The following is a 272,945-nucleotide window of genomic DNA, read 5'->3' on the forward strand; positions in this document are numbered from 1 at the left end:
AACCCACTGGTTGGGCTGCCATCCTTCATGGACTACGTTGAAATAATCCTCCTTTCTGCAGATCAACCTTTTTCTGGCTAGACCAACAGCATCAGCATGAGCTTGGACTGGAGACAACCCAGCGTCCCTCAAGATGGAGTGATCGACTGAATGGACCCATGCCAACACCTTCAATAGGACTTCTGTGTGACAGGGACCTGGGAATAGTGGCACCTATACACTCAGCTCTGCCCCACATCCTCCATGTGGCACATTAGGAGTCGGGGAAGACCTCAGGAAGGAGAAGCACATGAGGAGATAGAGAAAGACGGGCAAGAAGAGAGCACTGTTGTATCTAGTTTGGCTTCTTGCTCCAGGAAAACCTACAACCTAAGCTGAACGTGATATAAACATGGGAAAGAAGTCAATGGGCATTGGGATCAGGAGAATAATGTGGTTTCTCAGGAATGTGGACACTGATGGGCCTGTTGGGTTGTTTTAACCGATGGCAACATGAGTGGTTAAGTCTGTATTCCGAGGAATGCCTCCCCCCATTCATCCACTGGGGATGGCATATGCACTTGCTCGGCCAGGAGGCATTTTGCTCCCTTGGCTTTTGATGGTGTCCTGGGGCCTGTCCAAAGCCAGCTCAGATCTCGATACAAGCCAGCAGCCACACATTCCTCAGGTCTGTGAAGGTGGGTGGAGCTGATAAACTTCCGTAAGGCAGCGGGTAGAAATGCTGATGGTGTTTGCACAGCACATGGCTGTTTGATTTAGGAGTGGCTTCTGGAGTGCAGAGCCACTGGCCCAGCGGCACCGGTGCAATTCCTGAGCAGAGCTAAAGCAACATGCTGATAGTTTTGCTTTTCAGCCATATCATACTTCGCCCTGCTATGCTAGAAGTTTGCCCACATGCATGTCTCCTCCTCGCTGGCTCCACTAGGAACAAACCCCCAGGATCTGGCCGTGCAGGGTGCAGATGGAGCGATGTCAGTGAGAGCTGATGTGAGGACAGTGAGCTCCTGGTGACACATGCTTGGGACCAGTGACAAAGAGATGCTTCACAATTTGCACAGGATGGCCACAGGTCACCAGAGCAACCTGGCAATTTGCAGGAGCCAGCGAATGTGCTTCAAAAGACAAAAAAAATCTGGTTTTCCTGTGACCTTTGCAAGACACCTGGCTTGTCTTGGTGCATCCCCTGGCAAACTCCAGGACAGAGAATGGGATGCCCTGCCAAGTCCCAGCTGGAGCGAATACTACCCGCACCGGAGTTCAGAAGACCTGTGCCAAGTTTGTTGCCTCTCCTCTTCGCTAACCCATCCACCGCTGTTTAAAATAACCTGGCTCAGTCCCTAGCCTTCCACAGGAAATCTCCTCCACTGAGATGCCCTGGAGCAGATGGGTTATGGGAATCAGCTTCTTTAGGTGCCCCTTCCATTGAATTATCATCACTCAGTGATAGTGATTATCACTATCACACATCAGTGATAATGCTAAGTGGCCGTAATACACCATGAAGGGCGGGATCAGCTATGGATTGTCACCTCCATGTTCCAGGCAAATGGTCCAGAGCAAAAGGGCTTTATCCCCTCGAGAAACTTAGACACTGGAGAAGAGGGAACGAGAGGAGAAAGGCAAACAGGAGCTGCTCCCAGCTGCTTCCCCACATCCAAACTTCTCATTTCCTTTCCTGTTTTAAGCATGTAATTATTTTTTTCCCCTTGGATTTAGCATATTTACTTGTACTAGAGCATAAAACCCAAATCTGAATGTTGTTGATCTAATTCTCTTAAACAGAAGCTGCCAATTCAATGTGTTAAGGAAATCTGTTAAAAATACTTTTATGGATAATACTGTTTTCCAAACTGGTGTATGTACCAGCATAGAGATGTTCCAGTTCATTGTCATGTACATATTTATACAATTTTCAAAAAACACATATTTATTCCCCACAAAGCCATTGTCAAGTTATTCATTCTTTGGCAGACACAAAGTTCTCAGCATTAGTGTGATTATTCTTATGATTTATACTGTGGTCGCTCGTACAAGGTCCAGGCACAGGCTAATCCTTTATGCAAAGACAGTGAAAGGATGGTCCCTGCCTGAAAGAGCTTACAGTCTTGGAAATATCCTTCTTCCATTAAAAATACATGTGGGCAGAGGGAAATCTACTTTTGAAGTGTCTACAAAAGAAATGTCAGGGCCAGTGGCCACCCTGAGCAGAATAGGCAGGAGGCTTGAAGCATCGCTGTGCTTGAGGAGTCAGGAAACGAATGAAGAACATCTAACTGGTTCTTCTTCCTTGTCCTCCTCATGGCTCCGTGACCCATTTGGGCAGCTGGTCTCTCCAATAGGTCTCAGCATCCTCCCCTTCGAGGACAGGACCTTGCTGATCCTGCTTGATCTCCTCTGCAAACATCCTCAGAGCTCTCTTTCTCTGCTCGACAGCAAGCAGGTGGATCCCCAACAGACCATCAGTGCATCAGGCGCAGCTTTAAAAGGCCCAAAGGATGAAGGATTTCAGGGATCCAGGCCAACTGGTAACAAACATAAAGCCCAACAGAGATCCTGGGTGGAAATTCCACCTTAATACAAATCAAATCCCATTCCCCAAAGGGAGAAACCCCAGTAACCTCCCTGAGACAGCACAGTGGTGGCCAAGACCTCTCCAGGGGGTGTGGAGCAGCAGCTGCAATGGAGCTGCTGGTTGTGGGAATCCCAGGACCCTGTCGCCCAAGGCTATGGAGACTTTCCAGGTCTTGGCTTTTTACTTCCTTCTCAAGGGAAGAATGAAATTCAAACCAGCCTCAGCTGGCTGTTAAGAGCAGCGTGGACTGCTGAGAGCCTTGTCAGAGCTGACTCCACCAGTCCCCTCCAAAACCCTGATCCCACTTCTGCCTTTCATGGGCTACTTCCCCCACCACTGGTTTTCTCAGCATGGCTTTGACCGTGGGGTAAAAGGAGGACTGACAAACTGCAAGAGCAACTGTTTCCACTTAGTGCAGGCACAGAGAGCTTTGATGCAGAGTCGGATGCCTGCCCAGCAGAGCTGTGACACCAAACAGGTCAGATGTGTGGTCCTAGTAATCCAGGATGCCACCTCTGGTGTGACCACCTAAAAAAAAGGCACCAAATCCCCATGGGCAGGCAGCCATATGCCAATGGCTTGGGCTGTGTGAAATTCTTCCTAAGGCCTCTTTTGAGATCAGATGAATTTGGCAGTTTAAATCAAACCCTTATTGAAAAGGGGGAAAAAAATCCAATTGGGAGTAATTTGTACAGCAGGACTGAAAAATGCCATCTTAAAGCAAGTCATGCAGTCGGTGGAATTGAAAAGCTCCAGAAGAAGCACAAATAATAACAATAAGATTTTTCACATACATGGTGACTTCCAGCCAAAATACTTCACAGACTTTCAGGCTGATTCTTTGTCCCATAATGTGCCAGCAAAAGTGGCCAAGATATAAAAAAGGAGTAAAAGAGTGAGGGAACCAGACCAGCATGTTCATCAGACTGAAGGACCAATGGTGGTTGGCCTAGCAGTAGAAAAGAGTTGTGGACGTCAGCTAACAACTAGTCCTTTTGCTGAAGTGGCAAGGATCTACAGTGCGGCACTGAAGGTTTGGCCTCAAACCCCATCAGCCACCCTTGATTCTGGTTTGGGGAAACCTTCCAGATGAGCTTTTGAACAAAGTAACCTTTTCTACTGCTCTTCGCCTTTCCCTAGTGAAAAGCTTGTGGGAGCAGAAAGGTGACGGTCCGCCTGTCTATCCAGTTCTGCGGCTGCAGAAGGAAAGGTTATCAGCTCCAGCACTGAAGACATGCCGTACAGAACGAGTCTGAACTCCACCTCTGTCAGTTATATCCAAGATATTGTCTGAAGCACCTATGTAAGCCAGCCCAAAGAATGCGATTTGCAGGAATCAAAGGCCCAGAAGATACAGATCTTCCAGCTCTCCCTGTTTTCCAATAAGCATTGATTTTTTAAAAATTTATTACAAGTCACAAAACCTGAGCTCCCAAGCCGACCTCACCAGTGCATCCAGCACTATTAATTCTTCTGGTCTGGCAAAGGGAAAATTCAAGCCCTTCTATTCAAAGCAGCAGAGATAACTCAGACACAGGGTATTACTGAGGATCCCTCAGGATGCTTTAGAGCAGCAGAAGCAAAATGTAAGTTGGGTTCGATGAGAGGTTCACCTAAATGCACAAAGCATTCAAAAGAATCTGGGTCCAGCTTTGATGGAGCCTTGGGTGAGGACTGGCTTTATTGTCAAGGTGAGTGAATCAGTGCGAATTGTAACACTTTTTGCTTCGTGCCTCAAGCTTCTGGTCTGATCAACGCCGTCTTTTGGGAGGATATAGATCCAGCAAAATCCCTGGAAGATGCAAAACCAGCAAAGCTGGTGTCCATGAGCACAATGCAGATTTTGTGCAAATGGTTTCCTTATATACCACGCTGTCGTTTTTCATCATTAAAATCTCCCCCAGGAAGATTTTTAGGAAGCGCTGTATTTGTCTGGTTGCTGGTATCAGGAAGCAGCTTGAAATAAAAGAGCATGAGGCAAGGTTGGTAGAGGAGATAACACCTTTTATTAGACCAACAGAAACTGGAAAAAAATGGAAAAAACCCCAAGCAAGCTGAAACAGAAGCTGACAGACCTGAGAAAGCCTTGTGTGCCCTAAAGCATGGATGTTTTTATCCATCTATATCAGCTGATCTAATAACAGTTATTGTCTCTCATTACAAATGTTGACTTACACCTCTGGATAATCATGACCATGGCAATTTTGCCACCGTAATGGAACAAAGACACAGAAGTGATGAGTGGCCTGAAGACAAATTTGAAAGCAACAGTGCACTCAGAAACACGGAGGATAAAGCTGAGGAGAGTCTGCAGGCCTGTGGTCCAGATCTGGAGAGGTTATTTAGGCTCACTCTCATTTGATCCTTTGCATTTAAAAAATGAACACAGACATCCTTATGAGAGTTTCAATGCTGTGAGAAACAGTCCCACTACCGCTAAATCTGTGGTGCTCTCCACTTTCAATATTTGGTGGATACAGGACATTAAAAAACAATGTCATGCAAAGACACTAATCAAATATTTACGACCAATTAAAAAGAATAGTCCAGGCTCAAGCAGAGATTCAGGTTTGGGTTTATTTACCTTGCACAAATTAGTCAGTGCCCAGAGGTTGTATTGGCAAGGCAGAAAATGCCACCACCTTGGACAGATTGTAGACACCCCGATCTGTCATCGATGGGTATGACAAATGGGATCAATGAGATGGTTTGGGATAAACTGTGCTTTAAAAAACAGCAGCGCACGGAGGCCAAAAAGCTGTGAAAATGTTTACTGGTTTCGATACAACCGGTTCGCGAGGCAGAGGTGGTCACGCAGGCACACATTGCGGGGCTCCTCAGAGGTGGTCTGGGCACTGGGCCTCCTTTGGAAAGGATTATTTGGCTCTTAGTCACCACACAGATAATATTACAGGAGGTGTGCGCTGGCAGCCGGCCCAAGTCCACCCTGCACCTTGCCGGTTGCCAGAAAACTAATGAGCAATACTTCCGCTTTCAGGCTGTTCCCTCCCCTCTCCCTACACCTCCAACCTGTATCAGGGCTGTGCCTGGAGCAAACTGGAGCCTCCCGGGCAGCAGCTGGGCTGGGAGCTTGGAAAAAACCTGACCCACCAAAGAAAAACCAAGTGAAAGAGGACCGGAGCACAGCGGGGAGCCATCCTGCGTGTGGGGCAGGACCTGAGCACTGAGCAGCAGGTTTTCCCATACGGCTGAGCTTTCAGCTCCCAGGGGAGATGAGCATTTCGTCAGAGCACAAGCCCCTTGGGAAGCAGGTCACTGGTAGCCTGCATACGGTGAGTAAGGTACGGGCTCCGGGGCACAGTTTCCTCCTGTGGGATCAAAGCATCCCCTTTGGGCTACATTAGAGGGTTTTTTTACCCCCATCTGCTCTTTTGAAGACATCAGGGCTTGCCAGATATGTGACCAAGAAGAGGACTCCAGGTAAGAAGCTGTGTCTGACTCCAACCTGTTTGTATCAGTTTGCTTACAGAAGTGCCAAGTCCCTCGCAGACATACAAGATCTGGCAACAGCAAATAACCAGAGCAGTTCTTTTTCTCCTTTGACAAGAGGTGGAATTAACTCAATATGAATTTTAATTAGTCATATCCCTAAATAAAAGCTTGTTGTGAGTTTTGGGGTTTTTCAATAGTTCTTAGAGTCTCTAATGATGCAAAAGCTGCCCTGTGTTGTAGATGTGCAGAATCATCAGCTGGGAGCAGTAGTTCTTCTAGCTCTAAGGAAAATTAATGGCAATCTCAAGACAAGCAGCGTACTACTAGGCAGAAATCAGGGACAAGATCAGATGTTTTCCTTTTCCACTCCTTTGCCCTCAGTCTGTTGCTAATCAGTTTGTCTTCTCTGTTGTAACTGTACAGCCTCTCCCCCAGACCTGTCTGTCTTTAAAAGATCCAACCTTATTGTGTTGCATTTTTCAGGTGTAGGTTGCAAAATGCTCCCCCAAGGAGGTAACTGTTTTGCAGATTAATAAACTGGGGCACAGATAAGTGGAATGACTTCCTAAGTCTCACCTCACTGGCCAAATCCAGAGCTGGGAATCAGCTGGTGCCAGTATTCCCAGTCTGCTGGGAACCAGTTCAGTCCCAGGCCAAAACCATGAATCAGGATCTGAGAACATCAGGTCAGTTGGGCTACTGTATTGATGAAGAACATGTTATCCATTTGTATTAGTGACAAACAGCATGAACCATCTGACCTGCCATCTGAAGAAGGAGCAAAGGCTCAAAAGCATGAGACCCTCCTATCAAATTATGCCTGCCAGGAAAAGCTGTTATTATCACTTAGACTAATGGCAAATTTCCTAACTGAGAGGCTTTACTACAGAAACAGCTTTGGGCTATGCTCTTCAGTGGGTGGAAATCACCAGATAGTCTCAGACAGAATAATTTTTTATGTCTCCTTGGCCCTAGTATAAATGATTGCCCTCGAGATGAAGCCACCCATGCTAGGGCAAAGCAATATTCCAGCTGGGTCTTTGGCCTGAATCTTCTTCCTGGCTTGCCTAGGCTGTGATCAAATTTCTGCTAAATCTGATAGCTTGCTGCTGTTTAAAGGGAAGGTCTCCCCCTGCTCCAGGTTGTCTGGTCCTAGTCCCTTCCTTTTGCCAGCTCTGGTGCTTGTTAAATCCTCTGTGAGCCAATTCAGCTCACTAAGATGAAAAAGAAGCAGAGCTGGCACGAGGTGAGCAACAGAAACACGTAGGTAGGTACCAGGGTGGAAAGGGGAGAGGGCAGCAGGAGCTCCCCCTTCTCTCGGTGTGAGCTCTGAGATCAGCTCACGTCATCCCATGGGTCTGTACCTGTGGGATCCAGCTAAGCACTTAAGTACACGCTGCACTTGAGGCATGTGACTAGCAGCGCTGAAGCAGATCCTTGCGTGGTCAGATCCAAGAAAGAGCAGGTGAGCTGGAAAAAAGGGTTGTTCATTGACTCACGCCTTCCCAATGGCCAGGCATGTGACTTGCATTACAGCAGTGATGGCAGGAGGGAAAATAACTGCCTCCTTTCTTCCCTCTCCTTTTCCTCTACTGAGTACTATAAAAAATGACCGAGTGCAAACGGAGGCTGTTAAAACTCTTCACTGAAGCGTCAGAAAGGTCAGACTAGACACCAGGTCCAGCTTTCCAGGCATTCAGGCCTTCTCCAATGTGTTTCAGATAGCAGTGGTGTTAATGCATGGTGAAATAAACTAAATCCAAACAAAAATCCAAACTTTACATTCTTCCTTTTTAAATCCATGTCAGTGGCATGAATTATTTCCTTTACTTCTTAGCTAAAGCTATCATACATTTTTTAAGTGCTTTGCTAAACAGCTTCTGTCCTCCACCTCTGACATGCTGGATTTTTGTGTCTTACTTCATAACTAAACCCCCGGACAAGTGGAAGCCAATTCCATCCATTTCTAAAGTTTCAAAGAGCTTTAGTTCCTCCTTTGAAGAGAAAACACCAGCTCAGGTGAGAGGAATGGAGTTGCACAGCTTTGAGCTTGGTCCTTGCCCCTCTGCACATGGTGGGGGTGGAAGGACAGGGGCCAGCAGGGACAATGCTTGTGTGGGACTTAGGAGATCAACGTTGAATCCTGTAGTCACCAATAGCTTCCCTGGGCAGGGTACTTCTTGCCCCTCTTCCTCACTGGCAAAACAACATTTTCCTACATCCCAAAGATGCGGTGAGCGCTCAGCCATTTAGAAATGCCCAAGTCTCTTCTGCTCTGGTTATGAGGGCTGTATAAACATCCTGCATCTGCTTTTAGCAAAAAATGGGGTGAATGCTCCCATCTGATCCCCAAGAAATGGGGGCTTATACCGCTTTTCACCCTGTCATTCCAATTTCCATCTGCAGTTCTTTTTTTTTTTCTTTTCCTTGACACTTCCACGTTGACAGCCTCAGATAGGTAACGCGCATGGTTTTTTGTCCCCTTGTGATACTTGCAGTTGTCACCAATTGTGGAGTTAAATGTCGGCGGGGAGATGTACACGACAACTCTGAGCACCTTAAAGAAACATCCTGGCTCCAAGCTGGCAGAGATGTTCACTGGCCAGCCCAAACTCAGGACTGACTCCGAAGGGAGGTTCTTCATTGACAGGCCAGGCACCTATTTCAAATACATCTTGGAGTACCTGCGCAGTAACCAAGTGCCCACCCAGTGCATCCAGGATGTCTACAAGGAGGCGTTGTTCTACGACATTGAACCCCTAATCAAGCAGCTAGAGGACTCCCCGCAGATCTTCGGGGAGCTCGTGGCGAGGAAGCAGTTCCTGGCTCGTGTGCCCAACTACAGCGAGAACATCGAACTGATGATCCGCATCGCAAGGGCGGAAGCGGTCGCATCCCGCCGGTCCAGCGTCATTGTGTGCGTGGTCAGAACTGAGGAGGACGCGGCCAGATGTCAGGATGCCTTGAACAGCTTGGACATGGATAAAAAATCCGTGGTGAAGTTTGGCCCCTGGAAGGCAGCACCAAGTATTTCTGATCTGCTGGACTGCATTCAAATGGATGTTGAAGCCAAAGGGTATAAAATATCCTTTCAGCCTCATGTTGCTGAAAAAGGTTTTCGCTTCAAATCGCATGACTTCTTCTACAAGTTCCTGTTCACCTGGTGGTAGCAAAGTGCCACCATCGATGGGGAACGGAAAAAAGCAATTATTAAATCAAATTAACTTGGGCTGTGGAGACTAAGCCATGGACTACCAGAGGGATAGGAAGAAATGCACAGCCCAACAAAAGGATTGCCTTTGGTTGTTGCCAAATTAAAGAGCACTTAAGAGCTACTGTTTTGCTGGAGTTCAGAGAATAACTCTACGATTTAAAAGGTATCAGGAAAAGGAGGAATTTTACTCTTTCAGCATTGCCAACTATTAGATAAGTTCAGAGAGCCAGATCTGAGGGTTGAGCCAACCTCACTCTACCTAAGAGAAATTAATAATCCCAAATACGTCTCGTCGACATGGGGAGTTGGTCTCTCAGTGAAACGGGAACAGGTCACATACGTGCGATTCCCGATGGAAACACTGACAGCTGCATTAACACATGCTCAAATTTGGATCCTTAATGAGAAGGCAAAAGCTCTTCTTCTCACTGCTTTCCACACTAGAACCTAGGTTAAAAAGAAGGATTCAGTGTCCCATGTTCTCTTCTTGTTCCTCCAGTAGACAGCCTACTCTCTAGCCAATGTATTTATTACCATTATTTATTATTTATTCTGAAGGAAAGACAGAGAACCTCAGCTACAGTCCAGGATCAACAAAAGGTAAAAATACCATCGCTGATCTGAGGAGTTTATAATCTAAGGACACGCACTCCTCTCTCAGGCCACACTATTTTGATCTTTTTCTTATGACATTCATTATTATTATGATACTATTTCTAAATATATAAGCTTCTGGAAGAATAGGGAAAACCCACCGTGCTTTGACGGGAAGGAAGCGCTACTGAAGCGACAGTCTGGGACCTCAGTGTGAATTCTCCTTTACAGACAAGTTGGGTCCTACATTGTGTTTTAAAAATCTTAGTATTTCAAAGTTTATTTTTATACTGGAGATGGCTGTTAGCTTAGTTTTAATCTCTCTGAAAATCATAATGGCTAATTTGATTATGATCGTATCTCCTTTATTTCTTAGAACATGGATTTCTTCCAGTTAAGGACAATAATCTCTGGGATGTTAAATAAATAACTTTTTAAAGCTCTCTGAATGATATAGAAGTGCTTTATTTACTGACATCTTCCCCCTCAAATCCCCAAATTTTAAAGACGTGAAGTTTTATCTTTATGCTAATGGATGTGAATAATTCCTAATTAAGCTTGGTTTCAGATGTGCTCATCCTAGCATGGATTTCCCTCCAGTGAAAGTCGGGATTCACGCCACCAACCTCAGGGCAGTTCTGCTGTAGGTGTGAGGGCACTCTTTGAGACCTCTCGCATTTATAACCTTGCTAAGAACTGATACAATCAGTGTCTGAGAAGGCAAAAAGGTTTACAAAATAGGGTCTGTGATCATATCTATGATCATAACCAAACAGTCGGTGGTGCTTAGCCTAGAAGAAGAGAGACTGAGGAGGCCTTCAAATAGACAGAAGGCTGCTTTAAGGAGGAGATCAGTTACTCTTTGTATGTACTAAGGGTGGAAGAAAGGGTAACTGGCTTAAGTCACAACAAAGGAGATTGAAATTAGATATTAGGAAACAAATCTGATTACAGGGTAGTTAAAGCCTCAAGCTAACCAACCTCCTAAGACTACAGGACTGCGGTCATGAGAAACTTTAATAGTTTTATCAAGGATGGCCTTAGGCTGGATCATCTGGTCCAACTGGATCATCTGGTCCAACCTGTGCTGGGAAAGGGAGCCTGGATGAGATTATCGAGCACCCTGTCCCTTCACATCTTGAATACCCCCAGCAATGTGGACTCCACCACATCCCTGGGGAAGTTGTTCCAGTGAATGATGGTTCTCACTGTAAAAAATTTCTTTCTTATGTTGAGAAGAAACCTCCCCCAGTGCAACTTGTACCTGTTGCCCCTTGTCTTCTCCACATGGCTCCTTGTGAAAAGAGAGCCACCATCTTCTTTGTGGACGCCCTTTAAGTACAGGGAACAAAGTGCTGAGGTCCCCCTAGGGAGAAGAGACCCAACTCCTTCAATCTTTCCTCGCAGGGCAGGTTCTCCAGACCTCTGATCACCTCCCTGGCCCTCCTTTGGACCCTTCAGCCCCTTCCCAAACTGCCTTGTCCCTAAGATGCGACCAAACTGTGGCCGCCCCTGGCTACCTCTAGCCACACAGCACCACAGACATACCTGCTGCCAATGTCTCCTATCATCTAACTAGACATAGGTCTGTCAGGGGGCTCCTCGGTGCCGGGGCCTTCTTCCCCTCTCCCTGAAGGAGACATGTTTGAAGGCCGTGCTAAGCTTTCATGTGTGTCTAACACAAGCTTGCCTGGAAATGTCAAGCCATGTTATTTATGTTTTGGTCTTTAAATGGTCTAACATCAAATACTAAGGAAACTGGCGGGTATTTTTGGTGAAAACTGAGCGGGGCTGACAGGGCTGACCCCTGGAGGGGTTTGGCTGCGGACTGGGCCAGGCCGCAGCCGCCATGGCGGGCCCGCGTTCCCATGGGAACGGGAGGCGGCCCCCGCCGGGGCCCGGCCGCCTGACCATAGAGCGCGGCCTCCAGCTGGGAAGAGAGGACGCTCCTTCTGCCACCTCCCTCCAGGCAACTCTGTGGTTTCTCTTCCGGGTTGCGCGTACGGCGGCCGCGGAGGGCCAGGCGGTGGCATGGCGGCGCACCTGAAGAAGCGGGTGTACGAGGAGTTCACCAAGGTGGTCCAGGTAACGCACCGCCACCAGACGGGTCGAGCCGAGCGGGACAGTCCCGAGCTCTGCCGTGCGGCGAGTGGCGCCGGCGGGTGAGGCGGAGCTGTGGGAAAAGCCGCCGGCCTAGCCCGAGGCCTAGCCCAGGGGTGCCCGTCGCCTTGTGGTGGGGGCCTCGGGGCCGGGGCGGCCCTTGAGGGGCTGGGGAGGAGCGGGACGGATTAGGCCCCGGGTTTAGGGAGGTCGGGGCTGCCTGGAGGGAAGGGGGCTGCTTCAGGGTGTGTGCGGGGGGCGTAGTGCTTTCCTCAGGGCAGGGAGGGAGCGACCTGGGGAGGGCCTCGACTGCCCCCAGGCCGGGGGATGCTCTAGGCTGGTGGGCATGGGAGAAGCCGTGTCTGCGCTGGGGTAGTTGGCTGCGGTTGGAAGGGGCAGGACTTGCCCCAGGCTGGGGTGGGGAGAGGCAATGTTTCCCGGGGTTAGGGGCTACCTGGGCAGGACAGGAGCAGCCCCAGGGGGCTGAGAATGCGTTTCTTCCTAAGACAGATGAGGGAGACGCCAGTGACTGCCGTGGGACAGGAGCTTTCTCAGGCTTGGTGCTGAGACAGTGTTCACTCTGGGAAGGAGTGGGTCAGGATTTGGTCTGTGTGTCTGAACTGTGTCTCTGCCCGCAGCAGCAGCATGAGGACCTGTCCGCTAAGAAGCTGCGGCTGACCAAGCCCAGCAAGTCAGCGGCGCTCCATGTCGACCTGTGCAAAGCTACCTCACCCGCAGATGCCTTGCAGTACCTGCTCCAGTTCGCCAGGAAGCCTGTGGAAGTGGAGAGCGTGGAAGGGGTTGTCAGGATCTTGCTGGAGCATTATTACAAGGTAGTGAAGCTGGGAGCCAAGTGTGCTTCCCGAATCCTCCTTCTGGTCTTGTTTTCTTGGGGTTGGTTGTGGACTAGAGAGTGACAGGCTCCTGGTCCTCACTCAGCTGCCAACAACCTGTTGGAAGCCCTCTGTGAGGAGAGTGAGTGACTGTAGTCCTTTACCCGAGTGATTCCTGATCAAGTTACATGGTCCCTTCACTGATGGTTTCAGGAGCCAGTGACAGGGACGTGACTGCAGATGGCCTGCATGATTAGTCTTAAATTAACAAGGGACAAAGACGTGACAAGTTTTCCAGGGAACCCAGCTGCCCAAAGCTGGCTCAGCTTTATCTGAGTCATTCCTGACTGATGTTTCCTTACCTTGTTCTTAATTTCCTCTAACAGTAGAGAATCTTTTTAGCTATTGCTTATGCTGCAGACAGAGCACTTTTAAAATGACACTTCTGAAAAACTTTTCAACAAAAAATTCTTAACAGCAAAGTAACAAATAAATAACAGAAATAATATATGTGTCGTAGTATCCAGATATTGATCCTTCGCTTGATAAAGCAAAACTTTATTGTGGCTGATGAAGCTGCACTGTAGGCTGAAACATTTCTCATAAAAGTCCTTGTGCTATTCTGTGGGTTTTTTTTTTACAATTGAGTCTATTTTGTTTTGAACTTACACTAAAAATCTCAGCTGCATTTTATCTATTTCTGTACTCTACCTGCTTTGGTTTGTGTGTTGAGACTCTTCTACTTTTACTTTTTTTTTTTTTTTTTATGGGAACTTACTTTCATTATTGGACTAGTCCCCACTCAAGAGCGCTTACAGCTTAAGGAACTTAACCTGGTGTAGTTCCATAGCTTTCTATGAAGAAAACTGTGATTCCTGATCAAATAACACAAGTTATTTGGTGTTTGAAATTTGTGTTGTAGCCTATATTAGAAGAGAGACTTAAATCTGCAGATGAGGTCACATTTTCAGTGCACAGCCTGTTACAGAAACCAGCTTTCAAAAAGCTACAGGACTGCAAAGCACTGTAGCAGCAGGGGGGGCAGGATACCGTGAGCTGGTGTTGCTGTCAGCAGTGGTGTGTCCTCAAACAGTGGCCTGAGATGATTCTGGAAGTCCCTGACTCCTGAGGGTGGTCGGGATGAAGGGTTAGAGGCACCTTCACTTACTGGTGTTTTGCTCGTGGAGATGGTGATCAGACCTGTAAACTAAAAATATAAGCTTCTCTAATTTCCTGCTCATGAACCATTAGAAGGAGGGAGAAAATGCCCTCTGGAGTGGGAGGCTGCTTGTAACTCGGTAATGAAGGCATTACAGACATTATTAATAAGGCTTTAAAAAGTGCCTTTATAAGTGTCCTTTTTGAAATCATTGATTTCATCTGTATTTGTGGAGAGGGTTGTCCTTTTGTTAAAAGAATGTGACTAATGGTGAGTAAACTTAAAATGTGTTACATTGTGGAAATCTGTGCATGCTACCACTGATGTGAGTAGTCCGATGACAGTAACTGTGGTTGACACACATAATTTTGGCCCTGAAAAAGACAGTGCTTCTCGGCTCAGCTGAGAAAGAGATTACTCCCATGGGTATCACATTTGTCACTTGGGGTGGGGTGGGGTGACACTGACGTCTCTCCTAAACACTGTTGAAAGACGTAAAAGTTGTAACTGTAGTATTTCTGCAACTATTGAAAGATGTAATATTTGTAATATTTCTGCACCTCTGTGTTCAGCATTGCACAATTGCTTGGTTAAGATCTAAGTATGAAATCCAGACTTCTTTCTGCCCTGTATTGGATATCCTTGGCAATACGATGAAAGAGAGAGCTTCCAGTTATGACCAGTGGTCTTGTGTGCACAAGTCTGTAGAAAACTCAAAGTAATAATTTTGAAATGCATGAACTTCTAAAATGATTTTAAAATGAATACTAATTTGTGAAGCTTATTTCTGTAATTGTCACCTGTGACAGCTTTTGCTGTTGCTTACAGGAGCAGATGTATGCAGCTAACATGTGCTTGTGTTATTTTTTTTATCTTGCTGCGTTGGGTTTCTTTCTTTTGAAAAAGATTGGCAGGATTCCTCCCCACTGTTAAGAGAAACAGTTGTTTTCTGTAGCCCACATACCTTGCTGCTTAGCAGAGGTCAAGAGACCATCAGTCTCAGTTCATCTTCTAAAATACTCCCATTTGTTCATTGAAAACTTGCAAAGCTATTAACATTATTAACACTGAATTTTCCGGCATCTTGAAAACCTGATTTATTTAAACTTTAAATTTTCAAACAGTATGAAGGTAATCTTGAGGAATTATGAGTAAAAGAATCATTTTGAAGTGTACTGGAAACCGCCACGTAAACATTCTGGTATGGTTAATTCTGTATGGGATGTGCTGTGGACGTATGGAGGAGGAAGTAGCCTGATAGTAAAATTCAGACCCTTGTGCTGAATTGTATATTGGTCCTGCCTGTATGTACTGTTTTAAGCTCTTCAAACTGGAAGATGAATGAGGGTGTCTGCCGTTTCCTTCCAGGAGAACGATGCCTCTGTAAGACTGAAGATTGCTTCCTTGCTGGGCTTGTTATCGAAGACTGCAGGATTTTCCCCAGATTGCATTATGGATGATGCCATTAACACGCTTCAAAATGAGAGTAAGTCTCACTTTTCAGGTGGTGCTTGAGACGAAGCCAGAATCATGTAGTCTTTAAGCGTTTAGGACAGTGGCAAGGCTTTTACATCTGAAGTGTATACTTGGGAATTGTTGTTCAAAGTATTTATTTTCTGCTTTTGTGAAGGGTGACAGACAATACCGTGTTCTGAGGAGGAGAAAATGTTCCTCAGACCTGCCTGCTGTATACCTTTGTTTTAAGGGAGTGCAAAGTTTGCTTTTGCATCTCCGTGTGAGAGACATTGCTTCTGAAGTGCTCGGTTCTAGAGAACAGTCTTGGTTAAAGTGGAATGTTGTTTGAAGAGGTTTTTTTCTTACCATGCTGCAGGCTAGCTCATCAGAGCTAATGCAAGAAGGCATTAGTTTATCACCATTGGATTTGTAATAGACAGTAAAATAGAGGTTGTCCTGATTGTGGCTTCATTGAAGTCCATTTTTATTTTCTGTGTTATATTCACAGTTTGTATGTGCTTTACTTGATGCAGTTTAATTTTATTTTAATATCATTTATAGAGTCAAATAATGGTTTGGGTTGGAAGGGACCTTTAAAGGTCATCTAGTCCAACCCCCCATGCTGTGGGCAGGGACATCTTCCACTAGATGAGGTTGCTCAGAGCTCCGTCCAACCTGACCTTGAATGTTTCCAGGAATGGGGCACCTACCACCTCTCTGGGAAACCTATGCCGGTGTTTCACCACCCTTATCATAAAAAATTTCTTCCTTATCTAAACCCTACCCTCTTTCAGTTTAAAACCATTACCCCTTGTCCTGTCCCTACAGGTCCTGGTAATAAATCTCTCTCCATCTTTCTTATAAGCCCCCTTTATATATTGAAAGGATGCAATAAACTCTCCCCAGAGCCTTCTTTTCTCCAGGCTGAACAACCCCAACTCTCCCAGCCTTTCTCCACAGCAGAGGTGCTCCATCCCTCTGTCCATTTTCATGGCCTCCTCTGGACCCACTCCAACAGCTCCATGTCTTTCCTGTGCTGAGGACCCCAGAGCTGGACGCAGCACTGCAGGGGGGTCTCACCAGAGCGGAGTAGAGGGGCAGAATCACCTTCCTCGACAGGCTGGCCACACTTCTTTTGTGAAGAAAGGCCCAGGATACGGTTGGCTTTCTGGGCTGCGAGTGCACATTGCTGGCTCGTGTCCAGCTTTTCACCCACCAGTACCCCCAAGTCCTTCTCCGCAGGGCTGCTCTCAATTCCTTCATCCCCCAGTCTGTATGGATACTGGAGATTGCCCTGACCCACGTGCAGGACCTTGCACTTGGCCTTGTTGAACTTCATGAGGTTTGCATGGGCCTACTTCTCAAGCCTGTCAGGGTCCCTCTGGATGGCATCCTGTCCCTCGGCTGTGTCAACCGCACCACTCTGCTTGGTGTCATCCACAAATTTGCTGAGGGTGTGCTTGATCCCACTGTCCATGTCATTGATGAAGATATTAAACAGTATTGGTCCTAGTATGGACCCTTGAGGGACACCCCTTGCCACTGGTTTCCACTTGGACACTGAGCCGTTCACTAACTCATTGGACGTGGCCATCCTGCTAATTGCTTATCCAGCTAACGGTCCATCTGTGAAAACCATATCTGTCCAATTTAGAGCTAAGAATGTTGTGGTGGTCCAGGTGAACAGCAGGCTAAATATGAGTGAGCAGTGAAGGCCTACTGCGTACCAGGCTGTATCAACAGGAGTGTGGCCAGCAGATCAAGGGAGAGGATTATTCCCTTTTACTCAGCACTGGTTAGACCACATCTGGAACACTGCATCCAGTTTGGGCTCCCCAGTGCCAGATAAGCGTTGGTAAAGTTGAGTGAGTTCCGCAGATGGCCACCGTGGTGGTTGGGGGATGGAGTACATGATGTGCAAGGAGAAGCTGAGGGAACTGAGCTTGTTCTGGCCTTTGAAAGAAGGCTTCAGGAGGACCTTCCAACCAAAATGATTCTGTGATTCTGTAGCTGGTGAGGAGCTCAGTAAAGGGGTAAGTAGCCTTTCACTGTTTTGTTTTGCAGAGTCTCACCAAGTCCTTGCTCAGCTGCTGGACACCCTATTGGTGATTGGCACAAAACTCACAGAGAATCCGTCTGTCAGGATGAGGCTGGTAGAGGTAGCCTGCAAGGTAAGGCAGCCTCCCTGGGGCAGGAAACTTATCACTGCTACAGGAAAAAAAAATGTAGTCAGTGTTTAAATTATTTTAGTTTTTCTCAACAAACTGTTACAATTCTAACATTTTTTAACTGCTAGGAATCTTGGTACGATTAGTTGTTTCGAAGGGGTGAAAGAACAGTAAGAATTCAGTTAAGTCTGTTCTTCTCTTCTGTTCCACAGCATCTGACAGACTCTTCCCATGGTGTAAGAAATAAGTGTCTTCAGTTAATTGGCTGTCTTGGACCAGTTGAAAAAGGTGTTGCAAAAGAAGTTGAAAGCCAGGCTGCCAAAGATGTCCAGAAGATAATAGGAGATCATTTTAATGACCAGGACCCTCGTGTTAGGACAGCAGCTATAAAAGCCATGGTAAGGATTGCTGGTACAGTGGAATAAATTGGGGGTTATATAAGGAAGCTGGTAAGGGGTTGAAAAGTAATCCAAAGAGGTTTGGATTAGAGATTATTTAATTAACTTTGTAAAAGTCCATTTAGTCCAAAATTACCAGGAAAAATAAGCTAAGTTGTGAAATATAAGAGTAATGTGAGATCTCAAAAGGCATTTTAGTGATTCATAAAAATTTCTGTTTCAGCTTTTTAATTTGTTGACTTTTTTGAGTGTTTGTAGGTTCTTTCTTTTACTGAGAAACCTGTATTTCTTGATTTAGCACTGGTTACCACAATTTCAATAAGCCACTAGTACTCCAACACACCGTAGAAAGCTGCTTATGACAGGAAACCTGTGTGATAAGTCCAGAAAGAATTTTGTTTGTTTGTTTTTAAACAACATGTATATTTTGCCCCATGGTCATGCCCCATTAGCATTCCCTAACTGTTTATGAGGTTAACTGGTTATGAGGTTAACTGGTTTTCGTGCAGCCTGGAGCGTGGGGGCCCTTCAGAAGTTTTTAGCTTTGCAGAAATGTAAGCAAAGACCGTGCGCTTGAGAATTTTGCTTGTGAGTATATATAGAAGTTCCACTGTTACCCTTAAAGTTTATAACAATATCCCATCTAACCTGATGGTGAATAAGGGTATTTGAATTAATGACATTAAACTCCAAAGAAAGAAGCAGGATGCATTTGAGGAGATCAGATTGCGCTTGAATCTGTCAGGGATCTCCCTCTGCTGGAGGTTGCACTCATCCTTCTTTTTCGTTCCAATCTGGGGTTTTTGGTACAAGTTTTTTTTGAAGTCATTTGAGTGACTTTTACAATGGCATTCAACCAAATCCATAGCAAAATTTATGACCTTGAATTTATAATTACAGCACGAAGTCAACTGTCTTTCTGCTGTTTGAAGCACGGAAGCATCCTGAATGAATTCAGGGTCACTAACCACTTCTAGGGTTCTTGATCATGGTTTTCCTTGCTACTGTGTGTGGGTCTTTGGTTTTGGTTTTTTTTGGTTGTGGGGTTTTTTTTCCCTTCAATTTTGTCACTGGCATGTTTTACTTTGAAGTAGTGGATACAGAAAAGCAACTGTTTGCTTTCTTGTTGACAATATTCAACCAGATATTATCCCTTTGTTTCTAAGTCAGATTCCTGATACCGCTTTATTCCAGATAGAAACAATGTTTAGTAGGACAGTTTTTGCTATTCCTCTGGTTTGGTAACTGAAAAGGTTTACAGGGCATGAAAATTCATTGGCAATGCTACTTTTTGGGCCCATGTTTCAGGAGTGGTAGTAAACTAATTATTTTGAAGATACCTGTGTCTGTTGTAATTGTGGTTTAATATGGCTAACACTAAACAATTGTTTGAAGGTTGGGAGAATGGACAGACTGTGTGTTTATATAAATTGTATTTTCCTAATCAATCAAAGTATGAATGGCTATGAAGTTTAAAAAAAGTATACTGAAGTCAAGATTATTATTTAAAATACTTATGGCCAAGATAATAAAATATTTTAATTATAGCAGCAATCAAGAAATGCAAACAACTGAGTTTACTCAGAGCAGAAAAAACAGTGATGAAAACTTCGTCTGTGTCACTTAAACCTATAGTTATACTTCCTTGTGTTTTTTCTTTCCGTAGCTGCAGCTTCATGAAAGAGGATTAAAATTACAGCAGGCTATTTACAGTCAGGTAAAACCTTGTATTAATTTGTATTTATTTTGTAGTTGTTTGCATATCTTGCTTTTTAGATTCTGTGGCAGTGTGCTTTGAGAGGAGGAGGGCATTGAACAGAGGTGGAGTATTTTGCACTTAGGTTGCTTATATTCCTTATTGCCTTGTCGCAGTGGAAATAAAAATCTGTTTTGCATCTCGTGCTTAAACGCACTAAGCATATGCTTTGATTGGAATATATTGTTTATTGGGGGAGATAATCATGGGAAGGGCAAGGCATTATGTAATTATTATTGTCATCTGGCAATCTCAAAGTCTTAAACCGTTGTTCATTGGAGAGTACATGTTAAGCCTACATTTGTTATGTCCATAAGGTTGTGCAGCTGAAGCCTGTATCAAATTAGTTCTACTACAGATTCACATTTCATGCTTCCTGTATAGTACAGGCAATTCTGGAGTTTTACAGCATGTGCCTGATTGACTTTATTATGACTAGTCTACCTAATCAAACTTGGACATACTAGGGAGTAGAAAGGAAGACTGAATTTTATAATCTGCCCTGATTCATGGTAAGGATACTAATTGCACTGTGGGAGGTGAATGACAGCTCAGGTGGAGATGTTTCAGGTATATTGGACTGTGGATCTTCTTTCAGGCCTGCAAGCTGTTGGCAGATGATTATGAGCAAGTGCGCAGTGCTGCGGTTCAGCTAATTTGGGTCCTCAGTCAACTTTACCCTGAAAGGTATGTGCTGTATGCAAAGTGGCTCAAAGTATTGGCACAGTAATCATCCTAATCCTGAGAGTTTTGTGCCAGTAAGTCTCAGGAGTAGCTGTTAGAAAACTGATGCGTACAAATTGCTGATACCTGATAAGAATGCACTGATCCGGGTGAAGTTTTGGTTCTTGATATTTGTTGCACATCCATAGGAATTCAGCACAGTTGTTTCTTCCTTGATGCTATCCAGCATGGCATAAGATCAGCATACTGATTTATGTTTCTCTGTGTCAGCATCGTCCCGATTCCTTCTTCTAATGAAGAAATTCGCTTGGTTGATGATGCATTTGGAAAAATTTGTCATATGGTTAGCGATGGTTCCTGGGTTGTTAGAGTACAAGCTGCTAAGTTATTGGTAAGTTGCATTCTTCTCTTCTTTATCTGAAAATAGTTCATCTTATGTTACTTTACTTTTCACATATATTTGAAAAGGAATGGGAGGTTGTTTAAAAACTGTATAGGTAAGTTTCTACCAAAATTCTGAGAAGAAAGAAATGAGAGAGGTGAGGAAACCCAGAAGTTTCTCAGCTGAACTCTGCAGTGATTCTTTTCTTGATAGTAGAGGGTTGGGTATCCAACCAAGTACTTGTCGTAATTCCCTCCCCGTACTTCTCTAGCACAGGACATGTAAACCACCTGAGCTTAAGAACAACTGTATTAACCTCAGTGGGAAAATAAGATATTCTGACTGTCTTAAGTAAACTTCTTTAGACTCTGACATACGGTAGTGTCAAGCATTGTATAAAGCTATTAGAATGAGTGGATAAGATTGGACACTGTGTTAGGATAAATCAGGAAATTATATGGTGTAATATGGAATAATCCTATTTCTTCCTTTTGATTTTTTTTTTTCTCTTTAGGGTTCTATGCAACAAGTTAGCTCCCATTTCTTAGAGCAGACCCTTGACAAGAAGCTCATGTCAGATCTGAGGGTATGTAAATGTTTGGGTTTGTTTTTACTGTGTGTAGTGTACTAAAATTGCACAACAGGTACGTTAATGTTGAGTGTGTTTGTTTACCATGTCCTTGCCTCAGGGCTGCTGAGAGTTAATTGATGATGACAGGTTTTCTGTTAGATTAAAGTCAATGAAGCAATTGCTAGTTGTAGATTTCATTAGCTGAGCGTGTAATAAACAGCTCTAGGCGATTCAGGTTTTGCAGATGAGAGGTAAATGTTTGTGTTCTTCTGACAGCCTTTGTGCACGGAAAGATTGCATCCTAGTTTTAGGAGCAAGCTTATGGAAAATTCCTGCAAGATCTGGCCAGTAGACCTAGACATTTCAAGAGACACGAGTAGCTAGAGGCTGGGACCCCTGAACCCTACGAGAAAAACTTTTCAGTAAAATGCCTTCCTTAAGCAACTCGCTCGAGGTATTACATTCAGTTTTTCTGTCTACAAAAGAACGATGAAGCTAGAGCTGCTAGTTTTTGTGGGCTGCTTTGTAAAGTCCATTAAAGAAAGTGCTGCACAACTTTCTTTACCATGTGGGGGGAAAGGAGATGGACTAGTGAGTGTGCGGAATGAATATTGCGTTTTACACATTGCTGGACGCTGTATAGTATCGATAGTCATTAAAGTATCTAATGACAGTTTAACAAGTTGAACTGCGAAGTGATAGCATCTGTTTTTGCAGATCAGTTCTTGGATATTTAACTAGAGGGCCTTTGCTCTGACCCAGTTTGGCTGTTCTTATAATGGATGTCTAAGAACATATTAATTAAAATGTATTAGTTGTTATCCTTTCCCAACATCAAAAGTACAAAGAGTTACTGGCAATTAGAAATATTCATAGAAGACAAGGTATTATTTGCATTTCTTAGCATTTGCCTGTCTCTGTCAATGTCTAAGCCTCTAGCTAAATCTATTTTCAAATCCAATAAAGCCATTTAATATTTTGTTCGGTCATCTTTAAAGTTTACCATGGTTGTAACTGAAAAACTTGTTTGGACAGAGGAAGCGCACTGCGCATGAACGAGCCAAAGAACTCTACAGCTCTGGGGAGTTTTCAAGTGGCAGAAAGTGGGGAGATGATGCTCCCAAAGAAGAAATTGATACAGGTGCTGTAAACTTGATTGAATCAGGAGCTTGTGGGGCTTTTGTTCATGGCCTGGAGGACGAGATGTATGGTAAGTGTTAACTTATTATGGAATGACTAAAGGAGGGGATGTGTGCTGGCTAAAAACCTTTGTCTTTGGGGGGTTTTTTTGGCCAAAATAGATCACTTGGCTATTGTGTTTGGGTTTTTTTAACGAATCATGGACTTCAGGGTGGTGGGTTTTTATTCCATTGTGATCTCTGATACGGCATTTGTTTCAAAGATGCTACAGTGTTGCACAGAATTTTGGATAGAAATGTTTCATTGAGTACCCAAGACCAAATAGCTTCCTATAAATGGTAAAGTTTTAGTGAAATATCTGGTAAGAAGTGGTTGCTTATGTTATTCAGAAACCCACTAGGATTCTTCTTCTTTTTTTTTTTTTTAATTGACTTAAATTTAACAGTTGCATGTGGCTCTAAATTGCAATATTAGTTGCTGCTGTTTGAAATTGGTGTTTTCTCTGCCAAGAAGGAAAACCAAATTTTATAGAACTTCTTTAAAATATGGCACTACAAGGAACCTGTGTCCATGGAGCCCAGTAATAATTCGTCTTGTAAACATAGCAGCTTCTATCCTAACAAAGGTTAGAACTAGTGGAGACAAACTCACGTATTTTTCAAAATATTTCAGAATCCACCAGCTCCAACAAACAGAAGTTTTCTTTTAAATTTCAAACCAGTTTTTTCCATAGCCAATTTATAGCCGTTTGTTCTTAGCTAGTGGTAGGTTGCAGATTAAATAGTTGCTGCTTCTCTCGAGGACTGGCTTCCCTAATGAATTAATAGACAGCTTTCATTTTAGGCTAGGCTCCTTTTAGTCTCTGCTGCTATAGAAGCTTTCCTCTTGGCCAGCTAGAATGCGTTATTCTTGAAAACTGGTGACTAGATCTGTATGTTTTCAGGTACTTAAATTTCAGGTGAGGTCTTGCTTACATCATTAGCAATGTTATCAATAATTCTTTTTCTTTAATGGAAATACCTGTGTTCTAAGATCACATTTGCCTGTTCCACAGTGCTATTGTTTTGGTCTCTTGAGGTCTTGCTATGATGGATTTGGAGGCCGTAGCCTCTTTCCAGCAGATTAGATCTGATCTGTTCTTCTAAGCAGGGTGAATTATGATTGTCCAACTGGAACACAGGCATTCCTGAGCTCCTGAGTTTGGCTGTAGCATTGACCGTGCTGATGGCCTCAGGAAAGTCTGTGTGCTACCCTTTCCAGCCCAACTTTCCCATGGATAAAGTGAAGATTTGTATTTCTTAAGGCTATTGAGAACAGCTGGTCTTTGTATAGAACCGTGAAAATGCCGAGCTCTGAATGTTATTCCTGAATTTGCTTTTAATGTTACTGGAAGGACGAGGCTAAATTAGAAAGTACAAAACCACCATAAAAAAAATATTGCTGTAGATGGTGTGTTGTAAAAGTTGGTTTATTGTTCCATGACTCCTGCAAATAAAAGCATGTTTTCCTAATAGCTAAACTCTCTCTGAAGCTTGACAATGCAACTTGGTTTTTTTTCTCACTAACAGTAAAAAATTTTTCACTGGCTCAGTCTATTGACCTGTGAAACATGTTCTCCAGTATCTGTGCCATAGGTCTTGTGGCAGTGTGGTGCTATTGGGGCATGTCGATAAAACGGACAGATGTGGAATATAGACAGATCTTTAAATAATGTAGACCTCTCTTCTCCCACTGCAGCATTTTTAAATACTGCTGAGCTCTCTTCTTCCTTACTCATAGCGCTGCTTCATTTCTTGAATTCCATGTTGTAACTTAAATCTAAATTAGTGTGTCAGCTTAGGAAAGCAATATTGGCAAAATGCTTTTCTTCTCTAATACCTTGGTCTTAATGACCGCGGAGGCTCGTAATTGTGACAAAAGCTTTGTTACTGAATAAGCAGGGGTCTTGCTGTGTTTGCATTTTTCTACTTAATCAGAATCATCAGGAATCAAATATGTTCTTTAAGAACAATAGGCCTAAAAGCTACACACAAGTTTAAGTAAATGTTTTCAAGATGAGCTAATTTGAATGAAAAATAAAAGTATGTTTAAAACAATAATGTTTGCAAGACATCAGATTAATTCTTATTTATGTGTGGGGATCATAAAAATGTTATGGAAGCTAGCAAGGATGGCTGCAGGGAAGAGAATCTCATCTCCGCATAAGCTTGTTATATTTGTGTATTCTTCAAATTCCTGCTGTATTTCACAGCATGAATATACTCTGGACGCCTTTTGATGCTTTTTTTGCTTAAATTCTGAGTAATTTTAATAATTACGTGGCACCTTTTTCCTTTCTTTTGAGGAATCTAAAGTCACGAAGCAGAGGAATTTAATTCTGTTTACTGTCGAAATGCTGATACTCTAGGGCTTTTCAGCAATTCATAAAGTGCTACATAGCAAGTTAAAAATGCAGTAAATGCTCTGAGCAATTAAAATGTCAGGAAGAGTAAAACAAGCAGAGTTTAATTATCTAAATTAGTTTGCTTAAGATACCAGGGTTATAGCTACACTTGCAAAACGCGCTATGAAATACGTAATATTTATTGCTGGATGGGAGACCCATTTTTCACCTGCAAGTCCCTCTGCAGATGCTTATGACAGCAGCACGCGCTGTATTAGAGGTGAGGCTTTTGATTTGAAGATTTGCCTGTGAAAAGGGCCCCAGTGGCATGGGTCCTTGCTTAGTCTCCATCATCTTCATGTTACCTTAGCATCTCCTGTCCTTAGCCCAGTCCTTGAATAATGTGAGGCCTGGCTGTTTGGTGGTATGTCCTTTTAAACAGCACTAACAATTAATTCCCACCCTCTTTTTTGATAGAGGTTCGGATCGCTGCAGTTGAAGCTCTCTGTATGTTGGCTCAGTCCTCACCTTCTTTTGCTGAGAAATGCCTGGATTTTTTGGTTGACATGTTTAATGATGAAATTGAGGAGGTGAGATTGCAGTCAATACACACAATGAGAAAAATTTCCAACAACATCACGCTGCGGGAAGACCAGCTGGATACTGTGTTAGCCGTCTTGGAGGTAAGAAATTCCTGAGGAGGGAAAAAATTGCATTCCTGCTTTCTTTGAGGTGTTATAATTATATAAAGCTAATCAGCTTCCTTCTTCTGAGCTGAAACTGTCCACCCTTTTGGTGGTTGTTCTTCTCCCTCTCCTTTGAACGCCCCCAAAGGCTCCTAAGGTCTAGTAGCTTGTAATCTCCAGGACAATAGAATACTTTTGAAATAGATGAATTTCAGATAAAAACTCTTCCGTTGATCACTGTGCTGTTGCTTCATGTGTGTTTTCTTCTGTCCTGTTTTGTGGTCCAGCACTCTGCACCACATGTAGCAGGAATTTAAAGAATACCCAAATATAACAAGCTTATGTGGCGATGAGATTCTCAAACAGAAAGAAAACTTCATTTTCTTTGTTTCCTTTGTGCAGCTGCTTTGGCTACACCTGTGCTCACCAAGCAGACAGGGCACAGGCCTGAGATCTCTCTTCTGACTGTTCAGAGGGTTTGTTAGCGTGCTCTGCAGTACAGATTTGGCCTTTCCCAGCCAGTTAGCGCTCAGCCAGGATCCAGGGGACAGCATGAGTCAGCTGCTGTTCCTGGTTGATGGCTTTGATCCAGGAAGAGATTTTGTCTGTCCCAAACTGCTTCCCCTCAGACCTGATTTATTTGCTGAGCTATAGCCCCTGGGGCATGTTTTTTTTTTATTCTGCTGCATGCAGTAGGCAAGTTTCTGCTTCTTTTGGGTAGTCTCCCAGCCTCGGGCAGTGCTGCGGATCTGCTATTTCTGTCTTTTCACCTGCTGTTTGCTGGACCCAGGACAACAGTGGCTTCTTTCAGTTGTGCCCCAGGAAGAAGCAAACTAAGTAACCTATTTTATCAGTCTAACAAATTCTGTGGAATATGATCTGAATTTGCAAATGCAGCAATGAGTTTTAGGCGCCTCAAATTTTTATGTATTTGATTTACAATCCAAGCTGGGGACTTGTGTATCAAGGTATAAAAATATCCCAGTAAGACTGGGGTTCTGTCTTACACTTCTGTGCTGACTTATGTATGATAAATCATACATGTATTATGGTTTATATTATCATAATTATTGTCAGGTATTAGGATAGCTAAAGTGTGAGAATGATTAACATTTTAATGAGTTTGTCTGATTCTGAAAGGTGCTTGCTTGCTTTCTGTAAAATCTATCTTCCAGTACCCAAAATAAAGGATTTGGAAAAATATCATTAACTTTGATGCCTAAATTTGTTCTGAGAGTGTAAATATGGAGCAGTTGGGGATGGGGTAACTTCTGTTTTCACTCTGCTGCTTTGACTTTATCTGAATAACTCTACCAGCTATTCCTTGCTTTTCTGATCAAGCTTTGGATTCTGCTTTCCCTGTTGTCCTTGATCTCAGTTTCTGTTGACTTATGCTCCTCTCTGTCCCCTTAGTCTTCTACCTTGCTTGTCTCTGTACTGCCTTTCCAGTGTTCCATGCAACTCACCTGGTGTATTTTATCTCCATGGTCACTTCATTCCAGTCCTTAGAGTACGTCTTCTCTTTTGGCTATAGTTTGCCTTCCACCACCAAAAAAGGAACGGCTGAGCAGCCCTGCTGCGCTTTTCTTCTTTAATCATTTGCGTGTGTTGGCCGTCATTTAAGAGCCTTTACAAGAGGACTGCTCTTTCTTCTTTTGTGTAAGACAGTGATGAATGAGCTGTTGATACTTAGCAAATTATAATTAAAAAAAAAAAATCCACCATTGAAACGCATCCAGTTCTTGTATCCTGTCAAATTTTCACACTCTGTCCAGCAGTGCCACGCAAGTGCTCATAGCAAGGAAGTATGATACATTGATACGGAACAGCAAGGTATTTTTTGGCAGAAGGAATGTAATTAATTAAGCTGGAGTTCAGCCACAGCACTTCTAAAAATACTGCTCAGAGATTGCATAAGCTCCTCTGCACAACGTCACCCTGGCCTAAAAAATAAAATGGGTGCAGTGTGACTTTAGAAGTGGTACATTAGGGATCCCATACGTTCATAACAAAGTTCGTGACCGAACTTGTGTGGTGTTTTGGTTTTTTTTTTTTTTATTATTGTCCATCTATAAACCTGTAGTTAGGTCAAGTTCCTTTAACAGTGCTGATCTATAGGATAATCTAGTCCGTCCAGCCATTGACATGTCCTCAACACTTACGCAAACCCCCTGGAGGTTAAAGGCTTGTGGCGTTGAGCTGCAGCTGTTGAATGATAAAAGGCTTCTCTGAAGACAATCTTTGGTGTTTGTTTTGCCGAGTTACCCAGCACTTTCCTTTTCTGTTATTGCCTATGCTTAAGGATACATCATCACCCAAACCAAATAGTGATTTTTTAGAAGTGATTTTTAGTGATTTTTTTAGAAGCAGTTCCCATTCATTCCAGTAGATGAAGCACGTGGGTGGATGAGACCGGCAGGAGACCCTGCAGCCGTTGCCTGGTCTGTCACTTCATCCGTGCTTAGCTAGGATAACTAGAAATGTGCGCTGTTTTGCAGATGCTTCTAGTACTAGTTCAGCTGAGGAACTATATACGCAGGCACATCTTCTCTCTTGGCACTCAAAGGTGTCTGGGTTGGTTTTTTTTTTTTAGGATTCTTCAAGGGATATTCGGGAAGCACTTCATGAACTGCTGTGTTGCACCAATGTCTCAACTAAAGAAGGCATCCATCTTGCACTGGTGGAGCTGCTGAAAAACCTAACTAAGTATCCCACAGACAGAGAATCCATATGGAAGTGAGTGTGTTCAGTGTCCTTGTGTGTCTACTTATTTTCCTATTCTTTTTAGTAAGTGAGGTGTTAGGCAAATATTGAGCTAGCTAAGGAGGTAACAGGTATTGCAGGTATACAATCCTGTTCTTCTATATATATTTGGAATAGTGGCTATACTAAGCATTCTACATATTCATGGCTGATGTAGAAACTTTGTGGTGTTCTTGCTTGTTGATACTTGTACTGGGAATCCAGACCTGATGACCACTCCTGGAAATAGCCCTCTGTTACAAGCACTCAAAGCATTCCCAGAAAAGCTGAATTCAACCTTCAGTTTAAAACCTCATCTTTTCTATGCAACTCATGTTTTGTGCTTACTTGGCACTGCATTAAATAGTAATATCTAATGCACCCTCAGTAAGTTTGCAGATGACACCAAGTTGTGCGGGAGTGTTGATCTGCTGGGGGGTAGGAAGGCTCTACAGAGAGACCTGGACAGGCTGGATCGATGGGCTGGGGCCAATTGTATGAGGTTCAACAAGGTTAAGTGCTGGGTCCTGCACTTGGGCCACAGCAACCCCATGCAGCGCTACAGGCTTGGGGAAGAGTGGCTGGAAAGCTGCCTGGCAGAAAAGGACCTGGGCGTGTTGCTCGACGGCCGGCTGAATATGAGCCAGCAGTGTGCCCAGGTGGCCAAGAAAGCCAATGGCATCCTGGCTTGTATCAAAAATAGTGTGGCCAGCAGGAGTAGGGAAGTGATCGTCCCCCTGTACTCGGCAGTGGTGAGGCCGCACCTCGAATGCTGTGTTCAGTTTTGGGCCCCTCACTACAAGAGAGACATTGAGGTGCTGGAGCGTGTCCAGAGAAGGGCAACGAAGCTGGGGAAGGGTCTGGAGCACAAGGCTGATGGGGAGCGGCTGAGGGAACTGGGGTTGTTTAGCCTGGAGGAAAGGAGGCTGAGGGGAGACCTCATCGCTCTCTACAACGCCCTGAAAGGAGGGTGTAGAGAGGTGGGGGTCGGTCTCTTCTCCCAAGTAACAAATGATAGGATGAGAGGAAATGGCCTCAAGTTGCACCAGAGGAGGTTTAGACTGGATATTAGGGAATTTTACTTCACTGAAAGGGTTATCAAGCATTGGAAGAGGCTGCCCAGGGAAGTGGTGGAGTCGCCATCCCTGGAGGTGTTTAAAAGACGTTTGGATGAGGTGCTTAGGGACATGGTGCAGTGGTGGTCTTGGTAGTGTTAGGTTAACAGTTGGACTCGATGATCTTAAAGGTCTTTTCCAACCTATACAATTCTGTGATTTACCAGCAGTTGATTATATCAGTTGTGACAAGTGGATTGGCTATGTGGCATTGTGCTGTTGGAGGGACTTTTTCTGTTTAAGCAAAAATAATGAACGTTTGCGTGGGGTTTTTTGGTTGTTTAATGGAAGCAACAAAGGAAGTGATGCTCCGGCACACATGGTTTGAGATGGAATTCTTGGGTATTATTGGAAACACTTATTTTAGTCTGCTTTGTCTTCCAGTGTGCTCTTACATTGTTTTTGGAGCTTGGGGTTTTTGGGTTTTGTTATTTGGTTGGGTTTTTACCTCCTCAGTCCTTTATTTCTGAAGAAAAAAATACATTCGTTTGTTAGCATTTAGTATGAAAGGTTTTCTTGGGTTGTATAGCTCCAGGTGTTAAGTATTTCTTGGACAGTTTAAATAAACAATTTTTATTACTGCTTGCTTTTTCAAGCTGACCTCTCAGTTTTCTTGGATCCTATCAAATATTAATGCAAATACTCAGCTGTGAAGAGACAGTAGGCTTGGACAGTAGGATTTTGATACTGACCAGCACCTCAAAGTGCCGCTGCAACATAAAATAATAATGCTTTAAAATGTTATATTTTGCAATGTACATGTTTACTAATAAATATTTCAATCTGTGTATTTTCAGATGCTTGAAGTTCTTGGGAAGCAGGCATCCCACTTTGGTGCTTCCGTTAGTCCCAGAGCTGCTGAGCACACATCCGTTCTTTGACACTCCAGAACCAGACATGGATGACCCAGCCTGTATCTTTTTAATGAAGCCAGTTGATCATTTTGACTGTAATAGATTTTATTCATATTTTCCTGATGCTCACATTTGTTAAACTATTTCAAACCGTAGCAGACAATCCTGTAGCTATTTCTGAATCCCTTTGCAGCTTAGTTTTATTACTCAGCAAGTGATGGAATAACTGTTATCCGGAACTATCTTCATAAATACCAATGTGGTATAATTGGCTTTTTTTATGCTGTGATGAATAATCTGTTTATCAAGCAATTTGTCAAGGTTTAGGTGTTGCAGCTGAGTCCTTTGATGTGAAAACGTTTGTCTAGTCTGCACTAATTTTGAAGATGCTTTAGCTTTCAAATAAGAAGAGTGGTTTTCCTTGTTTTCTTTTTATGTAAAACTTCTCCTATCCTCACTGTTGTGCAGTGTACAGAACAGCACCATCTCTTAGTACAGCAGTGGCTGAATCCCCATAATGCTATAAATTTATCATCTTTCTGAAATAATTCAAAATCAGAAATCCTTATATTAGCATTAGCTCTTCTAGTGCTGTAGAACACAAACTATTATTGTAATGCCATTATCCTTAACAATAGGAGATGCCTTGGAAATGCAAAAATACGATTTTTCCATTGTTCATTCTCCTTGCTTCCCTTCTGTCTGATTGCAGAACGTAATGTTATTTCTGATGCGTGCTGAGACATGTTAGACTGGAACAACTCTCTTCCTCTGTGAAGCTACTCCTTATTTCTCTCACCAGTCACAGGCCAGCAGCTAGAAATTCTATACAGATTAAATAAATACCTTGTGAGAATTAAAAAGAGCTAGGATCAGGTGGAGAGAAAGATTAATCCATAGATAGTTGAGTAATAATTTGAGTAAATTCGTCCTGTGAGTTCAGAATTGAAGGAGCATTGGGACTGGGAGAAAGCTGCTGTTTAGCTCAAGGCACCTTCCTGCCCTGAACCAAAGAATATTTTAGAGAATGTTCTGGAGGTAACCTGCCTCCAAATTTTATGGAGATACATTATGTGAAGACAGGCCTGGGAGCCAGAAACTACAAGGTAGACCTGGATGGTATGTTTCCAGTGTAAACTGTTAATTAAAAACATGGTTTTATTTGATTCAAAGCACTTAGCAAATTTGAATCAGGTTAGTTGAATAGCTTCAGCTGAAAGTTTGGAAAGGATTTTGGGTAAAGAGGAGAAATTGGTTTGTCAAGTGGAAACCTTTATGCTTGGCAGCCCGTGGATGCCGAAGATTTTTAAGGAGGTGAGAGATGTGGATTCAGTCCCTTCTGTGGCTGAACCTACTTCTTCCCTGTGCAGGCAAGTGCCCAGACGATCCTTTCACGCTCTCCTGTTAGAGATCTTACGCTTGGGGTCAGCCCTGTTGCGGGTGAGTGGCCCAGCCTTTGGGCTAACTGATTAAAGCCTTTGGGTGCTGTCTGTATTTCTCAGGCTCTCAAACAGTGCAAATGTTTTTTCTATTCCAGAATGATCTTCCCATGTTTGATCCTTTGGCTTGTTTTAAGTCTGTGTAAGAGGGATGTTTTTCAGGGCATCATAGGAAATGCAGCAATTTTCAAAGACTCAGAGGTAAATGTTTAATTTTAGGTGGTGTTTGGGTACCAAACTGGTAAGCACAGTGTAAGCTTTGAGGAAGAGTGAAACTCCACCTAATGAGCATGTTCTGCATTTATAATCCCTGGCTCCTATCCTTTGTGTCGCCTCTGAGCCATCCCACGTTGGCAGAAACATCCTTCCTCCAATATGGCCCATCCTGTAATGTTTGCGCTTTGTACTTTGTTTTCATCTGCTCAGACAGCTGCCTCTTTGGGTTTTGCTCAGCGTTCTCCAACTGTAAAGAACTTCCTAAACAGTCTCCAGCGAAGAAAGGGTTGTTGAGTTGTTCTTTTAACTTGCCGTCCCCAAGGACCTCTTCTTGCTGTTGTTTATTTTTCTTTAACAATCCATTTCAATAGACATTGCTGTTCTGGTTCTGATTTTTAATGCTGCTAAAAGTTGCCCAACAATGCCTGCCCTGTTCTCTGATCATACGTTCAGACATTACGCCTATCTTCGGGACAGTCTCTCTCATCTGGTCCCTCCGCTAAGGGTAAGCTGAATCACTTTGGTTTGCACTTCGCCGCTGTGTTATTGCTGGTCTCTTCCATGTCTGTCAGTGTGTAACACTTCGATTCTAAAAGGTTTTTCTCCCAAGCACCAAGTGAATGAATATTGAAATGTACGTTAAGTAAGGAGAGCCAAATATTAAATTGTTACAATATGGATTTTGTAATATTTTGGGGAGAATAATAACGTTATTGCTCTCAAGTGAGAACAGCACATGGTTTGCTGGTTAGGAAAGAATACTGGGAGGGCAGGAGTCCTGGGAGGTCTGACTGTGTGGGGAAGGGGAGCTTAGCCTTTGTAGATCTTCCAACATTTGACTTGTGTCCTACCTAAACGGTTTACTCGCGGGTGAGGTGTGTTCCCTGCTGCTTTGAAGCATGTTTTTCCTGCATGGAACTACAGGTTGGTCGTAAGTCTTATTACAGCTCATAAAATGAGTTGCGGTTTGTGTGCTCTTGGACTTCCCTTGACTTCACAGTGTCAGAGTTAGTAGATGAGGAAGATGTTTCCCTCAGAGGGATGTTGAAGTTTAATCTGAAGATCTCTAGTTGCAAGTGGATTATAAAATGGAGAGTATTAACTAACAAAGATAAAAGATGTGGACTTGAAATCCTTGAAATAAATTTTGAATTTGAGAAATAAATCAGAGCTCTCAGTTGGTAGTTGTTAAATAATGTGGCAGCATTTTGCAGTGTTGTTACTTGTGTTAGACTTTTCTGTACGCATGTGTTTCTTCTTGCTTAGTTGCCAGGTAGAAAGCTGGTGTCCTCCCCTGTCTCTCCCAGTATTACACCACATGAAGATCCTTCCCAGCAGTTCTTGCATCAGAGCCTGGAGAGAGTTTACAACCTTCAGCACCTTGACCCGCAGGGCATACAGGAGCTATTGGAATTTACCATCCGGTAAGGCTGCAAGCCTTGTTCATGGGAAGGTTGGTTAGGATTCCCAGTTTCTCTGAAGTAGGTGCTTTGCTTCTGAATATCAGCATTGTACTTTGCCATTGGGCACTTAGTCTGAGCCTTCTTCTAGAGAGCATTGTGATAAAACGGCATTCATGGCCTATTTGAAATAAAACTGATGGTCTCGGCTCTGGCTGTGCCCCACCAACTAATCAGTGTGTGTTTTGGGGGAACATCTTTTCAGAGCATGGTAAGAGTCAGGTAAGGGTGCTCTTCTTGGACTGTTCGCTTATGGTAAAATACGCTTTCAGTTTTTATGGATGACAGCCTTGTGTGTCATTCTTAGTTCTCTGTCCCTGTATGAGTCCTTCATTTTGATCATGTTATTTTTAATGTACGATGCACGGGGGTTTTTCTGTTTCGTTTTTGTGGGAAGAGAGAGGCTGTCCGCTTTGCTGTTCAGGTTCCACATCCTGTGGCCTTTCATTCAGCACGAGAGGACTTGCTTCTGGTGCTTTGTTGGGTTCTCAGTGCCAGTCCCACTTATAAAGGACTTTGATATTCTTCATCAGTTTGAAAATCGGAGAGAGATTTTCCTGGAATAGACAATATTATTGCATGTTGCTGTCTGCTGTTTTACAGATAAGGTTGTTATGGTATGGCTTCTGAATGGGGGCTTTATGCTGCCTCTCCATTTCATCTCTGGACTGATTGACACAAACACAAACTTGAAAAGGATCCTTTGAATATGATTCCTCTGCTTGGAAAGAGGAAAACAGCCTTATTTTGAGAGTTAGAAAAACGATCTAAAATGCTTTGTTTGGAATATGGAATTCCAGAAAGCTTTTTTTCCTTCCTCCAAAATAGCTGCCTCTTCTGTATGTGTAGCTGTAAATCGCTTTCACACCCACCTGCAGTGGAGAATAAACAGTGTGCTCCTCACTGAGAACCCAACTGTGAAAGCTGTATGGTTTGTCCTCAGCTGCTTTGAAGCTACTGTGTGCAGCCTAAAACACAGTCTTAAGGCATTTAATTGCACTAAACGCTTGAAACAGGTAATCTCTTGGCAGAGCATCCAGAATCTTGTAGGCACGATGAAGGTCTGGAAACCTCGCAGGCTGTGACTGTTTTCAGTTTTGAGTGTAGGAATTCTGTCGGAGCTGACTGCGTGTGTAACTTATATGCAGTAAAGGACAGTAATGCTTTGGAGTTGATGGAAATTATTAGCTTGGCTTTTTTCCTGCTGGGATCACCACCCAGGAACCGTACTAAACCAGCTGCTGTTTTCCACCCTTAAGAGAAGGGAGGATTTAAGACAAAAACAAACAAAAGTGTGAAAGGTTATTTTGCAGAGGGCAAGGGTTTCCTGCACCAACAGTTTGGTTGCTGAGAGGAGAGGGATAAAAGAAGCTCACAGCGGTGGGTTCTGCAGTGGGATATAACTCCCTCCTCCTTTATCATTATTGTCATCAGGGGAAGTAGAGCAGACCTCGTGGAGCTGGTGTCTACTTGGGACTTACATTTCTAACCACGCATAAGACTGAGGCTCTTCCCCCAGGCTCTGCAGCTGAAACTACAAGACAGGCTTTTTAGCAAATCATTCTTTGTGGTTTAGTTTCTCCATCTATACAAACGGAATTTTTTTTGTCTTGCAGGGATGTTGAAATCTGTTTAAGATTTGTAAGGAAATAGAATTAGTGGAATTGGGAACTGTAGAAGACTGGGAAATGGAATATCTGCCTAGCTGTTAGCTGAGGGATGATATCCTGTTCCCTGTTAGTGTGTTGTGATGCATTAAGTATGACATGGGAATTAAGTACCCAGGAGTCTGTTCTTTTCTCTCTGGGAAAAGATTAAACGGAGTCACTATGTAGGGCTCGGGCTGGCTCTGCTGCTGTTGTGTTGAAGGAAGGCACAGCCCCTCTGCTTAGGAGAGATTTTCTTTGGCTGCAAATTACACAGATAATCTCGTGGATTTTTTTTAACGTGTCGGCGCTCAGCAACCTTCTGGTTTGGCAGAGTCAAAGTTTCAGAATTGCATCATAAATGCAAAGATAAAGCTAAAATAAACAAAAGGAAAGGGTCATCTGAGGAAAAAACATTGTTTTTAATAGTACCGTAGGAAACTGGGAAGTAGGGTGACAATTTTAGTACACTTTGGATCAAAGCAAAATACAGAGAAGAACAGAGACATGTTGAATCCACATCATCCAACCTATTTTCAGTTCTATAACAAAAAATGAGTTTTGTTTTCTTAATACACCCTTTTGATTTTAAAACATGTCTAAGAGTGGAGAAGTAAAGCCTTTTTGGGTTCCATTAACTGTCTTTTTTTTTTCTGTGACGTTAAAAGTTACTTCTATTGCTGTATGATTTACAAGAAATACTTATACCAGACAGCACACAACTTGGGCAAATATCAGTACCTCAGATTTCAGCTTGTTTTAAAAAGGCAGCTATATTTCAAATATACATGGTTGCGTGAGCCCGACATGTTCCAAACAACTTTTCCTAGCCAACATGAATAGTTAGATTTCCCAACAGTGTAACACAAACGGGTCGTTAGCTGCTGTAGAGGTCTGGAGTGTTTTAAGTTAAATCTGGACCTGCTACGCTGTATGGTTCCCGTAGGGCCACAGAGTAATGCGGGTTGACAGACTTACTGCTTCCACTGCTGTGCTCATGTCAGCCTCCAGGAAGAAAGGAGATGCCAAGTCCCAAGGTGCGAACTGGTTTGTGGTGCGTGTTTTGCTACTGTTTCTGGTGCTCGTTCTAAGGATAAGAAAAAGCAAGATGCAGAAATAGCTGGCTTCGTCGATGCTGTTGCTGCATTCCGAGTGCATTTAGATTAACTTGCTGTCTCAATGCTTGTTGTCTTTTTTTTTTTTTTCCTTTTTTTTTCCCCACATGCTTCAGTGATCTTCAGAGGCTTGGAGAACTGCAGTCAGAACTGGCAGGCATGGCAGATTTCACTGCAACTTACCTTCAGTGTCAGCTGCTCCTCATCAAGGTTTGACTTCATCAGGGTTTTTGGGCTATTCTTCAAAAATGCCCCTGGTCCATCTTAGTGGTGCAATTCCATGTTTTGATGTTTGTGCTGAAAACTGATGTATGATGAAAGCACAGGTTCCATGGATTTCTGGCATTCCTGCTTCCCTTCTGTGGCAAATAATTTATGCATTAACTTTGCCAATGAGTAAGCCAGTGCAGATCTCTGCTGTTGTACCTAGGGCTTGTGTTGGTTCACGTGCATTTTGCCAGTGCAGTTTATTTTCTAACAGAAATCACAATGGAGGCAACTACTCTGTAGCCTTTTATGTTATGAGAGTAACTTTTCTTCACTAGTGGCCACTGGAACACATTTTGCTAAACTGCTGCTGTAAGTGGAGTTTTTATAGACAATGTTTTGTAGACAGCTTTTTTGGCACCAATGCCAAAGAAATTCTTTAGACTTGATTGAGCAAAATAACAGTCATGCTTTCTTTTACAGTGCTGAAATGATCTATCTATTTGGTATTAGCAGATAAAGTGGTTACTTTGACACCATGGCAGCAACCCTTTTCAAAGTCAGCTTCTTGCTGTAAACAGGAACTAATTTTTTGCTTCACTTCTCAAGCTATCAACTGGCAATAGTATTTAAGTTGGTCTCCTGGCATTCCTTAGGTGTTTGAATGTAATTTGTACACACGTAAAGCAAGAACTAAAGCAGGTAACAAACAAGTTTCCAGAAGGGACTCAATAACAGTGTTGTTATGTAAAACCAAGGAGGGATTTCAGTTTCTTTGCTAAATGCGTAGCTGCCAGTTGCCAGATGCCAGTTGCCATGTCATGGCAGGCCTCAAATCGTTGGAATACGTGTTATCACCCAAAGAAGGTATTTTAGATGAGCGGTGTCAGTACCTTCCTAGCTAAATCCAAAACTTCTGCCAAAGCAAAATGTGCTATCCAGGCAGAGGACCAGCATTTGGAGGTGGCTTTGTTGCCCTTCTCCAGGGTTTGATTGGAGTGAACCAGATGGTTTGTGTATCTGGCAAGTGCTCTGTGTATCTGTTGTGTATCTGTTGAGTGCTCTGTTTGGAAGAAGGGGGTAAAAGCTGCACCAGCCATGCTTGGCTCGAGCTGTAGAACAGTCAATACATCAGTGATGCAGAAGAGTCAGTAACGTAGCTGAAATGAAAAGTAACTCGTAATATCGTGCAATTAGAAATTCTGATACGGCAGAGAGAACCCGAATGTCAGAGCAGCCCTTTCAGTAGTTTTCTTTCCAATCGCTTCTTTCCCCAAGAGAAAGAAGCTGTCGGGGAAAAAAGTATCTTCATTTCCCAGCCCCTCGAGGCTCAGAAGGTTCCAGACCTTTAAAGGCCCTACATACCCTCTGATTTTAGGGGTGGTTAACTGGGATTCTGGGGCCAGCCTAGGTGAAGGATATAGTCTGTATGTTCTTGAGCTTTGGCTACAGACAGCTTTGTGTGCAGCTGTATCTAAGGTCAGGCAGCTTCAAAAAGGAGGCAGTGATATAAATCATCCAGTCAAGTTTTCTTAATTTTTTTAAACATAAATCAAAAAGCAAATAGGGTGTGGTTGGGTGGGTTGTTTTGGGTTTTTTTTGTTGTTTTGTTTTGTTTTTTTTTTTAATATGAATATCCGTAGCTGATTTACACTCAGTGTTCTTAGTAACTCCAGGATCTTTGGTGGGGCGGAGACTGTCAACAGAAAAGTTCAGGAATATGATTGTGTGGGTGTGTTTCTGGGGACAGTTGTTATTGTTTCCACTTCTTGCCTGCAATCTGAGATTACCCTGATTTTGGTCTCAGGGAGGTGATAAAGCAGCGGGCTATTGTTTTTCTAATAAGTGACTTCATTCTGCATGAAGTTCTCCTTAAAAAGTACTGAAGAGTTTGGCTCAGCCAGTCTCTAATTCATATCTTTGTTAATATTATTCTCAACTTCTGTTTTATATTTTATAGTTGTATAGGTATCTCTGTGTATTTATAGAACAATTTGTAGGCCTCGGTTCCCCATGTTGTATTTAAAAGCCTAAAAGAAAACTTTGGCCTGCTTTTTCAACCAACCTGTTGGTGTACAGCCAGGAGACAGGGCATCTTCCCTGCTCCCAAGCCCATCTAGCGCACCGTTATAATGTTTAGACTGAGCTGGGTATTTATCATCATTTCATGGTTTTCTTCTGTAGGCCTTGCAGGAGAAGCTGTGGAACGTGGCAGCTCCGCTGTACCTGAAACAGAATGCATTAGCATCTGCTGCAGCAAAACAGGTGAGGTAGAAGCAGCTGGGTCTGTGTGGAGGCAGGTCCTCGGATACGAGCCCTTCCTTGGCCATGCAACAATAATATCCTTCTGACCTTCCACTGCTGTAGTCTGTCCAAGTAAATCTCAGTTCCCCAAAGTGGAGTAATTTCTCGCATCTTCAGAAGATGAGTGGCGAGTGGGGGAGGTTCATGACAACTGTAAAAAAGGCAAACATCGCACCCATCTTCCGGAAGAGCAAGAAAGAAGATCCAGAAAACTGTGGGCTGCTTGGCCTCACCTCATTCCTGGGGAAGGTCATGGACCAAATTCTCTTTAAAAGCCGTTTCTAAACAAGTGAAGGTCAAAAAGGTGATGGGGAACAGCCAAAATGCATTTCCCAAGGGCAAATTATGCCTGACCAACATCATTGCTCTCTGTGATGAGGGGGCTGGTGCTGTGAACAAGGGGAGGGCAGTGGATGTCGTATCTCTTTACTTCAGCAAAGCCTTTGATGCAGTCTCCCATAATTTCCTTTTCACCAAACTGGCAGGATTCTGGCTGAATGAGTGGGTGATAAGGCTCCTCCAAATTGAGGAGCCAGTTGATATGCTGGAGGGTATGGCTGCTGTTCAGGCTGCTCCGGACAGGCTGTGGAATTGGGATGACAACAACCTCATGATGTTCAGCATGGGGATCCTGGTGGACAACACGTTGAACATGAGGCAGTAGAGAAGGCCAGCTGTATCCTGGGCTGTCTTAGAGCGTAGCCATCAGGTCTGGGGACATGATCATTCCCCTCTGTTCAGCTCTGGGGAGATCACATCTGGAGGGCTGTGTTGTGTTCTGGCCTCCTCAGTAGAAGGAAGATGCTGACAAACTGGGGCAAGTTCAGCAAAGGGCCACCAACGTGGTCAGGGGCTGGAGCACATTCCCTGCAAGGAGAGACTGAGAGAGCTGGGCTTGTCCAGCCTGGAGAAGAGAAGGCTTCAGGGTGGATTTACTGCTGTCTGCCACTGTCTCATTGTAGGATATAGATGAGATGGATCCAGACTGCTCTGGACGAGAGACAATGGACACATGTTGGAATATGAGAAATTCTAATTGGATACAAGGGGAAAAAAAAATTACTGTAAGGGAGGTTAAATACTGGAACAGGTTGCCCGGAGAGGTGGGGGGAATCTCCGTCCTTGGAAGTGTTCACAGCTTGATGAGGGCCTGAGTAACTGGATCTAATTAGACATGCTCTGAGCAGGGAGCAGGCTAGATGACCTCCAGAGGTCCCACCCAACCTGAGTTATTCTGATTCTGTGATGTATAAATGATCTGATCCTGGAAAAACTGAAGCTAAGCACTAAGAAAAGGTAAAGGAGAAAGCAAGCTATTAAATAATCTGGAAACAAATCCAGGGTAAAAGCAAGTTCATGGATCTACTGGGAAACTATGCTGACATTTTGAGTCTTTGGTTAATTAAGATGTAATAAGAGGCAGGTACTGCTGTGCATCAGAACCTTCTGTGCTCTTGACAGCTGTCCCCAGGGATGGTAGAAACAAAAGCCTATCAGCTTTTTAAATCTTCTCTGATTGAACTGTCTGTCTTGGGTGCCCTTCTCAGTAGCATGTGAACCCCCTGGGAAGTTTTATCTGTTGTGATTGTGAATGTAGAACACTTCCCGTCAATGCAGAGTGAGGGAATATTTCCTATTAAATAACTCGCAAGTTCTTGGTTTCTATACAGTCATACCGAACTCAACTGTATTAATTTGAGCACTTCTCTTGTCTACTTAAGCCATCTATTTGACAGGTAAAGTACCATGAGTAAAACTGTGCCATGTGCTGTCTAAGCTTTTAACCGTGTATCTAAAATAACCCAGAACGATACTTATCTTGTGGTAGTTTCCATCTTCAGCTGCAGTATGTGAAGCATTGCTGAATGTAAAGTTGTTTCCAAGAGAACTTTGTTAAATACAGCTCCAAAAATGTAAACCTGAGCAGGAACACTGAGGTTGCTCTGTTGTGCTCCTCACGTTTTGTATTCCAGAGTAGTCAGCGGGACTCGGTGAGCGCTCTACCCCTAGAAATCTGAAATGCAATGTCAAAAGATAGACTGCCGATGGAGGGAGTGCTTGATTTTAGGCCAAGTTTCATGACTTGTTTCTTTAATATAACCGAGATCACCTTTTAGCATTAGGTGCCACTTTACGCCATGAAGAATTTCACCAAAAGAGTGAGACTCGTGGATTAATGTGTTCCTCAGTATGAGGAAAAATACCAGAATCTTGTGATTGTGCTTGTGCAAGAGTTTAACAGTCTGATGGTTTCTTACCCCTGTGGTGTCTGCCTGACAGATCTTGGAAGAAACCTATAAAATGGAGTTCATGTACAGCGGCGTGGAAAGTAGACAAGTGGTCATTATTCACCACATGAGACTGCAAGCGAAGGCGTTACAGCTTATAGTGACTGCGCGTACCACTAGAGGGTAAGGATGACCTGGTAAAGAACCTTCTTAGGGTTAACTGTAAGCTTAGTTTCCTCAAGCTTTGTTTAAAAAAACCAGCAAGGATAAATTAGACACATAAAATGTCACGGCATGCCAATAACCGTTTGCTAAATTACTTCAACATGAAGAGCCTTCTTTTGCCTTTGGTGTAGCTGTAGAGTGGCACAATACTAAATTAGGTGACAAAATTATTAGGGGGTTGAGTTCTCTCAGCTATGAACATATAAATAGGTTAAAATTGTTGTAGAGTGTGTCTTAGGTTTGATATTTGGGACCTATTTAAATGCGGAAAAGTCATGTGTCAAAGAATGCACTAATCGTGTTTGCTTCATTAAGTATGAGTTGCTGAGTTTTTGGCATCAGAAAAGAATTGTCTTTTTGACTGAGCTGCAGCTAATGTTTGTGTGACTCAGACACAAAACGCTCATGTGCATGCGTGGCTTAGGTACCGCGAGAGGCTCTGCGTGGTTCGTTTTGGCTGCGGAGGTCAAGGAAGTTCCACATGGGTTTGGATGGTTGTAGAATTAGAACTTCATTTGGTGGAGTTGGAGCAAGGTGGTTAGTATCCTAATTTGTTTACTTTTGTTTCGAGTTTGTTGCCATCAATTTACTGTGTTGCCATAGAGGTGCATAATATGTTTGCCTCTTAACCTCCTGTTTTATAGGTGGAAAGTTAATATTTTCTAGCACTGGCTTTGGGACCTTAATTAGTGTCTCATGCAATTGATTTTTTGTGGGAGGGGGATATGGATGTGGGGAGGAAGATGGCAATTAATTTTTATTTTTCCTCCTGTGCGGAACACCTTTCTGGCCTTAACACTTTAAGATCTTCTGGTTTTTAGGAGTTTGAACTGGATTCCAAAACACCTAAATGTTTATAACCATAGAGCCAATTTTCTATATTCAAAACTAAAACAAGGAATGTTATCTTCATTACAGAGTGGAACCCCTTTTTGGGATGTGTGAAAAATTCCTACAGGAAGTGGATTCCTTTCAGAGGTGAGAAACTCCATTGCTTCTTCACTTTATTTTAGAAAGTCCCCCCACAATTGTCATCAAGGAATATTCCGTTTGTTTTTCATCTCTTTACATCTCCCTTCCCCTGTTGCTGTCCTACATCAGGGACTGCTATCAAGAGATAATGATAAAGCAAGAAGTAAACTCCCTTCTAAATGTGGGATCAATGGAAGAGCTTTCCTGGGGGTATGACAAAAAAGGGAATTTCCCTTTTCTTTATCACAAATTTCTAAATTGTAAATGGGAGAGTGAGTGAACTGTCTACACGCTCAAGGCAGGAGTGATCTCGCCCAGTTGTTGACATTTGCTTGTAGACCACTGCTTATGAAGCACTGGCGCAGCTCTCCTGTCATGGGAGAGGTGCTTTTTTGATCTTATCCTAATCTAGGTGTCTAAAATAGGTCAGATTAGGGATGGCCATGTTTTTCTGTCGATTCAGAAGGGAATTGGATAGCTAGCCCAGAGACATAGGTATCCAGAGTTGGCTGAGCAGAATTCCATCTCTGGTTCCGATTAAATTCCCGTTTATTCGTGGTCCATATGCTTGGCAGTTGTGGCTGGTTAAGTGATGAGAAAAGGGAGCCAAATCTACCCATTCCCTGATGTTTAGCTTATTTGGTAGCTAATGACTAGAACTGTTCATTTGCTTTTGTATCTTTTCCTCGGACTGAGTCTCCGGATCAGCAAAACTCATCACTTTTTCTCAGGAATGTAACTCCTACAGGCAGTGATGAATTCCACAAAAGGGAATCTGGATGATGGTAGATCTTGTCAGTTAGCTGTAAGGTCACCTATAAATGCTCGGACATGTAAAATCCCCGTGTCTAGGTTGTGCAGCCTCACTCAGTGTGCCACATTTTAGCTGCATCCCATGACAGAGGAGTTGAAATCTGCTGTCTGTGTAGTGGCAGTCACAGGAACAGAAGGATGTGTATTTTGGCGTAGCCCTCTTACCATGTACAGAGGAGAGTGTGACTTTTTTTCTCCACCCTTGCCCAGCTGGTGGTAGAAGCTTCCGTTTATGGATCATGAGCTCCTGCAGAGCACCACCAGGATCCTGAAAACAATCTCACTTCTCGGGCTTTCGGACCTGAAGCTGTTTTGGGCATGTCCAATATTCCTGTCCAGGCTTTATAGACTCAACTGTAGGTGAAGATACAGTGCAACACCAGGCTTGACAAGCGGGGAGGAGAGCCCGTTGTTCAAGAGGCTGTTCACCTACAGAAATGGTGCATTTTTTCACCAAATTGCACGAGTATTTACCAGGCTTACAAAACTGCTAAACGCAGCAGGAGTGTTGCTGATAATAACAGATAAGCCACCAATGACTCAGTCTAACGAAGCATCTTCTGCATGCAGGGTAGTTGCCCAATTTTACTTATATATAAAGAACAAGAAATACCAATACCAAAAAGAACAAGAAATACCAAATACCAAATCTCTTCTTGTGAGAGGCTGTTGTCCCAAGCTGTAGAATGGATTCTGTTCTCTGTTCTTGACCTCTAGAATGAGCTTCCCCCCTTACTGATTGTAGTTTACTATTAAAATTTCACTCCTCAGATGTAATAAGTAATAGTCTCATAAATACTGGTAGAGAAAAACTCTTCTGGAACCTTTGCTGCAGCAGCAGGTCAGACAACTCATGTATCGGGTGTGTGGGTATGTTAGATCCTGCAATGAGTCAGCTATTTAGTTAGCCAGGTGAGTGCACAGCATAAAGAATTAGGCATATGGATATCTTCCCTGAGAAGTACCAATTTCAAAAGTTTGCAAGGCAACTATAGTAGGAATGGCTTTTTCATCCAGCTGTGGTTCTTTGTTGAGACATCGAGATTGAATGCAGAGTACTGGAATTGCCCGTGGTCTCATTTAATTAGGACTCTTGCTATCTAAACAGCATTTCAGCTGCACACGCGGTCTGAGTGGACAAATCCCTACAATAGCTGCTTCTCACTGATTTGTTGATGGGCACCTCAGCATTTCTAGCTCCTTTTTTGTGAATCTAGGTTCCTTTGCCCGCGAGGCTCTGTATTGATGAAGGACGTAAGAAGGGAGTCCTGCGTAGCCCTTAATATTGTCAGTTTGAGTACAAGGTATGGTCCCAACATAACTAGCCAAAATCATCTTTATCTTATGTGTGAGACGCCCATCAGAAGAGGAATCTACATATCTAATTCTGTCATTAAACTAAATATAAGGATTAAGTCACTTGGCTGAAAATAACGATACTGTTGAAAATGTTGAAAAAAGTATGTGGTTTTTAATTTATTCTTAACACAGATGTTTCATCTCTGAGCTCCCACATATGCAAGGCAGTTTTGTAGATAAATTGCTGGACTTAATGCCCAGACTTGTGACATCCAAGCCTTTGGAAGTGGTCAAGATTCTTCAGACAACACTGCGACAAAGTACCTTCCTCCACCTTCCTCTTCCTGAGCAGGTCAGTTTAACGCAGAGAATTAAAATGCAGTATCCTTGCAGACTGTCTCAGCATTTGATTGCTTCCTAATACAACGTGAAGCTTTTAGGATTCGGGTTTTTGGTCGGTCCCAAGTGTTATTTCTTCAAAGGCTTTCTTCTACTTACCTAGCATCCTCAGGACTACTGCTAAAAATACAGAAAACTTAGTAATTCCTCGCAGTATCTAAAAGAATCCAAAGTTCATGCACAATTTCTCCATTAAGAACAGTAATGACTGTCTTTTTTTCTTTCCTCCTCCTCCCTCTGCCTTATTTTTGCCAACCGCTTTGCCCCTAATAGCTCCATAGAGCTACTGCAAATATCATTGAGCCTACCGGTGAATCTGATAATCCCCTGAGGTTTACATCGGGGTTGGTAGTGGCACTGGATGTTGATGCAACTCTGGAACATGTGCAGGATCCCCAAGGAACCGTTAAAGTTCAGGTAAGCAGTCGCTTGACTTAAATGCAAACAAGATTGCATCTTGGGGGGAATTTGTTTAATGTCAATGCTTCTAAATAATTACACACTTTATTAGTAACAATGTTGGATTTCTGAGTTTTAGCCACACATTCAGAAACTGGCTTGTATATAGTGCGCCGAGTTGACTTGCGTACAATTCCTGAGAGTTTGCTTTGAGCACTTTCATGCTGTTCTGTGCTCTACATGCCACGGTTTCATGTGTTTTGGGCACGTTACAGACATGAGCACAAATAAACGCTGGTGAACTTCCAGCTTGTGTAGTGGGAGAAGGAGGAGCAGAAGAAGCTGTTGGGAACGACAGAGAAATACGCAGGCTCTTGGCTCTCTGTATTTACAGCTTAACTTTCTTCCTGCTGCTGAATCACTAGTTTCAAATGCAGGTAAAGAGGTGGGTGTGGTATGATACCAAGTAAAATATGCAAGTTCACTGCATAACAAAGAAACTAAAACCTCTGTTTGCAGCGCAGAGGAAGAAGCTGATGTCAGTGGATTCTTTTTCCACCTGTGCTGTGGGTCTGAACAACCAGCATGTGGCCGTTAAATCTAGGGCAACTGGACTGCTGGCTCCAAGATAAAGCACACCTTCCTGCCTCTGAACTCGCACAGAAAACACCAAAATAATGCACACTGTGCAAATCCCCAGTCCACTTGTCATTCAGTTGTTTCCTATTATTTTTTTTTTCCTCCTATAGGTATTGTATCCAGATGGACAAGCACAGCTAATCCATCCTAAACCAGCTGACTTTCGAAATCCTGGTCCTGGAAGGCACAGGCTGATAACTCAGGTTTACCTCTCACACACAGCCTGGACAGGTAATGTTAACGATACAAGTTCATGTGAGTGTGTTGCTGCACTTTTCTAAGATAAGTGTGTCTTGCTCGATCCCAGTTTCCTGCAGATAAGACGTATGTGCCCACAGTCTTGCGGGCTTTGAGCTCTCCCTCTGCTGTTGTTCTGCAGATTTTTTTTTTTTCCTCCCTTCTTAAATACATTATCCCAGGGGCGCTACCACTGTCACTGACTGGCTCAGCCTTGGCCAGCAGCGGGTCCATCTTGGAGCCGGCTGGCATCGGCTCTATTGGACATGGGGGAAGCTTCTAGCAGCTTCTCACAGAAGCCACCCCTGTAGCCCCCCGCTACCAAAACCTTGCCATGCAAACCCAATACAGGGCTACGCGTGCAGTCTTCCAGCGCTGGGAGTCTTTACGTGGGAGCACATATTCAAGGTGAGGTTACCAGTTTCTGTGCAGAGCAAGATCAGTTGTAGGAGTCGGGTCTGCATCCTTATTTAAAGGCAAGGAGTCACGGTAAACTGACTCATTGTAATTCATTGTTTTAGACCTGACAGGTATTTGCACAGGGCAGAGAACCTTTGGAACTGTGTGTGCTCAACAGCACAATTTCACTGCTGATTAGACTTTCACCCTTTTAATGCCCTAAAAACCACCCTTTAGGTCTGATGAAATGTGCGACTCCAACATTCACGTTCAGTCTCGGGTGGCATTCATGCTTCCCTGTGAAAGTGCTTCAGTAATTGGCTTGTGGACTTCAAACAACAAAAGCAGAGTATTTGTTCGCAGCTCCCATTGTCCTGTTTTCTTTTAATCCCTTCACGTTTATTCAAATGTGTGGGTTTTTTTCTGAGCAGTTATTAATAGGATTTGGTGATTTATTTTTTTTTTTGTTTTAACCAACAGAGTTTTGTTTAGTGCAGTGTTCTTTCACGTGCTCCTTTTATATAGCACTTCAATGGTGTACTCGTTCATCCTACGATCTTTGTTTTGGTTTGGAGAAATAAAAAAAATGGTATTGTTTCTACGACCGGAAGTATCTGAATTTAAAGGTTGATCCTGTACGAGAGGGAGCTGAACTAAGTCCTTATTTCTGCTTCTGCAGCGTTCACTGGAAGGCCATTTTAAGTATGGCCCTGAGGGATTCTGTTCTGGTGTCTCCCCTAGCCATTATTTTAACTACTAACTTTGACATTGGCACTTGGGCATATAAAACGTGGGGGGGGGGGGGACGGACACCAAGCTGGGAGGGGTTCAGGGAACGGGGTCAGAAGTCAAAATGGAGAAATGGCCTTCATTCAAGATATTGAAACTTCTTGAAGGCCAGTAAAAAATATGTGCTTAGGAAGGAGAATGCCCAAACACAAAGCATGGATTAACTGACAGGTGTATAGCAGAAGCGATAGAGGTGACTGCAAGCTACAAATTAAAGGAGAGTTGGCAGAATGGCGAAAGGTGAGTCTCAGGGAGGTGTTAGCTGGACTGTGAGGTAACTGTGGAAAAAGGTTGTTTCTTGTGTTCTGTCTGGTGCGGGTGATGTCTCAGCTGGAGTACCACTGCAGTTCTGGGCATCGCATCCTAAAATTATGTGGGTTTCCATAGGTTTCATTTGGGATTCAGTAATGTGGTCCTGTTGTGGGTTAACCTGGTGTACAGTTAAGCCCCACACACCCCCCCAGTGCTCACTCACTTCTCCCCTGTGGGATGGGGAAGGGAATTGGAAGGGTAAAAGTGACAAAACTCATGGGGATTGCACCGTTCAGCAACAGCTAAAACATCCCTGTGTTATCAACGCCATTTTGGTCACAAATCCAAAACATAGCACTGTGCGAGCTACTATGAAGGAAAATTAACTTTATCCCAGCCAAAACCAGTACGAGTCCATAAGGAAACTCAAAAAGAATCATGTTTTTCAGTCTAGAAAGGAAAATTTTGATGGGGATATAGTCCAGCATGCTGCTCAGAGTCAGCAGACTGAAAGCCCATTTTTGTTATGAGCACTGGGAGAAGAACAAAGTGAAATCATCTTATGGACAGTATTAGGAGTATCTGGCTAGCTGCTGAGATGGTGAAAGAGGGGAAAAGGCTGTCTTGTGGTGTGAAAACCTCCGACAGAAGAGAATCTCCAAGTAATCTCCCACGCTGTGAGGCTTGTCAGACATCATCTGGATTTATTTGATCCTGCCATAAGAATATAGGTAGCAAGACCTGCTAGTTCTGTGGTCTTTTATGATTTTGTTATTATTTGGTTGGAATAACTTTTAACAGTTACTTTTGAAAGCTGCTATTTGTCAGTTAGTCGTGAGATTCTCTTTTTAAGTGATGACAAGGAGGGGGATTCTTCGTTTTACTGAGCTGAATGTAGTGACAAATTTGTATTTTCAAACACCAGATTGGATTCTGGTCAGCCCAGAATGGCTGACCCAGCACATGTGAGAGAAAATGTCATCCAGTATGGGTTGTTCGCTGGGTGATGACAGTCATGTTTGGGTGGTTCTGTTTTTTTCTCTGCAGAGCCATGTCAGATTGAAGTGCGGTTGCTGCTGGCCTACAATTCCAACAGGAGCAAGGCATCTGCTAAAATTCCTAAATCTACCTGGAGCGAGAGCTTGGAGGCTCTCCCGCAACCTGAAAACGGCATAGAGGGGACCATACCCTTCAGCAAACCTGTCAAAGTTTATATAATGCCCAAACCTGCCAGACGGTGAAGCCTGTCACTAAAAGAAATACATTTATGGGATTGTTGGGTTACATGAAAACAATATACTGTGTTCTGAGATAGTGAACCAAACCAAAACAGTTTTATACTTGCGTAAAAAGTCAGTCGTAGAAAGCAAGCTGCTGAAGAACGATTGCTCTCCTCGGTTAAGAAGCAGATGGACCAATCCGGGAGTTATTTGGCTAATTAAGAGTAGTTTCAAGAAAACGCAGGTGTTTCTGTATTGAATCAACAAAAGCAAGACAGTTCTCAGTCAGCATTCCAGTAGTATTTCCTTGGGCCGTATCTTCAGTTTTCACTTATCAAAAGTTTCTCTTCAAGCCCTCTAGGTTTTCTGCTATGTATTAACTAAGGTATTTACTATGTAAATGCTTAGGCACATGAATCAACGTTATTTTTACAGTACTCTGAAATGAAGCTAAGGAGTTCAGGGGTTTTGTGTGGGGTTTTTTTTGGTTTTGTTTTTTTTTTTAATGTCTAAAACTTGTATTTGTGCATTGGTACCTACGTTCTTAGTAGAAAAAAATAATAATAAAAAAAAATTCTAAAGTGCTGTTGTTCTTGTGTCAGAACTGCATCTCAAAGTGAAATTACCAGTTGCCATAGGCTAAATCCTGAGCTGTTTTACATCCTGTACAGCTGTACTGAAGCTAGTACGGTTTTGGAGAGGGCACAGGTTGTTCACATTGTGGTGCAGGGGGAGGAGGAACCTGCTGGTGCAAGCAGCAGAACTTCAGTTAGCAGGACGTGGAGTTATATTGTTTTGTTGCTATAACTCAATTAGTTACTCTTTTTTGTTTGTTTACATAAAACAAACATATTCATCTTAGAATTGTAATCCAAGTCTCTTGCACATTTGTATGCCTTTAGGAACAATGCGATTAAATACCATGGGTTGAAAAATTACTAACCCCATCCCACTAAGTTTTACAGGCTCTGTTTCTGTGTGGTGATCTTGAACGGATCTTACTGAGATGAGAAAATGTGTTTAGTTTTTCCTTTCAGCAGCAGTTTTGGCAGTCAAAGTCTTTCTGATGGGCTGAAGTAGCCAAACACGTTCTCTCTCAGTGGAGCAGCAGCCAGGCAGCTTGTCACTGTTCCTCTAAGTGGGTGAGCTGGGAGCACGGAGGGACAGACACTGACTATTAACCTGATCCTTCTGGCATTCCCGGTGGGAAGTGTGGCTGTGCATCGCTCCCGGGTGCAAGGCTTCAGTGGACTGAGGCACCTCCTATCATTTGTAGCAATCCCTTGGTAGGATTTTCTAGGAGCACTTAATGTGTGAAACTTTATAGCGCAGCAGCCAAATGTTACCTGTGTCTGTAAATCGTTAAAAAAAAAAAAAAAGTAAACAAAGCAGTGAAGAAATACCTTCTAGTTGTACAGAGATTAGTGTAAATAGTAACCCCTTATGTGCTTTCCTACAGTAAAATCGGAAAGCTCACGCTAATCTGTTTCCTCTTCATTATATGAGTGAACATGCAGGCCTGCATGGTCTGGCTAATAAAAGATTACTGCAAGTTTTTTGTGATTTTAATTTTTTAGCACTGACAAGTTGTGGTCCAAAGACTCATAACCATAAAACTATTCAGCTGCTTTAGGTATTCTTGAATTAAATACCCTTTCTTACTGCTACTGCTCTTACAAACTGGGTTTTGGTATTTCACCTTCAGGGCACGGCTTTGAAAGCCTCCTGCACGTGGAAGAGCTGAGCTGAGTTGAGTTGTTTCCATCCGACTTCTCTTTGGCATCCTCAGTTCAGTTCCCAGCAGACAGGGGCTGATGTACGTCTCATTGTGAAGCTGTGTCCGGGCAGACACTCGATGAGTTGAGCTAGCTTATGACAGACTTTTTTTTTTTTCTCTCTCAATTTTACACTTCACCGGTATTTTTGCAGTTTGTTGTCCCAATAAAGACTTCTGATTTAAATGGTGTCCATGTGCTCCAGGCCAGGATGCTTTGGTGGGCAGAGCTGAGACCAGGGGCTGAGGGAAGGCCTCTATATATGCTGCCCATCTCTGTCAGCGCAGTGCAATATAGATGGGCAGCACAGCGAAGCTTTCATGCTCCTCCTGGCCCTGGAGATAAATCCTGTGGGTCCTGGTGTTAACCAGCTGTCTGGCATAAGCTGCCTTTCTTCAAGGTACTTTGGCTGCTCTGCAGTTATCCGTGTTTGAGTTGTAATTTATCGTTTGCCCCCAGGCCACAGGTGACCAAACAGCTACTCCATTCTGGACATCTTTTTTTTCTTTTTTCCCCCATCCATTTTCAATAACAAAATTGTGGCATCTTTCTTTTTCTGAGCACTGCAACAAATTTCTACTATTTTGCTCCCCTCGTGCTGTGCTTGAGCTCCTTTCACATAACATACTAGGCAAAGATCACTCAACTTCTGTATTACCACCGAGACTCAAATACTGAAGGGCTTTCTTTCTCTTTTAAATGCATTTTCACACCATGTTCCAACATACGGGAAATCTGAAATTTGTATAAAAGGTAAATATTCCAAGATTTTGTTGCAGTTGTTTAAATCTAGATGTTGCCTTTTTTCCTCCCCTTGCCAGGTTCGAGACATTTAGGCTTTTCTGCTCTCAAAATTACTGGAGTTCATGCTTTCCGTGGAGCTCCAGGACTTTGTGTCGTCTCAGAAGCATCTCTATTTGTTCACCGGTTGTCCTTTAATTTTGGCTAAGTGTTGGACTTCTGCACTGCAATAGCCTAAAAGATTGACCTTAGAATGAAAAGAAAACCAAAGGGCTGTACTCACGCACAAAGATAATTTGCATCTTTCATCTCTGTTGAAGAGGGAACAGCAGCCTTCGGCTCACGATCACCCAAGCAGGGGGGGAGATCGAGTTCTCCCAGACGTTTGCAAGTGTAGGAACATGGTGCCAGTGCAGAGCTGCAGCTACAGGGAGCCTGAGCAATCTAGAAGCAAGGGCAAACAATAATGCTAAAAACTAACAATGTTCAAACACCCCTCACCTCCGCGCTTTAACTCCTAGTTAGACGTAAGGGAAGAGGGTCAAGAACCTGGCAGAGCGAGGAAAAGGCTGACCTCGCATGAAAGGGGTGTAGCTTAGTGGTTTGAAAAATGTGTTGCTGTGTTTACCATTAACTCTTCAGATTTAATTATAAATGGCATCTGTGTGTGGGGGGAGCCTAGCTCTGCGTGCTAGTAACGCAGAATTCATAATCGGATTGCTGAAGTCCTTTAAAAGTCATTAGGCCAACTCTTAGAACTTTGGAAGTAAATAACGCAATTATCAAGTCAAGAACACTTAAAACAATGCATAAATGTATTTGGAACAAAGTTCAAGATTATGGGATATTAACTCAAACCTGGTGGGGCTTTCATGTATCTTACTGTAAAAAGTACTGAAAAACAAAGTGGGCGGGTACAGTCACTGCAAAAAGTACAAAGAAGGTTCTTTGGAAGACGATAGAACTGGGCATGCATTTAAATCAGGACCATATGACATCATCTTGAGTTCCAGCTCACAGAGATAGGCTTCCTCTGCATTCCTGTCTTGCTTGTCTTGAGTTCTCAACTCTTGACCAAGTCAGAGACACGATGATCGCTATTTTCATCTTATTTCACTTGCATCTTCCAGTTTATTCTTAGTAGCAGGCACTAGGAATGGGGGAGCAGGCTATCTTTTTACTTTACAATTTGCTAATGCAATATCAGCAGGACTTCAGAATAAAGTTTGAAGGCTCATAGCTGCTAGGCTTTGCACAAACGCTGCCTGACATCCCTTAAAAACGCTGGTCGTGTTGCGTTCGGTGTGTCTGTGAGCCTTTTTACGGCCTGTTTCCTCTTGGCTGCCAGCTCGTGCGTGCTGCTTCACAAAGATAAGGGGCTGGGGACCGACCCGCTCGGCAGCGGAGCAGCTGGGGTGGAATCTTCCTGGCACCCAGCCCAGACGCGGCTCTGCTTTAATGAGAGTGTCAGGGTGGGAGTTCACTGCCTACTGGGAGATCATTTTCCTGGTGGGAGGCAGAGAAGTGGTGTACGTGAGAAATATTGCCCTCTAAAAGTGCATTCCCATGATTTGGGCAACGAGCCCGTAATTTTAACAAATTATTTATGGCTCTAGCTGAAAGCAGTGATTTAATAAAGATAGCGTTTTGAGCTCTGGTTGAATTTTTTGATGAATCAGTCCCAGCTGTTTCCACCATGTAGCAAAGCAATTTCAGGCACCACGAAGGAAATTGGGCTTTCAGTAACTGGAGCAGCCCAAGTGGAGCAGACGCTCTTGTGGGAACCAACAAGCTGACTCGGGGAGCTGTGACAAGAGCAATAATAGAAGACACGGACGGAAAAGGCTTGCAGCAGATTACCTCCTTGACACCAAAATTTTGTACTGATGGTAGCAAAACTTAGCAGTTTACCTTTAAAAAGGGAAATCCGTTTCTCTGCACGCTGCAGCTCCCCGTTTTAGAAGTGGAATCTTCTGTATCCTACCGCTTGCCAAATGAAAGGAACAATTAAGAGGCTGCAGCACAAAGCCGGGTAGGGCGCACCTCTAAAAGTCACCTGGCAATGCTGAATAGGCTGTGCTCCTCTCTTGCTTTTTGGGAGGACAAAACACATAGCACCAGCGTGAGGAGCTCATGCTATTTTTCTCAAATGCAAGGACCTGGGCTGAGCAGTTTTGTTGAATGTGGCTTCATCGTTAATGTGCCATATTAATATGAAAACATGTATTGAAAAGAAAAAAGGAAAAAAAAAAAAACCCTGGAGGGGAAAGATTAGGTGTTTGCTCAACTTCTCCTAACAGTGTAATGCGCATACTGCAGTACTTAAAAACCTGGAATTGCCCTCTCAGTAAAAGCCTTACAAAGCTTCTTCCTACTTAAGGCTGCCTTAAGGCCCAACAGCTCATGAAATAATGCAAATATATGACTGTGATCGAGAGAGTCAAACCACCTCTGCTATAAGGTAACGACATTTAATGCAAAAAGTCTTCACACTGCGGATTGGTAGGAACGGGTTCTACTGGCATTCCCTTGGGATGACGACAGTCTTCTGGGTCAGTGGTTCATCTACTTCACACCACGCAAGTTATTCAGAACAATGTCATAGCAGTTATGACGAGCATTATACCGGCCGCCGTGTCAGAGAACGCAGATGCAGCTGGAGAGGCAGTTCTGGTTGGTTTAGATAAGATGTTGCCTCAAACAGAGCTACCCTAATAGAAAATATTGCTGTAATTAGGAGATTGCAAGATAAAACTTTCAAGTACCCACTTTCCCTTTGCTTTTAACACCATGTTGTATTTTATCAGATAAAAGGTTTTAAACAATTACTAGAGCAAATAAACAGAAAAAGAACACAGTGTTTTGCAAAGGGTTATTCTTGGGTCTTGGGAAAGTCAGTGCGTTCTCATACCGATCTAAGCCTCTCTGCTGCTACTCGGACAGCTTGAAGTGCCTCGGGGCTTTCATAGTGTCATATTTGTACTTTCATTAATAGACACAGGCTTAATATGCACAGATCAAGAATTAGTGAGCCTGGTGGGGAAAAAAAAAAAAAAATCTACAGTAGGTAACTTGTAACTGCTAATATTAATAGAAGCCCACCAAGAACAGCAACTAAGAGAACTTTTTAAGTTTTCAGTGTAATAATATGCTTGTTGGCACAACATTTAAATGATCAGATGATGACCAGTAAGAATTCACACATCCATCCCCAGCTTGCTAGCAGCAGTTTAGACTGATTTCCTAAAGATCAACATTTTATGTTGCAAACTCTAGTTTTGTGACAAATCTGTCTGATTATTTCAAGGACATAGGGACTTTTGAATAGACATGTATTGCACAACTCAATCCTCACAATTCACAGGAAAACTTTTTAAGGCCTAGATTTAATGTTTATTCCTTGTAAACATTTTTTTCCCCTTTTTCCAGGTTCAATGTAAAATTTAAAAGTGCTAAATTACGTGATGTTCTTGAATCTTCACAAACAGATCTGCATAGCCAATATCCTGACTGAAGTCACCAGCAGGAGGCAAAGTTGTATGTTCTGGGTTTGCTTTTTAATTTATTTTATTTCTAACTTATTTATACAGTGGTGGTAAAGTGCTTCTTTACCACCATTTCACATCTACCACTTGATTGTACTCATCAGCTATCTTATGGCTGAATTCCAATAGCCAATAATGTAATTTTGGGCCATTTCCTAATAAAAGTATTCAAAACTTAGTATCTTAATTTAGCCAACAGGTGAGAAGCTAAGTAACCGGAATATGGACAGGCTTCAGAGGAAGATCAGGTCAATCTCAAGAATGCATGGAAATGGTTCTGTAATTAAATGATTTCATTAACAGCCCCCTTTTGTGAGCACTCAATTTGTTTAAATCCTGAACTAATAAACTGTCCTTGCATTTTAGATTGTCAGCGCACAAATGCCTTGGCACGTAAGCCCACACTCTGTTGACTGTAATTTGATTCAGTGGAGAGGTGTGTCCGTGATTTGGCTGAGGTCAAGGAAGGCAGAATGAGCTGTAACGCTTCAGCAGGTTGAATGGAAGACTCCCCCCACTTTGACCCCCTGAGCAGCCAGGGCATTGTACTCTTCCACAGCCTTCTCTGTTTGCAAGACCAACACATCAATCCCGTTTTTCTTCAGATAGTCCACAGTAGATGATGGAACCTCAGAAGAGAAAAGGAAACGGGAAGAGCAAGTATTAGATTCTTTTCCTCCCCATGCTGTAAGGCTTGAAGAAAAACAGGTACTGATGGCATTTGTTAGTAGATGCACTTAAGTAAATTACAGTAGCCAAACTGATAATATGCTCAGATATTTCTAAGATTGATATAATTTTTCTCTCTTCAGTAAAGCTACTTTTATATACACACCTCCCATCCCTCCTTAACACAGTTTAAAATGCAGCCCTTTCTTATGAAAGGAAATGGAACTGGAGCTAAAGGTAATTAATCTAAATAAGGTGTTACCTCACCAAAAAGCTAAAGAATTGTGTCCCTTGAAGCAAGGCTCAGCACTTCTGAGCTTTCTGTAGCTAGTTTATCTGCTGAAATGACACCCTGCCAACATTAGTAACAAAAATGCCTAATTATCAAAGTATTTACAGCAGGCTAGAGAGCTAGTTCATAACCTATTCTAAGACAGGGGGACTAATGACATTGTAAAAATATTCTCCTTGTTTAAATTGCTCCTGTAGCAGAACATAAACCTGTTTACTGCTTGACATTGACACTAACACAGAGGAGCTCAAATGATGTTTGTTTCAGGAAGAGAGTGACTCCTGGCAGAAGCACAGTCATGCTAATTCAGCATCCTGAATTTTTTCCTCTCTTCGTAAAGCATCGCAGATTCCCCCCCCCCGCCCCGAATCAGAGAGAGAGGAAAAACAAACAGTTCTAGTTTATATTTATCACAGAACAAAAACCTACCTGCAAAGCCTCGCTCATGCCACGACCGATCACCACAGTTTTAACACCCTTCTTGACAACTTCTTCAAGGTCAGCTGGTTGCACTCCTGGAGAATGCTAAGTGTCAGAAGAAGAAAATAATAGTCCGTGTACTGACAGCATCAACCAGGAAAGCTTTGTCTATATGTTTTGAAACTGTCCACAGAGTAGCAGGGTAAATCAGCAGTACCAAAATGTAACACAACACTCTTCTGCATACACACAGCAGATAACAGTGGTAATTAAAAAAAGGTATTTTATATGCAGATGAAGGATGGTTAATCAATTGATAGCAATATTATCAGATTATCAAATTAAACAGTTAAAAATTAAAAAATGCATTATACATTTCTAAAACATTTATACCTAACAAATAGCATTTTATAAATATTAAAAGTTAAAGTGAAATCAATAAATTGCAATATATTGCCATTTGTTTTCAAATGAACAAAACCTTTTTGTAATAAAGATTGTGGCAAGCCAAACTTTACTCACTTTAATTACAAAGAGCTCCTCAAATAATTAAAATGATTAAATTATTTTCCTGTTTACTTTGCAAATCTCATTTACCAAAGAGGACTGAAACATATCAGTTAGCTTCATTTCAGTTAACGGTTTCAATTTCTGCACTATTCTTAATTTTGAGAGAGGAATATTTGAAAGCAAACTCCTCAAAAGAAAAAAAGAAGCGGTTTAACAGCATGTTGATTGAGTTTTTAAAGAAGTACACCCATTTACTACTAGTACGCCTTAAACATATGAATCCACAAATACACCTGTAATGTTAATATGAAACATTATGTCGCACTAACTCTCCTCCTAGATTCAGTTTCTACGTATCTCGATATGGCCAAGAGTAAGATACTGCACAACGTGTGGCTACAATTTGGCCCCTCTTCGGCATGCATTTTTTTTTAAACCATAAATACTATTCCACCCCCTCTTTTATTTTTTGGTAGGATTCTTAAGTTCTTTTAGAGGACTGAGATGAGTTTCTCACTTGACGTAGGCAACACCATGGTGGACTCCTGGAGAATGTTATTTTTACAGAGATGCCCATACATCTTTATCCCCTATACTTCCAGAAAATACTACATTCTTCCAATGAATTAAGGTCAAAGCACCAGCTTAACAATTGGCTTCTGTTGTTCCATTAGTTAGTGAGCTTTAGTCTCTGATGTCCTCAGGTCATCTGCTATTCTTTTTCCCCTGCCCAAGTTGTCAGCAGCTGATGCTGCAGCCTCTCACAAGGTGCTGGCATTCTCTTCTCAGCCCTGTCAATGCCTCAGCTTGTAGAACAGAGCAAGCAAGATTTTTCAAGCTGAAAGGAATACATGAGCTCCTGAAGTTGCAGGTGAGGGAAACCTTCCACGGTAGAGTGCCACTTCCAATGAGTGGATTAAATTTATCCCACCAGGAAGTCTTTAGCCTGGCTGGTACCTGGAATTTCAGCAAGAGATGGTTCACCTTTATGGTTCTCCAAGTTGTGTTCCCCTTAGTCCGTTTACATTTGATACCCGCACCTAGAATGCAGAGGTGACTTCAATAGGCAGAGCTTTCTCAGATCAAATCACCACAAGTACGTGTATGTGACAGAATAGGTAATGCTTTTCCTTCGGGGGGTTTAAAGTAGACTCAAAACTTAGACAAAAAGAACTAGTATGGTTTACTGCAATTACAATAATTAGATTGCTGGGGAAGGTTTGCTGTCATATGATAAGTACTCCTGAGACATTAAAACCATGGAAAAAAAGGATTTTCTTCGGTTACACAAGACGGTCTGATGCGGGGGCTTCCACATGTTTTGTGGGAAACCAGTGTCATTAAAGACAACATGTAACACAATGGAATAACTGTATCATTGCTGATTTGACAGCTGGAGGGAAACAGAAAGGGCAGCAGAGTTTCTTACTGGTTTTGTTCTCTAGTCTTCCTTTCAGGATTCCTGCTTCTTTTCTCCCGTTAGCAGATGGCACTGACATGCAGCCAGCCAGGGAGGCTGCCTTTCATCCCCAAGGGTTAGGCCCATAAGAACTATTAGTGCTTAGTTATAGAACCTTGCAGAGCCAGTTGTGCAATTTTCCTGTACTAGACAGCAGTCTGATGGCAGAGAAGGAAAGGAAGCAATTTATTTCCAACTAGAGTGTGGGACGTGACCAGCACTGCTTGTTTCCCAAACTTCAGCTCCACCTACCCCCAGGAAAAACATGCTCAAAGAAAGCAGGCACACTGTAGTCCACCATCAGGAAACATGCAGAAAATGCATCTGGTGAATCCTACTATTTCCAGTGCTGATTGGATTAACTTTTTTATAGTCCTTCTAGACTTGTAGACGCAGTCTAGAAAACCTTAGTTCTGTTCTCACATCTGTCACTTGCTATTCATTTTTAAACCAAATCACCTAACTCGTCATAGCTGCAAGGGGGATAGAACTGACCTAAAGCAAGAGCTTTACAAGTGACCTTTATAAGGCAAAACCTAAACAGGTATTTTTTACTTCCTGATGATATAAAAAGGATGCCAGAAAACCTACCTCTCCAAAGAACCCAACTTTTTCTTTTTTTCTCCTCTGATTTTAATTTAACATAGACTCGTTTTTCTTGTTTCAGTTGGAGGACTCCTCTGAAGACTTTTATGGACTTAAGGCTTTTATCTGACACCTGAACATATCCCTTGTTAGAAGCTTTAAAAGGAAAGCATGGCCTCCTAAATGCTAGTAGGTGGTTATAATTTGAACACAAAGTTTTCAAGTGGTCGGAATAAATATCAAAATGTGACTGAGTGGGGAACTAGTTGGGAACTTGTCAGCTACTATATCTGTTCTGCTTCTCCAGTCATACGTGCATATAAACCAGGAAAAAAATGTTGTCAAACAAACAAAAAGTGACTCCCACCACACACCGCCCCCCTCCGAACAGCCAGTGAAAACTTCATTTTTTATAATCAGACCATAAATGAAATACATTTAAAAAGGTTACATACACAGCGCTCTTTCTCTCTGCAAGGTACAGATATCTTTGCATGACAGCACTACCTTTCTCTTGGCGTTATATACTCTGTATAAACTGAACTCCGACAGCTTAAAAAAGTTCTGTTCCCCCAAAGATTATAAATGAAGTTCCAAACCCAAAGGTTCTGCCCTTCAGTTGTGTCAAAATGAATTCAACAGAGCTGTATCCTCTGCACAGATACCGCTGCAGGTGCTGGGTCTAAGACCTGATCAGTATCGAGTTCTTTTGTGCTTTAATTTTTCCTTAGAAAGTATAGATATTCTTTTTTCTAGCCAGTACAGCTATCCTAGTGCAAGCCCTAATGCGGGAAGAATTATCAAGTTCTTAATACGATAGACATTATGCTGCTTCCAAATCTGGAATCTCAATGCTATTTCATATACTTTTATACAATTCTGATAGCATTTACAGATAAAGTTTAAGTATTGTGAGGGCAAGTACTTAGTATATGGCTACCAAGGGAAGTCATTGTGTGGCTAGCCAGACTGTGAGCTTTTCACAGAGAAACTAGTGCATATGACACTGTATCTGCATACTTTTCCTCTGAAATAAGTACAAGGGACCCCAAGGACAAGGATGTAAATTAAACCACATGCACTGTTGCCTTCCAAACACATAAGGTCAGTTACTGTCTATTTCTTTTAACTTCCCATAAATTATTTCCTATCTTGCTCAAGACGACTTTTGTTTACACAGTCTGAAAAAAGGTTGTTACCAGCATCTCAGGACAATTGCACTCAAATGCAGAATGCTGTTTGAGAGATCTAAGGTGCGTGAGAGTGGTCTGGTCAGGGTAGCTGTGAGGACTGGTGGCACCAGTTGCCCTGTCACCTGTAGGATGTTGTGAGTCTGCAGTCCTCTGACCTCTGCGCACAGTCACTTCTGACACATGCACTCAGTTCTTACCAGGAAAAGTCTAACGATTAGATGAAAGCAAAAGGCAGCCCGCTGAATTTCTGGCTGGAACTTAACAACTGTTCTCTGGACCATTCTCAGAGCCCCGTTTAAAATGCAGGATGGATAGTAAACAGCAAACTTACATTAGTCCCAGTTTCTCGCCAATCCCAGGTTCGGCTTCCACCTGGCCATACTTTGCAGTCCTTATACGTTGTAGAGCAGCCTTTCACCTTCATCTGACCCCAAGAAAGGGAAGCAATTTCAGGGGAAGACATCACAAAGTTGAAGCAAAGTCTGGAAAAAGGATATTTAATACATAACATCAGGCTAACATATGCAGCATGTTAATAAAACCAGAAAATTCTGTCCTTGCCCCAGGGAGCTGGGAAGGAAACGCTATTGCAGACTTTATCCACGTGATTTTGTGACAACAGAATTGAACTGAGGATCAGCAGATTTGTTGAATTACCAGTCCTCTTGGGGATTTTGCGCAGGATTTTGGGCAAATCATTTTACATGCTCAATCTGTACAAGTATTGGGTGCTCAACTTTTAAAACTATCAACAGGGATCAGGTCCCAGAATATCCTCTCATATCTGGGTTTTAATCTTCTCCCTAAAACCTACAATGAAGATGATAATTTCCTAAAATATCTGAGAGACACTGTTTCTTCGGCCCTCTAAACCATATTGGCATGTACAGGTTTATTGATTTAAGACAGTAAATGAGGTTAAAAAAAATCCCAAACCAACCAACCCAACAGAAAAGCCATCAACAAAATAATGGCATTGCCATATTGCTATAGCAAACAAGACTTTCAGAGACCTAAAAGGGTCAAGCCTTCTTTCCCTGGTCACTCCTTAGAGAGGCCAAGTCTCCCTGTGTAATGTTTCAGGACAGTTAAACACCCAAATAATATCTTTTCTAATGTTTGACCTCAATCTTCATGCGTATTGAAGAAAAAAACCCGCGTATTGAAGAAAACTGGTTGTTTCTGCAGTAAAAAGAGCTCTGCTCCTGGCTGATCCAGAAAACCTCAGTGGCAGATCCTTCCAGATAGGCAGTTTCTCATTCTTTACTTTTTAATTCTTCAAATTCACCAGGAACAATTGATCGTAGGAATCCTGGTGGCATGAATTACAGAAAGAGTCCTCGCAAAAGAGAAATCTTTGGATTACCAGGCTTCCACTCCTGCTGGAAGCCTCCCTTCCTGTCTCGCATGTGCTACAGCAAACCACAGTATGGCCAGACAGGACGTGCTCTTCTCAGATTGCCAGGAGCAGATCTCAGCACCCCGCTTCAAACGTCGCACGAAGTAAAAACTGCGTTACTTTGGATTTGGCACAGGACTGAGCCTGACAGAGGTGCTTCTTCCACAGAATAACGGGGCAATTCTTCTCTTTCTTACTCCTTTGTGAAGTTCGGGGCACATGTGCCCTGCCAAACAGGAAGCTAGGCAAGCAGTTACAGGGGAGCGAAACTTGCCTGGATTCATATATTCTAGATTCTCTCATTACATATCCGCTACACAATGGATTCAAACAAAGGTTCGTAAGACTATTTTTCAAAACTCTGCTTGAAGGGAGATTACAGCAGAAGAAATAACCAGTAGTTGTCCCAACAGAACGAAATCACCCATCAACCAAAGAGTAAAGGCTGAATAAACCACACAGAACCTGGCTCTGAAAAATAAAAATAATTTTTGCCTGTTCTAGTTTTGAGAGGAAACGGCAGAATGAGACCTGGAGGTTAGACAGAGGTGAATGAACAATAAAATTATTAGGAATATCAGATTTCCCAATCCAAGCAGTGTTACAAGGCTGGGACTGTGCAATCAAAGAGGCACAAACTGCAGATGGGAGAGCAAGGGTTCCATACTAGCTGTTCCAAACAGCACAAGAATAAGTAAATAGCAGAAACGAAGAAACAAAACATGAAAGCCATAAATAAAAACTTGTGATCTAAAACTATTTCCATAATACTGCCAGAGAATATCAGTCAGGTCAGGTTGTTTGAACTAATAAGAGTATGTTAGATTGAGTAAGAATGAACTTTTTAACAGGAACGTTGGACGTTCTTGACGCAGGGCACGATCCAATCACCAGTCAGCAAGGAGTGGGAAAATACTTCCCCAGCAAATGAGTTTTTTAAATTATTCACTATGACAAATGTACAGTACCAAAACATACAGTACCACTTAAAATCAAAAGAGACCATGAACTATACGAGTCACAAGTATAACCTAAACTAACAATTTCTGTAAATCGCAGTAGGCCACACACAAAGAGATGAGGAGGAGAAATGGTTCAGGAATCTATAAGCAAAGTTATGAGAGTTTAAAAACATAGGAAATCAAGGAAGCAGAAGAGCTTAAAAGTAGGCAAAATACAAGTTTAAGCAAGGAGACTACACTGAAAGACAGAAATAAAGCAGCGGCTGAAGATGACAGAAGAAAAAAAAACAGCTAAGAATGAAAGGAAAGAAACTTGAGGTTGAAGTACAGTCGGGCAAACAGGTGGATTTTAAAATGGCCAGCACAGCTGTCTTCTGTGAAGGTAAAGGTTGTTTCAGAGTAGCACCCACCAGCAACAAACAGATTAAAAAAGGTGAACGAGAGCAGTGCACCAGAGAATATTTTATTGAAGGAAAGAACATTTCATAAAGTCCAAGGCGCAACCTGAGATCAAACAGGATAAAAGCGAAAGGGTAAATCGGCGTATGTCAAGTTTCAGGCACAACTCCCGGAAGGTACCTAAAGACAAGGTAGTTCTCCAGCGCTGCCTGGGAGCAGGGTCAACAGGTGAAGGTGGGCGACTTCCCTGAAGCTAATGCAATTTCAGAAGTGATACAGCAGCTAGAAAAGCAATTCAGGGTTTAAAAACTGACAGCAGAAAGACAAGTAGAAAGGACAGGCTAAGCTTAAATGAACAGGGTACGGAGGGGGCAGGTGTCACATTTAAAAACTAGGAAAATATTTTTCAGAAACTCGGTAATCTAATTTTGCTGAGGAGCTGAGGAAGGCGAGTTATTGGGGGAGGTCACGGAGGGTGGGGTGCTTGTAAGGGAACAGCATTTTGAAAACAAGGCAGGGGAGAAGGAAGGAGGAAAGGACAGAGAACCGAGAGAAGCACCAGGGGGGTACAACCGCGAGCGGGCAGGGGGAGGCAGGGGCCTGGATGCAGGGGGCGGGCGGCGCGGCTCTTGAAACCCCCCCGAAACGAGGCCTTGCGTGACGCGCCCCAAGGCCCCACCGCCTCACGCCTCTCTCCCCCGCCGGGAGGGAAGCGGCCCGCTCCACGGAGCGCCTCCCCGTCCGCGGGGCCAGGAGCCAAGCCGAGCCGTCCCGCCCGAGCCGAGCCGAGCCGAGCCGCCCCGTCCTCCCCTCCCGCCGCCTCCCCTCACACTGAGGGGATCCGTAACGACCGTTACGCGCCCACACTCACCGCCACACGCGCGACCCCTGCCCTGCCGGGCGCAACCTCCACCCCTCCCGCAGGGGGGAGGAACGCCCTCTGCCCCTTCATTGGCCAGCGCTACTTGCCAGCCCCGCCCCCCTGCACGCTCCCATTGGCCAGGCCGGCGGCCTATCCCGCCCCGTCATAAATTGCCCCGCCCCGCCCAACCGCCGCTCCGCCTTGTTTTCATTCCCCTCGCCGCACGAGGCGAAGGGGTGTCGCCGAGCGCCGCTCTAGCTGCCGCCCCCCCTCCCCTCCCCTTCTCTCCCCGTCCCGCCGTTGCATTGTGGGATAGTGGCGGCGCGGCTCGGCAGCGCCCCTCCCTCCCCCGCCCCCTCCCCCCTCCTCAGCTCCTTCTCCATCCTCAGGTCCAAGATGGCGGCGGCGGCGGCTCCTCCGGCTCCATCTCCGCCTCCCCCTCCTCCGGCAGGCCCGTGCTGCCCGGGCTCCTGGCCTAACTTCGCTGTCGTCTGCTCATTCCTCGAGCGCTACGGGGCCTTGCTGGACCTGCCCGAGCTGCCCTTCCCCGAGCTGGAGCGCGTCCTGCAGCCGCCGCAGGAGCCCGGAGACCAGGGTGAGCGGCCCGGATACCTCCCCCCCCTCCCCTTTCCCCTCTGCGGCCGGCTGAGGGGGGCCGCGGTGCGGGGGGCGGAGGGGGGACCGGGGCTGTTCCCCCCCCGCCTCCTCCCGGCCCCGGGGGTGGAGCGCGGTGAGGGAGAGGAGGGGCCTGGGATTCCCGGAGCGGCGCTCCGGGGGAGGGGAGCCCTCTCCCCCCTCAGCACGGCCCTTCTTTTTTTAGGGGGGAGCAGCTGTTTGTGTGTGTGGGGGTTGGAGATACCTCCCCCTACAGTGGAGCACGGGAAGGAGGTGGGGGACCTCCCCCCCCGCCCTCCCCCCCTCCCCAGTGCCGGCTGTGATACCCCCCGCCCGCCCTGTTTCTCTGGGTTTGCTCCCGAGCTCTGTGCGGGTGGGACTTCTGCAGAATGGGGGATAAGCTGAAATAACTATTTTTGTTCAGTCTGGGGCTGGCAGTGGGTCTCTTCCATCTCCTCCCCTCCCCCCAGCTGGGGGCTGCTTCGCTGCCCCCCCCCCCCCCATGTATGTGTCCGTTTTTACTTTTCCCCTGAAAGAAGGGAACACACACACGGCAACGTCCTGACCTTCTTTCACCCCCCCTCCTTTCCTCTCTGTGTATGTGGGGTGAGGCATGGGGGGGGGGGCATAGAGAAGCCCTGAGCCCTCCCCACGGCTGCTGTTGTAGGCCATCTCCTCCCCACAAACACAGACAGCCATTGTGTGCCATCTACATCCCTCTCTCCTCCTCCCCCTCGTCCCCTCTTGTAGTTGGGGGGCGGGGGGGGGGGGGAAGAGAATAAGCTCGCTGCTTGCTCCTTCCCCACTGCCACCTGAGCTGTGCGAGCTGGAGGGATGGGTTATGCACTCCACTGTTTTCTCTCAAGCTGCTCCTCCTCTCTCCTCTCCTCTGCTCTCTCCCCACTAGCAGATTTGCTTGCCAGACTCTCTAATTCCTGCTCCGTGCAATGGATGTGGGAGGGCCCGGGCCAAGAGAGCAGTCTGGGGAGGGCTGTGTGGAGGCGGCGGTAGGAATATAGAGGGGAAGGTGCTTGTTGCTCTTGGTCTCTTGTCTCTATTATTGGTTTGGTTGTTGCCTCTGCACTCTTGCCACATAGGGAGACCGTGGAGCTCACGGCGCATGCTCGGCAAGGCCCCATAGAAACTTCCTGCTGCTGGAGAAGCCCAGCTCAGGGCTGCTTTTGGTCCAACAGCCCCTGCTTTTCCCCCCAAAAGCACTCACTCTCACCTCCCTCCCCACCAAACCCACGCTGTCTGGGGGGGGGCTGATTAAATTGGCGTGTAGGTACTTCCTCATATAAAGGAAGTTGCTTTTTGCAAAGTGCAGATGTTTTATCTGTGAGTTCATGACAGCCACTGCTGAAATATACTGAGATAAGATTAATGTACTGTCTCCTCATGTTGTCCAGCGCCTAATCAATATGAGATAGGCAGGTGAGATCCACTAACTTCTAAAAACAGGGTTAACTTTCATGAAAATAGGTATTTATAGTCAACTCCCCAGCACTCCTGTACCTCTTATCTTATATAAGGGACTTATTAGAAAAAGTGTTGTTTTGTTAAGCTGTTGCAAAACTTATTCATAAAAACCACCAACACACTTAAAAGTTTGAATTTTTAAAGAAAATACTCCTTTTAAAGTGATATCTGTAACAAAAACTAATGCTTTTACTGTGTGATACAATGTAAGTGGGTGTGTAAGAGCAATTTTCTTGTGTGCACTGCAGAATAAATTAAAATGAAAGAATGAGATAGTGACCTGTGCTTTAAGTATATGCATTTGATTAAAAAAAAAAAATTACTGATTACTTTAATTGCATGACTGGGAAGGGGTTTATCAATAGGATGACGATTACTGCATAACACTTTTCTAAAACGCTTTCACATGACTTGCATTATGGAGTTTGCATTATGGGTTGATTTGATACTTGCCAAATTTTTAAACTTTTCTCTGTATTGCCCTTCCTGTTTGGCAGGGTATGAGTTATTCTCACTGCTTTAGAACAGTCCCCCCAAATGGGAGCAGTTTCAGCTTCTGAAAATGTAATTTCTAAATTACTTTTTTTGCTTGTGTCTGGTGTAGGTGATGTATTTGCTTGCATTATCTCATCTCTAAGAAGGAAAGTGCGGAGGTGTGAAGAACAAACTTGGGTGATTCTTGACGCTTTGTGTGATAACTTGGATGACAGGGGTTTTCTTTTCCTTTTATACAACCAACTCGTTGGGCTTGGTTTGTGGTGCTGGTAGCTGTTACCTGGTATATTTTACAGTTTTGAAAAAATGGTTGTAGTGACTAGATTTCTCTGCGTGATTTTTACTTCAGTGGGTCCCCAAAGTGTAGTTTTTAAGGGTACAAGTCATAAAGTTGCTAAACATCAATTGAAAATGGAAGTGGTCCTTTTTTTCTGAGCATCTGATATTTACCAGCTCTATGTAGTTTTCCTTGGATAGCAAAAGGGATTTTGATTTCAGTTATATACAGTTAGTTTCACTTTTGATACCAGCATTTCTTGCCAAGTGGATTTGCATTGACAGTAATAAATAACAAAATCTAAGCAAATAGCTACAAAACATCAAAGTGTTTTTTTTCTGAACTTCTTAGAATCTGGACCAAGTTTGAAATCTCAGCTGCCAGGTAATGGCTATTTGGAACCCCTCTCCATATTAATTTTGGAATCAAGGAAGGAAATCAATAGTTTGGGGTTTTTGTTGATTACCTTTAACACTGTTTTGATGTCCAGCAGTTTCTAAAGTGGCTTTGGTATTTTGTTTTGTTTTTTTAAAACATGGCCTATAGTGTCTTGTCTGAAGAGTTACTCTTGGAAGATGCCAGTAGAAGTTATTTTCTTTATATTAGGAGCCTCAAGGAGAACTAGGAGCTCACGTTTGAATGTTGTTCAGTAGTTGTATAATAGTCATATTTTCTTTCCTGTTAGTAATTAGAACAAAGAGCTTACTCATTATTAAGGAAACATGGTATAACCTTCCCTTACAGGAAGGGATGCTGCATGGATGCTGAGCAGATGTTGACAGCTGGGAAGTTATCAAATATTTCTTAGAGGGATTTTAGATTTTTGTTAATGCTCAGACAGCACTTGCACTTTGCTGTATTACCTCTCCTACATGAAAATTTCAAGACAAATAGTAATGATGGTAGTGCTCGAGTACAAATAGTTTTCCTTAGTAGTCTGACTAGCTTAGATACCAAATCAACCTGTATTAGTAGCGGGTTAGGTGTTTTAACTGTGTGTACACAGGTATGGTCTTGTCTTAAAATGCACAAACCAATTTAAAATGTTCTTTGGGATTTGGTGGGTAACGTAAATCGTGCTTGAATAGGAAAATAAGAATGTGTGGCGTTGATTTCGCCTGTCGCTATTGAATGGTGCGATAAACTGGTAGCTGTGGAAATTGCTTCTTAGGAAGGCTGTACAATAAAATAGCTTAACTTTTCCTGCTGGTGTTTCAACTGAAAGTTGCAACTATTCAAACAAAGTCATGAGACCTATGGTTATCTGGTGAAGATTTTATTTTATGAAGAATAATTATCTTCCCTTTGAGAATGTACATAAAGCAAGGATAACCAATGTTATGACTTGGGTTGCAATTATGAGAATCTTAAACTTCTTTGGAAAGAATGAAGTCGAGTGTCTATCAAGATGGTGACAGTGTTAACTCACATTTGCTAGCTGATATGTCTCAAAGTAAATAATTTCTTGTAGGATTTGTTAAAAACTAACCCAATATATTATTTTAACTGGAACTTCTGAGGGCTGGGAGATGTCACTACCCCTGTATGACTGTACTTTTAGATGCAAAAGTAAGGTAACAATACAGAACATCCTACAGTCTGCTGCTGTACCATATCTTTTGCTTCTGCTTGCTTCCAAAGGCAAAACTGTGCAAACTGGAGCAAATCATCACAGGAAACCAATACTTGTTCTCCTTGTTCTAACAAATATAAGCTGCTTTTTTTTACTAGGAGTTTTACTTGCTATAGAAGAGCAGTTGCAAATTTAAATATTAAGTGTATGTGATAGAGGGGAGCAAGAACTATATCTGTATTTAGGGCTGTGTTTAAGGAACCATGATATCGAATCACCACCTCCTTTGTGTCGGTAAATAGCTTGAGAATCGGTATAAATGTTAATTAAGCACTTGGTCTCTTGTGAATGAAAATATTAGTAGAATGTTAGCTTGCACAACAGAGATCTAATTTTACACATGACTACGCAAAACGCTTGCTGGTTTGCCAGGTTCCCTCGTGTGTGAATGGGAGAACCTCTCCCAGAGGTGAATAGCATCTTCCGAAGTCTGTTAGGCTGTGTTAGCTCATCAATTTTTGCAGGCTTTTCTTAGCAGTATGGGGTTCGATTTGTTCTTGATTGAAATGGTAACAAATATGCAGGCTTTGCATGTTCTTGTAGCAAAATAGTGAACTTGCATCAAAATCTTGCTGGTAATGATCATGCTAAAGGCCGTCTTGAAAACAGCAAGTGTGTTTTGGTGTGTGGATGTCCAGTCTGAGGCACTCTTCTGTATCCTCACTGCAGCTCAGACTTCTTTATCTCTTGTGACTCTTGACAATCGCCCTGACAGATTGACCCAGCCTAGAAGTTTGTCACTTAATTACAGCACCAAGGTGTTGCGTGTGTTTGGAGTTTGATAATAAAAACACTCTTCTCATGTTGGCTCAGGTTTAAGAGGTGTAAAGAAAGACATCATGAGATGCAGATGCCTGGTAGCAGGCCCGTTTTTGTAAATCTTTTCTCCCCTTCCCCTTTTCTGTCTTTGTAATGAAAACTGAGGTTAATGGCAGGTAGCTTGTGGAAAATCTGTGAAGCCATTTATAGTTTCTTTAACTTTTTTCAGTGGAGAATACCTGATACTACATTGTAGAACTGAAAAAATATATAGTCTTTGGAGCTACCATGCTCCAAAGCAGTAAGTTATGTTTTACAGGCTGCTGTATATTTTCTAAATCTTCTAGACACCTAACATCTTTTCTCTTTTCAAATGAATTTGGATGCTGAAGTCATTTGTTTCAGTGGGTTATGTCAGGTTTCTTTATTGTCATTCCAGTATCTCTGGAAAGCTTTACAGCATTAAGCTTAAGGGTTCTTACCATTCTCTGAAGAAATAACAATTAATGTTGACTTAAACTGCTGTTGAATATCTGTATGGGAGAAACATACCTGAAGCTCTGTAGCTGTTTAATATAGCAAGCAAAAGCCAACCGTATCTAATGACAAGGTGTTTGACAGACTTTCAAGCTCAAGATTAGGTCTGTTCCTAATGAAGAGGGTAATGAAGCACAGTGTTCTGTTAATGTGATTTGATTTTTACTGTATTCAATGTTTGATATCAAGCATGTTTGTGTACTGTTGATCAGAGGTATGGGGGTTGATGCGACTCTTAGGTGAAGTCATGATAACGTTGCAGTAACGTGTAATATCCACAGTAGATTGGTTAGTATGAAAAGTAGGCGATAAATATGATATGGAAGTATTGTCAAACACTATTTCACTTAAAATTTAATAATTGATGCTGTGCTTGAGATTTATTAAGTGGTTTCAATGTAGAAAGATTAATTCATGTGGTGTCATCATGTAAATGAACAACTTCTGACATCTCATGTTGGTAGTGTCTGTAATGCTGGGTGGGTGGAGTTTATTCACACACTATACATGGCTGATTCTTCTTCATTAAACATATTAAGCGCGTGGAGATATCGATATTACAAACTTGCTTCTGCCGTAAAGCTGTATCAGCTAGTCAGAGGGAACACTTTTCATCTGCTCTGCAGGTCTGAGTGTTCGTATCTTATCACACTCTTTCCTTTGAGTAAGAAATCTAACTGCTCTTCTGAATCAGTCAAGTAGCTATCACCTGAATGCAGGCTGAACTTGTTTGTGTATAGGTGGAATATAAGTAGATCATTGCTTTCCTGCTGCACCTAGGGACTGAACCAAAACATTTATGCCAAAGCCATTAATCCACCACCTATTGGTAAAATGCAGTTTTTTTAACTCAGTAACAAACTATTGGAGAACAAAAGTGTATCTAGTAAACCTTAGAACATGGTGTATTACTTCTGTGCTTCTTTCGTCTTTGAGTATGATGGAAGTTCTACGCCTTTCATGTTTTTAGCCGTCAAATTAACTGATTTGTTGAAGGTAGACTCCAGTGGCTTGTAGCTGAAATTCTCAAACAGCATAACGGGGTTAAATTCTGAGAAAGTAAGTAGCAGGGGTAATCATTCTTGTACCGACTTCATGGCAAATAAGTCTCTAATGCAGAATAAACTGCTCTTGTCCACACTTCAGTCACTTTAGATTAATATGACTTTAAGTCAGCATGCCTTATCCGCATGTGCTTTTCAGTTATTCATTTAAGAAGTGAATTAAGTTTACCTTGGCATTAATTATCTCATAATAGAGTATGGATGCATATCTTTGTTTTAACTATTCCTATTTTGTTAGTTTTTCCGTGGCGAGACTTCATATCTTTATGTGCGTTGAGCTGGTGTGTTGGCTCACCTGAGTGTGCTCCCGTATTTAGGCTGGCAATGCTCGTTTTAGCTAGACTCCACATCATTTTATGATCCTACATAGAAGACAGGAAAAGACTGTACTTCTGGGCAGACGAGCAGTTCAGTCTCCTTCCAGTAACACTACTTATCTGAAAGACATGACAGAATTCCATGTGGAATGCAAAAAAGGAACTCAGGATGCCACTCTCTAGGCACAGATGAGCTGTGGCAGGATATCTGAGCCCCTCTGCCAAACCGCAGCCCTCCTAGGGATTATGCAGGTTCTGTTGGACCATGTGCCTCCATCGAGGAAGGGTGGTACGCTTTTGGTAGGTGGCTTTGTTGAATTCCAGCACGCTTTGGATGGTACAGAACTGGAGGAAAAACTTCTGACAATACTTCCGACTCACAGTCTTAAGGCTTGTTTCAGGACAAGTGTGTAAGATCCGGGAATGCCGGTGGAAATTTTTCTGGCCAGTGCAAGATGACGTTTACTGAAAGCAGCTGTATTGTGGTATATCTGTATCAGAGAACTTTATAAACATCAAAGTGAGTTGTGTGTGACACTGTCATCACATATAAGCTGGAAGTTATGTTTTGTCCAGCAATCCAGCAGTGCTGTACCTCGTCCTTGGCCCTGGCCAACTTCAGAGGTCTGCAGAAGCTGTAAGAGTTTTTCAGAATACTCTCCCTGCATCCATGTTTGTAGCTCAGGGGCTTCCTAAGTTTTCTACAACTACCATGAATGCAACTTTTTTCTCTTGTTTGGGATTACTTCAAGCTAGTGTTGTCTCATGTCAGAACAGTTCACAGATACACGTGTGCAATTATTAGTGCCCACTGCCTGGTACACGCAATTCTGAGCCCATCCCAAAGCTGACATTTAGATTAGCTTGTTTATGGCCTGTACTAAACTGAGAAGCTCATGGGAACTTCTGGAAAACTCATAGTACTGTTGATATGAAGATTAAAACAGAATAACTATTTGTGGTGGTTCTGTGCTCTTCAGTAGCTGATGGACTGTATCCCTCAGGCAGAAACCTGGTAGATTTGGGGGTGGGGGCAGGGGAGAGAACCTACTTAGTGACTTGGTAATATTATCCTACTGGAGGCAGAAGGCAATGACAGAAAGACTTTCTTTGTGTGGGGTGAAGGAGAGGACAGGAGCTACTGAAGGGACTGAACTGGCAAGAAGGGGCAGATGATGGGAAGATGATGAATAAATATCCTGCTGAAGAATATTGTGACTATGTGCTCACTGCTGCCTCAAAGCCAGTTGTCTTGCAGTTCTTTGAAAGTATCCATTTTAACGTCAAGATCTCGCTCTGGGCCATACAACATCTCTTAGTGGTACAACTGCGTTCCTCCAGGTTTACGGCAGTTGGAGTTGATGGAGATACTCAGGACTTCATGCATATCTCCCATAGTTGGGCCAAGTGTCCTCTGGTATCCTCACAGGCCGACCTCTGCTGTGCTCCTCTGGGAGGAGATGCAGGTGTGCAGCTGGGGAGAGAGCTGAAGCATTGCAGTAGTATCTCCTGATGCAGAGGGTCTGTGCCAGTGCACTGCAGAGCTCACCCATCCTGGCAGGGAAGCTGCCGGGCTGCCTGCCTGGGGAGCAGCAGTGGGGAGAGCCTCCCCTTGCGCCACAGGCTCTCTTCATTGCTCCCCGCTTGGGCCCCAGTGCTGGGGCAGAATGACGCATTGATGGCTTTGGCTGTGGAGTTCAATAAAATCATCTGGTTGGTTCCAAATGTTAAAATAATTGAGAAATAATAAAACTCATACAAAGGTGTGTATATGTTTTTGTTTCCTCCAGCCTTGCAGTAAGAGCGTAGTTTGTTCCAGCTGTGGAATAGCAAGGTCTGTGGCTGTTCATAACACGAAGATGATCTTACCACTCTATTTCATTACCCTTTCTCCTCTTCCCCCTTCTCCCCAAATCAATGAACTCTCCTTTGCTTCAGTTGTTCTACAAAGCTTGACAAACATTTTAGCATTAAAAAGTATTTCTTAGTAGCCTCTAGCATTTGTCAGTCTCTCATATATGCAGTTTGCTGTCAGCCTGATACAGTTATTTCTCTTCCCCAAGAGCCAAACAAAGCTCTTAAAACTCGAGCAGCAGAGAATTTCTCAGAACTACAGTTGAAATTGTGGCCCTGTTGATTTCTGTAATGGTTTGGGGAAAACAAACCATTCCTTGAAGTGAGGGAAGGCCTATTTCTAAAGATTCCTGTGTTTCAGCAGCTGTGCTTTAGTATTAGATTTCTTTCCATTATGATCATTTAGTTGTTGTAGTACCTTGGAGAAAAGCGCTGCTTACCCTTGAACTCCCAGGCTTGATTGATATGTGAAGAATAGATAAGAAGCACGTTGTACCTCACCAGTCCCAGCTTTGCAAATCCCCTTTTCCAAGAAAACGGTGGTTATCAGCATGAAGCACTGCGGCTTTTTTGGTTGTTTTAGGCTATACTGTTTTTCTGTCCTAAGGGTCGGTGCTGGTTGGCAAAGTCCTGGACCAGTGGTATGCTGAATGAAGTTGGTTGTTAAAGTTTGTGTGTGAGTAATCACTTGATCTCCTACTCCACTCAGCATCCCTCTGGTACTGCCCTGGCTATTTTCCAGCTCATCTACAGCTATCTAGTAGCATAAGTGCCAGGGCACATTCATTGCCTTTTAGTATTAATGACTACCAGGATTATAATGGTTTCCTCCTGAGAACAAACTGCGATGGTTCACAAAAGCCATATTAATTAGTGGATGATAGAAGTGTGGAAATTTTAGTTTGATCCCAGAGCTTGCAGTGTGGTGTTCTTGTAATTATCAACAATACATTGCAAGAAAACATCCAAGGTGGAAAGCTGCATGGCAGGATGCAACAGCAACAAAACCCACCCAAAACCACTCAGTATTGTCTGGAGGTGGTAGTTGAAAGGGACCTAGCTTAAGCTGGCCTGAAGTGGCCATGTGAATGCCCTGCTTTGCAAAAGATACTTCCAGTAAGTGGCAAAACTATCCCTCGAAATGCGGATTTAAATTTAGACAAATTCTGTAGCAGACAGTATTAGCTGACCTCCTAAATAACATCTGCATGAAGGTTAAGAAAGGTTAGCAGCAAGTAAGAAAAATTGATACAATAACAAGGGGGCTTTTGGAAGACCTAACTTTTATCAGAAGGGAGACCAGAAGGACTAGCCTTAAGTCAAGGAGTAAAAAATGCTGTGTGCTAGATGCAGCGTGCTTGCAAAGCTAGTAGAGGTCTCTGAATGTTTGTCTGACAAATGGGAGTAGGATGGTGAAAATAAGAGTAAGGGCTAAATGTCCAAGTTTTTATGCCAAGCAGAAGCTGTTTGAAAGGTGGACATCTAATCCTGGTGAAGTCCAGGAGGAGAACATACTCATAGCTGGCAGTAGAAAGAAGGAAGCTAGAAAGTCCAAGGTGGATTTGGAGAGCATATGGACAGAGAAGAGTCTTAAAAAGAAAAAAATCTAGGAAACATGGGTGTGTAAAATCATCAGCGACAATACAAGGATTAAATTTACATTGCTGAGAACTTAAATAACTTCTTTGCATAAGGTGTCATTATTAGGCTAATTTGTGATATCTTTATTCTCATTATGCTGCCTTTCTGGCAATAACGATGAAATACGATAAAACTGACGTGTTAGGAAATGATGTACTGGAACACGCTAATAATGTGAAAGCATACTGCCTTTCCAGGCTTAGATACTCCTTCGGCTTTCTGAAAAAGTTTAGAAATACAGATGGTAAAAATATACAAACTCGTATTAGAGTACAGAAGTGGAAAACAGAGTGACTAGCACATTTTAAAGAGTCTAACAAAGATTTAGGGAATCAAAAGGAAGGAGCTTTTGCATCTGGTTTTGATAAACTTTATGAGAGTGTAATTTCATAGTTCTGATAGTTGTGTTAGGTATTCTCCAAAGAAAAATATTCTGCTGTTTTCTTTTGAAAGCATGGATAGTTCTTTTGAAGCATGGATAGATGCATCATGCTTGACAGATACTTATATATAGATGCAAAGTCTTTCAGAGAGGTCACTGATTAAAGTGATTGACCTGTGTTCCGCAGCAACCTTACCTGATATGACCAAAATAGTAACTCTTGTGCCCAGCCCTTTCTTTGACTTTATTTTTTGTGGCAGGAGGAGTCAGGTGAGCCACGGAGTATGTTTTTAGCCATTGCAGTCCAACACGTTAATGCAAACTGATGTTGCCGGTGGTCTGTGTTCATGCTGTCGATTTTTAAGTTAGGACTAGCTGAGGAGTGGATTTGCTTTATGTGCATCCCTGATAGCCTTCCCTGGCAGAGGGTGAGAGGAACATCGAGGAATGCATCACTCAACCGTTGCAGCTCAGTCAACCTCTGAACATGAGTCGGCATCCAAAGTGGTCGTTGGCTGAGAGGGAAAGCATCATCATAAACCTTAAACTGATTAACCAACAGGAAGCTGGGTAGAGAAAGAGATTTTTTTTTTTGGTCACTGTGGTAAAAGTAAAGTAGAATTCCTCAATTTGTTTTGCTTCTACGTTAAAGCAAGCTCTAACTAAAAGGAGTATTTAAAGATCACCTGGGGGCAGGTCATTTCGTACGTGTGCTGTGGGGTTTCGTTACCCATGTTCTGAAACAGCAGATGGTGGTCACTGTCAAACTGCATGCTGGGTTATATGCAGTGTGGCTCATGATTTTATTTTCCAAATGCTATGCATAAGCACATTTTCTACTGCCAAGATTTGTTCTCCTTTCTTTCTACCTGTTTTGTGCCGTACAGGAAGGGAAGGATCTTCCGATGTCACATATTTTGTGTTTTTTGGATACTGTTGTGTTTTCAGGAAGGCAGTTCTGTGGGAAGGTTCTGGTGTGCGTTATATTGTGGCACTTTCTGCCTGTGATGCGAGCTGCCAGGCTCTTCCCTGTTCCTGATAGCATCTACACATGGTTGTTTAGGTTGGAAGGTTTGTATCTCAAACATGAGTTTTGAGTGATGGCAATATGCAAATGGTAGTGAGAAACTCATCATCCCTTTAGGCTGTTACCCTCATCTATCTTTCTAGCTCATATTAAAAGTTGTGTAAAAGGTGGCTGGCGGCAACTGAGCCTGAGTTACGGAGAGGAAACAGTGCTGCCAGTCTGGCAAACTGGTCTGTGGCTTGGAATCTGCCTAGGCAGCCAGTAGGTAATGTCGACCCCAAAGCTAAGAGTCTTGGCTACTCTTGTGAAGCTGCAACAGCCCCAAAGTTATAACTGTTTCTTGCAATTAAAAGAATTACGTTAACGGGGATAGATACTTTCACAGTGTCAGCAGGTCAAAACATGAGTTTGCTCAAAGAAGTTTGTACTTAAGAGTTGGGTGTTTCAAAGAATGAAACTTCTGTGAATCCTCGCTTCATATGAGATTCAAATACCAACTCTCATAAGGACATAAGTGGTTTGCTTTTTCTTGAAGTCTAAATAAGTCTTTATTTTAGAGCTAAGCTTAAGAAAGTTGCTCAAAAACCACACTGTTTTTATGTACTACTAGCACTTTGTCAGGCAGTTGTCTTGGACAGTTTTGCTTCTTAAATTTCTGTTCTCACTTGCTCCCTGCGTTTCTTAAGAAATAATGGAGGAAAAGTTGCTACTAGCTGTGAAACCATTTAAAAGAAGCCTCAAATTCTGTGCTAATAGGATTACACTTGTAAAATTTTAGGCTTGTGATCATTAATTCATCTGTAGAATTACTTTCATCTAGCTGTGTGTCTGCTGCCTTCCATGGGACTCTTCGTCAGCTGCTAGAAATGTTGCTCTCTTATGACTGTTTAGCCCAAGTCTCTGAAATGTGGTGCATCTTTTTCTGGATCTCTGTTGTTTCTTTAAAATATTTTATATTTTCATATGCACTGCTGATAAATTAATGAACTGACATTACCTTAGAGCAGAACAAATGTGCAGTTACTTACTTCCAACTGATGGGGAAGTGTGTTCTGCGTTGCAGAATGACTTGTGTTGGCTTCACGTTCAAAGTTTGCTTGTGCTGATCCTTAAAGAAAACTCGTGCTCACATAACGCTGCTGTTTGTAAAATACTGAACGCTTACTGAGTAGTACTCAATTTTTCTACAGAAATTAGGCACTGCTGAATGTTTTGCAAAATATAAAATCTACATCTTTGTATCATGGTTACGTTCTTGTACTTCTTTAGGGTCCAGTAAACTAAAAATATTTTTTTTTATTGGGAGGCTAAGTTTGCAAGACTAGGTTTTCAAGAAAAGGTGTCTGCGATATTTGACAGTTACAGAGAAACTGCCAAGAAACATTCACCTGTTGATATCGTTCAGTAAAGTTGTTGAGTGAATGAAAGACGAAACGGTGAATCCCAGAGTATAAATGAGACTTATTTGAAGTGCAGGTTGGATCACCAGTGCCTGGAGAAAAAACACGCTATTTTTAAAGTTGAACACGAAAAAGGGCAGTAATATCTTCATAGTAGATCTCATCTGATATATGAAAAAGGATACATCTTTCTGTTTTTTGTTTGTTGTTGAGTTTCCCCCCCCCCCCCCGCTGAAGACTGAGGAACGATAACCTCTAACCTTGGGAATGAAACTTGTTTTAGAAAAGTGATTTTTATTCAGCCGGCTCTGATTTTTTTAATATTGCCTTTTTATTCAAGTGAGAGATGTGGGAGAAAGTGATTTTATAGTATAATCAACTTCCTTTTTCTGTTAACGTTGAAGAAAACTCTCGGACAGTACCTGTGAAATTTAGCAAAATTAACACCAGCGTGATGTTTCTAGTAACTAAACAAAGTAAAGAATTAAAAAGCATTTAAATTTGTCCTTATTCTCATATAATGAACTACAAAAGGACTTGCATTCAACTTACTCTCTAATAGAACACAGTAAAAGAAGCTTGTTAATTTGTTACATGAATAAAACTAAATGAAGCTGAAGCCTCCTTAACTACTGATGTATGCAACTCTATGTTCATATGTTTAATCTTGATTTTCACTTATTTCACTGCACTGAGGATACTTTAATGTAGTTTAATATCACAGGGTATATGCTCTTTCTCTTGAAGTTAAATGCCGCCATGCTTAGAGAATTGATTTTGTTTGCCAGACTTGTCTGTGCATGGATAAACCTTATGAACTAAGGTCAGATCTGCAATGGTAATTCTGTGTCTAAAGGGGAGCATAAGAGCTTAGGTAACCATTTAAGAACGAGATGTACCCCCCAGTACCTGGTAACACTCCTGTATTCCAAAGACCTTTCCCCATGTCCTTACATACAGTGGTTTTCACTGGAAAAACTTGCCAAACGCTCTACAACAGAATTAATCTCACCAAATGTATTTAGCAGAGCTCAGATGTTTACTTTAGGATGAGCTGACTCTTCCTAAAAGTGTCTTTCTCTCTGTGGGCTAGAAATGGATTATATGGAACTAGCTCAGGTGTAAATATCTACATTTGCTTAGATGAATCCTACTGCTGTACTGCTGCCCTTTCCAAGATTTTAATGGCAAAATACCTACAAAACTCGGGGAGCTAGGAGTAGGGACTAAAGCTCAGGCTCCTTTTTCACAGGAATTAGTCATGCTTCCTTTTCTTCTCCTTTCTTTGGGCCCTTGAATCTTGCATTTCTTTTCTAGCTTCTTGTCTGGTGGCTGGGCCACCCTCCTAGGAGTGGGAGTTGTAATTTTGAACCTTCTGAGAGTGAATGAAGGTGCTGAATTCAATTTTACCATTTCTTGAATGGCTATGTAACTACTTAGTGTTAGATCAAAAGGTAAACGTTGCCGTCTCGACTTCTTTTGCTTACATCCTTTTTGGTAAGTGTGAACGGGTCTCCCATGACTTTAATGGCCAGCAGATGCCTCAGTCCAGGCTGAGATCTGGGTGTAAATCTTGATTTTGCTACTGACCTGTCTGGAGAGGGGTTGCGTTTCCAGAGATGTGCCTCTTCAGCATTTCCTATTGGAGAGTTGAAGAATCCCATCTGATCAACCCGCTTTTTTTTTTTTACTAGGGCTCCTAACTCTGCTTGTGCTTTCTGTAAGACACCTTGGTGCCTAACACAGGCACCTTACATCTCTGCGGTGTGGGTAAGTGTATTCTGCAGCGTGCTCCAAAGGCTGGCTCCCAGTGCCCAAACTGGGCATGCTGAGTCCATCCACTGCCGCTCTTCCCTGCTGGGTGGTCTTCCAGTGAAAAAACCCAGTCTCTCTGAAGTGGTCTTATCCCAGTGTATCGGGAAGCCGTGGGGGTGCAGACTTGCACCAAGGAGCTGTGAAGCACTCCAGAGTCCACTGCGAAAGTGTAATCTTCGTGATTACCTTTCACCTTTGTCACACCTACTCTTTATTTGAGAATTATAATGACACAGTTCAGTGCTAAGGAAGGAAATGAGGAGGAGTTTCTGCTCATAGTCTGAAAGTCTCGGTCATATTGGAGACTAAGATGCCTCAGCAGGCAAGAGAATCCCAGAGTCATTTTAGAAGACCTTATTTCCTGATTTTTACTAGCCAGAATGAAAGAACCTTGTGCTGCCATGTCTTTGCTTTTATAGGTTGTGGTCCCCACAGTTTCAGAGAGTCAAGTGTTTGCATATGCATGAATTAAGGATCAGCAAGTCAAGTGCTCTTGATTTTTGATAGTTGAAATGCACGGTGTGGTCACTGCAAGTGATTTAACTGTGAACAATGGCAATGTTACAATTAAAAATGTTTTCGGTACCTGTTTTTCAGTGCAGTCTGCTTGTTTGCACATTGCCTGATTTTTCTCACTCGCTGCTCATGTGTCCAGGGTTTGTGGACTTGAGCCCATTTTTTATTCAGTACATTTTTTGCGGCAGTAAACTGGGTTTTTATTTGCTGTCTTTCCTTCCCTGGGCTATTTCCAGTTTCTAAAATAGATCATGTGCTATTTTTTCCTGCATTGTTTTCAAAGTAATTTTCCTTTTTTCTTTTTCTACCTCCATTTCTTTTTCATTGCACAGTGCAGCATGCTTTTCTTCCTAAATCTTATGCTTTATTCTAACATCAGTCTCCTTTTGTTAACCTTTCTGCTGTTGCTTAATATATTAGCTTAAAAAAACCCCAACATTGCTAGGAACTTAATATCCAGAGAATGAAACAGAGAGGCCTTGTGAAAGATTAAACCATCTTCTAACTGCTAAAGGGCTGCTGAAAAACAGCTGTGTAGGGATTTTGTTAAAGCTGGTTTTTAACTCCAGCTTCAAGAGTTATGCTGATGACAATGTGTATGATTTTTTTAATCTCTGTTTCAGGTATAGTGAGAAGGTGACTGATGGTAGGGTGGGCATTAGAGAGCACAAGCATAATCAGATTGATTTGTGGGCAATGGAAGAGGGTAGAATAAAAAAAAATGGGAGGTGCTCAATAACAATTTTGACAAAGAGGTGATAAATTCTAAATACTTGAAAATAATCTCATAGCTAAAATTAGAGCTGAATTTTAAGGTCACATCCCAGTTGCAGGGAGGACTAATGCAGTGGAGTCGGTATGCAACTCTGATAGCAAGGTCTGTTAGGTTGGTGACACAACTCGCTAAAAGAACTGGGGGTGGAAAAGGCTTTTTGGTCCCAGTGCAAAGCGCTATCCACGCTGGTCACAATTCATCCGCAGGCGGCAGGGAAAGAGGTGGTGAGCTGGGATCCTTGCATGGGGATGGGTGGGAGGGGGTTTATCAGCAAGATAATCTTAACTTTGCTGAGTAATGTTAGAATGGCATGTGCTCTGAATAGTCCAGGCAAGCAGAGAGTCTTCTAATAGGTATTGGTACGGATAAGATAGATAAAGGTACTCGGTTATTTGTATGAAAATTATCTAGTTGCTGAGCATCCTGATTTCAAAGCACTTTCCTAGGATAACAAAGTCATTTAAATGTGAGCGTGGTTGGTTTGTTTTTAATGCCTGCCAAAATCTTTCTAGGAACAGGATATAAAACTGCTACTTGGTGACTTGTTCTTTCTGTTTTGATCTTCGGTTTCATTACAGCATGTTTGATTGCTCTTTTCATTCACTCGGGAGGCAGAGCGGTTACATTTTTTTTCCCCTTTCCTCTGTGTGTGTGTGTTTGTTTTTTTTTTTTTATGGGCACACAACTTGGAGGTGGGATTATAATACTCATCAAGTGACTCAGCTGGAAAATAAGATCTTTAGATTGTCCTTTGGAACAGGAACTACTGCTTTTTCATGTTGGGAAACACTATAGAGGTCAAATGCTTCAGATTTTTTTATGCCAAGCTTGCTGCTTGAACGTGGGGCTCCTTATTATCACAGTTACTTGTCAGAGCTTCACTGTAACTTCTTGCTCGGTTCATACTAGAGGTTTCGTCCTTCCATTTATCATGCCAAGTTCATACGGAGGCCATCATTTTTCTCTACGGTCTATAAACTTCTTAATAATACATCCCAACTATAGGGATCTCTCATTTTCCTTATACTAAGAGTTGAGAGAAGAAACAAGTTAGTTGCTAGAGAATATTTATGTTGGCATAAACCAGCGCTGCTGCTGAAGGAGATCCTGTCCCCTTTCTTTTCCTAAGTGTTTTGCTAGCTATTTAATGACCCCGATGAGGAACTTATCTTTGGTTGAAACTAACCTAGAAGACAAAGTGTTTGCTGCCTCAAACTGCTCATGGGACTTCAGACTTGCACGCAAAAGTGGAGGAGAATATTAAAGACGTTAGAAATGTGGTCGCTTGTCTGTTGGGTACTCTTGTGCCTTTCGTAAGGGATGCAGCCGACTGGTTTTAAGTAGATTTATGCATAAGGGCTTGTCTGTAAAGGGAATGAAGTGCATGGTTACTGTGTGATGGGCTGAAGGGTAAATTGACCACATAGTAACTCTTCACCAATGTCTGAGTGGATGCTCTTGCCCTCGCACGTGCCGCTAGTACGGCTCCCTCCAGCACTGACAGCGGAGGGAGCGGAACATGGTGGAAGCTATCCTGTATTTGCTTGCCATTAAACTCTGTGCAGGCTGCCAGTAGCTAATACACAGCAATTTGGTATGGGTTACTGTGGGCTAGCTTCCCTTAGTAGAAAAGAAGGGGAGGTGGGAGATTATTAATGATCCTGTCGATCTCAGCTCCCACCTGCTTAGGGTGGTTTTGACAGCGAAGTCATAGCGTGCAGAGGTAATTTTGGTCAAGGCAGAAAGGTGAAAAAGAGCAAACTGTTAATGGAAATATTTGCCGTGTATATCTTATGAGTCACTTTTTTTTTTTCTTCCACTTGCCAAAACAAGTTAGCATGGAAAAAGATTTTACTAGTGTAACTGGGAAGACCTGTTTGTGTTCATGAAGCATGAAAACTGCCAGCAGTCTTTGCATCCCAAAAAGTTACTTCTTGTTCCCTTCTCCCAATGTCCCCACAGCATGAGGGGTTCGGTGTGCCTTTCCCTTATCTCTGGAGGAAGAGGGGAGGCATAGGTTTTGCAATCCACTTCAATAACAGGGACTGCACACACCGTGGTTCTAATCTTCCCCTCCGCATCCAGCACTCCAGATCTGATACAAAGCTTTTTATTTGTAATCATTTTCCGAATAACAAGTTCTTCCTATCCTCCCTCCAGAGTCAGGCCTTTGTCTGTCGTCTACATTTTCTGTTTTCCCCCTTTATTTCTGGAGTGTTCAGCTGTGAGCGTATTAATTTTGGCAGGGAAAATAAGTAGAGGTGAAATGGGGTTATGGTTATATGGGAAGGTGTTAATAGGTACCCACAACCAGCTCTTTGAAACACCTGCACAACCGCAGATTAAAAGTTACAGCTTTTCTAACCAAATAATGGGGTTTCCATGTGTTCGTACTTTTTGTCTTCTGTTTCAGTTTTCTGTCTTTCCCAAAGTTATTAGAAATGTGTGACTGAGGTATGGGACGTTCCCTGAAATGCTGGAGTAGATAGAATGGTGCTCAAAGGATATTGTATGAGGCCCAGACAAGAGCCTGCCCTCCAGGAAAGTGCAGGGCTTAACAAATGGGCTAAACTCCACCAGAAGCCCTATAATTGTCTATACAGTGACTCATTCTTTCTGACTCATGGCTTCTTCCTATGAAAAGTCTATATTTTTGAATATCTAGCAGATGGCACCATGGTTTAATTATACATGATTCTTTGAAACAGTTTTTCTTTTAAAATAGTTCTGTGCAATTTTTATTAGCCTTGTGCACAGAGTCCTGGCATTTTCTCCACCACTGAAGTGTATTCTGTGAAGGTTTTAGAGAGCTACTGTATTACTTTCCAGAGAGATCAAAGTTTCATAAAAGTTTGAGAATATCATTCAGATTTAGGGTTTTTTGGTATATGTTCCATCACACTTTTTTTGGCCAAAACCTTGCACAGAATGGCTATTATGCAAGAAATCTGGTATCTATTGTTCCTTCCCTTACGTGAAACTTTAACAAACGCAAAACATTATTAGGTGATCGTAGGAGTTCCTGAAATGAGTGCTGCAGGTTCCACTTGAATGGAGATGATATTTTACAAAGGAGATGACAGTCTACTGTTGTTGTTTACAAAAACCCAAACACCACCACAACCCAAAAGTAATTACATCTCATGTTCATTATCTTTGGTATGTTACAAGTAGGATTAGAAGAGTGTTGATCCTTATTGATGTCCCACTTCAACGAACCCTTGTCAAGAATTCTCTCTATATTCTGAACAACAGTAAGTTAATTTAAAGTTACGGAGGTTCAACGCATTTCTGAGACGACTAAAACATTAGTCTCGTTTACTAGTGCACTTCTGCTCCTGGCCAAGTAAGCGTTCTGGGAAGGGATGGATTTTCTACCACCCCTCCCCGAGCTGGTCCTTCTGGGTAAGTCAGATGTACGTTGCTGCATGTGATCCATACATTATTTACAGTTACTTTGCTTTCAATGCAGAGTTTGTTTCTCAGTCCCATAGGCTTCTGCTCCTGCTGTAGTTCAGGCACCCTGGCTGGTCAGGCTGCGCTTCACACGCTCCCTTGTTTCTGCCTGCAAACTGGACATGAGTTTTCTTCTCCGAAACTCCCACCTCGTTCCTTAGAACAAAGAGGACAGTGTGCGATTCCTCCAAGCGCAGCGCGATTCCTCTGAGCGCTTACTAGGGAACTGGGGAAAAGCCAGCCTGGAGATCCGATCATTAGTATTGTTACAATACACGAAAAACATCTCGAAAGTGTAATAAATAAATGGAGAATTAATCTGAAATGTTTTGTGAAGTTTATTTGTGAAAATAACCACATTGATACATCATCAAGATCCTAGAAATGCAAGAGCTGAAATGCTGGAATCTCAGAAGAGAAGTGAGGTTTCTATAGGTACTAACACAAATCACAGTAAGTGCCAACCAGGGGTGTGCAAAATTACTTTCCAATTTTTGAATTTTAAAAATTCTCCACTCCTTCTAAGACTAATGCTCTAGCAAAGATTTTTTTGGTGACTGGGGATTTGATTATTCGAAACAAATCACCCAGGCTTCTTTAAACTAGGATTCCGATCAGTATGTATCCATTAAAAAGAGATCTGATTAAAAACAAAGACGTGGAACAAAAGCTTTGATCCAGCAAGATTTTGAATACTCTGGCTCGGTTCCATGTCACACAAACCCAAGCTGAGGTGTAATTGTACAAGTTGACTTTGATAGAATTGTATATGTGTATGAAGTGCTTTGTGCTTAATTTTGTTAGTGCCAAGTGCTCGGCAGGGTTAAGACCTTTGATCTTGTTCCTTTTAAAAGATGTGGTACTTTAAAATTATGAAATGCATCAATTTTCAGGAAAACCAAGGAGGAGATGTGCTAGGTTTCTTCAGTATGGAATGGAAAGGTAATGGAAATAATATAAATGGCATAAAAGAGAAGAAGTCAGGGCTAGTTCAGAGTTGCTTATGAATTATTTACATTTAAAGGAAGTGTCTTTTTGGGTACCAGGCTGCTACTTTACGTATTTATTGAAGGAGTTGGTGTATTAAATTTCTGGTTGCAAACCAGCAGCAGTGATTTACTTCTGAAATAACACAAGCATTTTCATCAAACTAGTACTTTACCAAATCACTGTGTTCACCCGTAAAGAGAGGCATTTGCTTGAAAGACAAATATCAGTTAGGTGACATCAAATTAAATATTGAAAAGATTCACACAGCGACTAAAATGTTGGATAAAGAAATAGCATCTCAGTAATGTCTAGTTTCAGACAAACACATTTGGTGTCCCAGCTGTTCATCCTGCGTCAAGTAGTGCTACCAGACCACCAGAAAAACTGTAACTAGAAATTATGATCATAAACGTTCTTGGGTTTTAAACTTTTAAAGCGCATGTGCATAGAGTAATGAAAATGCTTTCAGAAAATAAAATTGTATGCAAAGAGTACAGAAATAAAAGTACTTGAAAAGTTAATTTCTCAATAAATTACAAACAAATTAAAAACAAATTAGTTCATTTCTCAATAAATTTGTTTTTCTTGACAAATTACAAACAAGAAAGCTCATGTCGCTGGGCATATATAGTTGCATTAATAATTATCAGTTACATATTTTTAAAAAGTTATACTACTCTCTAGCTTATAAAATTGATGTTCTGCAAATTTGCCACTTGGTGGTGCCAGATTGATTTATAAATCACCAACGGGAGCTAAGAGGAGATGTTGAAGGTGTATCTGAGGAGCATACACTAAGAGATAAGTAAAATTTGGTTGGAAAACTTTAATTCTATGATGGTACTGGTGCAGCTGTATTCAGCAGCAGTTCTGGCCTCCACCCCTCAAGCCCCAGCTCTGTCCCTCCAGTACAAAAGAGAGTAAGTATATAGCAAAGGTACACCTGGGAGGACAGAGTTTCTGGAACACTTCTCCCAAAATAGTTTGGATTCAGTGATATTCCCGTCATGGTGCGGAAGACGGCTTTGGGGTTTCTGGAGGCCGCTGCAGGTGTGCGGCTCGTGGTAGTATTTTTGTAGGTGTTTGGCTGGCTTAGTTCCTGTCCAGTTGTGGTTTTAATGCTGCCAGAATTTTTACATATTTATCACTGAGGTCTGTTTCCTTGAGTTTAAGGAAGGGCGCAGGAAGGGCAATGCTCATCCTAAATGTAAATCTAAGCAAAAAGACCCATGCCATTAAATTAACCTTCCTCCATCTCTCAGTTGCGGGGCTGCTCTTCTGCAGACTTTAAGTTACTATGTTTTATTAAGCTTTCTCAATTTGTCACAGTGTTTCAGTGTTATCACTGTTTAGCGTTGAAGTGTATTTGCAGCAGTCTTCATAACTTCTTTTTTTTTTTTCTCTCTCTCTCTCAATACTGCAGTTCCAAAAGAATTGGTGGAGCTTCACTTGAAACTGATGAGAAAGATTGGGAAGTCTGTCACAGCAGACAGATGGGAAAAATATTTGATCAAGGTACAATATGCGCGTTGTATTATTCTGCAGTGCTGGAATATGGTTATGATGAGCCGTTGTGTCAGCAATCCCTGGAATGAATTATAGTGAGCCTGGGGTTGTGTTGTGGCCAACATTGATGTGCGTGCCCAGACTTCAGTTGCATAAGATCCCAGCTTAACTTTGTCTGCCTAGGCTTGTGTAAAAAAAAAAAAAAAAAAAAAAAAAAAAAAAAAAAAAATCTCTGCAAACAGACCATATCTTCTGCATGTAAAAGAGTGTACACCTTCATACTTGGTAGTAAAATACTCTTCTGAGCATTAAGACCCTAAATAAAGGAGGAGATTTAGTAGCCTGCGAACAGGCTAAATTGAGCAGAGAGATTTACACAGTAACAATTCATTCGTGTATCAGTTGTCTGGATATGATTTAATTATTGTGATTTGGTGGTATTCATACAGGGACTAGCCGTACGGAGTTCTTGTAGCATGTGTTAATGATAAGTGAAAGTATTGCAGTGATTTGTGTCTGCATGCTCAGAATGGCGCAGCTAAGATGCAAATGTAGTTATGCATCAGTAAAAATACAGCATCCCATTGTTTTACATAATCCTAGATTGGTATTTTAATTGTGGCTATGCCATTGTTGGCACCTTATGTGCAAATAGTTTTCAGTTTAAAGAATTTACACTGCTTTAGAAGATAAAAATACACAGATATGCAAAATGAATAGGTTACTATTTCCCCTCTGGATATGTTCCATGGGTCTTTTAATCCACAAAAATGTAGTCTTGGTATTGTCTGTACAGCCATGATCGCATCTTACTTGAAAATACAGTGTTATGGTAATAGCGACGATCCAAATAATGGCACTTGGCCAATCCAGTTGCAGTTTGCCCCACAAAGTGCTATCTGTAAGCTTTACAGAGACAGAGATTTGTCTTGAGGTTTGTGTAGTCTTAAGATGATTATGTTTTTAGGACCAGGAGTGTGTCAGGAAATAACCTCCTGCAGGGCCTTAGGTTAAATCTAACCTCTTAACCAGTCATAAAGTATTTATGATGGTGCTTTAAAATAATAAGGTAATAATTTATGTAACTTTTCTGTACTTCATGTATTAGCGAGTACTGTGGTTACTGAATTGCGTTAAATTCCTTAATATACCAAAAAGCCATTGCAGCAAGCTGAGAAAACCCAACCCTGACTAGCGAACTTATGTAGCCCACTGAAGCCACTTACCGCTTGTGTGGTAAGCAGAAAGCAGAGGGAGAAAACGAGTTTATGAGGGAGTAGTTTGGAAAATCTTCCTTCAGCAGGCGTTGAAAGGATGGGAAAGTGTAAGGAAACCCTCCCACATGCCCCTGTTAAGAACAAGTAAGCGGTAATAAATTCTACTTCATTTAACAGGCTCCAGAGCTAACTTGAAGCTTATTCTAGGCAGTGGTTCAAAGGAACCTTGAAGAACAAAGGAATTTGAATATAACTAATTAGAGAGGTATGCTAATGTTGTCCCCATTTCAAAGGAGTACAGTTAATTTAGAAAAACAACGAAGAGTATTGGGAAATGTCACAAAAGTCAGGAAAAACTGAAAAGGTGTGGAACCATTGAGAGCATTCTTCCTAGATGCCTGCAGTATTGTTTGACATGCTATTGACACACGCTAAGAGGCGATGTTGACCTGTTTTTTCCTTTGTTAGAATCTACTAATGTGTTGCTTTGATAAAACAGGGTTTGACACATTCTAGATGTGACCATTTTCTTTTCTTATTTAGGAGGAAACTTTAAGTGGAGGGCACTCAAACTTACATGCTCTTAATATTTATGCATATATATATTATGTTTTTTTAATATACCAACTGTTTATAAGATATGCTTTATTTGGCTGTCATGCTTATAAAGAGCATCACAAAAAATTGTCTCCGAGCTGTGGCTGGTATTTTGACAGATAAATATATTTTGGGGTAGGAAGTGAACGTGGCAGTGGAGAGTTCTTTCCCTTCCCTCTTCCGATGCTGAACCACCCAAGTTGGCTCACCACCATACACACTAGTCTTTTTTGGAAGAAAATGGCTATAGGGCTCCAGGAATCTGACTTGTCTCCTCTGCGCAAGGAATGTCTGTGGTCGTGTATGACCGAGGTAAAGAACTGGCTTGTCCTAAACGTTTTAAGAACTAAAAGCAATGGTCCAGCTTAGCTGTTTTTTGAGAAACGCGTAGTTGAGTTAACGCAGACTGCACTGTCTCCTGGCAAAATGCTGTACTTGACTATTGTCAAACATATTTTGCGTTTTTATACCGATAAGCTTTCTCTGGACTGGTCCGTCTGGAACCTTCAGCCGTGAAATCGGCACGTTCTGAACACACTGTCTTTTCTGCTCCGATTATTAGAATTTGGGTGTCTGTAGTCCCACCCAAGCAGACTCTTCTGCTGTGTCTTCCACCTTCCTGTTTTCGTGGTTTAAAATGAACATGTGGAGCATGGTAATACTAAGTGTCGGTTGCCATCGTAGCTGCTTTGGAAATATTTGAAAGAGATACGTTTCAGCGTTTCTTGTAGGGTGGGAAGGTGATGACCACTCTTTAGCATGCAGAAGACAGCTGCTCCCGCACGCTGCAGGTTTTTGATCGGTGTGAAACGTCCCTCTCTGTGAAGGCAGAGACTAACATTTCAGCGGAGCCTGAATCAATGAGATCTGTAGTTCAGGGTTGTGACAGCTTGTCAGGAGAAAGCACGATCGTCTGGTTTTTAATTGTTGAAATGTAGTCATTTTGGTTTGAACAGATGCTTCATCAGCTCTGATGTCTCTGAGCTTTTGCTTTGACAATCATACACTTCCGCAGCACATGAAACTTCTCATTATTGCTTTCATACTTAATGAGTAAGTAATGAACAGCGACTGGCACATGCCGTTCTCAAGGGTTTTGACATACAGTTTCCCAGCGTTCTTCACGTTACATGGTTGAAAATGAGAGAGTAACCTTGTTTTGTGAGTGAGCAGCGATTGTCTCTCGCTGTGAGCTTTGGCTTTGCATCAGAGAAGTACCCGTGTAACGTTCCTTAACCTCGGAGCAGGACAAACCGCTCTCCAGCAGGATTCATTGTGACCAGAGAGCACTCTCTTCACCATTCTCTGTAGGCTGTAGTTTAAAGTCAGAGTATGTGGTTAGATGGTGTGGCTGAGCCAATCTAATTGCAGGCTTACCCTTGGGTCACTTAAGAACTGGTGTCAGTGCTAGGGATAGCAGAGGGTAGCTGGCATGGCCGTGGGGACAGAGGAGGGGTAGCAGCACCTTTCTTGGTTGTAGCCCCCGTGGAGTTTGACAACGCAAATTAGCTGATCTGTACTTCTGGTGGGTGAAATTTGGGGTTATTTTTGCTGCTGTTTCCAGAGAAAGCTGCTTTCAGATGTGATTTACAAGTTTTTAAGTAGCTTGGTGACTGTATCGCGTGTTTAATACTAATTTGGTGATAGGGAGACTACACTTTTTTGATTGAGTCCATTCAGCAGGGCTTTGCTTCCTTGCAGACTGAAGGGCAGCGGTACCTTGTGTGCTTATTTGGACAGTCATGGTTCAACATTGGCATTTCAGAATGATCTTGACTGGAGATGTAGCTGTGATTAGCTTTCGCCTCCTAATGGGTATTTCCACTGGAATAGCCTCACTGATTGGAGATCCCACTATATGTCCTCAATGGATAAGCAGCTCTTCTCTGTTCATCAGAGTTGTCTTAAGCATGTCCGAGTTGTTTAGGAGGAGAGGGAATTCCTTCTCCACCGTTATTATTGGAGCTCCCGCTGATTCAATCTATTTATCCTCTAATGCCACTTTTCTTTCGTGCTCTGTTTTTTTTTCCCCATATTGGTGTCACTGAATTTATTTGCTTTAAGTAAATTGAAATTGGCTATACTTACAATATTTTAAAATATTTATCAAATGGCTTGAGGCCCAAGATATTTAGCATTTTCTAAAGAATAATAATTCCACAGTGTGGAGTGAATATCAGTTGCGTTTGTTACCTGCCATACAGTTGTAGGACTTGGGGGCCCCAAGAGAGCTTGGCAGCTTGTGTGCTAAGTGCTGTAAAGACACGTAATAAGAAATCACATCAACTTGAGAGAATCTGTATTCTAAATAGACAAGTTAGAAATAGAAAAATGGGAGATTTTGCACAGCAAAGACAGGGATACCATCCCAGTTCAGAGTTGTGCTGCTTAATTTCAGAGGTTTAGAGAAGCTGGTGGCACTCAGGACCTCAATGATATATCCTTCCATGGAGATTTGCCAGTGCTTCCCAACCTACTTCAGTTTTATTTTTTATTTTTGTGTGAGGCTTTCTGACTTGCAGTCCTGAAGAGATCATGTATAATTGTTACTGCAGAAAGGTACTATTAATATAAAAGTTTAAAGTTGCTTTTCTCCACTAACCCTAGCAATCTTTTTCTTTGGTTTGTGACAGATATGCCAAGAATTCAACAGCACTTGGGCTTGGGAGATGGAAAAAAAAGGATACCTAGAAATGAGTATTGAATGCAAACTGGGGATTCTGAAGGTACACATTCATCAACTAGGTTTCTAAAGGACTTTTTACGTATTTGCTTAAATATCTGGGAGATTTTGCTTTCTCACTCCCTTAAACGTCTTTCAAATTTAGATTGACTGAACCGTAAGCAGATGTATTAAATGTGGAGCTGATCTTGTAAGAGGCATGATGCTCATGGTAGTGGGTTGGGCCCAAGGTGAATGCAACACTTTGCATGTTTTTCAGCCTTGGTATGAAACTTTGTATGAAAATTGTTTGGTACTTACTGTTTTGTCAGTAGCTATTTGCCTGTGCAGTACATTTTTTAAAATGTTTATTAGCTTGCAATTATATAAGCTTGTTTGAATTCCAGAGGCAAAGATGGGACTTCATCTTTTCAAGTCTTGAGAAGACTGTCAGGGTTGGTTCCAAGTTACGAATGTGTTTTATTGTAGAATGAGATCATTTGTACTGTGTAAAAAAAAAAAAAACACCAAAAAACAAAAAAACAAAAACAAAAACAAACAAACAAAAAAAAAAAACAAAAAAAACCCACCTTAAAAATAAACTTTCTAAGGTGGCCAGGAAAAAAAAAACAACACCCAAATAAAAATTATCTCCTGTAAAAACAACATGGTCTGGAAAAAAAACAGTAGCTATAGCTAACTGGCAGATCCAATAGAGAGAGAGGCCTAAAAAGAAGTTCCAAATTACACTGAAAGGAAATGAGCTGATTTTCTTGTTTTTGTTTATATTTTGATATTTTAACAGTCTTCCTACTTTCTCACTTTTTCAGTATCTCTGTGAATGTCAGTTTGATGACAATCTGAAGTTTAAGAATATAATTAACGAGGAGGATGCCGATGCCATGCGTCTTCAGCCCATCGGTCGAGACAAGGATGGCCTGATGTATTGGTATCAGCTGGATCAAGAGCATAATGTGAGGATGTACATAGAAGAACAGGATGACCAGGATGGATCCACGTGGAAGTGCATTGTTAGGTATTCCTTTTTTAAATTTCCTTTTTTCTTTTTTTTTTTCTTATTTCATAGGGGTTTTTAGCTCTTTGTGACTGGAGTTCAAAAATTTATTTCAATAAAACTCCGTTTCTCACAGAGTAGGATTCATGACAGTGGGGTTTTCTGCCTTCACATGTGTGTTTTAGTGAAAAACCATGTACAGAAATAACTCACTGATTTGTTGGTAATAGCCAACATGTAATTTGTTTTCTGCTTAATGAAGCTGCAATGGATATAGGGAAAGGGTACTAAGAGAAGACTCTCTTGAGGACGATGGCTCCATATTGCTCACTGGCTAGCTAATGCCTTAGGAAATGGAGGAGGACTCTTGCTTCTTTAACTTCTGCCCTATTAAGACAATTACAAGTGGACAGTTTTGTTCTTGGGGGAATTACATTGCAATTTTAACTTCATGGAACTACAAAACTGTTGACAATACAAATAGGCATGAAAAATCTTCTGGAGTAGTATTCAGCTCTTAGATCACTAAAGATGAGGTGTGTGACGTTGATGCAGACTGACGTGTAGATGACAGTGCCTCTGGGTCTCAGTTGCTGCAGATTGATCTGTTAATATTTTAATGATATTTTAGCTTCAGATTTATGCTTTTTTTGTGATTCCTGTTAACACATTTTGTTTTTCACTTTCTTACTCTATGCAAAGTATATGGGATCTTTCTTATTGGAAAAAGAATTAGTTTGAAATTTGTTTCACATCTACCAGTTATCCATTTTTAGTTTATCTCCCTGTAAACTTTTTTTTAAATTTGATTAGTCCAAGTGGATTTTAAACTGAACTCAGCAGAATCAACTCTTGACTTAAAAAGTACAGAGAGATGTAAAAATAGATCTAAAAAAAGTCAAATGTCTTTTTTTAATTCTGTTTCTAAATTTTAATTTTTATATCTGCAGTTTGTTTACATATCCATAACTTTAGTAACCAAGGGAGTCATACAAAACTGTGTAAACCACTATCAACGGGCCATAAAATGATAAGCGTTACTACCTGTGAAATTTAGACAGCTGTTGTGGGTGAATGAAGTACATGTGTCTAAACAAACCAATCAAGAGCTGAGCGGTATTTACCTCTCTTCTCATATCTTTATCTCTGTGCATTATAGACTCTGGAGATCAATGCCAAAAGCGGAAGAAATCAGGGTTCTGCTGGGAAAGTTGTGACGCTCCACACTCACAGCAGAAAAACACAGTAACACATTGTAAAATCTGAACTGGTTTTAAACCCGTGAGATTCCACATCTCAGGGTTGTGGCACTTCCAGGCTTCTTCCTTTTCTGTAAACCTGGGCAAAACAAATTGCTGAACGTTGACTTTGAAAAAAGAAACGTGGGCGCCTTATTATTCTGGTCTCTTACGGAAACAAAAACTCTGTTTAATCATTGCTCAAATTCATTATACATCAAAGTGTTGTTTTTTATAGTTAGATGTCCAGTTTAAATAAGGAGTTACGGTGCACTGAGATTCGCACGCATAGAGATGCAGGAACATTTTCTCGCTATCAAAACTCAAGTAGCTGGAGTTTTCTAGACAACTTTGTATTGTTTGCTACCTGTGCTTAGGATGGGTACTTGTAAAAAGTATCTAAATTACTTAATTACTTTTGAAAATTGCACTTGAATGATGTGGTTGGTCCTTTGGTGCAGGAGCAGAAACCTACAACTTCCTCTCTGCTGAGAGAAAAAAGAAATTGCAAAGAAAAATCAGTGAGGATTGGTAAGAGGATAATAAATAAAACAATAATAGTAGCAGCTTGGATCCAGATCCAACAGGACTTGAGTTGAGATAGATAAGGTCCTTCCAAAAAAATGATTTTATTTTGGTATGGATAAATTGGAAGGTTTCTGACTGCGAAGTTGCAGCCACTCTGGTGGGACAGGCATTTCACTCTGTTTCTCTGAAGGTTTTCAGGGCAGCATTCATTTAAGCAGATGGTGTTTGTTTATTTTTTATGAATCCCTTTGGGGTGAGTAAGTGGCTTATCAGACACTGTGTTTTTTCTTCTGTCATCTAGAAACCGCAATGAGCTTGCCGAGACCCTTGAGCTCTTGAAAGCACAAATTGATCCTGCCCTGCTGAAAAACAACAATTCTCAGCAGGAGAATTCATCACGTGAAAGCCCAAGCATAGAAGACGAAGACACCAAAAAGGGTGAAGAAGCATCTACACAAGGTTTTCTGCCTTCTTTTCTCAAATTTTAAATGTGCTGTGGCAATATTAGAATTTTCAACTTCCTGAAAAGTTACTGTGTTAGATTAGGACTTTAAAAAAAAAAAACAACCCAGAAAAATGTTTCTGTTCAAAGTAAATCAGGTAAATATCGAATACTTTGAAATGATAAATATTATTGGAGGTTTTTTAGTACACATTTAGGCTCAAGAGTTTATTTATAAGAAGAGAGCTGTGTATAAATTGTTTTCTAAGTAATTTTATTTTTGCTGTACTTTTTGTATAATACTGTAAATACTCATCATTGTATGTTTTTTGTGGAGCATTGAACTGTTGCCAAAGTTTTCCTGTTCCAGCAACATTAAAATTTTAAAAAGAAAAAAAAATCTGTTTGTGCAATGCCATGATTGAAATCAATACAGTATTGGGTGTGTTTGTTTATTTTTGCTTTTGAGTTTGAATCAAAAACTATAGGTTGCTTCCTCAAATGTGTCGTAATCTACATGATTTTTCAAGAAGACATCAGCTTAAGTTAAAATAATTTAAAATACTAAAATATTTCAGAAGTGAAGCGGTCCTTGGCTGCCTCCACTATTCTTATTAACAAAGAACCTTTTTTCCTTCCTTATTATCATGTCATTGCACATATTTAACAACTTACCTGCCTTGTTGGTTTGTGCATTGGTTTTACTATGTATCAGTATCGGTTAGCCTGAAGTACTTTGTGTTACAAGAATCTGACCTTTTTAGGTTATGAAAAGCTAAAAGCTTGTTATCCCAAGTAATTTTACCCCGGTTACTACCTGGTATTATCATTTTGTTAAAATACAGGAAAAGATTTTCACAATCAGAAACAAGATGTAAGGATTCCACTGTGTTAGTATGGGTTTCTCCAAATCTCTTTAAGTTAATGTGATATATGGAATTAGCCAAGGCCTTCTGGGTATCAAAGAGAAAGACTTGCTATTTTATTCTCATTCTTTGCAACAAACAGTGTAGAACAGAAGAAATAAAGGAAACATTTAGATAAAATTTGAGTTGTTGTGGAAGCATTAAAAGGCTACTGTAGAAATTGCAGTGAATTGTGATGAACACCAGCAGAATTGTCTTTCAGTCTGAGGCATTTCCAATATCTAACTGTGCATAGAAGCGACACCATAACCTGCCTAGTTACTGACGCTGCAGAGTTAACTCCAAGTACTGATCTTGCCTTTGTCTCACTAAAAATTGGTCAAGCCAGCTTAAATCATCTAATCGAGATCTCTACTTCAGATACGATTTTGCTTTACATTGAATTCAGGAGGAGCCATTTGAAAACATTTTAATAAATGTCCCCACTGGAGATAAGTCCCCAGATTCTACGGCACGCTCACCTGGGTCAGTATTTGCATTAGGCTGTGTATCGATGCGAAATCTCTCCTAGGCACTAGTTCCATGTATGTAGTGAATAGTGAAATTATTTACATGTGCAGTGATTTAAGCGCAGTCATTCACAGGCCACTACTTAGAGCCTTTCAGCTGAGAAGCTTTAGTAATTCTTCCTATGAATCCAAGGACTTCACTCAAAGCCCTTCTAAGGTACAGCGAAAACAGATGGGAAGAACTGATACCTGTTTGCTTTGGCTGCTTCCCAAATAGCATTAAATTAGTTCATACAAAATTAAGGTAAACTGAACCAATGCTTACGTGTTTTTTACTAGCCTGATTGATTGACTCAACTAGTGTTAAGACAACTTGTGCATCAGCTGAGTCATTCCGTATACATTAAACGCTTTACGAGCAGTTCAGGGAGTTAAACTAGAACAACTGTTGATTTTCAGTATAGAGAAGTTTTGGGGATTCTGGTGATCCTTGATGTTAGAAGTTTGGCAGAAAGGAGTAGGTGATGGGAAGAAATGGTTGGATAGAGTTTAGACAGAAAGAAGTGAAGGGAGGATGGAAGAATTCGGGCACAGGAAAAATATCTCATTCTCACTGTTACAGACAAATGTCTTTAAAGAGGTGGCTTTTATGTTACAAGGGCTCAGAGTGGGGACCACTTCTGTGAAGGGGAAAAAAACCAGCCTTGAGCCTTCAAAATGTTATCGCTTCCAGTGCCTTAGAGATGCATCTCTCACTGCTGTACTAATTGCTGAGACTAATTTGTATACATGCTTTGCATTTGAAAATATTATAAAATCTATGAATTCTTCCTCACTGCTCTTTTCTAAAATGCTTATTTTCTTTAATGTAAGTAAGTTAGCTGTCATGCACTTTCTCCTGTGTATTTCTAACCTCTTTGGGAAGCTCTCATCTTGGAAAAGAATTAGCGTGGAGGGAGAGGGGTGAGGCAGAAGAAAAAAATCATCCTTTTGTTTGGAGTTAGGGCACACTTGCAATAACATCTTCCAGATGGTAGAAGATGCTGTTATGGTATACATAGTGCTATTTTTGCTTTTTTCTAATTAGTTCTATCCCTGGCTGACTCAGAAAGTATGGTAAAATAAAAAACCCCTAAGGTATTAAGAGGCTGCAGTAATGATAAATACTAGGCTTAAGTACATAGTAACAAAATAGATGTATGGTTTCTTCTGAATGCTGGATCTGTACCTTAAGCCCTGACGATCTAGAAATGACGTAGCAAAGTAGGCATAACCTAATTCTTTAAGCTCTGCAGGTTTTTCTGGCATATGCTACTACTCAGTGTGCTTGTTTTGGAAATAGCAGATGAAGTGAATGTAGAATATTGTCTGTTACTTGTGTTTTGATAGTATATAGGAGACGTAGTCATTGTCCAGAGAATCTAGGTGAATGTAGCCATAAGCTGTAATGTTGAATGCCTTCTCTTTTCTCTGAACTGTTGAAATACAACAGTTAAGTATTTCTTGAAATAAAAATGTGTACAAACGGGGGACTGATTTATCTGTGGAATTTCACTTGAAGACCATGGAATCTTACACCATGTTCTGGTTTGTGAAATAATTCAGAAACTCAAGTGAGACTTCAAGTTGATGCTTTGTGTGCTTACTATGTAGGTTTTATGTATTCTCTGAAAGTACTGTGGTACTATTGAAGAGGGGGCTGAGATGTCTGTATAAAGAAGGATAAGTCTAGAATTCTGCTAGTAGCTTCTGAAATTTAGCCTTATCATGGTATATAATTAAACTGAACTGTGATTCTGTAGCTAAAAATGGGCAACCCACTCGTTTAATGACAGTGTTAGACAAGCCAGATTCCTAATAGTTCCATGAGGGAAGATTCATTGGCAGGGGACTTTGGGTTGTTGGGTTTTTCAGATATGCCTTTGTTTTGATGGATGCTATTTGTAATCCTGTACGTCCCCTGGTTGTTTCATGGTTGTTTTTCTCTGTCAACAGAAAATCAATTAAAAATCAAAGAAGAAAAAGAGGAGGTGGAGGAACAGTCAATGGAATTGGAAAGCCTTCCTCTTCCAGTGGTCAAAGAAGATGAAAATATGCTGAAAATGGAGAAAGTGGAAGAAAAAGAAATTGTAAAATTGCCAGTAATAGTAAAATTAGAGAAACCTTCAGAATATAATGACGAAAAGCAAACTGTCAAAGAAGAAAGTGACTCCTTTAAAGAAAATGTTAAGCCTGTTAAAGTAGAGGTGAAGGAAAACAAAATAGAACCAAAAGAGTTAAAAGAAGTAAAAAGTTGTACGGACAAAATGGCAGTTCATGAGCCGGAGAGGTTAGAATTTTGTGTTAATGTCAAAACTCCCCAAGAAATTGTGGAGAAATCTGTGGAAGAAAGTGAGAAACTTAAAAATGACCAGCAGGCAAAAATACCGCTTAAAAAGCGAGAGATCAAGCTGACGGATGACTATGACAGTCCGATAAAGGGGCCCCTATGTAAATGTGTTACTCCAACAAAGGATGTCTTGAAGGAAGAAGGGAAACCAGAAGAAGAAGCTTTTAAGAGAGTCCCTACAATTACTGCTTTATGTCCTGATGGGAAAGTGCTAGTAAATGGAGAGGTTAGCTGTGAAAAAATAACCCCAAGCGTCATACAAAATAATAAGTCAGAACACTCTGCTAGCGCAAAGGAAGACAGCAGCTCCTTAAAAGAGAGACACGGAAAAAGTGGGGAAAAGGTATCAGACTCTGTTAGTAAAATTATAAAAGCGTGTGAGGTTGAGAAAAATGCAGTAACTGTGGTGAAAGAGATAGGGGCTGTGGTCTCTGAGGTTTCTAATCAGAAAGTGCCTTTAAAGGAGGAATCTAGTCCTGTGGAAAAAGAGTCCCTCGACAGCACAACTACTGAAATGGTAGTGGAAGAGTCTTCAAACTCTGAAGACTGTGCCAAAACAACTGAAGAGAAACTAGCCATGAAAATCAAAAAGGACAGGCTGCCGCCGCCCAAAGAATGTTTAGAGAAGCTGGAGAAGTCCACAAATGCGTCTGCTCCTACAGAACTGCCCAAGCTTGCACTGTCCGATGAAGAGACTTTGAAAAGTAAAGGCGAGTCTGAGGAGAAACCTGACTCTCCAAAAGCTGCTGAGATACCCCCTGCATCTACTTCTCCCGTGACTTTAGAGAAGCCTGTTTTGGAAAAGGAGGGCTCTGATAGTAAAATGGTTCTACCTGAGGAGAGCAAAGGAGAAGAAAAATCCAGTCCTGAAAAACAAGAGGAAGAGGTGGAAGCTGCCAAGACAGAGCCAGATAGGTTAGATGATGCCCAAGCTTCTAATCTAGAGGACTCCCCAGAAAGTAAAAAGGAATCTCCACTACCTAAAAGCAAATTCAAATATAAGCTGGTTTCTGAAGAAGAAAGCTGTGCAACAGATAATAAAGAAATAACTTCTGAAAGACAGAAAGAAGGAATTAAATTAACAATCAGGATCTCCAGTCGGAAGAGAAAGACAGAAACACCGCCAGAAGAGGTCAGCATTGGCCGCACATTAAGACGATCTCCAAGAATATCCAAGCCTACTCCAAAAGTTGTGGAGACTCGGGATCAGAAACCTGACAAAAAACGACCTGAAGAGGAAGAGGAGAAACCTGCAGCAGCACAAAAACCGGAACGAAAAGAAGATGCAAAAAAACAAGAGAAGGAGTCAAATTCTAAGGTTAACAAGGTAATACAGTTTTATTACCCGGGAATAAAGAATACCCACAGTCTTATCTATAAGGAGAATATACGCTTGCATAGGAATATTGAGGATTTTGTTCCTTTGGTCAGCTTTTGCAAGGAACTGGCTTTGCAACCCAGTTAGTGGACTCGACAAATCTAAAAACACCCCCTAAGAGAGTGTTGACTTACCAGTTTATAAAATCTGTCATTTAACCTAAACTAAGTAGACCAAGTCAACCAGAGTGAATTCTTCTAAGAAATGAAATGATCAGACCTGAGTCAGTCTGGCTGAGTGGCTGAATGGAGACTTCTAGCTCCTGTGGATTTACTAGATGGATACTTGGTGTCTGGTTGGTCAGGATGATCGTAAGCCAAAAAGGAACCAACAAATGGTGAAGAATAACAATATTATGACTTCTGTTTCTAGGTGAAGCTAAAGTTATTGTTGTGGTGAGTTCATGATATAATTTAGCTTTTCTCATACATGGGATATACATTTTACTTTGGGTGGAGATATCTTTTTTTCATGATAAACTTTTGCATATGCAGCACAGATCTTAAAAGTATCTCAGGTAAATATAACACAAAAAGTTAAACATACCTATGTATAGTGTGCTTCTAAGTCGATGTACCTTTTTATTAAACACCTTTTATTAATTTATCTTCCCTTTTTTTTTCTGGACATGGAGTAGAAAAGAGAAACAAGGAACAAAGAGTTTGTATTTTTAAGTGTACTCTTTTTATATCAACTTGAAATCCCATTAATTTTTCCACTGCTACACATTTCCATACTGATTTTTGTAGTTCTACCAAGACATTCACTTATTTAAGAATTTTTCTTTCACATACTGCTATATTGAATAACCTTCATAAAATGAAGAATTGATTTTACAATGAATGATAATATTTATACTGAAAAATCCTGTCATATACATAAAGAAACAAAACCAATTTTCACTTTGAAAATGAATTTTAAAGTTTTCATTTTAAAAAAATTAAAATCATAGTGATTGTCAGTCCTACAAGTAGATTTAATTTTGAGGTGCTGCTGCTATAGGAGTTTTAATTTGATCTCTTTTTTTGAAAGATACAGATATCTAAAAGTATTTACTTTTCTAGAGAGATTTTAAAATAAATATGGTAGAGGAAGAAGTTTGAAACTAGTAAGCTTCTGTCACTTTATCAAGATGAAAAATACCCAAATCTTTAATAGGATATTTTATATTTGTTTTAAAGAAGGGCCTTTTTAAAATAGGATTGAAATGATGATGACATATGATGAAGCCTAAGCTTAAACTAACACTGTCATGGATTTAAAGTACACTTGCTACTAAAGTTTAGTGACCAGTAAAATCAGTAAAGAGCTGAAAAGTAATGTTAAGAACCTGAAACAAAATTTTACCAATATGACAAATACTGCTTTGGGACAAGTCCGTCCTGCAGGATAAATAGAATATTTTGTATATTTTAGTTTATTCAGCTTGTTCAGGTCAATGAGTAGTTCAGTCAAAATTGAAAAATGTTTTGAGTTGGAAAAGCTAGAAAAGTTATTTTCCTTTTTCAATATCTGGTGGGGGAAAACAGTTGTGAGAGAATGACGTCTATGAGAAACAAATCAGATAATGGGAAGAAAAGGGTTTTCTGTTTGGTGTGTTGCTTTCAATATAAAATATCCCAGTTGCAGAAAGTAGTCTTAACTAATACAAAATGATACTCTGAATTTTAATTGAATTCTGTTTTTCATCCAAAATATATTTTAAACAAATAACTACTAAAGCTTAACACATCTAGAGAATAAGAGAGGTCATTTTCCACTGTTTAACATAAAAAGGTGGGAAGTCCAAGTAAATGCATGGTAAAACATGTGGTTTCTTTACAAAGGTAGATATTGTACAAAGGGGTAGATGCCCCTTTGGTTAGCAAAAAAGAAGCATCAACTGAATCAGTTTTCACTTAAGAAAAATAATGGAAAAATATAAATGTGAAAGAAGACTTTGGTATGAGTTATGCCGTAAAAGGTGCAGTGATTTTGTTTCAGAAAAGTATGCCCATCCTGGAGGAAAGCACCAGAAACACTTAAGTTAATATACTTGTTAGAGTGCAAACATTTTTCCTAAAGTGAAATAAAAGACATAAACTGGGGGGGGGGGGGAGAAAAGATTCTCTTTAGATTGAGAAAAGCTATCATCAGAAAGTCAGAAATTTTAAAAGTAGAATTTACTGTGTTCACAAGCAAGTTTACCTTGTCCAAATAGAAAAAAAGGGGCTGAGTGACAAATTTGTCTTCCTACTATTAAATCTTATTTGAAAATTTCTTTCTGCAGGTAGATAGGAATTTTTCTCCCTTTATTATCCTGTTGCATTTTAAGGCTCTTTGAAAGACAATCTATTCACTGAAATGCTCTGTTGTAAATTTACTGCAACTGTTCTGATTGAAATCAATCACTTCACTGTAGAGACAAATATTTTTTTAAGATCTAGGAAGAAACTCTGTAAGCTTCCTTTGTGTTTTCTCTTTGAAATGGTGTGTCTCATAGAGAAGCAAAGTTCGGTGGACGGGTACGCGAACACGTGGCAGGTGGAAATACTCAAGTAATGAAGAAAGTGAGGACTCGGAGAGTGAAAAAAACTCTGAGGAGGAGGAGGAAGAGGAAGAAGAGGAGGAAGAAGAAGCTGCACCTGCTGATGACGATGAGCCATGCAAGAAGTGTGGCCTTCCCAATCACCCTGAGCTGGTAGGCTTTTGGGGAAAGCTTCTGTTGGCTGTTGTCAGATTTGGTGGATTGGCTTCGGTGGTATCCGAAGGCACATCATCCTTTGAGTTGGCTGTATGTAGCAGTAGATGAGTTTACCTTTAATAAGGAGGGAAGGAAGTTATTGCTTCTGTTTACCACCTCTGAAATGTCTTTTATGAGGTATAACACAATTCAGCCCATTGAGAATTAATCTGGGTGAGGCTTTGAGGTTGTGCCTGCAATCTCAATGAATACAGAAGAGACAACGTTAAAAAAACCCAAACAAACAGCAGTGCAATGTATGCACTCCAGTGTCTTGTGACATGGTCACAGTTCCACAGTCTTCCCTGTTGGATACAGCTGCACGTCACCCTGAGGACTGGGTACAGCAAGATCCTGTACAGAAAGAGCACAGCGAGCTTTCACTGTTTCTAATGTTTATGGTTCTGGTTCATCAGCAGTAGATATCATCATGACTTCTTCTGTTGAGCCGGGAAATCATAACGTGCAGTCCTGCTATGAATCCACAAAATAAGCATACTCTCAGCCGTGTGACAGATATCCTAGCATAGTTGAGACATTTGAAATTTAGTATTAATGGAAAGGGATATCTCAAGCTTTACCCAGCTAAGTATGAACTCTAATTTAAGTTGCCTTGTTCTGTGTACCTCTCAGAGTCTGCAAGGCTTTGTCTTTACTGTCCTGGACATAAAATCATCCTGATTGAGGAAATGGCCACTTCACGTGGACATGAGTGTACAGGGAAAACAGCTCACACCACATCTTGTCCAGATGCAGTTTTCCACTTAGTCCGGGATCTGGAAAGCATTACCAGATTCCACGATATGGGCACACAGTCTATGCAGTACTAAGTGCCTGAGAACACATAGGAAATCTGGTGTGAAAATAGAAGACTCTGATACATAAAATTCCCCATAGAAACCACCCCTGGCCCCGGAAACATCTAGTGATACAGGATTTTTTTTGGTTTTGGCACAGTCCAAAGTATTTATAGAGCGCTTCTGTGTTGGCTGGTGAAATAGTTCTGGAGCTCGTTACACATTGCAAATGCCAAAAGATACTCATGATTTGTTTTGTTTCTACAGATTTTGTTGTGTGACTCGTGTGACAGTGGATACCACACAGCCTGCCTTCGCCCTCCTTTGATGATAATCCCTGACGGAGAGTGGTTCTGCCCACCTTGCCAGCATGTATGGTTCCTATTTGACGTCACTGTTCTCCTTTTCAGCTTTGCTTGCAGTTGCGGAGATTTGTTGAGGGTTTAACAAGTTCTTTTATCGTTTTTCTGTTAAAAAATAAACTGTGATGGATTGTAGGGATGCTGATCTTCCCTCTCGCCCATTAGTAAAACTGAGTTTTGTGAGGTGCTTTTCCTTTCCTTTTCTTTTTTCTGCTAGTGATGAATGACTGACATGTACATGGGAATCTCCAACCACACTGGTCTTCTCCCATCTTTGGTTAAATTACCTCAAGACTAACGTAGTGTTGAAAATATAATGTTTTCATTTTTCCCCAAAGACACATCATGTTATCATCCTGGAGGGGGAAGCAGTAGGCAGCCAGGGATGGATCAGTGGCCAAAGCAAGCAGCTGTTTCTGAAGTGTTGTTCCTTCTTCAGAGACATTTGCTCAGAAGGTGGTTAGAGAAACCTGCTATTTCGAACGACTCTCATGGTATAGTTTGCCTCTGCTGGGATAGCCAGCGTTGTCCTTGTCAAGTCATAGACAAGTATGAACACTTTTTTGAAGGTTAGAAGCTGCTTCTGCCAGGAAAAAAAAAAAACATAGTGCACATGTCCAGTTTCATTTAATGTACATATAAAATAGCAAGATTTGCAGGGATGGTGCTTGGTAGGATAAACCAGGGAGTGTGTGATGCTGTTCTTGTTAAATTCATGGGGAACCATTTATGCACGTTTTCAGAATAATCTGCCTGATCCCAAACCCCTTCCTTGCTTTTAGAAAAATTCTTTGCCAAAAGGGCTGTTGCCCTGCAAAAAGCTAGCCACACCGGACATGACGTGGTACGGCTGTACTGAGCATTGATTTTTACTTGTCTTCTGAGGAATAGTTTTAAGTAGTGATGATCTTCAATATGTTTTCTTTACACAATTTGGGATTGCAGCTTGTAGTTAGAACATCTCGTTGCTCTGCTGCTGTTTAGTAATTTTTAATATGAAAAATGACAGATATGTAAATGCCTGAAGATCATCCTTGGAAACAGTACGATGCAGGCATTAACATGGAATAAGGCACAATTTGTCCATAAAAGGTCATTTTTACGTCCTTGAGTATTAAGTGGTGCTCTAATTTATGGAACATTTGGTAAGAAAACGATCCTAAAGTGTACCTCTATTTTTTTACTGCGGTGTCCACAGACTCATGTGTTCTCCAATGATTAAGATAAGGCACAAAGAGGTATCACTGTGTGTGTACACACTCAGCTTTCTGTATGTATATTACGTACGTCTATGAAATCCTCAGGTTTCTCTGAGGCAAAGCTGTAAATACCAACAAAAATGTGGTACTAATTTAGAAGTACATTTATTCTAAACATCTTTAATACTTGCTTTAGACACATAGCTTCCTACAGTAAAGCCAGTTACTGGGAGGATGCATCTCTATAGCAGTTCATGGTGAAGCACGCGTGTTTTAGGAAGACAGTCTTTGTTGTAAAGCCTTGTTCATCGAAGAGGAGCCTCCAGCGTAGCAAGGCACTTGCCCTTCTTCCAGACAAATACAGAAATAGCGAATGAAGTGTCTGAACATGAGTTCAACATGAAAATAGTTGGTTATGAAATAAACTAATACTGTGTTTCATTCCTTCAGAAATTACTCTGTGAGAAACTGGAAGAACAATTACAAGATCTGGATGTCGTCTTAAAAAAGAAGGAGCGTGCAGAACGCAGGTACTACTGTTTGGTTGCGTTCACAGCAAGCTGCTGTGCAGAGGGGTAGTAATAACTGAACAAGCACTAACATAACGGGGCTGGGGAGGAAAGTAGCGATGAGACTGGGAATTGGTAAGACCAGTTTTGACTTCCCACTGATTATTGGTGGCGCAGTGCTGGCAGAGCTTGCAAGAAGGGAGAAAAAGTCCAGTAATTGGAAAAGATAAGCAAATGCATTTGTATTAAACTTTGGTTAAGGTGTCTGAACACAAATTTGGCTTTCCTATACCAGTAGATAAATGGTTTTCGGCGCTGGTTCAGCTGTATGCGTTAGTAATACTGTCAGCCGTGTGTAGAGTTCCTGCTGCAAGCAAGGTTAAGTCCTGACTTTGTTGCAAAGGTCGTCCAGATTAGCGTGGTATTTGAGTCTTCTTGCCTTGGATGCTGTTAAACTTTGCCAAATTTACAAGACTATACAATTGCTGTAGTGCAGTGCGTCAGCTGAATTACAACTTTGAATGAAATTTTGTATCCACCCCTGCCATTACTGAAGGCTAATTTATGAACAACATCCTTAATATTTGGAACATCCTGTCTGCAGTTTTCAGACCTGAAAATGAGGGACACGAAACACAGTCTGCATAATTTATACCTTTTAGGACATATATTGAGTACTTTGCAAAATTTAACAGCATCTGTATGCGTTATTAAACAAAACTTTTCATCAATTGTATCTTAAAGGGCAAATTTCACCAGAAGGTGATGCCCTTTTAAATAAAATAATTGAGCAGGCTTATATTTGTAGCAGGTACTGTAATATCACATGGGATGTAGTGATTTGGTGCTGGGAAGAGCGGAGCACAATCCGTATCCGTTTTCAGCTTCCTTTAAATCTCCTGTTTGTTATTGCTGTTGCAGGAGCAACAGTGATAGTGACAGATCAGGTACCAACTGTTCCTAACATCCCTACTTCTGCTCAGGGTGGATCTAGATCACACTGTGGTAAAATTATCCTTGGCTTGCCAATTCTAGTGAATCTGTAGCTTTGGGAACGAAACTATTAGCTATTTTTATGAGTGAGCTCAGCTTACATACAGCCTCCATCTGTGCAGGAGTATGAGACACAAAGGAACTGTGTCTGCTGCTCTGCTTTATGGTGGGAAGACTCATTACTAGTGAACAGTATTTTTGGACCTACTTTGGTAAATATTCTGCTGGCAAACATTACATGGAATGGAAGCTTTTTCCAGTCTGTCTTGCTTTCTTGAAATCACTAGTGTTGCATAAAAGTACAATCTTTTAACAGTTACAGGAGAACATACAATTAATATTCTAGCACGTTTTCAGTGTCTGAAACAGACGTTTAACAACCGTTCTGCAATCTGATCCTCGTACCAAATGAACCTAATGTTTTCTATTGTGTATCATAAGACTGATTTTTTTTAATTATTATTTTTAAATTTTTTTTACAGTCTCTTAAAGAGAGGAATGAGCTTGGGTTATAAAAGATTTCATGGTACGATAGTTGAATATTGAAGTCTTTCAACTTAATGGTGGTATATTTTAGCAAATTGTAAGGTAAAAAGGCTGAAGAATTACAGTGCTAGAAGAAATTATAATCCTTATTACAGCTCGGTGTAAAAGTTAAAGCATGTCGGTTGTTTGGGGCACAGAAATATTTTCATGTAATGTTTCTGTAAAATCACAGTACATGTTGTCTGTCTTTCTGGCCAAGAGAAGAAAACCAACTGTCTCATCGTGGGCACACACACTTAATAGATTCTTTGAACCAGTGTTATTATTGTGCTTTTTGAAGTAGTGATACTGTCGTGCTCTTTCAATTATTCTCTAGCTTTCAGGAATCTGACTGAAATTGATTCCGCTGCTCAGCTATATTCTCACGCATCCCCAAAGCATTATGTCACAGATCTTTTTTAATGAGAACTTTAGGTTTCACATTGACTTACAAATACATAGATCAAAGTCATACCTTTATTATTTTTTTTTTCCTGTTCATGAATTGAAGATGCTGCTGCAACAACCTGGCTGAATTTCAGGTTTCTCACGTATGTGCTAACCTCTGTAATCATGTCCTACCACCAGCTAGAGGGAGCAGACATTAAAGCTTTTATGGATGCCCCTTTTAGTTCATGTTAGAGACTCTCAGACATTCGTGATAGAAAATCCCTCTGGGGACAACTTCTCTACTTCTCCCAGGACAAATCAGGTGGAGTACTTCCTTTCATGCACACTTTCATGACTTCCCTTTAGCAACTTCTGCAGCTGCTCACGTGAGAGAAAATGTTTTCTGGATTCGTCTAGGAAGAGTTTATAACTAGTCAGTGCTTATCTGCACCTACCATTGGAGACCTGTTGGTTCAAATGTTTAAACCATTGGTTAAAGTGTTGAGCTTCTGCGTACTACATACTAATAAGGAATGTGTTAGATAATTAATTTCACATTTCTTTTTAAGACCTTTACCTCAGCAAGATTGGCTTGTTTCATTTGTTAATTTCTTAAGCCACGTGTACTCAAGCCAGGGAGAAGAAAAGCAGATCTCGAAAGCTTCACCGATCATGTTTAAAAACAGCTGAATTTTTCTCATCTCTCCTGTCTCTTGATGTTTTGCATCACAAGAAATGAGAAGTGGAGGAAACTATTGAAGACACTTGCTGAATACTAAAATGTTTACATTCCTAGTTCCTTTCTCATTTTGGGAGTTGTATTCCTTGCCTTAAATGCTATTTTAATTCATTTTCAAGAGCATAGTGATTTTACACAGTGTATGACAAAATTCTTCCTCATCCAACCAATCTCATGGTGCTCAGATGGTTGAAGATTTCTTTTGATCTATTGGTTTGGAGAACTGAAATTAGGAGACAAAACCAATTACTTTTATACGCAGCCAGAAATTTCTATTTAGATATAATGATACAGAGTTGTCAAAGTTCATGGTCTTTTAGGCTGTAAAACAACCTAAAATAAATGTTTACTCTTTCAGGAACCGTGCTTGTTCATGTTATTTAAGAAAAAATACTATGCTAGATTCTTTCATTAAAGAGTTCTCCAGGAGGTTATTTGGATAAAAATGTATAGTGCAGAAGGCTAGTCAGAAGACTTTTGAAATTTACTTAGATTCTGTATAAATTAATGAAAGTATTGGAAATTAAATTTTTAGATGTAGGTGCCTCTGCAAAAAATAATGCACATATGAAGTAAACATATTTAATATGCATCTCAGGTGTTTGTGTACAGGTGACTTTGCTCGTGTACATAACTTGTGTACATGATGCATCCTGTTGCAACTCAAGTGTAATGTGATACATGTTCATACAGCTGCTCACTGTAACTTCAGAAGTCTGATTCTGGTTGATTGAGACTCTTTAGCTGGGAAACCCAGAAGAGGTTAGCATTGGTTCTTGCATGATTTCATTTCAACTGTAGCGATGCTTCACTGGATCATGAAAGTTGGAGGTCTGCTGGCAAATGCCTAGTTCGTACCTTGTCCCCACGCAGGATTGTTCTTTGGCATGTATGGTCTAAAATACGGTTATTCAAAATAATTTTAAAATCTGTAGAGATGTGGCTTGCTTTTAGAGTCCTTGCAGAGCCCAGTAAATGCCACCAACTTTCTCTGATACCTTCATTTGTTTAAATTATCCCTTGTTTTCCTAGAAAAAGGCTAGTAGGGATCCTGTGGTGATGGCAGTTTGGTTACCCACCTCGGTCTGTTGCAGCACCTAGCTATTCTTCCTGACAGACTGCTTTTTTGAAAGCTCATTTCTGTACCCTGAAGATCAGCACCCTGTGCTGTTTGCAAGGTGCCAGGATATCCGAGACATCTCTAGTTGGGACTGACAGATACGACAAGACCTATGGGAGACTTGTGCCCTTCAGGAGCTGCAAGTAGAGGCCAGGAGCCAGAGTTGTGCCCAGGGCAATTCAGATGATACAGGATGCTAGTGTTGAGGCAAGCTAAGTCTAAACTGAATTTTACTTACTTTGATTTAATCCTGTAACGTACTGTGGACAAGGAGGACAGCCTACCTCTCCTTATAAGATTCTTTCCTGTATTTGAGTACTATTCTCTCTCCCATCTTCAGTCTAGTGTTCTCTAGACCAGCCTATCCTATTTCTTTCAGCCTTTCTCAACAGGGCATGTCTGCTGCCTTCCAGTAACTCCTACTGGCTAGCTCTGAACTCCTCAGCTGGATCACATCTTTCTCAAAGTATGGTGCCCAGATGGCACCAAGTACTCCAGCTAGGTGTGAACAGGGCTGACTGCTGTGGCAGGCTTCCTTCAGTTGCCCTGCAGGCTGTTCTCCTGTTCACACGTCTATCTGTCATCATAGTTGTTTCCTCAGCAGCTTGACTCTGTTGATCTTTGTTCAGGCTGTTCTCCTTCGGCAAAGAATTGCTACGTAGGCAGTTATTTGTTCCCTGGTGTTTCTAGACTTGATTATTCCTGCCCAGGTCTAAAATCTGGCACTTGTCCATTTTGGATTGCATCCTGTCTTTACATAATTTTTCCAGTTCAGTGTGATTTTAAATTCCCATTTTATCTTTCAGCGCCTCCAAGGTTGGTGGTAGTTATGGATCTGACTGCATAATCTTGATCACAACATTATTATTTTTCAGTTGTGTTTTAATTGCTTTTTACACCCCAATTCAATCATTTCTGTGGTGCCCACAGTCTTTAAGTACTGTTGTTTGTCAGAGCTCTTTGGAAATCTCTTACGTTGTGCGTGCAGGAAAATGTAATGATATGAGATTTAGCACATAATTCCAACTAAAATAACTGTTTTCAGTTGGAACATCCTCTTGGGATGCTTCTGCCTAGCAATAGTAAGAACTTCAAATGGTGCTAATTACAGCATTATTTTCAATATCTGCAGTCTTTCTGTAAGCTTATTTTCATTTTTTCTCTCCTAAAGAAAAGAGCGATTGGTGTATGTGGGTATCAGTATTGAGAACATCATTCCACCTCAGGTAAGTTACTGTGTCTACGTTGTATGATTGTTTTATTTTCCAAACTTCTCAGGGAAGAAGTTTCTCAGTGGTGTGTTAGAAGTGCTAGTAGCTTCTTGGATAGAAAAATCAATCTATATGCAGGTCAGAAATAATTCTAGACCCTTCATTTTAGACTGAGATTGAATTTAGCAGAGAAACCAAGGGAGCTTTATCGTGTTCGTTAGAGCCAACTGGTGCCACACAGAGTCCTCTGTCAGCGAAGGATCGCAGAATCATCTCCTTACCCATTACAGTTGGGTTTTGAGTAGAGTGCCTTACCATTCTGTAGTTTATAAAGGAGGGATTCAGTTTGTTTAACTCGGGTGTCTGCTGTATAGTTATCTAGGTCTGAGCTAATTGTCATAGCTTTCCTTTGGAACTGATGGAAACAAATGTTTCTGGCTTATGATTCAGAGGGAATATGTAGTATCTATCAGAAGCATAACATTTGCCTCCCACAAATGTATATTGAATTCACACGTGGTTAACAACTATAAACATTTAGTGTTTTATTAACAGATGCTTTTATATGGTTTCCCTTGACAGAAGAGGAAAAATGTTTTTATTCATGTGGAGAACAGCCTCTTCTCACTTCTTAGATACATTTTAAAGGGATTCTCTTGAAGTCTTAGCCAGATGCTTTTGTCCGAAATTATATAATCTGTTCCTTGCATGAGAGTTTAAAATAAAACTGTTGTTTGTTTTAAACACAGACTTCCCACTCTAACTGACTGTAATACAGCCAGCTTTCTCCCCCTGTCTCTGGGTAACAGAAAAATGATAACAGCTTTTACAAACTTGCAAAAGAGTCTATGGCTGGGAGCAAATATTTAAAAAATTCAGCCTGGGGGCAGATTTTTTTTTTTTTAATTAATAACTTGGAAACAATATCATAAAATTAACCTGCGTGGAACTTTATTGAAACTGCACCATGTAAAGGTGTCCCTGTGCTCAGTATGTAGAGATGCTAGCAACGATTTGTTCAGCTGCTGCATTTACTGCTCCTGGGAGCATCACCTGAGGCATGATCTCAGTGTTGTAGTGTAAACATAATGATAGAATAGCCTGAACCCTTAAACTCTGTATTTGTGAAATTATGTAGCCTGTAAGGGCAATATGTGCAAGTGTTCATGTGAACTCTGCTGGAACAAGTCATTATATTAGAAGCCAAAATATGCTGTGTTGGGCATGTGAGCTTTCTAGATCATGTGAGTATCTGTATCATATGAGTTCAGTCATAGTGAGTGTGGAGGGAGGGAGGAGATAAAGCTCTTTGACCCTTCTGTCTTATGTCAACAGGAGCCAGAAATACCTGAAGGTCCGGAAGAAAAGAAGAAAGATTCCAAAAAGCCAAAATCAAAGCTGCTTGAAAGGAGGTCTACCAGAACCCGAAAGTGCATAAGCTACAGGTCAGCAGCTCGTTTAAATAGCTTGTAAAACAAAGAAAAGTCAAGCTGTTGTTTTCTTTCTCAAGCAGCCCGCCACTTCTCATGCACACTGTTACTTTTAAAAGAGAGGCCCAACTAAAGTGTCTTTGTTCTTTCCTCTGAATACTGGTTATGCTTGATGGTTGTAAAAGCATATGAGGTGGTATAGTGAAGGGATGATGCATAAAAAAAAAAATAAAATGTATACGGTACTTTGTTCAGGAATACTGGAGAAGGTTTTGGTGTTACTGCAGTTTCTGGAGTAAGTTAAAGCAGGTGAATCATACCTCCCCTTCCTGTTGAAAGGGAGACTTACGCTTGTGTCTAAAGGCCTTAAATTCCCCCTCTCTTTTTTCCCCCCATACGGCCTCTTTACATGAAAGGGGCATGAAACTGAAAATGCAATTATGAGACAGTACCTCTAAAAATGGTCTGTAACTCTTTAGAGAAATTGTGATAAAAATACTAGTGGTAAATTTAAAATGCCAAGATATTTAGACTCTGTGCATTCTGAAAGTAGAAGAGGTCACAAAAGTTTCCAAAATTCAGCATGGTCTTAATATTATCTTTTGTTCTCAGTGTGTTACCAAGGTGTTTTATAAACTATTTTCTAAATAATACCTTGAGATGCTCCATATCCGCTTCAGTCCACCAGGCAAGTAGGCTGCCTTTTGGGATTAGAGAAGAATGTGGTTGCCTGAGAGCTTGTGGTTTTTTGTCCCAGCTGCATGAGAAATATAAAAAACAAGTATTACCTTTCCTGTACTTGCTCTATGTAGACTTTTATCATCAAAAATTAGAACATTACAACTTTCAAAACCTTCCAACAATAACCATGATGAAACTCACGGTTGGTCTGGTTTTGCTGTTGAGGAGAGGCATGGTGTTTGTATATGCTGAGTTTTCCAGCCTGTTCAGAAAACTCAGTCTGACCTTGCTTAGCTGTTGATTTTTGGTAACTTTTAAAATTAACAGCAGAAGCCACAGTAGCAAAAATGCCATTGCTGCTTTGGGAAATTAAGTATTTCTGTAAGGAACGTTATGCCACAGGCAAGATTATATAGATTTGCTATTATGTTCATGACAGGTCAGGCAGCGTCTGACCAGGAGAAAAAAAATCTTGCCTGTAGGGAATCTGGCATGACTTCAGTAGGACGCATGTTGTGCAAAGACAATAATTTTTATTGGAAATAATGTTTCATATAATGTTGCTCTGGAAAAAATCAATCTTCCAATACAAAATGACACAGTCTTTCTTACAGACTACATCATACACACAACTGTGAGCTGGTGAAAATATTACATATGTCAGTGTGTCACTTCAAATTTATACGTTTGCAGTGAAGTCCTACTAGCGTCAGTGAGAATTGTGTACGCTTTCCTTCAGTGGGGGGAAAATAAATGCTAAACGTCTTATTCCGCTTACAGACAAATCTGTTTTGTGTAGCGTTCTGGCTGTCCAAAGATATGTAATCCCTTTGTATCACCCGAGTCATCTGTTGAGTCCTCTCGTGAGGAGGTTAGCAGAAATCTGCATTATGAATAAAGCAGCAGCAGAAGAAATTATGTCCCATTACACCTAATAAACAGGAGCTGACAGCTCCTTGTCCGAGCTCAGGTTATTTGTTAGCAGTGATTTGAAAGCATTAAGTGATTTCTCACATTGTAAAGAGGGTTGTGGTTTGTTTGGGTTTTTTTTTGTTTAGCAGTGTGGAGGGAAAATAGTGTTTGAGTAATGTGGAACTAATCTTATTGATGGAATAATTTCAGAGTTACTTCCTTGCTGTGTAAAGCTGCCTTGAACGTGACATGTAGTTGTTCTTAGGGAATATAAAGAGACCAGAAATCCATCACCTTATTTTTAAAGAAGAAAGTGGTTTATGCTTATGATTGGAATACAGAGTAATATTAGATCTATTCTTTTTTTGTTCTGCTGGATGTTATTATGGAGGACAAAGATAAATATAACTGTAATCTTTCTTTCGTGACTGAGAAACTGAACCTTTAATGAAAGCATTGCCCAATTGTTAGTATCTAAAAAAATACCCCAAAAAATAATTTTTTAAAAAATGAGGAGAAAAACTTGCATCTAAATAAATCATCTTTCCTATATAGGTAATAAAATTTGTACTTTTGCATGTTGTGTATCTCAAGGCATCTATTTGGTGATACACGTAACAATCCTTTTTTACGGGATTTGAATTCATAACTGAAGAAACAAACAGAAGTCATCTGTGTAAAAGGACTGGATCCTTTTTCCTCCATTTGCTGTTCCCTTTAGATGAGTTACTGGGCATGCAGAGATTTCTGCACTTTGATGAAAGCTGCTGCAGGATAAACGTATTCAAATATTTTGCTTTTGTTTGTCCTATTTGGTTATGTAACATTACCTTATAGCTTATTTGTATATAATTACAAAGAACTGTGTACAGTACGTTTTATCTGTTCGGCTTAAGATGTTGCAGCTCCATAAAGTATAATTACCGTGAGCTTTAAGAGGAAAAAGAAGCTATCTGAAATAAGTTTTCAAGGAAAATTTAGACAGGATGAATAATTTTACTTTTACTTTAATAGGTGCTTTTCAGAAAGTCTGTTTTGCAGATTGGTAGTGCATATGTCATCTAATAAAAGGTGTGGAAAAAATGACTAATAGTTTGTGTGAAAAATGCCACTGATACCATCTTAAAGAACTTTCAAATTATATATTGTTAAATGCAGTGGTATGTCATGTAAAATGAAAGTGGTTTTCTGTTCACATAAATCAATAGTAAGACCCCCAGGCAATGATAAATAATCTGCTAGGAAGTAGAAATAAGAAACACAGCTTTTAAAAAATGGCTATTTTATCATCAATCCGGCCCATTATCTTTGTTATTTTATTATATATCCAGCCCGTTGTCTGTGCAGTGTGTTTTCTTAGAGCAGTTTTAGATTTTGAGGTATGTTTTCATAATATAATTTCATTAGGGTTCGCTTCAAAGTGGTAAATGAAAGCTGTTACTTTTAGGTTTGATGAATTTGATGAGGCAATTGATGAGGCAATTGAAGATGATATCAAGGAGGCTGATGGAGGAGGTATGTTTCTGATGTTATTTGTTTTTCATTGCAATGGTGATAAGATTGAGACCAAATTTATTTTGATATGAGAGGCAAGAAATATAATCCTCTCCCTTAAACGTTGTAGTTTACAGTTTTTACTGCTGTATTTTTGGAATCTAAATAATTTCCCTTGGGAATGGCCATCCCAGGCTGCCAAAAGATGCCAAAAAGTATTTGGTCTTGATAGTTAAATTCAGCTTGTACATGTTTTGATACATGAATGCAATGAATAAGCATGACAAGAAATTAATTTGCTAAGTTTTGAATTTGAGATTGGTATGGCAGCTAGCGCTATTGACATTTGTCCCCTGTAAAAATTGGGCTCATAAATTGGTCTGCAGTTGGATGCCCCAAAGACTGGGTCTACAATGCTGTCTTAAAAATACTAATACAGATCTATAAGCACTTCTCAGTTGAACATGAATAAAATGAAATTATGTTCTTTGTTGCCAGAGTGAAATTATGTTCTTTGTTGCCTGTTAAGGCAACATAGGAGACAAAAAGAGAGATCTTCAACAGTATCTGAGAGATGTAGATGGATTTGTCCTTCTGCATCACCTTAACTTGCCTGGAGAAAACCGTCCTGCAACGTTATCCCTCCGTTGTTTGGCTAGTGGCATCTCCATAAAGACACCAGTTTTCAGAAGCTCGGTGGATATATAGAGACAATCTGAAAATCGGGTGTCTGTAGGTGTGTAACACAAGACCCGTATAATAAATTTAACTAAGTCTCAACAGTAAAACCAGCTTTTCAGAAACTCCACTCCCTGGCCAAACAGCAGTTTAAACACTCCATCTCCCAAGAAGGATATTCGGCCTTATGAAGAAAATGTGTTTTCTGATACCTGCCCTACTCAAAAGGCACTAGCGTTGGTAATAACATGGGTTGGGGCTGAGTATCAGAATGCTGACACTCAGCTGCTGTTTTCCACATGGAATTCAGTATTTCCAAGTGACCACAGCTGGGGCTGTGTGTGTCAGGAACAAGACTCCAGACAGAGTCTTGCATGACAAAAAAATACTCTGCTTTATGGAAAATGAACTGAAGCTAGAGGCATGGAAGAAAGATATGTATAAAGTGAAACAAAAAATAAACTTGCTCTTTTTTCCCCTTTCTATCACTGAATTCAGGCATTGGCAGAGGCAAAGACATGTCTAATATCACAGGGCACCGTGGAAAAGACATTTCCACAATCCTAGAGGAAGAAAGGAAAGAAAACAAGCGACCACAAAGGGCTGCTGCAGCACGACGCAAGAAACGACGGCGACTAAATGACTTGGACAGTGACAGTAATCTGGATGAAGAAGAGAGTGAGGATGAATTTAAGATCAGTGATGGGTAGGTCTGCAATTTAACTTCCACCACAAGTCACAGACTGCTACAGGCTTCTGTGACTCTGCAGTGCCCCTGAAAATGATCATTAGGAGCATGTGCCCAGTGCTGGAACAGCACTGCATGGTGCCAGCAAAAGTCCTCCTGGCCTAGGGGAATGTAATTCTGCTGGAAAAATTGCACTCTGGATCCATGCGCTGAAATCATCCAATCTGTATTTTAAGCAAAACATGTTCTGGAAATCTTACTGGTATGTTTGAGGCCACACTGTGGCGTTCTATACGCGGTTATGTTAGTGAAGGAGCCAGACGGGCTCAGTTCTCTGACTGATGTGACTGTCTAGCAGAAATCATTAACAGAGACGTAGCTAAAATGAGGCTGGTTGTTTCCTTTTGAAAATATGTCCTATTTTGTGGGAGTTTTATTGGGCCCGATTGTCATTTAGAAACTGGAAGAGTAAAATTTCCCCATTTTGGGCATACAGAACTTGACATGCAGGTTCTGAAATCAGTTCTTGATTTCTGCTCTCTAGGAGACAGAGTTTGAAAACAGCCAAAGAAGTGGTTTATATTGTAGAAAACAAATGTGTGTCATGTGAAGCTTTAAACGCTACATGATTATTGCTCTGGCTAAGCGAAACTCTCTTTCCATGGAATTTCTCATCGTTCAGTCTGGGGAATTCTTCACGTTAAAAAATTTAGTAATAATTTTAGACGTCCTTTATGCCTCAGGGAAGAAACATAATGGAGCAAGAGGTCTAGGGTCTTTACCATTAACGTTTAAAGCTTTACACCAGTCACGGAGTCAATTTACTAAGTGTATGGATAATCTGTACAACATGGATGCAAATTTTGAGCTTTGTTTTTCACCTGTGACCATGCTGAGGACATTTCAGTGCCACCCTGAATAGTTGAGCTAAATGTGCTGGAAATTTCCAGTCAATGAGTGTAGCTTGTGGAAATCTCACAGAATTAATAGTGCATTGATCTGTTAAAGTGTGCTCATGCATTTTCAACTCCATCCTCTGCTGAATGCCTTCTGGATGTTATACTGGGATTTATGTTCGGCTGGTGGCCAAATGCAAGTGACTGTGTGCCTTCAGTGCTCAACCGTATTTAGAAAAGCATTTGTTCACTTTTGAAATTACGTGAGTGTTACACACTGATAAGTTCGTGAGATGCGTGTTTTGCATGAGAGCAACAATTTTGTGTTAAGACACGATATTCTAATTCTCAGAAATTGCATAGGACAGCGCATGGTTCATGAAGGGGAGGTCATCTCTGCCAGAACATGGTGGGTGGGTTTTTCCCCTCTGCAGGGGACGCTCATCCGTAGTTACTGCTATGCAGGTGTCCCATCACAGTGTACTGTATGAACACTCTAGAATCTGTCCTGTGTAAATCATAGAATCGTAGAATCAGAATCATTAAGGTTGGAAAAGACCTTTAGGATCATCTAGTCCAACTGTCAACCCAACACCTCCATGCCTACTAAATCATCCTGAAGTGCCACATCTACACATTTTTTGAACTCCTCCAGGGGTGGTGACTCCACCACCTCTCTGGGCACCCTGTTCCAATGCTTGACCACCCTTTTCAGTAAAGAAATTTTTCCTAATATCCAATCTAAACCTCTCCTGACGCAACTCGAGGCCATTTCCTCTCCTCCTATTGCTTGTTAGTTGGGAGAAGAGACCGCACCCACCTGCAGCCTCGGTTTGACAGAGTGTTTATATTCACCCGCTGCGTAACGCACTGTAAAGCTATATCCCAACTATACAACTGAAACCTAATGTCAGTGATGGCGGTTTGCTCTCTCTGGATCTTTGCTCCGCAGTATCGCTATAAGATTTGTGCATGTTTTTGGTGTAAGACAATACTTATTTTGCGTCTGTCACTTGCTTGTAAAACAGAAGTACTGTTTTGATCCTTTGTTTCCGATATCTATCTCTGTTGTCTGTGGTCTCCCTTTGAACAGATCTCAGGACGAGTTTGTTATATCAGAGGAAAATCTGGATGAAAGTGAAGATGACCCACCATCAAACGAAGACAGTGATTCAGAGTTCTGTGCCCGCATATCCAGACGACACCTCTCCAGGCCCATGAGGCAAAGCAGGCGGTTACGAAGGAAAACAGTCAAGAAAAAATATTCTGAAGATGACGAAGATGAAGATTCTGAAGACAATTCAAGCAGAGAATCTGGTGAGTATGAGAGTCTTAAATATACTAAATAGTCCGTACAGGAGAGAGGAAGAGTGGAAGTCTCAGTTTCCTGTCCTGACTGACACTAACTTGTTTGGTTGCTTTGGTCAATTCAGATGTCATCCTTGCTCCCTGTCTGTAAAGCAGTTTATTGCTTGTTCTGCTGTGAATATTCTGCAGGAAACTAGTATTGAGTACTAGGTTCTTGGCATTTTAAGTAAATATATATTTAAATGAATGCTTATGTTACGATTCAAAAGGGCACCTTGGTGGACAGTTTCAGCTATTCGGTATCTTCCTGTTTGGAATATGATTGCAGGGAAGGGAAAGGATGGAGGCAAAAATACATTTCTTTATAGCTACTTGAAGACCTTCCAAATACCTTTGAAAAAGCTTCTGAAAGAAACATTTTTCCTCACTTTGTATGGAAGAAAATTCTTTCAGTTGTATGGCATTCTGTGTTCTCTGGTAGGCTTGAAAGCAAACTATAATGCCTTGAATCTGTCTCTTCTACAATTATCCTTTTTGATCTTTAGTAACTGAAGACTCTTGCATCACAGGAAAACGTAGTAATTCACTTTATTCCACTTGTCCTTCAACCAGTTCCTTTTCTGTTTGCACAGTTTGAAGTGTGAGAATAGTACCTATGCAATACTCGCAGCTTTTCATGATTAGCGTCTCTCTCTGAAGACTGTCCTCCTTGTTTCTGCTTCATTTGAGACCCAGTCCTAGAAAGTGCCAGATATATAAACACTTATTTTTACTTATTTTTATTGTGAATTTAAGGTACTCAGTTTGTTTCCTGGTGGACACACATCTGTGATAAAATCAGATGATTCCAGGTCCCTGCCTTATGTATCAAAAAGTATAGTCCTATCTCTGTGTTTCTCTGTTTTACCTCTCTTATTGTCCCTCAGAATCCTGCCTTAACCCTATTTTGAGCTAAGGAAATAAGGTACCCTGCGAGTGGCTTTGTTTTCAGTCTCCAGAGATGGAGTTTCTTTCTGAAGGTGGTTGTTCTTGTTGACTTGCTCTGATTCTTTCTCTAATATTTTAGGAAGTAAAGAGGATGCCACTTTGATCTGTGACTCGTGTCAATCACTAACTTAGGAATAGTATGTGACTTATAGAAATGTATCTTGGGATAATTGTTCTGGCAGTGAAAAAGCAGCTAAAGTTGATTGAAGGCTATTTTCAGCTGATGTAAATAAATTTAATTCTCAAAGACACTAGCTGCAGTAGACTGGTGCAGGAAGAACTGTGAATGATGGTAAGTTTCTTCTATATAGTTTCTGTTTTAAGCAAACTTACTATCGAGTGAGACTGATTTTTGTTGTTCATTTAAATTCTGTAACTCAGATCTTACCTGGAATTTCATTTGGTCAGTGGTTTTTCATTTACCTATTCTTAAAAGTGTTGGAGTAGAGTACAATTTATTTACATTTTAAAAACAGAAAGGACTTGCCAGTGTCAGTGGTAATGTGCATCAACTCCGATTCAGTAAGGTTGTTTCAACTGTCAGGAATTGTAGAGGAGGCATCTTTGGCACCAGTAGAGATGAGGGAACAAAAACACTGGAAGGAAACCTGTTCTGGAGGAGTTTGAAGGAAACAGGAAAAAGGTTTGTGAGAAGATTTTAAAATCAAACAACTCCACGCTGGCGATGAATGAGGGAACTGATGCATGAGCCTGGAACGGGTCAGGGTAATGAGGCATGATGGCTGAGACTCCTGTGCTGGAAGAGCGCATGATTTTATTGGCGCTGGTCTAAAGCTGATCTAAATTGTGCAGTTTTGCTTTAATGGAATAACACAAGTCACTGTTTTCTTCTGTACAGAGAGTGGTGATTACACAGATTACAGCGATGACGATTACCTGGAAACTAGGAGGAGAAGATCAAGACGGAATCAGAAGAGACAAGTTAATTATAAGGAAGATTCAGAAAGTGATGGCTCACAGAAAAGTGTCCGATATGGGAAGGAGTTAAGAAGAGTTCATAAACGCAGGCTCTCTACTTCAGATAGTGAAGGTAAAATAAACAGTCCACTGTTTGCAAGAGCTGGTATATGTCAGCACTAGCATGAAGAGAAAACTGTATATCGTTCAGAGATTTTGGAGAATCTTCTTTCTAGAGTTCCATGATGTTTCTCAGAGACTGTTTCCTTCTGAAACAGTCCACTGGTACTTCATGATGCACTGTTACAGTCACTTCTCAAAGTCGTCATTGTCCTTAATCCTGACTTCCAGGTCCGAATTTACTGTGTCTGGCACGGAGTGCTGGGATTCCAAAACTGGCACTAATGTTAACAGTTTCACCGCTTTTCTGTTAAGAGGTCACAAAGCTTCATCCCACGAGTCTTTAAAGATTCTCTTTTGTAAGAGAAAGGGTATTACTTCTGGTGCCCTGATTGCATTTCTGCTGGTGATTAAGATTCATTCAGTCTTCTGTTTGAAGGAGCTGTGATAAGTACAGAGGAAGCCTGCTCTCAGTAATGTCAGTCACACCACGAGTGAGTGGTGTGCATTTTGATGTAAAATTAGCTTTTACAAAAGCAGGCAGTGACTTTGGGTGCTTTGTATTCTGGGCACCCAGCTCACAAGACCTTAGGTCCAGCTTTCAGAGATGCTGAGCGGTACAGGTTGCAATGGATGCCAGGCTTCCTCAGAAAATCGGCCGAGTGCCACTGATTTGTAGGTAAGTTTTGGAAGTGCTGGCCTGGGTTTACAGAGTGGTAGAGGATCCTCTCAGATGAAGGGAAACAAGTATGTAATGCAACCGTATAGTATCTGGAAAACTTGGATCTTACACTTCAGTACAGTCTGCTCTCAGAGTTATGATGTATAGGCTCTCTGCTAAGAATCTGCTATATGGTGGCTGAGTTTTTTGCTGCCTGCACTTGTGACTTTAAACAGTGCCTGACTGACAGTGCCTTTTCTCTGTGAAATCCCATTTCCTCAGGTATTTTTGGTACTGGCTTTTTGCATATGAAAATCGGCACCATTTAGTACCATGCCAGTACTCTCCCACAGTTCCCACAGTGTGTTAGAAAATATGTAACGGCGTTACTGGAAATGTAGTTACGTTGAAAATACAGCAGCTCTGACAGAGTCTCTAGCAACTCGAACCTACATTAAATAATACCCTTTAAAATGACAATTCACATGCATTTCTAACGGAAATCACAAAGAGACATCAAATGGTGTGTGTTTGCCATTCGATTTTTCAGTCTCCGTCTTTTCCCACCTAAAGCCATAAAGGGTCAGTATAAAGGCTGTCAGTGTGTAGGCAATATTCCAGTTACCAAAAAAAAAAATAAGGCCTCCCGTTAAAGGGCAGCAAACTTCAGGTGACGTTTAGGCAGTGTTCATATGCTTTGGAAGAAGTTATATATAATTTGGGGGTGGCGGGGGTATAGTACAGTTGTGTGTGTGTGTGTATATATATATATATATATGTATCTTTTTACGATAGTGCAGCCATTATTTGGGCTCTCGGTTTCTGGAAGGGGGTAAACCAGGTGCTGTGAGATTAGGGATACAGTTCTGCGCTACTCCCGGCATGCAGTTAGCACTTTTAGGGGGGAATACACCTGCCTCCAAAGCCTCTGGTATTCCTCAGATTGGAAACAGCGTATCAACAAATTGTTGGTCTTGCTCCTCGAGCAGTTTATTTAAAAAGAATGCATGCATTTTGACGTGGTTGGGGAACCTGGGGAAGGAGACAGAATGTGTGTGGTGAGAGAGATGGCTTTTTAATGAGTGTGAAAGATGAAAAATAAAAAAGTGTAATTGCTATTGGTTGCACTCAGATTTGCTAACAGCTTTAAGTCTGCTGCTAATTCCAGAGAGCTACACATCTAAGAACTCTGAAGATGATGAATCCACAAAGGAGTCAAAGCGACTGATTCGAAAACGTCGGCGAAGTACAGACGACTACTCTGAGGAAGAAGGAGAGGATGAGGAAGATGAGGGGAGGCCTGTCCGCAAACGGCTAAATCGAATCGAAACAGACGACGAAGATAACTGCGAAAATGCTAACGACGACGCAGAAAACCCCGCTCCTGCAAATAAGCTGCCAGCACCGCAAGCTCCTCAAGACAACGCCAAGAAGCACTGCTACCGGATAGAAAGCGATGACGAAGATGACTTTGATAACGTAGGGAAAGTAGAGAGCCCTTTGGACTACAGCCTGGTGGACTTGCCTTCCACCAACGGACAGAGCCCAGGTAAAACCATTGAGAACTTGATTGGCAAGCCAAGCGAGAAGACCCAGGCCCCCAAGGACAGCACAGCCAGTGCCAGCCTGGCGCCCAACGGGACGGGGAGCGGGCAGGAAGCAGTAGGGCCAGAGGAAGATGAAGATGAACTTTTGAGAGTGACTGACCTTGTTGATTACGTCTGTAACAGTGAACAGTTATAAGACTTCCATTTTTGTGCTAATTTATTCCACGGTAGCTCATACCAGCGGGCCAGTTATTAAAAGCTGTTTTATTTTTCCTAGAAAATTCTCCACTACAGTATCACTTTTTAGAAGCAAGAATTTCACCAGTCCTGCAGTCTTTCTGTGAAGTGACCAGTTTTGAACTTTGAAGACGAATTGCTGTAAATTCCCTCTCTTACCCCCCCCTTCTCCTTCCAAGTCCATGGTCCTGGGTAATTTCACTCACAAAAACCTTATAACAACAAGAGATTTGTATATTTTTGACTTTATATTTCCTGAGTGCATACAAATTTGTGGAAATGGGTGGCCTAAGAAAGCATTCCAAATCGGTCAGGGCCCAAACCAGAACTGGGGTGGGTTTGGCTCAAGGGGTGGGGTGGGGGGTGCAGAAGCACTTGTGCTTTAGCTTTTTCATATGAGATATATATTATATTTAAATGTTCACAACTTAGATTACAACTTAACAGACAGTTAAAAAAAAAAATTAATGTCTGTACTGTCGCATTTTGTGAGTTGTAGGTTAACATACCATAGCTCATTTTAGTAATCACCTTCATGGAAGCAGTTTGATTTTAATACTGGAGGCAAACAGAATTATTAGAGGCCAAGAAGGTACCATAAACAAGAACTCTACTATCCATTATGACTTGCAGACTTTCCTAATAAACATCCTTTAAAGTGTTTGTACAGTAAAGTGTACTGTAATGAAGTTTTTGACAGTCGAAACACGCTAGCCATGAATTTCTAAAGCTATCTCATGCATAGTTCATCAGACGGTCTTCGATGCACAGTGTCTAGTGGGAGGACGTATCGATGCGAAGTTAGTCTGTAAGTCGGATGGCATCTTGACGCGCTGCAAGCTTTGACAGACAAAAGAACCCTGCGGTAGCTGCCTGGCCACTCGAGGTTCACCCATCTGGTGGAGCGTTCTGAATGAAGTATGTTTGTACAGACGGCATTGACCACAGAATGACAGTGCATCAGAGGATTGAGGGATTTTCAAATAAACCGTGACTGGTCCATTCATGTCCTTAATATCTACTTCAAATTGAAGTAAACAAATGGAACAGTTTTCCTTTTGGAGGTTTTCTGTTTGGGGTTTGTGTGTGTTTTTGTTTTGATTTTACTTATCTGCCTGGATGTACTAGCAGGTTTTGAATGTAGTGTTGGCCTTTGGCCATTAGAATTTTCTTAAAATACATTTTAATAATTGTCATGTGACCAACTGATTTCAAGAAGGCAGTATTTCTGAGAGAAAACGCTTGACTCCAACACATCTCATCAACTTTTGAGTGGGCATGAAGTGATACGTGCTTTTAGTCAAGAAAAAAAAGAAAAAAGACGACAAAAGAAAAAAAAAAAAACCAACATGGGGCACATAAAGAGCAGAGCTGAAATTTGTTTTGGGTAGCATTCAGTTTTCTCTTTACTCTGAATTAAGATGCAGGCTGTAGCATTTGTACATGTTGTAGCACACAGACAGCTCCAACAGATCTGCCAAACATTGAAATTCAAAAAGGTCACATCTATTAATCCTTTTGCTCTGAGATTTGGATTTTTGACTGGTGTTTATGTCCATTGCCGGCAATGGATACACCAAAACTGCTGCTGCCACTGAGGAGTGAGTTCTCCTTTCCTGCCCCACCTGATTCCCTTCCATTATATTGTATTTACTAGTCAGTCATTAAGCACTTCTGTTTTCTTGTAATAAAACCGGCATTAGGCCTTTACTAAATACCTCTCTAGAAAACCTAGATCCAAAAATTACCTACCTTCTGGCCTTGAAAGTCTTGGTTTTGTTTCCCCACCTCTTCCTCCACGAGTTCCATCAGAACCACTCCACGACTCTTACTCATTTGGGTTCTAGCAGTGCACATATCCTGCTATAAAGCTAGAATCAGCAGAGACACAAAAAGATGGAACTCACTCGTTATCTGCTGTGCTAAGCAAGCTTGTGATTTAAAAAATGAGAACTCACTCTCTTTCTAAATGAGAACTTAATTCAATTAAAAATTAAGTATTTTTCCACCTTACTGATGTTAACTATTAACAGTTTTCATGAGCAGATATTAAAACAGGGTAGTGAAAAGCCACAGAAGTTTAGAATGAGTTCTTAAAAGCGTATGTAGCATTTTAAGCTACTCTAGTGTTTTTCTTTGCTTAGGTGATGTGTAAATGTAGTGCTTCTACATTTCTAATATACTTGTGTTTTAAAACAAGCAAGAACATATGGCTTCCACTTTTCAATGCTAATAATTGCTGAGCATTTTTAATACTTGCAGTGCAAACTGTCTGATTCACGTGCAGCAACACTGTGCAACCAACGGTTTCTCATTTGTTTTGGCAGTGCCATAACCTTTTTTGCTGCCTGATGGAGCCTTTTAGTATCTGATCAGTGCTGTAGCAAACATTCTTGCTTGTAGAGTCAACCCCAAATGTTAAATATGTAGTGGGCAAGTAATGGTGAATGTAGGAAAATACAAGAGTTACAATATCGAATATACCAACCGGGAGAAAACTGAGCACTGAGTTAGGGAGTGACGTCAAAGCAGGAAAGACCAGGGAGCAGAATTGGAGCACTGAAGCTTACCTCAGGAGCATCGCATTTTTAAAAAGGCGGAATGACAAGCTGTTACCGAGTTTTCCTTTCTATAGGTCACTTTTCAAAAACAACTTTTCTGTCCTCTAAGAAGTCACCTTTGGTACCTGAGACAGCTTCATCCCCCAGGATCCAGCATTCCCCCTTAGACCAGTAGGAACAATGTGCAAGTAAAAACTGCAAAAAAACGCCCTAGAAAGTCTTAACGTTTTCGAGCTCGTATTTCTCATTTCTAAGGCTTCCTGCTTGGTGGAAAATGTACAGTCTCCTATTTGGAAAGATGACATTTTCTGACATGAGGTCAGCTGACTGCCACACAGGGTTCGTGCTGTTATAGTATGTATGTGTGATTCCAGAGTGGAAATGTCCTCCTGGTGTCCTTACAATCTCGTGCTCTTCTGTACTCATCACGAGATCAGAAGTTAAATGTCTTTGAATAGTGATCTTCAGGTGTGGCTTTGGACTAACAGAAAGCTCAAACCATATAAGAAACAGAGTGAAAACTGGCCAGGGATTTTTTTAACATAATGGATTTAAAAGTACAAGAACAAGCAGCTATTGGCTCAACGTACAAAGCATTTACTCAACAAACTCTTCTTTATTCCACACAGGTTGTCACTAAAAGCTTTCTCTTTTTTAATGGCAAACTCTTCAGATTATAACTGATGAGGAAGAAAGTGAATTAATTTCTATGTGCAGTTTAAGTAGCATTGGTGAGGGGAAGAACCTCTAAATCAAGTGGAGGAATGGACTTTTTTTTGTGTCGCCAAGATAAATGATGGCTGTTTGTTTTCTTGCATGCAGCTCACGTGACTATCGGCGACACGAGGTGCACCGTAGGTCCGCTCTGTAATTAATGAATGTGGTGCGTTTGTCTAACCAGAAAGGTGGTAGAATCAAGAACTCTGTTTCACCACAGTTGCTGTCTTCTAGTTACTGAGTCTTCTAAACCTGAGCATATTCTTGATTTAAAAATGGAAAATGACATCACTAAACTACCAAAAAAACCCTTAGTGCTGAAATCTTGTAGGAAGATCAGTGCTGAACAATCAACTCTTCGATAGTTTGACTTTGTACATGTTGAATTACATTATAAAATTACTGCATCTTCCTGATTTTTTTTTTAATGAAAAGATTGCTCTGTTCTAATGGCACTTGAGAGAAACAGAGATCCTTTTTTCTCTCTTCATAAATTGCTCATTTATGAACTATATCACCTTCAAGATTTCTGTGCATTAAAGTGTCTCAGTTAACTCTTCATATAGTGGGAGCTAATGACTTAGCTGGACTTGTTTTCTGTTCACCTTCTGTTTTCCAATTGCTGTGTTTGAACTCTTGGCGAGAGACCTTACTCAGAGAACCTCAAGGGGGGAAAAACTGTATGCTCACAAAAGAAAACCTGTGTGGTAGTGGTATGATGGTTCTGATTTGTCATCTCATCTGTCATTTGAACTCCACTGGTATCCAGATGCTGCAACTGTTTAATAATTTTAATAGTTCATTGTCAGGGTGTCCATTTTATGCCTCTGTTTTCAGGTGCTTATAACTTGGTTTTCAAGGCTCTTCAATAGGAAGGCCTGGTCTAAACTTTCAAATAATTGTTTCAAATTACGTATTTTCAGAAAGTTCTTTTATGAAAAGTAAACGAGGAATTTTTATGGCACCTGATTTTTTAATTCGCTTTGTACACAGTAATTTAAATAAATTATGGCAGTAATGCTAGCCCCCAGAACTGGTCTAACAAAGAGATTTGTATCGTCTAGTTCAAAATGGCAATATATAGGCCCTGAAAATTGGTTTTGGTACATGTGCAGTGACTACTATTCACAGGCTTGTAATATGGATATAATGTGCAGCACACACCCTAGATATGTACTTACATTTGACGTTTGCTTCCGATTCACTGGGTATATAAATTCCTTAAATATATAAATATATATATAAAAGATCAAATATCTTCAACCAAAACAGTAACTTTCTGAAAAAATTTGTGTTGAATATGGTGGGGGAAACTCCAGCAATTCACGTGAAGGACCACAATTCTGCAATTCCTTAAGTGTTTAAAACTTCTATAGAAGCATTTAGGATATTGTCTGAAGTAAGGATTTGCAGGACCAAGCCCACATTTCCTAGTAGTCTTTTCTTCCTTGCCTTCCCTAACAGTTGGGGTAGGGACTGTATCTCACTTAAAATGTTGGAAGGCAGAAAATAAAAAATCCAACAGAAACGATCCTTATTTTTTTCCAGTATATACTGATGTAAGAAAAATCCTGTATGACTAATTTTTGGTGCTTTACAGTTGAGTACCCAACCTGAGACTTAGCGGAGAGCTCTGGCTTCAGAAATATTTATCAACTGAAAATTATTTCTGAAGCTGGACACCCAGCAGTTGGGGTATCAAAGATTACTAGTCACTTCCGAAAACGCGCCTCACTTACCATGCTCTTATTTTAGATTAGGTGTAACTAACGGAGATAGTTCCAAACAGCAAAAATGTGTGCTTGGGAATCGATTGTCCCAATGCTTCAGAGTAATTTAACTTATTTTGTATATTGCAAAAGATGTATATTGCTTAGTATGACACTTAAAAAAAAGATTGTGTACAGCTTCTGGGGGAAAGAATAGAACACTCTAAAGTAGATAAGAAGTTTTTATAATTGAATATGTGGTGTAAAGGCTCCAGATTTAACTGCAATTAAAAGGAAGTCCTAAAACTTGGGTTTTTGACTATCATTTTGTAAATGCTGGCACCCCACACCTGAGCCGAGGAGCAGGAGAGGGGACAATATAGCAGTTAGAGGGGACACGCGCTTAATGAAGGTACGTGTGTCTGTGAATATATCTACTATTGCTACATATAACCCCAAAGGTTACTAACGAGAACTGAACGGTAGAGTCGCTCCATTCGTTCAGTTGGTTTACTTTGTGCACTTTGCAGCACTTTGTGTATAGTCAGTCTCACTGGTTCCCCAGGTGCAGACAGAGTCGCTTTCTCCTGCTGTGTGAACGCTCTTTCAAATAACGGCAGGAGATGGGGAATGGATGGAGGGAAGTGGAACAGAAAAATGTGTATGCAAACCCATGCCATTTGCAAGACAGGCCTTGGACAGGCCTAAAACTACTTCTGACTCGCCCTTTAAAGACTGTATTTCCAATGGAAGGTCTCCATTTAGGAGAGTTATCCCGATACCCTCCTTGTCTCATCCTGACCTTCAAAGTAACAGGAAAATCTACCTGAGGTCTCCTTCCTTGAGGGAATCGGTAATGTTCCATCGGCACGATGTGGAGAAAATTTGGATCAGTCCATAGAGTATTATGACAGTGTTCGCCTCTGGGGACGTCGGTCGGAGTCCGCACAGTTTGCTTTGTTGTTTGTTCCTCTTACTGTGTCCTACACAACTAAACTTAGATTAGTCTGTCAGAACTTGACTTAAATGATTCTATGGGGATAAAGTCCTTCTACTAAAACATATGATAGGTCTAGTTACCAGTGCACCATTTGTTAGCTAGAGCAGTTAAAAGTCCTTAATAGATACTAATCTGCTACTCAAGTTAGTGGTAGAAAAGGAAATCAAATCATAAAGCTATAAGCCTTGTTTAGTTTTCCATTTCATACTTGTTATATGGACTCTAAAATCTTGTACAGTATCTTATTCCTATCCTATATTCATTAAAATGGTACTCCTCCCCCTAACTTGCATCGAAATGATTTGTTGTTAATGCCAATGCGGTTGCTAGTTCCTATCTGTGTTTCACAGCCCTCCTACAGCAGCCAGGAGATGGTATGCAACCGATTCAGAAGCGTAATGTCACCCTTCTCGGTATGCACGATGGTTCTCGCATAGGCGCAGATCCTGTACGTTAGACAAACGTCGGGTATATTTGTTGTCCCAGGTAACATAGAACAGGTTGCTAGCAGAATGGTTATCCTCCAATCTTCTGTGAGAATTAGATCAAACCTGCCAGATAGGTCTCAAAATTTAAGATATACTTACATGAAATACAGTTTTGTCTTACTCCTGTGTGCTGTTTGTATGTTTGCAAAGAAACCTTGAGTTCCTTAAAAATGGTCTCATTCACAGTTGGCCTCATTTTTGTTTTCTTTCTCTAAAGAGTTAACAAGGTAAAGTTCCACAAGCTGAGCTCTTTATGTAGAGTTTAACCCTTGCATTTCTTGAGTCCTGAACCTTGGTTTTTCAATCTTTCTTCAATCATGACTCGCTGCAATATCAAAGGGAAGGGACTGAGGGAACACACACTGTGTGTGTGTGTGGGGAGGGGGGGGGAGATACGTTGAAAAAACTGGACGTGTTATTCTTGTTGCACATAAACTGGGTGGTGCTTTCACTGTCTTTTCCCCCCCACCAGTAATACCACGTGCATGTAAAACATGATGCATTGAAATTTTTTTAAATGGAAGTCATGGTGGCCTCAGTGCTCAAAGGGTTAACTGCAGTTTATTAACAGCTAATGTTTTTAGATTTGCAGTACACAACTGTTTAAATACTGTATTCCTTGTAAATGAAGTAAAAAAAAAATAATGTTAAGGCTGGTGCCAATATTTTTGTTAATGAATTGTTCAGCGTTGTCTCTCACTACAGTCTGGTCAGAACTCTTTGTGTATAAGCTGGGCCTGAAGCCATTTTATAGCTTGTAGGCCTAATTGTGTAACTTTTCTTTCATAATGTTTTTGTTATAATATCTACTGTCATTTCTTTCATATAAATATGACATGTAAATTGTCATAATAAAAAAAAATTGAAATAACCTGATGTACAAAGTATAATGTGTATTGAAGAAACAAGTCCTTTTTAATGGTCATCGCATGTGCACCTACAGGAGGGGTTTCTTTTTTACTTTTCAAATAAGCAGAGTAGTGGCTGCTGCATATCGTTCCAGCCTGTGGCGGCGACGCTGCCTGCCATGGGAATGGAGAACTCATGTTTTCTTTTGATTTTGTTATGGCAGCTCAACTCACAGTTTTTCTTTCTTTCACCAGCTCTCGCTGATAGTGGGGAAGACCTGATGGATTTATCTTTGCAGTCGTAATGATTTCCTGCATGTGTTCCATCTTCTACACAATTTTGATATCTAATTTCATAGCGATGTTGCAGTCACCTGACAAAAACCAGCAGCCTTAAGAGGGTTCAGTGCTTGCCTTATGCTACAACATGCATTTTGTTTGCCGTTGGAGTTGTACAGTTGCTGAATTAGCAGTGAATTCTTACAGCTAGGGAGAAAATCTGCCTGGTTGTTACCAGTGTTTGTTTGCAAGGGTCATACCTGCAGCCGGCACCGTACCCAGCTAGGCTGTTCTAGCATACATCTGTGAGATTTCCACGTGGTGCTAATGAGAGAGGAACTGGGCTCATTTATTTAGGTTGAGACATGTAAAACCACGAGATGGAAGCCTGCAGAGAAGCACTGGAGATGTAGATGTTCTGACACCTGGCTATGGCAGCAGACATCGATGTTTTAGGACTTGAACAGGAAAAAGTCAGGGAAAGAGAAGAAATCGAAGAAAAGGGTGATTTCTCTCCATGTGAATCACTGAAGCTTGTCAACCTTTTTTTTTATTTGAATGCGTCTGTGGTTATAGTCAAACTACCGCGTGTACCTGGAGTGATGAGGAATTGCTGTGAAATCCATCCTCCTGCTCCAACTGAAATGCCAAAATTTTACATTTGCATTTTTGACAGACTCGGTGTTTAAGTCTGAACTGGCCACCTTACAGCAGACACTGCCCTGCAGTCAGCGGAGAGAAACAGGCTCCCTCGGGTGGCGAGTCCTACCTTCTCTCCTAAGATGACTCAATCACCCTGTGAAGGTTCCTGCTTCTCTCCGTTGCCTCTCAACACAGCCCTGGTTGACTAAATCATGCTTGGACATCCAATGTTCAGGTGTTGGTGTGGGGGTGGATTGTAACTCACTTTTTAAAGCTCTTGCAGCTGAGGAACAGAGCTTTCAAATAGTGCCCTTCTGTTTCAATTGTGAACTTACAGGAAATGTCTGTCTACCTACTCTGAACTCTTCTGTTAGATTCTATACTCAGTACCAGGGTATGAAATACCTGGATCTTGTAAACGAGGAAGATGCGGATTTCTCCTCCTCCCTGAAGCCTCGGCCTTAAAACCAACTTCCCAGCCTGGGCTTAAACCATCCTTCCTGTCTTGTTTTGGAAGAGCGGTATGTGACACAAGGAGAGACTTGCATTTGTGTGTAGGAGAAATGAACTCTGTATTGCTCCGCTGCAGTGGCTTAATTCAACTTCAGTCATTCAGAAATTTTAATTCAAAACAATCTAAAGGAGTTGTCATGTGATTTCCAGTTAACTACAGAGTTGGTGACGGGTCTCCGTGGTTGATACAGACAGCCATGCTAGGTAACGGGATGGATGTGAGCAAGAATATTGATTTATAACCGCTAAGTGTGGTGAATGGGTGTTTCCAAATATTTGCATCTCTTCCCACCAGCTGCTGCAGTCTGATCTGTATTCACGGATGATTTGTCGATTTTTTGTTTCCAGATGAGCACTTATCTTGGCATGGCAAACTTGAAGGTGGTCAAGAAACTTCCTTTTCCTTATCTCCTATTGCCTCTGTTGTTTTTTTCAAGCTATTTGAGCAGTGTTTAAGTATCACTTCGTTGTGGAAAGTTGCTTTGATTTAGGTCAAGGTTGTTATTTTTATGAATAATAATTATTTGCATAATTAGAATCAAAAATGGGTAGGCGTGGCTGAGGAGCTTTCCAAAGCATTTTAGAAAGCTCAGCCTAAAGGAACCGTGTTATGTTCTTGTTCCCCCGGTTTCTTCACACGTTTTCTTTTTCCAGAATGTGCTGCTTTGGTTCCTTGCTATCCAAGACCGTAACTAGGAAAGTCCAGAGAAGGGAAAGATGGAGATCTAATTCTGTTAATAATTGGTTCGTGTTTGTGAGAACCTGGGTTTGCACACAGGTAGGTAAACGACTCCTTAAAAGCAAATTCAAACTGATGAAAGGGAAGATTGAAAACCATGACAACAAGGTAACAACTGCATGGGCTCGTGGTGAGTATGTTGCTATGGAGCATCTGCCAACCTGGAAAGTCACGGAGAAGAGATGTTTGCAGTGGTGCTGCCTTGCTGATGGAGTTATCGGGAGCATCACCCCTTGACAAGAGACATACTTCACTGGTGCAGACTGAACATTACCATTTATTTACCCACACTATACTGGTGTAATCCCCGTTTCTCACTGCAGTAGCACGTGTCGTAAAAGAAACTTGCTGCAGAAATGGTGTAAATCCAGGGGAAGAAGCACGGTCAGTGCTTGTGAAGGGACAACAGCCTTCCCACCACTGCAATCCGCTGTCCCAAGACTAGTCCCAGCTGCCTGATGGCAGCTCACCAGGTACATACTGTAGTAGCACCAGGCTCCTGATCCCAAGTTCATCACTGCTGAGGGAAATCAACTGGATATCATTTAAACAATTCAGGTACTTGTGACTTTCTTTTTCTTCTCCATGTGTATCTTATCAGGCACTGAGTGCTGGCCATCCACCTAGAATTCCCTTTCCAGCATCTCATAATGGTTACTGAATAGCTGCTGTGTTTGTTTTTTTCCTGTCACCCATCCAACAGAGATTTACAGCCCAAGATACGTACACTGCTCATCACCTGTCATCAGGCAGTACCGTCAGTGATCACCTCAGCGCTCCTCTTTGCTTCTCTTTTCCAGATAGTGAAAATTTTACTGAAACACTGCCAGAGACAGATGCTCCTGGAACACAGACCGCATCGCTCTGGAGATACACCTCGACTCGCCCTCAGGAACAAGGACATTTTGGGGTGAAACACCGTCCCCTCCCCTGCGGGTCGATGGTGAAGGGAAAATTACTTCAGGGAGAACGACAGCCTTCGGTGGTGCCCTCCGGTGTCGCACGGCCCGTTCGCTCTCCCGCTCTGCAGGCCCGGCCGGGGCGGACGACGACCGCCCCCAGAGCGGGAACGGCTCCAACATGGCGGCGGCGGCAAAGGAACGCATCACCCTCCCGCACCATCGAGACGTGCCTAGAGAGGCCCGGCAGGGCGAGGAGTTCCGCTTCCGGCCGCCGTCGGGGCGGTTCCGCTTCCGGCGGCCGCGGAGGAGGAGGAGGAGGAGATGGTGGAGGAGGGAGGCGGCGGCGGCGCCATGAGTTTCCTCAAGCGGTTCCCGCCGCCGGCCGAGGGCGTTCGCCACCAGCAGCCTGACACGGAGGCGGTGCTGGCGGGGCGCACCCTGGGCGCCGGCACGCTCTACATCGCTGAGAGGTGAGGGGGGCGGAACCGGAGTGTGTGTGGGGGTTGCGGCTCTCGGGACCCCCGTAGGCCTCGGGCTGCCCTGAGGGGGATGGGGACCGCCGTGCGAGGGGCTGTCTTGTGAGGGCCCTCCCGTAATGGGACCGTGTGGGGGGCCGACTGATGGGGGGCCTCCCCTGGGGGCTGGTGGAGACCAGGCTGGGAGGGCCGCGTGTGTGCGGGCCTCGCCCCGGGGGGGGGGTTGTGGGGCCCGCCCTGAGGGGCTCTCTCCCCCGAGGTGACTCTGGGGGTCTCCCCTGAGGGGACCTGCCCGAAGGGGGTCTTGGGGGACTCACGTGAGGGGGGCCGTCGTGTGGGGGAGGCCCTCAAAGAGGGCTGTGAGGGGCAAGCTCTGAGGGGGGTCCCCGCTGTTGCTGCTCCAAACGAGGGCTGTGAGGGGCAAGCTCTGAGGGGGGTCCCCGCTGTTGCTGCTCCAAATGGCGTTTTCAGCAAGGCGAGAGGGAACAGCACAGCCGGGGAGCCCGGCTGGCCGGCGCGCTCCCAGCACAGCACCTCTCTTCCGCTGACAGAGGGGAGTGGACGGGGCTGTTGGTTTTCTGCTGTTACTAACCACCGTGGTTCTGTGAAGTCTCTCATGTCACGTTAATCACATGGATGCTGTACGTTCTCAGAAGGCAGAAATCGCTTTTGTTATTCTGGAAGATGTTAATTGAACTCTTTATAATTCCCTTTAAATCCTGCGTTGTACAGTTCAAGAAGATGTCTCATTGATTAAGGCAATGTAATTTTCTTTAACTGTGGAAAAGTACTTGAAATATATTTCTGCAGCAGAAGAGTGTTGTTAGAACAAAAACATCATCTAAAACATGCACTAAGGAGTGAATTGTCTTTCAAAACCTTTGGACTCTGAAGCCTATATGAAATGGGTAATACTATTTGAGGGCCTTTTGGCCTACCTGAACTTGTTAGTGATGTTGCGTTCCTCTTGGCGAGGAATCTCTCTGGAATTTCAATTACTATTTTGTTTAGTTGTTTGGTTGCAGATACAAGGGCTTCTGTTCACACAGCATCTGCTCTCAACACGTATAACGTTGAGTTTCCTTGTAACTCGCTTTCAATAGATTTCTGTGTGAGGCGCGTACAAGTCTGCCAGCTTCCTCCCAACATGTTTTGAGGGCGTCGCAGAGCTTTTACCAGAGTCACTTGCTGGTAATGAATAGAAAATGCCAGTGTTTGCAGGAGTGTCGTGCTGTGGGAGAACCGGGTACCCGGGAAGACAATGTGGCTTTGGATCCTTGTACTGACTCTACGTCAGTAGCTGTAAACACTGAGAACTGGCCGATCGAGGCTAGGAAAGAAATTCCTCGCTCCCACTTCAGCAGCTCTTGCTCTCAGCCTGATCTCCTGAGGCGAGGAGTCTTCTGTGACCTTTTCATTGGTTTTGTCCCTCCACAAAAACTTGTGAACGCTTGGTTTTGCACGTGGTGGAGGTCTCACTTTCTGCCCTTCGGTATTTCTGTTCACTGTGTGACTTCACCAATCACAGACACCCAAAATGAGCTTGAGTTTGATTTCTCGGCTGCTAGAAATACATCGATCCTTCTGATAAGAAGGAGGTAGCAGCCCAGTGGTGACAACCTGTGCTGTCTCTTGCTGTGGTTAGAGATGAGAGTGAAAATGGGGGGAAGCAGAGGTTATAGCATATAAGCTGTGAAAGGGGGAAAAACAATAACCTGGCTTTGTTAGCTCTGCTGATCACGGAACTGGTTGTTTTTCGACATACAGGCTATACCCACATCAGATCTATCATCTTCCAGAAATTACGATCGTGACTTTCCTTTCAGTGTTGTCTTTATCTCAAAAAAAGCCCCAGAACGTTTGATAGTTTGAGTCATAAATCACACTCTGGAACCTCTCTAGTTATCTTTGGCATGATAGATATCTGCAGAGAGGAGAAAATAAAGAGGTAGGGAGAGAAATTCAGGCTTTAGTGGAAATGTGATAAAGCTGAAACATGTTTAGGGTGCTCAGATGCCCATTCCTTCAGAAAAGGTTTCTTTTACCTTCCACCATCAGTTAATGCGGTTGCGAGGTCCTGTTAGGGCAGGTCCAGGACTGTGTATTACCCGAGAGTGGGGTAAGCGCCTTGTCCAGAATTACTCGCTTTTTTGGGGTTGGCTTGTTTTTCTGCAGGTGTCAGTCAGGTACCTGAGATTCCTCTTGTTAGTTTCTAACTTGTCTCTTTTTTTTCTTCCCCCCCCTCCTTGTTAGTCGCCTGTCGTGGCTGGAAAACTCTGGAGTTGGCTTCTCCTTGGATTATCCCACCATAAGTTTACATGCCGTCTCCAGGGACCTGAACGCCTACCCATGGGAGCACTTGTACGTCATGGTGAATGCCAAATTCGAAGGTATGGCTGGAGTGCTGCTTAGCGTTCCCACGCAGTCCTGAGTGGTGTGCTTTCTTCAAAAAGAGTAAATTTTGTTTTTAAAAATGATATGCTTCATTCAAGTAATAGCTTGTATTTTCGTTTTCATTTCCCTGAAGGATAGTTACTTTAAAAGTATAGCTTTGCCCTTGTTTAGAGTCACTTCTGTACTATTCTGCTCTCAGCATGTGAACACGTACAGCTGCAGCCGCTGAAAATCGGTTCTCTCTTATACTAATTTTAAGCAATTTGGTTCCTCTGCAGTCTCCCCGTGATTCCAGCTTAGGTATTGTTTTTGCTTTATTGAATTTATGTTAATGTTGCTACCTTCTCTAGGCTTTATGAATTCCTGCTGTTTCACATTAGCCTGCAAGCCTTCATGCATTTTCTCCCACAGCTTGCTTAAAAAAACCCACCATAGCTCATGTTACTGGGCTTAATGAATCTTTGTAGATTTCCCACAAAGCCAACCTTTTGACCATTCTTGCTTTGACCTAGAGAAAACAAGCTTTCTATTTCATTGTTTGTATGGAGATTGTCTATATTTTTGACGTACCATTTTTTTTTCTTCTGGCAGACCTGTTAATATTTTAAGTGTGTTGTAAACTGCCATCTCAATTTAAGAGTAGTGAGCGTTAAGTCTTGAGCAGGTCTCCTTTCCCCTTCATGCCTACTAGTTGTTGTAGTTAAAGGTTAAAATCTGGCGTTTAACTTTTCTTTAAATAGTCTATATACTGAAAGTACTGACAAGACTCTGAGGAGGCAGAGGCGTTTTTAAGCTATTAATACTCTTCATTATTTCCTTCACTTGTGTTACTAATATTCTCTGGCAGTCTGTCACTACAATTAATGAGAACGTGTACGTACACCTCTTGGTTCGTCTTCCTCACTTTTCTTTAACTGTGCTTAATTCTGAAGTAAACTGAGCCTAGTCTGGAGAAAGACATTGTTTCCAGCTGTTAATTCATTCTGATAATGGTGTTTGAAAATCTGGATATCCTGTGATAGTTCTTATCTATAAATCCTTAATAGACCCAATTTTTTTTTTGGGGGGTGGGGGGGGTGGGCAGGGGTGGTGGGGTTTTTTTTACATATATGAACTCTGGCTACTGTAAATCTTCTACAGCAAGTAGAAGATTTGTTTAGTTTTCAAGTCTGGCCTGCTATTTTAACTGCTGAATAATGTTAAACCCAAACCTCTCAAATTCTTTGGCTGCAGGAGTCTTCATTTCTTAGTTGGGCAGGGTACATTTTGTTCTTCCTCTGGAAGTTTTTGTTGTGCTCTCTGTGTGTATATGTGCCTTATCCTCGCCCCTCTTTTAGAAAAAGGCAGTCAGAGGTTGACTTCACTGAAAACAAAGAGCTGGCCTGAGCAGTAACAAGCTGTGCCTGCGGGTGTCAGTTGGAAAAGGATCGGGTAGCTTCCTTGGACACTTCATTTTTTGGGGCAGCTGGCTGGCAGCTTCTTGGCTTCTTCATATTCTCGGGGGTGCCAGTTTTGTATGTGATAAAAGCCACTCAGTGCAACAGCCTTCACTGTATTCCTCTCTTTCTCTAGAAGATAATTACGCACTTTTGAAGCTGTCAGTGCAGTATCCCCAGCCACAAAGTGAGGAACTGTTGCCATCGTCTTTGTGGTTTTTATATTTACGGAAAGTAAAACGTCACGTTGTTGCTTACTTATTCGTGTACGTAGCACACAGAAGTCAGGAAGCACGGTTTTGCTCACAGTTGTTGTTGGCTCTGGGTGCACTTTCTACCTCTGACATCTTGCTGGCTGGCTAGGAACGTCAGAAATCAAGCAGAGATCTTCTGTAAATGTCACAGTCCTCTGAGAGGGCATGCTGGAAGCTAGTTGATTTCATGATAGTAGCGTTAAGGATCCGTAAAATTCATGTGATGTAAAAAATACATATATAGCATTGTGCAAGGAAATTATAATGATTGTGAATTGTGGTCTTTCTGAGTACAGCTGGTTTTACTAAGAATCAGGCAGTTTTCCTGAAGTATGTGAATAGATCATGGGACCATTACAGAAATCCAAGGTCCTAAAATTATAAATAGAGAAGTTTTTGTGTACGTTGCAAGTGTTGTTGCAGTGCTGTGAGAGGACCTCGTATATCCATAATGTGGATGGGAGTGGGCTGGTTTGTGCCTCTCACAGGTTGTGTCCAGGTTTCTGATTTGATTGTGTGTGTTCCTGAAAGAATAAACAAATGTGAGGTTTGTTGGACAAAATAAACATGTTTCTCTTAAATCTTTCAATTTTCTAAAGAGGAGACAAAAGAGGCTCCCATGGCTGAAGGGGAGGAGGAGGAAGACAGCGATGATGATGTTGAACCAATTGCGGAATTCAGATTTGTACCTAGCGACAAATCAGCCTGTAAGTGAAGAGGGAAATGGCGTTTTAGCTTAAAAGTCCTGGCTATATGCGGAAGACATCTCTGGTATAGAGATGTAAATGATGCCATCCTTTAGTGTCCTTCTCTAATTACTTGATTTCTGCATGCTGAGAACAACAAAGCAAATTGAAACTGGACTATTTCAAGTAGCTGCTTCTCAAGGAAAATTACAGTGTTTTAAAGTAGAGACTTTTAAGTATAAACTTGAGACAAATAATCTTATCTATATACATTTGCAGAGAACTTGCATGGGAAACATCTTTTTAATTACAAATTCAGTGATATTTGAGTCAGCGATGTTTCATTAGGAACATGCTAATGTCCAGACACTACCACTGGAAAGCAGTCGTATCCCATCCAGTGTGGAGCTTACAGCTGGATCCAAGTTTTAAGAATCTTACGTATTAGGTGTTGCAAGGAATCCTGTAGTGGGTAACCACAGACTGAATTGTCCAGAGAGAAGCCTTTATCATCAATGAAATAATGGAAAAGTGCTGTTAAGAGGATAAAGCACCAGGCTGGATCTAGAAAACCTGGTTTGTTTCTTGTATGGTTGCTGGCTGCTTGGATGATGTTTTCAAATACAAATTCAGTGGTGGTTCTGGTAAAGGAACATCCTCAGTCTCTCTGATCGCTCAGTCCAGGATTTCTTGCCTGTCCTTGCGGGATATTGTTGGAGAAATGAGGGAGGTTTGTGTTCATTTGTGTTCCTGCAGTGGAAGCCATGTTTTCAGCAATGTGTGAATGCCAAGCTCTGCACCCAGACCCAGACGATGAGGATTCAGACAACGATTATGAAGGGGAGGAATACGATGTTGAGGCCCACGGTTTGTAACCATTGTTTCTTTTGAAATACCTGCTAGCACTTGGATACCTGGAACTTCTCCTATGGTATCTGCCATGAGAATGGTGTGGTCTGTTAAGAAGTTCCTCATCATCTCGCCTAAACATTCTTTATGCCACAGGCACAGTATAAAAACTCAGAAATCCGTAATTTAGCTGTCACAAATCACTGGAATTCAGCAAAAACATTGTTTTTATTCTCAAAAACCCCAAGACACAAATATCAGCCTTTCCTGTTCCCAGTGGATGTGCTAGCACAAGTTCTGTGCCCATGCTGTGGCGTGGCCAATTCACATCACCGCGTATGTTCTGTAACTGATGTAAGCAGCCTTTTAATCGCAGTCAGTTAATCTGAGCATAACTCCTCTAGCTGTTGTCCTGTTCCTCCGCCCCTGCTTGATCCAGGCTCCTCAACTTGGGTCTGATAAACACCAACTTGTTTTTGCAGAGCTAGAACAAGGTAACATCCCGACCTTTTACACTTACGAAGAAGGATTGTCGCATTTAACTGCAGAAGGTCAGGCCACTCTGGAGAGGTTAGAAGGCATGTTAGCCCAGTCTGTCAGCAGTCAGTACAACATGGCTGGGGTGAGAACAGAAGACTCAATAAGGGAGTTTGAAGGTAAGAAATGCTTTTGTTTTCCTAAAGAATATAGGAAAGCAGTGGTTTTCCAGTCTGGCTAATCCATAAACACCAGGACTGAGCAAGTATCATGCTGTGGGTGTTACTTTATCGCGCTGTGTGTGTCAACAGCAGTTTTATCTTTGTTCACAACCACAGGTTATAAAAATGCCTGTGGCCCTACGGGCTGCTGTGTTGAAGAGTGAGGACCACTGCGTTAAGAATTCTTGATTCTTACTGGAATGCTTTCCTGGAATAGTGGTAGGGTGAAGCTGATTTAGGATTTAAAAAAAAAAATTAAACTTGGCAGTCTATGCTGGGATTAGGAAGCAATTTCCACTCTAAACAGGTAGTATTTTTCTTGAAAATACCCTAAATTGTAGGTTAATAATTCTCTTTACAGAGTTCGGTGTGAATTCAGAATCATTGAAATACACTGGAACAGATTAAAAAAAAAAATCTGCTTTTCTGAAGGATGCTGTCTCTTAGTGCTACTGATTGTTCGAACATGTATTTAAGGAGTAAGGTTTTTTTTTCTCGGGAAAAAAACCAGTGTCTCAAATTTTGCCTTTTCTGCATGCTGTTTTTACTGGCGCAATATATGACCTCGGAGAAGAACAGGGAAGTAGTTTAGTAGTACTGCTTCTTGTTTGGATGTAAACCTCTGTGTTGCAGTATGGCCTGACAGTTTTGAAGGATGAAAAATGCTGCAGCCATTGTGGCTTTCCAGCTATCGGCTTGCCTAGAATAGTCAACAGAATAATAACTAATCTGTTCTGATCCACACAGATGATTTTTTAATCTTTATTTGCTTTGTCAGTTGTTTACAGGGTCTCTTTGTTCCACAACTTTGAATAAATTTATATAATATAAAGATAACTTTAGGTTATATACTTGTGTTTTAGCAGTGCCCTTCATTTGAAAATTTTGTCAGGTTTCTGAACCCCCGAATTTTGAAAATTAAAATAAACTGAACAGCAAGTATGTCACGTGTCTCAAAGCCCTCTTCATCAGTTTTATTTGCCTTCCTAATCTTATTTATGGTACTGCTTCTTGGTTTGCTACAATTATTAATATCCCCAGAGCTGCTCAGTTTCAGAATTCTGTTATTTTTTGATGTTGTAGCGTAGAGCGATTGTTCCATTTTTCAACTTTATGATGGCTGAGAGCTGTTTCAGAACAGGATCCAGCCTCTTTCTGTTAGAGCAAAATTAAAGCTATTAAAAGGAATCATGCCATTTGTTACAACGAAACGTCATTTAAAAAATGAAATAGTTTAAATCCGATATTGAAGTCTTTTAATAAGATAGGGTGAGATGAGGTTGTAGGAAGCTGTGATGTCTTTAAGTGACCGACTGATGGAGCTGGAACAAACCCACAAACCTGTGAGCACATCAGTTTCCTTAGGCCTCAGAAGTTCAGCAAAGGAGTTTCTGCTTTGGCCATTGCTTGTCAACAGAGGGCACTCACTCCCTTTTGTGTGATAACATCATCCAGTTGTGAGCCTGCGGTGTTACATAGCCTTGGCTGTTGTTTTTCAGATGGGATGGAGGTGGACATGGCACCAGTAGTTGCGGGGCAGTTTGAAGATGCAGAAGTCGATCACTGAGGAGGACAAATGCTGCTGTAAGTTATTCTGTCTTCCAACACCAATGCTTTTCGGTCCTGCAGAGCCTTCCGTGTCTGCAGTTTGTGTAATACAAACGATCCCAGATCTCCTACAGGAAGTATCTTGTGATATCAGGATGATGGTGATTTAGAGAAGGAAAAGGTAGCTGTAGTTAGCACAAGTATGGAAAGATGTTCAGTCATCTGTCCAAAATTGCCTGTCAGCATAAGCCATCACGCTGCATGGGTAACCTGTGTAGATGTGCCTGTCTGGAAGGCAGGTCAGCCATTTGGTAAATGAAGAATTGTCCGATCTCAAAGGCTCTTAGATGCTGATAAATGAACACTGGAGCCATTGCTGGGAAGTTACTGTCCTTAGTGTCCATTATTTTGCCCTTAGTGTGCAAGATTTCCCAGGCCTTTCAAGGGGGCAGAACACTTCACAGCGCTGCAAGTCCATCTCTTCCTTCACTGTAAGTGGGGCGGGAACAGTTCCCGGTACAGCTACTGAGCAATCTGGATGAGATTGTTGTCAGAAGTGCACAACTTAGAGACAACACCCTGCTTAGGTGGTTGTGCCAGTGTGCCCTCTTGCCTGCCATCACCCGTACTGCTTTTCTCCTGTCAGGGGCATTACAAGATGTGCCAGTGTTTCCTTGCTGGCGCTGGATGGGAGAGGTGGAACAGCTTATTCTAGGACTGTGTTTGTGGAGACACACAGGCACAGCGGGGTTGGGATTCCACCCCTGCTTCAGCAGTGCTCGCTAGTGCACAGTTTGCATGTGCGGCTCAAGTGGTTGTGCGTTGTCCCAGGTCTTCTGCCTCACTAGGAAGTGAAGACTGCCAGCTCTCACCATAAAGTGAGCGCACAACTATCCCACTTGAAATGCCGGAGAAAGCATTTCTTGTGGGGCAGACAGCTCGGGGTGGGGGGAGAAAGAAGGAAAGGGGCAGGGGAGGAAAAGGCCACAAATAGGAAGACAACACGCTGCAAAAAATCAATGGAAATGGGTCAGAAGTAGTTGGTTAGGGATTACAGCGTCACTGAGGCTGCAGCCCCCGAGAAAGGCTGTTGTGGAGTGGTGATGCACATCTGCTTCCCTCCTCTGTTGCTTATTTTACTTTGTTGCTGTTAATACTCCTGCAGTTCTGAAAGTCCTTGAGTAGCCCTGTGTTCACTGACTGATCTCAGCTGCTGCCACTGGTCCTGAATTAGTATTTACTGTTTGGTGTAAGAGCTCAAACTTTTCTTTGGTTGCTTTTCCTACCCTGTGAAAGACTTTGTAGTACAGAGAGGAGTTCTTCCAAAAAAAGTCAAGATGCTGATTGCCCTGCCACTGGATGGTTATCTTACTTGATAAAGGGCACATTTTAAAATTAAGGAAAACTCTTCAGCTGTAGATGGAGTGACTCTTAGGGAATGGAAAGTTTGGCTCTGATGACTCCATCTCCAAGATGATTTTGGTCCATGGTTTATTAAAAAAAAAACCAAACAAAAAACCCAAAAAAACCCATGCTGTTGAAAATTGGAATTTGAATGCTTATTGTCCTGATTTAAGCCTGAGCAGGATTAAGGAGAGTTAGTGGCTGGTAGCAGATCTCTAAGGAGCCTGAAAGTGCTAGTAGAAGTGGTGTTGACACTGATCTTCTAGCAAAGCACAAAATACATCTTGTAAGAAGTAGTTTTGCTCAGCGGAATTCTTCCTGCTGCTTACTCCATGCTTTCCACGGCGTGGCAGGTGGCTGTGGGAGATTAATGCTGCGAGAGGTGACTGAATAGGGAGTCCGTCTGTCCTTCTGCTTGTGCTGATCAGAGCTGAGGAGCTGATCCCCATCAGGGCAGATCAAGTGATCTGCATGTGCAGCGCCAGGTGTTGCGATGACATCGCTCCAGGTAGCAGTTTGGGAGCTGTGGGTGTGATGGAGCTTTTTAAAGTAACCACCAGCCTGAGCATGGTGATGTAATTTCAGTAAGTTCAAAAAGCTAGGATATACAGCAGCAATAAAAAACAGAAGATGCAAAGTGACAAGAACAGCTCTTGCAGGTCTGTGCTAATCACCCTGCTAACAAGTTTGAGCACAAGGGTGGCTTGGTTCTACCCTCTGAAAATAGGGGCAGAGAGGGAGCATGCTGTGATCTTCTCGGTACTCCGTGGAGCAGCTCAGCCCTTTTAACCTTCTGAACTGCAAAAACAATCTACAGCAACATCTTGTTGGTGATCCTTTAGAGGGCAATGCACCGCCCTGCCTCTAAAGCGACGCCCTTGTGGGATGCTCATGTTGCATGTCACTGCTCATTACCCAAACAAGATGCGGCAGTTGCCCGCTGAAGCTCCTGGAGGACTTGCTGACAGTTGATGTGAGACATTTCCGCTGGTCTTGTAATAAGCAGCATTTTGTCTGTCGCATCACGAGGTTGCGGTAATTGTTCCGAAGCAACTGGTGTGTCTGTGTGTAGCGGTGCGACGGGGTCTTCCAGGGCGCAGGCGTACAACTGCGCATTGTAAGCGCATGCTGTCCTTAGCTGACCTGAGTTTAGAGCTGCTGCCAAAGACAAAGATGCTCAGCCCTTCTGAAAACCAGTGGGTTTGCAGTAAAGTGCTGTCCTCTGCACCTGCAAACAATAGATAGCTACTACTTTGTAAAGATTAAGAAGTTTTTATTTTAATGCCAATTATGTAAACTTAGTGTCTTGTATCTTTCAGATTCCTGTTGTGGCACTTCCAGAATAAGCTGTAAAACTGAAGGCATTGCAGTGACTATCGGGAGTTAACCTTTCTTTTAATGACCTAAGCTTACACATCTAGGTCTATAAAGGCTTTTATAGATGTTTAAAACAGGGTTTGACATTTGTGACCACTATGGGGTTATTTAAAACAAAACAAAAAAACAATAAAACCTCTTGCATCTAACACTTGAATGGGGCTAATCAGGGCTTGTTTCAAAGAAGCCTTTGTAGGAATTCTAGGACTTCAGAAATAAAACTGTAAGTAGAACAGGATTTTAGATTGTCCTAGAATTTTCCATATTTTTGTACCTGTTCATTGCATCGGTGGAGTAGAATGGGAATAGAAACGTTACAAAGTTTGACTAAAAGGAAATAGGGTCGGATAAGGATTAAAAGCAAAGCTGAATTTAATGCCCCTCAAGTAACTGCTTTATCAGCTCAGTGCTATCCCTTTTATTTCTCTGGGAACGGAGTTTGGGTGGTAGAGGAGATGGAATAAAGTCTGTAAAGTCCTGAAAAAGAGAACTGGTTTGTGTCTTTGTATTAATTGTTAACAACGTTGTTAAATAAACTAAGATTTTTGTATCTCACAACCAACTCCGTGTTGCAGCTCTCAGTCCTTTACTTCAGCAAGCGGCTGGCAACTCTGAGCAGATGTCCCTTGAGTTTTAGCACTCTCCTCTATAACAAAAAAAGTCCAGTGAAGCCATTTGCATCATTTACCTGGATGTGAGAAGAACAAAAGGGCAGAATATTTGCAGAGTGTACCTGTAAGACAGAATTAGTCTGTGACACATCCCAAACTTAGGAACCCCACTTTAGATTGCTAAGAGCTTAGTCCTGCTGGAGCTTTTACTGTTTCCTCTCTCTGCATGGTAGTGTTTTTGCCAGGGGGCAACAGCAGCAAGGTTCGGGGTTTCCCCCCCCCACCCCCCCAATATTCAAATGAAAGTCTGCTGCTAAACTTGTTCTGCTTCCATTTGATTGGAAGTTGACTTCTGAATCTCTTTCAATGTAATTATTTTGGTATATGAACAGTTTTCTTTACCAGTCCTACACTCTTGGAAGAGTATGGAGTGGTCCTGCCCTGCTTAGCGCTATTGGGATATGGTTTGGTTTCAAGGTATGTGAAAATTATAACTGCTCTTGGTTGAATATTCATTAGGAATGCCAGTCAAATTAGTGATGATTTAATAGTGTTGTGAACTATTGACGTTCTGAATAAATGGAGTATTTAGCATGTTATGCAACAAGACATTCTGCAAGAATGTCTTTCCTAGCCCCTTTGCGTGCATATGTGTATCTATTTATGTAAACGTATGCATGTTTTTGTTGGGGATACAGAGTAACAAAGGAGGGTAGAGAGTGATGCTGTAGTTTTTGCACAGGGATTTGGAGAATCTCCGTGTGGTGAGGTTTTGGGACAGTGAAGGAGTACTTAAACTCTACCAAACACCACAGTTTAGGAAGGAAAGCTTATGCAATTCTAAATCACCGATCATCGTTAAAACAGACTTTTGATTCTTTTGTTGTTGTTTTGATTTTTTTTTTGTTGTTGTTGTGGGTGGTGTAAATCTTAGTTGTTGGAGTGTGGTCTTTCTATTGTTTTTCAAATTAAACTGCAGACTACCTGTTACATACCTTGGCATAAGGGCACAGGTTAACCTACAGGGCAGCTGGACTAAGTGCAGCTCCTCTCGGTACCCTCACACTATGTCCGAGTGGTAGGAAGCTCCAGAAGGGAGAATTTGTTTTGTACTAATGCAGAGCTCCAGGAGCAGACATTTTATGATGCTTCCGGTCAAATCAATGGAGCAAGATTAATTTTGGTCAGGCAGAAACAAACCTGGATGAGGCCTAAAGGTAGCATTGTGTGGATTTACAAGTTTTATTTTTAATAAAACTTTGTATTTAAGCTATGTGCAAGTGTTCTGGGAACACTTATACTTCATAAGCATTCATTATTTTGAATGTAAAATACTGATTTTTGTCTGTACTACAAAACCAGTTAAATTCTTCAGTTCCTAACAGTTTTAGTTTTCATTCCTTCTGCTACTTTTTTTTTGCTTTTGTTTTGCCTTAATTTAGTCAATTTAAGGCTTGTCTATTTCTTAGTCATTTTTATTTTATATTCTACTTCTAGTGGCTATAAATAGAGCAACTACTTGTTAATCACCCAGATTTGCACCAATTTTTTTTAAACTTTGTTATGCCAAAATAAACAACGTAGACACAAGTCAGATCTGACCTCTGCTTTTGCAGGCCATCAAAAATGACGTGGAAGTAGGGCCTCTAATCTAACAAATCTTGGCTGCCTGTAGGTTTGTATCTCTGCTTTCCCTTTTCTCTGGCTGCCTGTTTTTTATGCTCTTTGAGGTTTATTTTTGAGACCTTTACCCTGTGGGCCTCATGGCCTCAAAGGAGACATGCAAATCAGTTCATTACGTAAGGCTCATTACCGTAAGAAATGAGGCTAAAAACTGGGATTGAGTACACCAGTGAAGGCAAAGTCCCAGGGAGAAAAAAACAATTCTCTGTAAGGTCTAGCTCACCTTAAAAATAGGTAAAACGGATAAAAAGCAGTAAAGCAAGAAAGTGACAGGTAGAAGCCTCCCAAAGCATCTGTTTTAGAAGCAGTACATGGTAAAAAAAGTACAAGTTTTTCAGAGGTCTCATGCATCAGGTTTCTGTTCTAGCAGCCCTCTGTGGCTGAGTTATAAATTAGTGGATGAATGTAAAACCAGCTAAAGGACCGCATCTTATCAGGCCCGTGGCGTGGTGGTGCGCAGTCCTTGCCGTGAAGAGTTTTACCAAAGATTAAGTTTCCTTTAGCAGGCCTACTCACACTAGTATCAAAGAGCTGCTGAACGACAACCCAGCAGTTCCAGTTCTCTTCAGTGTATTAGCAGGCTGCTTTTTTTTTTTTTTTAATTTTAATGACTGAATACAGGGTCATGGATAAGACTCTTTTCTATGAAGGCATGTTCAAACAGTTGACTTCATTTTGCAATATAATTTTAAAAGTACCTTGGAAAATTAAAATGATAAAAGATTTTATTGCAACAAGTAAGAAATTACATGAAAATATTTACTTCCCAAACTTTTGCAAAAAAGATACCTGACAACAGTAGCTGTTTAAGACTTGGTTCATAATTTTACTGTAGGAAAAAAACCCCTAATTCCCTCCCTTTCTCTTAGAATATGGTCTGCAAGGTGACCTGGGTAACAAGTTGAGGGGCCTACTACTGAGATCTTTGTAGAACTTAAGCATCTCTCCTTTCAAACCTAGTAACTATAAAGTGAAAACTGAATTTAGTCTTAAAAAATTTGAAAAATATATTTTGGTATATATAAAAATTAAGTGGCATCCAGAAGAAGAAACCTCATTCTAGAAACAACTTCAGAGGATGGTACCTATCGATGTTCTTCACCTCAGCTAATAAAGGGTGTGTTTGTGCCAGTTTGGGTAGGTAGCTTTCCTGTGGTTTTAGCTCTTATTTATTCTCTTCTATTGCAAATGCATTTATTTCAAGAAAAATATCTGATAAGAGTTACATAAAATCAAGGACAAATCAAGTTCCACATGATTCATCCCTATACACCACATCTATTTTACTATGTGAAGAGGCAGCAGTAATCTCAGATAAAGTAGGGTGGTTTTTTTTGCCTAAAATGCACTTTTATGTGTCTGTCGGTAGAGTTTGATGGACTTTATTACCACTCTTTCCAACCAAGACAAATACGCAATAGACTACAGTGAGATAGGATGGGGCAGAGCTTCTGGGAAGGAAGTGAGGCGTTACTTACCTGCACTCGGGCATTATTAAAACAATGCTGGTCCTACAGACCTTTACTTTTGGTGTAGGGTACCTCTAGCATAGAGCTGTGGAGACTCTTCTAGGGAGTAGCGTAGCCTTTCTTCCTCTCGGCGATACATATATTGCAAGTAGGAATATGATGAGGTCACTAGAAGAATGAAATCTTCAGCTCCTTTTTTGCAGGTGCCCTCTATGGGAAGAAACCCAATAAAATCAAACCTAGAAAGGATTGGGTTTTTCTCTAAAAGTAGTTTTGCATGTTCTTGTAATAAAGGTCAGCAAATGGCACTTATGGCTAAAGTGGCAAAATTTCAGTGCTTTAACAGTCGTTCACATTCCTATGGCTTAACTGAAAATGTTGGCAGATATTCTCAAAATCCCAATATGCTATTACAAAATAAGTATTTGAATACAAAGTTGTAAATCAAATATTTCAAACATGAAATCTGAAAATACAACTGGAAGGTGGCCTGGAAGTTGATGTCAACAGTTTTCTGAAAGCTTCATGTCTGCAGATGTTGAAAGTTTTTTAATGTAGTAGTGCTAGATTTCAGAACTCGATGTCTCAGGATATCCGAGGAAGGATTTCGTCCCATATAAAAGCCACGAGTACTGTACCTGAAAAGAGAAATTACAGAAAGGACCTTTATTTAAATGTATTTGAGAAGGACACAGTACTGGTATTGAAAAGAAACATTATGTTCAAGTATTTTGTGTGTCTAACGTGCATACAGCAGGGATTGCAGGACGATGGAATTTTCTGTCGAAAGGGCTAGAGGCAGTCAGTACTTTTTGCAAACACAATCTTTTTCACAAAGAAAGCTTCAACAGACCACGCAAGTGATCCTTACCAGTTAATAATCTTATTTTTCTTTGTATATTTAATGTTTTAATTCTGATCTGTATAAACCAAGCCAAAGGCAGAGCAGTTTGACCAGGTGAATCCAACACATGCACCCTCCTGTTGCTGTATCAGGCCTCCTTTCTTTGTAGCTGGACATATAAATGACCAAACCAGCAACTTGACCTGCGTTCCTCAGCTGACAGGATAAGGCTGAGTTTGCTAGCGGTGTCTGTTTTGATAACCACCTCAGTTTTAGGTGCTGCAAATGGGTACAGGATAGTGGGGTTTTTTTGAAGATCATTCTAATTTAGGGTTTATTCTGAAGCTGAAAAATGGTAAAGTTAGAGATTGTAATTTCTTCATGAGAAGGGCACCTAAATACAGTATATTAAGACCTTTTTTTTTTTCTCCTGGAAAAAAATTTAGTATATTCTGTTTCAGAAAGGGATTCTGGTTGAGAGCGTTTCTCACCCATTGCTTGTATTTTATGAAGCTTCCTAGATAGCAAAAATGATTATTGGAAGGGGTCTCTAGTCCAATCTCCCACTCGGGGCAGGACTATTGCCTGTGCTAGATAGGTCAGTGTCCTGAAAAACCTCCACAGATGGAGACTGTAGCACTTCCTCAGATAACTTGTTCCACTGTTGCTGCACCTGTCTTCTGAAAGTTTTCCTGGAGTCAAATTTGGACCTCCTACCCCACAACTTGCAGCCTTGCTCTTGTTACATTGTCTGCCAATACCCAGAACAGTTAACCTTCATCATCCTTGTAAGTACTCTTCAACTAACCATTGACTGCTCTTAAATCACCCTTTCACCTCATCTTTGTCAGCTTAAGTCTAGTTCCCTCATCTCTCTTCACAGATAGGGTACTCTAAGCCCTTCACCATTTTGGTAGTCCTCCACTGGACTCTCTGTTTTCTCAACATTCCTCTTGAAGCAGGGGACTCCAGACCAGACATGTTCCAGATGCCACCTCACAAGCGTTGAGTAGAGGGAGACGATAACGTCCCATAGTCTGCTGGCCCCAATTCTCTGAATCGTGTGGTTTGTCTTACTTGCAGAGAGAACAAACTGTTGTAGAAAACTCACATTCAGGTCGCTTTTGAACATACTGAGGAATATCAAACCCAATACTGACACCAGGATACTCTGCATATTATTGGCCATCAACCAGATATCAACTTAGCGATTATTACATTTTGAGGTCAGTGGTTTGGCCAATTTTTATACCACCTAACAGGCTTCTTGTGCGACCCCTACTTCTTTGACTTTGAACCAAGACTGCTGTGGGAGATGGCGTCAAAAGCTTTACTAAAGTGAAGGTACATTACATACGCTGCTCCCTCCTCATTCCCACAGAAGGAAATCAAACTGGCTGAGCGTGGATTGCCCTCACAAAATCTGTGCTGACTATTCCTGATTACCTTTGTGTTTTTTACGTGGTTGGAAACGGATTCCAAGACTAGATACTCCACCATCTTCCCAGTGACTGAGGCAAGACCAACTAGCTTATAGTGCCCTGGCTTCTCTTCCTCCTCCTCCTCCTCCTCCTTAAAAGCAGGCATAGCGCATTTCCAATTGTTGGGAACCTCCTCCAACTGCTGTAACTTCTCATAAATGATGGACAACCATAATACTGGCCAACTCTACCTAAATTTTTAGGTGAATTCCAGTAGAGCCAATGGTTTTGCATTCATCGAGCTTCTCTATGTTGTTCCTACTCTGTTGCTCCCTCACTATTTATTGCCTCCTTTCCAAAACCTTACTGTTTTACACAGAGGTTTGGGAGCAAATCTTGCTTGGGAAGACTGAAGGGAGAAAAAGAGACATGGAGTACCTCAGTCTGTTCCATGTCACCCGTCACTAGGTTGTCTCCCCCATCCACCAATGGACCTACATTTTCTGTAAACTTTTTTGGTGATTAGTATATTTGTAATTCTGGATGCTACTCTTGGTTCCAGCTGAGCTTTGACCTTCTCGATTTTGTTCCTAAGTGCCTGTGCAAAGCTTTTATACTCCTCCTTTGCTGCCTGTCCCTGTTTTGACTTCTTAACATGCTCTTCTTTGTTCATAAGGAAGCTCCTTGCCTAGCCAGCAGGGAAAGGCCTTCTGTCAAAATTCCCAGTCTAACTACATGGCAGATTGTTCCTGCATGTCAAAATGTGTTGCTGAGCTCTCAGTAAGCTGCTTTGAAAAATCACCTTTCCATGGGATACTGCTCCTGTTTGTGGCAGCTTCCAAGGGAATGACTACTGACCTAGCAATTCCCTAAATAAGCAGAATTTTGTTCTCCTGCAGTCCAAAGTCCAAACAGCGCTGGTATTTACCTTCCCAGTCTTCCTCTGGACCCTGAACTCTTGTGAGGACTACAACCCAAGTGGCCACATTCACCACCAGTTCTTCCCTGTTTGTGAGCAGGTCAAGCACGGGATTACCACTCACTGGCCCTTTAGTATTTGAATTAGACTTGATTAGTGACGGTTTTCTAAGAGCTTCGTGGATTGCATTCACTCACTGCACAATAGTTTTGCCCTGTCAGATGATGTCTGCATAGCTGAAAACCCCTAGAAGGACCAGGGTCTGAGAGTAGGAGACTTCTGCTAGTTGTTTGTCAAAACCCTCCTTTGCTATCAAGTCCCCGGCATGCTGATTGCTTCACTGCACATGGATTTGCAATTCTTGTTTCTTTGCTAAGCTCCATGCTTAAGTGTACTGAACTTGATGGAAACCTATGAATACCCTCTCCTCTGAGCAGAAAGGTGCAAGTTTCACCTGTAGCCTTCTCCCTTGCTTACATCCTCCATTTACATCTACTGCTAAGCGACTTTTGTGGCACTCATTCTCTATCCTGATGGTGAAAAAAACTTTTTCTTCCAAGGAACAGTATTAGTCTTTCTGGTAAAACTGATCTAAAGAAGTGGGCATTGATTCTGTTTTTATAGTGATAGAAACCTAGCAGGATGCTAAGCTGGCACCTGTCCAGAACAAGCACCCCCTTTTATTGCCCGCAGGTCCAGTATCTTGTCACCAACTCCTCCATTCATAGCTGCCATCTCCCTGGTACTGAAAGAGAAGCATTAGCTCAGTCCCTATCATTACTAATGGTATAATCATGCCTGGACAACTAACATGAATTCCTTTGGCAGGAGAACAGAAACTATCTTTGCTCCACTGGTACTTACTGCTCCTCTGTTCACAGTGCAGAATTTAGGCCTGCCTGTGCTAAGTCATAAACACTTGCTGACATCTATATTTACTACAGGAATTAGCTGTTTTAATGCTACTGGAAAATCACCTTCACCAAAACATCAGTGAAGCCATTTTGAAAAATGAGTTCTTAACTACAGTTCCCAGATTATATTCACGAAGGACCGGAAACCACCAGTAGATTTGTTTATCCTAAAAGAAAGCTTCCACTTCCTCCTCCTCTTGTGCAGGTGATAATCAATCTTCCTCTTGTTCTGAGTGTCCTTTCTAAGAAAATTGTTTTAAGGTTGATGGTTAAGAACTCACTTATGGCTAGCTCAGGGTATCCATTATATACTGAATGGTCTCAGTCTCCTTGCCCTCATGGGTATTTACTATGCCCATAAATGAGACCATATTGCACTTTGCACAGGCAATTTGAAGTTTCATGGTGTGCTACTCCATGGCTCTGCATTTGGTAGTTATTACAGCAAATCACAAAAAAACACCTAATAGACTCCTAAAAGAATCCCCCAAAGTAAGAATAAAGTAATGTAACCATCTAAGATGCTGATACTGGGAAAAAGTGAGACATCAAATTAGTGCATCACTACGACTCTGACAGTTTCTAGGAACTCTGAAACAGTATTTCTGCTGACACATGGATTCTGAAAGTAATTTTTACAACTAAATTCAAAATATCCCTTCCCTCATCATCTACTTTTATGATTCTGCTTAGAGGTTCTTTTCACAAGAATTTTATTATTATCATAAGAGGTCATTTTCCTAGATGCCTCATCATTTGATCCAATTTCAGAAGAAACAATTCTATTCCTATTATTTTCTTATTTTCAAAAAGTGTCAGAAAAATTTCATTTCATGTTAGATTTGTAGATCTGCGCTCCTGTTCATCAATTCAGTTTTCAACTATAACTGTCTCCTCTAATACTTCCACCTCGGATACCTTACATTTGTTTACAACTCGTGGTTTACAAGATAAGGTCTATATGTATCCATGAAGCCCCCTTGTTTTATAATGAGATATTTATATAACCAATAGACTATTCAGCCCTTCAGGTGAGTCACAGACCCGAGATCTGTACCAAAATGTTTGGCTACAGTAGTGACACTGCACAAAAAGTGCTGTGTCTTGAGTATTCACATCTTTACAACTGCTTGGTCTGGAGTTCCTTTCCCTCATAAACTAAGAGACAGCATTTGATACCTTCTGTATGTATTTTCTATGTTAACTAATAATAAACTGCTGTTTATGAATTTTCACGGAAATGTAACATTACTCCCTAACTGCATTCTAAATTCCTCAAGTCACGGTTCCATTTGAGTTAACATCTGCTGATTTTCTTACTCAAGTCGAAATCACCTGAAGGCTTTCTGCAAAGCAGTTCTGCAGGATGCATCTTGCTATATAAGGAGAACATGGTGTTTCAGAATGCCTCCTGTTTCTTTAGATCCCTTGCCAAAATATTAAATCCAAGTACTTACAACCTGGAAAATCTCAACATGGTTATCAGGTTGAAATCAGTTAATATACCAGAAAGCTAAACCTGAATTCGGAGAAATATCATGTGTTCTGTCAGGACCCAGGTGATGTGCTTTGCCCAAGACATTTCATTAGCTACTAACTGGAACAGTGCACAGGCTTTTATCAAGCTTACTCTATTGTTCAGTCATCCTGTTTGGATATCTAATTTAACAAAATTATATTAAAGTGAATTTTATTTAGACTAAAAATTCTGTCTCTATTTCTGACTGACTGAGAGTCAATGCAAGCAGAACATGCACAGATGTGAACTCAAACAAGAAAGAGAAGTTATTTGTTATAACTGGAGCCCTTCGAGATGTTTCCTGTGTGTGTTTCACATGCTGTTGTACCTTCATCACTGCTGTACCTTCTAATAGGATTAACAGTCATGAAAGAACTCGGGATTAGCAGATTGCTTCTTTATATGCCCTCTAAGCAGAAAGCTCGAGATTTGTAAACAATCAACAACATGAAGTATGACATGGAGCATTTTCATTTGCGCACAACTAGAAGTTAAAATCAATAGCTTTCAAATTAAAACCATAATTGAAATTAGAAGAAATCCAGTTACTAATATTCCTTCTTTTTAAACTAAGAACAGATTGTTTCCAACAGTGACTGGGGAAAAAAAACACATAGAATGGGGAACTGCAAAGTTTAGACACTATGGAGATAAAAAAGATTTGATATTATAATAGTAATAATGGAGAAAGCATATTTCAAGCACTTGTCCTAATACCTGTGGGTTTGTTTTTTTTTTTAATTAATCATCCCCATGTTCTTGCATACTGTCACGAAGCAAGACAGAAACTGCATGCTAACCAGTATGTTTCTCTTTTTGAACTTAATCAGGCTAATACTTATTTTCAGGTAGCCTCTTCTCCTTTTTAATATTCTGCTAGAATCTACAAGTGGGCCTTTGGTCAGTGTGAGAATATGCAGCATACCTCAAACAGGCTGGATTTTAATACCAAGCATAAAGTCCCAAACAATAGGCAGCTTCGAAAGGACCACGCGCCAGAGTAAACAGCTGGTGGTTTATAACTAGTTAACCCTAACCTAAACACTAAACTTTGTGCATTTAGAATTGTGCTGTTGTGGGTTTTTGGCAGGTACGTTTTCTTGCTCAAAGTATCCCAAAAGTACTTAGACTTTGAACATGACATCTAAACTAAACAATTATATAACCTAATGTGGTTGTTTCTTAAAATAAACTGATCAAAACAGTAGATATTATTTTGTGAATAAAACTGGTGTTTAAAACTCAGTATTAGATGCTTGATTCACAAAACAGAGTGTTATGGGTGTTCTACATAGAGCATTAGACAAGTTTAAAATACACAGCCTACATTTGCAAAATGAATCCATGATTCTGAATGACTTCTACGCATAAGCTATAATTGACTATTTTCTGGATTCTATTTCAAGCAGAAAACGAACAGACTATCAAATAAAGAACACCTATTTCCTGATTTTTGAACCACGTACTAAATAACACTTTCTCAAACACATAAAGTATTACGAACTTACCTAAGGATGGTGCTATCCAATATACCAGCGAGTAACTCAAAAATTTGTCATAGAAACAATTTGCATGTAATGAAAAAGCCAGTGCTGGGTTAAATATTGCTCCTGTGAGATTTCCACCTGCAAGAAAATGTAAACAGTATGAAATCAAACTATCTTTCTTAATATTTATTTTAAATTAATACTGAAATGCACATACACAATACTACAAGAAACGTACACCCTGCAATAAAAAGAATTAGCAGAAACCATTTGAACAGATAAACTCTTCTGAAGTTATTTACCAGATGATATATGTTTAACTGTTTTCTAAAATGTTTTAGAATATCCAAAGCATAGGCTGTAACTTCCTTTATCTCCTTCTAGCAAATACTGTTTGAAGAGATGGGTTTGGCTAATGTCGAATGTTTCTATTGATAAAACTAAAAACTGGTTTGCTAATAGTCTGTATCACGCTTTCAGAAGAGACAGAAATTACACAAATATTAGTAAACAAATATTGAGCTTTCCCCACGTCGCATGTTAACATATATGCAAGATACTGGAAAAAACTGTCAAGCACTGTTCTTGCTAAACTGACCTCTATACTTCCTTAATAAAACACTAATATTATAATATCAATTTCTAGAACACTAAGATTATCATACGGTAATAACTTGGGGAAAAGCCTTCACAATCATTCTATATGTTATTTGAAGAAAATAAAAGCAAAGCCCACTCTACTCTCTTGAAAAAGGAAGTTTAAAGAAGCCAAGCATCTTTCCTTGCCTCTGACTTCAGATGTAAACAAAGTTGCCTAAACATTCTCTAAATAACTAGATCTGAACACATTACATTGTGGAGACTAAACCGTAATTACACTGCAGATGAACCTGGAGGTAAGTGGTTTTAATTCTGACGTACGTTGTTCCTCTCATTGCAATCCTGCAGAAGAAACATTACTCATAGCAAAATTTTCTGTATTTCTGTACTATTAGTTACTAACCACCCTGTATCTGTCTTATCTATTAACCTATTCCCATAAAATATAATTGTGTCTATCTAGTTTCTTAAAGCTTATTCTTGATTTTTCCCAAATAAGCTAGCATGAGCTTTGAACTTATCCTTTGTACACATACCACGCTGCTGTCATCCTCATTTGTCTTGAGCACACAATCATTTACTGAAAGTTTTAGCAAGGTCTTTGTCATTCTCCTGTATTTCTCTTTCTATATACTCATTATTTCTTTGACTGTTATTACAGTTCGGGAAGTTTTAAATCTTCGTTGACGTACTCAGTTTACTCTGGTTTTACACTTGTTCTCAACAGCAACTCAGATTTACTGCGCAGCCTGTTATTCTGCACGTTGACACGTTAACAACTTCCACTGTTGCCAGGAAGGCCATCTATGATAATTTACTTTGCTTTAATCTGTTTATGAGTTCACTGCTTCTGCTTTTATATCCACAAATACACATTTAAGAGTAGAATTTTGCTCTCAGGAAGCAGTTGCTGTTTCTGAACATCAAACATTAGACAGAGTTTTAACTGCTGCGTTTCTTCAATATTCATTACTAAAAACTACTGGAATATCAACCGTAGGCCAGGGCCACTAGAATAATCTTATTTAAAAATATTTATTAAACATCTCAGTCTGCGTACCAGGAAAGATAAATGATTTTATGGCAAAAGAAGTGTAACATCTTTGCTGTTATACACATAAAAACTTAAAAAGGTGAAGTAATGTGTGCTGAGAAAGTAATTTTAACTTTCAAAATTACTGAAGGCAAAACCAAAATGAGGAAGAAACTTGGAATTAAAAATATGTATGTCATTTTTACCTGCTGCTATTAATGTCTTTCTGTGATGAAGTCACAGGCTTGCACTGTATAATCTGATGTTATTTGTTGCAGTAAGTTGCATGGCATACCTAGGGTACATTTTATGGGGTACACACAACAGCGACTTGTCAACATTTATTTTAACTTAACTTAGTCAACCATATAAATCCAATTTAATGTTTTTGAGCCCTGTATGTGTATCAATACATTTAGACAGGTGTCAGCCACAGGGATATGGCTATCCGTCAAAATTTTACCCAAACCAAATTTCATATGGAGTAAGAGATATTTGTTCTTGCAGTTCTTTTTTGACTGCAATCATTCCTCTTATAGGATACACTTTCAAACATATAGTAAAACCTAATTCATGGAATGAAATACGATATACTATGTATGAGATGTATTTTCTAACATTTCTGGTTCATTCATAACCATAATGAACCCGGATCCTGAAGGCACAATTGATTTGGGTTTTAAAATTGGAGTGTAAAAAGAAATCATTAGCATGAATTTTATTTTGTAAATGTAATGCACCTTCCTGAGTTCCCAGCTAGAACACTGTATCTGTCAAATTAAAGTTTGAAAAATCATTATTCATACAATATTCTAAACTATTTGCTATTTTTGTAACAAAAATGTTACCAGATTTCCTAAATTAGCATTGCTTTGCTTAAACGTGTGCTGGTTGCCAAACCCTTTGGTGCTGGGTGAGCAAGAAAGATCCATTCCACTTAAAGAAGCGCTCAAGTTCCTTATTAACGAAGAGGTGCAGAAGATTTCCTGAGCATGATCCAAAGCATCTGCCTGTCTTCAAAGCCTGTAGACAAGAACTCGGCCTGCTATCCATAACACCTGATTTGGAAGTCACTCTTCCCACAGTGTGTACGAAGCACCGTTTCTCAAACTGGAGGTGGAACAGACATGGCTAGGGCTGCACCATGAGACCCACAGGATATACTGTGGGTTGTATATATGCACCAGACACAGGGCGTGGCCACCCACCAGGCTCTTCGCTATTGCCTCAGCTACTTGGCACGCTGTCAGGAGGCTGCGCTGAGTGCCTGTGGGGAAGGGGGTCCCAATCAGCAGCCCTCAAAATGGAGGGGGCAGGAGAATGGAGGACATTCTGGGCAACGCTTGTGTGTAGATGTGGGCAGAGGGAAAGAGGCAGCAAGAAAGGTCTGAGAACCTCCAAGGTGTCCTACATGTACCTACCTAACCTTCCACTGTAAAAGAGATCTGTTACAGTGCAAGCCTGTGACTTCATCACAGAAAGAAATCAGCAGCAGCAGCCTGCTCCCACACTTGTTGTACATTAGCGCAGTGATAGGAATCTTGGGGTTTACGCCCTCCTCTACTTCAGGAGGCTGCAATCCACATTGAGGAGTGCACAGTAAACACCGGGCTCATGACTACTGCAGGGGGAGGGTGGTACTTTTCACCTTTCCCTTTGAACCCAAGTGTACAGCAAAGAGTGCAAACCTTAGGAAGCCTGGAGCAGAGTGAACAAGAAAGAATTAGATTTTCCACTAAGGAGGGGATAAAGCTAGATTCAGGATCTGCTCTCTGGAATGTATATATATTTTTATAGTAGACGTGACTCTAGATTAAAAGAAATGGAAAGAAAAATGTCCAGGTAGCACAGGGTGTTCTGCACACCACAGAGCACAAACTGTGCCTGTGGAAGAGGCCTGGGAGCAGTGGGTCTGATGCTTCCTAGAAGTACATGCAGATAGATTGCGCTGGATAGTCGTAACAAGTCCAAGTTTATGACAAGGAGGGGGACTTGGTACACAGCCTTCTCCTGCTAGGAAAAGATAAGAGGCCAGCCTGGCCAATGACACTGGGCGTGAATTCTCTGTATGAACTAGCAAAGAGAAAGGCAATGTGGCACATAGTATTTTATATGACTATTTGCTAAGCGGGAAAGGAATGTTAAGAATCAGGAATCCAGCTTTCTGTGCTTGTAGAAGAGGTAGGATAATCTTTGGCTACGCTTTTACTGAGCAATTCAGAAATACATTTAATGTGCCAAAATGCATTGACACTTTGCCTCTGCCTTCAAAAATTAATTTTAGAAAGTAGTTCAAATTGCTAAGTTAATTCTCAAAATCCTCCATGGAGTTCTTTTAATCTTTCAGGTATTAGCTAATTTCAGCTAAACATAATGAGTAACGTTTTTTTCATTAATACATCTGAAAATTCGACTGTACTTTATTCTACTATATGCTATTATGTTAGATAGCATAATACAGTTAAACATTTTGGAAAAGATGCCAATGACATTCCAGATACTTGCAGATAAGAGAGTGATCTCCCTCTCTCATAAACGGATTTGGTAATTTCCTAGATGACTTCCTCTGTGGTGGGGGCTGTAGCACAGGCAAGGAGCTCCGTAACAGTCTTGCTCACCTCCCTGTATCCCAAACTACAGAATCGCCTTCCCAGTACAACCCACTCCCTGCAGGACAGTCCTCAAGTGACAAGTGACATAACTCTGGCACTTCACTGGGGACAACAGGGAGCATCAACAATCAGCAGAAAGAAGTTCAGGCTGACTCCCCTCACCTCTTCCTCCCTGCTGGTCCAGAGAGGCTGTGCAGGTGACAGTGTCCCAGCTCTGGGAAGCATGAGGTGACAGTCAGGCAGGGGCAAGGACACGGCCACACAGGGCATTACAGACACAGGAGGCTCTTGTAAATGCCATAATACAACAGGCACCTAATTTTTTTCTTCGTTTCATGAGGTATTATTTTATAATTTCTGCATGCATTCTACAAACAACCATTCCTGCTTCTGATTTAAGGATTTAATGTAGTTCAATAAACTGCACTGATATGAATTATGCATTATTTAAATGCCAAACTTCCATATTACCGGTCTGTACCCTGCCGTTGCACAATCAGCGGTTTTTTTTCCTGATACAGACAGCGGTGCTCTCTCGCAATGCCACTTAGAAATCAGAGCACACTGTACGAAATCACTCACGCTATATAAAGTCAGATTATGAAACAATCCTTCACGGAGATATTTTAACAGTGTTCTGTGAAAGTCTTAACGCTATTTACCTGTAGATTTGACAGAATTTTAAATTCGTAACTCATTTCATTCTTAACCCCACACCTGCCTGGAGTCTAACCAGGCAAACTTTACATAAACTCCAAATGAACTCTGCATATGTAGGACCAAAGACTTTCCTTGATGCATTTTTTGTACTCTAAGAAAAATAATTTTGCATCTTAACACTTTTAAGAAAATAAAAAACCCCTTCCATTACAACTTTATTGCAGGAACAGAGAAAAAAAAAGACTAACCTGCATACACGAGCGTGGTGATGAGAAGAGCAATCAAATGGACTTTGTATTTGGGATTAACACTTTCCACTCGCAGGACGGTCAGCTGGAAAACGACCGAAAAGAGCAGTTCTATGCAGAACGCCTGTGTCTCTGTGGTCTGCATGGGATTGCTGCAGCCCTGTGAGAGTGCTCCAAAATGTGGCTCTGCCATCTCCAGGCTCCAGATTAAGCGCATAAACATTCTGGCAAGCACTGCAGCCACGAACTGAGCGCCGATCTTGAGTCCACCCATCTTGACCGATATCCCACCGCCCCACATTGGCTGCAAGGTGCCACAGGGATTGCATGTGCTGCCAGTCAGAGTCAAGCCGTGCAGGACGGTGAAACCGTAGGTGAGAGTGAGGGCGGTATGCGGCTTCGGCTCCACATTGCCGAGCAGGCAGAGCTCGTTAGTGCAGGCGCAAATCTGGAAGGTGCTAACCATCTCCAAAAGAAAAGTGTAAAGGCGCTGGTGGGAGCGCAGCCGGCGGCGGGTTAATCTCCTGCAAAGCCCCACCGTTACCATGATGCCGGCCATCAGCAGGAGCGAGGTCCCGACCCCACCAACAGCCATGGCGACAGTTTCACAGGCGGAAGGACGAGTTCACCCTGGTCCAGCCCCACCACCTATGGGGAGAAAGCAAGCGGGAGAGGGAGAATGACCACCCTTTCCCTTCGAGGTAGGAGCCAGGTTCTTTCCCCACCTGCTTGCAGCCTGCGAGACGTCTGACTCACCTTCGGCTTGACGGGGAGCAAAGGGCAGGGGAGCCCGGCTTGACAGGGGTGAGGGCAGGGGGATCCCTCTCCCCTCCTCTCCCCGCTAGGGAAGGGGTAGGAGAAGGAAGGTCTCTCCCTGCGATGGAAAAGAGGCACGGGAGGGAAGAAGGGGGCTCTGCTTTCCCTCAGACCCTCCGCGGTGGGGCGGACGGAGCTCCCCTCAGCCCGCAGTGGGGGCGGAGGGCCCCGGCCCCCGCTCCCGCTCCCGCTCCCGCCCCCGCCCCCGCCCACGGGGGAACAGGAGGACGAGCCAATTTCTGGATCGGGTTGGTAGCGCGGCCTGTCTGCAGGCAGGCGAAAGCGGTTAAAGAATAAGCTCCGTCCCCGCGACGGGGTGAGGCGAGGCAAGGCAAGGCAAGGCAAGGCAAGGCAAGGCAAGGCAAGGCGAGGCGAGGCGTCGCCGCGGCCGCCTCCTTCTCCTCCTCCTTTTTCTTCTTCTCCTCCTCCTCCTCAGCCGGCCGCCGGCAGCGCGCGAGAGGGCTGCGGGACCGCGCATGCGCGCGGTGCCCGGCTCCCCGGCGGGGGGCGATAGGGGCGGGGGCGAGCGGGGCGCGAGGCGCCGTGGGTGCCTTCCCGCGCGCAGGCTGTGGGCGTTCGTGCTGAGGTGAAGTGAGGCGAGGGGCGGTGAGGTGAGGTGAGGAGAGGAGCAGCCCCTGCCCGCCAGCCGGAGGGCCGGGAGGCAAAACCGAGGTGGTCCTGATAACTGCCGCTCGCCTCAGCCTGGCTGAAGGCTTTTAGAGTGGTTTCCCTTGTTCTTGGGAGCCTTGCTGCACAAGAGGCAGGTGTGTGGGTTAATTCAGTCTCTTCCTCCCACTCACTTGCGGGGAGAAAGGCCTTTGACAGGGCACCAGGATGAGGCAGGTGGTGATTCTTGGGCTTCTCCAGTGAAAGTAATGCTAAAAATAGGTGTCGTCCGCATGCTGCAGAAGGTGGTAACATTGGCTTTCATAGCAGGCCCCAAATGGCCTCAGGATGGCCCTGAAAAGTAGGCATGGCTTCCTTTAGGATAATTTTTGTGCCTAGTAACTGAGAAGGGTGAGTCCAGTGTGAGATATTAGTGTAAATGCTTCCTGCGCTATTAGTCTGGGGCTGAGTTTTCCTTCAGTCTCTACCTGCAGCACTATTTTGCAGTTATGTGTCTGGAAAAGGTTGTACCTCTTGCTGCGAGTGTTTTGTAGGGGGGAAGAGAGAAATAAGTCTGTGGGCTCTGAGCACACGAATGGTTGTACCATGTGTCCTTTGATGTACCGCTTTAGTTTTCACCCTGTGGAAAGAATAAATGCGTTTTGCGGTGCTTTTTCCTGCTTTCTGTCCTCTCTGTCACTGACTGGTGCCGCATTTTTAGGAGTGCCAAAATCCTGGTTTTATGAACTGTAAAACAAGCGCTGCTGGCAGCGATTACCACTGTGCTGCAGTGAAATGCACCTGCAAGGAGGGACAAATGCTGAGTATTTCTAGGATCCAGTATTTTTGCCACAAGGTGGCATCAAAGATGACAGTTTATCAGACCCGGCAGGAAGGACTTTTGCCCGATCAAGGTCTGCATGGTGTATTTCTTGCAAGGAGGCAATGCACAAATATATTGCTTCCAAGCAACGAAGGCAAACCCTTACTTCTAGTTGAAGGTCAGCCTACCATAACGATCAAAGGTGCAAAACCCAGAATCGTTTCTCTAGGAGGGAGTGACATGACAAACTCTTCCTCATTTCCAGAAATGTAGGACCATTGAGACATCTGGTCTTAAGAAACTTCGGGATAAAAGAGTATTTGGAAGGCTCAGCTTCCAAGAGGATCATTTGGCTATGAGAAATAGGGATGTTTTTGACAGCAGGGGGGAAAAACTAGCAGTCGAACAGTGATAATGTAAAGAGAGGAAAGGAGAAAAGGGCAGAGTGGTTAATATTTGGCTTTTATTGTTCGTACAAGATTAGATGTCAAGAAACTTGAGTGAGGCAAGGCAGGAGACATAATGACTGTGTAAACTCATTACGTAAGTCCCGAAGCACCTTCATGAGAACCCTGAATCGAAGCAGTTGCTTTTCTCAGCAATGATGTTCTGTAGCTGTAATATGGAAGAAAAAAACAGTTATATCCTTTATGTGTTTAAGGTTTTGGATGAAATTAAGGAATGTCCTGTTAGAAGTAAGGATCAGAATAAGAAAGCTGGCTTTTAATACGTATATATAGGCTCCTCTTTTTTTTTTTTTCTCTGACCACAGCTTTATGCACTCTGTTTTGAATTAATTGGTGACAATGTACACAATTATGAATGTGGTCAGCACTAACTTGGAAAAATTGTCTTCCATTTTTCTTTCCTACAAGCGGTATTGTAGTTTTTATTAAGTATTTGTATTAAAGTGACATCTAGAGACTGGAGTCTGTTGGTCTAGGAGCTCTCTTGCACATGCTAAAAGTGAATGTCAGTTCTGAAGAGCTTATTTTCCAAAGAGATAAAGCAGAAAATTACTGGTAGTAGCTTTACGTTTTATTTGGGAATAATTTGGGAATTTAGAATTGTGTTACTTCCTTTACTTACATAGCTAAGCACAGCCATGTGTGTTGTTCCTCTTCTTGCAGGTTGCCAGAGAACATAAAAATTATTGCCAGTCTGTTTCAGAGCCTCAGTTACTTGTGCTTACGACCCATCATGAACGTGTCATTTTAAAACAGACTAATAAAGTGGATATGTCATTTAACAGCATGGTCTCCATTTGGATTACTGAGGTGTGGATTGGAATTGATTGTGTATTTTTTTTTTAAGTATAGCTGGTGCCAATAAGGGGTCAAACAAGCTGTAGTTATCTGTACTACCAGCTCCAAATATTTTACCTTCCTGGTGTACGTATCACTGTATTTTTTGACCACCAGAGGGTAGTGTCATTCCAAACAATTGCTTGTGGTGTGCTCCTAGAGCAGCTTTATTTTGTGGTTTGCTGCTGAGAGGTGAGAATATAGGTCTTCTAGATACAGGTGCAAGCCCTTCATTTTGTAATTTGTAAAAAACGAATGTTCAGGCCTGGAATGTCTTTTAAAATTCATTTTACAACATATAGTTTCTTGAAACTGAACGAGTTGAGCTCATTTCCTTGTGGCACTGCTGGCTCCGTGCCTCGTTCTAGGTTGTCCTTGTGTCTGCTGCATGTAGCAGATTCCCTCATGCTCCTGCCTGCTCTCTACCAGGGCATACATAGTTTTCATTTTCTCCAATACTCCCCACTTTCTTTTCTCCCCATTTCAGAGTCCCTCCACATCCTTTTCTCCCATTTTCCCTTGCATGCATATCAGTGCTTGTATTTTCTTTCTATTTGTGTGCATTCCTATTTTCCTTCTCTGCCCAAGCCCTTATATTTCCTGCTTTTTCTGTAGCAGTTAAGTATGCAGTTAACCATTCTTAGTTCTGTATATGGTTTCAGTGCCCTTCCTTCCTAAAAATCCTTCATCTAATTCCTTTTCCTATGGGAGGCTGAGTCATTTGGAAGGTATCAACATGCCAAGAATTCTTGGATGGGTTTTGCAGGGGTGAAATTGGGCATTATCATGCTGGAAGATGCTGGTAAATGCTTCCAACCACTTTAATGTTAATGAACAATTGCAGCAGAGTTGACTCTGTAGTTCAGCTAACTGTATATCAGGAAATTCATGTGCCTGTCTTTTCTCTGTTGTGGTTTAGTTGGTTTTCCCCCAAATCAGTAGCTTTCCGCTGACATTTAAAACTGGAAATCGATTAGATACAGAAACTAAAAGTAGTCATAGTGCCTCCAAACAGAAAAACCTTGTTGAGCACAGGCCCTGGCAAGCTCAAGCACGGCTTCAGCACAGCTTTTCTTAGCAAGTGGCTCTGGAGGTTTAGGACGTTACCCCTTTCTGGCTGCTTTTCACAGCAGTTGAAGGAAGGACAGTGCCAGACTTTGCACCAGAGGGCACTCAGAATTGCTCCGTAGACATGAGTGTGAACTTTTAGACAATATATCCGAGAGTGCTTGAAATCAGGGCAAGAAATGCCACCACTGCATGTGCGGGCTATTGCTGTAAGGACCGGGTGAGGGTGTTAGCACAGATCAAAGTGTGAAAAATGTACAGGCTCTTTAAAGCTCTGTCGATACCAGCAAATTAAACAGCATCAGGATGTTCCTGAGCATTGGAACTCAGTTGTTTCTACTGATTCTCATTAATCCTTCCATGATTTTAGCCTGGGCCAATAAGCAGTTTCCCAAAATACTCCAGGGCATGGCTTAGGGGGTACATCCTGCCATCCCCAACAGGGAGATTGTGTGCTTTCACTGACTTTTTGAGGCTTTAATAGAAAGGATGTTGGCTGTCCTGTGCCAGCTGGCCTGAGGGGCAGAGGCTGGTCCCAGACTTGTTTAATTTACTAATGTGGGTGTAATCAGAGTGACTAGGCCCAGCCACTAGACTGAAAATTTGGATTTGCAAACCCCGTTGGGTTTAGGCAGCAGCAACTGAAGGGGGGTTACCCCCATATGTTCCCCCACTCTGCTACCAAAGGTTACTGCCTTGTACCAAAGGGCCACAAGGTTTATTTGCTCTTCAGTCATGGCTGGTCACCCTGCACAGTAAATGAGCACTACCACTGATTTTTGTTTTCTGATCATGCTGTTAGCTTTGATGGGAAGCACTTTTTTCCTAAAACTATAACAAGCAATGTTATTTGATGAGGTGAATGATGGAGAAAGGAAGCCTCTAAACCACCTTGTGTTCACGATCTCTGATGCAACAAGACATATACAAATTAATATAAATAAAATCACTATTCCATAATAACAGACACAGCTTTCAACGTTATACAAAGCCAGATATTTTGCTGTAGAAACCTACCTGTTATTACTGCAGTAGGGTGTGTAGACTTAGGATTTTAAAGAAAATATTTAATATGACTCGAGCAAAAATAGATTAATTGTAAGTAAATGATGATTTGAAGGCAGGTCCTGTTGGGAAAAGACCCTTGCATTAACTGATGCTTGATTTTCTTATGAGCACTACAGTATTTCTCTTCCCCCCTGAGACAGAGATCCTGAATTCAAGTGATTCTATCTGTCAGTTTTGCTTTAAAACCAGAAGGATCTAACTTTCCTGGTTTTGAAGACAAACTCACAGGCATAATCCAAAAGGCTAAAAGCTGAAACAAACAAGAAGCTAAAGGCAGAGAAAAAAGCTTCACATTTTTTTAAAGGCTCTTGTTTTTTAAACCTGTTTCTGTGTGGTGTTTCCCCCCCAGCCCCCGACCCCCGGGTTATGTAATACAAAATCATCCTTAGCTTTGCCTTTCTTAAGCATTGCTGTTAGCTGCCACAGCCCCATTCATGATAGTGAAGTGACACTTGCTAACAAAAATTGCACAGTGTGCAGTCCTTCATCTTTTCTTCACGTCGTGTTGCTTTCCATCTGTTTGAAGCTTGTTCCAGAATCAAACTGCTTGCCTTAAAACATGGCCCTGTATTGAACAGGGAGTCCATGAAGTGAATGTTTATTGTCTCAATGTATCCATTGCACCCAACTTTCAACGTATTTTTCCACAGAACCATATTTCTAAGAATTGTAAATGCTGAAAAACCAGTAGAATGCCCCAAGGTGAAATGACTAGTTTTCAAGTGTATTTAGAACAACAGTCTCCAAAACAACAAACTGAATTCTCTGCTTCTGTTTATTATGCATAGTGCCATAGATAACAAAAATTATCATTGCTCTGTTATCTTTTACCTGTGGGTGTTTCTGAGAAAAAATAATTATGTAAGAGCAAAAGACAATATCCTGCTGAACTTGTAAAGAAAGATACATTAATGAATTGCAGTTGCTGTCACTGATAATTAGCTTTCTCTGACTCTGTAAAGTGCCATGGAACAAAACCAACAAATAACGTGGCACTGCAATTGACAGTGGCTCAAATTAGTATTTTTGTACAAATCTGGTTTCAAGGCTAGAAAGAAGGTTAAGAGGGACTGTATTGTCTCAGGTAGCAGTAAAATATATTTAAATATGCATTTGTGTTTTGCTGGGCTGAGTTAGAGACTCAGAATCCAGCAGTCTTTTAGCTGTCTTGTTTTTAGCAAAACACTTAAACTCTGTGAAAACTTTTAACCTTGTTCATACTCATTTTTGATTGTGTCCTTCACGGATCTGGGCTGTGAGCGGCATTCACTGTATTGTGTGAGCAGGAGGGCTTGTGCTAGTAGTGTTTCCTTTCGCGCTTGCTACTGAAGCAGTGCTTTGGCCCAGGCAAAGCAGTTCTTGAATTAAGGTTTAATTGTAGGTAAACTGTATATTCGAGTATAAATCATCCCACTGATGTCAGCATACACCTGCCAAGTGCCCTTCTGAACCTGCTATCAGACATCACGTTCACTTGACAAGTGCGAAAGCATTTATCAAAAAATGTATGTTAGCAAGTGTGCCAGAAACTTCTTTGTGGGAAAGAAGTGAGTTCTTTTGTTCTCCCTCTCTCAATTGTTAGTGATAATGACTCATGTGTTGCGTATGAGGCATATAGCCTCAAAAATACAATAGCAGTAGTTCAGAAAGCAAATGGGAGCTCTGCTTTTCTTTATGAACAGGTGATGAAAGATTTTAAGGGAAGAGAGGAGGCAGCCCATCTTAGAAGGATTTGAATCAGACAGCTGCAGCAGCAAGCTTGACCAAAGGTGAGTGAAGGAACAGATATAAAGGGAATGATTGCAACTTTTAGTTCGCTCTGATGTTGTCTGCTTCTGATGCCAAAGGAAAGATTGTGGAACTGTGGAAAAGGAACATGACTATGATTTATGCCTGGTTTTATATTTTTGTGTTCCCTTTGAGCTGTACCATGCCTGTGTCCTTTGTGGTTTCCTTCAGAGAGAGCATTTTGTAAGCTCATCTTTGCTGGAGTCCCTGTTGATAAAGTGCATTTGCTCATTGTCTGCTTCTGATGCCATGAAGCTGGAGCAAAGGAAGACTTCAGCATTAGACAGGAAGATCAATTTGAGTGAGTGGCTCCCTGTGGCAGAAGTTTATGTTAGTGAAGTTGTTGCTTCTAGCGCTAGGAGACATCTCATGCCTGTTTATCATTGCATTCACATAATTGCTTTGAAAGTTTAATAAGATTAAAGCTTTATTAACACAACTGTGTTTCTTCCATTTCACTCAAGCAGATGCAGTACTTTTTCTATGGGGGATTACCACATTATTTGTTTGCTTATATGTTATACATTAATATACTTTTTTTTTTTTTCCCAATGTAAGAAGAGGTGTTGAGTACAGTACTTCTATATAGTAGTCATAATTCAGTTGTGAGAGATGAGGTAATCTGGTAGCAAAGCATTGGTATGTTAGTCAAGAGAGGTGCAGTCTAATCCTTTTTGCATAATTATTTGTGTTGTGGTCTTGATTTAATTCCTGTTCTGCTTGTCTGAATCCTTGTCAATTTACAGCGTAAACACTTGGGTGTATAGATTATCATTGCAGTGTGGCGTGCAATCAGATCTCAGATGTGATCTCTAACCCTAATGTAATACAAAGAATTAGTAATAACAGCAATCGCAGAATATTACATGAACACTAAAAGTATGTTTCACAGCGCTGTTACAAGGTACAGTAGAAAATTACTCATTTTACTGTGTAGCACATCGACAGTTAAATGCCTTGCCCAAGATGACAGGAAGGTGTCGTGGTTTAGCCCCAGCCGGTAGCTAAGCACCACGCAGCCGCTCGCTCACTCCCCCCCAGTGGAATGGGGGAGAGAATCAGAAGAGCAAAAGTAAGAAAACTCGTGGGTTGAGATAAAGACAGTTTAATAGGTAAAGCAAAAGCTGCGCACACAAGCAAAGCAAAGCAAGGAATTCATTCACTCCTTCCCATGGGCAGGCAGGTGTTCAGCCATCTCCAGGAAAGCAGGGCTCCATCACGCGTAGTGGTTACTTGGGAAGACAAACGCCATCACTCCAAATGTCCCCCCCTTCCTTCTTCCCCAGCTTTATATACTGAGCATGACGTCATGTGGTGTGGAATAGCCCTTTGGCCAGTTTCGATCAACTAGCCTTGCTGTGTCCCCTCCCAGCTTCTTCTGCACCTGGCAGAGCACGGGAAGCTGAAAAGTCCTTGACTAGTGCAGCAACAACTAAAACATCTCTGTATTATCAACACTGTTTTCAGCACAAATCCAAAACATAGCCCCACACCAGCCACTATAAAGAAAATTAACTCTATCTCAGCTGAAACCAGGACAGAAGGCTGTGGATTATGTGGAGGAACTAAGCAGCATCTAGGCCCCTGGACTCCCAAGTTTGTACCATGATTACAAGATCAAAGTAAAGTATGGATCCCCCCAGATGCTCCCTCCAGCCACTGCAGGTTATTGGTAAACCTGTGAACTGTGGTATCACAAAGTGTAACCCAGCTCATGTACAGAAAGCACACAGTCGTGCTCAGGTGACTGGGGATGATTTTGTTGGTTGTTTTTTACCTTCAGTTGCTGCTGCTTGGGTATTGGCCTAAAAAGTGAGCAATGGCTTTGCTATTTGCTGTGGACATGCTGGGCCCAAGCTGAATCAGCTGGAGCTTTGAAAGTTGTCATGACGGTAAAATGAGGGTGCTGGGTATTGAGAGACTTTCTTTCCTCAGTAAGATGTTAGGCATCATCCTTCAAGACAGATAATAAGAGGTAACTTGAAGGACAACGTTGAGACACCAGATCTTTGAAACAACTTCTGTGTCAAGCCTGCCACTTCTCTATTATTCTGTTTCTACCTTTGTATGAGTTTTAGCCTGTTGAGAGGTGCCATGTTAAAGTCTCTGAAGCCTGAACTTCCATGTCACCTTTAAACAAAAATTGCTTTGGGGTCAGATTCAGGCAGCGCATAACTACAGACAATTGCTAATTTTCTGTGATGCCACTAGTTTCCCAGAATTGAAGTTTGTTATAAACACTCATTTTTCTCCCACCTTCTCCGATTTCTAGCCCTCAGGATTTCAGAAAACAATTCATGTGACTGAAATGAGTTTTCAGAAATCTTGGGAAAAATAGTTCTGAGAAACATGAACAGATGCCTTTCTTCTCAGTGGGTAATATTTCTGAACTTAAATGAGATCATTTCATTTTAGTTGGAATATCATTGAGGATTTAGACTAAAGTGCCATCACAATTTCCCAGTCTGCCTAGTGGCCAAGTAACTCTGAACAATGACAACTTTAAAGTTGATAGAAAATCTTTGATGAAAAAAGTGACAGGAGCAATAACAACTGTGCTGCTTAGATAAACACATTTTTTTGATTAGATCTATGTGGTTATAGGCTTGTCAATTGTTTATAACGAAGCCAGAGAGCAGTAATACAATACAAACAAAACATATGAAAACAATAAATGAACAATATTTTCAGGGCTAATTTTCAGGCAGGACAGAATCTGCTAATTAAATTTACTGATGACATAAAATTGGAAGACAGTATAAAAACAAAGGAGTACTGGAACATCATATAGGAAGCACTGCATACCCTTGAGGATTGGAGTAATAGAAATCAGCTGAAGTTTGATAGTACAAATCACAAAGTCATGTACTGGGGACTAAGGAAAAACATTTTGATAGAAGAGAGGAGCTTTTCAGAAAGAGTAGAGAGAAAACATCTGGATGCAGTTGCCAGCTGCTGGTGTCCTGTGGACCAGCACTAAGATGTGCCCAGATGAAGGCAAATGAAATTTTAAAATGTCTCTGGTTGCTGTTTCAGAATACATGGAGCAAGCTAATGCTCCACAGAGGGACGACCTGTTTAATGTAAAAGACAATGTCGACACAAGACCAAATGGAAAGACGTAAGCGTAAAATACAAAATAGGATAAGATTTCTAACCAAAAACCAAACACATGTATTTTAAGCTTTGATTCCTATGCTTTTAGTAGCAGAGAACACGAATTCATGATTCAAGGCTTCCTTTCCAGTCATCAGTTATGATCCTAGAATCACAGCTAAAACATGTGCAGGCTCATTTACTGTCAGTAATACTTTTCGCTGCTAAAATGTAACAACCTCCCAGAAACCTGGGAAGCAATCTTAAAGAAAAGCCAAGTCAAGTTACGAATTGTATCAGGGTTCACTAGGCTGTCCCAGAGCAAAACTGATGCTGCGTATTTTGTCTAAACAATAAATATAAATGGAAAGAGTGGATTTTAATTAAGCTGAGGATCAAACAGAGGATCTCGGAAATGCAGTATCTCTCCTAGTCTGCTCTCAGCAGAACCCTCAGCCCAACCCCCCAAAAGTAAGATCGGACCCAGCTAGGATACGGGAAAACTGACTTGCATGTTAGAGCACAACTGAAACTGAAACTGAAGGTCAGCAAAGGGAGAAAAATGTATGTATTCTTTCATAAGTAAATAGATCTTAAAAAGACAGAGCCTGACCTTTTTTTTATGAGCTAGGACTTAAAAGAAATCTTGGTTGTGTTAGGATTCTGCGTCAGTGTTTGCAAAAGTGCTCACTCCAGTCCAATTTCACAATCTCAAACTGGTAAATGACCAATAACAAGGATAATAAATGCTTAAGATTCCAAGACACAGACTTGTAATGAACCAAGGAACTTGGTAATACTACACGGAAAATGAATCCTGCTGGTTCGGATGAAAAGAGAGTGTGGAACAAAAATTTTAAAAAAGGTAGCCTTTGTATGCTAAAGGATTCAATGCCTTCAAAACATATTTAAAACATATTCAACACAATAATTAGCTGCATGGATCCCCCTGGGTGAGGTATTCAGCAAGCATATGTGAAAACCTAATTCCCTCTCTTAGTGCTTATAATCTGAGATGAATCTGATGAACTGATGTCAAGAGTCAGTAGACCATAACTTTGCAAATTTCTTCAGAAATGTGACTGATACCTTACTAGGGTTATCACAACTCCTATGGCGACCATGGAAAAGCATAATTTGCAATAAAAATAATTATTTTCCTTTAACTAGTTGTAATGGGGCCTCTGTTTGAGGCTACCTATTTAGTTTTAACTCTCATGTTTTTCAGCCAAGGGTCTGTCTTGGTCTGACTCATCCCCACTTCCCCCTGAAATTTCAGCCAGAGCTCTTCAGTCTTTTCCCAGTATGAAAAGAGAAGAATAGGTTGTTTTTCAGTTTTAAAACATCTTAGAAGTTTGGATGTTTTTGTGGTTTTTTTCAGTTTGGCAAGAGGATGGACTATGTGTCAGGACTGGGCCTCTTGCGCCTGTGAAAATTGACCTAAATTTGGCCAAGTCAGAAGCCTTTGAAAAAGAATCTCACTTGCCATGTTCTGGGGAGATGTACTGAACTTCAACAGTAAAATAAAACAGTGGGTGGGAGAATGACAGAGACTGGATGAGAAGATGGTGGGAGAGAAGGGACACGAACAGGAAACTAGGACTGGCCTTATGACGGTGTTGGATTGGCTGTGGGGGAGTAGAGACAGATTTACCTAAACAGTCTGGTGTGCGTGGGGACCAATATATTGGACAAACAAAACAGAAATGACAGGATGTACGGGAAGTGAGAAACTGAGACTGAGCAAGAGCTGTTCCCTATAGGACTGGAGAGATTACTTCTCCTCCTTCTAGGGTATCATAAAAATAAGGAAGAAATGCTGAGGTTCTGTTATGATGAAAATCATAGAAAACTATAGAATAAACTAATTTTCTGTCTTCAGGTTTGGCCAGCTTGCAGTGAATATGGCATTGGAACATGCATGAAATAAGGAGGAAAAAAGGAATTGAGCTGCTGTTGCTTTAAAAGGTGGATTACTGCCACATCCCTGAGATATCTAAATTACGGTTTTGTACGTTCATCATGGTAAGAGCTGTATTTCAAAAGGAGATTGAGTTTACTTAAGACTCAGACTACCTAAATTTGGTGCATAAAGACAAATGACACCAATCCCCCCTTGCGTGAGTGTTGTTCTTTTTGTGAACCAAATGGGGAAGCAGGGATCTGTGGAAAAACAGCACAATCTCAGACAATTAAAATCCATCATAAGGTATATATGCAAAGGGCATTAATTAAGGTGGTGCAGCTGACATTCGATTTGGCATTTCGCAGCCTTCAAATGCTTAGATTTGCAAATTTCATTAGTGTTCTTTTAGCATCCTTTTTGTGTGTTTAATTAATGTTGTGTATTGTTTGTATAGATGTAGAGCTTGGAAGCCCTAGGCAAGTATTGTAAGGCTTTGCAGTCACAACACAGAATAGCTGTCAGAAGCTCAGATTTTTCAGTTACTACGACTTGGACTACATTTGAAAAAAACTGAGATGTATGAACTTTGTTTTAGGAACATGAATAGCGGTGCATAGCCCCTGACTTGCCTATTTAGACTCTGTGCTTTTCAGAACAGGAGACGTGTTACCTCTGTACGATTTCTACTATCCTATGTTACCACCTTAGGACTCTAAATTCTGTGGTGATAAAGATGGTTAGTAATAATTTGTAATATAAAACCTTTAAAATCCTTAAGCCTCACGGGTGCATGTCAGAACTCCCCAGCTGGATGTTGCAGGCTGAGCGCCGTTAACAGACAATAGAGATTGTCATTTTGTTTCATTGTAAATGCTTGTGGTTTTGAAGACGTCCATTCTTCTCCTTCCCACAGAGCTCAGAGTGATTTGGGCATGCAGTAGTGACCATGAAAGTTTCTGGCTTCTATGCATTTCTTACAGTATTAGATAAGCCGCTCGGTTTTGTAACACATGAAACAGCTAGAATCGTCTTCCCTGAAAACGGTTGAGCGACCATCACTCATCTCCTCAGGCAGGCAGGCAGGCGGTCAAGGACAGTCTGGCTGTCTTGTTCTTCATCCTGCAGTCCCCTCTGACTGAGTGGGGAGAATAGGGCTTTCTCAGGTCAGGAAGCTTGTCTGGGAGCTCGCTCCCTGTGGGTGCCAGCCATCGTTCTGCTCCAGCTGTCTCCAGGTTTCTGGGCGCAGCTCTTCAAAGTCAGTACATTTTTTGGCAGCTGTCTCCCCCTTCTTCTTTAAACTTATTTGGTATGTTTAATACAGGGAGGTTGTGATGTCCACTCAAGTGTCTGCTGTACCCTAGAAGCCTGGATAAAAGGTTTACTTAAAAAAAAAAAAAAAGATAACAGTAGGCTAAATTTGTCGTGGTCTGATTGCGTGGAAGTCTGCAGAATTACACCTGGAATGCCTCTGGTGTAATGCATGTGGCAAACTTGTGACTGACAGGAGAATTTGGCTCAGTTTGCAGGCATGTGGATGAACTGCAGGATCAAAACTTTCCATTACAACTGAAACAACAAGAAAAGTCATCTTGCGCGCTCAGACAAACTTCGGTTTTCATCAGCTGCCTTCTTTCGATCTGCAGTAAGAACCAGCGATCACACTTTAAATGAGTACTTGGTTATATAAGGGAGAAGTGCTAGTGTAGATGTTCCTAATGACATCCCCCCCCCCCCCCGCCACAGAAGGTGACACCACAGAAAACAAAAATAGTGGGCATAGCGAGCAAAACTGTTCTCTTGCGAGCAAAGTGTAAATAACACTTTGACATGGAGACCTCACTGCTATATAATGCTTTCTTTGGGATTGCATTGCAAGCAAAAAGGCAAATTACTTTAAAGAAAACCCAAATCTCTGTGGAGTAGAGGTCTCAAGCCTGCTAGTTCTTCATTGGCCATCCTGCAGCGCAACCAGCAAACTGCAGCTTAGCCAATAAGCCTCTCAGACCCACTAATCTGGCCTTGATGGAAGTGGAGGCTTTACAACAAAGCCGGAGAATTTAGAGGCAAGTGGAGATCAGGTAAAAAGTAAAAGGAGTTAACCAAAATAGACAGTATCAGAACAAAGGTATATATTTATTTTGTAAAATAACTGATTTTTGACAAGAAAAATGTGATCTCTCAGGACTTCAGTGAAGCAGTTGGTGTGTTGCCACAAAGAAAACAGTCAAACTGGCAAAAGTGAGGATTATGGCAAGAATGGTGACGAAAATAGGTGCGTTCAAAGTTCTCTACTTATTTGGTTTTTTTCATGATTGTGTCCCATGAGCCCATTAAACTGGTTGTTTTGTGCCACATTATCTACGTCAAACTAACAGGTTGTGAAGGAAAGACTCAGGGAAAACATGCAGGTAAACAGCAAGGGGAGTGAACCGTATCCTGGGTTTGTCAAGCTCCGTCTGGGTTGATGACTAGCAGATGTCGGGATGTCGTCACTGCATGTGTGTAGGTTGCACACTTTTTTTGAGGCCTATGTGATTGGGATATGCTAAATTGTCAATGATTGGATGAAGTGACTGAGTGCTTGACATGGTCTGCTGGTAAGTCCTGGGCAAGTGCAAATTCCACTCTCTATATAGTGTCTGTAAGTCTACAAAAAGTCAATTTTCTAGTATTATAGTCCAAGACTTAATTAGCTGTTTTGGGAAGTGGTTTGCAAAGTGGACCTAAAAGGGAAATCTCTCTGTCAGCCTTGGTTTTATCTATGTGATTTGTATACCATTACCTAGACATGCTTGAAAAAATGCTCTGGGAAGTAGGCAGAAAATCCAAGTTCCTTGTTTGGCCTGGGTGGGCTCTCTCCCAACCTTTGGAGTGGGTGGAGAACACGACAGGTAGGCTGGGACAGTCAGAAGGGAAAGGGTCAGTCTGGAAAGAGAAGTAAGTTTTGGCAGCAGTCCAACACAATTTGTCAGCCGAAACAGCAGAGTCTTTCATTTGACAGCAACTGGCCAGACAGGAGACTTGTTCTGTAGTTGGAATCTGCTAGGAGGATTCCTCACACCATGCAAAGCAGTAATTTCAACTGCATTTCTGCTCACTCTGAACACCTGCAAATAACTGCGCTGTTAAAAAAACCCTGGAAGGCTAAAGAGGGGGGAACACTTTGGAAATGGAGAACTTCCTATACAGTTTCTGAGGATTGAGGTTGCTTGCTGAGCTCATTTATTTTTTTTAAGTAACTTAAGTTTATGCGTTTAAATTTATTTTCCCTTACTAAGTGGGCCTTATAACCTGCTGCTGTTTTGTGATCTTCTTAGTCATCACATTATCTTACAGGGTTTGGGGAAGAAAACAAGGAAAAGATAGAGCCACTGGCAATCTCTGATCTGAATTTGTTTAATAATAGTATCCTATTTACTACTTTTTCATGTTCCCCCACAAATATTCTGTTCCGCGTTTACTTACTAAGCATGAGGACTGTCTGCTGAAGGAAACGTAGCTCCTGTAGTAGGAAGGAACCACATGCAGTGCCTACAGAGGCTAACAAAAGCTTAAGTAGACTTATTAGTGGTGTGAATATAATAGCATATTCAGCTGATTTGTATATGTACATATGGTGCAGAACAAAATAGAGGTTAAAAAAAGAGGTGATGAACTCTTGGTATCCTACTTCCTGTCATAGCATAAATGACTATGAAGGATGCTGAGCAGCGGCGAATCGGGCCCGCTTAGCTTAGTAGGTCTTTTTCCTGAGTATATTTATGATGCCTGTTTGTTAGAGAGATTAGTCATATATTTGCAATGTTGGATGGTTTTCCTCCATTTGTACACAAGGATGTGCTGCTGCCAGTGGAAATAAACACAAAATAACTCCTGCTCTCTTCAGTACCAGTGGGCAGTTGGGAACTGTGTGTCATGCTGGAGCTGTGAGTTAGGGCTTTGCAAACTATTATTACTCATAATTAGCGTTATGGTGGTGCCTACGAGCCATGGCCTTGCCATTGGGGGTACTGATAAAAACATCGGATGGAAACCTTGATCTTGGTCTGTATAATACATGTGGTTCAGGTATGATTTTCATGTATGTGCATTTAACAGAATTTTAATGACTGTACGGCCTAGGCTAGGTGCATGTTTTGTCTGCTTAGTTTTTAAATCTGAAATGCATCAGCCAGAGATTGTGGCATCCCTTGTGACTATGCAGCGTATAACACAGGGTAAGAGCAGAAAGGCCGATTCTTGTCTTTTTCTGTTCATGTTCACAACACAATGAAAAATGATGATGATTAGTAAAATAAGCAGCATTTCCAGCATACCAACTGCTTCCTCGTGGCTGAGTGGTATGAAGGCATCACCCTTAGCATAAATTTTATTATGGTGGGAAGGAGGCTGCAGTTTTATTCTTATGGATTTTCATAAGTTCTTCCTGTCGAAGGACAGCATGGGAGAAGACATCGTGGTGTTTGAGGGAGTTCCAGCCTGATGAATAGTAAAGAGTGATACCTGGCAGCCTGTCTTCCCCATTGCTCTAGGTATGCCATTGTGCCCTGCCTAAGGGCTTTTGGTGAAGGTGGAGATGCTGCAGCTGCTAGAGAGCCATTTCTTTGATCCACTTGAACAAGAAAATGTGAGCACCAGCCCACAGAGATTCTCTTTCTGTGACTGTAACCAACGTAATTTGTTTGTTCCAGTGGTGTTCCCCAACAGGAATATCTAAGGATCAAAATGTTAAATTTTAAGAATTATCTTACTGGAGTTTAGCTGTGTAGGTTCACAAGCATGGGCCTCCAAAATCACCAGACAAGTGATTTCTTTCTGGCTGGCAAAGCTTCTTGCACTCTGAATTTTCCTTCTGCACATCAGGCTGGATGCTGTCTTGGCAAGCAGTTCAGCTCTCCTGTATTGCTTTTAACCCTACCCAGGATCCTGAGTGTTGGCATTCCTTTGTCTGCACCCACTGAGGGTTGTGGTCTGGAAGCTGCACTCCCAGCACACCTGCCTCACAGGGGATAGCTCTGAACTGAACACACATCACAGCAAACACAGTCACTTACGTCAGGAAACAAGTAAATAACCAAGGGTGCAGCAGCATTGTAATTAAGCAGTTGAGAGAGGTTGGACCAAGACTAGATCTCCCTTTCCCCTGGGGTGTGCTCTAACCCTTAGGCTCCTTCTTTTTGGCCTAGTAATTCCTAAATTGTTTGTTACACTGTGACAAAAAAACAGTAGAAGTTTTCTTGTCCTTATTTCCTTGAGCACTCATGCTTATTTGCAATTCTACTTTCGCCTCAACTTCAGGCACTGATGGATACACTCTGGTGAGTACTGCTATGGCAGTTTAAGACGTGACTGTTTGTTCTGCCCCTCTGTGTGGGTTGCTGCTTCACATCAGAGCTGTCAGAATGAACGTGTGCTGGGGCTTCTACCTGACGACAAAGCCAAGCTTGTAGATAGATGATAAGGATGCATCTGAGTTAAGATGCTGGATTTTGGAGAGGAGCAGGCAAAATGTAGGCACACATTTCCTTCTGCTGACTTTGCTAGAGGGTTGGGAGCTCCAGCCTGAGGTGACAGCTAACAGCTGCAGAATGGAAAAACATCTTAAACTGATGCAGCTGTTGCTAAGTGACTGAGCCAAATTTAGCATGTTAATTTAGCAAATTTAACAAATTAATTTAGCATACAGGTGTTAATTTATTACCTTAACTATAAATATATTTATGTTCCTTTTTTCCTCTTTGCATTTGAGACTGCCTGGCAATAATGGGGGAAAGTGAATTTGAATCCCTAACCTTATCATCCCTAATATTGTCTGGTTTCACCATTCTTTCCTAGCTGATCCTGTGATATGATTTATATCTTGCTATCCGATTCCTTAATTGCAGTTTGCAATGAAGAAAAGCATATAACACTTGAATTGCAAGCTAGTCTCTGTTAGAAGCAAATGAAATAATTATTTGGAAAACCAATCAGGAAGCATTCAAATCTTCCTTGGTGACATGCCTACTTTAGTTGTATAGCTTGCTTCCTTCTAGATCGCAAACATCAGCATTAAGATTAGCCTAGCATTGTGAAAGCACTTACTCGGCATTTCATCATCAGCATGAGTACTGCTGGATTTTGTGATACTGCTCCTCTGCCAATGTCAAATGGATTTAGGCATAGCAGCCCTCACATGCTCATGCTGAAACCTGGTCGGTCCTGAAACAGCATGTTAAAACAAGAGCTTACAGTTGGATGCACTTTGCTTTGGGGATCGGCTGAGAATTCGGAGACTGATACGGATACCTTGCAACTGGATACCCATGAGAATAAAAGAGCTGAACTGAAAGAGATTAAGCAGCTCTTTGTACATTCTCCCCTGTGAAGTGTAAAGAACTGAGAGCTTCATTGTTTTATAACCACTTAAAAATTAAAGGGGAAAAACAATTACTTCAGTACGGTCCTCTTGAATATGGTTTTATTAAATGTGCTCTTCCCAGAAATCTAAGCATATGTGCAAAAAATAAGAAATCCTCCATACACAGATTTCACAACAGAGCATTGTCCATCATGGAACTTAAATGTTCCCAACCCCAGTTCCCCGTGAGCAAGTAGCTTTCCCACACTGTTTCAAACACAGTCCGCATACCTCAGCAGTTGGCTCACTTTCTGCACTGTTCTTTGAAAATTATTTACCTTATGCCTCTAGGCCCTTTTTCTCTATACAGCTATTTACATCTTCCTCTCTGGGTGGGATAAAGGCCACCGTCAACAGAGAATAAATTTCAGTATCACGTTTTTCTGCAGGGCTGCTGTCTGCTAAGACAAAGCCTTTGGACAGAGGCTGCCAATCTGATGCAAGCGGCAGTATTTAATGTTTCTTCCCTATAGTTCACCTGCCTGCTGAAGCTTAGTTCTCTGTATGACTGCACTGAGTCAGGTCTGCTCCACTAGGCTTATATCTGCTGTAGCTGGAAGCATTCAGAGGCAGTTTAAAGGATTGATCTAGTCTGAGAACAGAAGGGGAGACAGGAATGCCTGAATTCAGGAAGCATAATTGGAGTAGTTTTGCTGCATGGCCTGAGGCGACGGGTTGAGCTCTTACCTCATTTTCCCCATCTGCAATACTGCTCATAGGATGGTTTGGTGATTAATTTATGCTGATGAAGGTAATTATTTGGTAAGAATTGAATAATTTGATAAGAATCTCTACATATCCCAGAAAACGTGGCAAAAAGAAAAACAAAATAGCCAGCCCTAAAACTTGTTAACCCAGACAAGATGGTGAGATTCAGGACAGAAACCTCATCAGAGATATTATTGCCAGTTACAATGGTGCATTTTGTCTAAACTGAAAATCCTAGATGAAGTGATTCTTCCATGACTAGTGCAACCTGATGTTCCTCTGATTCCAGAGGCAGCTTGACAGGAACGTAAAGTTAGAGGATGGCATGTTCCCGAAACCTTAGTTTTATCCTGGCAGCTTTGTAAGATCTACGTAGTATGCTAAGGTAGCCAGTGAAAAAGCTCAGGGGGTTGTATGTTGTTATTTTGCAGTTCCTGCAGGTATATAAGAGGAAGCAATTGGAAAGGATTATGCAGTAATATTAATTTATTAAGATTTCCGGTGTCCTGCAGAACAATCTGTGACTCATCAGTGATCTGGAGAGCACTGAGATGTACATCATATCAAAGGAATTCTGCAGGGCTAGCTCTCTTGGCAGGCCTGAAGTGATCTGTATCTCCAGTGTAACTTTGGTTTTAGTGTGACCAACCAGTATAATTAAATTACCAGTGTCACTGTCCTCAGCCAAATTGCCCCTGAGCTTCTATAGCTACCTCTACTGGATTAACTATCAAAGCTGCTCTTTACCTGGTAAAATGGGCACTCCATCTCTCCAGCTTTTTGATGAGTTAATATTGCTCCTCAAATTTGAATTATCTTGCTGTTTTTCTGATATTTTGCGTGCTCTGCGTCAGTACAGATTATGTTGCTGAAGACCTTTACTTTGCACTTTAATAGAATTTAACTGCACTGATATTCGAAGCTGCCATGAAATATCTCAAATTCAGTGTAGTTTTTCCAAAACACCTGAAGTCAGCTACTCTATAATCTTTGTGTTATGATCCTTTTAGTCCATCTTGGACACAATGCAAATAGGTAGAAATGAAGGCTGGTGGTTTCATATTTTCACAGCTTGGGAAGCATCTGAAACGCCCAGAGATTCCATGTCTGTCAGTGCTCTGCAGTTTTTGGTTGCTATTCATGTAAGCCAGTGAGGCAGAATAGCAGAGATAAGGGAAAGAACAGGGGAAGATTTCTCTCTGCAGTTTATTCTCCGGGGTTTTGTTCAGTCCATTTTTAAATGGCTCAAGCTACTGAAGTGATTCAAGCTATGACATTTTGGCAGGGTGTGAAACAAAATCTGGCAGAGGTGCTATGACTGAAGGGCTGGTTTTGTTCTCTCTGAAATGTGTGGCAAATCTCTCACTGTCTTCAGTCAGAAGAGGATTGGGTCCTCAGAGTCAGTCAATTTGAATGAGCTCAGAAAAACCAGCAAAAGAATCTAATTTTTTTATACCATTACACTGTTACAATCTCTTTCCGGCTCACCCTCCTCTGTTTACAGTGTCCTCCAATGCAGCCAAGACTTTTGTGTAGAAAAATGAGCTGCTTTTGTTAGGTTTTGAGTAATAAAGTAGCCCTGGATTAGTAGTTGCTGTCTGATGTCTCATTCAGACTGTCTCTTGCATTACCTAACTTTTTTTTTAAACCCTGATACTGGAAGTGGAAGCTCTCTAGAGGCATACTTTAAAAAATCAATAAAGAGAGGAAAAGCTAATTGATTTTTAAATTATTTTTATTATTATTTTCTTTAAAAGATAGCCCATTAAACTTGTGCAGTCCCTAATGAAAGGTAAGTTTACTGCAGTCGGTTTTACCACACTCTGTCAGAGTCGTCTCCCTTGTTGCCTTGATGTTGTAGCTTTCTTTTTTATTTCTCCTCACTTATATGTAAAAGGACATCTTAAAAAATAATATAGTTCAGGATAATTTGGATTAATTTCACTCTCAGAAGTCTTTTTCTGGATTTCTTACTGGTTCAGCAGGAGCTGTTGAGCTCACGTTAGGTGTAAATCCATTTCTACTGTGTTCTTCCACATGCTCACAGACAAGGATTTACCTCATCACAGGTCTATAGTAAAATAGACAGAATAAAATTAATAGAAAATTATAGGACAGAAATGTGATTCTGAGTGTGTGTTATAAAACCATTGCAACTCTGTAAGCTGAATCCTGGAAGGAAAACCTGTCACAGAGTTATCTGTTGGAAACACTGTTCTGGGCAGCAAATTTACATTTTGAGCAATGTTGTGCTATTTTTTTCTAAATTCTTTGTATTGAAGAGAGAAGATTAGAGTCATGGTTCTGGGACAGTCCAGAGAACCTGCTCACACCTGAGGCCAGGACAGTCACCCAAACAGATCTGAGAAGGCTCTGGCACACAACGTCACAGGCCAGGACCACTTGCTTGTACTGGCAGCTGAGCAAGAGGCAGCAACCATAGCTCATTCTGTAATTTCTGTAGGTATTTTGCCAGTCTGAAGACATGCTCTCATGTGCTTGGGATGCTTGCCGGCCTTTACCATGCTACTTTCCACACTTCCTGCTCTGTCAGCAAGTTCATTCATGGTCCAAAGGCCCAAGTGAATAAGCAGTATTTACAACCTCCCCCTTCCCCCCCACCTCTCAGTGGTGCCCCTCTAGCTCTCCCTGGGTGCCTTGTTCTTTGTCTGCAGCACTGCTGTAAAATACTGCCTGTATTTTACAAAGCAGAGTTGCTGTCATGATTTCCAGTCAAGATGGAACACTGATCACTAAAGGAGTGTCTAGACTGTATGCCTACCCTCGCCTTAGGTTGGCTGGGTGGGATCAGGAAGGGAAAGGACTTTTGAAAATTAGGTGAACGATTAAGTAAGGCTGGGGGGATGGAGGGAAGGGGAAACAGGAGGAAGTAGGACTAGATGTTTCAAGAAACAGCTGGGAAGCGTAGGGGCAGGGACAGATAGGGACTTTTTGGACTGCAGGCAGAGGGAAGTTCTGATGCAGGGAAGTACAGACACAACTGTAGTTGGGAGATTAAAAGAGGAAGTTCTGACTCTAATTTCATGCCTGCTTTTGGAGTACATCAATACTGCTTTTAATATCTGAAAGCAGGCACTTCCGTTATTGGCACTCATCTCCACAGATTCTTGCACAATGTAGGATTAAAATGCAATTGGTCAGATCCTGGTGTGAATTCGCATAGCTCCAGTGGCTGACCCAATGTGTTTGAACCTTATGCCCCCCTCCCCCCAAAAAAAAAGTTTATGGCATTTGAATATGTTTTTTACCTAAGATTACCAGTGGCTAGTCATATTTTTCAAGAAACAAAACTCCTCAGATCATTGAGAAAACGTACAAAATCTAAGGCAAAACCAGGATCCAGTACAGCTCCACAGAAACATACAGTGCAGGGTAAAATTCCCCCATCTTTTAAAGCTTGAATTAGCAGCATGCCTCAAAACTGGGATATATGTGCTTAGATTCAGCTGTTAGCTAATGAATCAAAGACTGACCTCATCGTTAAGCCATTACCCATCTGTATTTTATGACTTCCAGAGATACACAAGGCTTCCAGAATCAAATAGTCACTTGTGGCTTCCCTAGTATTCACCCTGACTTGCTGACTGCTCACCAAAGCACTGAGTGCTCTTAGCTGTCTCTGTGCAATTTCCTGGCTAAAGGAGATCTGGAATGTAGAAGTATATTCATCACCAGAGGTTTTGCCAGATTCCAGGACTTCAATGAAGCAGTAAGAGATGATTTAAAATTGGAATGGCATGAAGATTCCTCTGAGTTTTCAATCAGCTACAGGGTAAGTTAACCAACAAGAAAGTAACCCTTAAGGAGAAATGGAATGATTTGAGATTTAAGCATCAAAAAAATGTACCAGGTTGTAATTACTGTTATACCTGTACCAGACAGATCCTGACTCTTTACTGTGAGCCCCTCGATACAGAAATGGAGGACAAAGTGGCAAGTGGGAACATATCCAGTATGATGTTCTAACCATTTATCCAGAATGAAACAACTGGATATAGCCAAATACTGAGAAATGGTAGTGCATAAACTGGATTTTTGATATCAGTTGATAAAACTGCAGTGCTAAGATCAAACAAGTGTAATCCAGAGCCAGCTTTGCTAAAATGGTGGCCTTGGTTCTTACCCCTGTATTTGAACTGATTCTAGGCAGAGAAATTGTAGCAAACCTTTCTCCAGGATGGTAGGAAATGCATGTCCATGTTAAATATGCACCAGATGTAATGTGCTACCTGCATACATTTGGGAATGGATTCTGGCTTCCTTTGTGATGGGTATTACACCATCTGAGATCAGGATACATAAGATAGGAACCAGGTGCTGCTCTCCACCAGCCAGGTGTTCTGGCCCTTTTGTTATTTTGCTGCTTTGCTTTTCTGGCACTAGAACACCCTAAAACTTACTGAGGAAATGAAAGATTGTTGCTGACGTGCTTTTGTGCGGTTGTGTAGAGAAAATATCTACTCTTGTGCTTCATAGATTTGTGTCCAGAAACACTTTCCCTGCTGTTTTAGTCTATTGTGTTATCTGGACAAAGTAGAATGAAAGGGAGACAATAGTTCTGATTTGGAAGTGGTTTATGTACATTTTGCAGAGCTGTACAAGCTTATGTGATATGTAGGGCAGTGATGAATCACAGTCTGTCTTCTTCACTGCTTCACACCACTATAACAACATTATTTTGCTGGATTGACTTCTGATTTACTGGGTGAAAAACCTCCAGGCAGTAGTATGCTGACCCACCATCACCTTCAGTTTTGCTTGCCAGTGCTTGCTGTTTCTACATCTTCCCAGTGAGATCTTTGGCCGAGGAACTTTGTAACTGTGTATTGTATGACTATAGGACTCCTTTTTTCTTCTTGTCTTTTTCCAATCCTTGCCTGACTACTAAGACTTAGAGACTTGTAATGAGTTTTCAAGTCATTCATGAACTCTGGTTTCTTCCTTGTAGGCTGAGGCCAATTTGTGTCTAATTGCTGGAGCAGATTAAAGGAGTGGACGGATGACTGGAGGTGACTAAGTTGGTGTGTCATAACAAGTTACTGTCCCTCAGCTGAGATTTAGCTTCTGTGATTTCACGTGCTCTTGTGTTCCCCCTGCATTGTGTCAGCCAAGATATCTGGGGATTTGATCTGGCTGAAAAACACCCAGGAAAAATCTTAGGTGAACCAGTTCCTTGATCCCATCCATCACATATCTGCACAAAAGCTGTCCTGGCACAGTGCAGGGAGTAGCTCAGGAGCAGAGATGCACAGCATGGTAAAAACTATCAATACTGGTACTGCTGACAAAAAGAAATCGTCAGGCTATGCCCTACAGCAGCTGGACTGCTCGTTCTGCTGTATGTCTGAAGGGGGGGAAAATACGGTTCTTACACGACCACTGTAAAATCAATTGTTCAACAGAGTCGGTCTTTGAGGCTGGGGCCTGGTGCCAGGCTTCTTCCCACAGAACACAAGAGACCCTTTTGAGGTGTAAGAAATCCCCTTTTCCCCCTCGTACTGGAAAGGAGCCATCTGACTTTATCCTGAGTACAAGGCAAGATGGATCCTTCCCCTGAAGCCCCCCTGAGCACTTTCTCTGCTCTGAGTGCTCAGAACGCAAATAAAATGATCTACATTTCACTCATTCCTTTCTCAAGTACCGAATTCTGGTTTGCAGCAGTAGCTCTGTATTCCATTCTGATGTTGTTCGTGGACATCCCAAATGCCTCTCCCTCCTTTTGTTTGGGAACTCCCTCTGAAATATCCAGCAATAGTTTCAGACAAAGAGTCTTAAAATTTGGGTAAATTCAGAAAACTGTATCGTAATCCCAGGATATCCCTTCAGGATATCTCTTTAGGATTCCGCATTACTACAGAGTAGGATAGTAATGAAACGTCAGGATGCAGTGCTGAATGTTTTGGTGAGATCCCTCGGCAGTGAAGATACAAAGATTTAATTGAAACAATTTCTGAACTGAGTTAACCTGTGTATAGATTAAGTCTTTTTTCATCTTGAAGTGGCTTTAAAAGCACGTGTGATTAAAGTCCTGGTTATTTCATGCTGCTTTAAGTACCTTTCTACAGATACAAATACAGCCATAGCAGGGGCTGTTAGAGCAATACATCAGCTGTATATGGACCAGGCCTTAGGGCAACCGCTGCTATTACCTTACACAGCCATTCTCTAAGCGGTTGAATGAATCTATTTGGTAAACTATCTTGTCAAACAAGGCACTTTTATGAGTATTTTGGACTGATCTCTTGCCTGGCTTCAAGATTTATTTTTTAGGTTATCAGGGTGCATCCATGTTTCTTAAAAGGCTTTATGATTTTGAGTGTGGTACAAAAGGAAGCTACTCTTCAGGTCTCAGTTTAGGGCCGAAGGGTAACTGTCCAGTTTTAACTCCAGCTTTGTGGATCGGGCATTCAAGCTGAGCTGCACGGTTTTCTCCTCCGTTCCCCCTGCAGCAGTCACGTAAGCACAGCTCCCCTGTAACCGTGGGATTCTAGACACAGGCTGATCGTGGCTGCCTTTGAAGTGGGGCGACCTATATACTGCCCTGTACTGACATAAGCACCTTTATGTTGCAGCCAGACGACAGACTATGGACAGACCGTGCTCGGGGGAGTTAACGCAGTCAGTCTGCATGTGGGTTTTGAATCCAATTTTAAATGTATCCAACAGAGGGAAGTAATTCTAAGTGTGCAATTCCGCAACAGGTTAAGCTGATTTCAGATTAGCTCTGTTGCAGCCCCACTCTCCCTACCAGCCCCAGATTCACATTCCCACTTCCTCCATTTATTTTTGCGAGGTTAATTTTCTGCTGGTTTAGCTCCCGACCCAACTTATCACGGGAACTGATAAACCTTGGTGCAAGGGGGAAGGACAAGACTGCGGCAGCGCTGTTTTCATCTGTCGTATATGGGCATGCTGTCTCGGTACAAAAGGCAGGTCTGGGGTGGTGACCTGTATTATTTGTCTCCCTTTTGTCTGTATCTACCTGCTTCACTTCACATTTTACTTTTGTATGTCTAGACAGCATGTTCCAAGTACACACCCTCGCCATGCCCATGCTCAGCTCCTGAGAGCGGTGCGGCTGTACGTCTCTGCAAGCAAATCCCTCCTCTTTTTCTCTCAGCAGAGCACAAGCGCTGAGCCAAAAACTCCTGTGAACCAGGGTGACAAGTTTCCAGCGAGCATTGGGCACCGGGAGAGCAAACACCCATATCCCTGCAATATAAGGTACAGACGTTTCGGCTTGTGCAACACAGAAGCAGGGCAGAGCCCATTTTATTCTTGCCTTTTTTGGATCTGCATGCACACAGTCCCTAGCACAATGGAGCCGGCTCTGCGATAGCACGGTGTGATACGAAGAACAGAAATAAAGTCATTACAGTGTTGCATGCCGAGGGTATAATTGCCGGTGACCCACTCCCGCGTCGTTGCTCCGTTGATGGCGTGATCACGACAGACTTCCATGTCCCAGGCCAACGCCGCTCCCTCTCTCTGCCCTCCGAAGGTGCCGGATACGGCCCGCAGCTCCCAGGTGCCGGGCTCCGGGCAGCAGCCTGCAGCTGCAGCGAGGCTGTAGCACAACCCGCGGACTTCCCGAGGCAGCGCAGAGGCGAAGCAAGCTGCGAGATCCACAGATCTGCTGCACCGGGAAGGTACCACCCCCCCTCAAACTTTTCACCCTGGGCCACTCGGCTGCGATGCTGCCCAGCGGAGGCTCCCCCCCGACCCTGCGCCGCCCCATCCCCGAACGAAGCGGGAGGGTCCGGCCTCTCCCCCCGGCTCCTGCCCCGCCGTGCCCGGCTGCCCACCTTGGCGGCAGGGGGGCAGCGGGGCGGGCCCCCCCGGAGCCAATGGCAGCGGCCAGGCGGGGAGGGTGAAGGGAGGCGGTGCCGGGCCGACAATAGGGGCGGCTGGAGGGCGGTGTGGGGAGCGGGCAGGGCGGCCGGCCGGGCGGAGAGCCGGGCAGCACCTTGCGGCGGGCGGAAGGTGAGTCCCGCCGGGCCGGGGAAGGGGATTTCCTCGCTTGTTGTTTCGTAGCCGGGAAGTTTGCAACGGGGTTTAGCGGCCGGGGTTTTTCTTCTTTTTCTTTCTTTTTTTCCTTTTCTTTTAGGAGGAGGGTACCGAGCCTGGCTCCCTCCTCCTGCCTCCCCGGCTCATTCATTTAACAAAGGGAGTTGTTCTTCAGTCCCCGGGCTTCGCAAGCGGGGAGCCGTTTGGGGCCGCTTGCTTAGGGTCCCGGGGCAGGGGTTGGGGTGAGAATCGGGGCTCAGCCCAGAGTTTCTGCTGAGCACCCCGTCCTGAGGCTTCGGCTGGAGGGGCGGATGCTTTGGGCAAACACAAAGAATTGAGGAGCTGGACCTTTGCTGGGCGATGGGGTGAGGCAGCCCGCGGCTTTGTGTGGCTGATGCGCAGGGATGGAGAGGGGGGAACGTGTCTTTTAACCCCCCCGCCCGTGTATGTGTATGAAACCGTGGCTTTTTGCTATTAAAGTACTCAAAAGCAAAGCTGAACTTAGGATCGTGGGATAATTTAGATTGGGAGGGATCTCAGGTTCTGCTCAAAGCAGGGGCTTCTGCCTGGCGAGTGGGTAGCAGTGAAGGGACATCGTGAGATGGGTGGCACCTCTGGGTGCTCTTGAATGCTCCTGGGAGCTGGAAGGAGAGGCAGCACCAGCAGGACGAGCCCGCAGGGGCAGCAGCGCTTCTCTCTTCCACTGTGTGTGGAAATGCCCCAATTCACAGCTCTCCCACGCCTGCAATCCCTGTTCTTGCTGCTTTTGTTATCCAGCGGGCTCCATCCAAAATTCATGATGGTTGGGAATAGCTGGCTCCATCCGTGTGTGTGTCATGGTGCATCTGCTCCTCCTGAGCATTACTTGATCCTTATTCCGACGTTACCTCCAGGAGTTTTTCTTCAGGATCAAGATTTATAAATAGATGTCAAAACCTGGCTCTTTGCTGGGGACCTGTTACCGGCTGTAAGGCATGTACTTTATGTGGTAATTAAGTATTTTTTATATATATATATGTGTGTGTGTGTGTGTAAGAACAACTGTAAAAGCTGTTTAGTTATCCAAGCTTTTCAAAGTGAAAGTGGGTATTGTTGGGTGAAATGGCTGTATCGGGCAGAGACGGAAGAGTGTTTGTTCTCTTTGCTTGCAATTACTCTTTGTACAGTGACTCATGGATGCCTTTCACTGAACTACCTCCCCCTTCTCTCCATACCTGGAGTTTCCTGGTGTTGCACACATTACCTGGCAAAGCAGGGAGCATCTTCCCATCTGCTGTTCTAACATCTCTTAGTGTGGGTGTGTTAATCTTGCTCGCAGCTTTTTAGGATAAGGCTGGAAAAACTCCTTGTGGAACAGTTTGTGTGTGTGTGTGTGTCCACTGGATGTCTAGAAATTGCTTTTCCCTGTTTGTTTTTAAGTCAGAGAAGTAAAGTTCATCTCTGCACAGAGAACAGAAGGTACCGTGGAAATGTAAATAAATCTATTAAACTGTTTTGCCCCTGACTTGTGCCACAGGACAGAATTTGTTCTTAGCTGTACTGTATAACAAAGCTGGAGTTTTAAGACTGGAGACTGATAAGCTGGGGTGGGTATTTAGCCTTTCTGAGCCCTGTGGGGAGGGACCAGCTTCTTTAAATGGGAATGATATAACTACTATTCTTTGACTTGGAAATGAAAGCTGAAAATGAGGTTGAAGAGGAAAATGCTCTCGTAGCATGACAGCAGGAATGCTTTGACTGGTTTTAGGGAATATTATGTGCTCTGGCTGTTGCTCAGAAAAAAAGAGTAAGGAAATGTAAGGCTTTTGGTTCATGCTTTTGCATGCATCACGGGGATATTGGAAGAAATGTGTGACAAGTCCAGCATAACTTCCACAAGTGAAAATAATACATTGCTTGCTTATTGTGTTTCTGACTGCCTTGCTTGCACTGGATTAAAAACTGATGCTAGCTCTTTTTGCCCAAGAGATCAAAGAACTGTTTGATTACGGCTGATTCTTGTGTATCCTTTTCCAGGTCTGTGGAGACCTTTTCTCTCAGCTTTGACTACAAGTGCATGAATTGCACCTAGTTAGCTAACTAGGGTTTTGTCTATTTTTTTTTTTAATGTGAGTGAGTTGCAGTGTGGCTTCTTTCCTTCTTTCTCCCTTTTGTGCACCTGTCTCGCTTCGTCGGCATGGGAAGTTCTGTAATTTCAAAAGCTAGTTGTTATGGTCCAGTTCCCTTATATTCTTAAGAGTGTACAGAACCACCTAGAGCTGAAATAGACTTTTCTCAGTAGCAAAATACAGAAATGATCCAGAGCTCCACCCTTAAAGTGATCTGGGTTTACAGTTCATCCTGTCAACAGCAAGTAACAGAAGCAAATAGACTTTGTAAAGGATGTGAAAAACAACCACTTTTTGTGAGGAGGTACAAGAAACAGACTGAAACCGGGCAACTAAAACCAAGTCATATTTCTTTAAACCCTAGTCGATCGTTAGCCTTTTGACAGATACAAGAATATCTCTTGTTGGCTTTTTACCTCTATGGGAAGGCAAAAGAGTATTGTGTGACAGAATCGTATTGTGTGAAAGAGCCTTTTTCTGTGCCTGGCAAGGAGCTGAACTCATTTTCTCAGCCTCATGTCTTGGCCTGTATAGGAATTGGGGAGAACACAGACATGTTCTGCTTGATACTGAGGGCTTGCTCTTAAGGAGAAAATAATTTGTCTAGTGTGTGGCTTTTCTTATGCACTTGCACAGCTCTTACCTGGGAGGGACTGCTTTGCACCCCTGTTCCCAGAGATAGGAATGTCTGGGTCCATTCCCTTTGGTGGCAGCAGGACTGGGACTGTCAGCAGATGCTCGTTCATGCGGCACATAAGTCACTGGGATCAGTTCTTCCCTTCTGAGTGTAAGGCATGTGATGCTCTTTAGGAACGAAGAGCTTAAAAATGTCTGACACTGCTTATGCTAACCAAGTTTTTACTCAAACTTAAGTCCAAGCTTGAAATTCCTGAACTTGGGTGCAGCTGTGCACGGCACGTGTAGAGGTGGACATTATGGCTGTGAGGGGTAACATTCAGTGCTGCCGCTAGTGATGACTGCTCTTGGCTTTGTGCAGGGGAGGAAGCTTACTTTTGTCCTGTTCCTCCTCAGGCACATCCTCAGAGCTATAGACAAGTCTTTGAGTCCTCCCATGCTCTGTTTCCTTTTCAGCTCCTGGCAGTGGGGTGCACGTCACAGTTTCAGGGCCCTTCGTGGGATTCACTTGATGAAAACATAGATGCTAAAGCCTGAAAACATAGATGCTCAGAGCTGAAAACAAGTCTCCCCAGGCTCCCAGTATGATCAGTACAGGCCCTTTTAGGATGTGGTATGTATCATCCTCCAGTAGGTGTTTTAAAATAGGTCAGAGTTGCACTCTAAAAATGCTGATTCCTTTTTGTAGTCACCCTGCTCTCCTTTATCTCCCATGTATTGTGTTGTGCGTGGCAGCAGGTAGCTGAGAGGGAGTTTCACTTACTCCTCTCACTGTGGGGATGCAGGCAGGCAGCATTGCTAACAAATCTACTGGCAAAAGCACTGTAGTAGCATAGCTTTCACGAGTTCCTTTCATTTTAGCACTTGTTTGTTGGGGTGGGGGGTGGGGAAACAAAAAAGCCATCTGAGTAAGTGCATTTCCAGGGGAATTTGAAGAAAAAGCGGAAGTATTCAGTTCTGGTTTATGTACTAGTATGCTTCTGGTAAATTGTCTAGGCTCTGGAATAGCTGTTCAGACTGGCAATCCAAGTGTTCCGGCTTCCAGTTGTATAGCTAATGATGGCCTTTCTCTATCTCTTGCGTCTAGTCTGAGATGCAGGTTAAACAATAACTTTCCTTCCTTAGTTTCTTTCCTTCTTGCACTCTGTGCTCTTTGGACCTGCTGTATAGCTAGTTTATTTCACTCTTAAGCTGATATAACTGCCTTAAAATAATTCTATTTCCTACTTTGTGTCTAGAATCAGCAAAGTAAAGTGGTGGCAAATCAGGCATGCTTTTATCATCTTAGGTTTAAAAAAAGGAGGAAAAAAAAAGTTAATGGCATAGAAAAAAGGTCCTAATTTGGGAAAATCAGGCCAAATCAGAAGACTGCAGAAGTAGTAAAGAAATGTACTTTCTGAAAAGAAATAATTTCTCCTACAGTAGCCCTTTGTGATCCCAATTCCCACGTGAGAGGCAATGCGCATAATATATTGTGACTGCCTTGAAGTATGTGACATCTAGCTGCAAACATCTCCTCGATCTAGGTGGGCCTGTAGTGGTGGGACTACAAGCAAGTTGAGTGGCAAGTACGTGCTGTGTGCAAGTGGGGCATAAAGCCTTGCTTCATGCCTTTTTTTCTCTTCTTTTTCCATAAAGTCAGTCCATACTTGTAATCTAAATGGAGAATGAGGGAAGAAAATAATTACTATCTGTATTGTGTGTGTCTTTGGGGCGGGGTGAGTCGCGCAAGTTTACCTTAAGGCATTGTCTCCTGCTGTTATTAAGAGCTTGATGCATGTAGTTACAGTGTGTCTGTCCATGGTTTACAGCTGATGGCATTTGATGACTTTACAGATGGCAGCAGAGAGAAGGAAAAGCAAATACAAAAGGTCAGGGCAGACTGGCTTGCTAAGGTGTCACAGCACCACTTTGGGACTTTGAGTTAGTTTCTCTAAGCATCGGTAGGGCTTTGAACTATCAAGTCTCTTAATGACTGTAAGTAGCACACAAGTGTTTCAGATGATGCCTCTCTTACAAGACAAAGCCCATTTCTCAGGGCGTATGTTCTATTCATGAAATAGGAGCTGGAGTGAGAAATATTTTTATTTGAACTGATGGCTTGCTTCATGTGGTTTTTCTACTCATTTACATATAGAAAGCTTAGTGTAATGTGAAATACCTTATCACTTCTTTAGCATAAAGAATTTCCAATATACATTATTTTCTGCACCAACATATTCCCAAATGCACATTCTCTGCTGATCTTAAAATATGAGTGGCTTGGCCATTTAACTCAAACTCCTCTGTAGAAAGAGTAGAGAAGTGATTCCTTTTGTAAAACTTGGATTTAATTTCCCTGGTTATCTGTAAGTGAACATTATGCAGTTTCACCGACAAGTTCAACTGAAGGGCTTTCTGCCAGGATGAATCTATCATTTGCCTTTAGTAGGTATTTCAAGAATGTCTTATTTCAGTTGTGCTTTGAAGAGGCTAGAAGTCACAGCTGAACATAGAATTCACATGCCTCCATAGTTCAAACTTGTTTGGGATGAAGGAAAAGCTGATTTCCTTCAGCAGCAGCAGGGAGGAATATTCCCCTTTCCCAGTCCTGTCTATACTACTGAAGCTGTTGGATTCGTTTTAGCTCAAGGCCCTGTTCTAACCTCCGTGTAAGGTGCGGTGTGTGTTTGAGGCCATTACTGAGCTCTATAACCCCAGCATGTGTTGAGGTAGAGGGGGGAAAAAAAAATGAGGCCAGGCTTGTAATGTATCCTTTGCTTTTCTAGTTCATTAAACTGCTCACCTGAGTCTGAACTCTGGTGTCCCTTCATAACAGAAGGTAGATTTAACAGTCAGGTAACAGCTGCAAAGATGAGGGAGTGCATAGCACAAAAAGGAATTCACAGCAAACAGACACATCAGGATTTGAAACGCAATATTGATCAGTTCATTACAATTAATAACACAATTATAAAACTCCCATTACATTTTGCAGTTCTTCTGGAAACAGAACAATTTATATGTCTTTATCCTTTCAGGAATACCTCACTCAAGACAAATTTTAACGTCATTTCCTTTGCAAACCGCAGAATGTGTTAATTCTTAGTGGAGCCCAAGTTTGTCTGTGTTTTATTTAGTAAAATATAGTTTTTAATAGCCTGGAAGACTTAGTCATAGTATTATGTACTAAAAGTTGCTTTAATTGAGAGTGATCTAAATCAGTGTATAATTGGACTAATGTCACTGTAGTTAGGGTCAAAACCTAAAAGGCAGATATTCACACACTGGCTAATTTTTAGCAAATCAGACAAATCTGTTTCAAAACAAAGCCCATAGAGGGGAAACCCTTTGATTCAAGCTCAGGAGCTCAAGGAACAAGTTTGTGAAAGGCGGGACAAGGAGAAGTGTCACATTTTTCCTAATTCTTAAGGAATATGTATATGGCCTCCATAATACAGAAACATGATTTTCATGCTACAGATCTAATTGCCTTGTGGAACCTGAAATGACTTAAAGATGGATTTCCAATGTGAATCTCTATGCTTTACTAAGTATTGTGCTTTGTTAAATAACATATTTAATAAAGGATTTGCCTTAGAGGGTTTGAGCCACTTGACTCATATTACTTCTTGCTGAAATGTGAAATTGCTCTAGGAATCCTCAGTTTCCATGCAAGAGGGAGGCTGGAGGAAGATAAAGACGTAAAACGAAGATCCTGGAATGACTGTTAAGTGGATGGCGCTTCTCATGGATGTGGTCACTGCTAATTCTTTTTCCCACAAAAGTTTGATTGAATTTTCTTGCCACGCTGCCCAGGAGAGCTGACTCTCCTGTTTAACCACAAAATGTGTTAACCACAAGCTTATAGTTCACATCCCTGTTTTGCCCTGCCATTGTGCTCATCTTCAGTCCCACTTTGGAATAAGATGTGAGTTCAATTTCAGTGTTGCTTCTCTGGCATTGCGATTGCAGCAGATTGCAGATGGTAATGGAAAAACTTTGGGAGCTGAACTCAAAGGGGTGGCCTAGAAATGAATGGTGATAATGCCGCATAGCCCTTCATCGAAACCATCCGCTTTCTGATAATCAAAGTAATTGGTAAGGTTCTTCAGTAAAATGTATGCATGTTGTGGGTGTGTGTTAAGGTGTTTGATGCTTTCTGTTAAGCTCGAAGATTCTGGAGATGTGAAAGCTATGCAAAAATCTCTGTCATATAAAAGAGACTTCTCCCACTCCTATCTGCAGGGAGAAGTGACAGAATTTGATCCAAGTGTGCCTTGAAGAATTAAATAATGAGAATTAAGCACACAGAGCCTTTGGTTTGAGCCTCCAGTCCCTGATTTTGTGGGGGGAAGTGAGGGTATCTACCGCATCTTAACAGTAAGTTATTAACATTAACTTAATTCTCCAAAATCACTGAAATCTTCACTGGGTGGCCTTACAGAAAGACAGAGAAGTTGTGAGGGGAGGAAGGAGGGGGAACTGCAGCACCAGTGACAAGTATTGTATCACAGTTACGTTGATCTAATTAAAAAATCTGTCTTTTAATTTCTGGCTCATCAAATTTCTTGTTGTTGCATCAGCCTGTATGTCTTGGTAATAAGGTGTCTGGTAAAAATTGCAGTCTCTTACATTTGTGTGTCTTATAAATTCTTCTCCTATGCAATTTTGAATCCCTTGGTAGCAGAGAGAATGATTAAAAAGGCTGTACCAAATTCACAAAAAGCAGCAGGAGTCTTGTCCACCAGGCCAGTGCCAGAAGAGTCTGAAAGAGTGGGACTAGAACTAGTTTTCCAGGCCTGCTTTAATCCCTCGCTTACATTCCTAAACCAGATTTTGAAGAGTATGAACAAAATTCAGCTGACGCTTTATCTTGATGAAGCTGTAACCTCTACTGTCAGACTAGCGTCTCCTGTCCATATCTGGAGGCCCTTACAATCAGACTAAGCTTAACTTGCAGTGTGTATGTGGGAACTAACTTTTGTATTCTTCCTGTTTGTTTGGTTTCTTTTCTCTGTCTCCATTCCTTACTTACATCTCTTAAAGCCTTTTTTTTGTTTGTTTGTTTTCCTTTTGCCTTTGTATAGAAACACTGTTCATCTCCTGCATATCTTTACTTTCCCTGGCCACCCCTAAGGTTGATGAGAAACAGAGTCCTCATACATCTGTGATCCTGAAGATACCAGGCAAATACAGATGAGCAGCAGGGAGGTAAGATATTTCATCCTCCACCCCAGTAAAAAGCAGCCTCTTTAGGGCTTGGGAGGAGGATGAAGACTGGGTAGGGGAAGAAGCCCCTTAGCCTCTTCATTGCCTTCCTCTATCAAGCAGGTGGTTTGCTGATGAGATATTTGGAAATATTTAAATGTGAGATTTCATTTAGAAAGGCTGAGGAGGTGAGGGTAGGGCTGGGAATGGCAAAGCAGGACTTTCTTCAAGAAGAAAAAGCAAAAAACCTCAAGATTCCTTCAGGGCTCTCCTGAAAGGCAGAAAGTAGAACACAACCAGTGTATCTTTCTGCGTAGGCTGTCTTTAAATGGAGGCAGACGGTCACAGGCAGTGTTTGAATTCTAGGCTCAATAAAGGGACATCCTTCAGTTACACAAGGCAAAATGGTGTCATTTGTTAGAATTCAAAACCAGTATCTAAATGCCTCAATGCCTTGTCATCCAGTGACTCACTGCACTGTCATACTAGGACTTCTGGCTTTCACATGAAAGTTATACTTGCTGAAACAGTGTCCTGCCAGCTCATATTAACGGTCCCGCCTCCCAAACTTGTCTCCAGTTTACTCAAGGTGAAGAGGGGATTTGGGGGGACAGAGCAGGAGAAGGCGGCAAGGGTAGGTTAAACGATCAGAAATCTCGTTACCTCTTCCTTGTAGACTTCTGAGTGCCCGCTTTTTCATTTGTTCTGTGTTTCTCTGAAACGAGACCTTGAGTTGCAAAAGAAAAACATTCGGAAGTGATGAGCTGGCCATATTTATAAGAATTTAGTCATTTACTTGGTCCAACCAAAAATGTATTTTCTTGTGTGCAGTGTTGTCTTTTAAAGTTATTGGCTACTTTAAAAAAATAGAAATGTTGAAATGATCTCAGCTTGATTTCCTTCATCTCCTGCGGCTGATTAGGGGATCACCAGGATCGTGGGGTTTTTTTCTTTGTTTAACTCACGTCATCAATTTTATTTTAGATGCCCTTTGCTTTTTTATAAGAGCCAATCCTTTCTAATACTGGGTACAGCCTGCAAGAGCCCTTCCTGCCTTCTGATCCAATACTTATTCATCCTGGGACCCAGTCCAAATGCCACCAACAGTGCTTGTGTGGGCTTTTTTTGTTTGTTTCAAAAATGTTTGATCACATGCTGACATGCGGCAGCCTTAAATGCATCGGTGTGCAGTCCAGGAGGTAATGGTCATGGAGATTAAAAGAATCGCACCTCAGCAGCAAGTGGCTTTCTGCTCTTAACATCATACCTATTTCTGTCATCAAGCTTTAAGTTTAGTATTACAGTGGATGTCTGTCGTATCTGATGATGTTTGGTTGCTCTTTGAATCCCACCCTGTTATTTTGGCTCCGTATCGAGGAACAGTGACTTGAACAAGGTGATCTCATCCAACGTGTGGTATAGTGGTGTTTGGTTTAGAAGACCTGAGATTCTGTTCCATCTGCACTTCCTGTAGCTATAGGTAAATCAGCTGAAATCCAGTAGGATGAGCATGTGTGATCTCTGTGGTCTGTCTTCCTCCTTTCTCGTCAATTCACATGCTTTCCTTCTGTGGTGGAGCTCTTGTTAGCGTTGTTTTTCTTTTCACCTGGGATGTGAATGGGATAAGCAGTGAAAGGTTTCTGTATAAAGCATAACCTGTGCTAGTTTCAGCATAAAGACTGTTTGACCTCTCTGTGAGGGCTCTGATCCTAAATTCCTAATGAACTAACTACAGATTTGGAAGGAAAGAGTCTGTGGTTGACTTTGCATTCTTCTTGACTAACAGTTGAGAAGCTTGTGTTTGCTTTTTTCCAAAAAACATCTCCCCCCACCCCCCCATCACAAAACTATAAAGCAAGGATGTGGCTGTTGGCAGTTGTTTTCCTTTTGATGTGGTCAACTCAAAATTAATATTAAAAGTAAAATTCTGAACTTGCATTTTCTTGGAGACCGAAGGCATGATGAAAGGACAGGAGGGTTCTCTCTCCACCTGCTGGGAGCGTGCTCTTCGCTTGAGTTTTTCTGGGAGGCTGCGATCAGGGGGTGAAGCTTGACACAGCTGAGCTCATCATGGCACGGAGCCATCGAAAGGCAAGGGTGCTTTTCCCTTTCAGCGCTTGGCTGTGAGCTGACCTGGCAGAAAACTTAACAGAGCAACATGAGTGAATGAAGCTGTGGTGTAGTATTAAAGATCCCAGAGCTCTCACAGAATCATAGAATCATTTAGGTTGGAAAGGACCTTTAAGATCATCAAGTCCAACCATTAACCTAGCACTGCCAAGTCCACCACTCAATCATGTCCCTAAGTGCCACATCTACACATCTTTTAAATACCTCCAGGGATGGTGACTCAACCACTTCCTTGGGCAGCCTCTTCCAATGCTTGACAACCCTTTCACTAAAGAAATTTTTCCTAATATCCAATCTAAATCTCCCCTGGCACATCTTGAGGCCATTTCCTCTTGTCTTATGGCTTGTTACTTGGGAGAAGAGACTGACACCCACCTCACTACAACCTCCTTTCAGGGAGCTGTAGAGAGCAATAAGGTCTCCCCTCAGCCTCCTTTTCTCCAGGCTAAACAACCCCAGTTCCCTCAGCCGCTCCTCATCAGCCTTGTGCTCCAGACCCTTCCCCAGCTTCGTTGCCCTTCTCTGGACACACTCCAGCACCTCAATGTATGTCTTGTAGTGAGGGGCCCAAAACTGAACACAGTATTTGAGGTGCGGCCTCACCAGTGCCAAGTACAGGGGGACGATCACTTCCCTAGTCCTGCTGGCCACACTATTCCTGATACAAGCCAGGATGCCATTGGCCTTCTTGGCCACCTGGGCACACTGCTGGCTCACATTCAGCTGTCTGTCCACCAACACCCCCAGGTCCTTCTCTGCTGGGCAACTTTCCAGCCACTCTTCCCCAAGCCTGTAGCATTGCATGGGGTTGTTGTGTTCCAAGTGCAGGACCCAACACTTGGCCTTGTTGAACCTCATACAATTGGCCTCGGCCCATCGATCCAGCCTGTCCAGGTCCCTCTGTAGAGCCTTCCTACCCTCCAGCAGATTGACATTCCCACCCAATTTGGTGTTGTCTGCAAATTTACTGAGGGTGCACTCAATCATCTCTCTGTAGATTTGAAACCTGGATATAAGGACTGTAAGACACATGGCTAGATCTGCTGGCTTCTTAGAATTAGCTCACAAGTAAGTGCCTTTTTACTCTTGAAAGATCTGTCATTGTGGTACCTGCTGTATACAGTTTTTTATTTTGGTTATTTTGTTCTTACTTCCTCTGTGCCCAAGCTCCTCTCTGAACCTCTAGCACCTGCCCAGTCAGCTCCTGCTGGACCTGCTTATGCTCCGTATCTGAAAGTCATTGGTACAAAATGGATTTTGACTCCTCTCTAACTGGTTCTCTGTCTTTAATAAATGTATTTGGGAGAAAGAGCCTGAGAGAAAATCACAACTGGATCATGCATTTCTCCCCACTCCTGTTGTTGTGTTGTTCTCGATCCTCCTTTGATTCGGCGTGGAAGCGTAATGCTTGTAATCCCTGCCGTGCTGTAGGGACTTCCATGCTTTGCCTAGTGGCTTCATTTGTTAGTGTAGCAGAGCACTTCTGGGATTTTCCCGTCACCTACCTGCATAATGTCTTGCATCTTGTGTTATATATCTTCCTGTAATCTTGAAAAGATGATTCCGAATTGAAAGGATGTTTTCCGTAGCAGGTTATAAGCTGGGCCCAAACTTCTTGTATCAGAAATAGTGTGGCCAGCAGGACTAGGGAAGTGATCGTGCCCCTGTACTCAGCACTAGTGAGGCCGCACCTCGAATGCTGTGTTCAGTTTTGGGCCCCTCACTACAAGAGAGACATTGAGGGGCTGGAGCGTGTCCAGAGAAGGGCAATGAAGCTGGGGAAGGGTCTGGAGCACAAGGCTGATGGGGAGCGGCTGAGGGAACTGGGGTTGTTTAGCCTGGAGAAAAGGGGGCTGAGGGGAGACCTTATCGCTCTCTACAACTACCTGAAAGGAGGGTGTGGAGAGGTGGGGGTCAGTCTCTTTTCCTAAGTAACAAGTGATAGGACGAGAGGAAATGGCCTCAAGATGTGCCAGGGGAGGTTTAGACTGGATATTAGGGAATTTTACTTCACTGAAAGGGCTATCAAGCATTGGAAGAGGCTGCCCAAGGAAGTGGTTGAGTCGCCATCCCTGGAGGTATTTAGAACGCGTTTGGATGAGGTGCTTAGGGACACGGTGTAGTGGTGGTCTTGGTAGTGTTAGGTTTACGGTTGGACTCGATGATCTTAAAGGTCTTTTCCAACCTATACGATTCTGTGATTCTTGCTGGTGTCCAGCTGGAACTACAGTTTTAATCCAGGACAGAATTAGGTTGCTAATGCTGCTTCCAGTCACACTAACATTATTAAATAATCCTACTGTTTTGTTGTGCTCCTTCCACCTTGCAGTCCTTCAGCTCTAAGTACTACAGTTCAGGAGTCATCTCTTGTACAAATGCTCCTGGCTTGTTTGTGAAGCTGGTGAGATTCCTTGTCGCCTTCCACCTACATACTGCCTGTAAAGGCTCGTAGTGAGTATAAAACACAACTGTGCTGGAGAAGTAGTATGCTTTCTCCTGTCATGAAGGTGTAAAGGGCAAACACAGAAGCAGCAGGCACAGGGAGGAACAGGAAAACACGTTTCTGGTATAGCATAATGTCGCTTTATCTCTGAATATCCTGAAATATCTACAGAAAGACTTTGGCAACATTTGTGCGTCAGAATTCATAGCCAAGATGAAAACAAGATGAGAAACTTCCATGTTGTCAGGAACGGTGCAGCAGGTATTCCGTAAGATCTGCTGGGCATGAAGGAACAAAAAAAAGTTGTGGGTTTTTTTCCTTTTTTTGTTTTGTTTTGTTTTGTTGTAACCTGGGGACATAACTCTCTCAGTAGCCTATGGGTTTCAGTGGGAACATTCAGGGACTGTCTTAGCAGCACCTAGAGAGCCTAACCTTGAGAACAAAAGTAGAGTGTTTCATGTGGTTACATACTAAAAGATGTGGGTAGGCATCTAGTGGGAATCCAGAAAGCGCGTGGGCGCTTGATTCCCTCGGAAACTGTTGGGATTTGGCAGCTAAGCTGGTAAAGTATTTTTAAAAACTCTTAAATATCTTTCTGAAAATTTGGTCTGATGTTGCTAATCAGTTTGAGGGGTGGGGGGATTTCTTTTCTGAAGTAATTGCCGCCTTTGATCCTTGTTACTTTCTAGCAGATAAATAGGAGGAAATTGAAGGAAAGCAACAGAAATGACTTTGGGGCTGGAGGGATTGACGCAAAAGGAAGATAAAAGAGCTGTATACTTGTGTAGTCTTATAAAATGAGGAGGAGGGCAGGACTGTTTATGGGCTTCTGAAGGGTACAAATGCCAAGATGTGAAGGGTGTGGAAGAAGGAAACTGTTTTGGTCTCTGCTCTGCAAGTGCCTGTGCAGGCAGGTAGCTTCGCACACAGCCTCATCTGAAAGGAGCATTTTCACTGAAGCTGTGAGTGTTACAGGGGCGTGCTGGTGAGGAGCAGAAACACTTTGTGGGCAGCAAGGAAAGTGCCTGCTTTAGTACTTCAGTCAGGGTAAGATGTATAAATCTGCAGTCGTTTGCACTTTGGGTTGCCTGGCATCTGTTGATGTCACCTCATTGCACAAAAGTTTCCTTCCATTTGTGCCAGCCTTCCCAATCAAGAGGAGCCCAGACAGGAACCCCACTTTAGGCTCTGATAGCTCCTGTCCCAAACTTGCATTGTTAGTGCTTGGATCTCCACCCTGTGTTAAAGCAGAGCTGGCTACCATGGTGACACAGTTTAATCTCGCTGGTCTCTCTGTGGTGTCTGAAACCAGGAAGGAAAGGCAGGGTGACAGCCGTGCCAGGGCACAGGGTGGTATGAGGGGGAGAGCAGGGACAGCAGGTAGGCAAAACAGCCTGTCTTGGGACTGTTCTTCTGAGATGTTAGGACTTTGCTTTTTATATCCTTTAGGACATAAATGTTATATATATTAGGATGTAATCCATTAGGATTAGGCTATCTTGGGGAGTGCTTGATGACAAAGGTGTAAAAAGTTTATTTGGAGTTGATAAAGCTGTAGCAGAGAACACCAAGTCTTAACTGCTGAAGGTATCGGGGACATTCCCACACCAAGTGCGCTTTTTGTAGCCAATAGATCAGAGAAACTAATTTGAGATAAATACAAAAGGAAAAATTAGACCAAATAGATAGGTTAGATGTTAATAAGTCACCGGGGCTGGATGGCGTTCAACCAAGAGTCCTGAGGAACTTGCATGTGAAACGGCAGAACTGCTGGCCAAGCTGTGTAATTTATCACTAGAGACAGCCGCTGTGCCAGAGGACTGGGGAATTGCCAATGTAATTCCCATCTATAAAAAGGGCTCTAGAGGGGATCCTGGGAACAGCACACCAGAGAGTCACGCTACCAGGAATGGCAAGGTTTGTAATAAGGATCTCTGAATACATAGATAAATGTTAACTGTTGCGAAAGAGTTAGTGTGGCTTCTGAAAATCCTGCTGCCCTACCCCGTGAAGTTCTGTGGAGTGTTGGTAAGAAAGAGTTAAAGTGGATGCAATATATTTGGATTTTCAAAAAACTTCTGTCAAGATCTTAAGCTCCTACAAGTTTGGAGGAAAGGTTATTTTATAGTTTGAAAGCCGCATGAATAATAAGAAGTAATAAAGTGGGGATGATTTCACTTTTCAGGATGGAGAGGGAAACATAAGCAGCAACCAAAAAAGCCACCATCCTCATCAGGAAAGGGAAGAAGGGTATCATTTTGTTTCGGTATAAATGCTTGATGCACCCGCATCTTGTGTGTGAAGTGCAGTTCTGGTCTCTGCGTCTCCAGAAGGACACACTGGCATTGCAGAAAGGCAGCTAAAAGGGTCAAGAGATGGGCTGCCTTCCAAGGAGAAGCTAAAATGGCTGGGACTCTTCCTTTTGGGAAGGAGGGGAGGAACATGGGTGAGGTTTAAATGGTAAAGTCAGCAGGTAAAGCTGAAGATGAAACATTCATCAGCTCCCATGCTATTACAGCCAGGGAACTTCTGATAAAACAAGACGGGCTTTGATTTTAAAATAGATGAAAGAGGATACTAGTGCAGTGGAGAAGAATTGGTGCTTGTGGCCTCAGAATAGCTAGAATTTGGGGACAGGCTTTGCAGCTCTCACCCATGCGGGGCAAATCCCATCTGCATTGCCTTTCCAAGAGAGTCTGCATGACCCTTCCTTTCCCCAGGGCTCTCTTCTGCAGCTTTTCATAGGAAGTGATTATCCAGGTGGCTGGCAAGTGTTCGACACTCCCTTGTGTGCACGCTGAGCTTTTTTTTTTTTTAATTATAAGTGACTTATCCCTCACAGAAGTTGGTTTTGTTTTTTTTTTAAATGCTGCCTTCAGCAGGGTGTGCATGTGAACTTTATTTTAATTAAGGGTGAGGAATCTGTTTTACATAACTATATCCCAGATTCTCATGAGAGAGTGAAAACAGCCCTGAGGGACTGATGAAGAGGCCAGCGAAGTCAGTTGCCTCACCGACGGGAGGCCTGATTCCGATCTCTCTTAGGTTCTCTCTGCCTGTGGGACTTGCTCTGGGCTGGCTGACAGCCAGAGGGATTGAACCGATGCAAAAGGACTGCCTCCTCATAACTTTATTTTGGGCCACTAATTTGTGGTTCTGGGCAGGTAGAGGGGTGGCGGTTGTAGCTCTGCCTGAAGTTGTTGTCCCCATAGTGGGAATAGCCAAATGGGATGTGAATCTGCTTCCAAGCCCTTTCAGCCATGGCTTGATGCTAGCTCAGATGACTCCTGCCACTATGCCCGGTGCCAGGGTATTATATTGCAACACTCGGTTCACCCATCTCCTTGGAACAAGAGTGCCTGTTGCGATCAAAGCGTAGTCCCCAGCAGCGCCAGGGTTGCTTTGGATTTAATAATGATGCTAGTGGGATTTGATCAAGGTGGTTCTCTGAGCCTTTGAGAATGAAAACAAATTGCACTGGAAGTCACAAACGAACCTTTTGGAGGTGATTGTGTATTTCTTGGTTTTGTTTTTTAAATGCTGTCAATTAAAATTTTATTTATTTCAGTTGTAGAGCCTGAAAGGGACAGGGAGCAGATGAGTAAGATGCTTCTGTACCATTAAGGAGGGAAAATCCAGGGTGTGTGCATGGTCTTTTGTTTGTTTAGTTTTTTTCTCTTAAGAAGAAAGACGTGATAAAGGTGTTAAAACTCAATTGTTGCAGTACTGGAAGCAGGGCATGTAAATAAAAGAAGATCTCTTTCACTATGCACAAAGAGAAATATGAAAAACAAACCACAAACTCTGTAAAGATGCTAATGAATTTTATGAGTCAAACCTGGCATGTCGTTAGCATCTGCTGCTTGTTTACAGTGGCTGAAGTGCGCATCCCTTGCAGAAAGTCTCATGTACTGGAGGTAGTTTTACTACCCTGTTATCAAAATCTCAGTCTGGTGTTGAAGAAGCTAAACTGTTGATAGACAGCACAGTTGCGACCTCGTAGTGTCCTGCTGAACCTGGTGGTGGCTGGCAGTTATTTTTTCTGAAGTAAAAACCCTGGAGAGATTTGGCACATGTGTTTATTGCATCCAGTGATATAAAGGGCAGATACCTTTCCTTTTTGCTGTGTTAATCCTAGTGAGAACACTGATGCCATTGAGAGAGGTCCCTGTTGCTTTTGTTATACCTCTGTTCTCTGCCCTGGGAGCTGTCTCTAGAGAGCATCTAGAAATTTGGTGTTCTCTTGTCCAAAATACGTAGTCATCTTGCATGAATCAAAGGAAGGTTTTATTACTCAACTCTTCTCGTTTTACTGAAGTGGCAGTTCATGCCATCAATCCTAAAAGTGTTTAGGACTTAAAATTGATGGGAAGTAACTGGTGATGCTGGGGCTTTACAGTTGTACACAGCTGATGGGCCTCTGCCATCAGTCTCCTATGAAAGGAAGAAACATTTTGGAGGAGCAAATCAGCAAGGAGGTGGGGCAAAGCCGTTGGAATAGATAGATGTTTTTCAGCTGTTCAGCAGAGCAATGTAAATGAGCTCACTTTAGACAGAAAGGAATCTGATGGCTGGGTCACAGCTTGGATATGCTTTGCTGTGGGGTGAGTTGGTAGGTTGGAGCATGTGCTTCTAGTGGAGGTCAACAGAGGTTCAGCCTGGTGTCAGATGGGAGAAGTGGGGAACAAAGAACAAGGTCAGTGTCAGTCACGTAAATCTGAGAAGATGTGCTGAGGGCTTTAAGAACCTCAGAGTGCAGAAACTGTAGAGAAGTTCCTGATGATGAAATGGTTTTCCAGAGAGAGAGGCCTGAAATGAGAATCCCATCCCTGGTATCGGTGGTCAGAACAAGAACACCATGAGCTGTGCCAGGAGCAGTGATCCAGATCTCTGCTTCATGCCACTTGTGCCCTATAGGGAGTAGGGTAAAGTGTTGTAATCACTTGATAGTTTGAACCAGGAACAAACCTGTGAGGTTCATTCAGGAGGAAAGGAAAAAGATAGTGAGCAGTACCAATGTCCCTGATGAGGGAAGTCGCAGAGAAGACAGGTAAGGATGGCAGAGCACTGCCAGCTCCTGCTCTGCTCTCTACGCTGTTTCAATTCCGAGTGTGGTACCAGCTCCAGCAGCTTCTGCCTGGCAGCCTGCCCCAGCCAGCAGATCCCCGATCTGTGCCTTGCTCTGGAGTCGCTTGCAAAATTAGCAGGGGATTGGAGGGTGGAAACAGAAAACCCAGAACCAGAGCAGGACAGGAATCTGGAAACCCGCATGGTGTTTCTCCTCTGCTGTAAACTTGTGTGACCTTTCCCAACTCACTTAAATTATGTCCTCATTTTATACGTGGGTAGTGGAACTATTGTACACTTCCAGGTATTCTGCGTTACCCGGCAGAAGTTGTTCCTTCACCCACATTAGTAACATTTTGTCACCGAGTAGTGTTTAATGGAGGGATGATTTTCTGTGTGTTGCTTAAAATTTAGAAAAGGATCCTGAAATTTTATGAGCCTCTAGTGTAGGCAAGAAGGAGTTGGCCAAAGGGGTGGCAGGGGTGTAGGAGTATTATCCTTTTCTGCAGAAACTCTTGTTCATTTTCTCTTCCAAAACTATTTCAGGGTATTTCTTTATTCCAAACATTTGTTAATACATTGTGCAGTGAAACAGCAGATAGTTGGTTCTTTTTGAAAGCTGTACAGATTAGGAGATGCTTGAATGCGTAAGCCATAAGCAAAGAAATAAGAACATCCTACAGAATAATATGAAGTGTGATGCTTTCTGGACTGCTGCACAGCTGTAAAGTGATGGGTGAAGTGAGATTTTGCCCACACAGATCTCCTAAACCTCAGTACTTTGAGTTTTACTTTGTTTTCTTTGGCTTCAGAGACAGCCAGTGTCTGGAGCTGAGGCACTCTGGTACTTTGCTTAGTGTCCCCAAAAGACCTGCAAACTTAGCCAAGCTTTTGGGCTTGAAAGAGATGGGCTTGAATTGCAACTGGGTGCCTCTAGTTCTGGGAGGCTGTAATGACTGCGACCTTTTGAAACCTTGTTCAAACTGGTTTTGTTGCACTCAGACAGGAATGTTATATTCTTTGTTCCACCTCCTAAAAGGCAAAACTTTTTGTATAGGCCTCTTGCAGCTTTTATAGCTTGATATATATGGGTCAGGGGAGGAAGCAGGCATAGTCTGTTAGATGTTTTCAAGCTGCTGAAAAAGTCCTTCTGAATGCATGAAGGAGGTTTTAAGATCCCAGCTGAATTTTTGCAAATAACCTCTGTCTTGATTAGGAACAGAAATAAGCCCCCAAATTTGAATTGCTTCCAACTTCTGTACACATGAGCAAATGGACCGACTCTTCTCTGAGACAGACCTGTGTGGTAAAGCGTTACATGTTTAATTCTGAACTCTTCCTTCCCCTGGAAGCACTCATCCAACATCTCAGTTACTATTACAGAAATATCATTGTTTTTCAAACAGAATAAAAACATGCATTTGGTAGTTAGAAACAAAGTAAAGGCTTGCACTGCATCTTGAAACCATTGGAAGGGCTCTTCTTGATGCCTTTAGGTATGTGTCTTCACAGAATCACAGACTGGTTGAGGTTGGAAGGGCCGTCTGGAGGTCATCTGGTCCAGCACTCCTGTGCTCAAGCAGGGCTACCCAGAGCCAGTTGCCCAGGGCCTTGTCCAGACGGCTTTTGAATATCTCCAAGGATGGAGACTCCACAACCTCCCTGGGCAACCTGTGCCAGTGCTTGGTCACCCTCACATTAAAAAAGTGTTTCCCAATGTTCAAAGGGACCCTCCTGTGTTTCAGTTTGTGCCTGTTGCCTCTGGTCCTGGCACTGGGCACTACTGAAAAGACCCTGGCTCCATCCACTCTGCACCCTCCCTTCAGGTATTTATACACATTGATGAGATCCCCCTGAGCCTTCTCTTCTCTAGGCTGAACAGTGCCAGCTCTGTCAACCCTTCATCATAGGAGAGATGCTCCAGTCCCTTCAGCATCTTTGTGGCCCTTTGCTGGACTGTCTCCAGTATGTTCATGTCTCTCTTGTACTGGGGAGCCCAGCACTGGACCCAGCACTCCATGTGTGGCCTCACCAGTGCTGAGTAGAGGGGAAGGATCACCTCCCTCAACCTGCTGGCAATACTTTGTCTAATGCAGCCCAGGATACCATTTGCCTTCTTGGCTGCAAGGTCCCATTGCTGGCTCATGTTCAACCTGGTGTCCACCAGGACCCTCAGGTCCTTTTCTGCCAAGATGCTTTCCATCTGGGTGGCCACCAGCATTTGTTGGTGCTTGGGGTTGTTCCTGCCCTGGAACTTTGCACTTCTCCTTGTTGACCTTCATGAGGTTCCTGCTGGCCCATTTCTCCAGCCTGTCGAGGTCCATCTGGATGGCAGCACGACCCTATGGCATATCAACCACTCCTCCCAGCTTGGTGTCATCAGCAAACTGGCTGAGGGTACGCTCTGCCCCATCACCCAGATCATTGATGAAGATGTTAAACCAAACTAGACCCTTGGGGTACACTGCTAGTTACCAGCCTCCAACTAGACTTTGTGCCACTCATCACCACCCTCTGGGCCTCGCCATTCAGCCAGTTTTCAGTCCACCTTGCTGTCTGCTTATCCAGCCTGTACATCAACAGCCTATCTATGAGGATCTTATGGGAGACAGTGTCAAAGGCCTTCCTGAAGTCCAGGTAGACAATATCCACTGCTCTCCCCAAGTCTACCAGGCCAGTCACTTCATTGTAGGAGTTTATCAAGTTGGTCAGGCATGGCTTCCCCTTGGTGAAGCCACACTGACTGCTACTGATGATTTTCTTGTCCTTAATGTGCCTGGAAATGGTTTCCAGAATTAGCTGCTCCTTCACCTTCCCAGCGATCGAGGTGAGGCTGACCAGCCTGTAGTTCCCTGGGTCCTCCTCCTTGAAGATTAGGAGTGACATATGCTTTCCTCCAGTCTATGGGCGCTTCTCCCAGTCACCATGATTGATCAAAAATGATCGAGACTGGCCTCGCAATCACATCTGCCAGCTCCCTCAGCACTCGTGGGTGCATCCCATCAGGGCTCATGGACTTATTTTGAGTCCCCATATGTAGGTATGAACAGAAACTTCTGGAGAAGGACTAAGGCCTTGAGAACTGAGCCTGTTCCTCAGTCCTCCTTTCATCCCTTCTCTTCCTCCCTCCTTTGCCTGCTGACTCAATTCCTGCAAGAGGCACTACACTTGCATCACAAGGCTACTGGGAGTTTGGCCTTAGATTGAAAGCCTACAGGTAATGTGGAGGCACATTTTGCAAAGGTTCTCCTGCTGTGTGGAGCTTCTCCTGAGGTGGTGGTGTCATGCACATAGACAGTCTGGTGTGTGTAGCCTGTGCAATCCGTTTTCTGTTATGCCTGGCTGAGGATGCGAGTCTGCCGCAAGGACCAACTGTGCAATTTCAGCTCAGACTGCCTTGACTCATGCTATTTGCTTTGGAAGTCATAGTTTCAGTTGCTGCTGATAACCCGGCTGATTGTTATGTTATACATTTAGCAGTCTCTTTTTTTAGTTCTTTCCTTAATTACTTATGTAAATAATTTTAGAAGACTTAGCATTAATTTTGGAGAAGCTGGCATATCAAAGGCTGTGAGGCTAGCAGCAGGTGCTGTAAGTAATCACTCTTCTAAATTAAGCAACACTTTCCAAGGCAGTAGGTTAATTTCTGGGTGAGCAGCCTGCATACAGATTCTTAGAATCACCAGGATCATGACCCAGCAAGTGACTTAAGGCTGTGTGTAACTTTAATCACATGAATTGTCTTACTGAAGCCTTTCATTTTTAGAGGAAACTGGGGCTGTGCTCGAGCTTCTGTTGAAACAGCGCTATCACGTTGAAATCTCTGTCACCTGGCTCTGTGCTTGTCTTGGTAGCTCAGTCTGCACTGCCATCCAAGGTGTATTTGGAGCATGGGCAGGCATGTCAAGCTGCCTGGAGCCCAGGGTATGTACATGAGTGACTAAGGTTTATGCTGAAGTCTGTGCTGCTGTGGATTTTCTGTAACTAGTACAAGAACAAACAAAGTAGTGTTTGAGAGCTTTGTGCCGTTTCCACCTTTGTGTGTGCGAGTGGATTTCTACAAAAATATTTCCTCTAATATCTCTAGTGGAGTTCTCTTGGGATCCGTAAGCAGTAGCTGCTGTCCTGTGGGACAGATTCTGCTCAAGTGATGCTATTGTTAGCCTGTTGCTGTTGCATTGTCACAGCTCCAGCCAACATTGTTCTTGCTTAAGGCTAGGAGGTTACCCGCAGAAGTGTGGCCTGCTCTTCAGAAACCACTCTGAGTCCATGAGGCTGATGGGGTCAGTGGTGGTTGTGACTTGATCGCTACACAGTTGTCATAGACTCTGCAGGGCTCTGAGGAAATTGGTAAGATCTTTATTTCTGTCACTACACAGAGTGTGACTTTGGAGCACTTTGTCTCACTTGTGGAGTAGGAAGGTGCAGTTCTTACAGACTCGGGCTCTCTTTAGAATGTATCTTCCTGCATGAAGATCGTGCCAAAAAGTAAAGGGGAAAGGGGGAATTTGTACTTAAAAAGGAATCCCATGCAAAATGCAATAGAGCAGAAATAATGTATTTCTTCTGGTGACTCAAGAAAAGAGACAGCAAAAAATGGATTTTTGATGCCTCCATGTGACTTTAGACTGGGACTTGTCCCTCCTCTGACTTGTAGTTGGTGCCTCCTGTGTCTCTGGATGCTCAACTTCGTTACCAAGCTGGTGCTTGAAATCCTACGCCTGTTAAATGGATCTGAAGCTACTTTTCACACTCCTCAGCTTGATTTTTGCTATGGTCAATCATCTTCAGAAAGAAATGCTCTTAGGTTTGAAGCTCAGTGTTGGGATACAGCCCTTTTGTGTTTTAAAAAATAATAATTCAGATGACAGGCTTCTGAAGGTTGAGCTCGATTCTTATGGACAATGTTACAGAATGACGTAGCTCTTGTAATTGGTTTAGGGGTCTGTAATCTCTTTAAATAGATCTCTTTTATCTTTTTGCTTTCTGGATTAAAACTTTACCAATTTGCTCTGAAGTCTTGAAGAGGCACAGTTCAGATGCTAGTGCAGAGTCTAACAAACCAAATATTAATTCTACTAAAACAGATTCTTACACTATAAGCAAAAATATTCTTTCAGTCTTTGTTCCTAGAGGTGGTTGCTTTGATTTAAATGAACACCTTGAACAAATCAAGAGTAGGGTTGATTCCCCCAGTCATGTCTGTCCAGTAGTGGCAGGTTCTAACTCTACATTCAGGAAGCCTTGTCTGCTGGAGAAGGCGCTTTCCTCCTGCTTGATGAGCCTGACTGAGTTCCCCGCTCTCTAATGGAAACTAGATGGATAAGCGACTTGATTTTTTGATAGCTCAGCTTTACTCTGAAACCTGAAATCTCATGTGGTGCTGTGACCAAAAAGTCCTCTTTGACATTCCAATTCTGTGGGAATTGGGACCAAAATATCTTTTAAAAGAAATGGTGAAGAGGAAACCATACTTGCTGCTTAACACTGACTCCCCGCTTTATGGATCCTCTGCCAGTGGATGCCTTGTGGGTTTAACAGAGGGTCCAAATGCATATTGATGCACTCAGATTGTCTGAGTGTATTCTCTGTGATGCTGCAAGATGCCTGCAAGGCTTGGAAACAGTGTTGCACCGGGCAAGAGCTGGGCAGACAGTGATTTGGTGATGGGAGCATATAAACATGCTAATCATGCACAGGTTTTCTGGGCAGTCTTTTCAAAAGGGGTCAGAATTTGACCTCTCTCAAATACTGTGGGGTTGGAGGCAGCGAAATCCTGTTTCCCAGATGCTTTGGTTCTGTGTGGGTTGCAAGAATTGAAAGCGTCAGGTAATGCAGCGACTAGATACTTTGCAAATTTCTTGCAGGCTGGTTTTCTGAATGGACTCCTGGAAGAGAAAGAGGACTGAACATCCTCTGCTTCTCACTAAGAACTGCTTTAAACTGAGTCTGTCCGCATCTTTTTTCCAGACTGCGTGAAGAATTTATAATGCTTTCTATTATCAAAAGCAGAACTGGAAGAAGCAATCCTGTCCCTTACCAAAGATATGAACGCTGTGTTAAGGGACTTGGACACATTAATAACAACAAAATATTACTCCACCAATCTGTCCTCTGAAATAAAACATGTCAAGCAAATTGCTGTAACATTAGACTGAAACTTGGCAATTATGTTTGTGTGGCAATTTGATTCTGTTCTCCTACAATACCCCTGGGGAACATCCAACTGTAGCTCTGCTCTGATCCCAAGACTACCCTGTGAATGCCTCTGAACACTCACATGTACATGTTAAGCAGCAAGCTCTGACAGCGTGGTCTGCATACTTGTTAGAAAGCTTCAAAATCTGGTTTGCTCTCAGAAGGCTTTCCATTTGGGAAAGAAGAGCTGATACCATCCCAATTTTAACTCTGGAAGAGGAAGGGAAAATAAAAAGCTTCAGAGAACCAAGCTTTTGTCTAGGCTGTGGAGCCAGCTGGGTGTCTTGTTCTGGCTTGCCAGCCTGCCTTCTCATTTGGGACTCTTTCTGAGTGGTCAACAACTGCATTCCCTCTGTGAAAATAAAACTGCTTTCAGTGTGTCCTATGAATCTGGGTCTCCCATGACCATCCTCAGTCACAGTTGTCAAGATGAGTGCCTTACTGACCAATATAAATACACAATCTCCTGTCTTTGTCCTTTCACAGTCATCGTTTGAAAAGCTTTCCACTGCTTTTGCCTTAAAAATTACTTTTGAAGTTAAGGGTCCCTTTTGTGTTATTGACTATAAAGCATGCAAGATAATTACGGGACAATTGCTGTGTTAGCTGAGATACTGCAGTCTTTCTGGAGGACAAAACCCTGCTCCAAGCAGGAGCAGTTCAACTTCTCTCACTCAAACTCCAGGGGCCAGGGACAAGGAATTTCCTAGGTTTTCTACTCAGCAGTGACAGTGATATCTGTGTGGCTGCTGTTTATTACGCTGTAAGTAATAGTTTAATGGACTTGCATGCAATAAATTGCTATTTCGTGTTGGTATGTGGTTTTCAGTAGTATGTCAGAGAATTACTTATGCCTTTTAATTTGCATCATTCAAGAAGGCAATATTTTAAAAATGCAATTATGATATGAAGGGTTTGTGAACTGGAGGGCAGGCAGGCTTTTGCTTGTTCCAAAGATTTCCTGTCTAGAGAATGTAAGTCATAAACATGACAACTATGGGATTTTTTTTGCTCTCTCTCCTTTCCCCCTCCTCTCTCTCCCCCCCCCCCCCCCCCCTCTCGTCAGGCTTCTTTCCTTCTCCTGCATTTAGATAATCTTAAAGAATGACTAGTTTCAGGGTAAAATGCAAGCATACCAACTAATCTGTGGAATTCTTCTTGTCATTTGATAACTAAGTGCTGCTTTTAAATTGGAACCTGTCTTGTCTCTTCAGCAGTGTGTGTGCTTAGTTTGACTCTTGCTCCAAAATGAGTAATTTTTCAGTCCCTGAAAGACCCACTGTCCCTTGGCTATCTCTTAACTTTTTTTGTTTTGTTTGGGTTTTTTTCTGCTGGTTGTTGTCAAGGAGCTGCTGTGACAGCTAAAGAGGCTGTACCAAACCCTTACATACTGCGTCCCAGTTGCTGCATTGATTATTTACAGGCGATACGATCTGACTTGCACTGTAGGTGTTTATCCTGTCATGTGCAAGCTCCTGCTGCCTCCAGGGATCCAAATAAATGATCCGTTTAAGAATTAGATGCTGCAGACCCTGTGCTGTTGTCAGTGAAATCGGTGAGTTCAGTTTGGGCAGGATCCAGGCCCCCCGTTCAGAGCAGCGATACTATACAAAGCTGTTGGCTCGTGGAATACATGAACTGGCTGTTGCTTGGCTCGCCACAGGATAAAGGTCAGATTGGGTTGAACAGGGCTGATAGCCACATTTCCCTCTGGGGAAACGTTCAACTCGGGCATATAGTTAACTAGGCAAATATTGACCAGATAAGAGCGTGGAACAGGGATGTGAAAGACCATCAACCAGTAGCAGACTGGTTTCCTGAGCATCCATGCTGTTAGATCTGGGCACAAAGGCACCATGTGGGCCGCAATTGGCTCTTGGACCTTGATGCTTCCTGGCTCTAAACCCATCCACCTTGTCCCAGGTCACGCTGGGGGTGGCACTAGTTATTCTAGGGCTGTTCTGGAGGTATCTGTGGGAGAAGATGACAATTGGGGAGGTGGTGCTGGAAGGAGGTTCTAGAAAAGCATCTGCCTGTTGTTGGTGTTACTTATCTAATCACTGATAACAGCAGGGAACCAAATGTGGGGGATTATTGCACAAGTTCAGTGATGTCCTGGATGAAACTGCTTTGTGGGTTTTTTTGCTTTTAAAAGTCTGGTTTGTTTGGCATTGAGTAGCTTTTGGAGATGTGTTTTCAGTCACCGTACTTTTAAAATCAGCACGCTAAAAACCCCGTTAACGTGGAATTGCAATAATATGTGCATATGCAGCCACGTATTGGTTGGATTCAGTTGTTACAAAATACACCCTTGGAAACCTCATCATGGATGTTGTCTGCAAGTCCTTCACATTTCACCAATTTTCAGAAGCTGTCAGGTAGTCCTGTGTGGGAAGCGTTATAGGATGATATGGGACAAATCCTGAAATCCTAATTCGGGCCAAACTCCCACTGTTTTCAGTGGGTGGCTTGCTGGCATTAAGGCCAAGTACCCCTTAGCTATCACAGATGACCCTTCTGTCTTTTTGAAGTCAAGGAGACTGAGAATTGGTGCCTGTATCTTGTATTACAAATCAAACTGCAGGATTGCAGCCCTTAAAAACTCATACATGTGCTTGGATTTGTGAACAAGAAGTTGGTTAAATAAAAACATTTCCAGTAACTGTTCTTTAGATTCTCAGTAATGCTGGTGAACTGCCAGAGATCTGGAAACAGAAATTAGCTGGTGATTTAAAGCAGTGCATAAAGAAGACTCTCAATCTGTAGGTGAAACGCTGATGTTCTGAAAACTCTACTTTTCATAAATGGAGAAAATATAACCAGTTTTATTTTAAAATGAAAACTTTAATTTTTTTCAAAATATCAGCACAGATTTATTGAAACATTGTTCAGATAATTGATTTGGGTTTTATTTTTTTTTTTTTTAGGAAAATGTTTCTATGAAATGACTGCAACTTTTGTCAGAATATTGCTCTCCAGAGATACTGAATTGCATCTATTTTAGAGGTTAATAGTTTGGAAGTAGGTACCTGAAGGTCCTTACTGTCACCAAGTAGTTGAGATCATATGTTTTTCTGGCCTCTTCTGTCTGTGGAAGAAAATGTGTTTGTGTTGGCAGTGCTCAAAAAACCAAAAGAATATCCCAACAGTAAAAAAAGAAAAAGGCCCAAACCCTTTTAAAAAACGTTGCTGTGCAAACCTTGTCTGGCAGGAATTCTTCCCAGCCAATGTTAGAGCTCCTTTCCTCCACCTCAGTGGATCATCATCATTGAAGTCTGCCTGAACCCGTCTTGATGTCAGCCTTGAATGTTGTGCGAAGACAGCCTGAGAACTTGATCAACTGCAGCTGAGGCTCTGAAGCCTACGCTGTATTTTCTTCCTTCCCCACTTCCCCTTAGGTGGTCTCTGCCTATTCATGCTTCAAGCTAGGGAGGGCTCTTCTGTCCGATCATCTGGACTCCAAGGGGGAGGAAGGGTTTTCCCATCCCTCTGTGCCCCCCTTTACCCTCTGCCATTGAGTTTCCCATCAGGATTGCATACACAGTTCTCTCTTCTTTTTTTAACTGAGAATGTGTTTCTTATGGTACCTGAAGTTGCAGAAGTACCTGGAAGGGATTTTTTCATGCTGTGTGTTCTGCAGCTACCTGAAATGCCTTTCAGGTGATTGACTGATTGGAGGAGGGCAGAGCAAACAAGAAGTACTTGCACATTTTTTTCCCCTCTCTTGTGCCTCCAAGATCACAAATGAGGTCTGTGTGAGAACTGGGATGAGAGCTTGCGTCTCCCAAGTACCAGGACTGTACTCCACACCTTAAAACTGAAAATGAGGGTGTTGTAGTACTGAGCCCAACTCTTTCACTGATTTTCTGCTCAAGGTTGTCACTTAGCACTTATTTTGTCTTCATCACTAAACTGAGGCCTTGGATGCTGTTGACTAAAAACACTTGCTTCAGATAAGTAGTTTGGCTGATGTTGCATGTGTCTCTCCTTTAGAGCCTCCCCACTGCTTTTTGTGGCTTGTAATTGCAGAATTGGTGAGGTTGGCAGGAACCTCTGGGGATAGTCTAGTCCAGCCCCTCTCTTAAAGTGGTGGCAGCTGGAACAGTTTGCTCAGGGGCATGTCCAGTGGGCTTGTGAGCACCCCCAAGGATGGAAACTCCATGATTTTTCTGGGCGACGTGTTCTGTGGTTTGGTCCCACCCCCTCAGAAAAGAGGGTTTGTTTTTTTTGTTTTGTTTCGTGTTTTGTTTTTTTTTCCCCTCCTTATATTTAAATGGAATTTCCTGTATTTCAGTTTGCGCCCATTGCTTCTTGTCCTGTTGCTGGATACCACCGAGAAGAGTCTGGCTCCATCTTCTTTACACCCCCATCAGGTATTTATGCCCATTGGTAAGATCGCCCTGAGCTTTTCCTTCTGCAGGCTGCACAGTCCCAGCGCTCTCAGCCTCTCCTTGTATGTCAGATGCTCCAGTCCCTTAATCATCTTTGTGGACCTTTGCTGGACTCTCTCCAGTATGTCCAGGTCTCTCTTGTACTGGGGAGGCAGGCACTTGACCCAGCACTCCAGAAGTGTCTCACCAGTCCTGAGCAGAGGGGAAGGATTACCTCTCTTGACCTGCTGGCAGTGTCTTTCCTAATGCAGCCCAGATGTTGTTGGCCTTCCTTGCTGCAAAGGTGCTTTGGAGGCTCATGGTTAACTTGATGTTCACCAGGACTCCCAGGTCTTTCTCTGCACAGCTGCTTTTCTGCTGGTTGGCTCCCAGTCTGTGCTGGTGCCTGGGGTTATTCCTCCCAAGCAGCAGGGCTTTGCATTTTCCTTTGCTGAACTTCACAAGGTTGGTGTTGGCCCAGTTCTCCGGCCTGTCCATAACCCTCCGAGTGGTAGCACACCCATCCGGTCTGTCAGCCACCCCTCCCACTCTGTGCCATCACCCATAATCTTTTCTTTATGAAGAATCCAGAGCCCTATGTGAAGTGTTCAATGAATCCAATCTTTCAACAGTTCTTGAAAGTACATTGTCTGATTTTCCCCAGTGAACAGCAGAGATGAGGTAACTTCCCTAGCACTAAAAGAACATTAAATACTGCGCCTTGTAGTGAAGGACTTCATCATTATTATTTAAGACTTTAATTCCTTGAGTCTCTGACACTTCCTGCAATACCAGCTCATGCCCCATGCTAACACTGCTGTGTCACTATATAATGTTGCTTGTTGGCCAAAAGCTGGACAAGGAATGCTTGCTAGGGTAGGAAATCCATGGGGTCGGTAGGAAAGTGCAGTAGAATGAGAGAAAAATCCTATTGTAATTCAACAGTATTGCAAAGTGATTTTTTTTCCCCTAAACTGTGCCCCAGAGGAAATAGGGGCATCAACTGAAATTTCCTCAATGCTTTATCTGTATGCCCCTCCCCCAAAACCTACACCCTAGGCACAGTCTAAACCTCTGGGCTAACAGATGGTGTGGAGAGGGGGAGGGAGGGGGAACAATTTGCATCTAAATAGCTGAAATAAAAAAGGGTCATGTCCCACAGACCAGCCCCACTCACCTGCTGTTTAAATCCCCCTGAGAAACAGGCAAACACGCTTAGTTTTTTAACGTTTGCGTCAGCTGTACTTACTCTCTGAAGCATTCTGTCCTAGAAAAGCTGCAAGCCCGTGGATCTTGCTGGATGGATTGTGTTCTGGCCCCAAAATGATGAACTCCTAAGGATTTGGTTCTTTGAATGCAGTTGACAGCTGTGTCACTTTTGTTCAGCCCTCCCATCTGAGTGACTGCTGTTGGCTATCGTAATTAGGGCAAGCACTAATGGTGTAGAAAAGGTTCAAACCAAGTATTACCTCTTCCGTCAGCTTCATCCTCGCGTGGCCGCGTGAGTCAGATGTGCTCTTGCCATATGGTCCTGTGGCCTCATGCCGCGATATTCTGCACTGGGTTTGTGTGTGTAGGTGAGATGGGGTTTGGCCCTTGTTGACCACCAAGCTGCAGCACAGCGGTGATCCTGATCCTGCAGGACTGTGGAACCGTTCGGTGTTGGATGGCCGTGCTTTATCCTGCATACATGTGAAGCCAAGTTGCTCTGGCTTTCTGACTGTGTACTGTAAAAATTTGCCAGGTTAAACTAAGACCTTGCTGCTTTGTAATGATTTTCTCCTTGAATGTAAAGGTCTAAAAGTTGTTCTAACTGTTGTTCTTTTGGGGGTGGGAAAAGAAACACTCACCCACCACTTCTACATATTCATGGAGACTGCCCTGGGTCTACCCCCTGTCCTAGCAGCAGGGAGTGAGCTTTTGTCTCTTCAGGCAGACTTTCTCAAAGTTTAAGGCTGTGGAAGGCCTGCAGTAAGGAAAATCTTCCCACTTCACCATAATCACGTGATGGTATTGACACACTGAAACCATCCTACCTGATTTCCCACTGGTATTTGAGGGATGCAGGCAGTGGAGGAGGCAAGAGGGCTTCACAGCTGAAGTTTAGTCTTACTACTAAATACCAGGATGAGTGAAACCTGTTTCTACCCACCAGTTCCTTGGACTTCTAACACTCAAATGCTAAAAATAAATAACGTGAAGATATTCCAAGTGGTTCAGGAACTTGTATTAGTTACGTCTGTTGGCATCTTCTCCACCTCCCAATAAGCCAGAGGCATTTGGAGTTTGAGTTTGGCAGACCTGAGGGCTCAGCAGGATAAGGAGTGGTGAAGGAGATGGCTGGGGACCCACCACTGTCTTCTGTGTGGTGAACCGGTAGAATAAAACTTCTGCAGAGGAGGATTTCTATTTCTGGAGTTGGAAGACCTTGAATCTCTTCTTTCTTCAGCACAAGCCTGAAGGGAAATTGTGAGGTTAACCTTTTCTGAGCTGCCCGGCCCTGCCTCCCACAAGTGTCTTGGAAGAGGAAATGGGCTCAAGAAGTGTCTTCGTTTTCTTTTCTCGTTTAATTCCTAAGTGCATTTCAATATAGTGAGTGGTAGTGGCTGAATAACCTGTATGCGTGAGGTCCACATGGATTTGGGCAACAACCTTGTTTATATGCCTCTGGGGGGTTGGTTTATTTATTTTTTAAATTAATAGGAATTCCGGTTAGTAGAAACGAGATCCGGTGTATGCATACTTACAGAAGTAACTAGGCAATGTGTAACACTAAATTATATGAATTTAGAGCTGTCTATTGTGCCTTATAACTTTTTACAGACTTTTTTTTTATTACTTTATATCACTTGCAGATAATTATGTTTTATAAATGGTCATATGATGCATACTCACTGTCCAGGAGTAAACAAAATAGGTGAGTTACTTGGGTGGCGCAAGTTATATGCGCGCACACATACACCCGTGTGTGTATATGTATGTATATGTGTATGTACATATGTTTATACGGCACACTCTCTACTGTACTACATACTGTACCTCTGCCCTCTGCCATACTCTCCTTCTGCCATCTTCCTTTGGACCCCAGTTCAGTGACACATGCAGGTAACTGGCCCTGGCAGCTGTGCTGGCTTGTGCTGCTGCTGTCTCCTACGGATAAAATGCTTGTTATGCAGTAGGGCCCCACAGAGCATGTGAGAGCAAATCCAGAAATGAAATATGATTTTTGAGACATTTATTTTCTCTTTTTTTTTTTTTAAAATAAATTCACATAAACTGTGCAGCTGTAGAAGAGGTGCGTGTTACTTTTTGACAAAGGAGGCAAAGGATGGAAATACAAGGAAATAAGATGTGCCCTTTGAGGCGATGTTTGCAGGTAGGGGAGTGAAGAACAGGAAAATTGTATTTGTTGGCTTGAGTTGTATGCTTCTTTTATTTTATTATTTTTCTTTTCATTTCTTTTTTTAAGTGGCTTAACAAGCGACTGACTGACATTGGAACGTTTATTTCTCTGTCTTCCTGGGTTCTCCAACTGGGAGAGGAACTTGGACAGAAAGGACCATTCTAGTAGTTTTCAGTGTTTTTTTTCAACCACTTTCTGGGTGCGGAACTAAAAGATTAAAAAAAGATGTGCTGGATTGGAAGCGTGCCTAAAGCAATCTTTGGGATAATAGGATTATTTGACTGATTTTTAATTAAAATAGAATTCTAACTAGATTGTTTTGAGCATACATTCAGCTCTGGTTTGTCGTTATTGGTCTAATTGCCTCCTAAATTAGAGATACCAATATTCTAATTCACCCTCTCCCTCTGAGGACACTGACATTAAGAGTGAGTGTGAAATGCTATGTAAATGGTATACAGGCATGCAAGATAGAAAACAGTCCTTAAAGGCATTAGCCAAAACTTAGGTCTTCTCTTTACCTGTGATGTCTTGACAGAGAGAGTGATGAATTGCTATTTTTTTGTGTTTGTTTATTTCTCTGTCCTGACAGGTCTTTTAAACGCTTAGAAATGTGGTCTGAGAAAAATGCCAATAATCACAGCCTTTGAGGAAGGAGCAGTTAATGAATTTCCAAGGAAATGTCCAGAATACAGATGCTCTGTGGGGGAGAGAAGGTTAGGAGCCAGTGGAGCAGGGGCTGGAGACAGTACATCATCTCGGATCTAGATAGAAGCCGTCTGCTGATAACATAAGATATTAAAAAGACAGACTTGTGGGCTGATTTGCTCAGGGCTGCTTTTTGAGAGCCCATTTCAAAAAGTCATGATTTGGGATTTGAAGAAGAACACTTCTGTTTGAGATATCTCGGTTCAGCTTTGTCAGAGCGAAAGCATTAGGTTTTTGCAGATTTTTATTTGTGTTAAGGATTGAAACCTTCAGGGAAAGTTTCACCTATGGGGATGTAAATTCAAACCATGTTAGAAGATTAAAGAATATATATTAGGCTCAAATCCAACTTCTATTTTTAAAGCTAAAAGGGACCTAGCACAAAGGCAGGCCACAAATTTGGATGTCTGTTTTATAATATTTTAATGGAGCAACAAAGAGTGATAAAACTTTGAGGCTTTTGTTAAAGTAGAATATTTAAGCTCCTCAGATAAAACTAGATATACACCAAAGAGTGTTCACAGAAAAACAACAGTTATTTCCAGCCTGAAGTGACTTTTCTTAAAAATAAAAGCAGCCAAACGTGCGTATCTTGGGAGGCTGTGAATCAGCACCTGCAAATACCAGCAGTATGAGAATAACCAGGAACGAAGGAAAACTCAGCTCAAAGGAAACGACTGGAAAGAAAAAGTGGAAGGAGCAACCTCATACTTGCAAAGGAGACAGTTCACTTAAGCCATCAGGTCATTCTCTGTTCTGGAGTGATTTGCAGGATCTCCTTTCCTGCAGCCAGTGTATTTCACTTCACCGCATCCCTCTGCAAGGAGTGTAAGAACAGGAAGGGGGGAGTTAGTGCAGGTTGTGCCTCAGTGGGCGTATGAATGTGAGCTTCAGTAAAGAGGGAGGCAGTGCTTACACAAGGCAGGGTGTAAATGCCATAAAGCAGATGGGGCAAAATTGGTTTGGGAAGTGCAGCCCCATGCATTCCTCCTGGGTATGCTTGGGAACCAACGCTGAGATTTCTTGTGGGCTGTGAAATAGCTGTTTCCAAAACTGACTGCCCTGTTTGTATCTGAGTTTTATAGCAAACAGAGCTGTTACTGTAAAGGTGAGACGTGAAATTGTAGTGTGCTAGCTACGGAATTTAAAAGACCTCATTTTGCACTCTGTTGCCTTGGATTTACAATAGGAGAGAGAGGGAGTGTGGGCAGGTAACCTGGGGTGGATGCTGGAATGAGAATTGGTTTGATTGCCGGAACACTGAGGAGGCTTTAGAGTTACGGGTAGGTAGCAGGAACCTCTACGAGAGGTTCACATGCTGATGACCTTAGTGGGAAGTTGCTGTGGGACTTCAGCAAGGTGACTTACAGCGATGGCAGGGAATACTGTACTGAACAAAATGCCTTGACTCGTACGGCTTCCTAGAACATCAGTCTTTGGTTGTTGTCTTCATTTTGGAAATCTGGGGAGTTTTGGCTAGCACTTAAAAAGGTACAACACTCTCTGTCTATAGAGCTTCTGGGCTGCTCAGTAGTGACCGTCAAATGATTTTTTAGCATTTTAAGTACAGAGGCGAGATGCAACCAACCTGACAAAGCAGTCTTGAGATGAATAACACATGCATACTGCAGTCCATCCATCAGTGAAATCCAAATTCTGCTGAATTTGCAGTTCACATTGTTGCTAATTTTATGATGTAGATGCTCGTCCACTGGGAATTGGATTGAAAGAAGCAAGTTGCTTGCTGCAGATGCTGACAGGGCTGCGTATAGGAGCTCCATCAGTCTCCACTGGATTGGGGTTTGTGGCTGCAGCCAATGTTGCTGCTTCGTGAGAGAGAATGAGGTTTACATAGGTAGCAGTGAAATCCATGTGTCCTACTTAAAGCTGCTCAGGTAATTGTGGCAAGAACACAGGCTAAGAAGATCCATGCCCCAGAAAGACTTGCACAAAGATGTTGAGGAAAACCTTGCCTACTATTTCTGGTCCTGTTATTAACTCCTACTCCTAATTACATAGTGCCTTAAAATGGGCCTGCTACTGTAATAAGTGATGTTCTTATATCTCCTTTTATTCAATGAAGTAAAAATAGTTCACTTAGTTAAATAAAGCCCATGAGCCAAGTGCTAATGCAGACTTGTGTCATAATATATTGCAGAAACAGCAGTTCTTTTGTACCAGTCCTACAGAACTTTCTTTTCTCTACTGACATACAGTAACTATGATTGGGATCCGAGTACGTTATGTGATAAAAGGCCTGGTGGTACCTCCTAAAAACAAACTACTGCTCATTAAATTAAATGATGATGATTCTTAATGGACTAGTGAATGCTCTGCAGTCCATTTGGTACAAGTAAGGAAGTCTCAGAACGCGAGACCTTGCCACTGTATACCCGCTACGCTTACTTCTGTACATACTGGGATTATAAAATAGGTACGGTAGGGCATTTTGCTAGATGGCATATAATTAAAAATACAGAGCTGATGCTCTACCAGCAAAGGAGGCTTTACTGTGAAAGCTCATTAGGTGGAAACCCTAAGCTACAGTAGGCTTTTTCATTTTGCCTTTTAAATGAACTGCTTTTAGAGCATTACATGTATCATAATTGAAGGAGTAATCATTGCAAACTTGAAGCAGATTTATGTGCAGTTCTCAAATTGTTAGTCTTTACTGATGCTAAATTAGCTCTTTCAGTTCTGGGTATTTGACTGTGCTTTCCTTGTCTCTTAATTCAGTTTGTCTACAAAAAGCTCATGTTTGATGTAGAGCTCATTCTGTCTTGGGAGAATTATTCATTCTTCCTCTTTCCCTAGCTTTGAAGAAGAACCAAAACTTTAACGAGGCAATGTGAAACTGAAGCAATCTTTGCGATTTCCTTTAATTGAAAACTACTGCCAGTATGAAAATCCTGGCTAGCAATTAAGAGAATGTGACAGCTTTGCCAGTCGTTACATAAATACTAGGGAGCACAGGGCTTCCTACTGTCGTTAGCTGCAGTGAACACAATGGAGCTATACACAGGAGCGAGCGCTACGCTGATGATAAATGTTTGCATTTCCAATTAGCGCTGAACTGTTGCGGCATTTCCCCCTCAGTCTAATTGAAGCTCTTGGATGGCTTCATCCGCTAACGATGCTTCTCTTGTCTTCTTGCTCTTTAGTTTCCCAGGCGAGAAAGGAGTTGGATGAATTTTGCTCCTGAGAACATCGGTTTCGTCTTTGCAGGTGTCTCTCTTGGTGTCTCTTCTCCTCAGAAAAACTCAACTTTTACAGGTTAAGGCAAACTTTCTGCTATGTACATACTGTGGCTTTTTGCTAACCACTGCGTTATGGTGTCCTCTGTGCATGTGGGATGTTGTTGACTTGACCTGACAATGTTCTAGTTTTCTGACATATTTCTTACCCCTGCCCCCATTGCTAAGCGGCAAATGTCACATCTCTGCATTTAACAAGGTGCATGCATACATGCTGCGTTTTCGCAAATACCTATGTGTATTTAAAACATGAATACATTGTACTGGGAATTATTCCACATTAGGGGATAGCTGGGCTTAATTCTGAGCCCTGTGCTCTATGTTCATCTTCTGGATTGGAAACTTTTGAATGGAAAAATGATTAATGATTCAGCTGCTTTCAGTTGCTGTTGCTGCTAATGTGCAGTTTGGACTTAGAGCCAAGTAACTTAGGTGAAGAGTAGTGGGGGTGTGTTTAACTGTGTGTGTTAATATATTTTCTTTATGCTGCAGCTAGTCATTTCCTCTGGAACACAGATTTCCTCCAGGAAACCTGCTTTAATATGGGCTTTGGGTATGCTTTAACATAAGAGGCCTTTATTTTTCCCACCCTGCTTAGCAAGCTCTGACTCCAGTCACTACTCTGACTTGTGCGGTTGAAGCCCTGCCTTCCTGTGAGCAAAAGTGGAACCAGAGCCAAGACTGCTCCATGCCGCGCTGTAAAACGGAGCCCGTACTGACATCTGCAACAGCGAACTTGCTTGTTCAGGCATGTAGCTGGGGGAGGGGAGACAGCACTTCTGGAGATGAGGAAATAAGGAGGAGGATTTGTGGGCTGAGAAGTTTTAAAAATTATACTCTTGGTTCCTTCTGTCTCAGCTTGGATTTTCTTTTTTATTATTATTTTTTTTTTAAATATGGATGCAATTTATTTCTCTTGGGCAGTTTAAAAGCACTGTTAGAATGGGGTAAGCGCTCAGTCAAAATGAGCAGGCTGCTGCCCGGGGATGGGAGCAGCTGGAGCTGGTCTCTGCACCTCTCAAAGCTTGAGCTACCCACCTGGAGCACAAGTGAGGTGAGTTTATCGTGTACTCCTGGCACTTGGGCATAGCTGGCATTGACTGCGAAATGGTTGTTGTTTAACACTGCCAGTTATTAATGAAACAACCAAAGCTAAGTTGCAGCATGGCAATTTAAGCTGGCATTGCCTCTGCAGTTTTGGATTCAAGCCTAATCTGGTGGAAAGGGCTTGACCTGCCTCGGCGCTACTGAAACCCTGGGTCTGTCTGGGCTGCTGTCACAGCGGTCATGCATGGGTCCACACCATGGAGGCTGGCGAAAGCTGGGCCTTGATTATTTAAAACAAAACAGAAAAAAGCTTCCTTAACTTGAGTGAAAGGAGAACTCTGCTCTGTTGCTAGGAATCAAGCGGTTATAATTAGTCTGTTCTTCTTCAGAAGCATATCTGTGCGGTACGATGGGTTAGCACATATATCTGCCCAGGAAGAGATTTTGCAGCTCTCCTGCCCAGCAGTAGTGTCTGCTGTGCTGGTGTCCATGTCCTCCTGCAAAATAAGGGCTGGGGAATCCCACCTGGCAGTTCTTGCATATAGCCCAAACAGTTGGGGTTGAATTAAAGGCTTTTTTTGAACGGACCCTCCAGTCTTTTGGCTTTTAAAATTCCAAGCCTTGGAGTCCTCCAGCATTCCTGTTGAGTTGTAACTGGTCAGTCATCCTTTATGTCTAGCACTGTGGAAATAAGGCTGGCAGCAGAGCAAGACTGCAACCAGTAGTTGGCCCTCTGCCATGAGAGTGTGTCTCCCTTCCTCCTCCTCCATTTAGAAGAGAATGTGGATGCATTCTTTTTCTAAATGTGTACTTATTTTTAGTGATTATTGTTTCATTTGATTTAGCGATTTCATCTGCATCCCTAGGTGTTGGCAGCACCTGCAGGGGTTTAACAGGTAAATGCTAAAGATAGATGAGCAAACACTGCTGTTTTGTAATTCTTTATTTATTAGAACTTTATGAAAACCTGGGGTTTTTTTTAATTCACATGTAAATGTTGGGTCTGGGCTGATGCTTTGATCGCCCTTGACATTTTTTTGGGTAATTGGCCGACTTGCACAGCACAGAGATGTGCAGTAACTGGCTGGGGAGGCAGCTAGATGCTACAGTTACTGTTTTTTTTTAATCACCTCTACATGTGACCGTCTGTCGTCCCTCGGGGCATGCGTGTTGCTACTGCCCTTTTCTGTGACAGCATGTGTCCCAGATCCCATCTGCTGTGGGGTGGGAGGAAAAGGACACCTCTTGCCTCTTTTTCAGGTGGAATATATGTGGGGTGCCTTTCCTTCAATGTGAGACCGTGTTTGAAACTTAGTCCCGTGTAAAGTAATAAAGAAAAAACGAATGGATGTCTTTTCCTCCTGTGTCGAAACCCACCTGGTAAACTGTTCCGTTAATTTTCTGCTGGGATTTGGATGAAAGCGTGGCACACAGGGAGGGAATCTGCTGCTTGCAATGTGTTTGAACAGAGCAGGGGATGGCCCCTGCTCCTTCCCATCGGGGCAGTGCCAGGAGGAAAAGGGAGATTTTAACTTTGTGTGCCCATGAGCAGTCTCTAGCCATGGGATGGAAGGATGCAGGGATACCTGTGCAGAGGTAAAACGCTTGTTCTGATCAGGATCAACTCAATTAAAGGCCAAGATTTCTGCCTTTTTTGTGAGCAAGACACCCTTTCCTCACCCTGGCAACAACAGAAAGATAGCATCTTGGAAGAATGTGAGATATCTTTCTGGTAGTAGGCAGAGAGGGAAAAACAGCTGCTGAGCATCTCCCTCCCCCCTCTCTTGTTTAATACGGTTTATTCATCTGTAAGTGGTAGTGAATAACTTACAGCTACTGTCTTGCCAGACTGCATGAATTATAGATGGCTCTTTTATGAGTTTTCATGTTGACTCCAGCAATTAGTATGAGTTGGACATAGTTATCTTTATGGCATCTACTGTAGCATAGGTTTCAGCTCCTCTGACTTTTTAATTGCTTTCTGTTTTAGCAATCAGTCATCTGCCTGTCTTGCTAAAGAATGCAAAGAAAACACAACCAGCTTGATAGAAACTTATAGTTCAGCTTGGAGCATCAGGTTTGAAATGATGTGGTTTACCAGCAGGAAAAATGACATAAATAGAGGATCTTTGTTCTCTCTCTTTTTTTTTTTTTCCCCCTTTCGTGTGTGTTACACACAGTAGCACCAGAAGGCTCCACATATGTTGGGGTCCCACTCTGCTAGATGAATGGCTCAGGAGCCTGTGCCTGTATTACAGGAAAACTACAGGCATAAACTTAATCATTTTGAGCCATATCTACTTAATGCAGATCAGCAGACCTGCGTGGATCTTTGCACGCCTGTGTACTCTGAACTCTTGGATGCCGCTGTTGGCACCTGTGGGTGCTGTCTTCTGTTCAGTACCTCCACTTGCTCTGTCTTGAACTGCCAAGTGGTTTCCTGAGTCTCGTCTCCCCTTGTGCGTGGTTGTCTGTCACTCCTTCCTGTCTGCAGAAGTGTTTTGTAGGTGTGAGAGGAGAGTTTGTCAGGTCTGCTGCTCTCTGTTGAGACTGGGGTAATCTAATTTAGCTAATGGGCATCAAAAGTTGATGGAGAGGGGCAGGGAGCATTTGAAGGCCACTGTAACTTGACTTACAGCAGTCACAGGTTGCAGTATGTAATAAAACTTTTCATAAATACTGTGTGCTGAAACAACTTGAACTTTCAGTACTCCCAAATGGCTGTAGAAACAATAGTCCTACATCATGGCTATGCCTTCCTAGTGGTATCTGTGGGGTTTGTTTTAAGTGCTGGTATTTTAATATATATAGTAGTTGAGAATAATTGTGTCTACAGCTAAAATGTATTCCCTCATCTCACTCCGGTTGAAAAGTTCATGTGCTGTTTCATTGCTTCCACTGTTCACTTAATCATACCGTGGAAACGTAAGATTAATTTCTCAAAGCAGAGTCGTGCTGGTGTGAAGAAGGAAGTAACTTGGTCCGGTGACACTTGCATTCCTGTTAGGATGGATTGTGCCGAGCAGAGTGACTCACTTCAATGTCGTAGTGCTGATGTTATGCCGGCTGGTGAAGCAATTGCCTGGCGCTCTGAATTTGAGCAGGGCCTACACAAGGGGCGTTGTTTAAAGCCTGCTTACATGTGAATTGGCAGGAGATTATTTTAGGAAGAAGAGAATTTGCACAGTCAGCTAGGCTATGGTGAGGGAGACGGCTGCCTCTGTAACCGCTTGGTATGGCTCCTTGTTCTGGGCTCTCAGCTGTGCTGTAAAGCCCTGGAGAGGTGGGTGTAGTTCTGTCAGGACAGGGTTTCATCCACATACTTTGAAGCCAACAGAAGTTTAAAGTATAATGATGTTGAGTTTGGGGATAGACTGTCTCTGTACCACAGTGGAAGGATTCATATACGCAGGTTTTTGGTTTTCCCTTTAAATACATAGTGGGAAAAGGCTTTTGGGAACCCTCAAGGATAGTGGTGCTATTACAGGGGATAACTTCTGTAGAACCAGTCTCTTCATTTTGTGGGTTGAAGGATTTCTCTCACCCCCCCATCTCCAAACAGATTAAATAGCTCTTGTAACTCCAAACATAGGACTTTGGTGAGGAGAAAGGTCTGGGAGCTTGAGTGATGGAGAAGAAAGGAGAGGGTGTACTGTAGGCTTTGCCCACATGAAAGCTGCAGTTATCAAATAGATGTAAAACAATATTGTTTGTTAAACTGCATAACTTCTCAGCAGTTACTTGCTCATTCAGGAAATAATGTAAGATAAATAAGAGCTTGTACTGTCAGTGTTTCTAGCCCTGTGGTAAAACAGTAATTCACTTGTGCTCTATCCTTTCCGACTGAGGGATTTTGAAAAGCCCTCTTATATTGAAGAACCTGTGGGCACGTGTCCCTGGGTTTTGCACTGGTGGAACTGAGCTTGAGGATGCTTGACATCCAGAGGTTTTGCTTATGTTTTCATGGTCTTTTTTTTTTTGCTGATGTTCTTTTTCCTTCCCCTAGCACTAGGCCAGCCTCTCCCTGTAATCTCGGGGGGGTGGGGGGGGGGGGTGTGTGGTGTGTGTGTGTGTGGGGTGTGTGTTTCTTCCTCTTCTCACTTCTTTTTCTCCAGCCTGGAGCCACATGCTACTCTATTATCTTCCTTGTACCGCCCTTCAGTCTGATGTTGCATCCATTCCCCAATACAGTGAACTTTACTCGGTCTCTTGCTTAGTCCCATGCCTTTGACAGCAGGTTGCAAGCACTGATTCTCACCTACTCACCTCTCTGCTTGGTGGGAGAGGGACCCAGGAATGAGGCAGTCTCCCCTGCCATCTTAGCCATGCCTACAGCTCCAGGAAGTCTGGCCAGTGGGGAAATCTTTGGATGCACCTTTATTCAAACCCCTGTGGGGGTAAACCAGGGTGTTACAGCAGCAAATGTGGTGCCCGCTCCCGGGGAGGGTCGGTTGGCAGGCACAGAGCTGCTAACATTCATTTTCCTTCTGCTTCCCTCTTTGCAGCATATTCCTAGCACCCTCCCAGCAATTTGTTTTTTCATGGTTAAATAAGCATCAATGCAAAGAATGCAGCTCTTATGTGGCGCTTCTGCTTATGTCGTTTCAAATGCTTTAGTTGTGCCAGTTCAGTACCAACCACTGACACTGCGATGTGCAAAGCCCATCAGTGAGGCCTCAGTATCTTCACATGTTGCACAAGATATGCACAGTGCACAAGATATGCACAAGATATGCACAGTGGCTGCCAAATTTACCGGTTGGGTTTTAGTTTAGACTTTTTTCTACTGCTTAGACAGGGAGAGTAGTCGTTTGCACCACCTCATGGCTGGCACTCCAGCTGTCACTCAGTTCTGCTCCGTTTTATACTGGAGAATGGCATGAGGCTGAAGCATGAGTGATGGGAGATGCGCAGGGCACATGCCAGAATACGCCCAGACAAATGCACAGCTAATTTCCCCCCACCCCTCCAAAATGCCAAAACTGTCCCACCATTAAAATAAATACCCCAAATGCTAGTCTGTCACGTAAAATTCCATTGCACAGTTGTGTTGGGAGGAAGCGGGGCTGGGGTCAAACCTCTTACAAAGCTCCCTGTGTGTGAAGGCTTGTCCAAAGCCTTACGAGCTGCACAGTACTGCCAGTCCTCCTGTTTAAGAGCAAGTGTGAACAAACCAGGAACCAAATAAGTGGAGGAGAAGGTGGAGCTGCAGACCAGCCACAGCTTGGTAGGCGACAGCTAGGAAACCGCTGCTTTCAGCAAAGTCTAACGTGTTGCAGCTGAGTGCCTTCTGCAGGCAGCATTTGCCTTTCTTAACTCCCTGCAGCTGCGAGAGCAGTGTGCCCTGGGTCCAAATCTTTCTAGTTAATGCTGAGCATCAGTAGTTTGGCCAAAGAAGACTTTGAAGACTGGCAGGGCAGTGTTGTGTGGTCATAGTACTGTCGTGTGGTTGTGGGATCTGTTTGGAGTGTGACCCAGTGTGGTTCCTCTGAGTCCAGCTGATGGAAAAGCAGCTCCCTGGAAGCCAGCAGCGATCTCGGCTTTGAAACCAGACTTCTCACTGGTAGAGAGCAAACCGCTTTCGACTTTCTGCCACCCAGTAATTCTCCCTGAGCGAAACATCTTCCCTTACTGCTTGTGAAATTTGTAAAGCTGTTGAACCGTTTTTTCCACCCAAACAGAAACTGTTCCTGCTTTGGTCTTTGTTCTGCAGTTAACTCCCAACTTTCTTTTGAGAACATAATGCAGATGAATGCCAGTTTCCAGAAGGATCTCACTGCAGGCAGGCTGTGTCTGGAGTAATGCTGATCTCATTTGGGTGGAACAAGCTAGTTGTTGCAGAATAATCTATTACCCTGTTCCAAAGCTTCCGTCTTTAAATCCGCACAGCAGGGATTATTTACTTAAGGATTTATGTGTGTGTTGGGGATCTAGTTTTTTTTGACCCAACAGAACAAACTATAGTCAACTTGCCAGCAGTTTGAATTGTACCTGAAACGTGCCGCTACCGAGGAAAGGCCAGGACCGGCTTGGGACCAGCGAGGGCTGCGGCACTGCATCTGAGATGACGTGTGTACAGCTCTGCGGCTTCCCGGCCATCTCTGCCTCTGAACCAGTCCAGCAGCTTTTTGGCAAAGGAGCCTGAGTGGCTGTATCGAAATTCTTTGAGTGCAAACTTCAGTCTTTCTGCATCATGCTGTGCTGGAGTCGGATAGAAACCTTCTGATGTAGTTTTTAGTAGAACTAGCATGGATCTGAGAGGTCTTATGAGCTCAGCAACTTGTTGTCTCCTGTCCGGTATCCCTGCTTTTTGCTACCTTGTATTTACTGCTCTGCCTCCCCACCGTACACTTCTGCTCCATGCTTTGCTTGAGGATTGGCTGTATCCTGAAACAGGCTTTTCTTGATGATCAATAACTCAAACGCTTGAACATAGTCTTGCTAACAGAAAAAATTTGGAGCTTGATTAGAACGTGTTGCGCTGACACTTGGTCTGTGTTGCTATGGGGTTACAGGCTAGCCTGCAAATACCTTCTTGTGTTTTATTTGATGGTGTGTGATTCTAGCTTACAAAAAATAAATTCTTATTTCTTTTTAATTCTTTTTCCTATTCCTAGTAACGGCCTCCCCAGCTGAAGATGTCTAACAATGGAGTTGAAACAGAAGACAAACCGCCTGCTCCTCCGATGAGGAATACCAGCACTATGATTGGATCGGGAAGCAAAGATGCTGGGACTTTAAACCATGGCTCAAAGCCTTTGCCTCCCAACCCGGAAGAAAAGAAAAGGAAGGACCGATTTTACCGATCTATCTTACCAGGAGATAAAAGTACAGTATTTTGTCTCTTCTTATAAACCTCCTGTCTGAATGTTGCTCTCAACGACCTTAGTTAAGCACCTGATGCTTTGTAATGGTTTAGGTTTTAGAAAATGTTGTGTGTTTGTTTCCTGCACAACTGTCTCGGTCATTTTGGGGTACATAAGGTGCTGGCTGTAGATCTGTTTTTTCTAATGATTAATCCTGCCACATTTAATCCATCCCACTTACTCTCTTGTGCCTTTTTTTGTTGTTGTTGTTTTTTTCCTTCCCATTAAATTCTGAGAACAGTGTCCCTGAATACTGGGACTAGCTCTGTCATTTCCCAGCCTGACTTGTCCTTAATGGTCTTCAAAAACACAAGTTTTTTTACCACGTACAATCTGGCCATTTAAAGCTGGCATTGGTGATTCCTTTGGTGGGAAGCGGGGGGGGGGGGGCTTTTGCTTGTTTGTTGTTTTAAACAACAAATAATTTGAGTTGAGATGGCCTGTTAGTCATACTTCTGCCAGGCCTGTCATATGTTACTGCATGGTCACTTACTCTGTTCTAGTGTTTGGGTCAGGCATTGTCTGCTTGCTGTTAAGAATAATCGTTACTGCAAATTCTTGCACATTTCTTGGGAACTGAAGGAATTTTCTGCTGTTATAGGGACTGTAACAGATGGAAATGGAGGTAGGAACTGTGAACTGTACATGAAATTCTAATTTTTAAGATCAGGATATTTTAAAAACCTCTCTCTCTCATACGAACCTTTTGAAGTGACATAAGAAAAAAAAAATCTCCATCCCCTAATATGTGCTGGCTTCTTTTTATATCTGACCTATTTTTTGGAGTTCCTCTTTCTAATACCTCAGCTTTTTGTAGAGTCTGCTTTGCAATGGTATCTGGACACTGGATAACTAAAGCCAAGCCTATCTTCAACTTCCTGGGTTCAGGAGGGAGAGGGAGGCTGCCTCCTTAATTTTTATTAGCGAAAAGTCTAATTGGAGTGATGCTTCCACTAATTTAAATAAGCAAGATCTAGGTTCATTTTCTACAAAGTATTGTGGCATTCATTATTATTATCTGATACCTTTCAGCAACTTTGGATTGTTTTACAAACAAGGATTTTTGATTCTGCAATCCAGAAACCCATGAACTCCATATTAAAAGTTTGCTGGATCTCGGTTAGAACTTGCCATTATGAGTATTAATCCTAAAAAGAGCTGCAGGATTTTTGTCTTGGCTTACATAAGGGGGTGGGGGTTTTTAAATCCCTAGGCTCAGCAGTTGCAGAGAACAAAGAAATCACCTGAAATTTATAAGAAAGTAAAAGAAATAGAACCTGAAATGCTAGTTTGAACTGGATTTTAAAGGAGAGCTGCAGAAGGGAACAGTTCAGGTAAAATTAGCAGACAGGCTGCCACTGATTTGAAGATGCCTACATTTACTGAAGATTGGCCAATGTGGCAGATGCTTCGAGACATGAGAGATTTTTGTTTAGCCAAGCCCAGCAGAGCCTTCTGTTGCAATACACCTGCCCAAACAAGAATGGTTGCTTCTGCCCTTTAATTCCTGTTGAGCAAAAAATACCTTTAACACTGTCACCTTCACTTCAGATTGATTGATTGGTTTTCATCTTATGAAAACTTATAATCTCATGATGACAATTAAATTCCCAGGGCCTCCTGCTGCTTAAACATTAATGAAATTCCCGGGTGTTCAGATACCTCTCTTTGGTTTGTGCCTGAAATAATTTGGGTGTTATTTGTTAGTTTGGCTGGACTAAAAGGGGAGTTGGTTTCTGTTCAGTTAGAGGAATATAATTTGGGGCAAATCCATGACCTTTGGATCTTTACCCAGGGTAGCCAATGATTTGTGCTTAACCTCTGCTGGTATTGCAGAGAGCCTGCAAAGATCGGAAATGCTCGGTAGTTAATTTTGTTAGCAGATATGAACATGGGCTTTTATGCTGTAGCCTGAGAGCTGCTGAAGTTGATGCTGTCAATCCCTTCGGAGAAGTGGTAGCTCTTTACTCTGGGCAGAGAACAGTACCGGAGCAGGCACTTCACAAAGGATGGGTGAGGAAGATGGTGAAGGGGTTGTGCTTTATGCAAAGGTGCAGCTCAAACACGTGGAGTCCTGTTGTGGAGCAGGTGACAGACCTGTTGAGAGCTTATGGGTCCAGATTAGAGGGGAGGCCAACAAGGGGGAACCTCTTGAGGGCATCTTTTACATGTCACTGGGTGAAGAAGGGCAGCTCTAGCTGAAGGTGCTTTGGAAAGTGTCTCTTCCATTGTGCTTCCCCTGTGCATGAACAGAGCTGTGGTGTGAAGGACACATGAGGCTTAAATCCTGGGCCTCATACATGTTTGCACACTTCCATTGAGCTATGTCCCCTTGCCAGGCTGCTCTGGAGGTGTCATGCTCTGCCTGCAAAATTTAGGATGTAATTTGTAGTCCTGATTTCCTCTGTCCCAGCCTAAACCCCAAAACTGGTATTTAAAAAACTTGTCAGCTTAATACTGGGTGGGTCCTATCCAAATGGATGCAGAGCATGTGTGTCTTGTTGCTTTCAACAGGAGTTGTGAACATTGGAAGTTTCTTGGGCTCAGGGTTCATCAGTGTCCTAGTTGAGGTATGAATTTGGTTTGAATGTGGCACATTTAGCTCCTCTGAGCTTTGCTGAGCTCAGCTGCAGCTTTGCACAGAGGCAGGGTTTTACCCACAAGGTGACAGTTTGCAGCGCCTGGGAGCCCTTTCCGTGGTGGCAGGGGGAGCACTTTACTCAACCTTACAGTGGGGAAGACTTTTCTCATCTCAGTATGCTTCAGGGTGAGCTCACAGGCTTACTTCACAGTGGGACCTCATGCTTCCTAGCTGCAGCTCAAGTTGCCAGAGCATCATAACGAAACCTTATGTCTGTCTCTTGTAACAGCATCAAACGTGTGAGGTTTTGAATGAGAAGGTGGTAAAGTGTCTGTGGGAATAAGGCACTTGGTGGTAGGTAGGCATTCTTAATCAGATTTCTCTTTTATTTATTTTTTTTTATTTAAGATTCTTCAAGGCTTTTGACTCATTGCAAGGATAATATAATCACTGTAGAGGGGGGATTAAGTGTTTAGCAAGATTGGGAGTGCACATCTCTTTAATTCTTTTTGTCTTATACCTCCTACTATGACATAAATATCTGCTGCAAAAAGCAATTATGTTATTAATGGTTTAATATCTTTAGGCTTTTAGATCTGTCAGATTTTGGATCAAAAGCTTCTGAAGCTCATTGTCCTCTGAGACTGCTGGAGGAAAATCTCTGAATTCATATGCCAGCTTCATGTGCATTCGCATGATGGTGAATTCAGTCTGGGTGCTATAAAACCCTGAGTGTGGCAGGCAGGCAGATTTAAAAACAGTGTACAGAGCAATTGTGTTTCAGATAAATTATGTTTCTCGCTAAGGCAAAGTGATTTTAGTGTGAGTTTGTGGTAGCTGTCCCAAAGAGTTGTTTAGAGTCGAGGAAAATGCAAAGGGCTGAGAAGCCATAGGAAGTGGTTGCAGGAAACTAAGATAGTTGGAAGAACTTTAACTGCTTTGGGGGTATGAAAACAGCATAAGCCATAAATGCAGAAAAATCTCTTCCTGTTTCTTTATTGCAGTGTAGCCATACTGAAGCTCTCTACCTATGTGTTGAACATGAACAGAGAGGTGGAGTGTTGATGTGACAGAGACCATTACATTATTTAATCAGTCCCTCCAGAACTGTTTTTACTGCTCTGTGTAGCTGAGGCTCGTTCAGGCCATTGTCTCCTGCTTTGGATAAGCTAGCAGTCAGCAGTCATCTCAGTTTGCTGGCTGGCTGGATACTGGAACAGTTGGTTGCAGAGTAGGTTGTTAGGATTTGGGTGTGCGGCAGGGAGCTCAGGCTGTCTGAATGTAGAAATAAAAAAAACACTTAAGTGTATTGACTTCTGGATAGCAACTTAATATCCTTTAGCTTTTTTAGGGATACTTTTAAATCTACTGGGGCAGTCGTTCTGGACCATGTGTGGGTGTGCATCACCTGTGCAGCACTCCCGCATAGTGGTGCAAGTACAGGTGCCCTCTTCTTCCTCACCTGAATGATGGGCTTCTAGGCTGAGCTGACGCCTTACTCTTTGGCTTGGAGGAATGTACTGATCCTGTTGACAGGACTATAGAATATGGTGCCTCTGATGGTTCTCTCTGCATCTCTTTTCCTCTTGCTTTCCATCCACCGCTAATGCATGCAGCTTTTTCTGTATACCTGCTGGATGCAGCTGCTTGTTCCTTCTTTGGCAGGCCTCCATGCTGCAGATGCTCACCATCTGCTGACCAGCAGCTGCTTCTGTCTCTGTCTAGCTCCCCCCTCTGTGATGGCTCCTCCAGCATGGCAGCTTTCTCTCCTCCTTCCCCTTGGCAACTCTGTCGCTCTTCTGTGATTCAGCTTCACCCATCCCCTTTGTTTGAAAGAGGGATCGAAAACAATCTGTTCCATCTTCATGTCCCAAATGGAGCATCTGATCCTTTTCTTTCTCCAGAATTACTCTGTGCAACAGTAACTCTGTAATGACACAGAGAACAGTGCCAGAGCTGGCACTGCAGCAAACAGGATTCGGTCCTTTGGGGCAAGCTCTGACCATCTCTACATAACTAACCACCAGCAGCGTCTTAAATAATTGCAATATTGAACATTAGCCTCACAGGGTTCTGAAATACCTGGGGTTTGGCATTCATGTTGCCAAAAATGCACTGGGGAATGTCAGCCACAAAACAAATTCTGTTTGGCTGTAGATACAAAGGGTAGCAGCTGGGAAACACAAGTGGTTTAGTCACCTTCTTCTGGCTCTGTTTATTTTATAACGGCAAGCAGCAGCAAATCCGAATAGAATGTGGTTCTTCCTTAAACTGATCTCAATTTCTTGAATACAGTAAGTATTAAAAGGAAGGTGGAGTCCTTAATATGTCATGAATATGGATGAACTTAATCCAAGGCATAATGATAATCTTGTTTGAAGACCTGACTTGAAAATTTGCAGGGTGCATCTGCTTTGCTTTATTTCCTTTCCTGTTTCTTCGTGACTTCTGCTCCTCACCTGCCAGATTCTGCCCTCTTGCTCTGTGTCTTCAAAGCTTGTTATTAAAACCACGTTTAGTTCATTTTGTGAGCAGCAAAATATAAATGGTTTTGCTCATGTGAGATTTTGTAGCAGAAGCACACGTTATATTTAGTTTTCTTGGTAAACTCCGTTTTGAGGATGTAGGATGAAGGAAGCAGTTATAAGCAGTATTTGTAGTTAATTTTGTCCCTGTCTAAATATGGGAGGTGAATGTGTATTTAACAGCACATAATATTTTTTTAAAGGTTGCTTAAAACAACAAATAAAAAAAGGCGTTCAAAACTGCATGGCTCCAATTTACTGCCACTGTAGTGCTTTTGACTCTGACCTGTATAAGTTTGAGTGAATATTTTAGGTAAATAGCTCTTGTGCTATTGAGTCTAGCCCTACCAGTTGTTACTTGACTTACCCAAAATATCAGTTTCCTTGTCTTATGCTTGTCCTGTGTTACAGGACTTTGATTTTTGTTGTCCACTCAGTGTGGCTGCTCTTAAGTGAGGTAACAAAGTTTTTAAATTTGCTGTTTGTCTGCCCCAGATCGAAATCCTATAACTAGCAAAGAGGGGGTGTGGTTGGGTAGGTAAATTGGAAGCTATTGGGGAGATTTTAATTCTTGATGGATTTATGGATTTTGTTGTTGTTGTTGTTGTTGTCTGTTCCAGCCAATAAAAAGAAAGAGAAAGAGCGGCCAGAGATCTCCCTTCCTTCAGACTTTGAACACACAATTCATGTGGGGTTTGATGCAGTCACAGGAGAATTCACGGTAAGTGAATCTGGAGGAAAAGAGAACTATGTGGTTTGGCTTATTGCTAGGAGGAGCCAGGACCCATTAATCTTTTACATAGTAATGCTGGAAAGGCTATTACCATCATCTAGTTTGATCTCCTTTGAAACACCTCTGCAGAGGTTACCCACTAATTCCTGCTGAGAGACTGTCAAACTTGGCACGTCCCAGGAGCCCAGGATGCCAGCAGACTTTTTCTTTCCTGTTTTTTTGGCTGATGTGGACAGCAAAACATGGTATATCTCTCCTCCCTTCCCCTTCCTGCCTCTTCTAGAGCTGGATTAGGTCTACAGCATAGTCTGTGTCCACCAAATGGGGCTCTGACAATTCCCCTTTAGGGGAGACACAACTGTGCATCACTATTTATGACAATGTGTATGTGCTGTCCTGAGGCTAAATAGCAGATGCCTTTATGGTTTTTTTTTATTGACAGGCAAAATACTAGGAAGACAGAGTTTTATTTGATCATATTATTCTTCTTAATTTGATTATGAGATACTATTTAATAGCAGTAGAAGTTGTTTGCGAGCAAGCTGGTTTTAGCTATCTTTATGTTTCTTTTTCGGGGACTTTGCTCTCCTAGCCTGAATTGTGTGTACAGTTGTGTTTTGCATGTCAACCTCTAGACTTGCCCAAGTTAACCTGGATGTGCCAGTGGGGCGTTACCCGAGTGGTGTATCCAGCCATTCTTTTGAACAGGGAGGGTAACTTTATTGATAAAGGATCCCACTCACTTGCCACTTCATCTATACAAACTGTTATTCTTGCTGGTGGTGAGGGGCACAAGTCAGGTTGTACTCCAGATGTATTTATTTTCTGGCTGAAATGATGTCTCTGTAATGAAATTCGGAGCTTCATAGGTGAGGTTAACATCTCTGCTTTCCCAGCTCTGGTTACAATAGGTACCAAACCACTATTATCAAAGAACTCTAGTGCTACAGGAAGACCCAAGTGAATGTTGCATGTTCATTGTCCGAGATGCTATACAGTGTATATACTTCTATAGTCTTTCTTGGATATATATAAATATGTGTATACCTGTGCATAAAGGGTTTTTTTCTCCTTGAGGCTCTTACTGAACTGCAGCATTTGGGTCTGCTCCTTTCTGTCTTTTGAGTTTTGGTCTTCAAAGGACCTGGGACTCACCCAGAGCCCTGTAAGCAGAGTGGCATTTGCATGTCCATGTAAGGAACGTGTGACTTGTAACACAGACAGTGGCTAGGAAGGTATCGATCCACTGCATCTATTCCTTTCCTCTCCCCTTTTCTCCCTAGTTCCCTCACAGCACTGAGTAACCCCATAAACTGTGGCAGAACTGTGGTGGCCAGGGTGTGTGCTGTGAACCACCTTAGGCTGACTGTGAGCTAATGAGGTACATCTCCCCACAGGGAATGCCGGAGCAATGGGCGCGTTTACTGCAGACTTCCAACATCACCAAGTCAGAGCAGAAGAAGAACCCCCAGGCAGTTCTGGACGTGTTGGAGTTTTACAACTCGAAGAAGACCTCCAACAGCCAGAAGTACATGAGTTTCACAGGTACACGGTGATTGTCTCATACGGCTGCTTTGTCCAACTTTCCATTAGTCACTGCATGTGGGATTTCTTTTGTTTAATCAACAAGTAGATCTGTCTTTTCAAAGAAAATATGAATTAGATTCTCTGGCTGCTCAAGCACCCCTTTTCCTTTAAAATGCTGTCCTGTTAATCCTGATGCCCAGTATAGCTGCAAAAGAGGAGGTCAGTCAACTGGCTAAATCCCAAAAACACATAGGTTTTCTGAAGCTTACAGCCAGCATCTGGAAGGCAGATCCCAGAGGGTTTGTGTTGGGTTCCCAGTGATGAAAATCCCTGGAGAAAACAGACAGCTAAATTTTGCACCAGTTCCAGTTTCGGGCCTGGGTGTGGATGCTTGCTTCGTGCATGCTTGGGGTGAAGGTCTCTGCTCCCGTGTGCAGTGATTGAGGAATATGCCTCAGCTGCTAGGTGCTTGATAACTGCTGACTGGATTCCTCTAAAAATCAAAGCTGCCAAGGTTTTGTGCCTTCTTTGTATGGATTACCTGCCCACTGGAGGACTCCTGCAACCACCACTCCTTTCCCTTTCAACTCTAACTCCTTCCCTTTCTAAATACTAATCCCTGCTTTGGTTCTTTTTAAGAGGATAGAGCCATGTCACCAGAACTGGTATTAATTAGGAAGGCTCCAGGCAGGGATAAAAGCACAGATCTTCCCCATATGTGCCTGCACAGTCAAACAAGAAGCCCACCACTTGACTTGTGGGGTCCTCTGTTGCTGTTCCAGGAAGTTTAGGTGGCTGAGACTGAACATCTTGCAGGTCTTGGGCTAGCTGCAGTGCCTCTGCTGGTGATTTAGCCCATTGAAAATATTTTGTGTATATGGATGGAGGACAGTATTCATTCAGGTGTTGTTCTGGGAAATTCTGCCCTCCTGCAGCAGGGACTTGGGGCCCTTGCATTTATCTGCAGAATTTTTTACCTTCTACTCCCATATCTGTCAGGTATCAGCTTGTTCTGGGGAGCTGAAGGTAATGCCTAGGTTTGGGAGCAGCCTTTTTTTCCTGCCCCTTCCGAAGGGAGCTTATCCCTTTCTCCTCTCCCTACTGCTGCTGCGTTTACAACTCATTTATAACAGCATTACTCTCTGTCTCTTTCAGATAAAGCAACAGAGGATTACAATTCATCAAATACATTGGTAAGCCTTATATTCACATTCTGTCTTGAGTGTGGGGATTTAAAAACTTGCATGAAGTAGTTAACTACATGTAAACTTTTAGTTTGCTTAGTGTTTTAAAATCTGAACTATATATATTCGTATAGTGAATACATGTTTATAAAAACAGGCATGCTTCTTTCACTTTTTTATTCAACTGGGGGAGAATCAAGTAGGCAGAAGTAGCTTTTATTAGTGAATTAGTGAATAGAAATAGTTCTGGTTTTGTAGAAGTTGGTCTGTTCCTAGAATTTGATAACCGCTCTGCTTTCCAGTTTTATATGTCTCTATAAACATCTGTGATATAACAAAGTTTAATTACTAACCTGCGAGGTCTGATTGACCAAAACTAATGTTGATTAGTGTTGATTAACCAAACTAATCTCCAGCAGAAAAGGAAATAAAAGGTTCTTCTCCTCTCTGCTTGACCTTTACTCTGTCCTTACCAGGGCAGGCACCACTCCTCTTTGCTTTCTTAGGAGACATGATACGTTTCTGTGTGTGCGTGTGAGATGGAAGAAACAAAACTTTCAACTTAAGATGATTCATAAAACCCCACAATTCTCTCAGTGTTTTCTCACTGCCTTGCCATTATCTAGAGTTGGTTTGTTCTGCTCCCTCCTGGAGGCGGCATATTCAGATCTGACCGTTGAGGACTCTCTGCGAAAAGAAAAGGAGAATGTTTCTGCTGTTGTTCGTTATTACGTGTCATTGTACGTCAATCCTCAGGAGTTTAGAATATCTGATGCTGTTGGATTTTAAAGTAAATCCTGAAAAAAGCAGTAGTTACCAGTCTACTGGGGTAGCCTGATGTTTTTGGAAGACACTGGATAACCTTTAATTTTGGAGATATTCAGGAAATGCCCAGTACATAGGTGGATTTTCTTGTTGCTTTTAACAGGCTAAGCTTTTGTGTTATGTCAAGTGCACTTTAGCCATTATATGTCAGGATGCTGGTGACTTCAAGTATTTTAGGTTCAGTGAAATACTTTGTTGTTTTCCCCCTCTTTCAGAGAAAACTTTATTTTAATACTTTTTCCCCTGCCACTCTTAGGGAGCTGATGATGCACAAGCAGAACTCGTCTAGTGGGTTGAGGATCTCACCAAGTTTATTTTGAAATGTTTATAGTGTAAAGGATGCCATGAACTTCAAATCTAGTTTCAAATTCAAAAGGTTAAAAGTGACTTTGATTTCTAATCAAAGTATTGCAAAAAATTCCAGATAATTTTTTTAACCACTTATAAAACTAGTTTTAAAAAAAATCATGGTTCCTATTTTTCATAAAATTTTCTTTTAGAAAGCAATTTTAAAAGGGATTTGAAAAGATTTTACCAGATTCTGCTTCCAAAATCTCTCATTACTTAGTTCTCAGTCACAATACTGATGTTAACTTGACCTCCCAACTTTTAGAGAAAACATTAAGATTTTGATGCAAATTAAAACCTTTGAAGACTGAAATCTCCAATCTGCATGACTGGGGTTTGAAGCAAGCTGCAAAACAAAAGAGGCAACATAAATAGGGACAGATATTTCCACACCCAGATGTTGTCCCCAGAATTGCTGGGTCTGCTGTGTGGGTGTTGGGAGGGCAGTGAGAGAGCCCAGGTGGGTCTCAAGTCCTTGGGAAGAGGATTGCCATCATGCAGACAGATGACAAGCTCTGTCTGAACAGTTGCGTCAGGCAGTGCCAGATTGCCCCTCCATTTCCCACGAAGACTCAGGATCTTTGGAGTTTGATTTTTCAGATATTGTAACTTGCTAGCCTGTTTTGATTATTACTTTTCTACAATTGCTTCAGTGCAGTCTCTGTTACGAGCTGAAGCCAATGTTTGTGATTTTGTTTATAGCAAGTGATTGGGTTTTAATTTTTGTTATTTGTGTAATCACATGCAGAATGTGAAGGCTGTCTCTGAGACCCCTGCAGTGCCCTCAGTGTCTGAAGATGAAGATGATGAAGATGATGCAGCTCCACCCCCTGTGATAGCTCCACGACCTGAACACACAAAATCTGTGAGCAGAAATACTTCCTTCAGCCCCTGCCACTACAGTCACGGTCACGTCTTGACTGTGGCTCCTCATCCACGCTGCATGGCATGGTGCTGAGCCTTTCTTGGGAGCAGGAGGGAGGAGGTGGGAGCCATTCCTTCTGGCAGAGCACCTTTGTATTATCACCTGCCTAGTTGTGGGGGGGACAAGAGAGTCCTTGCTTAGTGACATTAGCTGTTAACAAAGTAGCTATACAAATGCATCCCTGACAACAAGAACAATAACAAGATGAATAGAAGTGTTTTAGTCTTCATCTGATTTGTATTAATATGCATGTTTTTTCTCAACAAAATTAGATATACACCCGCTCTGTGATAGATCCCCTTCCTCCTCCTACTAGAGATGTGGCGACCTCTCCTATTTCTTCTCCCTCGGAAAACAGCACAACAGTGCCTGACATGCTGGTCAGGAACACGGAGAAACAGAAGAAAAAGCCAAAAATGTCAGATGAAGAGATCTTGGAAAAATTAAGTATGTCCTTTTTTTAAAAAAAAATTAAATTCCAGGTCCTGCTGTGTTGATTTCTCAAAATCTTAATAAGCTGAAACGTTTTGACATTCCCATTTTGAGATCCTTTACTGAAGACATTGCATTGTGACTGTGTGCCAAAACTGGGGGCAGATGCAAAAGGGGAGCGTAAATGTAAGCTGAGCACCTGTGATGCCAACTGAAGTGCCTGGGGAGTTACAGATCCTCAGGCTCTGCAAAACAAGCAATGAATAAGTAACATCTACTTAACTATGAAGTCTGAGATTGTTCCACATCTTGATATTCTGTAGCTCTGGAGCGTGGATGATTATATTGAAATATTAGATGTAAAGTGAGCAGAGCTTCCTACTGTGTCTAAAAGGTGGAGAGATAATTAATGAATCCCCAAGTTCACCTTCCACGATACCATGATGTAAAATGACTTGGTTATTTTTAAGTGCCCTGATGTTGTGCGGGTACCCAAATTAGTAGTTCTTTCTGAGAAACGTGTGTCTCTGTTCTGGCCTAGTGTCTTTAACAGTCCCTACCTTCAGCTGATGGGTCTTCTAAAGTGTTCCTCTGCTGCCTGGTATTTTTGGGTTATGCTGTCGCATATCCAACAGCTGAACCAGGTCTTCTGTGCAACTGATTGTTATCCTCAGCCTGGGCCAGTTTTAATTAGGGTAGAGCATTACTAATTCTTTGAACTACTAATCCTGTATTAATTGCATACATGCCTTGCTTGTCAGTTGATGTAAATTCTGTTAGCACCCCTATGGTCAGGCTGGTCTCCTCGGTTGAGAGTATACCCCTAAAGGCCAGTATTTTATGAAGCAAAGACTGGTAGCTAGATGAAGGAAATTTAATCTGAGTGTATAACTTAAAAAAAAAAAAAAAAAAAGGCATCTGGTACCTCGTTCCTCTGAATAAAGCCTAAATTGAATTGATAACCTGTTAACTGGAACTGCTTGCTAATGGAAAACTCATACCCATTGTTTCAAAACAGCAACTTCACTCACTTAATTAGCAGGACCTTTGTATCATTAAGGATTCAAGCCATTTTTGTGACCAGGTAGGGCAAGCAGGGACTGTGGCAGGAAAAAGGTGCTCTTCTAATACCAATACACTCACTTCTGTAATGAAGAGAAAGGGAAGTGCCACTCTTAGGAGTGTCGGGTGACAGATGTGCCTTCTGACACCTTGCTTGCTCCAGCAAGTGGTGTTCGGTGCTGAACTAATTCTTCAGCATTGAGGGGTTTTGTTATAAATATACAGGTGTGTGAAGTTCAGTGGCTGCTGTTAGGTGTCAGCTTCTAGATGCGGGCTAGTCAGAAATACACGATGAAGTTTAATCCTGTTGTAAACTGATGTTTTTCCACTGAGGGCAGTGGAGTTGTACTTGTGCAAGACATGCAGCCCTTTCATGTTTTGGCTTGACATGTGAATAAAATTACTAAAATCTTAAAAGCATATATATATTTACACATACCGAAGATGTGCAAAGGTTAAAAGGAAGCTGATAAATCTCCACCTCTTAGCATTAACACAGCATTGGTGCAAACATTAATGAATCCTCGCCTGACTTTTTGGGAGGTAGGAAACATTACCCCATTTTACAGATGAGACCATTAAACAGGGCAAGATTGGCAACTGCCTCTTGTCACTGCAGTACTGTCCTGTCACTGCCGTGGGGAAACGTTTGCCTGTCTCAAAGTCTGAACTTGTAGCCTGTGTTAGGGTTGGAGGGAAAGTTTACGAACATTTGTTTAGAAATGCTTGTCCTCAGGGCCGACAGCACTGCTTCCGTAATTGTACAGTGGGGTTTATATAGTCAGATTTCTCTTCCCGTCCTCCTCTCCAAACATGGACCATATTCCCTTCCTTTACCTCTGTCTGCCCTAAACCCTGTGGGTTTGGCTGCTCTCCAGTGGGGTCTGAAAATAGCCTGCTGAAAATACTCTGCTGGCTACTGGATTTCTTGGCCTAATGACCATGAGCAGTTTCTTTGCCAATATACATCTGTTTAGGCTCAGCCCTAGACCCCTGTGAAAGCAGCACCATGTGTTGGCAGCTTGAGTGACTTGCAAACACCAACTCAGATGCAGCTCTGCATCCCTTGATCCTATTAGCCACCCTGTTGCTGTTAGAGAGGAGACTTGCTCCCAGCTGAGCTCTAGGAACTGTTGGCTCTGATTTCTTCAGCCTAAAAAGGGTGTGATTCCTGCCTGCCGTAGGGTTGTTATGAATATCCGTTAATGTTTGCAGGGAGCGTTGAGTTTCAGTGATGCTCCTTTTGACAGCTTCTCCGGTTTACCCCTTGGCAACACGCCATACAATTCGCAGGACTCCAGCGCATCTATGCAGCCTGCCAACCGCCTGCCCTTGTGCTGAGAGCTCCCTCCCCTCGTACAGAAAACATTGTGTTCCTCGTGGATACCAAATCCACCTTGAGCCTGAGCGGCCCCTCACCACCCCGTGTTACAGAACACCAAGCAAAGTGCTTTTCCCTCTGAGGGATGCAGTAATACACTTTCTTCTGGCTGAACAGCCACATTAGAGGAGAATGAGCTGAGATTGCCTCGGGTTGCTCTCCAAAACCAGAGCAATGCCGCAGTCATGTGGCAACTGCTGCTAAAACCTGCACTGACTGTTGGGTTCCTAGAAGAGCAGCTGATCATTGCCCAGGCCAGGCCAGGGGAGATTTGGCTCTGAAGGGTCTCTCCAGCTTCCCCCCTGAGTCTTGCAACCCAGTCATTGGGTCAGTAATGGCTACAGTCCTACTGATACGGAAAACTTTGGCTAGATTTGCAACAGACTGTTTGCTCTAAGATGAATGAGGCCCTGGCCTCCAAATTCAGAAGATGTTGCAGTGCAGGGGCAGTGCATCATCCAGTGTGTTGAAGCTGGGGGTGACTTTAAGTTGCAGGTTTCAAGCAAATAATTGTATTTACATGTGTGAGGTCTGTGCATACCCATCCCGTGCCTAGCAGTGTGCAGTTACCGGCTGCTAGTGAAGATTAAATGTGCTGAATGTCTGTGTTCCAGCATTTCTGAGGGGAAATACTTGTGAGAGGGGAATGCTGCAGCTGATATGTGTGTAAATAACAGGACTCCCTTGGTGTTTGTGTGCCTCTGGATTTCTGGCAAGTGGTTCAGGAGGCTTGGCAGAGCCCACTGTGGCCATGGGGCTGCTCTTAAAGTACAGTTGGTTCTTATAGCTGTTCAGAAAAGTATTTCTAAAATCCTCTTGGCTTTTTTTTTTTTTTTTTTTGTAGGAAGTATTGTGAGTGTGGGCGATCCAAAAAAGAAGTACACGTGTTTTGAGAAGATTGGACAAGGGTTAGTATACGCTCCTTCTCTGTCCTATACCTTTCCTGATGCTAAGAAGGAAGCACTGAAACCAGGCTAAGTTAGTTTGCTGGAAAAGCTGTTGGTGATACTTTGGAGAGTTTATTTTGGTTGGTTGGGTTTTTTGTTTTCTTTTTCTTTTGTATTTTTTGGGGGTTTTGGTTATTTTGGTGGGTTCCATGTCTCTCCCTCCCCCCCCACCCCCCCCCCCAGCTCTTCTCCCTTTCCTGGCAAAATCTTGAGTCACAGGGACTGGGTTTTTTGTGTGATTTGTGTTTTAATGTAAGAAAATATGTCATTAGATGATCAGGTTGCTAAATATAGCTGCAAGCAGGAAAAGAACTGCTTATTTTCAGTATGCAATACAATCTTAAAATTACAGATTTGCTTTTTGAATTAACTCTCCTCGATGCGGGTGTTGTGCCCCTCTTAGCAGGGTAGAGGGAAAATAGGGGTTGGGGGAGAGGCTATAGTGAGGCATGTCAGTGCAAATCACCGAGAGACCTGGTGTCAGCTCCATGTGCTGAGGCTCAAACTCCTGTTTCCCTCACTACAAATGCCACATTTGTTTACTTTAGCTGATCCTATCTGCTCTGTAATCATGTTGGGCAGTCTGCAAGCCAGGGCAGTGCAGTCATGCCAGTTTAGATGGGATCAACTCACGGTCCTACAATCTGTGCTACGTTGCTGGTTTAGCAGCAAGGGTTTGGATGACCATTATGTCCCATATTAGGAGCTTTGTTCCCCATAAATTCCCTGGCTTCTGCTCCAACAGCCGTCTTGGCTCAGAAATATTTCAGATTATATTTACCACTGGAATTATTGCATGAAAAGGAATGGGACTGAGAGCACTTCAAAGAGACAAGTGGGAAGGGGCATGTGTTAAGCTCTCAGTCTTGCTATGAGGCACTAATAAGTGTTTTTTTTTTTTCTTTTCTCTCTTTTGTTTAGAGCCTCAGGTACAGTTTACACAGCAATGGATGTAGCTACAGGACAGGAGGTAAGTGCTGCCAGAATACCACAGTAGTGGATTTTTGATTGTGTCCTAAAAGTTCAAGTGGATGCTGCAAAATAAAAACGGTCTTTCAGGGGTTCATGACATCTTGTTTTTAATGAGGTATTTATTTCCTTACTAATAAGGCACGATCGAGTGGTCTGAGCAGAGAAATTGAAAAAATGATTTCCCAAGTTTTGATTCCTGAATCATTTCATATTGGTAAAGAATCTTTATGTGACCGCAAAGGCTTGAAGCAAATGTTCAGACTGGATAGTTCCTCAGTAGAAGTTTCTCTCTTCATCCCCAAGGTTCCTGCCTGTTCCCATTTAAACACTTTTATATGCCCTCTGCCCCTTTGCTTCCTACACTTATACTAGTTGACTTGCATAGAAATAGTTCCTCTCCCACCCTTTGCCCACTTGCTTTCTGCCCTTGAATTGAGAGACAAGGAAAGTCTGTCTGTCTCCTCCCTCCGCCCCCCCCCCCCCCCCCCGGTCCTGAATATTGAAAGGTGCCCTGCGTGTTGCATGCATGCATAATAAACTAGTAGTGACGGATATGCAGCATCTGTGGAAACCATTATTGCTAGATGGAGGATTTTTAAAGAGGAAAGTGTAGGCATTATTCCAAATATATTTATGGAAGTCTGCAGCAATGCGTGTCTACTTTGCATTTGTACAATGTCAGGGTTATCCACCAGTAAATTTCATAACTGTGCTTTTTGCTGAAACTTCTTCACCCCCTTTTCCAGTTCCTGAAGAGTTAATACAGTTTAATTGCAGCCTCTGAGGAAGGGGCGTTGCATTTATTTTGAAGCAATGAGAAATTTTATAGGAGGAGGAACTCCTTTGATAGTTTCCTGCTTTCTTTCTGGACCCCTTCAGTGACTCCCATGTGAATATTTGAACCCTTATATTACAACAGACTTTTCAGTCATTCCCATTACACTAGTGTGATCGGGCCCTGGATTTTTAAATTTGCATTTGGGATCGCTGTAACCTTGGCATGCTCTTGACCTGTTCCTTTCTGTGAAGCGCGCTGCTACCAATCCTTCAAGCTGAGGACCTAAGTGAATGGTAACACATTTTGGAAGCAGTGGAAGGAAACTCCTTTATTTTACACTATACAGGAGCCTTGGGCAGCTCCCGGGGTTAAGAATACTGAAGATTTTCACTGATGATGGCTATCTAGTATAGCTACAGCTGTTTAGTTTGTATCCTAGTGCACAGGACAGTCTTAGATAAGGAAAATGCCCCTGTATGCACTTGGACTGTGGGTCTACCTCTGAATAGGAGTGAGGAAGTACAGGAGCTTCTCGGAAGCTCCCTCAGTGTTGGTCTGGGATTTCTTTATCTGTATCAAATGCCTTCCCTCTCTTCTTCATCTTTCATTCTCCTCTCTGGTCTTGTGCAAAGAGCAGCATGGAGTTTTTGTTTTTGTCTTCTTTAAGTACTGTTTGGCAGCCCTCATAAATACTGTGGAAAAACAGCATGGTGTCTGTCTGTTCTTGCCTTCTCGTGTGTTGGGATTTTTCTATAGTCTCCCCTGCTATACTATCAAAATGCTGATTGTATCTGTCCATATTGGCATTCTGTGGCTTGTTTCTTCTAATCCATGCTTTTGTGAGCTGGAGTTACTGGCTCCCCTCCATTCACCTAGGCCTCTTTCTCTGCAAGTAGCAGTTTTGTAAAGGCATAATTACATTTCATTCCCTTTGCCTAAATATTGTACCAAATACAGTTGGGTTGTAATGTCTATGGAAGTGTTTCTGCCTCCTGCTGTGCTGAGTAGTCTTACTGATTTGAGGGCTTGTCTGTGGGCCAGGTGCTCTCACAAAGTACTGGTAGTGTGGAGAGTTGAACATAAGAGTTATAAATGTGTTGTACCCTCCTGCTTTCTGCATATATACATGCAGAGTAGGTATCCTGAAGCAGGCAGAAAGCTACTAAGCCAAAGGGCTACAACGGACAAATCTATCCCTGTTGCCCTTCAGTTATGGCTGGGGATAAAGCTGAGTCCAATTCACTTATTTTCAGCCTTTTATCTAAACACTGGGTGCTTCTTTCCCCCAGGTCTTGCTGTGACAGAAAGAAACAGAATTACCACCTCGAAGTACTACGCTTAGGCTACATTATTTACACCTTCCATGCACGGCTGCCCTTCTGTAGATTTCTAGAAGCAGAAATTTGCACGGGAGCAGAAAAAAAACACCCAAAAACTTCCAGAAACTTCCAGAAACAGGAAATTTTATTATCCAAAATAAAATTAATAAGAATCCTTTAAGAAATAAAAAGTTTTTGACATATCAGTCCATGCTAGAGTAAGGGGATCTCTTCCTTGTTACCAAGAAGCTGTAGATGGAGATGACTATCCAACTGTGACAGAAAGGTTCAGTATGAAAATAGTAATTCCCCGTGTCCTTTTTTGGTTTTAAGTATCCTCCAGCATGTGTGGAAATGGACTGGCTTCAGGAACTCGCAGAGTTACTAAATGGCTGAGCAATCCGTGATGAAAAAGTGTTTTCCTGCTTCACGTGAATGTGGGACTAAAATAATCGACAATGGTACTGGCAGGTTTCTAGGGTACTCCTGTAATAATGCGTTACTTGGTCTTTCTTCACTGCAGGTTGCAATCAAACAGATGAATTTGCAGCAGCAGCCCAAAAAAGAACTGATTATTAATGAAATCCTTGTGATGAGGGAAAACAAAAACCCCAACATTGTCAACTACTTGGACAGGTATGTCATGATTTGAAGAGTTCACAAAGGGACTCTGGAAAACATTTCCTTGTCACTGTCTTAAGTGATCCTGTTTCAGCTTAATGCAGGTGTAGGACAACCTTGCATTGCTTAATGCATGTGGCAGTGTTGGGGTGTGGGTGGCTTGGTGGTCTCTCTCCATATCCTAGTGGAAATAGGTGTCTGAGTCAGTATTAATGTGGTATCTAGGCTCTCTTTAGAGATGCTGGCAGCAAAGGCATTAGCAGTATGCTGTCAGGACTTCATTTTTCAGCTCTTTCCTTTGCCAAATTTGATACAACAAACCATTTCCTTCCTGCTACTAGAGGAGAAGTAGAAACAATTTGAACTGTGTTATTTGTATTTGCTTTCCTCTTCCTCTTCTTTCCTCTTCTGCTGTGCAATGCTGACATTCTGCTTGCAGAGGAGCAAACTCCTTCAAGGGTTAGATGGTAATCTTGTCCCTGTGTTTGTCCACTGAGGTTTTCTGCACAGTAGCATAACAGTGACAAGGGTGAATGACATGTGACACATAACCAAGCAAGGCCATTTTCTTGCGGGTGGGAATAAGGTAGAAAAGGAGACCTGGCACAGATGTAAGATCCCTTTGGAAGACAGAGGGAACAGGGTTATTCCCTGCTCAAAGCTGGGCTTTGTGGGCTCATACATATGCTGTGGCACTCCGGCTCGACCTTGGATATATTATGTCCATATGGGACAGCTCCTCCTTGAATCACTACTTCTCCTTACTGCAAGAGCTGCACCTAATAGCTTATCTGTGTATAGACCTGCTCTGCTTGTTCTTGAGCTGATGTCCCTTGGACTGGGACAATAACAGATCAGAAGCAAGCAGCACAGTGGCTGCTGCACTAGTGTAAACTGTTTTTAAAATAAGTGTGGGTAGCCATGAAAATTCTGGTCGCTATAGCTCAAGGCAGTAAAATGCCCAAGTCTCCAAACAAACGTGGCTTTTAGAGCTCTTCCCCCTAGGATGTTAATGCTGTACATAAGGGTGATGGTAGTAGTGCCACCATCATCAGCTGTTTGGAGGTTGACTGCTTCGGAAAGACCAACCGGTAAATGTGCTTCTTTGAAGGTAAGGAGCTGCCTTTGAAAGTGCAAGAAAGTCTTGCATCTCCCCTGTTTGAGTTCCAGGAAACAGTCACAAACTGTCAGCGTTGAAATCTGGGGTGTACTGAAAGCCCATCAGGCAAAAGCTTTGCATGGTAGGTTGAATTCACCATCAACGTAACATTGGTGCATTGTGTCAAGTCTGTATTATTCACCTTAAGTTAAAGATACAGCTAGTTCCAGTCGGGCTGCAGTAGGATTTTCAGTCTGCTGCACTCCCGTCAGAATCCAGCGGTCCTGATGAACTACAGGTTTGGCTTATTGTGGGGTAAAGAGTGCCTGGATAGGGTGAGCTGCAGGCTTTAGTCTTGGCAGCTCATTTTTTTTTTAAGATACAATGGAGGGATGTGACCTAGAATCTCTTTTGGAAATCTGAGAGCACACTTGTTTGCTCTGCATGTATATCAAAATCTTATCAGCTGTTTCTTTAACAGGTTTCTTTAACAGGCTTTTAATGTCTTAGCCAAAAAAAAAATACTTCTTGTATACTGCAGCATCGTTGTGATGCTGAATTTATATGGTGCTGTATCCTATGCAGGGCTGTAAAGAGCTACTTTGTTGAAGGGACAGAAAGTCTGCTCCTGAAATTTTGTGAAAGAGGTGTGGGCACAGGGAAGTGATGCTGGGCAGATGCCCTCTTCTTACAAAGAGCAGGAGGATATTAGCTGTGTGAAGTGAAACAAGTTGTAAAGAAGAGTTAAGAATTGAATCTGGGCTGAAACTGTTTATTTCTCCTGGCTGATTAGAGGCTTTGTTTTAGCAAAACTGTTCCAGAGACACGTTCTTCCCCTTAGAGAGAGCATTGCTGAGTACATGCACTTGCCTTGTCTAGCCAGTACATCTCAGCTGTAGGGTAGCTGCATGTCCTGCCATCTTGTTCAAACTTCCAGCAACAAAAGCTGCTGCTTTTGTCCTCCACTTTCTCTCACTAATCTTTTTCAGAGGGATTAGCTTTTGTTTGAGTGCCGCAAATGGACAGAGCGGCAACTAGGATGAACGTGGGGGTTCTTGTGCCTATTATGCCACTGCAGCTTTGCAACTGCAGGATCCTGTTGCTGGGGAGCTGTGTCCCTCCTGCCTGGCCTAATGTGCCTGTTTGCTTCCTGAGTGCTGAATTGAGCTGATATTTGAACGCCGCTTGCTGGCTTCTGCCTACTGCTGTCACAGAAGGAAGTACGAGGAAGGATGCGCTTGCCACTATGGGATCTTGTTTCTTTTTTGCAGTTCTGTTTTTGACAGTGTCTCCCCTTCTGAGTCCCTAATGGGAGCTGCAAGATAGTAATTGTTATAAACTAGTTCTCTTGCTTCTCTTTGCTTCAGCTCCTGCCCTTATGCAAAGGCTTCCTGTGCTTTTTCCTCTCTTACCTGCATGGCCTACTTGCTCATGGTTAAGACAGCTTTTCTGCTGCAGCGCAAGTGGCCGGTGTTGCACGAAGGTGTGCTGTGACATTTAAGATAGTGACATAGCCTAATTCAGCTGTACTTAGGAGCTGAATTTAGAAGTATCGGGCTCTGAAGACAGTCACACTAGTTTTCCTGTGCAGACAAGCAGCCACTTGTGCTGAGTTACCTTGTGGAGGTGCTGGTTTCTTTCTACTGCGTGAAAGAGGCCCTCAGAGCCCTGCTTCTAAACTCAGGATCTAAACACAGGCATCAGATGCCTAGTGTTAGGCAAAGCAAACCCCTGCCCTTTGGTTTCTTTCTTTCTGAAGAGCTCTCCTTAACCTAATAAACCCCACAAATCCTCACTTTAAGTGGTAGCCACTGTTACCCTCACCCCAACCCCAAACTCAACTGGGGCTGGAAGGTCAACGAATAAAGCTGAGATGTATGACAGTCAAAGCTACAAGAAAACCCTGATTTCTTTCCAGGCTAACTTCATGCTTGCACGTGGAGGCATGTTACTGGTGCAGAAATCTGTAATGAATGATCTTGCTCTTCTGGGCAAAACCAAATTTTATAAAGTTTATCAATAAGAAAGGACTATGACTGACTGGTGTGTGTTTGTGATAGACAAACCTCGGTGGACACGTTCCTAAGGTATCTTAAGTGCAAGCCGAGGAACACCTTACAGGAGCAGACATTACCTGCTTTTGCAGATGGATGAAGAGAAAGCTGTAGACCACCTCCTTCTTTCTCAAAGACTTTCATCAGCTTGTTTTTACTGCCAGCCTTGTTTTGGAAGGTGACTGTGGGTGACAAGGTGCGACACCATGCTATGCCTGACATCACATGGAGAGCAGTACGTAGGTGTATGGACTTCCTGGTGGTGCCTCCGGAACTGCTGAGAGTGGTTTTGAGGCACGCCTACAGCAGGCAGCTCAGTGACTAAAACTGGCCTCTGCTGCAGCAAGAGAGTGAAAAGATCCCTGAGACAGCACCACCCAGTCTTCTGAAATGACATTTGCTTGGCAGCAGCTGGCGGGGAGCCACCATTAATTCCACCTCCCTGCGTGTTATGTCAGATCTATCAATTATTGAGGTGCCTGGGTCTTGGCACATGCCTTTGGCTGCTCGTGGCAGAGCTTTGGTTCACAGTGTGGTTCTTGGCTCGCTCCATCCCTTTTGGCTGTGAGAGATACCAGCTTTCTCCCAGCATGTGCAACCTGAGATTGTCATGCAGGTGCGGGGGAGCCCATTCTGCCCCCATCCTTACAGTCAAGTGGATTTGGGCTGCAGAGGGTGCTAGTTGCAATGAAGGGAAGCACTGTGATGTCCAGGGTGACACTGATTTCTTGAGAGGGTGCGGATAAAATCTGGAGAGAGCCTGGTTTGGCAGGAGCGATGAAGAAGAAGAAGCAGCAACAGCATAGGGGCAGGAAGGAAGGGTGTGGATGGAGTGGCTTTCAGAGCTCATTAGAAGGTAGATATCCTGCAGAGTTGGCAGGAGTGCTTCTAAAAGCAATTCTGCTGCTCCTCTGTCACTCCGAGGGGCTGCTGTGCAGGTGATACTGGTTTTGCTGGCATCTGTGCTGTTGGGGAAAAAACTGCCAGTGAGCTGTCTGCTCAGGAGCATAGCCCTGTGTCCTTGGGCTCCGTATCCTGAAAGTAACTCGAGACTGCCTCCCTGCATAGTCTTCAGCATCACCAAACAAAGACACCATCTTTGTCTCCAACATTAAAAGCTCTCTGTAACTGTAACACTTCTGTCACACATCTCAGACCACAGTTCTTATTTTGGGGGAGTGTTTTCATCAGCTCAGGTGTTGTCAGTGTGTCCTTTTGGGGTCAAAGCCTACCTCCTGCCCACTCCTGTGATGTCTCACTCATCTCTGTCTACTTTCCATGCCAAGTTGGGCTTACCTTCTTTCTCCTTCACTGTTGCTTTCTAGCTAATTGTTCCCTAGACCTGTCCTGCTTTTTGCCTTTGGCTCCTAGCAAATTCACTATTCACTCTTCAGTAGGATCAGTGTTTCGGAGCAAAGCAAACATCTGCTTGATGAACTCTAATGCCAGCAGAAGCTTTTAATTAGATTCTCTGCTTGCTCTCTTGACTCATCTGTCCACTCACTTTAAAAACGGGAGGATAGGCTGAGAAGGTGGGTTTTCAAGCTGATGATTCCTTCCTTCAGGAATGTGTCATCCTGATATATCTGTCATGGAAGATTATGTTGATGTTTTTCCATATGGGCCCAAAAAGGCAGAAGTGGTTGGTGGTTTGGATTTGTTGTTTGTTTGTTTGTTTGTTTGTTTTAAATGAGTTAATGCTGAAGTCTTCATCCCAGGTCTTCTGCTTTTAGACATGAGCACACACACTCCCAGCAGAGAATATCCCAAATGGCTGAGAAAACTTGCCCTCATCTCCGCTGTCTCCTCCCCAGCTTCCTACAGGCCTTTTTGGACAAGACCTGCCCTTTTGGGCTTTCCTTTTTTATTTTAAAAGTTTAGAATTGCTATTGTATCCAGGAAGATGTTCTCATTTGCCCTTATGAACGGTTCTGAATTTTTCAGACAAAATCCCAAACTGGTTTGGTAGCGTGAAAAAGATTGAGGTGATTTTCAAATGCATGATGCATAAAAAATGTGTTCTTTCTCTGTTGTTCATGGGCAGCCATTCATTGTGTCACCCAGGATTGTCCCTGGGCCTAGGCAAAGCAGGCAGTTGCTTAGGGCAGCAGAATGCCAGTAGTAACGAAGCAGCCCCCAGCCACCTCTTCTGATGCAAGAGCCCCTCAAAAGCCATGCTGTGTGCCAAATGTCTGGGCTGCATGCTTGGACCCCATCCTTGACTAGTAGCTCTTCCCCTTCTCTCCCAGCGGCAGCAGGAGTTGTAAAGTCGGGTTTCCATGTTAGTCTGGGGCCTTTCCATGGCAGAAAGATTCAGCCTTGCTTTTAAGGAAACTTGTAGCCTGCTCTCCCATTACCTCTCTCCTTAACTTTCTGTACTCACCCTGCCCTCTGCTCATTCAGGTTGTGATCAGATCCTCCCATGTACAGAAAGTACCACGAGTACCTGGTGCCCCAGTACTGTTAAATACGCTGCTCAAGGCTCATGGTTTCTCTGCACTTCTAAGACAGCTTTAAAACTCAGTGCATTCTGGCTAGGTAAACAGTGGCATGCTCATACTTGCTGATTTTAAAATCTGGTTTTGGCTCTTCAGTTACCTTGTAGGAGAAGAGCTCTGGGTGGTCATGGAGTACTTGGCAGGAGGCTCCCTAACAGATGTTGTGACAGAGACCTGCATGGATGAAGGACAAATCGCAGCCGTGTGCCGAGAGGTAAAGCGGCACTCGTGCTCAGAGGAAGCTGTGATTGGGAAGGGGGCACGCGCTTTCCACAACCTGTCACTGGCTCCGTAGGAATAGCTATCTCCAGCTTCTGTATTGCAACAGTCATTCTTTCAGAGGATGGATTTTATCTAGGAGGTTGCAGCATACAATCCTAATATGTTTCACCCTAAAGGGGGGTACTGGAGTGCAAAATGGGGTTGGAATCCCCTTGGTTATGCCTGTTCTCCAGGTCTTTTCGGACTAGCCTGTCCTCCTAGGACCTGCTGATCTCAGTGGGATATCTCTCTGTAGCCCTGCAAATACTGGATATATGAAAGACTCTAAGACACTAAGCCCTTGCTACTCAAAATGCATGTTGTTAGAGTCCATTAGTTGGCTAATTGTGACTGGTGAATAATTTCATGCACAGTAAGAATATCTCAATTATTATTTTTTTTTTTCAGTGTCTCCAAGCTCTGGAATTCCTCCATTCAAACCAAGTTATTCACCGAGACATCAAGAGTGACAACATCCTGCTGGGAATGGATGGCTCTGTCAAACTAAGTATGTGGGGAACATTGCTGGTGATGACTTGAGTTATCAGCCCAGGCCTGTTATCTGCTATGGGCCAGGCCTGTTGGGGAGATGGGTGTTTGAGATGCTTGATGCTGTGGTGATGAAGAGGCTGTAGAAACGCTCCTGTAGGTATTTTTGTGGCGTTGGTTTTAATGGAGATTGGGAAGCATGAATCCTTGTGAACTGATACCAGACTTCAGTTAAACACCTAAGTGAGGTTAACTCGAAGTTAGCTTTGGGCCATCTGTTTTTGTGGACTAAAATAACAGTATTTTAATGCTATTCCAGTCTAGAAACCTGGGTTTGAAGATGTAGGGCCAGAAGTCTTTATTTGTGAGTGATCTCTTCAGCATGCAGATACTTGGGGGGCAGGGGGAGTGGAGGGAGAATTGAAAACTGTGTAACTAGAAAACATTTAATCTTACAATGCCAACCCAGACTGGACTCGAAATGTGGTTTCCTCCTTGTGTTATCACCTGTAATGAAGACCTTGAGACTGTTCTGCCCCTCAGGTGCTAAGGTAGCTGTTGTGCTTGTTATTGCCCATGCAGAGATAAGTCTGGAAATGAGTGAATTATTATCTTCCACCTATAGCTTTAACAGAATTGTGCTTCCTTTCCCTCCCTCTCAGTTCAGCACCCAGCAGGCATAAATAAATCTATTTTTGTCAGCAGTGACAGCAGATATGACTCAAAATTCACACAGTGCAGATATGCTGAGTAAGAAGGTGGGGTTTTTTTTTTGCACATAATTGCTTTTTAGACTAAAGCTGTACTTTGGTACAGTCAGATCTCTGGAGCGTTAGCGATGAATAGCTGATCAGGGCCAAAGTGCTCTGTTCTTATGGAATAACTTCTTTGAGCACAGTATTGCAGGTACCAGGCTGTAGTTTAAAGTTAGAGAAGTCCCTGTGAATATGATGCAGTAACCTTCTGGACCTGAGCTGCTTATTGGCTCTGCTGGAAATTTGCTCTGTTTATGAACCATATGTACCTTTCCTGGTTGTTACCCTTGATGAAAACTCAGCTAGGGATCAGTTTAATTTTCATCATTCTGCCTAAAATTAGACCCATGGTGCCATAGGGGGTCAGGATGGGCAGTGCATCTTGCTGTGTGGATTCTGCTGGGCTCACAAGAACAGAATTAGTTTTCTTTTGGTAAGTCAAATACAAATAAGACATAGGACCCAGCAATCTTTGTGTGAAGGCTCTCTCTCCATCTTTCTGTCTATTTGAAGAAAATAATCAGTATAAATTTAGGTACTTTAAATTTATTCTGAACACTGTTTGCTCTGTAAAGCAAAATTCTGTTTGAGGGATGATATATCTACTGGGGAAGCAATATCTCTAGGACTGAAAATATCACCAGACAACACAGTATGTGGATTGGGGGGGTGTATCTATATCAGACTGTGCATTAATTTCTATTTTCACATACCCTGGAACAGTCTTTAGACCATATATTACATAGCGTATTACAGCTGCATAATGTTGCAAACACAGTCAAGTGTCTCAACATCCATATATGGTTATTTACTGATCCTCATCGTTGACACAGACAAGTCAGCAGCTCTGTAATCCTCATGGCCTCAGTGAGTCAGATTTAGAAACTTACTTCTCAACACCATCTTCTGTATTAGCCATAAAACCACCCCTCCTTTCACAGTTGCAGCAGCCACACACCAGACGGTGCAGCAGAGTAACTTGTACTACAGCTCTGGCGTCAGTAAGCATTGTTTTTGGAGAAACTTGCTGATTTGTATGTCTCTTTCTTTCCCCCCTCTTTAATTTTCCAGCTGACTTCGGCTTCTGTGCCCAGATCACTCCTGAGCAGAGCAAACGCAGCACCATGGTGGGGACGCCATACTGGATGGCACCTGAAGTAGTGACGCGGAAAGCGTATGGGCCCAAAGTAGATATCTGGTCGCTGGGGATAATGGCCATCGAGATGATTGAAGGAGAACCCCCCTACCTCAATGAGAACCCCCTGAGAGTAAGCGAGTAACTTTTGCCCTCAGGTCTTCGCTAAGCCTGCTGGTGAAAAGAGGCTCTAAAGGAGGCAGGTGAACCCTCCAGTGTGGTTTCACCACCTGCAGCCCTGTATCTCCTTAGATGTCGCAGTGAGAAGATTGAGATAGTTTTAGTTAAAAGCTATAGTTTTCTCTGGGTGGCAGAGGTGTGGGTTCCTCCTGTTGCAGACCCTCTGGTCAGCTCTGATGAGTTAGATCATGCACACTCATAATTTTCCGCTTTCTGGAGATGCTGATAGAGGCAGAAAGAGTACCTGATGGCACCAAAGCAGCTGACTTCTTGAATCCTTGTGCCCTGTGAGTGGGGTAGAGTTCTCCTTAAGTTCAAAAATATGACACGTTACTATTCTATAAACGGAGCTTTTTCCTACTGGTGGATCGTTCCTCCTTGCATGCTGCAAATAAAGCTACAAGCTTAATAAGTCTTTAGACAAGGCTTAAGCCTCCTGATGCCTTTCCCTTGTTTAGTTTTTAATGAAAGGGGAGATGCTGTCAGTTTGTAGGGAGGTAACTGCTCTTAATATAAGCCAGGTTTATGGCTTCTCTCTCAGCTACACAGGATGAGGGGATCTAGAAAAATTCTGTTTAACTTTTGTATCCATTTCTTGCACTGGAAGTGATTTTTGGGAGAGAAGAGCAGCAGCAAAGAAGAGTGAAAGGAAAGAAACTGGGTGCTGAGTTAAACGAGGGTGGTTAAGTAACAGTGCTTTGGCCTCATTTAACTCAACTTGTGCCAGTTCCCAGGCTGTCACACTGCTCCCATGGGATGTGCTGAATGATGTGCTCAAAGGGCCGGCATATTAACAAGTCTCTGACAGATTTCCGTTTCCTTTGAAAATCCACCCAGGAAGTTTCTTGCATGAAATCCTGAAATGGATGAATTCTGAGTTCCTTGATTCTCAGAGGGGGGATGTGAGAATGTTTCATTCCCAAGCAGTAGCAAAACCGCTTCTTTCTGCAGGATGCTAAAAGCTGCTTGAGGGTCTGCTGGACATGTTTTGTAAGCAGCCAACTGCATCTTTATAGTATTGATTTTTTTAGGCCTTGTGCACTCAGGAGAAGTACCGACAGAACAAAATCTATTTATTCAGGGGTACCTTCCCATGAGGATATAGTTATTGCGGGAGTCTAGTACTGGTAGAGTCATGCCAGTTAACTTCCCTATGTAAACACGGTCTGGAATGTTGTTTTTGTCCTCCTAATCTCTTGAGAGGGCTGCAGGATCCAAACCCAGATTACGAGGGTAAAACAATAAAGGATTGGATCCCATCCACATAAAAATAGGGCTGGCAGCTATTCTGTTTGCAGAAACTTAAGCATTGATTAGTCACCCTGATAAGGTGGCTTTTTTTCCTCCCCATTGAACTGGAGGGTGGGAGACGAGAAATGAGTGTCTTTGTAATCCAGAGATGGGATCTAACCTTCATAACCTCCTGTTTCTTTGGTGCTTGTTTTTGCTTTAGGCCCTGTATCTCATTGCTACTAACGGGACTCCAGAACTGCAGAATCCAGAAAAGCTTTCATCCATATTCCGAGACTTCTTAAATCGCTGTCTTGAAATGGATGTGGAAAAGAGAGGTTCTGCGAAAGAGCTGCTACAAGTAGGTGATGGGGAACAGGGCTGAATCAAGGTAATCATGCAATCCTGAGTGAGGCCAGGCTTATGGAGAGATCTTGTTTGGGGTCTTAAATACTGCATCAGCTGAAGGCACAAGCACAGCTAAGGTAACCTGCCAGAGCAAAAAAAAACAAAACCAACCCCAAAACCTAAATCTGTAATAAAGTGTTAATGGACGACTCCTCTTTTATGCTGTAGTTGCTTCTAGCAGCAGCTGTGCAGCGTGTTCTGGAACCAACCTCTAATAATATCTTTGCCCCAGGCCTGCCAAATGCTGAGCCCCTTAATTCCCATGGCTTCTTCACACAGCTGGCCCTGACATCTGTATGTGTTGTCGTGGTCTGGCCATGCTTGTTCTGATTTGGACAGCAGGAGGGCTTCTAGGTATCGGATGTTCTGGTTGTCTCCCTTCTGGTGGAGAGATCACAAAGCTCTTTGGAATATGGATGGCTTGCATTAACTGGAGCAGTTTGGCATTACCATGTTTTGCCAGATACTACTCTTTACAGAGGTGATGGAACAAAGCTTGTGAGATATCTTAATCATAGAATGGCTTGGATTGGAAGGGACCTTTAAAGATCCTCTAGTCCACCCCCCTGCCACGGGCAGGGACATCTTTCACTCGATCAGGTTGCTCAAAGCCCTGTCCAACCTGACCTTGAACACTTCCAGTGATGAGGCATCCACAACTGCTGTGGGCAACCTCTTCCAGTGTCTCATCACCCTATGATCAGTTATTTCGCTGAAAACCCAGTGTCTTAGTCTGAACTCCTGGTGAAAGGGGAGAGCCAAGCTGCCAGGCTTTTTACTGACATGGATGAGAGGAGTGGTTCGTGTGTTCCTTCTGTCAAATTTGCCATGGGGGTGGCAAATGTAGCGCTCTGTAAAATAAATCTGTGATCAGGGGCACTCAGACCTCAGCTGTGAGACAGTTGCCTTTTATGTTTTCCTTTCTTTCCACTAGTTTGTCTGGTGGATTCAGTTTTGCATGTGTTGCTGCCTTCTGAGACTGTAATGAAGCATTAATCACTGGCAGAGTGGCAGTAGTTGAAAGATCACTTTTTCTCCTGGACTTTCCAGCCCCAAAATATCACAGAGCAGTAAAATTCTGTTCCTTGGAGCACGAGAACATTTTGACTGTAGCATTTCTGCCTGTTTGTAACTACTTTTTAGCCTCTGATATTTTTTTTTTCCCATCTCTGAAGCATGTTGCCTTGGAGGATTGATCCCTTCTGATGCTCAGAAGTCCTGTGGGATATAGTTGCTTTCTGTTTTCAGAACAGCTTGTGAATTTGCCCTTACATGCCTTCACTCTCATCTGAGAGCTGTTTTGATAATCAATATTGTTTTACTTAACAGAGCACCTTGTGTGGGAGACTGACTGAATGGTTCTGTGTTGCAAGCTCTGTGCTGCTCTCCTAAATTCCAGCTGCTTAGCAAATTTCTAATATCCATAGAAGGCCAAGGCAATGCTTTCACCAGACCTGTGATAACAGGGAAGAGAGAAATGAGAGGTGATTCCTGCAGGAAGCCCTGTGCCTTGTGTTTGAACCGCACAGGTTGTTTTTCGTACACCTTTCTTCCACACAGAATTTCACTATAGATTTTGCAAGACTTCATAATTCCCCAGGGCAATTTTCTGAGTTTTGCTTGGTCTTGAACATGTAGAAACACTGGAGACTTTAGCATGTGTTGGGCACAAATCTGTTCATCACTTCAGGCAAGTCCAAAAATGTTGTGGTGGTAACAGACTGTTTGGTTTCACCTGTTTAGAGATTAGAGTAGGTTGTTAGACTTCATATGGGTTTAGGTGCCAATATTTTGAGTAGCCACCAGACTTCTGGGGCATGTTCTGAAAAATTTAACCCTTTTTCTTTTTTCTTCTTCCTAGCACCAGTTCTTGAAAATTGCAAAGCCTCTATCTAGTCTCACTCCTCTGATTATTGCAGCTAAAGAGGCAGCCAAGAACAACCATTAAAGTGGTGGAGTCAACACAGTCATCATGTCAAGACTTAGATGTTCATTTCAGAGACTGAATTACTTGCCCCTCTCCCCTTCTACTCCTTCTTCACAGGGGTGTTCTTAAAACTTTGATCTGCCCTGAAGGGTGGCAGAGGTATCATTCACTGAATGTGGACTAGCACGCAACAGGGACATAGCTGATCTTATAATGAACTGTCTTTCCATCCTCGTGATGGGGGTGAGAGGGGAAGAGTATTTTGTATGGTTGAGAAGATCTTTCTGAGAACGTCTGAACCTGACCTACACGTAGCAAAGCCAGTTTGTTTTCATATTTCTTACTGTGTTTATTTTTAAAAATAATGTGGAGCCTTAGACCGTGTTTATCTTAATAAATTAAATCTTTTGTTGGCTGGACTTCTGCTTCTGGCAAGCTGCTATTACACCACTGAGGCTGCTCTGTGCTTTGGATGACTTGAGGAGGGAAGGAAGCAAGCAGCAGACATGTGAACAGCTGTAACAACTGAAAGGAGAAGGAGGGCGTGAATACGCATCCCTCCTACAGCACTGCTGGATGCTTCGAGGGAGTATGGAGAAAGCCTCTGTGTGCTTCCTGCAGCCATTGGAGAACTTAATTCATGGATGATCTTTTTGCCAGATAGCGTGAATTAGGGCCCCCCCTCCCCCTTTAGTTTCAACTTAACTAGTTAAATCTCAAACATTTCTGATGTTCTAGAAGGTAAATCACAGGAAAAATTGACAAAGAGCTCTTTTAGGGTTATTTTATCAGCGCTGTGACGCTGCTTAGAGACTCTTGCCCTGTATGATAAAGCAAACAGAGCAATTACTATTATAAAGATAAGATTTGCCTGCAAAATGATGTTGAAAACTCTTGTTTCTTAGAGCAAGTCCAATGGAAAACAAACTGATCGTGGATGCTGCTTTCTTGGAGACATGGGGACATTAATTTTTTTAAAATGATAGTGGTTTCTTTATGCTACTGATTCCTTTGGTTGCTAATAGTCTGTAAAACAACAGGAAACCTGGAACTACTAGAGGGATTGGTTGTAAACACTGGGCTTTATGTTTAACTGTATGCTGATTTTTTCTTTTAATAAAATGACTGCTGCGTTTCTTAACTTGGGGCTGAGGGAGGATTGGAGAATTCACTGTCACCAGACAAATCTGTTGGATGGGATTATTGTTCATATCGTCACCGGGTGCTTGGATGTGTTGGATAAAGTGATATAACCTTGTCTCTTACCCCTTCTTCTGTAGTCCTGTGGGATAGCAAGTGGCTCTCAAGGGAGTAACTTTACACATAGAGAAGATCTATAAAAGATCTGTATTATAATGGGGGAAGCTGCTTTCTCTGTACTGCTTTGGTCATTTATGGGGTGAGTTTAAACCCAGTCTGGAGTAACCTCTTGTCTCTCTCCAAAGCACTTGTGTTGCACAGAAACTCAGTCCTGCTTCTTGCTGAGACCTGCTGCTGGCTCAGCCCTTTCTTCCCTGCACCTGGGTTTTAATTCAAATACATTTTTCCTATTTGCTCCACAATACATGACAGCTCTTACGCTAGTTTTACCGGGTGTAGATAGAGTTTGTGAGGTCTTTTGCTTCTGCAGTGCCTTCTCCCATCCTTTGTGCTCCAGGGTGGTCACTGTTTGACACAAGGCTGAAGTCTGAAGTCCATTGCCAAAATCTGCAGCCTCTCTCCCTTTGTGTATATGTATTTCATCTCTCTGTAATATTAAGAGTTTCCCCTCACAAAGCCTGTATCTGAGATTGAATTATTTGGGCAAAGCAGTAAAGCTGCCAGCCTGGAGAGGGATATGGTCTATTGATGCACTCCTCTGCTTGGAGCTTAGGTGGAGATTGTGAAATGGAAGGCTGCTACCCTTGAATAATTCCCTTTGACAAGGACTTTGTTTGTATTTCCTCTGGAAGACTCAAGATGGCATACGTGGGAAGAAAGGAATTACGGGCTAGATCTCACTTGATCTAAAATCTCATATGGCTCTGGTCTTACATATTTGGCCATTGACTTTTTTTGACAGCACAGGATTAAATCCAATCCACAAATATGTTTAATGTCTCTGACTTCTCTAACTCCCTTCCCCGCTCCATCCTCGGCATCCCACTGAGATGAGAACCTTAATGCAGATATGCCCTATCTGCGAGCACACACGTGAGCTTATTTTTCTGCAGCAGGATTTCTACTAAATTTCCCCAAAGAAGGTAGAAAAGGTTATTTGTATGTGTTTAAGTCGCTCTTCTGGATTGTCTATTGCATAATGGAAAGGAATCGACACGAATAACTGTTTATCCCTCTTCTTGTGCTAGTGATGTTCTCCTGTCTTGTTGACTTCCACTTTGAATCGGTCCTGACTGGTTTCTGTTAGCTGCTTGAGAGGGGGGTTGCCAAAAGCCTTTCACTCTCCACTGGGAAGCTGCAAGACTGTGACCATAGACATGTGTCATCTTGTCCCAGGCTATTTTTTTTCCCACCTGTGATGGGTGGGAAAAGGAGGCAACTGCTAACAGTGTGCCTGGACCTAGTTTCAAGTTAACAGGCATGTCTTTATGTTCTCAGAAAATCTTAAAAAATTTTGTAACTACCTTAAGCTTAGGAGAATGGGATTATTTTTTTTGTTGTTCTGAAATGCATCCTTTCCTCTGCTCTCTCTTCATCTGTGCGTCACCTGGCATCAGGACCTGTGTTAGCTTTCACGTAGCCCTTTACAGCACCTTCCTGACTAAGAGAGCTCTTTTATAGCGATTCTGACTTAAAAATTAACCTCTGGGGCTTATTTTCCTGAGAACATCTTGACTCTGCTGTGATTTGAAAGTGACTCCAACTAGGGAACTTCTTTGGTGGCTTTGCTGGTTTTTTTTACGTGCTCTATGAACTGAGTCGCCTGAGTCGAAACCATTTTTAATCACATCCCTTAATTATTTATTTGCCTATTAATATTAAAGTCTCTCTTTCTGTATTAGAACATGAAATATTCAATTGTTTCAGTATCCTTTCAGCAAATTGGCTTCCTTTTTGAGGGATCTCAGGCAATCCTATACCAGATATGATATAACATGCTACGGCTTACAAAGGGCTTGGTGGAGGGAGAGGCTAAAACTCATCTCTTCTTTTTCAAAACACAAAATACTGTCTTATTTAAGAAGCTACTAGTAGCTTTAACAACACACTTCCTATATTTCAAGAACAGGCATTGAGTTGTATTATTTTAGCTCTAGGTTATCTTTAAACAAACGATTGATTTGAGTTCACCAGGGCCAAGAGTTTGTGTGTGAGGGGGGTATACAGAGCCCGTGAGCATTAAAGAAGGCAGGTTTGTGATGCTGAGCAATGTGTAGAGCCAGGGCAGGGATGGAGGGGATGGCAGAACTTGCTGGTTTAGTTACAGCAGCAATAGCGCGGCTTTAGCCATCCCTAAAATGTCTTAATTGAATGGACGTGTTTTTAAAGGACATAAATCTGGCTGATGAGTCATTACAGGCTCTTCTCTAGATGGGCATTATGCTCCTACCAAACTGCGTTCCCCTTTTAAACAAAAGGGGTGCACGGTTTTCTCTAGCAAGGAGGCTCCTTGAGAAAGGAGGTTTCCATGGAGACACTTAAACGTTCTGGTTAGGGCTTGAGAAGAGGCTTGGGGGGGTAAACACCACATCGACACAAACACCACTATTTTGTGAAGCAACTGGGGTTGCTGCAGTGTTTTGTTTCCAACTCAATGCCCCTTTTCAGGGGCCTGGTTTTGAGAAAGTGCCAAAAATGTTGCCTGGTCGGAAATGTGAGGTGTGTAAAAGGCTGTCGCTTCTTAGCTGAGATCTCTGTTGGTATCCTAATCCATCTGTCTCTCAAAATGCTGCAGGTTGGTATAAGTAGGGCACATTTGCAGCAAAGTCCTGTGCGAGAGCGGATTGCAATGGCCTGTAAGTAGGTACTTGCTTCCTTAAAGCCTGCCCTCCTTGGCTGACAGTAAAATTGGTCCAGACCAAAGTCCAAGCATAATACTTCTTTGAACCTCGTTCCTAATTAAGAGCTTGCATAATCCATTTGTATGGTGGGTGATGACCTCTTCAATGTTAAAATTGTTAAAGGTGAAGTCTGATTCTCTGTTCATCTTCCCACCATAAAATAATAAGACTTTTTAATGCCTTCATATTTCAATAGTAATAGAGAGCCCATAGATGTATTTTGGGATTGTAAGCCCCACTGCATCAAGCGTATGGATAATTAATGCTCTAGGATCTTATCATTTGTTGCTAATGACAGCTCACAACATCAAAGATGGGATCTTAGAGAAGCAGCTGCGAACTTGGACAGAGAATAACCAACAGTAACAAAACAGCAATGCAGATGGGAGGGGACAGAAACTTGCCGCCAAAATGGATGCCTGCAGAGAAGTGGTGGGAAGAGCTACAGAAGAAGATGGAGTTGGTCCAAGGGGTGCTGGAGTAGGATGAAGCAAAGGTAAAACCTCAACGGCACAGTTGCTGAGGAAATTCAGGGAGTGCCACAGCAGCTTGCTGCATCTCAAGGCAGCAATGTCTCTGAAGGAGGAGAGCAGAAAGGAAGAGGTGCTGGGAGCGGAGACTGGAGCAGCAATGTGGCTTTGAGTCACAGCCCGTGCTAAGAGAGCTGGAGCTAATCCAGGAGGTTCACAAAAATGACAAAATTCATCTGAAAAGGCAAAGTGGGAGCTAGAACGGAGGAGACGGCCTTGATGTGCCAAGGAACTGAAGAGAGAGGCCAGATTTTGCGGGTATGTGAAACGGCAGAAGCAAATTTAACACAGGCTTCTGTGGATGACAAGAAGCTCATTTCCTCTTGTCTTGCAGCTTCGGTACGGCATCTTTTCACCATCGGCACTGCTTTGGGATCGTGTCAGCAGCCACCGGGCTTTGGTCTCCTGTTTGTAAAGAAGACTTTGTCACTCTGCACCTACAGGTTTCTGACTGCAGCTTTCGCCTGCCAGCAGATGTCTTTGTGTCATGTCCCACCTGGAAATACAGGGGCTGTTGCTGTTTTAAAATGAGCTAGATAATGTGTTTCTCTTCATACTGCCTTGGTGTAACTCTCCTGTAGTGCCGGGTTTGTTTAATGTGCGAGGTCAGCTCAGCCATTTTAAAAATAAAACTGAAACCTTAAATAAAACCTGAATGAGTTACCTGGTTCTCCTTCACTTGCTGTTTCAGTGACCCTTGCAGTGATGGTAGAACTGAGGGGGGGTGCTTAAAGGAGGGGTTGTGTTTCTCTGATCTGTCTTAGATTAATCAGCTCTTATTAGATCAAGCAAAGTGACTATGCTAAAAGCTGTTGCAGCAAGTGGGATTTTTGCCACTCAGATGTAGTTAATGTGCTGATGAACATCAGTCTGGAGGCAGGATCTAGACCACGGCTTGAGGAGGAAGAGGAGGAAGTGGCTGGCGAGGGAGATTGTTGCCTCCTGGATGCTTGTTTTCTCCCCAGATAGAACTTGGTGTCTGAGGCTCCTCGTATGGAGGAGGAAATCGGGAGGGTTTGGGATAGGTACCTACAACCACCTTCCCCAGCATCACTCTGTCTTGCATGATCAGTGGGATGAGGCTGATGGCGAGCAGAAGTTTATCATCCTATGTACGTGTTTGCTCAAGTGCCTCGTCACAGCAGGGAGCAGAAACATCACGATTTGGGGAGGGCACGTGTGCTGCCACAACCCTCCTTCTGCAGCTTGTCTCCTGCTTGTAGAACATCTGACCTGGATGTTTTACTCTGCCAAGCTCTCGCGAGTCAGCTGGGTGCTGAGCCAGATTTTAGAGAGGGCACTTGAAGAAAAGGGAACACCTCGCATGGGGACTTAACCAACTAGAATAAGGCAACTGATGTCGCTTCATAAAATCCCCTCTGCCCAGAACAGTTTCTCTAGCTGAAGACTGCTTTCCAACAGCTCTTTTTCAGGAAAGCCAGAGGAAAGACCTGTTTCTCTGGGGTTTTTTGTGAAGATGAGGGGCCCTGTCACTTAAGCAAGAGGAACATTGCAGCCCAACTGACTGGGATTGTGGGCGATTCTCTTTGCCGTGATGTGGTAGCATCCCACGTGGGATGTCCATGTCCCATGAGAGAAAGGAAATATAACTGGGCTGGTGCCACCTCTTCCTTCTCTGAAGCTTCACAAAGCAGGGTACCAGGCAAACTTAACAATCCCGGTAATGTACCCCTGAAAGTGCCCTTAAAAATGATACTGGGTGGGTGTTTGGTGGCTCTACCTCTTGCCCCGTGGAGGGTGCACGGTATATCTCTAACTAGCTACCATTTTCCATTATTTCTGGGGGGAGAGTTTCTGTCTTAGAGGCCTCTTCCCTTGAGATGAACTCGGTTGAATTGCCCAGCAGTTGCTGTGGGTGGGAGATGTTGGACAATGAATGATTTCAAGGCTTAAAGAAATGGTTGGTGTTGATTTCAGTGAAGTATAACTCATCTGAAGGCTCTTCAGAGCCCCAGTGAGCTTTCCTCAAAGGTGAATTCCTAACCAAACTTAAATAATTAGTAGGTTGGGCTTTTTTTTTTTTAATAGCTGAATCTGTTTTGGAGAGTCAGATAAATAATTCTGAAGATTTCGGCCTTTAACCAAACATATCTACGAAACTGAGGTCTCAACACATCTCCACTTAGGAACCTCTAATGAAGTTGGCCCAGGCATGGGTCACCCTTTCAGACCTTGGTGCCTGTCCGTTGTGGGTCCAAAACAGCAGAATATGGTGTTCAGCTGTGCCCTCATCAACTGCTCACGTGTGCGCAGCAGGTTTGTGGTTGCACGTTTTAAATAGAGAAAAAGAAGGACCCGCTCAGCTGTGTGTGGGAAGGCAGACACATGGCAAAGGAGATGAGCTTCTGCAGTAGTCCTGGTCAAGATGTCCTGGCTGCAAAATACATCCCAGCCCCAGTTCTCTATTCCAACGCCTCATTTTCTTCCATCTGCACAGGAGGGAACCCCCCCGTGATGACTTCAGAGGGGTGTCCCGAGGCTACAAGTGCAATTATTGCTATTTCTGTGGCACCTCTCCCAGATCCTTAAAGTTTTACTTCTTCATTCCTAAATTGTCCTCTTAGCTCCTGTGTGACCCTGCCTTGTGTTAGACCAGCTGATCTACAGAGGGAGAAGAGGGGAGGAAAGATGGGGAGAAGCTTTGGGGAACACACACCTTCAGGTCTGGGCCAGACAGAGTGAAGTGGCAGCTAAATCCTAGTGGGAACAGTTATTCTGTGTGTAACTGCAGGATATTAGTTTATTTGGGAGTGAAATGGGGGAATTATCAGTAGGAGCAGCAATACGCTGGTAGGTACAACAGAGAAGAGATGTTCCGTATCACACGCTGCAGGGAGAACTGCAGCACCCCATGCAGATGATGCTTTTACTGAGTCCCTCATTTTTAGCAGCACCCAGAAGACTTCTTCCAAGTGTCACTTCCCAAGCTCATATTTTAGGAGGAGCTGTAGCTTGAACACGGTGAGCCGGGAACTTGCTGGGCTTTCTTGGCAGGTCCTTGCCCATTCCTGGGGCTGTAATGCCCTCTCCTGGCAGCTGCACTGCGGATTCGTTTCCTTTTCTGTTGCTCAGTTACCATGAGCAACATAAAAAGAAGCTTTTTATGTTTCTTTTGGAGGACGCACGCTGAAGACAGCCAGCACGCACCAGCAAGGATAAAAAGGTGGTCGTGACATGGGATTTGGTGCCCCAGGACGTCCATTCCCCTGCGATCACCCCATGTCGAGCTTTGCTCCTGTCTCATTTTTAATTTATTATTTACACTTACGCGTTGTGGCAGCCTCCTAAGGCAAACATATCCCTCCTATGTGTGAGCCATCGAGGACAGGCCGTCTGCTCCCATCACAGCACAGGTCCCTGATGCTGGGTCCGCTGTCTGCATCAGCAGGGTGGGCGTTTGCAGACACCCCTGTGCTTCCCCCAGCTCTGGTGGGGCTTTCTGATGGGCCAGGTCCGTGCTGACACTGGTTAAGCCTGAGAAGGCAGAAGGGGCATGTCCCTGCTGTGCCGTGACAGCCGGTGGATTTGAGAGAGGCTGCGAGGCACTGCTGAGCAGAGGGTTGTCCCCCTGAATACAGCCATGGGTGAAGTGAACAAGGACCCGTCCCTCATCCCACATCTTGTGCCCCAAAACCCACTAACCTGCTTAAATTTGGGGTGAGCATCTCTGCTCACAGTCAAGGTCAGGGTCCCACTGGCGATGTGTGCAGCTGTAACCGTGTCCAGGACTCAAACACTCCTGGGTCATGCCGTGAAGAGCAGTGGGCAAGTAACAGCCCTCTGGTTTCTCACTGGTGGTGAGTTGAAACGCTCAAAGGCTGCTCCTGGAGGTGGGACTGGTGCAGGAGGGCAGTGAGCTGGGGGGCAAACCTCTCCCCCAGCCCCACTCCTCCTTTTTGTTCCCCAAGATCATGGCTGCATGGATGATGGTTCCCCAGGTGAGAAGCATCCATCACTTTCTTCTGTTCCCTGTGTTTCCCAAACATGTCAGGCTCTAACCCCACTTCTCACCCAAGGTCTTTGTGTTTTGTAGGGACCCTGGAGCACCCCAGGCTTGGGAACGGCCCAACCCAGGGATGCTATAAGTTGTCCCATCTCCTTTGCCACCATGAAGAAGCTGGCAGGCAGGTCCCAGACCAGGGAGGACAAGTGCAAGTTCAGTGGAGATGCTAGGGCAGAGAGAGATGATGATGGCCCCACACCAGGCGCCATCCATCTATGCTTTCCCCTTGCACCGGGGAGGGTGGGCTGGGTGCACCCAGGTGGGTGCAAGGGCTTTAGGCAATGCCACCTCCTGTGTTGGCGTGCTGGGGAAGGGACATATCACTGGTGGCTCCCTCTAACCAGCCTGGCTCTGCTTTCCTGGGCCACCCACCTGTGTGAAGGGTGAGAAGTGGCTCGTGAGGTCTCTGGGCTCATCCTGGTGACAAGTGCTACCTGAGAGCCCCCATGGTGACAAAGTGTCATGGGCTGGGAGAGATGGGGTGCAGCACGGGTTTAAGAGCATGAGTGGTGGGAAACACCTTTGCTGATCCAAAATGGAGCATCAAATCTGAGCCCCCCACAAAACTCCTTGGGGCTCAGGAGCATCACACACTGCATGGTTCCCTGTAAGGTGACCTGTGTGGTTTATAACCCTGGGAAAGGAGGGGGAACCTTGCTGTGACATCCCTGCCGAGAAACAGCAGAGTGTCCCCACCACCCGGGGGGGAGACCATCAGGGAAGGGACTAACATGGTCCTCCAGGTTCACCCACCAAAGAGGAGGGTGAGGCAGGAGGAGGCAGCACAAAGCAGCTGCCCCAGTGCTCACAAAACAAACCACTGACGATGTGCTTCACTCCTGACATCCAGCACGGTCCCCCCGCACCCTTTGCCACATTACATTGCTTGGGCAGAGAAACATTTGGCCAAGGGATGGTTATCAGACCCTCTTCTTCCTCACCGGTCCTTGCATCTGCTTTTCCCCTTTGAGACTCCCTTGGCCCTTCGGGGTAACTCAAGTTGCATCCTCCCGGCTGCGTTGCAACCCCCTGATTTCTGCCAAGAAAGAACAAAATCATGCCATTCCATAAAGGACAGCCATAAAACATGGAAAAAGAGCAAGGACCATCTCTCCCTCGCTCTTCACAACGCTGTGTCAGCCAGCAGCAGCCAGCCCCACCGTGGGAGAGCGGGCGACGGAGTTGCTGCAGCAACGGCTGCGAGAGGCAGAGAGTTTGTCGCTGCTGGCCGCTTTGAAGGGCAATGTGAAGCTCTCCCCGCCACCCTCCATCCACACAATGCGGCTTGTATTTGTGCTGGGGGGCTGGTTCCCCATGGTTGGGCTGCACGGTGAATCCGTCTGGTCCCTCCTTGCTGCCCGCCCGAGGGATGTGGCTCACTCAGAAATGACGCTCAGAGCTCCCCTTTGAGCCCCAGGACTCAGAAGTAGCTGCCTGGAAATTTTGACTGCCTGATTTGTCTTTTTTGAGTTTAAGTTCTGACACTTGGGGTACGTTTTACACCTGGTGGGTTGCACACTCCAGAACAAAACGCCGGGTCTTTGGCACGTCTCGATGGGCTTTGCACCATTATTCACAGTAGCTGCTGTCGCTCGGGAAGGGACAGCAGCATTTCTTGGGAGCAAGTGGGCTTCAAAATAACTCTGATCAATCCAAGCAGCCTGAGAAACAGCAGTGAGGGAGATATCCCGGGAGCAGGGTCCTGGCTTCCCTGGAGGCTTGCCAGCACTGTGCAAAGGCTGCTGCTCCCCATTTGCACAGTGCCTCCGCTTTGCCCTGAGTTTTCCCACACCAGTGCTTTGGGGTTGCTGACACTCTCCCTGATTTTTGATGTTTCAGAGCCGTGTGTCAAAGGGTTCAAGCTGGGAGATGGGGAGAGAGACCCCACTGCAGCCTCATCCCCGAGGGCTCAGCATGAAGCTGGCTGTCAGCATCTTTATACTTGGACATGCCACTTGTTGCAGGTCTGGTGGCATCTCTGGTCTCTTATGATGGGGCTTGGAGCCACCCAAGGTCCCTTCCTCCCCCCAGCCCATCCTCTGTGCCTCCACCTGCTGACGCTTATGCTTTTTGGAGGGATACTGCTCGCTGCAAGAGGCAGATGCTGCTTGCCCGTGGGCACGGGGTCTGTGCCAGCATGCTGCCATCCCCCAGGAGAGCAAGGGCTGAAGTTCGGATCAGTTTGGATCACCTCCTCCTTCTCCCCCACCTCCCTTATCATTCCTGGAAATGCCAATGCCATAAATGGTGCCATTTCTGTAATTAGTCTCGTGGGGACATCGTTACCTGCATGAGTCACCTGATCTCAAGGCTCTGCAGCAGCTCGTTGTGCAACCGTGCAGTGGGGGGGGACGACATGCAAGCACAGCCCAGGGAGGGGGACACACACCGGCCCCTTCACGCTGCCAAGGCAGAGCATTGCAAGAGGACAAATGTCCCAAATGGGGTAGGACGTAGGGTGGGAGGACGTGAACATATGTATTTCCCAACAAAATACTCCACGTCGTGGCCGGCAGCTGGGCAGGGAGACCATCCCTGCTCCCTGTTTGTGCCATTTTATCTTCTCCTGACACAAACAGAGGCAAGACTCACTAGGGTTCACGGCTGACCTGCCCCACTGATATCCCCGGGGTGGGTTTGTATGGCACCAGGTCCTCGCAGGCATTTTCTTTATGGGCTCATAAACTCCAAGGCCAGGCTTGCTGGTGGCAGGGGGCCAGCAGATCCTCTCTTGTCTTCATTGCCAGATGCCGGCAGGGCTAGGACACTGGCTGGGACACAGGGCGAGGGTTTTGCGGTTGAGATAAGCTGGTGAACTCTGAGCTGAAGATACTGAAGCCAGAGCAGCCTCTGCCCGGCTGGTGAGTCCTTTGCGAGTGTTCGCAGAGCAAACTCCAGCGCTGAAGGCTTTACATCTCTATACCTGGAAGAAAGCAAAAACACAGCATTATTTTAGGGCAAGGAACAGGGATATTTGGGGTTTTCTTCGCTTGTTAGGAGGTGAGGCTGTATTTGTGTTTTAAATGACCTTTTCCTTTTTCAGGGCTCTTCCCTCCACTGCAGGGAGCTTTTTTGTGCTGACAGTGTTGCTCAACCCTGTTCCCTTATCCCTGGGAGGCCATCCATGCCATGAGGATGCAGCAACTAGAAGAAAGGCAGCCTGGGCAAGGATGACAGTGAAGCCCTTTCAGAAGGTGTTTCGGAGACCGCTGACCTTGCCACTGGCTTCAAAGGCAGAGCAAAGTTCTCAGGCTCTCTGGGCTCTCCACCACTCCTTGAACTTGCCAGGCCACCCCCATGCATGGACCTTCAGGACCTTAGTGTGGCCCCGTGATGAAGCTGGGCTCAACACAGCCATAAATATATAAGGAGAAATAATCCCGTGGATCAATTTGGGAGATTAAAGCTGCAAGGTACCTGGAAAAGCTGCTGTTGCTGCTCCCTGTGTCTCATCAGTGCCATCAGCCTTCTTAATCTCACCCTTTTCTGCCCTATTTATCAGGTTGCCAGGAATCAGACCATAAAGCGAGTAATATTTCTAGAGGCTCACACACGATCCCATGCCTCTTTATTCTAGCCAACTCAGCGTTAGCCGGAAGATTATCAGGAATATAAACAGCTGCTTCTACCTTCATACCTTGCGGTTCCCTCATTTATGTCATATTCCAATTCCAAAGGGAGATGATTCTCTTTTAGGACTGTCCTGGTTTCTGCTGGGATAATTTTCTTCCTAGCATCTAATATAGTGCTATGGTTTGGATTTAGGATGAGAATAATGTTGATCACACACTG

The 272,945-nt window shown here is 42.7% G+C and overlaps 7 protein-coding genes across 34 annotated transcripts; 5 read left to right on the forward strand and 2 right to left on the reverse strand.

Moving 5' to 3' along the window:
* Positions 1 to 5,740: 5,740 nt before the first annotated feature.
* KCTD14 (potassium channel tetramerization domain containing 14) lies at positions 5,741 to 9,195 on the forward strand. Of its 2 annotated transcripts, none has more exons than XM_072855277.1 (2): positions 5,741 to 5,865; positions 8,524 to 9,195. In XM_072855277.1, the coding sequence occupies exons 1-2, from the start codon at positions 5,806 to 5,808 to the stop codon at positions 9,193 to 9,195; spliced, it is 732 nt and encodes a 243-aa protein (XP_072711378.1). In that variant the 5' UTR covers positions 5,741 to 5,805. The 2 variants fall into 2 exon arrangements, with proteins under 2 accessions (XP_072711378.1, XP_072711389.1); XM_072855288.1 differs by having other exon boundaries at positions 5,806 to 5,874.
* Positions 9,196 to 11,788: 2,593 nt separating this feature from the next.
* Positions 11,789 to 49,347, forward strand: INTS4 (integrator complex subunit 4). 2 transcript variants are annotated; one of them, XM_072850846.1, is made up of 23 exons: positions 11,789 to 11,918; positions 12,572 to 12,766; positions 15,294 to 15,411; positions 17,445 to 17,551; positions 17,761 to 17,946; positions 19,613 to 19,663; positions 20,301 to 20,389; positions 20,657 to 20,777; positions 21,283 to 21,354; positions 22,375 to 22,549; positions 25,340 to 25,545; positions 28,142 to 28,284; positions 30,203 to 30,318; positions 32,286 to 32,419; positions 33,181 to 33,338; positions 36,252 to 36,345; positions 38,527 to 38,607; positions 40,927 to 41,057; positions 42,018 to 42,077; positions 44,376 to 44,535; positions 44,856 to 44,999; positions 45,731 to 45,851; positions 48,345 to 49,344. In XM_072850846.1, exons 1-23 carry the CDS (start codon positions 11,865 to 11,867, stop codon positions 48,536 to 48,538), a joined length of 2,910 nt encoding a protein of 969 aa, XP_072706947.1. In that variant the 5' UTR covers positions 11,789 to 11,864; the 3' UTR covers positions 48,539 to 49,344. The 2 variants fall into 2 exon arrangements, with proteins under 2 accessions (XP_072706947.1, XP_072706948.1); XM_072850847.1 differs by having other exon boundaries at positions 11,845 to 11,918; positions 12,575 to 12,766; positions 48,345 to 49,347.
* A 2,247-nt stretch (positions 49,348 to 51,594) lies between these two features.
* On the reverse strand, positions 51,595 to 63,423 carry AAMDC (adipogenesis associated Mth938 domain containing). Of its 3 annotated transcripts, none has more exons than XR_012040506.1 (4): positions 60,038 to 60,207; positions 55,969 to 56,064; positions 53,945 to 55,207; positions 51,595 to 53,744 (listed from the first exon to the last, which is right to left on the reverse strand). XR_012040506.1 is itself a non-coding variant. In XM_072850849.1 (4 exons), the coding sequence occupies exons 2-4, from the start codon at positions 60,167 to 60,169 to the stop codon at positions 55,067 to 55,069; spliced, it is 369 nt and encodes a 122-aa protein (XP_072706950.1). In that variant the 5' UTR covers positions 60,170 to 60,188; positions 62,647 to 63,056; the 3' UTR covers positions 51,596 to 55,066. The 3 variants fall into 3 exon arrangements, 2 of the variants coding, with proteins under 2 accessions (XP_072706950.1, XP_072706949.1); XM_072850849.1 differs by adding an exon at positions 62,647 to 63,056 and having other exon boundaries at positions 51,596 to 55,207; positions 60,038 to 60,188; XM_072850848.1 differs by adding an exon at positions 63,338 to 63,423 and having other exon boundaries at positions 51,600 to 55,207; positions 60,038 to 60,188.
* Positions 63,424 to 63,682: 259 nt separating this feature from the next.
* RSF1 (remodeling and spacing factor 1) lies at positions 63,683 to 129,059 on the forward strand. 2 transcript variants are annotated; one of them, XM_072850850.1, is made up of 16 exons: positions 63,683 to 63,923; positions 85,784 to 85,875; positions 90,314 to 90,406; positions 91,173 to 91,378; positions 93,425 to 93,582; positions 96,936 to 98,656; positions 101,190 to 101,387; positions 102,494 to 102,598; positions 104,238 to 104,317; positions 109,235 to 109,289; positions 110,610 to 110,719; positions 113,745 to 113,812; positions 114,968 to 115,175; positions 117,147 to 117,370; positions 119,208 to 119,399; positions 121,216 to 129,059. In XM_072850850.1, exons 1-16 carry the CDS (start codon positions 63,725 to 63,727, stop codon positions 121,788 to 121,790), a joined length of 4,284 nt encoding a protein of 1,427 aa, XP_072706951.1. In that variant the 5' UTR covers positions 63,683 to 63,724; the 3' UTR covers positions 121,791 to 129,059. The 2 variants fall into 2 exon arrangements, with proteins under 2 accessions (XP_072706951.1, XP_072706952.1); XM_072850851.1 differs by lacking the exon at positions 85,784 to 85,875 and having other exon boundaries at positions 63,797 to 63,923.
* Positions 129,060 to 132,511: 3,452 nt separating this feature from the next.
* On the forward strand, positions 132,512 to 143,913 carry CLNS1A (chloride nucleotide-sensitive channel 1A). 2 transcript variants are annotated; one of them, XM_072850873.1, is made up of 7 exons: positions 132,512 to 132,699; positions 134,959 to 135,095; positions 137,389 to 137,496; positions 138,232 to 138,342; positions 138,807 to 138,980; positions 140,522 to 140,606; positions 140,989 to 141,085. In XM_072850873.1, exons 1-6 carry the CDS (start codon positions 132,551 to 132,553, stop codon positions 140,587 to 140,589), a joined length of 747 nt encoding a protein of 248 aa, XP_072706974.1. In that variant the 5' UTR covers positions 132,512 to 132,550; the 3' UTR covers positions 140,590 to 140,606; positions 140,989 to 141,085. The 2 variants fall into 2 exon arrangements, with proteins under 2 accessions (XP_072706974.1, XP_072706973.1); XM_072850872.1 differs by lacking the exon at positions 140,989 to 141,085 and adding an exon at positions 143,294 to 143,913 and having other exon boundaries at positions 132,513 to 132,699.
* Positions 139,771 to 160,608, reverse strand: AQP11 (aquaporin 11). 8 transcript variants are annotated; one of them, XR_012040511.1, is made up of 6 exons: positions 160,128 to 160,608; positions 159,372 to 160,019; positions 154,240 to 154,356; positions 147,124 to 147,324; positions 143,908 to 144,039; positions 139,771 to 143,129 (listed from the first exon to the last, which is right to left on the reverse strand). XR_012040511.1 is itself a non-coding variant. In XM_072850868.1 (5 exons), exons 2-4 carry the CDS (start codon positions 159,964 to 159,966, stop codon positions 147,167 to 147,169), a joined length of 870 nt encoding a protein of 289 aa, XP_072706969.1. In that variant the 5' UTR covers positions 159,967 to 160,019; positions 160,128 to 160,608; the 3' UTR covers positions 139,771 to 144,039; positions 147,124 to 147,166. The 8 variants fall into 8 exon arrangements, 3 of the variants coding, with proteins under 3 accessions (XP_072706969.1, XP_072706971.1, XP_072706972.1); XR_012040508.1 differs by having other exon boundaries at positions 139,771 to 143,202; XR_012040510.1 differs by lacking the exon at positions 143,908 to 144,039 and adding an exon at positions 144,040 to 144,084.
* A 25,525-nt stretch (positions 160,609 to 186,133) lies between these two features.
* PAK1 (p21 (RAC1) activated kinase 1) lies at positions 186,134 to 261,187 on the forward strand. 15 transcript variants are annotated; one of them, XM_072850852.1, is made up of 20 exons: positions 190,184 to 190,339; positions 191,149 to 191,294; positions 193,954 to 194,088; positions 194,796 to 194,919; positions 215,049 to 215,127; positions 222,397 to 222,508; positions 230,154 to 230,364; positions 236,129 to 236,229; positions 237,639 to 237,786; positions 238,924 to 238,961; positions 240,874 to 240,990; positions 241,323 to 241,497; positions 244,770 to 244,833; positions 245,794 to 245,842; positions 248,465 to 248,577; positions 254,310 to 254,427; positions 254,883 to 254,982; positions 256,790 to 256,986; positions 258,487 to 258,624; positions 260,533 to 261,187. In XM_072850852.1, the coding sequence occupies exons 7-20, from the start codon at positions 230,175 to 230,177 to the stop codon at positions 260,617 to 260,619; spliced, it is 1,635 nt and encodes a 544-aa protein (XP_072706953.1). In that variant the 5' UTR covers positions 190,184 to 190,339; positions 191,149 to 191,294; positions 193,954 to 194,088; positions 194,796 to 194,919; positions 215,049 to 215,127; positions 222,397 to 222,508; positions 230,154 to 230,174; the 3' UTR covers positions 260,620 to 261,187. The 15 variants fall into 15 exon arrangements, with proteins under 15 accessions (XP_072706966.1, XP_072706959.1, XP_072706965.1 ...); XM_072850860.1 differs by lacking the exons at positions 190,184 to 190,339; positions 191,149 to 191,294 and having other exon boundaries at positions 222,397 to 222,460; XM_072850853.1 differs by lacking the exons at positions 190,184 to 190,339; positions 191,149 to 191,294; positions 193,954 to 194,088; positions 194,796 to 194,919 and adding an exon at positions 186,885 to 186,958.
* The last annotated feature ends 11,758 nt before the right edge of the window (positions 261,188 to 272,945 follow it).

Source organism: Ciconia boyciana, chromosome 1 (genome assembly GCF_034638445.1).
Source record: "Ciconia boyciana chromosome 1, ASM3463844v1, whole genome shotgun sequence".
Classification (NCBI taxonomy): Eukaryota; Metazoa; Chordata; class Aves; order Ciconiiformes; family Ciconiidae; genus Ciconia; species Ciconia boyciana.

Bases quoted from the DNA above. Each gene is read 5' to 3' on its own strand.
- KCTD14 (XM_072855288.1), top strand. From the start codon at position 5,806: ATGAGCATTTCGTCAGAGCACAAGCCCCTTGGGAAGCAGGTCACTGGT. The intron at 5,875-8,523 runs GTACGGGCTCCG...TGATACTTGCAG, and splicing joins GCCTGCATACGGTGAGTAAG to TTGTCACCAATTGTGGAGTT.
- INTS4 (XM_072850846.1), top strand. From the start codon at position 11,865: ATGGCGGCGCACCTGAAGAAGCGGGTGTACGAGGAGTTCACCAAGGTG. The intron at 28,285-30,202 runs GTGAGTGTGTTC...GTGTATTTTCAG, and splicing joins GACAGAGAATCCATATGGAA to ATGCTTGAAGTTCTTGGGAA. The intron at 30,319-32,285 runs GTATCTTTTTAA...CCATTTCAATAG, and splicing joins AGACATGGATGACCCAGCCT to ACATTGCTGTTCTGGTTCTG.
- AAMDC (XM_072850849.1), bottom strand. From the start codon at position 60,169: ATGTCTTCCCCTGAAATTGCTTCCCTTTCTTGGGGTCAGATGAAGGTG. The intron at 56,065-60,037 runs GTAAGTTTGCTG...TCTGACACTTAG, and splicing joins GGCGAGAAACTGGGACTAAT to CATTCTCCAGGAGTGCAACC. The intron at 55,208-55,968 runs GTAGGTTTTTGT...TTCTCTTCTGAG, and splicing joins GCATGAGCGAGGCTTTGCAG to GTTCCATCATCTACTGTGGA.
- RSF1 (XM_072850850.1), top strand. From the start codon at position 63,725: ATGGCGGCGGCGGCGGCTCCTCCGGCTCCATCTCCGCCTCCCCCTCCT. The intron at 98,657-101,189 runs GTAATACAGTTT...TGTGTCTCATAG, and splicing joins CAAATTCTAAGGTTAACAAG to AGAAGCAAAGTTCGGTGGAC. The intron at 119,400-121,215 runs GTAAAATAAACA...TGCTAATTCCAG, and splicing joins CTCTACTTCAGATAGTGAAG to AGAGCTACACATCTAAGAAC.
- CLNS1A (XM_072850873.1), top strand. From the start codon at position 132,551: ATGGTGGAGGAGGGAGGCGGCGGCGGCGCCATGAGTTTCCTCAAGCGG. The intron at 132,700-134,958 runs GTGAGGGGGGCG...CCTCCTTGTTAG, and splicing joins ACGCTCTACATCGCTGAGAG to TCGCCTGTCGTGGCTGGAAA. The intron at 135,096-137,388 runs GTATGGCTGGAG...AATTTTCTAAAG, and splicing joins GGTGAATGCCAAATTCGAAG to AGGAGACAAAAGAGGCTCCC.
- AQP11 (XM_072850868.1), bottom strand. From the start codon at position 159,966: ATGGCTGTTGGTGGGGTCGGGACCTCGCTCCTGCTGATGGCCGGCATC. The intron at 154,357-159,371 runs GTTAGTCTTTTT...ATTTTCTTGCAG, and splicing joins CACCACGCTCGTGTATGCAG to GTGGAAATCTCACAGGAGCA. The intron at 147,325-154,239 runs GTAAGTTCGTAA...TTCTTCCCATAG, and splicing joins TTGGATAGCACCATCCTTAG to AGGGCACCTGCAAAAAAGGA.
- PAK1 (XM_072850865.1), top strand. From the start codon at position 230,175: ATGTCTAACAATGGAGTTGAAACAGAAGACAAACCGCCTGCTCCTCCG. The intron at 230,365-236,128 runs GTACAGTATTTT...TGTCTGTTCCAG, and splicing joins TATCTTACCAGGAGATAAAA to CCAATAAAAAGAAAGAGAAA. The intron at 245,843-248,464 runs GTAAGTGCTGCC...TCTTCACTGCAG, and splicing joins ATGTAGCTACAGGACAGGAG to GTTGCAATCAAACAGATGAA.